Source organism: Pan troglodytes, chromosome 1 (genome assembly GCF_028858775.2).
Source record: "Pan troglodytes isolate AG18354 chromosome 1, NHGRI_mPanTro3-v2.0_pri, whole genome shotgun sequence".
Lineage (NCBI taxonomy): Eukaryota > Metazoa > Chordata > Mammalia > Primates > Hominidae > Pan > Pan troglodytes.
Window position 1 is genome coordinate 229,219,824 of NC_072398.2, and position 256,959 is coordinate 229,476,782.

Here is a 256,959-nt window from a genome sequence, read left to right on the forward strand (position 1 = left end):
TTTGTGAGATCTGCCATGTGTCTGTGTGGGTCACAGGTGGGGCTGGGTGACAGGAGCCCCGTGAGCCCCACCCTGCCCCTCCTTCTAGAGGGTCTTCACCCCAGACACAGCACCACAGAGCCCAGCGCCTGCCCCACTTTCTGCGCCATGATGTGGGGCGGAGGGAGGGAAACCGAGGATGGACAGGAGCCAGCTGGCCCGGGAGGTGCCGTCCTGCCTGGGTGGCCCAGCCAGGGACGATCTGGCAGAGCCAGCCGGACGCACCCTCCCCCAGGCTTCCTGCAAGGCCAGCCCTTCCCCTCCACCCTGCAAACAGGAGTGATAGAGAGTCCTCGGGGGTCTCTGAAGTGCCAGAACTCCCCCTTCCCCCTCTCTCTAATGTTGTGTCTGCAGGACGCAGACGTCGGCCAGCTGATGCCGGCAGCCCACTGGCCACTCCAAGCCCAGCTGGCAGAGCTGAAACCATGACGTCACCCAACAGAGAACTAAGTGCCCCGGGCCTCTCTCTGCCCCACCCAGCACCCACATGGCTCACATGCACACCCACAGGGGCCGTGTCCTGTAGACTCTGACCTGGGGGCTGACCATCCTCCCCTAGACCCCTCTGAATTTTGCCCACCAGGGTAGAGAAGGGTCTGCCTGCCTTACGTTGGGGTTTTATATTTCCCAGTGAAAGGAAATTACACCTGAGACGGTAGGAGGGAAAAGCTAGACTGCTCTTGAGTGAAATGCCACCTCTTCCAAGAAGTCCTCCTGGCTTAACAGCCCTTCAACCCTGGCCCCTCCTTCCTACTCCAAGATATTCTGGGACAGGACCTGTGTTTTTCCCTTTTATTTTCTTCAGGACCTCACCGCCGTCACTCCCAGCCCTCCCTAGTTCCTGGCACAGACTATGCTTCTGCCAGAGGGTGTGGGGCAAAGGCTGACCAGCAGGTGGGTTGTTCTCCATACAAAAGCACTGGTTGCATTTTTAATAATAGCATTGGGTGAAACGTGCCGCTGCCTCTGTCGCATGAGGAAGGCTTCGTTTAACGAGCATCCGGGTGCCCCCTTTCCACACACACCCCCGATCCTGCATCACCCCAGTTCAGAGCCACGGTTGCCCCCCAACCAAGCCACTCAGGGAGGCCAGGTAATGCTGGGATGGGCCCCCGCCTGCCCTGGCTGGCCGCTCCTGACTCTGAGACTTAAGCAAACCCATGCGCTGAAGCCACCTTGCTGTTCACATTTTGTGTTTTCACCAGGCCTCCTTCTGCCCCACGGCCACCCCTGCCCAAACTTCCGGCACCGCCTCCAGCTAGACTTTCCAGAGGCAGGCTGGACAGACAGCAGTGCCTCCCAACACCTCTGCGTCCTTGTCTGAGACCATAGGATGAGGAGAGAGAACCCATGCCCAGCAGCCACTACAGGATTAAACGGGGAGAGGCAGGTGCGGGGCCACTGCGGGCACCCCAGGGGAGCAATTCCTGTCACCGTCACCATCATCACCATTGTTGCCATCATTGCCATCGTCGTAGTTTTGCCCAGTAGCTGCCCGTGAGCCATCACAGTCTCACCTCTGTCCCCAGTGGCTGCCTGTCCCAGGCCTGGGCGGAGGCTGGGGGGACCTGAGGAGTGGCCGTCTCTGTCTTCCAGGCCCGGACAGCCTCAGAGGGCAAGTGGAAGGGGTCGACTCACCCAGGGGAGAACTCGGAAACCCCCTGGGATCCATCCAGGGACTCAGAGAGGAGGAGGGTCTGGTGGAGCCGCAGGGTCTTCAGGAGGGCTTCCTTGAGGGGGCAGAACTGGAAGAGAGGGCAGAGATTAAACCTATCCCAACAATCGCCCTAGGAGAGAGGAACCTTAAAGCATCGCCTCAGGACACCTCCAGGAGACAGAGAGAGAGAGACTCCAACCCCAGGACAGCAGCACAGCCCTCAGAGGAATCCAGGCCCAGGGAGTTGGGGAGGAGGAAGGGTCTCCTGAGCCGATATCCAGGACAGAGCCACAGCCTAGAAGCCACATTCCTTAGTTTCACTTCATCTTGTAAATAACGCTGCAGTTTAGGGCTCCACATTTTTTAGGCAAAAAGAAAGAAAGAGAAGAAAGAAAGAGAAGAAAAGAAAAGAAAGAAAAAGAAAGAAAGAAAGAGAGAGAAAAAAAAGAAGAAAGAGAAAGAAAGAAAGAAAGAAAGAAAGAAAGAAAGAAAGAAAGAAAGAAAGAAAGAAAGAAAGAGAGAAAAGAAAAGAAATCTGGCCAGGCGCAGTGGCTCACGCCTGTAATCCCAGCACTTTGGGAGGCCAAGGCGGGTGCATCACCTGAGGTCAGGAGTTCAAGACCAGCTTGACCAACGTGGTGAAACCCCATCTCTACTAAAAATACAAAAAATTAGCTGGGCGTGGTGGTGCATGCCTGTAATCCCAGCTACTCGGGAGGCTGAGGCAGGAGAATAACTTCAACTCAGAAGGCGAAGGTTGCAGTAAGCCAAGATTGCACCACTGCACTCCAGCCTGGGCGACAGAGCAAAACTACGTCAAAAAAAAAAAAATCCTCAGGTTGGCAGGCTGGGGAGAGCTTGCAGCTGTAATAAATGGAGCTTGTACTAATAGGGCATGGGCGGGTAACAGCTGCCTTTTCCTAGGCTCTGAGGAGCACTTGGAAAAGCAGAGGGTCAGCCCCAGTGCCTGGGGGCCAGGGGACACAGGAGCCCTCCTACAGCAAACACTCAGACAGGCCAGGTTTTGCACCCTCCGCACGCTGTCACCCCCGGCTGAAGGTGGACATTTGGCTCATGCTGCCCCTCCCGCACCCCTGCCAGAGGGATAAGCTGCAATTAGGAAAGTGGGAAGCAGTGGCTGGGCACCCCTCAACTCAGAGAGAGAGAGAGGCTGGGGACAGTCATGCCCTGGCCTAAGGGAAGCCATGCTGGGGGCCCAGGTCCTGGTCCCTGACTTGGAGCTAAGGGGCAGGGATGAGTCTCGGAGGTGTCTGGGCAGTGCCAGCTTCACCTGAGGCCTCACGGGGAGGACCCACCAGAAAATGCTCTGCTGTCACCCCATTTCTGCCTGGCTCCCCGGTCCTCATCCCCAGAAGGCCCCTGGGACATGCAGAGAAGAAAGGGGGGCTCCTACCCAGCTGCCTAGGCCAGTCCTCCCAGGCCCCTCCAAGCCACACAGAGAAGCCCTGGAGAGTGACCAAACCAAGGGACTCCCTCCAGAAAAGCATGTTCAGGACAGGAGGCTTCTGAGAGGTGCTGCAGAGGCCCAGCCCTGACCAGCCAAGCTGCCCGGCTGGTGCCCAAAGCCCTTGGGGACTTTGTCAGGGATGAGTCACAAAGTGGTAAATTGAGGGCTCTTTCTCATATCAGCTCACCCCCCAGGTCCCTTCACCACCCCTTAGAAGGAATGTTCTAGTAGCCCCTTCCAGCTTTGGAGTGTTTAGTTTAGTGAGAGGAAAATATGAACAGGCTGTGAGAGGTGGGAAGCCAAGACTGCAAAAGACGAAGTGTGCTCCAAAACTCTTCCCGGCCTGACCTCAGCCTGAGCTTTCCTCTGTGTGGGGAGGAAGTACAGCCAGAGGAGCTGGGCAATCCAAGGCTGCACCATGAGGTGGAAGGTTAGCTGGGCCATCCAAGCCTGCACCATGAGGTGGAAGGATAACTGGGCAGTCCAAGGCTGCACCATGAGGCAGAAGGATAGCTTGGCTATCCAAGGCTGCACCGCGAGGCAGAAGGATAGCTGGGCTGTCCAAGGCTGCACCATGAGGCAGAGGGATAGCTGGGTCATCCAAGCCTGCACCACGAGGTGGAAGAATAGTTGGGCTGGGGCTGGGCCAGTGCCCTGGGATGAAACTCAATCTGAATTTGCCCTTCCTGTCTCAGTTCACCTCCCCACTAGGCCATGGAGGGGATTCCAGCCCAGGGCCAGGTGCCTGCCTTTGAGCCCAGCCCTGACGCTGTTGGCTAGCTGGGTGACCCTGGCCCAGCCACCTAGCTTCGTGAAGCCTCAGTTTCCTTGTCTAGCTTCCACTTCACAAACTTCGTTCTCACCAAGTCCTTGCCCCAGGAATTTGGCTCAGGGCACATTAATCCATCACTAGGGGAGGCTGCTGGACTCGATTTTGTTAGAGCTCTCTGAGGCTTACCGCCTTGGGGCCCCTGTTGGGGTCTCCAGGCAGACCCTGGCAGTGGGGCCATTTGACCCCTCAAGACTCTGCAACCCATGATGTCTAGAACAGCCTCAGAAGGCCGGAATGCCTGGGCCCCCAGGGAGTCTAGGGAGGCCCTGTCTCCAGGCAGGCTGCTAAGACAGGCTCTGGCCAGCAGGACATCCACACCCTCAGGGTGGGCTGACCTACTGCCATTGGATGCCAGCTGGGTTCAGGGCTCTGGGCCTTCTGGGCAGGGCTGGGTCATGGAGGTGGTGATGATACCAGGTGGTGACAGGCCGGCTCCTCTCACTCACCCCAGCCTGACACACACCCCAGGGAGCCTGTCTACTTCCAGGCAAGGGGCTGTCCTCTCCTCCACATGCCCCACCTTGCCTGGTCAAGGGAGACCCCAGCTCCCCTCCCACCCTGTCTAACTCCCCCATCCATCTCCATCCTCCTGACTAGTGGCCCTGACCTCTCAGCACCCACAGCTCTCAGGGCAGAATGTGACATGTGAAATCATCCAGTGACCACGCAGGGCCAGGTGCCTTGACCAGGAATGATGGTGGGGCGGGGGGTCAAACTCAGCCATGGGGATCAGGGAAGGTTTCCTGGAGGAAGAGGCATTTAAGTGGAGGCAAAAGAGTGGGGAGGTAGGGAGGAGAACAGTCAGCATCTGGAAGACCCAAATACCCAGGGAGGGCTGGCCCCGGGGGCTGCACTGGGTGGAGATGCCAGGAGTTGAGCCAGGCCCTGCTGCCCCCCAGCAAGTGAGGGCAGAAGCCTGGCTTCCCCTTCTACGGGGGCCACAGCGAGGATGTCCCAGGAGGGAACAGAGCTGGAGCCTGGTGCACAGTGGATGCACAGAGGGTATTTGTTGAAATGAAGCAGCGAACGCTCCTCAACAGAGAGCCTGGGGCTTCGCACACTCTAAGGAAGGCTTAGGATCCCCGTCTGCCCAGCCCTGTTCCCAAGGCCCTTCATCCTCCTCTTCCCTCTGGGGTCTGCACACTGGCAGGGCAGGGGCCAGCTCTCCTCCCGGTGCCGGGCACACAGCAGGCACAAGGGAGGGACCCCAGCTGCCCCTCATGGGCCAGGGCTGGATACAAAACTTGGGAGCGAGGAGAAGACCCCACACCCGCCACAGCTCCTTGGAGCCCCCACCTGACAGAGGACCCTCGCCTGGTGCAAGGGCCTTGGGGCGGGGGTCGCAGGCTGCCTGCTCCTGCAGGGAGAGCTGGACAGTTCTGGACCGACACCGATGAGGGGAGGCGCGTGGCAGGTGAGGTCCCGGCTGGTAGCTCCCTCCTGGGGCCCCTGAGCAGTGAAGATAACACTGCATCCTTGGGGCCTGTGGGGAGCCCTGGGAACTTGGGACACTGCGGGGTCACCCCTGCTCCCAGGAAAGTGAGCCGATTTAGGCCAGAGGGAGGCCGGGGCTCCAGGGCACATGTGGACCCACATCCCCCCAGGTGTGAGCTCTTCAGCTCCTGCCCGTGCCAGGCCGGGCTCTGGGAGCCGGGGACCAGCCGTGGCCAAGCCCAGCCCTCGGGGAGCTGACCACCTTGGAGTGGGTCAGAGGGTGACTGTCCTGAGAAGAGGGCTTGGGGGTCTGGGCCCTTTCCCTTCCCCTCAGTGCTCCCACTCTGGCCTCATGGCCTCACCGGGCCTGTTGGAATAGCCCACACACACCCCACTCCATCCTGCTCTCTGGGGGCCTTGTCCCAGCTCTGTGACATCACCTCTTCCTTCACAGCCTTCAGTGGCTCCCTTGGGCTCAGGACAAGAGCCCCACTCCTCCACCTGCAGCCGGGCACCCCAGGGAGCAGCCCCTGCGGCCTGTTCTCTCCCTGCCCAGAGACCCCCACCCTCTGAGCTCACAGAGGCCCTCTGCCCACACACAGAGTCCCCCACCTCGACGACCCCCAAAAGCCCGTGTTTCTCAACTTCCTGCCTTCCTGCACCTCAAGCCCCTGCCTGGGTCACCCCCCTTCCTCAACCACTGGAGAGAAGCCGCAGCCCCTGACTCTAAAACCCCCCACCCCGCCTTCACACTGCCTCCACCCCTGGCTGACAAGAGGAAGGCCACCGAGGTGGGTGACAGAAGTGCCAGCCCCCATCTGACCCCAGGAGTCAGGTGGCTTCGTGGACAGCTCCAGGGACTATGACTGCCCGGCCCGTCTTGTGCACAAAGACTCAGAGGAAGAGGCCAGCAACAACGGACTCTCTGCCCGTGGGCACAGCCACGCCCTCCTGCCTCCTGTGGGGTGGACGCCCTCAACTTTCCGCCCCACAGGGCGATGCTGCTCCCCCGTGGGGGCCGGCACCTGCTCCTGGAGTGTCAGGGCAGCCTGGGTGGAGGTCCAGCTGGCAGGGCCGGCCCATGGAGGGACGCTGGGTGGGGCCTTTGCCGACGGCAGCCCTGCACGCCAGCCATGCTCGGCAAAATATTTGTAGCATTTGCTCTGTTTAAAAAACCCTGAGGTATTAGAGAGCACTAATCTTTAAAAAGGTTAATTTATTCATAGAGATTTTGACAGAGACGTATGGCCCAGCGAGGCCATGGCCCGTCCCGGGAGGGAGCGTGCAGGAGAAGAGCTGGCGCTGCAGACGGGCGACAGCATCCCCCCCGGGCCGGCCCACCCTCCCACTGACCCTTGGTGCCTGCCTGCCTGGCCCAGCCTGGCTCCACCTCCCCTCCCCTCACCGCCCCTGCCCCACATCAGGGAATGGCTCGCTCACGTTCTTGGAGGGGAAGAGGCAAAGGCCCCTGAACCCTTGGCCTCCGTACGATGCCCAGGCAGGCAGCAGCCATAGGTGGCCCTGGGGCTGCAGGCCGGGATGGTGGAGGCCACTGGCCCTCCTTCTTGGGATCTGAGAGGCACTGAGGCGCTCTCACCTCCAAATCAGCCCCCAGGGCTGGGGGCCACAAGCCCTAGCTTGGGGTGAGCACTGCCCCCTTGATGCACCCAGGGTGTGAGAAAGAGGAGGCTGCCTTCCCCCTGGCCAGGAGGCTGGGGCTTAGGGGAGGGAGGGGCTGGAGGGAGGCCAGGGGACCCCAGGGGCAGGCTGGGCCCCTTCCCCCTGCAGGTGACCAACCGCTGCAGAGCAGCCACCCCGTCAGGCCACGGATCCAGGGCAGAGGGGAGCAGCAACTCTAGAGTTTGTCTGTTGTTAACACTTCAGGGAAAAGAAAGCGTCCTGGAGGCACTTTGGATGGTGTAGAAATCTAATTTACAATTGCCCATAACCCCAGCATCCTGAACAGGATGATGATGGCATCACTGATGCGCTTCCTCCCTGCCGGGCTTGGAGGGCACTGGGAGAGCTGGGCTGGTCCATGTTCCCCTGGCTCTGTGAGCACCAGGCCCTCGTGGCCTCACCTCCCACAAGCCTCGGAGCTCTGGTCACTCCAGCCACCCATGCTCAGGATTAGCTCCACCCCAGAGCCTTTGTACAGGCTCCCCTCTGCCCAGGACTCCTGCCCAGACCTCCCGTGGAGGCTCAGCCTCAGCATTCCAACCTCAGCCCCAATTCACCTCCTCCAGGAAGCCCTTCCTAACTGCCCATGGAACACCCTTCATCTGGGCCCCTGTATTTCAGTTTTGCTTTCTCCAACCTCCTCTCAAAGGTATTTGTCCACTTGTCTTTTGTGAGTTTGTGGTTAGCCCGGCCGGGCAGCTCCCACGCAGCTGGGGCAGGGGCTTTCCTTGGTGGCCGCACCCTCGGACCAGGACTAGTGCCAGCACAGAGCCCATTCTCAGAGGTGTTTGTCAAACGCTGAGCCATCACCCAGTCCGCGCAGCAGCATGGCCTCTGGGTGGCCCCTGGAGTCCTGCTTGATGCCCGAGCCCTGGACACAGCAGGCTCAGCAAGCGTTTCCCTCAGGTGGGCACACAGCCATTCCTGCTTCTTCTCTGTCAGGATTAATAGCCAAAACCATCTCTGTGTGCGTGGTCTCTGCCTCTGTCGAGTTGTTCCTAGGACAGAAGGCACGGCCTTCTCTTGGCTGGCTTGTGGATTCTTTCGCTGGGCCAGGGTGTTCTCTGCCTCCAGCAGCCCCAGCCCTGTCCCTGGGGTAACTTGTCCAGCCTGCCTGGCCCATGCCCTGAGCCTGGGCAGCACGATCCTGGGAGCAGCCGGGCCTTCCTGATGCCGGCTGGGTGAGTGACTCCAGGTCCAGGTCTTTCCTTTCTGCAAAGTGGGTCAATGGCTCTGTCCGGGCCGAGCGTGAGGGAACATGAGTAGACGGCATGTGCCGCCCTGGGGTCAAAGTGGCCCTCCTTGCTTCCTTGCTGGGCTGGCGCCAGCAGCTCCTCCCCCTGCCCAGGTGAGGCCAGAATCCTCGTGCAGGTGCAAGGCCCCCTCCGGCCATTCACCCTGAGGCCTCACCCAGCCTGTGGGCACCTACTCCACACCCCAACTCCACACCCTGAGTCCCTAAGGCTCTGGGTGCCGCCCAGCTGTCATCAAGCCCAGCCTGCCCCCGGGCTCCCCCGTTCGGAAACGTCTTTGCCGTCCTTGAAAGGCAGGGCAGCAGCCGCGGGCTATGAGGGACAGATGCGCTGTCCTGGGCCACGGTAAACAGGCGGCGAGGGGTGGGGATTGGGTTACGCTGGTGAAATATCGTAAAATAAATAGAGGGACGGTTGGTGTACTTCAGGTAAATTAGCCTGATTCAAGCTGTCAGCTTGAGGGAGTCTAAATAAACACAGCTTGCCGCCTCTTCCCGGCGTAGGAAGGGGCGAGGACCCTGGCCGGGCAGGGCTGCTGAGCTAATCCATCAACCTTCAGGCAGGCAGCCTTGGCCAAGCGGATGGGGGGGTGCTCCAAGCCCCCCCATGGAGGGGCCCCCACTCGGCCAGAACCATCCCCTGGCATGTGGCTGGTGTCCCTGAGCCACTGTCTTCCCTCTGCACAGGGCCGCAAGTCCATCTCTCTGGGTGCCAGGCTGCAGGGTGGGAACGGGTGTGAGTGAGTGCTGGGTATTGGGGCCCCTGCAGGTCAGGGAGCGTGTCCAGCCAGCACGCAGGGCCCTTCCATGTCACCGCGTGGTGGGATAGGGTGCGGACGCTCGGAGGCTGCCCAGCTGGGGCGGGGGTCTCAGGAGGTGCTTCACCTTCCAGGACCCAAGTATCCTATGCAGTGAGATGCAGGTCCCTCAGAGCACGTGGGCCTGAAACCAGTTGATCCCAGAGCCTCTGGCACACCCTGGCTTGCAGGGAACCCTGGGTTCCACCAGAGGCTGCCCCGTGGCTGGCGCGGTGATCACTGTTTCAGAGCCAGCCCCATCCTGCACAGCACCAGACGGCCGGACTGAGGCCCCGGCAGGAAGGGACAGGATGAGGCCTCTGGATAGTCGCCCACCTCACCTCCCAGGCCCCTGTGCAGCCAGATTCCCAGGAGTTCGCCTTTCTGCAGTAGCTGCCTCTCTAGGCCAGCCTCGTCCAGGGTCTCAGACCCAGAGCTGCCAGGAGAACCCCAGCACCTAGGCCAATGCCCTGAGTGAGGTCTCAGAACCTCCATCTCTACAGCATCCTCTCCTCCCTCCTTTCAACTCTCTGTCTCTGTCTCTGGGTCTCTCTCATCCTTGCTCATCCTCAGAGCACAGTTGCACCTCCACCTCCCTTGCTTGGAAAGTGCAACCAGTGCAGGGCAGGCACAGCCGGCTTGAAGGCTTGGCTGGCACTGGCCCTGGGTCCTGGACCGTCACCTGTCCTTGAGGCCTCGGCTCTCTCACGGCTGGGGCTGGGCTGTGAGAAATCCTCCTGCGGAGGCTTCTGTGGACACAGCTGCCCACCAGCGCTGGTCAGAGGCGAGTCCACGGTCCCCGTTCTTCCTGGTCCTCCGTCAGGGACCCCTCAACCCTGCCAGCCCAGAGCCTCTCAGAGGGGAGCTGCAAGACCCCCACCTGTGTGACAGTGCGGACCCAGGAGCACCTTGCCCTCTGAACACAAGCTCCAGGGGGGGTCTGAGCCACATGATGCCCCCGCACCTTATCCTGGGAGCTGGATCTGGCTCTGCCTCCAGGAGCCCTAGCAGAGGTGCAGGCAGAGGAGGCTTTGTGGGGGTCTCTTGGCCCATGGAGCCCACCGGCCTGGCTTGGGTATGTTACTCCAGCAGGGCTTCCCAGGAGGTCCACGCTTCTCCCCCCGTGTCCTCCCCACAGTCTCATGGGGCTCTGAGTCTCAAGGGGAGCGGCCATCAGAGAGGGCGCACGGAGGGTCTGTCCTGCCAAGCACTGGCACCTCCCCAGGGAGCCCTAAGACAAGGCGTGACTGGGCGCACGTCAGCCCCGACGCCAGCTCCGCCCTCCAGGATGCCCCATCAGCGCCCCTGTTGGTGCCCCCACCCCAGCCGCCTGGGGAGCCCCGCACAACAGCAGCCGTCTCTGAAAAGTGGTTGGAGCGGTTCACAGGCCGTGTGGGTGCTGGGTCTTCCCCACGCCACACTCTCTGGCTTTTTTAAACAGTGCTGCTGGCCAGGGATACCAACTGCTCTGAGAGCTGGTGGCTCCCCCCAGGGTGAGGGGCAATGGAGGAGGCTGCCAGCCACGCTGTAGCCCCCGCTCCCCCCCACCACCCACTCGCTGCCGGAGGCGATGTCACCCGGGGCTAATGCCAATCCCAAAAAGACCATCAGTTCCTGAGGACAGGAGCTCGGAATTCCAGTCCCTCCTGGCCAGGCATTTCCTGGGGAGGGATTTTCAGATGCCCCTGATGGAAACGGCCTTGACCTGGTGCACTGGGAAGCCATGGACAGGGGCTCCCCCAGGGCTCCTCTGGCACTTGCCGGGAGCCCGCTGACTCTAATGATATTTGAAAGTGCAGAGTGGCCCCTTGGCCCTGCTCTGGCCAGCCCAGCTCACCTCACACGCACCCCCACCACCCCTCCTGAGGTCCCCTGAGCCGGCACATGGGGCCAGGGAAGGCCAGCAGGACTGGGGGGGGCCGGGCGAGGGGGGCAGCACGGGAGGTGCTTGGGGAGGGCGGGAGGAAGCGGTTTGATCTCCGGGATGGAAGTTTGTTGATATACATTTCCTTTCTTAGAGAAGCTGCCGTCCGTCTTAATTCGGGGAAGCAGAGGCTGGAGTCAGCCGCCCCCAGAGCCGGCCCTGCCCGGAGGGAGTTGGGGGTGGGGGGGTCAGGAAGAGACCCCAGGGGCTTCGCCCACCTGAGTAGAGCCCAACTAAGCTGTCGAGGGGCCGTCCCACTGGCGCCAGGACACCACGGGGTGGCCCCGGACCTGCAGCTCCTAATACTTGTGCCCTTCAAAGTCAGCGTTTTCTTCTCAGACCCCCACATGGACTGGGGCTTCTGGATGCGGCCGGCATGTGGTGCGGCCTTCTTCAATCCCACCCAGCCTGAGGGTACCCCGCATCCGCAGCTGGGCCTGGCTTCCCCAGGGACCCCTCCCCCAAGGCTAAGGGACTGAAGGAAGCAGGGTCCTCGCTCAGGAATGCCTCACGGCACCTCCTCATGGGATGTGGGATTTGGGGTGAATGTGGCCTGGCTGAGGCCTCGGCTCGCCCCCTTGGCCAGTGCCCCTACCGTGGCCAGCACCCACTGTGGCCACCACACCCCCATGGCCAGCACTCCCCATGATCAGCACCCACCATGGCCACCACCCCCCCGTGGCCAGCACTCCCCATGGCCAGGACCCCCCATGGCCAGGACCCCCCATGGCCAGCAGCCCTCTAGTGCCCAGCACCCTCCTATGGCCAGCACCCCCTATGGCCACCACCCCCCCCCCCGTGGCCACCACCCCTCCGTGGCTAGCACTCCCCATGGCCAGGACCCCCCATGGCCATCAGCCCCTATGACCAGCACCCCCCATGGCCACCATCACCCCGTGGCCAGCACTCCCCATGGCCAGGACCCCCCATGGCCAGCAGCCCTCTAGTGCCCAGCACCCTCCTATGGCCAGCACCCCCTATGGCCACCACACCCCCGTGGCCACCACCCCTCCGTGGCTAGCACTCCCCATGGCCAGGACCCCCCATGGCCATCAGCCCCTATGACCAGCACCCCCCATGGCCAGCAGCCCCTATGAGCAGCACCCCCCATGGCCAGCACCCCCCATGGCCAGCAGCCCCTATGACCAGCACCCCCCATGGCCAGCACCCCCCATGACCAGCAGCCCCAGATCAGATGCACTCTGTCCTCTCCTGGTTCTCCCTGGAGCAGGCGACTGAGGCCCCTCGGGGCGGGGTTTCTGGCCTCTCCGCTGCTTTCAAGCCTTCATTTCCCAGCAATACTGAGGGCCACGGAGAAGCTGGGAGGTTGGAGTTGCCCCAGGGACAGACCCCCCAGCTCGCCCAGGTGTGCGTTTCTGGGCTAGGCTCCCGATGACGGGGAGGTGCCCTCTCCGGGTTGGAAGCCAGCATCTCGGACTCCCCTTAAATCTCTCGGTGTCTGGGGGTGGGTGAGTGGTCACTGGGGGTCCCCGGAAGAGGTTGGCTGAGTGTTTCCAGCTGCCAGGGGTCAGCTTGCTGTTCCCCCAGGGAAGTGCTGAGGGCTTTACCTCCAGAGACTTCTGGGACCCAGCGGCCCCCCTTTATTCGTGACCCCCTCTTGTGACCCAAAAAGGCTCAGTGGGCCCGAGTCTGACATAAAACCACCCCCAAGAGCCTTGGTCTCCCCATCTGCTGGGAAGTACCTTGTGGGGCCGTGGATGGAGGCCGATCCCTATCACCCTATCCAGGAAGCACGGCAGGTGTGAGGAGGCGGGGGCCCCGTCCGGCAACAGCTCCCACCACGGGCAATTAGTTAACATCAGCGCCCTCGGAGCTGTCCAGCCAGATGGGGAATCGGGTATTTATGGCGGCTATCGCTAACAAATTGATCACGGCCTGAGTGCCCTTCTGCAAGTTTGCAGCTCAGAGCCTGACGGTTCGTTCAGCCCCCAGTGAGCAGAATCTCTGAAACCCTGATCAGCCTCCCTTGGAGGCTCACACTAAATTTAACAGATAACACAGGCTTCCGGTCCAGCTCACTCGGAGGCAGCGCTGCGACCCTCCCATGTGCCAGTGCTCGCCGGGCTCTGGGACCCGAGGGGTCACTCAGACGCCTCCAGGTGTGTGAATCCAGAGGGGGACTCTCGCTTCCACCTCATAAAGAAATCAGCGCCACCGCCCTTCACAGACTGGGCTGCGTTCAGTCGGGTCACTGCCAGCCTCGGAGGGCAGACGGAGTCCATATGCACTGGCGACCGTAGCCCGGGAGCAGGTCTGTCTGCAGGCTGGGTTATCCCACCCTCCGGCCCAGTGCCCAGATGCCAGCGGCATCCTGGCTCCACGCTCCAGGTCCGGGCACCTCCCGAGCAAGGAGCTCTTCCTGGGGGCCGCAGGCAGGAGGCTCAGTTCCCCTTCCTGGATCTGAGGTTTTAATTAGAAAAAAACTGTCCTCCAAGGAGCAAGGAAGGGTCTGGTTTGGCATGGGTGGGTTTTCATCTGGGGCCACCCTCTCTGCCACCCTCCCCAGCTCCAACAGGCTTTTCGCAGGGAGAGTGGTACGTGGCAGGTCTGAGGACAGGGCCCGCCTGCAAGGCAGAGATGCTGGTCTCTGGTTGACCAGGTGAGCTGCTCCCTTGCAGAGGCTGTGCCAAGGGCTCTGGAATGGCCCAGGGCCAGGTGAACAGGCTCTCCATGACCCCACCAAAGCAGGAGGCTTCTCTGACCCCAGAGGCTCCCTTCCGCCAGCTCCCTTGAGGGACGGGGCAGTTCCTAACTTGGCCTGGCTCTGGCGGTGCTGACTTTAGGAAAAAGCCAGATGTGTTTGGCCCAAGGAGGGCCCCCCAGAGACAGAACCCACAGCAAGTGACCGTTTCTGCCCTGAGAAGGAGCCTGCTGGGGCCTGGGCGTGGCTCCCAGAAGAGTGGGGCGTTCTCAATGCCCAAGGCACTGTCTGTGAGTGCAAGGCTGGGACCACGCAGGCCAGTCTTTTAGGAAACCCCTCCAAGGAGACTGTGCCTGGGACTGAAGGGCTTCCCTGGTGAGTGCTCCCCGCCCCCCACACCCTGTGTCCCTCCTGGCTTGCTCTCCTCAGAGAGTCCTGCCCCAGGTGTGGGTTCTCATTGCAGCTCCTGGGCCTCCCACCAGCCCCCCACGCCCTGCTGACCACTCCTCAATGCAACCACAGAGTCAGCCCCACCAAGGCAGGGAGGAGGCTTCTCTGACCCCACAGACTCCCTTCTGCCAGCTCCCTGGGGAGACGGGGCCCTGGCTCAGCCTCTGAATCCACCTGTTCCCAAGTGTCCCGGAGGGGTGGGACACAGCCCGGGCGACAAGCATGGCCGCCCCCAGGTCTTCAGGCCAGAGGGAAGCAGCACAGAGGCAAAGGGAAGCCAGGTTTGCTGACGGCCCAGGGATGGGGCAAGACCTTGGCTGTCGGCGGTGTCCCCAGCACGGGGAAAGCCCCGGTGACATGTTGCTGTGTTTGGTTTTGCTTAATTTTTAGAAGATCAGTGAGGAAGAAGCAAAACCCTCAGGATACACTCTTTGGCCACCGACAATGGGAGGGTGGTGGCCTCTCCCAGGATGTCACCGGGAGGAGGCTCGCCCACCACGGATGGTCGCACTCTGGGGTGTCCACACGGACGCTGAGCCAGGCGCCCGGCCTTGGTGGGGCTCACCAGGAACAAATGGTTGCCGATGGCAAGAGCCCTTCAGCCACCTCCTCCCGACTGTCCCGGCCTGACCGCCAGGAAGAGGAATTCCGGGAGAGCGCCAACCAGGCGGTTTTAGCAGAGGGTGTCCTGCCAGCCCCGCGGGGTCCCCTGAAGCTTGCAGACCTCTCTGTGTGTGGCATGGTCTCCCCTTTGGCCCCTGGCTAAGGCTGGGGCAGAGACCGGGGAGCAGTCAAGTGCCTTTTTGGAGGCCCAAAGACCCCCATCTCTAGTATGTGGGTGAGAGTCAAAGAGGCGTGGACACCACTTCTTAGGGGCCTTCCTGGGCCAGGTGGTGTGGACGGCAGAAATCAGCCTTGTGGAGGCCCCAGTAGCAGAGGTGGCAAAAGCCTTCACTCCATTCACACTGAGCTGGTTATCGTAACGCGGAGCATGAGAAAGTTTTGTCACCCTTCCTCAGGGCCCCGATACACGGGACCCAGTGCTCTGCCGACCCCTGACCCCTGACCCCTGGCAACCCCGTAGTGTCTCGGGGCAAGTGCAGCTGTCATTCCACCTTATGGATGAAGAGACAGAGGCTGAGACCTCCAGCGGCTGTCCAACGTCACCCAGGAGCAGGGGCTGAGCCAGGACCCTGCATGGGGCCCCCGAATCTGGCCCATCCTGTTCGCCAAGTCTAGGCCATTCCTGACTCCAGGGGGCACCAACCATGACTCCAGAGGTGGCTGGAGTCCACAGGCAGCTGCCCCACCACAGAGAACTTCCAGGTCACAGGCCTTTACAGTCAAGGTTTAAATGGGAAAAAACTGTCCTCCAAGCCTTGAGGCCAGAGCCCAGGGGTCAGAAATGGCTTCAATGACCCCAGGCAGGCAGCCTGTCTCAGGACTCCCTGAGCTGTCCCGTCTGTGACGTGGGTGGGAACAGCACCCACCTGAGGATGCAGCCACAGTGAGTGGGCCTGGCTAAGGTGGAGTCGGCCGGGGGTCACCCCTGGAGTGACTGGGGGTGGTGGTGGGGGCTAAGGTGCACTTCCACGGGGGAGCACCTGCACCTGTGGGTTCAACAAGAAACATCTGTGCCTTCTTCCTCCTACCCTCCTCCCTTCTTTCCTACCTCTGTCCTCCCTCCCTCCTTCCTTCCTCTTCCTCCCTTTCCTTCCTCTTCCTCCCTTTCCTTCCTCTTCCTCCCTCCTTCCTCCCTCCTTCCTTCCTCTTCCTGCCTCCATTTTCCCTCCTTCCTCCCTCTTTCCTTCCTCCTTCCTTTCTCCTTCCTCCCTCCTTCCTTCCTCTTCCTCCCTTTCCTTCCTCTTCCTCCCTCCTTCCTTCCTCTTCCTCCCTCTTTCCTCCCTCCTTCCTTCCTCCTTCCTTCCTTTCCTCCCTTTCTTTCCTCTTTTCTTCCTTCCTCTTTCCTTCTTCCTTTCTTCCCTCCTCCCTCCTTCCTTCCTCCTTCCTCCTTCCTTCCTCCCTGCTTCCTTCCTTCTTGCCTCCCTTCCTTTCCTCCTCTCCTTCCTTCCTTCCTTCCTCCTTTCCTCCCTCCTTCCCCTCCCTCCCTTCCTTCCTCCATTTACTTTATGGCGCATGAACAGGTGGGTATTTCTTCATCCCTGGAGCTATAACCCAACGCTGCGCCTTTTTGTGGATCACCTTCTTCCAGCCGTGGCCATCAGGAGCTCCTCCAGGTCAGCTCCTGCATTCCTTGGCCATCTATGCCCCATCGCTTTGTTTCTCAAACTCTTCCTCATTTCCTGGCACCACAAGGTGCCACAGGCTCATCTTGAATTTTCCCTGTCCCGTCCTAGAGCCCATCCCTTCTCCGCAGATCTCCGGCCCCTTCACTGGGGACGGTGTTAGAAACGGGATCTGGGTGCAGGGCGTGTGCATGGCCACTGGGGCGTCCCCGCTGGGCCTCTCAGCAGATACAGCGACGTAAAACATGGGTGCATATCAACCGGGGTGTGCATACGTATGTACACTACCCCGTGTACTGACAGGTCAGCATGCGCGTGTATACAAATATACCAATATCTGTATGCGTGGGCTGGTATAACATATATCTGTGCACAGGTTATATGTGTGTACATGTCTGTGCATACCTGTGCACACGTGTGTAGGTACATGTACCTACGCACACAGCCATGTGTATACCAACCCTTGCAGGCACACATATCCATAGTTGGCAGGGTGATTTTTAACAGGGGTATGGCAGAGACTTGTTCACGCCCTGAGAGAGTTGGGGACAAAAACACAGATGTGGGTGCTAAGGGGGTGCTAAGGGGGGCGAGACTCTTGGGGTCAGGGAGCCAGCGGGGACGTTGCAGGTGGGGGTTTAAACTGAACCCTCAGGGATGGATGGGTGAGAGAGGCCAGTGTGATGGGAGATTCTGCGGGGCAGGCCAGCCAGGACTGGGAGCAAACCCCTGTTGTGGAACTAGAGGGTGGGGGTCCGGGTGGTGGGGGGCCACACCAGGCACAGGCACAGCCTGTGTCCTCCTAGGCATTTCCTGATGGTTGATGTGGAAACTGGTGAATTCCAGAGAGCACCTGGAGCAGAGGGTGTGCAGTGTGCCCTGGTGGCATCTCCACCCGCGGGCACAGGGTGTGAGCAAAGGGAGCCTGGATGGGGGCAGGAGGACTGTCTTTGGGAGGAGGCCAGGGTCCTGGAGAAGCCACCAGCCTGGGTTTGTCGGATGTGTTTCTCATGTGTAGCCTGGGGTTGTGGGGTTTTGGAAAAAATCCTAAAAAAGGGGCTGTGGGGACTCTCTATACTAGCCCTTTATTGCTTCTCTGTTCATCCAAAATTCTTCCAAAATAAACATTTATGTTAAAAATCACTTTAATGCAGTCAGTGCTCAAAATCTAGATACTCACTGGGGTCCCACCGGCTCCCGAGGCACTCGCTTGCATCTCAGAGCACCCACGGTGTGCAGGGCACTGGGTGCTCTCGGGAACCACGGCCCAGACATGCATGAGGTCGGGACCTCGGGGACTGAGGCAGCCCCCGGTTCACAGAGGACACCAGGCTCCCGGCTACTTGCCCAGCGAGCAGCCCCAGTGGACACCGGGACAGTGAGGGCCTCCCGTCCTTACCACAACCAAGCCAGCCCCACGATGTCACCAGGACGGCATCCCCTGCCCCTGATACAAAGGGGGCCTTGGCTGTGGATGGGTTCCTGAGAAGCAGAGGCTCCACCCGAGCACAGGGTGAGGGTTGCAGTGACCACCAGGGTCCCAGCACTGAGCTCAGCCCTGGACCCCAGGCAAGGAGGCGTCCCTTGGTAGGAAGCACGGCGTGAAGAGAAATGATCAGCCCCATTTCCAGCGAACCCCACTAATGACTGTTCAGCACGTCCGTGACTTTACCAACAAAACTCGGCCTATGAATCCCCAACGAGCCTGGATCCTTGATTAATGCTAATGGTTTTTCTCACCAGCTGTGAAAATGCATTTTCCATAATTTAGCTGTCATTACAATGGGAAGGATTGATAAAACACACACACACACAACCTCGTGCTTGGAGGGCCTGGAGGGAAGCAGCGGAGGAGGCCGGGAGGCAGCTGGTTCCGCCTGTGAGACGCAGGCACAGGTGCTCAGCCACACCCGGGCACTGGCCTCTGGCTCCCAGACCAGGACACAGGGCTGCCCCCCGACCTCGTGCGTGGAGTCCACTGCAGCACACAGACCTCCCCGGGGCTCTGAGCTTGGGCCTGGGTGCAGGACAAGACAGTGGCCCATGAGCCGGGACCAGCCCTCCCGCCTGTCTCAGGTACAGGAGCAACAGCATCCACTGGGCAGCTCCAGGCTCCACCTCCACGTCACAGATGAGGAATTCGAGGCCCAAGGATCCGGCAGCTCCTGCAGCATCGGCCACAGCTGGGGAGCTGAGCAGGAGGTCAGGCTGGCGTGTCAGGCTCCACGCACCTCTCTGTGCCCCTGCCTCCCCTGGAGTGGGCTAGGGATCTCACTCCCTGACCTGCCACGGAAATGGAAAGAGAAGAAGGGAGGTTCTGAGACGGAGGGGCCCCCGACCCCTAGCCCGGTCTCGGTCGAAGGAAGAAAAGAAGGAGAGAAGGGGAGGCGGAGGGAGGGAGGGACTGGCCTCTGCGTGAGGCCTCTGACTGAGGACTGTGGCCCAGCCAGTCCCCATCCCCAGCCCTTAGCCCTGGTGTTTAAGCTACTTCTGACCTCCAAGGGGTGCCAGCCACCGGCCCGACCCAGAAATTCAGAAGCGACTGCCCGCTCATGGAAACATCCAACTTGCAGGCATTTGTCTTCACAGTTTTTGCTTAAGAAAACTATTCTCAAAGTTACAGAGGCCAGAGTCCAGGAAGGAAGGAAGGAGGGAGGGAAGACATAGGCTTGGCCCCAGGAGGGGGTGGGGGCACACCCAGACCTGTAATTTGAAAGCCCCTTTGAAGATCCCAGCAAAGCCTCCCGAGGTCACGGGCTGCGCAGGACCGGCCAAGGCTGCAGAAATCTCAGCACTGCAGTCGGTCCCACCATGGCCTGTGGCCGGGCCAGTGTCTGGCGGGGCTGCCCCCACCCTGCCCAGCTGTCCCCTGACCTGCAGGCACAGCCGGGGCAGGGCCCCCCTCCAAAGTGGTTTCAAGCACAAATGAGTATCTGAAAAGTGCACGGGGCGCGGGTGAGCAGGGGAAGACGAAGCAAAGCCAGCGTCGAATCAATTAGCGCGAGTTTTGCGAACGCGGGCACGCTCTGCCTTCCATTAGTGGGTCCTGCCGGCCCCTGCTCAGGCCCGGAGCCTGCGCCGCGGAAACGTTCTCCTTCTTGTTTTAATCTTTCGCCGAGCCGGCCTTTCGCCTCCAGCCCGTCTAATTGAAACTAATCTTCGCGGGCAAGGCCTGTCTCTCCTCCTAATCCTCCTCCGAGGAAGTTCACATGGTCCCAATTACAGCCACACCGGCCCTTTCATTCCCGCCCTCGCCTCCCTCTGCCAGCCTCGGTTTTTGAAAGTCTGCATTATTAACTCCATGCTTGCGAGTTCCTGCCTGTCACGGGGCCGCGAGATGCTATCGCGGGCTGCCCAGGGATAAGGTTACCACGAAGGCATTTTGTGGATTACGTTTCGCACGAGGCGACAGAGGGCAAGATAGCGCAGAACCCGTGCGCTCCCTGAGTGGAGGGGGAGGCGGAGGAGGGCTGGCCCGGGGCCGGGCTCCCCTGCTTGCAACCTGCAGGGCAGAGAGTTGAGGAGGATTCTGGAAGCTTCCTGGAGGGGCAGAGAAGAACAGTGGGGGAGCGGGGCAGCCCCACAGAGCGCAGCACCCGCTGCCGAGCCCGCCTGGCTCCCCCAGCCCCCCATGGGAGCCTGCGAAGAGGGAGACAGGGTCCCTGGAGCTGGGCTCAGTGTTACAACAAGCCGAACGGAAATCCTACATTTCCAGGCTGTCGAGAACGTCAAGTTTCCGTGCTCCGGGCTGGAATCCCGCTGCCGCCAATGTGGGCACGCTGGTGACCGAGGTTGATCAGACCTCAGATGGCATCCGGGGATGTCTCTGATTAAACTTTTTAAAAAGAGAAACTGCGATAATTATCACTGAATGAAAGCAGTTGCCTAAAGACAATTCCCCACCTCTGGGGTGACAGAAGAGAAACAACGCGGTGGGCCTCTGACAGGGCCCTCGGGGAGGGGGAGCCAGGGCACGCAGAGACAAGCCCCCCAGTCCCCCCGCACTGACCAGCTCCCCACCCCAGATGCCAGACTCCGAGCAGAGTTTCAAAGGTGGTGAAACTTGGCCACAGTAAGGACAGGAGGCCCTCACTGTCCCCGTGTCCACCGGGGCTGCTCACTAGGCATGTGGCTGGAAGCCTGGTGTCCTCTGTGAACCGGGAGCTGCCTCAGTCCCTGGGGTCCCGACCTCATGCATACCTGGGCCTTGGTTCCCGAGAGCACCCAGTGCCCTGCACACCGTGGGTGCTCCCAGAGGCAAGGGAGTGCCTGGGGAGCCGTCGGGACGCCCTGAGTGTTTAGACTGGTGTCTGCCATCTGCCCATCACCTTGCAGGGCCTGGAGCAAGGCTCCGCCATTTCTTGACCCTGACCTGTGGCTTGCAGACTGAGTTGGAGACTTAGAGCTAGAGGTGCATAAATCCCCATCCACCTCCATCCTACCTGTGCACGCTGGCCGGCACCCCCGCTTTTTTCAGAAGAGCCCACAGAGCAGAAAGAACTACTCACAAGAAACTCCACCCAACGGAGACTGCGTGGGGTGGGACCCCCCCCCCATGCTCCCCTAGATGCCCCTCACACCTCCGTCCACCAGAGCAGGGCACAGAGCTCTGGCTTCCAGGCCAAGCTGTGAAACCGTGGGCAGGGCTGCCCCTGTGACTAGGAGGACACCCAGGCTGAGGTGACGGCGCATTAGGACGCTGCCCCTCCTCCTCACTCCGCGTCCCCTGGTACCCGCTGTGCTGCCCAGCTGGGCCCTGGACCCTTAAGCTGGCTTCACCATTCTTTCCCCTCCTATAGCATCTCCTTCATGGAGGCCCATGGGGCTTACACCAACACAGCTCCAAGCCTGGGTTTATCTTCTGTATCGTGGAGCTGTAACTCCCACCTGGGCCAGGTGAGGACGAGATAAGGGAACATTCCGTGGCCCTGGCCAGCCTGGGCCTGGGGCAGGACGTGCACCATGCACCCCTCTGAAGGCTCTCCCCTCCCCGTCACCTGCCAGACCATCTACCATCTTCCAGCTTTCTAGTCTCTGCTGCATGCCTGCCTCCCCTGGGCAGTGTCTGGGGGCCCCTGGCAGGAGGTGGTGCTGGTCTCAGGTCCCAGGAGTCAGCCTCATGCATGTGAGTCTCAGCTCCGGACGGGAGTGAGCCTCTGACACAGGACCAGATGCCCTACACAGGCTATGTCTGCAGCATCCAGGCTCACGGCACGGAGCTGGACACAACAAACACTGGCCACCGCCTCAACTCAGACTCCTTCCTGGCCGGGCGGGGCAGGCAGGGGAGGCCAAGTGAAGATGAGCAGGAGGCCACAGAGATCGTGGTCAAAGGCAGAAAAGAAAAGAAAATCACAGCCGCTCTACAGTGTATACGTGTTGCACACAATAATGATACATGATTTTTATTTCCAGCTGAGAAGTTTAAAACATTTTTTTTTACTTGCTCTGTCACCCAGTCTGGAGTGCGGTGGTTTGATTTTGGCTCACTGCAGCCTTGAACTCCCAGGCTCAAGCGATCCTCCCACCACAGCTACCTGAGTAGCTGAGACAAGTGTGCACCACCACACTCAGCTAATTTTTGTAGAGATGGGGTCTCATTGCATTGCCCAGGCTGGTCTCAAACTCCTGGGCTCAAGCAATCCTTCTACCTCAGCCTCCCAAAGTGCTGGGATTACAGGCGTGAGCCTTCATGCCTGAACCTAAACAAAATTTTAAAGCAGAAGAAAAGGAACATGAACGTGAAACCTTCAGGATGGCTAAAGTGAAAACAATTGACAATGCCAAGTGCTGCAAGGTTGTGGAGCAACTGAAACTCGGTGTCCCACGGCACAGCCATTTCAGAAAATCATTTAGCAGTTCCCTTGAGGTTAAACCTACACTTATACCATAGGACCCAACCATTCCACTCCTGGGTATTTACCCAAGAAATGAAAGCGTGTGTCCACCCAACAACCTGTAGGTGAATGTTCAAAGCAATGGTATTCATTGTAGCCCACACTGGAAATCACGCAAAACTACACCAAAAGGCTAATAGATAAATGGCCTGTGGTTCACCATACAATAGATACACGCAATGGACACAATGTGGAGGTGTATACAGTGGATAAGATGTGTGGGTGTCCGCCATGCATACGACGTGGAAGTGTATACAGTGGATGAGATGTGTGGGTGTCCGCCTGGACACAATGTGGAGGTGTATACAGTGGATAAGATGTGTGGGTGTCCGCCTGGACACAATGTGGAGGTGTATACAGTGGATAAGATGTGTGGGTGTCAGCCATGGACACGATGTGGAGGTGTATACAGTGGATAAGATGTGTGGGTGTCGGCCATGGACACGATGTGGAGGTGTATACAGTGGATGAGATGTGTGGGTGTCCGCCTGGACACAATGTGGAGGTGTATACAGTGGATAAGATGTGTGGGTGTCCACCATGGACACGACGTGGAGGTGTATACAGTGGATAAGGTGTGTGGGTGTCCGCCATGGACACGATGTGGAGGTGTATACAGTGGATAAGATGTGCAGGTGCCTGCCATGGACACGATGTGGAGGTGTATACAGTGGATAAGATGTGTGGGTGTCGGCCATGGACACGATGTGGAGGTGTATACAGTGGATAAGGTGTGCAGGTGCCTGCCATGGACACGATGTGGAGGTGTATACAGTGGATAAGATGTGTGGGTGTCGGCCATGGACACGATGTGGAGGTGTATACAGTGGATAAGGTGTGTGGGTGTCCGCCATGGACACGATGTGGAGGTGTATACACTGGATTAGATGTGTGGGTGTCGGCCATGGACACGATGTGGAGGTGTATACAGTGGATAAGATGTGTGGGTGTCGGCCATGGATACGATGTGGAGGTGTATACAGTGGATAAGATGTGTGGGTGTCAGCCATGGACACGATGTGGAGGTGTATACAGTGGATAAGGTGTGTGGGTGTCCGCCATGGACACGATGTGGAGGTGTATACAGTGGATAAGATGTGTGGGTGTCAGCCATGGACACGATGTGGAGGTGTATACAGTGGATAAGATGTGTGGGTGTCGGCCATGGACACGATGTGGAGGTGTATACAGTGGATAAGATGTGTGGGTGTCGGCCATGGATACAATGTGGAGGTGTATACAGTGGATAAGGTGTGTGGGTGTCCGCCATGGACACGATGTGGAGGTGTATACAGTGGATTAGGTGTGTGGGTGTCGGCCATGGATACAATGTGGAGGTGTATACAGTGGATAAAGTGTGTGAGTGTCCGCCATGGACACGACGTGGAGGTGTATACAGTGGATAAGGTGTGTGAGTGTCCACCATGGACACGACGTGGAGGTGTATACAGTGGATAAGATGTGTGGGTGTCAGCCATGGATACGATGCGGAGGTGTATACAGTGGATAAGGTGTGTGGGTGTCCGCCATGGACACGATGCGGAGGTGTATACAGTGGATAAGGTGTGTGAGTGTCCACCATGGACACGACGTGGAGGTGTATACAGTGGATAAGATGTATGGGTGTCAGCCATGGACACGACGTGGAGGTGTATACAGTGGATAAGATGTGTGGGTGTCCGCCATGGACACGATGTGGAGGTGTATACAGTGGATAAGATGTGTGGGTGTCAGCCATGGACATGATGTGGAGGTGTGTACAGTGGATAAGATGTGTGGGTGTCAGCCATGGACACGATGTGGAGGTGTGTACAGTGGATAAGATGTGTGGGTGTCAGCCATGGACACGATGTGGAGGTGTATACAGTGGATAAGGTGTGTGAGTGTCCACCATGGACACGATGTGGAGGTGTATACAGTGGATAAGATGTGTGGGTGTCCGCCATGGACACGATGTGGAGGTGTATACAGTGGATAAGATGTGTGGGTGTCCGCCATGGACACGATGTGGAGGTGTATACAGTGGATAAGATGTGCGGGTGTCCGCCATGGACACGATGTGGAGGTGTATACAGTGGATAAGATGTGTGGGTGTCGGCCATGGATACGATGTGGAGGTGTATACAGTGGATAAGATGTGTGGGTGTCGGCCATGGACACGATGTGGAGGTGTATACAGTGGATAAGATGTGTGGGTGTCAGCCATGGACACGATGTGGAGGTGTATACAGTGGATAAGATGTGTGGGTGTCAGCCATGGATACAATGTGGAGGTGTATACAGTGGATAAGGTGTGTGGGTGTCCGCCATGTATACAATGTGGAGGTGTATACAGTGGACAAAACATATGGGTACCTGCAATGGACACCATGCGTAGCTCCACATACAGTGCACGGGACGTGTGGGTGCCTGCAATGGAAACAACCTATGGATACATGTCATGGATAGCCTGTCTGGGTCCTTGCAGTGGATGGATACATACAAAGACCATTTCCCCAGCAGTAAAAAAGCAGAACTAATTGATCCATGCAGCAAGATGAATACATCACAAAATAATTATGCTGAGAGAAAGAAGCCAGACCAAAAAGTGGGCATGCTTGTACTCCACTTTGGTAAAACTCTAGAAGAATCTAAACTAATCCACAGTGACCGGAATCCGATCTTGGGTTGCCTGGGGTGGAGGGTAAGGGGGATTGTGTGGCAAGTGTGGGAGAAAACTTTCTGCGGACATGGCAATGAGCTCTAACTTGATGGAGTGGCAGTTACATGGACGTACACATTTGTCAACATTTATCCAACTTTACCTGGGTGCCTTTTCTAATTGTGGTGAAATATATACATAGCGTAAAACTTAACCATCTTCACGATTTTTCAGTGTAGACGTCCGCAGCACTGGGTGCATTCAGCTTGGTGTGCAGCCGTCACCACCGTCTACCCCAGAACCCTTCTTCTCCCCAACCTGAACCTCTGCACCCATTAAACACTCACTCCCTGCTCCCCCTCCCCCAGCCCCAGGCACCCACCCTTCCACTTCCTGTCTCTTTGGATTTGACAGCTCTAGGGACCTCCTGTAAGTGGAATTCCACGGAATTTGTCCTTTCGTGACCGGCTGACTTCACTGAGCAGAATGTCCTCGAGGTGCATCCATGTCATAGCCTGCATCGGCATTTTATTCCCTTTTACACTGAATAACATTCCCATGTTTGGATACACAGCAGCCCCCATTCCTGGAGGATACGTGCCAAGACCCCCAGTGCGTGCTCGACACCATGGGCGGTACCACATTGTCTCTATACTCTTTTTTCTCATACACACCGATGATTAAGTTTAATTCACAGGTCAGGCACAGGAAGAGGTTAACACTAACAATAAAGACAACTATAACCATTTACTGTAATAGAAAGTCACGTGATTGTGGTCTCTCCTCCCTCCCCTGCCTCCCTCTTTCTCTCTCCTGAATATCCTGCCGCTCTGCGAGGTGCTCCCCCTCCTCCTTCCCGCGCTGATGTGCTGAGTTGCAGTGAGGCGCAGGACGCAGGCACCGGGACGCAGCTAGGCCACCATGGAGCTTATGCAGCCTGGAATCTGCGTAACTGCCCTCAACTGGGAGTCAACGGCTGGGCGTCACTCTCTCAGGGGTGCCTTGCTGAGGTCTCCCTACAGGCTCCGTGCTTTCCAGGGCCACGTGATGCCATCCCAGAACACGCTTCCGCTCCTGTCCTCCACGCACACGTGGAACGCTTTTCCGTCTTCTCTAAGCACTTGCCATGCTCTGCGGCCACAACTGCTGCTGTTTGAGATGCAACAACAAAACTAGCAGAAATTTCTGTCTCCTTCTTGAGAGTTTGAGAAAAGACTTGTTCTTACTGCAGATCTCAGCAAGCTCAGCGTACAATTTCTGTTCTATCCTTATTAAATCGAGAACGTTCACCTTTGCACTTCAAGGAAGCACTTCACGGCCTCTCTTTCCCATAACCAAGTTGTCGGCATCGAGACTCTTGTGCTTTGGGGCCTTTAAATCAAATAAGGGTGATTTGAAAGCAAGCACCGTGATACCATGGCCGTCGATCGGATCACCAAGGTGGCTACTAAGTGGCTCACGGGCAGCAGTGTAGACAGCACGGATTCACCTGCAGGGCGGGACAGAGGGATGGCGGGAGATTTCATCACACTGCACAGAATGGTGCATAATTTAAAGCTCGTGAGTTGTTTGTTTCTGAAAGTTTCCATTTGACATTTTTGGGCCTCAGTTGAGCGGGTGTGACTGAAACTGTGGCGCAAAGCCACAGATAAGGGGGTGACTGCACCAGACGCTATTGATCCATTTGTCTGCTGACGGTCATTCGGTTTGCCCTCACCTTTTGACGGACATTTGGTTTGCTCTCACCTTTCGGCTACTGGGGATTATGCTGCTATGTGTGCACTGGGGTGCGAGTGTCTGTGAAGTCTCTGCTTCAGTTCTTTGGGGATATTCCTGGGAGTGGAATGGCTGGGTCATGTGGAGATTCTGTTTAATTCTTTGGGAAATGCCGCGTTGTTTCCACAGCAGCCGCTCAATTCCACACTCCCACCCAGGGCACAGGGCTCAATTCCACACTCCCGCCCAGGGCACAGGGTTCCATTCCACACTCCCGCCCAGGGCACAGAGTTCCATTCCACACTCCCACCCAGGGCACAGGGCTCAATTCCACACTCCCGCCCAGGGCACAGTGTTCAATTCCACACTCCCACCCAGGGCACGGGGCTCAATTCCACACTCCCACCCAGGCACAGGTTTCCATTCCACACTCCCATCCAGGGCACGGGGCTCAATTCCACACTCCCACCCAGGGCACGGGGCTCAATTCCACACTCCCACCCAGGACACAAGGCTCAATTCCACACTCCTACGCAGGCACAGGGTTCTATTCCACACTCCCGCCCAGGACGCAGGGCTCAATTCCACACTCCCGCCCAGGGCGCAGGGTTCCATTCCACATTCCCACCCAGGACACAGGGCTCAATTCCACACTCCCACCCAGGCACAGGGTTCCATTCCACACTCCCGCCCAGGACACAGGGCTCAATTCCACACTCCCGCCCAGGACACAGGGTTCCATTCCACGCTCCCGCCCAGGGCACAGGGCTCAATTCCACGCTCCCGCCCAGGGCACAGGGCTCAATTCCACACTCCCGCCCAGGGCACAGGGTTCCATTCCACACTCCCGCCCAGGGCACGGGGTTCAATTCCACACTCCCGCCCAGGGCACGGGGTTCAATTCCACACTCCCGCCCAGGGCACGGGGTTCAATTCCACACTCCCGCCCAGGGCACGGGGTTCAATTCCACACTCCCACCCAGGGCACGGGGCTCAATTCCACACTCCCGCCCAGGGCACGGGGTTCCATTCCACACTCCCGCCCAGGGCACGGGGTTCCATTCCACACTCCCGCCCAGGGCACGGGGTTCCATTCCACACTCCCGCCCAGGGCACGGGGTTCCGTTCCACACTCCCGCCCAGGGCACGGGGTTCCGTTCCACACTCCCACCCAGGGCACGGGGCTCAGTTCCACACTCCCGCCCAGGGCACGGGGCTCAATTCCACACTCCCGCCCAGGCACAGGGTTCCATTCCACACTCCCGCCCAGGCACAGGGCTCAATTCCACACTCCCACCCAGGGCACGGGGCTCAATTCCACACTCCCGCCCAGGGCACAGAGCTCAATTCCACACTCCCACCCAGGGCACGGGGCTCAATTTCACACTCCCGCCCAGGGCCCAGGGCTCCAGTTTCTCCACATCCTCACCCACACTCATGTTTTCCTGGTTTGCTTTTTTTAAATAACAGTCATTCTACTAACATGCATCCCGATGGGTGCATTTGATGATAGGTAAAGCATGCCTCAAGAAAGTTATCTAAAATTTCTAATTAAACAAAGTGAAACCCTTGGCTTCTGTCCCTACCCAAAGTGAGGGGAACTAACCCTCTGGGTGCTGGCCTCCACACTGGCAGCTCACATAATCAGCTCTCAGCAGCCTATGCCTGTGACGGGGACCTTGTCCTCAGAGAAGCCAAGAACCCAGAGCTGCCCCTCCCGGGTCCTCTCCCCATCCCTGGTCACTGGCCCCAGGGAGACCCCCTCTCTGGGTACCTCCTGGGCAGTGTTCAAGCAAAGCCTCTGAATGGGCCTTTCTCAGGTGACTGCACAGGGTGAGGACAGCAAGTCACCCATCCCTACCTGGGTCCTCAGCCCTGCTGGAGCAGCTCAGCTCTGCAGAGAGGGGAGGCCTGGCTGTGTGGGTGGAGGCAGCTGCGTGGGTGGAGATGGTTGTGTGAGTGGAGGCGGCTGCGCGGGTGGAGGCGGCTGCGTGGGTGGAGATGGCTGCGTGGGTGGAGATGGTTGTGTGAGTGGAGGCGGCTGCACGGGTGGAGGCGGCTGCGTGGGTGGAGATGGTTGCGTGGGTGGAGGCAGCTGCGTAGGTGGAGATGGTTGCGTGGGTGGAGATGGCTGCGTGGGTGGAGGCGGCTGCGTGGGTGGAGATGGCTGCGTGGGTGGAGATGGCTGCGTGGGTGGAGATCCCCCTGCAGCCTGAGGCTCGAGGCAGAGGTGGCAGCAGGATGGCATCCTGGCCCCGTGGCAGCACCTGGCAGGCCTCGGCCTCATCCCCGTGTGGCAGACAAGGACTCACTGCTCCTGTCTCCTGATGAGAATGCCAAGCCTCACCCTGGGCTGCCCCAGGCAGAGGGGTTCGTTTTCCCACCCCTGGGACATTGCCCGGCCGCCTCAGAGGCTGCCCCAAGCCCTTTACTGGCTATAGGGGTGAAGAAACAGACCATGGAGCCCGCAGCCACAGAAGAAGACGGGAGATAAGGAAGTGAACAGGCAAAGCCGTGCCCTTGCACTTGTCTAGAAGGAAATGGGCCGAATGTGGCAGGAGAATCACCGGGAAGAGCTTCCTCAAAGGCGTGGGGGGACGAAAAGCAGCTCCGCGGTGGCAGCGTGAGGCCAACGCCCGAAGGACAGGAAGGCACTGGCCAGGCACAGGCCCTCCTTCCCTCTGCAGTGCTGGGGACAGGAGCGGACCCGTGCGGAACGTGCCCAGAGACAAGCAGACAAGATGAGGAGGGCCCTCCAGCCACACCCCGTGTGCTGAGCTTAAAGAGAACAGCACGGGGTGACCAGCTGACACACTCTACCCAGCACCGAGGGAGTTTCCAGGATCCAAGACCTTCCGTTGTAAAACCAGGACAGTCCTGAGCAGACTAGGATGAGTTGGTCACACTAGGGTTTCCCCAGTTTGAAAAGGGCCACTGGGTGCAAAGGAAGAAAAGTGAATTCTGCCAAGATGGCTCAAGCCCCCACCAGTCCCCCTGGGAGGGGGAGGCCAAGCAGGGCTGCTGGCCTTGGGGGAGGCGGGAGCAGGGCCCATATTACTGGTTTCTGTCCAAGACAGGTGCACCTGGCTGGGGGGATGAGCCGGGCCCCCACATGGTCTCTGTCTTGTCACTTTATTGCCATTAAATTGCACATTCCTTTTCATGCCATAGTCCTCAGAGACGGTGGGTGCATCTGGTGTCCTGCATGGTAGCTTTGGGTATTCAGACACAGAAAGGACCTAGAATTATGGAGAAACCACTCACGGACATTCACTGAGGCTCACCATGGGTTGAGATCCTGCACTGCAAAGCGCCTTGTAGAGATTTCTTTCCCACAACAGCCCAAAGGTGGGGATTATCGCCTTTCCCATTGCAGAGTTGAGAAAACTGAGATGGAAGTCAGCTAAGCCATCCGGTTAGTCCGAGGTGGAGCTGTAATTTGAACTGAGGCCCCCAGGACCCCGTGTCATTCCCACAGTGTGAACCATCGGGCTCGGGAGATAGGGGCCAAAGAACTCCTAAGCCCCCCTTTGGTTTTAGGAGGTTCTCAAGGGGTTTCTCCATGCTCTGTTGCAGAATCGACATGAACTTTTAAAATATGGCCTTGATTTGTTAACTTATTTATTCTTCTTCTTTTTTTTTTCTGAGACAGAGTCTTGCTCTTTTGCCCAGGCTGGAGTGCAGTGGCGTGGTCTCGGCTCACTGCAACCTCCGCCTTCCAGATTCAAGCAATTGTCCTGCCTCAGGCTCCTGAGTAGCTGGGATTCCAGGCACGCACCACCATGCCCGGCTAATTTTTGAATTTTTAGTAGAGACGGGGTTTCACCATGTTGGCCAGGCTGGTCTCGAACTCCTGACTTCAAGTGATCCACCCACTTGGGCCTCCCAAAGTGCTGAGATTACAGGCGTGAGCCACCACGCCCGACCTAACTTATTTCTTAAACAGTTAAATCAGTTGCACAGGGAAAAGATCAACTCTCAGTGGTTGGTCCATTTGCACTGCAGTTCAATTTTGTAAAGAAATAAGCAGGTTTCAATTCAGTATTTAAAAATTTTTAATTGTATTATACATGATGATGCCCTTTACCTTCCACTATATTAGAGTAGATTATAGCAGACCAATCCTCCTGCAAACACAACTGAAAACTCTAGGATCGACACACAAAACCACAGCACCAGCAAAGCAGCCGGGACACGAGACCAGCCGACATCCTGGAGAAAAGGGAAGTGCAGGGAAGAAAGTCTGAGAACGGATTCCGTGGTTGGCGTGACAAGGGCCTGTGGGCTGACAATCCAAGCTGACAGCAGCAGAGAGCATCCTGGTAGCACCACCCCCAAGGTCACAGTGCTGTGTTCAGAGCCTGCCAAGCAAGCGGTGCCCTGCTAAACACCACAGGCTTTCTGCCCCGATGACTCCAACTCCACCCAGGAGCAAGAGCAGCCTGTAGAGAGGCCAGGCCTCAGAGGAGCCAAACCCAGTGGAATCAGCTCAGTTCTTAGTTGGACGATGGAGATCCGGCCCCGTTGCAGCCACCTGCTGGGAACCAAAGAAAGTCTCCTCTGGGGAGATAAACAACCCAGAGCGCTACAGTGTTTTCTGAACAATGTGGAGAATTTTCTTTTTACATTATAGGTGCAGTGAGCTGAGTGCTGGCCCCAAAAAAGATACATCCACTTCATAACCCCTAGAACCTGTGAATGTGACCTTATTTGGAAAAAAGGGTCTTTGCAGGTGTGATCAAGTCAAGGATCTTGGGAGAAGGAGCTTATCCTGGGTTCTCTAAAGGCAGTCCCATGTACGCTCTGTAAGAAACAAAGAGACTGGGCTGAGAAGCACAGAGGCAGACAGGCACACAGAGAAGAGGGGAAGGAAATGTGGTACAGAAGCAGGGACGGAAGGGATGTAGTCACTTCATCCACGAAGGAATTCCTGAAGCCACAGCAGCTGGAAGATGCAAGGGAGGGTTCCCCCAGAGGCACTGGAGGGAGTGCAGCCCTGCCCATACCTTGACTGGGGGCTTCTGGTCTCCACAACTGAGACATTAAGATCCTGTGTTTTGTTTTGTTTTGTTTTGTTTTGTTTTGTTTTTTTGAGATGGAATCTCTCTCTGTCACCCAGGCTGGAGTGCAGTGATGCAATCTCAGCTCACTGCAAGCTCCACCTCCCGGGTTCACGCCATTCTCCTGCCTCAGCCTCTCCGAGTAGCTGAGACTACAGGCGCCCGCCACCATGCCTGGCTAATTTTTTCTAGTTTTAGTAGAGACGGGGTTTCACCGTGGTCTTGATCTCCTGACCTCATGATCCGCCCGCCTCGGCCTCCCAAAGTGCTGGGATTACAAGCATGAGCCGCCATGCCCGGCCAAGATCCTGGTGTTTTAAACCACTCTGTGATCATTTGTTATGGCAGCCATGGGAAACTAATACACCAGGTAAGCCAAGAGAGGAACAGCAAAGCAGACGATAGAAGCAGACCCACAGGTGATCACGCTGTTGGAGTTACAGAGACAGGCTTAACAAAAGTGCACTTAAGAAAGTAGAGAATTTCACCAGACAATTGACATCTGTGAAAAAATAATACATAGAAATTCTAGGACTGAAAAATACCTCCAAAGGAACAATAATATGACAAGGGACTTCACACAGAAATGACAGAAGCCAGAAGGTAATGGTATGTCATAAAGTGCTGGGGAAAAATATGCTAAAAACAATACCTGCCAACTTAGAATTCTAATGCAAGGGAGAATAACTTCAAAAATAAAGGCCAACAGTTCCTTTAAAGGTTAAATATAGCCCAACATATGACCCAGCCATTCCTCTCTTAGTTATGTACCCAAGAGAAAGAAAAACACATATCTACACCAAACTTTGTATTAAAAATGTTCATAGCAGCATCATACACAAAAGCCAAAAAGAGGATACAATTCAAGGGACCACCAACTGTTGAGTGATAAAGTCAGGTCTACCCATACAGTGGAATATTATTAAGCCATTAAAAAGCACAGATTCATGCTAGCACACAGATGACCCTCAACAGCATTATCCCCAGCGATAGAAGCCGGACACAAAAGAACACATATGACAGGATTCCATTGATATAAAATGTCCAAAAAATCAAATAGAGAGAGACATAGAGCAGATCCATGGCTGGCTAGGGCTGGGGGAGGAAATGAAGAGTGATTTTTTTTTTTTGAGACAGTTTTGCTTTTGTTGCCCAGGCTGGAGTGCAGTGGCATGATCTCAGCTCACTGCAACCTCTGCCTTCCGGTTTCAAGAAATTCTCCTGCCTCTGCCTCCAGAGTAGCTGGGATTACAGGCAGGCTTATTTATTTTTAGGGTGTGGAAACCTAAAATTAGATTGTGGAGACAGTCATACAACTCTGTAAATATACTAAAATTCATTGACTTGTACACATAAAACATGAATGTTATGGCATGTCAATTATATCTCAATAAAGCTGGTTTAAAAAAAGAGAAGGCAAAAAAAATTTTGCAGACAAATAAAAACTGAGAGAACTGAGGTAGCAGCAACACACACGCACACACAAATACACACACATAAATATTAAAGAGAATTCTCCTGCAGAACAAAATGATCCCAGGCTACAGAAAGGAAATTTAGGAGAAAATTAAGTGCACGGAAATAGTAACTGGGTAGGTAAATATCAATGACTCTCAACTAAACAACAATAATGATGTCTTATAGGGTTTTAAATATACATAGAATTCGTGTATACACAGCAGTCACACAACAGGTAGCAGCAGAAAATGGAGTTAAAATATTGCAAGCGGCCAGGCGCGGTGGCTCACGCCTGTAATCCCAGCACTTTGGGAGGCCAAGGAGGGCAGATCACGAGGTCAGGAGATGGAGACCATCCTGGCTAACACAGTGAAACCCCGTCTCTACTAAAAATACAAAAGATTAGCCAGGTGTGGTGGCAGGTGCCTGTAGTCCCAGCTACTCAGGAGGCTGAGGCAGGAGAATGGCATGAACCTGGGAGGCAGAGCTTGCAGTGAGCCGAGATCGCGCCACTGCACTCCAACTTGGGGCGACAGAGCAAGACTCCGTCTCAAAAATATATATATATATTGCAAGCATGCCTACTTTCTATTTGAAAAGATTTGGATTCCCTAACCTGAGAGTTTTCCTGTAATGCAACCCACTGGGCGTGCAGTTATCATCCAACCTTCTTCCCATCACCCTGTGGGAACCAGAGCTCAGGGAAACTTCCCAGAAATTCTGATAGTCTAGCTACTGCTATTTCTATGTGTAATAAATTGTCCATTTCTGACCCAGGGAAAAATTAATTACTTAATTAAAATAAAATATTCTAAAGTACTTGCCTTGTCTTGGAAGTGACAGGAGTATGCAATCATGGTAGAGTGTAATAAATCAAGGATGTGTTTTTAATCTTTTTTAGGGAAAAGACTAAAAGAAGAATAACATATAGGATATTTAACAAGTTAACAGGACAAGAGATAAAACAAGGGAAAACAGGAAAAAAGTGGATCAAAAAACAGACGAACCCGATAGAAAACCAGATAGTCGGATGGTAGATTTAAACCCCAAATATTTGTCATTATATTAAATGTGAAAGTACTAAATATTCCAATTAAAAGATAAAGATTGTCAGATTATATTTTTGAAAACCACTTACATGCTGCTTGTGACACACTTTAATTAGAAAGACATACAAAAATCAAAATAAAAGGATGGGAAAATCAGCGCCTTGTAAACAATAACCAAAAGGAAGCTGATGGTATGCTGACAGGCAGGGCGGACCTCCAGGCAAGAAGCCGTGCTTGAGATCACTGAGACAGTGCATACCGGTTAAAATGATACAGGTTAAATGATACAGGTTAAAACGGTCAATCCGTCAGGAAACATAGCATTAAAATTCATATGCACTCAATAATATAAGTTCAAAACATAAAGGGAAGGAATTGAGAAGGGAGAAATGATACAGGTTAAACGATACAGGTTAAAACGGTCAATCCATCAGGAAACATAAATTAAAACTCATATGCACTCAATAATATAAGTTCAAAACATAAAGGGAAGGAATTGAGAAGGGAGAAATGGACAGAATTATCATCATAATGAAAAAATTTTCACCTACCTCAGCCTGTAACTGATAGAACAGACAGCAGGTGAGTGAGGATATATTAACAGACAGTTTGAAAACATGATTTTAAATATGACCTGATGTATGGATTGTCTTAGTCCCTTTGGGCTGCAGTAACAAAGGGCCCTAGATTGGATGGCTTATACATAGCAGAAATCTGCTTCTCACCCTTCTGGAGACAAACTCTGAGATGAGGATGCTAGCATTGTTGGGTTCTGGTGAGAGCCCTCTTCGGGGTTGCAGACGGCTGACCTCCCTTGTATCCTCACGGGGTAGAAAGAGGTCAAGCCAGCTCTCTGGGGTTCCTTTTATAAGGCATTGATTTCATTCTCGGGGGCTCCACCGTCATGACTCATCAACTCCTAAGTCTCCACCTCCTAACCTTGTCATCTTAGGAGTTAGGATTTCAGCATCTGAATTCAAGGAGACATAAACACGCAGTTCATTGTACGGATACACAGCACTCTCCCCCAAAACTGCAGGAGACACACTCTTTTCAAGTACCTAAGGAATAGTAACCAAAATTTATCATATTTGGGGACAGAAATCAGGCTTTGACAAACGTCAAAGGCAGGGACAGGACTAGGGTGAGTCCAGTGAGTTCCCCTAGGCCCAAAATATAAAGGGATGCTCACTCCCAGATTCACGCAGGCAGAGGAGTGGGAGGGAACACAGGAGAACTCAATTAGAAAAGGATGAGAAGAAAGCAGGGAAAATTCACGATAATAAAACAAAGGATCCGAAAACAAGAGAAGGGAGCTTCCTTACTCCGATCAAAAGCACCTGCAAAAAGCCTGGAGAATATATTCTACCTAATGGTGAAATCATGGAAGGTTTCCCACAAGATTAGAGATGAGACAAAGATGGCAGCTCCCCTGTGTAGTTTAAGTCACACATGCTGAGGTCCTCACCAGTGTGATCACACCAAGAAAAGGAAATAAGAGGCATTTGATTGGAAAGGAAGAAATAAAACTTTTATTATAGGTGGACAACATGATTTTATACGTAAAATATCTTAAGGACGCTACAGATAAACCATCAGACTGATGAAGTAAACTCAGTGTGGTCACCGGATACAAGGTCAATATATAAAAATCAATGACATTTGTCTAGGCTGGTGTTGTGGTCACCCCACTGCAAGAAACAAGATAGACATCACTCCCCCACGTTCCTAAAATTTGGTTTGGATGTCAATACTGATGATGCCTTGCACACACGCACACACGCTCACACAGTCACAGACTCACACACACACTAGCTCACACACACTCACAGACACTGATACACTCATACACACACACTCACACTCACACACTCTCTCACACACACACACACACACACACACACTCTCACACATTCACACACCCCAAGAGGGTATGCAAGGCTTACTAGTCACGCAATGAGGCTTTCTGGGGAGAGCGGGGCTGATGCCCAAGTTTGTCTGAAAGTGGCTTGAGGCGGCTGGGAGAGGAGGTGGACTCAGCCTTCCCAGAGGTCCCAGAGGTCGGGGATGGGCTGGGGTGAAGGTTCCCACAGGCAGGCCGGGGGCCCCAGGCTTTGAACTTCCTGCCAGCACCGCCAGAGGGGGACCCAGGCCTTCTCATCGGCTCACAGGAAGGTGGGACAGAAGAGGGAGGGGAGGGTGAGGCTTCAAGACCTTCTGCAGGAAAACCGCAAAACTGGAGTCAGAACCTTTACTGTTGCCGCGGATTGTGCTAATTGTGTTTAGAAAAGAAAATAACCAGGAAGTAAAATGACACTGAGGCAGGAGAATAGGGTCTGGAGTCTAAGGCTGATTCGCCCTGACTTCCTAGAACTGAATCAAAAGGAAAACCTCACCTCTTCCCACCCAAGTAACAAAAGGATCAGAGGCGACTCCCTTAGCAACGCCCCCACCACCTCCACTGCGTTGCAGATGAGAAACGGAAAGTACCTCTGATTGGTCACCTCCAGCAACCAATCAGACTGGTCACGGCCTTACTCTTCATTTGCACAGCGGTGTAACTTTGTAACTTCATTTCAGCCTCTGATTGGTCCCAATCACTCAGACTGGTCGTGGGCCACTCCATTTACATAGATTGTAACCAAGTAACCAATGAGAAACCTCTAGAGGCTGTTTAAACCCCAGAACATTCTTAAGCAGTGCTCTTGAGCTATTGGCTCGAGCCCACTCTCACTCTGGGGAATGTACTTTTGTTTCCATAAGTCTGTGCTTTCCTTGCTTGATTCTCTTGTCACTTTGTTCGTGCATTTTGTCCAACTCTTTGTGCAAAAAGCCAAGAACCCGAACGACCTGTAGCAAGACCTTCAGCCAGTAACAGTATCATTTACAATGACACAAAAAATCAAATACCTGAGAATGCATCTAAAATGTGCAAAACTTCTCTCACAGAAAACTACAAACATCATTTTACAAAAGTAATGGAGGCCCCAAGTGGAGGAACCAGCTCATTCATGAATCAAAGGTGGACAGATGTCAATCATCTCCACATTAACACAGTGATTCCACGCAACGCTAGTTTTAATATGCCAGTGGGTTTTTATTGGTGAAAAGAAGCCACACTTTTAAAGTGTACAGGAAATGAAAAGGTTGGGACTGGGCTGGGCACGGTGGCTCATGCCTGTAATCCCAGCACTTTGGGAGGCCAAGGCGGGTGGATCACTTGAGGTCAGGAGTTTTAAACCAGCCTGGCCAATATGGTGAAACCCTGTCTCTACTAAAAATGCAAAAATTAGCCAGGTGTGGTGGTGGGCACCTGTAATCCCAGCTACTAGGGAGGCTGAGGCAGGAGAATCACTTGAACCCAGGCAGCGGAGGTTGCAGTGAGCCGAGATTGCACCACTGCATGCCAGCCTGGGCAACAGAGCGAGACTCCATTTTAATTAAATAAAAAAGAAGGAAAGAAAAGACCAGGACAACCAGACAGTCTACAGGAGAAGAGCAACACAGGAGGACCTACCCCACCAGAGGCCAGGGTCTAAGATGAAGCTACAATAATTAAGCCAGTGTAGTGTCAGTGCACAGACAGACCCACAATAAATGGCGACCTGGTGTAGAACGAAGCTGGGGGCAGGATGGTCTTTTCAAAAAATGGTGCTAAGTCACTTGGGTATCCGTCTGGAAGAAATAAGCCTCGGTCCCTATATCGCACCATTTCTAAATATCAGTTCCTGGGATGCTATAGATTCTAAACATCAAAGATAAAGCAGTAAAACATCTAGAAGATAACACAGGCGAAATGTTGTATGACTTTGGGATAGGCAAAGATTTCTTAAGTCCAGACCTTATGGCACTATTAAGAAAGTAAAAAGGCAAACTATAGACTGTGGCAAAATACTTGTAACAAGTGTATTTGGTAAAAAACTCACTTCCTAGATATATACCAGACTTTTACAAATCAGTAAGAACAAGAACAAAAGGCAACCCATAATCAAAAAACAGGTTAAAAAAAAAAAAAAACTCCGACAGGCATTTTGCAAAAGTTATCTTATAAGCATTTGATTAAAAAGTGCTAAATGTTGGCCGGATGCAGTGGTCCACGCCTGTAATTCCAGCAGCACTTTGGGAGGCTAAGGCAGGCAGATAACAAGGTCAGGAGTTCGAGACCAGCCTGGCCAATAAGGTGAACCCCATCTCTACTAAAAATACAAAAATTAACCGGGTGTGATAGCATGTACCTGTAGTCCCAGCTACTCAGGAGGCTGAGGCAGGAGAATCACTTGAACCCAGGAGGCAGAGGTTGCAGTGAGCCGACATCATGCCACTGCACTCCAGCCTGGGCAACAGAGCGAGACTCCATCTCAAAAAAAAAAAAAAAAAAAAAACTGCGAAGTGTCAATCCTCATCAGGGAAAGCACATTAAAACCACGAGCCACCCATACACACTTATGAGAGAGGCTACAATGACAGACTGACATAAGCAAAAGTTGGTGGGGAGACAGAGCAACTGGAACTCCAGCACCCCATGTGCAGGGAGAGAAAGTGGTGTGACTCTGGAACGCTGGGTATCCATACTTCCTACAGCTGAATCTACACATAACTTATGGCCCAGCAATTCTGCACCTAGCCAAGTACTCTGTGGGAATGTGCACACACGTTCACCAAAAGACATACCGCAGTGTTCACGGCAGCATGCTTAGCAATATTGCCGAGGTCGGCATGACCCACTGACAATAGGACAGGCAAATAGGCTGTAGCATCGTCACAACACGGGATGCTATGTGTCGAAGGTGACAAGTCACAGCTCTGCCTGTCACGGAGTCATTGCAGCAACGTAATGTTGAGGGAAAGAAGCCAGACACACAGGAGGGCACATGGCATGATTCTATTTATGTAAAATTCAGAAAGGGGCAAAACCAATCTATGGCCCTGGCAGTCAAGGTGGCAGTAGCTTTGGGAGGAGAACCAAGTGTGCCAGGAGTGGACATGGCTGCCCTGTTTCCTGGTCCGCAGGGTGATTTCTCAAGGGTATTCAGGCACAGTGGGGCAGTTTTCCGCACTCACTGATGCTTCCATTAAAACAGAGCTCCCCATCCCCCAGACCACAGTATGGGTCCATGGCCTGTTAGGAACCGGGCCGTGCAGCAGGAGGTGAGCAGCGTGTGAGTGAGCAAAGCTTCATCTGTGTTTCCAGCCACTGCCCATCACTCACATCACCACCAGGGCCCCACCTCCTGTCAGATCAGCCGTGGCATTGTGGCATTCGATTCTCATAGGAGCCAGGACCCTATTGTGAACCGTGCATGCGAGGGATGTAGGTTGTGCACTCCTCATGAGAATCTAAAGCCTGATGCTCCATCACTGTCTCCCCTTACCCACAGACGGGACCATCTAGTTGCAGGAAAACAAGCTCAGGGCTCCCACTGATTCTACATGACAGTGAGTTGTAGAATTATTTCATTAGATATTACAACGTAATCATCATAGAAATAAAGTCCAAATAAATGCAATGCCCTTGAATCATCCCCAAACCATCCCCCACCCTCCAGATCCATAGAAAAATTGTCTTCCGCAGAACCCGTCCTGGGTGCCAAAAAGGTTGAGAACCCTGAATTAAAAGGTTCACTAACAAGGGCGGAAGAGAATGCTGTTTTATTTCTGACGGGATCAGCTGCAGGTTATTCAATGTCCTCAACAAATCCCTCAAGTCAGGCACAGCCGTTATGGAAATCAGATTTTTTAACATGACCAAGGTCAGAAAAAAATACTCGTGCCTCATCCCCTCACATCACACAGATTGCACGGGGTACCCCATCTGGAGAAGGGCTGAATATTCCATCTTTTGGAGCAGCAGGCCCCAAAGATAAATACTCTTGACTACAGCAAGGCCTTGTGTCGCTTTTCCAGACATGGCTTCCCCTCTGCAGTGGGCTGGGAGGGGCTGTGCTGGCCTCTTGTCTCTGTGAATCAATCCCTGTGTTCGCTGCATTCTGGGCCCTCCTGCTCTGGGCCCTCCTGGGGGCGCAGTGGTCCTCCCCAAAAGAGGTCAAGCAAATGAAATGTCCTTGCTTCTATCACCAGTTTCGGGAGACAATGGGACAAATGGTTTTGAAGCACTCCCAAGTCACCCAGGGCCAGACACTAATTCACATCTGCCCCGTAGTGGATTCTAAGTACCGATTCGACCTCCCGGCCGAGGGAGGTGCCATCGATCCTCCAACTCACGCAGACTCGGTGCTGGGCGCCTCTGCACTGTCCTCGGCCGTTACCTTTGTGGTCTGTTCTAGGGCCTTCTCGGTAGCCACACAGTGTGAATGCCCATTCTGTGCAATTCTGAGTGGAATCACTTCTCTACCTTTCGCAGCAAAATTCTTCCACTTAAACCTAAAAAGCATTTTGCAGTTGTTCTAGGGGAAGAAAATGATTTTATCTGGAGGTTCCTGAGCTTTAAAAAAAAAAAAAAAAAAGAGAGATGCAAAAGCTTCAAGGGCCCCCTGCCTATATTCGACAAAGTTTCCTAGCAGATAATGCCCCGGGGGTCAGGGAGACAGATCTCAGCCCCCGCAGGCCTCACAGCCGCTGTGCAGCCCTTCAGAAGAAAACAATTATTATTTGCATAATGGGATTTCTGCAGAAATCATAATTAATCTTAAATTTCACATTAGTGAATATATCTGAACCAAATTGCTCCAGCACTTTTTCATCTGAAACCACCACGCTGCCTGAAGACCACTTGAAAGTGGCTGGAGCCCCCCAGGGGTCCGTGACTGCCCTTCAGGAGACCCTGTCTGAGGCAGATAGAGAGGGGGCAAGGCTGCAGGGTGCTAGGGGAGGGGTGCAGCTGGCAGTGGTGGGGAAGGGCACAGGAGGGGCAGCCTGGCCGAGGGGGTTTTAGGGACTATATGGATTTTATTAGCAGGGTATAGGGTAGCAGAACTGGGGGGCCGAGTGGCCGCTGTGTGGGAGGGGGAGCCGCCCAGCCAGGTGTGGGACCACCACTGAGCCACTCTTGTTTGGACAATGGCTTGGAAACTACCCCTGCTCGACGCTTGAAACCTTAAGGTGAGAGTTAAAGGGACTGGGGGCATTGAGACCATTCTCAGTGGGGGCCACTTGATGTTCTTCCAGATGACCTCCTGGGTTCAGGGGGCCTCCGGCTTGAGTGTCTAATGACTCCCAGGGACTGGCCCCCCGCTCCTCCATTGTACAGTCCCTGCCCCAGCCCCACCAACCAGGCAAGTGTCCCAGGACCTGGCCTGGAAACCTGGGTCCAAACCCACTATCGTGGCTGTCAGAACCCGGGATCCCCGGGGCCTTGTGCCCCAGCCACACAGCCTGGCTCAGCCAGAGAAGGCCAAGCTTCTAGAAGGCACCAGATGGTGGACTTCTAGATGGGGGCAGGCGGCACTGGCTGCCGGGGCGAGGTCGGCCCTGGTTCGGGGCGAGGGCAGTGCACAGAGCCCCCTTTCTCCTCTCTGCCCACCCCATGGAACAGTGGAGACATGTCCAAGTTCTCCAAGGAGGTCTGCCTGTACCTGCTCCGGATCCCTGCGTGGCCGCACCTCCCGGCAAAGCCTCTTTGTCCACGGCTTCCTGGCAGGGCCCCTACTGCAGACTCCTGTTCTGTAAACACCTCACAGCCTCCGACCCCCGACTCCCTCTGGCTCCCACCTCCCCCTCCCACTCTCTGTACCCACAAACTTCCCCCGGGCACCCACTGTGCTGGGCACGCTGGCGTCTGGGGGAAGCACGCACGGGCCCGGCCCCGGGCCTGCCCAGGAAAAGCTGAGGCAAGGATGGCAATAACCGTCCTCCTAGCTCGAAGCGATGGCTGGGAAGTGGCCCGGCCCCTCCATGCCTGGTGTCCTTATCTCTAAGGGGGAGGAAAGGTGTCCCCCTCAGAGGCTGTTTGGTGGAGCAGCGGAGATGCCACTGGGGTGAGGCATTTTTCCTGGTATTTTCCCTGGGGCCGGGGAGGCATTCTCAGGGGCAGCCCAGAGCAGTGCGGTCAGCCCCCCAGAGCCCCGGGCCACACAGGACAGCGCTCAGGCCACTTCCACAGCGAAATCAGCAACAAGAAACGCACAAAGCAAGAAACACGTACTAAATCGACCTCGAGAAAGAGGCTTGCTTGGCGCTGGGTACACATCCGGGTGACCTCAGGGCACCGGGAGTATGGATTTGGGGACCTCCCATAGCTTTCGTCACACAGGCAAATTGGTAAATGTGGAATCCGTGAATGAGGATCAACTGTACTAAAAACAAATCACTGAATTGTACGCTTTGAAAGGGTGATTGGTGACTTACACCTCGAATGCGACATACGACACGACGCAGCCCTGCCCCGAGAGCCGGGAAACAATCCAACACACCTGCAGTGGGAACGGAGACTCCTGGGGGCCCCACAGCACCGCTGCTCACCCCAGCACCTCCCAGATCCTGGGGCAGGAGCCACTGCTTCTCCATCAGACCCGCCCTCTGACCACTCCACAGCACAGTCCCCTTCGGGCAGCACACACAGGGAGGATGGGAAGAGCAGGACAGGCACACCGAGGCAGAGCCCGAGGCTGGTTCCAGGGAATAGGTAGCATGGACACGGGGCTAGGGGAGGCAGTGAGGGGCTGGGAGGCAGGAAGGCCTGGCAGAGGGAGCCCCCTGAGCACAGTCAGAGGGAGACATGGGGTGGAGTTGCATGGGGTGAGGAGACGCCCCGATGCCCGGGATGGCCCTAGTTTGCACCCACTGTCCCAGCCAACGAACAGCTTCCCCCACTCTCAAAAGCACCCCAGTCTCGGCAAACGATTCTCTGGCAATCCTGCAACAGGGCAGCATGCATGGCTACAGCACAGTGCCGGGGTGCACGGTGGAGGGGAATAGGGCTCTCCCTCTTTCCGGCGGGGGTCTTTAGCTTAAGGGGCTTCAGCCAAAACATGGACCCTGTTTCCTTCCCCGCTGGAGGCAGAGGGGCCATACATGGTCCCCCAGAGGCAGCAGCACCCTGCCTGCCATCTGAGAGACGCCTGTGTTGCTTGTCTGACATCCGCTGTGAAGAGTCAGGGGAGCCTTGGTGCTGCCTGGGGAGGATGGCACAGGAAGCCCCAGTGGGGCAGCTTCCCGCCTTCGACTCTGCCCCCACCCTCTGCACCGCAGCACTCCCAGCACCTGGCCAGGATGGGAAAACGTTGCAGACAGTCACCAGGGACCATCCTCTGCACGCGCTCCCTCCCGGCCTCGAGTGACTCTATTAGAGAGAGTATGTTTTATTAATATCAGATATTAAAGTTTAATACTGTGATTGCAGGGGAAAAATGGGACTTCACCTTCGAGGAGTATTAGCGGATTCCAAAGAGAGTCTGTGAGCGGGAGGCACATTTGTCACGGCTTTGCAGGATGGGCGCCCCCATCCATCACACCCTTGGTGAGCTCTCCACGCTGCTGGCGGTGGCCACGGGGTGAGTGTCGTGACCCCCTCTGGTGCTCCCACCGGGTCAGCTCCCACCCCAGGGGTCTGGGGCCACCAGGAGAGGAAGCGTAGGTGAGGCAGGGGCACCAAGACCCCAGAGAGGGGGCTCCAGACTCTGCATCCTGCACCTCTGGGTATGGCTGGGACAAAGGCCGACCCCCCTTCACTGGCCCCTGATTCTATGCAGGGAGCTCTGTGGGGCCCCCCGGGGCCTTGCCTGAGCCCCCAGCCTGGAGCGTACATCCCTGGCCCCCAGTTCTCCCTTGTGGGCCCCTCGGACCGTTCTCACGCCTGCATGCCTGCGATGGACAAGGGCCACCCTCTCCACTCAGAAGCCCGGGACCAGCAGGGTGGGGCGGGTGAGGAGCCACGGTGGAGGCTCCAGAAAGGGGGCGGGGCTCACTGCAGGTTCCTGTCTCACACTCCTTAGAACTCCTGAGCCTGGCAGTTGGGGTGGGAGCCCCAGGCCCAGGCTGGAGGCCCAGCAGCGGCTCAGACCCAGCCCCTAGGCTCCTCCCCCATTCACACCATGGACACTTCCAGCCACCCCGCCCACAAATGCACAGGCCACGTCCACCTCCGCTGGCTGCTCTCACTCCTCCCACTGGCTGCACTGGGCCTGGCTTCTCCTGAACTTTGGGCCTCCCCCCATACACCTTTCTTCTGCACCCCGTGCTGATCCATGCATGTTTATGGGGGCGATGAAATCAATGAACGCATTTGGGAAGGTGCCGTTGGTAACAAAAAGAACTGGTGATCAGGCCGTCAGGCCCTGGGGGGACTGCACCCACACCCATCAGCTCATGATGGAGTCCTAGTCCTTCAGTGTGGCTGTAACAGAATACCACAGGCTGCGTAATTTACAAAGAACTGAAATGTCTTTCTAACCATTCTGAGGCTGGGAAGTCCAAGACCGAGGTTTGGTGTCTGGTGAGGGCTGCATCCTTCAGAGGGGCACATGCTCACGCCAGGGTGGGCGAGCTCACCAAATGCTGTGGACTCCCAGTCGTGAGAGGAGGAGCCCTAATGGCCCAATCACCTCTTAAAGGCCCCTCTTAATGCCACCACATTGGCCATCGAGTTTCAACACCTGATGTTAGAGGGGACACAATCAAACCACAGCAGATGGCGAGAGCTGGGCTGGCTAAGAAAGGACTCAGTCGGCAGATGGGGAATTCCTGCCTCTCGCATCCACCCTCCCATCCCTCTGCACGTGGCAGACATCACTAATCAATCGCCACACTCACTGCTGCTCAGCCCAGACCCAGCTGGACCCTCTCCAGCACTGGCCAGGCAGCCATGCCAGTTGGTGAAAGTGAGTGTCCCAGAGGGAGTCCAGCCAGATGCCTGCCTTTTACATGGGACACAGAGGATGAGGCGGGGGGGAGGGCAAGCAGGAGTTCCTCAGTTTCCCCTCAGAAAGGAAACAAGACTGGCAGCTCTCACGTGGTGGTACTCAGGCACCCACCCCTGGGTCTCAGAGTCCAGTGCAGCACTGGGTACACAGCAGGTGCTCCCTACGTGCCTGTGGGTGGCCACGCCCAGCCCTGAGTGCGGAGCCTTCCTGAAGCTGATGCTTCCTGCGAGGCAGGTCCCACGGCCTCAGGAAGACCTCAAAGGCCACGCTCGCGCATTCCACTCTTCCCAGCCCCTCGGGTTCTAGGTCCAGGGAGAACACGGAAGAGTGGCTGCTGCTGAGGCCCCTCCAGTGCCTCCCCAGAGGTTTAGACCACCTCAGGGGACAGGAGCAGCTCCATCCTCAGGATTCTGGGGCCTGGTGGGTGCAGGCTGGAGAGGAAGAGCAAGCTGGGAGCAGCATCCTCAGGGGCCCAGCCCTTGAAGGCTCCACAGACGGGAAACATTATCTGCGGCCACCGGGCCCTTCCTGGGAAGAACTAAGTGTAAAGAGTAGCAGAGGCCATGAGGGGAACAGACCTTCTGGCAAAGCAGCCCCGTGAGGGGGGCGGGTGCGACTTCACCCAGAGGTGACCCCTCAGCATGGACAGGTAGAGACCACACAGGTGGCCTCCAGCCCACTGCTAGCCTGGGACCTGCTCCCAGCCCCTCCTTGCAGAGCTGAGGAGACCCTGAGAGGCCAGGACCCAAGGGCAGAAGCCCGGGCAGGGTGGCAGAGCTCAGGGGCTCAGAGGGCTGGGGAGGTGCACCTGGCACCAGGCTCTGAGGAATCTGGAGGGCACAGTGCCCAGGAGCTGCCACGCTGAGAAAGGCACCCATGGATGGCAGTGAGGCAGCGCCTGGCAGGAGAGACTTTGGTTGGTGCCGTGATGATGGCTGTGGTCTTGGCAGCTTGGTAGTGGGAGCACAGGTGGGACCTGGCCTCACGGCGCTGGCACCTTCCCCCTCGCCGGGGCTCCGGGGGATGAAGCAGCCGCAGGCGGCGGGGGCGGGGGCGGGGCAGGGAGCCTCGCTTCTCGGGGAGACTTTGTGCATTCTGAATTTCGTATTTTGTGTTCTTTAAAAATAATCATTCAATTACAAATCAATATCCTCACACTTGTCTGACCACATATATCTGCCACCCCAGAAATATCTGTTTGCCCCTAGAACTGAGTGAGAGGGGAGGGCATTTGTGTCACCGAGGTGCTGGGAGCTTCTCTCTATGTCAGAGGATTGTATCCAACGCACAAGGAAGTAACCAGAATTTCCCGGTTACCTGCTCCGTGGCTGGAGGTGGACATTTAAATATAAATAAATTAAGATAAGTAAACTTTAAAATTCCATTCCCGAGTCACACTAACTACGTCTCAAGTGCTCAGTAGACTCACGTGGCCCATGGACATAGGACGTCTCGGCACAGGCAGCTCCGAGGATGGCACCGGCACCCACAACCAACCCCTCCGTCTCCCCGGGCTCTGCAGAGCACACGGTGGGAGCTCAGCGAACACTCGAAGGACAGGATGGAGCCTCAGGCGGGGACTCAGTGCTTGGCCGTCTTCATAGCACTGACTCTGCCCCTGGCTTCCTGGAAGGAGGAGGCATTAACTGGAAGGAGGAGGGTGAGGGACTTTGGCACCCCCATGCCTGGGGCACCCCCAGAGCTCAGCTTGGCTCAGTGGAGTTTTGAGGGGGTGGGGCTGGTCAGGGAGGGCTTCCAGGAAGAAGTAGAGCCTCGGGCAGCGGGGAGGGCAGTTACTTGATGAGTGAGCAGGGAAGACCGTGGAGGGAGGCACCTGGCCAGACATAGCAGCGTGGACCTTGGAGGTGGGAGCCCTCCAGGGGGACCAGGAAGACGCTGGCCAGATTGCACAGAGGCCCAGGACATGGACTCACACGGCTGTCCTGACGGCCACATCCCAGGCCACCATCCTGTCCATGACTCTGATGAGAGGAAACTCTTTCTGGAGGGAGGTCCCGGGCACCAGAAAGGAGGAGGGGCCCCCAGGCAGCCTGGGCCTGGGCAGAGAGGAGCACCGCAGAGCCTGGTGGTCTTGAGGTCACTTCCTCCACCCTCAGAGACCCCGGGAGGGATCCCCACCACCAGAGCCTCCCCTTGTCTCCCCTGAGCCTGGTGCCCGTTATCTAAAGCTTAAAGGAGCAAATAATGCGCCTAAACAGAGTCCTCTCCTTGTGTTGTGTTTTTTATTTAATTTTCCAACGAACACACTCTTTTATCATCCAAAACCGTGAAAGTAAATTAAGAAGAAATGGGTTTCTTTCAATTAGGCTCCGCGTTGCTTTGAGTAACTGCCTATAATTCTATTTAATGAAAAAATAAAATCATTATTCCACTCTCCCCTGCCCTGTCACAGACCCACAGACGGGCTCCATTAGCGTGCACCGTAGATTTATTTAATTAGAAAAATATTTTGTTTTCTCTGATTCTTTGGGAACAGAAAAGGGAAGGGAAAAAAAAACCTCCAGGCACAAAATTAATCAAATCTGTTACCTGGTAGTTAATGGTTTCTACGCTCAGGCATCTCTCAATCCCCACGGTCATTCCCACCCTTGGATTTCGACCCAAACTCAATCGCACACCACCAACGGGCCACCACCGCACCTCCCTGGCCGTGTCAGGCAAACTCAGATGCCAAGACCCTCGCTGCCGGGTGGGGGGGACCCCCGCGGCAGGCAGATGGAGGAAGGGGGCCAAATTCTTCCTTTGCCACAAAGCATCAGTGCCCCGGGCTCTGCGTGATGGGCAGGAAGCTGGAGCCCGGGACACACACGTGCTGTTCGTTAAGCAGAGCCCAGGACCGTGCCCACCTCACTCCCAAACCCGGGACGGGACCCCCACACCGAGGCCTCAGCTGCTTCCCAGGGCTCGGGAGTGGCAGAGAGTGTGTCAGAGAGAGGCGAACTCGCTTTACAAAAGAGCCTCTCTCCCACCCTCCAGGGACAAAGCTAAGATTTGGGAGTCAGGCCCTGAGGACCCCTCGTGTGACCTCCAGTGGCCCTGCCGTGAGCTTAGGGTCCTCTGACGGTCCAGCAGGAGCGTGCCACCTGCGACACATCTGCCATGGGGATAGATGGACTCAGCGTGGACTCCAGGCCCATTCTGTGTACTTGGGGCCACCCTGTGCCCTTTTCTGTGAGCATTGAGCCTCCAGTCCCTGGTCTTCCCAGAAGTCAAAACACAGACTCCACTGGGAAGCCTGTTCACAGCCCTGAGGCCCCGTGACGTCCCACTGTTTTGGGGCATTGGGTGGCAACAGGATGGAGCCCAAGTCCAGGCCTAGGGGATGCCAGGGGAGCCTGGCTCAGACTGAAGAGAGAACGTCCTGGGGCATGGCTTCGTTCAGCTCCAGGGCAGCGGATCCCCACACCAGGCCACAGCAGGCACTCCAGGAACACTGGCTGAATAAATCACCCACTGTTGGGAGCAAGCCCCCCAAAATCTGGCCATAAACTGGCCCCAAGACTGGCCATAAACAAAATCTCTGCAGCACTGTGACATGTTCATAATGGCCCTAATGCCCAAGCTGGAAGGTTGTGGGTTGACGGGAATGAGGACAAGGAACATCTGGCCCGCCCAGGGCGGAAAACGGCTTAAAGGCATTCTTAAGCCATAAACAATAGCATGAGCGATTTATGCCTTAAGGGCATGTTCCTGCTGCAGTTTACTAGCCCAACCTATTCCTTCAATTCGGCCCATCCCTTCGCTTCCCATAAGGGATACTTTTAGTTAATTTTATATCTATAGAAACAATGCTATGCCTGGTTTGCTGTTAATAAATATGTGGGTAAATCTCTGTTCGGGGCTGTCAGCTCTGAAGGCTGTGAGACCCCTGATTTCCCACTTCACACCTCTGTATTTCTGTGTGTCTTTAATTCCTCTAGCGCCACTGGGTTAGGGTCTCCCCAACCGAGCTGGTCTCAGCAACCTACGAGCAGGGAGTCCTCGGGCCGGAGCCTGGAGCTCCCCTCACACCTCCCTCCTCCCTCCCGCTTCCTGTCACGCCTTCTTTCTCTTCTTCTTCCTCTCCCTTCCTGCCCCTTCCTTCCTTCTCTTCTTCCCTCTCTCTCCTCTCCTTCCATCTTTCCCTTCTCCCATCCTCCCTTCTTCCTCTTCCTTTCTTCTTTCTCTCTGGACCCTGCAGGACCCTGTCAGTGGAAAAAGCCCACAGTTACGAGCAGAAACTCACGTTCTCTGAGGACCTTTGAGGTGAGGAAAGAAGGAACCCCTAGAAGAGCCACAAGCAGGTTTCCCAGACTGTGTGTCATGGGACAGGACATCTGTGAGGTTGTCCTAACAAGAGCTCCCAGCCAGCTGAGCTTGGGGTGGGAACAGGGAACCCTGCAGATAGAGTTGCTGGAGAAACTAGGCTGTCCACTTGCTCTGGAATCCCAGATCAACACCAGGTCATTTCTTAGTACAAGTATGGCCCCAAATCGTGCATGGGATATACTTACACTCAGAAGGACTTGCTGATCTGACATTCAAATGTCACTGGGCATCCTGTATCTCTGTTTGCTCTATCTGGCCATCCCTGGGGTAGACTTTGGTCTCCAGGGAGGCCCCCAACGATGCCCCTTGCCCTCTAGAGGCTCTGAGAAGCACTCAGTGCGCCCCTTCCTCCCAGAGCCGATGGTTTCTACTGCAGTTGACACCTTCACCCTCCCACACGGAGGTGGGGCCTGCCACCATCCTACCCAGCCGGTGAGTGTGGGAGCTCCAGATCAGGGTGCTTTTCCTTCTTGGGGGATCTCAACTCGGCAAGATGGGAGCCCTGGGGCCGGCCTTCCAGTAGCCCCAACGTGTCCTCGCCCAGGCCTGGCCCTGGGCCTCTCCCACCCCGCACTGTGCATGGCCCAGCGGTTGGTGGGTGCAGGTCCCCAGCAGACGAATGTACCACAGAGGGAGGTCACGTGACTCGGCCGAGCTGCAACCAGACACCCAGACCTTGTTGTCCCAAAGCCAATCCCAGCCAGATGGGAGCTGGCACAAAGACAAGATGGCACGGCAGTGTCCACCTGGGCCAGGCTATGGCCTCTGAAACAGCCACTGTCTCCCTCTTGCTTTCTGGTTTTTCCAGCAGAATCTCACCGTTGGAAGTCAGCTCCTCAGCTTAGGTGGACATGGACCCCACCCTGGTCCACCCCACACACCTCCTGGACGAGGGAGATGGCCCAGGAGACAGGGATCTCCGGACTGACCTGGGAGCTGGGCTTCCCTCAAGCCCCTCAGGAGACCAGGTCCTGGAGACGGCAGGACCCCCACGTGAGGACAGGGTGCATGGGAACAAGAGAGCCCTGTCCCAGCTGCTCCCGGCAGGCGCGATCCAGAACACTCTCTATGGCCAGAGCTTGGCCAGCACCTGGTTGAGTTAATGCCACCCCCAGCGTCCTGACCACTGGCGCCTTCCTCAAACGCCCCTGAGGGGCTCGGAACCGGCACAGGGTGGAGTCCTCACTCCCCTCCACCAGGTCTTGTGTGAAATCCTGAAACTCAGCTCGGTGGCGCAGACCTGCCCGCCGTTCTCTGCCTACACTTAGCAGCCCCTGTTGGCACAGGTGTGAGAACATTCTCCATCTGGGGCCCAGGGCTGCGGGGGGTGACCTGACTGAGGAAAACTGGCCCCTAAGAAGCAGCGTTTTAGAAAACCTGACCACAGCCAAGCTGTCTCTGCTCTCGGCCTGGCAGTGTGGGAAACTGCAGGTTTTTCTTGCTGCACCTCAACAAACATCGCCCCATGCCCCGCCCGGCTTCTGCCCACCAGTGGGGGAGCCACAGAAGAGGGGGTTGCTCTGAAAGCTGAACCCCCGCCCCCCATTAGGGCTGAACTCTGGCCCTGCATTGAAAAGGTGACTTAGGTGAAATGACGTCATAAGGGTGGGCCCTAATCCAGGTGTTCTTACAGGAGGAGGTGAGGACAGACACATGGAGGGACGCCCCTGTGAGGACACGGAGAAGGCGGCATCTACAAGCCACAGAGAGGCCCCTGGAGGAGCGAGCCCTGCGGTGCCCTGACCCTGGACTCCCAGGCTTCAGGGCCGTGGGAACAGTGCTGTGTAAGCGTCCAGGCTGCGGTGCTTTGCTGTGGAAGTCCCTGCAAACCGACCCCACTCCACTGCTGCTTTCTGGCTTGAAACAAACAGAAATGTTTGCAAGCTCCCCCTCCAGATCAACAGTCAGGGGCTATTGTGCTGAGTGTGGAGGGCGTCCTGAGGCAGAGCCCCTGAGGGTGGCACCAGCTGCACGGAGGGGTCCTACCGCAGCCCAGCTGGGGATCTTCTCCAGCATTTACCTCGAGTTGGTGTGGACCGGAGCCTGCTGCCAGGCTGGGTTCCCTCGCGGCCATGTAAGTTGGCCCCTTTCTCCCTCCATCTAGGGAAGACACTACATTTTACCTTTTCTTACCAATGGTGACCCTAGTCCCAGCCTTCTCTAGGAGCCTGACTTTGACCTCACGTCCAGCAGCCCATTCTGCCCTGGAAAGCAAGCCCTCACCCCCACAGAGCTTGAGCCCCTGCCTGCAGAACAGGGGACCCAAGTTGAAGCAGGGGACCACACAGGTGACCCCCACAGTCAGAGACACCCATGGACCCCAGAGGCTCCCCATCCCCAGGGAAGGTGCCACCAGGCGTGCCCTCACCTGGCCCTGGCCCTGGGGAGCTGCAGACAGAGAGACCAAACTGCCTGGTGGGAGACAAAGCACCCTCCATCAGCCGGGCAAAGTCTCCCCCCATCAGCCCAGAGGGGCAAAGTCCCCGCCCCCATCAGCCCAGAGGCGCAAAGTCCCCCCTCCCCATCAGACCAGAGGGGCAGGCTGTGACCCTTTCCCAGGTCCTGGGGACAGAGTCCTCTCCCCACCTCTTTTCTGGACCCCCTGTACTGGCTGACCCCTTAGTGCCACCCCCCACCAAACACACACACACACACACACACACACACACACACTCACCGAGATGCTCTTTGGGCAGAATAAGCCCCAGGTGACCTCAGAACACCTGGACATGGGGCAGAGGGAGGAGAGGCGGCCAGGATCCGCCCCCCAGGCATCAGCTCCAGGGCGGCCCCAAACCAAGGTGGTGTCAATGGGATAGCTGTCCCCACCCAAATCTCGTGTGGAAATGAAATCCCCAGTGCTGGAGGTGGGGCCGGCGGGAGGTGCTTGGGTCCTAGGGGCAGAGCCCTCCGGGTTTGGTGCTGCCTTAGCGACAGATCTGGTTGTTTAAAGTGTGTGTGGCAGCTCCCCTTCTCTCTCTTGCTCCTGCTCCCGCCACATAAGACACCTACTTCCCCGTCGTCTTCCGCCATGATTGGAAGCCTTCTGAGGCCTCCCCAGACGCAGATGCCACCGTGCTTCCCACACAGCCTCCAGAACCGTGAGCTTTTCTTGTAAGTTACACAGACATGGGCATTTCTCTACAGCAGCGCGAGAACAGCCTAATGCACACGCCTCGCCCAGCAGCGGCTCCTGGGCATTTGCTTCACCTGGGGCTGGGATGCGCCACCTACATTGAACTTCCTCATTAGAACAGAAGACGAAAACCCCAAAATATCCAAAGAAGGAAGGCAGTCAGCCGCAATCCCAACACCCAGAGACGGCCGGGTGAGCTCTCAGAGCACGTGCTTCTGGGTTGCTCTGCCATGTTCTCAGGTGGACATGACAGGACTGTCCACCCCATCTGTGGTCAGCCGAATGACAGTCCCCACAGATGCCCACGTCCCAGTCCCCGGAACCTTACCTGGTGCATTCGTCAGGGCTCTCTGGGGAAGCAAAACCAGCAGGCTGTGTGTCGGGGGGAAAGGGGATCAGGAAGGCCAATGGAGCCCACCATCTGCCATCTGCAGCCTCGAGACCCCGCAGGAGCCCCTGGTTTCGTTAAAGCTGAAGGCAGAGTGAATTCCCTCTTATCTGGGGAGGGGCACCTCTTTAGTTCTCTGCAGGCCTTCCCCTGGTTTCGTGAGGCCACCCGCATGACAGAGGGCAGCCTTCTTTACCCTGTCTACCTGTTCAAATGTCAATCTCACCCAGAAACAGCCTCACAGACAGACACAGCCAGAGTCACACTGACCAAGTGTCTGGGAACCCCACGGCCCCGTCAAGTTAACCCATAAAAGTAACCATCACGCCTGACAAAGGGGACTGTGCAGAGGGGGTTAAATTGAGGTTCTTGAGATGAGGAAATTATCCAGGATTATCCAGGTGGGGCCAGTGTGATCACTGGGCTCTCCTAAGAGGGAGGCAGGAGGGTCAGAGTGGGAGGACATGCAGGTGTGGAAGCAGAGATCACAGAGAGGGACTGGAAGGAGCTGTGCTGCCAGCTTTGAGAACAGAGGAGGGACCACAAGCCAATGAGCATGGGCATCTCTAGAAGTGAAAAGGCAAGGAAGAGATTCTCGCCTCGAGCCCCCAGGAGGAACCCGCCCTGCCACACCTTCATTGTAGGACTCTGACTTCCAGAATTCTACAATAAGGAATGTGTGGTTCTAAGTCTTAAGTTTATTTCAATTTTTATAGCAGCCAAAGGAAAAAACACATCATTCATGTTGTTAGTAGAATAAAATTCCATTTGATGTCTGTGCAATAGTTTCTCGGCTGTTCCTCCAGTTTTGAAGACTTGGTTGTTTCCAGTTCCGGCATCGTAAATAACACTGTGATGGACATCTTTGTTCTCAGAGGCCATGGCATTTTCCATTGCTTTTAAGGTAGGTGCCCTGTGGGTTTCCAGAAGCCCAGCCCTAGCCCCACCCTGTCCACTGCAGCAGGGGGACTGGTGAGGAAGGGGGTTGGGGGCCAGTGCTCATTTGCGCCCCTTTCAGGGTGACCTTGTCAGCTTGAAGGACAGCTTGCCTCAGTCCTGGCCTAACGTGGGGATGGGGCTGCGCTCTCATTTCCCCTAGGCCTGAGACAAACTCTCTTTCAGGAGTGGTCCTCGTCCGGCACCAAGGTCCCCGAACCCCTGAGAACTGGCCACTTGCAAGGGCCCTCCCGTCTGGAGAGCACAACCTGCTCACGGCACAGCTGCCAGGCACCCCCCTCCTGTCCTGCAACCACCTCCCAGCCTCTGTCCACTCTAGACCCCAGACAGGAGAATGGGCTGCACCCACCATGTTGTGTGGGTCTCGTGAGCAGGAGGCCAGCCCCTCCCCCAGACATGTTTCAATGCTTGTCCAATGGAGCAGAGACCCCTGTGAGGACAGGTGGAGGGGAAGATCCAGTCAGAAGGAGCTGGTGGAAACTTCTGCAGGAGTAACAGCAGGACCCCTCTGCCCTCTGCGGCCCAACCATGGTTGGAAGCTGGATGGGGGCTGCACTTGGACTCCAGACCACAACCCCTGTGGCCGCAGGCCCTGCCGCCCAAGCACCTCCTGCCCACCTGCCCCGTTTCCTCACGCCCTGGAGAAGCCCTGGGTGGCCGTGCTTTCAAGCACCCCCCAAGCCCAAGCCCGGTATGTGGGCCGTGAGGATGCTCAGTGCAGGCCCAGCTCCAAGGGCACCGGCCAGGGCCCCCACTGCACCCTTCCCACTCCAGGTCCAGGTCTGAGGCCCCTCCCCTGCCCTGCGCAGTGGTCTTCCTACGGCCTGAGCCCCTCCCCAGCCTCCCCCGACTCGCACCTGGAGAGGGGGCTCCGGAGTGGACAGCCCAGCTGTGCATGGTGCGTGGCCGCCCTCTGCTGGTGTCCACGAGCAGTGACCGCGGGAGGAGGCCAAGCAGCCACCCGCCCCGCCCCAGTGCAGACTCTGGGCCCTCCAGGGCGCCTGCCAAGAGGGGCAGGGCCAGGACTCAGGAGCAGTCGCCGTGAACTCTGGAGGGATCCCCAGTCCCTCCCTCCACAGCCTCGGCCGAGGCATCGCTAGCCTCGTTGCATTGAGGAGAAAACGGAGGCACAGCCGAGAGACAGCCATCTGGAGGTGGAGCTGCTCGGCCCCCACGTGCCCACCTTGAGTGAAAGCACCTCTCTGCAGAGGGGACATCTCGCCCTGGACAGGGGGAGCCACATGAGCATCAGTGCCCTCCCCACCCCCTTGCCCAGATGGAGAAACTGAGGCCTGGAGCCCCAGGCCCCATGTCCTGGCCGGCCCCTATCGAGAGCTCATCCTTCCACAGGGCAGTGATCCGGGGGCTGCCTCAGGCAGGGACGCTCTGGAGGGAGGCCCAGAAGGGGGTGTCTGGTGCAGGGGAAGTAGAGGGCTGAGCAGGGCCTCAGCTGGTGGGGCTGGGACCGCCCTTAGACCCCATACCACCTCTTCCCCAAAGCAGCCCCCAGGTGGGCCGAGGATTTCAGTGGGTCTGTCTGCAAGGGAGGTGAGTGCGAGGACCGGCTGCAGCCATGCCCGGAACAGGCCGGCTGGCTTCAAGGGCCTCCCTTTTGCACGTTGCTGGGCCATCCCCTAGAAACTGGTTCCCCCCAGGCCCATCCAGCCGTGAACCCTTCCCTGGGTGCTGCATCTGAGCACACACGGCTGCAGGGCTCTGCAGAGTCAGGCGGAACTGCAGGCAAGGCCTGTCTCCACCAGTGTCCAGCAGCCACCCCCAAGCTCGCAGACTCTTTTTCCCAGCCCACCATTCCCCAGAAGCCACAGAGGCCTGGCACTGGCCCTGGGACCCTCCTTGGCCCCCTGAGACCTGGCTGTGCTGTTCTCTAGAGCTGAATGCCAAGCCGGGCTCGGAGGTTCTGACTTCTGTGTCCCACCCTGGTGCCGCCCCCAGCCATAGCCCCTTCAAGATGCCAGGGTTCAGCAGGCAGCCAGCAGAACTTGCCAGCCGATGTAGCTGAGCGGCTCCTGGCTCCAGAGACAGGGGCCTGTTGGTCTTGGTGGGAAAAACATCAGGGTCAACTATTTATCTGTCCTGACCGCAACAGCTGGGCCATTTCTGTCCCCTGAACCATCACTCCTGGAACATCCATGCAGCTGGACACTGAACAGAGCACGGGCAGGACTCAGACCCAAGGCTGTGCTCACCTCCACCCCTCGCCAGAGACCTGGCTGCTAAGAATGCGGGGCCACCACCCCACAGTCCTCCTGGCCCAGCACTTTGGCCCCCTGCCTCCAGATCCCCAGTGCCCTGGACCCCCCACCTGCTGGCTGTCTGGCCTCCAGCCCCTCAGTCTCTTATCCCCCAAGACCTTGACCCTGGACCCCCGGACCCCTGGCCCCCTGGTCCCCTGAACCCCTGGCCTCCAGCCCCTCAGCCCGTGGTACCCCAAGACCCTGACCCTGGACCCCCGGACCCCTGGCCCCCTGGTCCCCTGAACCCCTGGCCTCCAGCCCCTCAGCCCGTGGTACCCCAAGACCATGACCCTGGACCCCCGGACCCCTGGACCCCTGGTCCCCTGAACCCCTGGCCTCCAGCCCCTCAGCCCGTGGTACCCCAAGACCCTGATCCTAGACCCCCGGACCCCTGGCCTGGGACCCACATGCACAGTGGTAGGAGCATGGAGGGTGCTGGGCCAGGCCCACACTGCACACCTAGGACTCCTAGGGCAGCCTCCGCGAGTGACTCTTTGGGCCTCTCCGCTGACTTGGGGTCACTGCCATGGGGAGAAACCGAGGCCCCTGAGGTGAAGGCAGGTCCTGGAGCCAGTGCAGGTCAGGGATCATGAGGGCTGAGCAGTAATTGGGGCTGAGCAGCAATTCAGGCTGAGCAGCAATTCGGCCTGAGCAGTAATTCGGGCTGAGCGGTAATTCGGGCTGAGCGGTAATTCGGGCTGAGCGGTAATTCGGCCTGAGCGGTAATTCGGGCTGAGCGGTAATTCGGCCTGAGCGGTAATTCGGCCTGAGCGGTAATTCGGGCTGAGCGGTAATTCGGCCTGAGCGGTAATTCGGGCTGAGCGGTAATTCGGGCTGAGCGGTAATTCGGGCTGAGCAGTTGCAGATGGTTTTCTCGCTTCACTCACTCACTCTCGTCCTCCTGGGAGGGAGATCTTGATGCCTCCACTTTCAAACATGGAGAATCGGTCACGGGGCAGCAAAGGGACGGGGAAGTAGTGGAGTCAGTCGTGGATGCAGATGCGCTGACTCCAGAGCCCCATAGGCACAGGCTTGGGCGCTGCACCCAGGGAAGAGATGTGGTTGGGCGGGGCAGGAGAGCTGAGTCCTAAGGTCAGGACATGGCAAGGTCAGACTCAGGAGGAGGGAAAGAGCTGCTCCTTCTGGAACAGAAAGGAAGAGGCCGCATCTATCCTGGGGTTCACAGGGCATCCCCAGAAAAGACAGCTGTGAGGCAGAGCCAGACAAGGGTGCCCACCAGGTGTGCTGGTGTGTATGACGGCAGGTGTAGGGGTGTGCATGCAGGTGTGTGTGTGCAGACGTATGTGTGTGTGCATGTGTGTGCCAGGTGTGGCTGTTCATGTGTGTTCATATAGGTGTGTGTGTGTGCAGGTGTGTGGGGGTGTGCATGTGTGTGCATGCAGGTGTGTGCAGGTGTGTGTGTACATGTGCATGCAGTTGTGTGGCTGTTCATGTGTGTGCAGGTGTGTGTGCAGGTGGGTGTGCAGATGTGTGCATTCATGTGTGTGCACACAGGTGTGTGTGGTGTGTGGGTGTGCAGGCATGTGTGCAGTTGTGTGGGGGTGTGCATACAGGTGTGTGTGCAGATGTGTTGGGTGTTCGTGTGTGCGTGCAGGTGTTTATGAAGGTGTGTGTGCACTTGTGTGGGGTGTGCAAGTGTGTGCATACAAGTGTATGTAGCTTTCAGGTGTGTGCATACAGGGTGTGTAGATGTGTGTGGGTGTGCATGTGTCCCTGCAGGTGTGTGTGCGTGCCAGTGTGTGTGATGTGTGCACGTAGGTGTGTCTGTTCAGGTGTGTGTGTTCAGGTGTGTGTAGGGAGAGAGGCTGCAATGATTGGATCACTGAACATAGGCACTGGTCACATGACCCTGCACAAATTCTTGGACTTCTCTGTGCCTCTGTCTCCTCCATTTTAAAATGAGAATAGGGCAGATCGAGGTCTTGTAGGCGTGAAGCTTTCCAATTTGGGAGCCCACTTTAAGAGAAAGGATATAAAATTACGCACAGTGCCTGGAAGAGGCCCATGCAAATGAGGACCCTGAAATTAGCTTTCCAATAAATCTGTCCACATGGGGAAATATAGCCACCCTTGGAGGGTGCCTTGAGATCAGAGGCACGGCAGGACAGGACTGTGGGAGCACCTGCCTAGGAATGGCGCTATGCAGGTGTCAGGTTTCACTAATGGCCTGGGGTACAAACATGTGCACACACATGCACACTCACATGGATAGCATGCACCTGAGGCACGTATGCACATGTATAGGCACACATGCATATGTTCATAAGTACATGTGTGCATTGCACTTTTGCACACATTCACATGGCCATATACACGCATGTCTATGTATCTGCACTCACACCTGGGCACATGCACAGATGCACCTCTATGCACAGGCACACACGCACAGACTCATGAGCATGGCATATACACACATGTATGCATGCAGGCACACTCACATGCAGACACAGGCACACAGACATGCACATATGCACACATGCAGAGAGGGCTGTTGTGTTTCTGGTGCCTTAAGAAAGCTTGGGGCTTCCTGGAGGAGAACATGAAGGGAGTACTTGAATCCAGAGCCCAGGGAAGGCCTAAGACCCAGGGGGAGGAGAGGGCCAGCAGGGCAGTGTCTACTTGCCCCTGCAGCCACTGCAGGGCAGGCAGCAGGGAGAGCCTGGGGTGCACCCGGTTCCCATAGTGGTTGGTTGTGAGTGGTGCCCACCAAGACCTGAAGCAGTGGGGCCCCCAACTGACACTCCTGGCCCAGTGAGAGCAGGGGCAGGAGGAGTGTGGGCCTCAGCCCTGGGTCCCCAGCCAGCCCTGAGCCCTGGAGGGCCTGGAGGCTTCTACAACACTGTGGGGATGGGGAGCCGAGAAAAGATGGACAATGAACCTCTCACCAGCCAAGGGAGGACAAAGAGGTGCGTGTTTGAGCTGGAGGAAAAAAAAAACACTAAGATGATTCAGCACATACCAGTGTCGTGGAGTCAAGGTCAAGACCAGCCAGATGGCCAGGCCTCCGTGGGAAGGTCAAGACCAGCCAGACGACGGCCAGGCCTCCGTGGGAAGCTCAAGACCAGCCAGACGACGGCCAGGCCTCCGTGGGAAGCTCAAGACCAGCCAGACGACGGCCAGGCCTCCGTGGGAAGGTCAAGACCAGCCAGACGACGGCCAGGCCTCCGTGGGAAGGTCAAGACCAGCCAGACGACGGCCAGGCCTCCGTGGGAAGGTCAAGACCAGCCAGACGACGGCCAGGCCTCCGTGGGAAGCTCAAGACCAGCCAGACGACGGCCAGGCCTCCGTGGGAAGCTCAAGACCAGCCAGACGACGGCCAGGCCTCCGTGGGAAGGTCAAGACCAGCCAGACGACGGCCAGGCCTCCGTGGGAAGGTCAAGACCAGCCAGACGACGGCCAGGCCTCCGTGGGAAGCTCAAGACCAGCCAGACGACGGCCAGGCCTCCGTGGGAAGGTCAAGACCAGCCAGACGACGGCCAGGCCTCCGTGGGAAGGTCAAGACCAGCCAGACGGCCAGGCCTCGTGGGAAGGTCAAGACCAGCCAGATAGTCCAGCCAGACGGCGAGGCCTCCGTGGGCTCTGTGGGCCTTGTCCTGGTGCTATAGGGAAGCACGGGAAGGGCTTGGCAGGGGAGCAGCACCCTCAGAACAGGGGCTCCTGCTGACCAGCAGACTAAACAGAGGCTGCAGCCCACTTCCAAGGACTCCTGTGTCCCGGCGTCCCACGATACCACGCCACCTGTAAGAACCAAGGTCCTAGAGCGTTTACTGGTATACTGCCGTGATTTCAGAATTTTTAAGAAATCAAAATCCAATCCTTTATATCATGAGGCCAGGATCAATAATTCAATTGCTCAATTTATTCAAAAAGACAAACCCGTGCAGAGCCTAGAAGCCTAGCGGGTTCCCATCCACAGGAGCCATGACAAGCACCCACGGAGCAGCAGTGATTCCAGCTTCAGTCCAAAGGCCTTCTCCCAAAATAGTGAAATGTGTGCCTGATGGTAGAGGGATTGATACGTCATAAACGCTTCAGAACCTCCGTGCAGATGGAAGAAGCCTCAGGACGAAGACAACAGGAGACTCTCTCTAAACAGTGGTAGCTTGCTGTCAAGAGGAAAAGAGCAGCACCTTAAAGAAGATTTAATTTTCCTGTTTAGAAAAAAGAAAGTGCAGCTTGCTAGCAGCATTCATTTAATTTTACATCAATACGCTCTTTGAGGCTGAAACAAATCTGACTGATTTTCAACATGGAAATAAAATATAAAAACTGTTCTTGGAGTTATTTCTAAACAGAACGGACATCAAAATCGTCTGAATTATCAGAATCGTCTATTTCGGAAAAATTGGATTCATCAAACGAATCCTCGGCCAACAAGTGTTTGAGAACAATGTCACCATCACGCACAGGAATGGCATGGTTTTTTGCAGCGATCGAAAGTTACTATATTTTGTAAATGGAAATACCATGACTAAAAACAGAATAATAGAATGATGGCTTTTGTTTCCAAAGTCGATATTCCAGAGCGATGGGAAAATAATAATAAAAGTGAGATATTTCGTGGCAAAGCTATCTCAGTAAATGCTGCAGCCGTGGGCACTGCTGGTGAGTATTCTCAGGGCAAATGGGAAAACGGTTAAAAGAATCTCTCAAGAGTCCAAGGAGCAGCGGCACCATGCAGCGGCTGACTCTCCATCCTTCCCGTCGTGGCATCGTTGGCAAAGTAAGGTGGCTACTTTTCCCACAGGAGATGCAGACTGACCCCACCTGCTTTGAATCCGGGCTGACCACTGGGATACGTGAATGTGGCAGCAGACAAGTTCACAGTGGCCCTGGGGCTTCCTCAATCCATCTCTTCCCCACCCCCAAAAAAACCTGCTTCTGCCGTGGGGACAAGCTCAAGCTAGTTGTTGGAGGATGAGAGGCCACACAGAAGAGACTTGAGGTGCCTCAGCCCACAGCCAGCCCACCCCTCAACCATGGAAAGCGCTAGCCTGGACCTGCAGGATCACCCTACCCCATCCTCTGCTGACCAGAAACACAAGAACAGTGGTTGATATGGATTGTTCCAAGCCACTGACTGTTGGGGTGATTTGTTAAGCAGTGATCAACGACCCATATCTACCACCCAGGCTGGCGGGCAGGGGCATTATCATGGCTCACTGCAGCCTTGACCTCCTCTCGGGCTCAAGCAATCCTCCATATTAGCCTCCTGGTTAGCTGGGACTACAGGTGCAAGCCACCACTCCCAAATAATTTGACCTTGACCGCCTCTCGGGCTCAAGCAATTCTCCATATTAGCCTACTGATTAGCTGGGACTACAAGTGCTTGCCACCACTCCCAAATAATTTTTATATTTTTTGTAAAGACAAGGTTTCTCCATATTGCCCAGGCTGGTCTTGAACTCCTGAGCTCAAGCAATCTGCCCGCCTCGACCTCCCACAGTGCTGGGATTACAGGCGTGGGCCACCACATCCAGCCTCTCCAGCTTTTCTTTTATTACATGATGTTTGATTTTTTATAACATACTTTGCTTTAATTCATTTATCTGCTAAAAACCTTCTTTTAAAATAGTAAACGTTTGATGTCTATAGTTTTATAAACATATATTTTTGCTCAATGTTGTAATACATTTAATAACTTTTACATCTCAAACATAGCAAATGTTTAGTTTATTTGATTTTTTAAATGAGATTCAAATACTTTAAAAATAATATGCTTTTTCAATATCATGAGAATAAACAGCAGAAGAACAGAACCATGTTCGGCTCTACAGCCACCACTGCCAAAGCCTGGGCAACACTCAAGAATGCGAACAAATCCCAGGTCGGCACTGCCTGATCCAGACCCTGGGGTCCTCGTCCTCCTGCCCAGCATGGGGTGCTGGCTGTGCTGAGGCTGCGGCCAGGACTACAGGGACTGAGTTCTGTGATTAGGTGCGTTCCCAGAAGACCTCTGGGTACAGGCTGCAGCTCCAGACGGGAGGGCCAGGGAGAGGCTAGCCTCGCCCTTCAGGCCACGGAACCAGGAAGCAACCTGGCCCCAGGTGGAGACGCCTGCCTCCTTCCGCCGGGGTCCTCGCCCAGCCTGGCCCTCCTGCTCCCTGCCCCCAAGCCCCGGCTGCCACCCCAGTTAAAAACTGTTTAAAAAGTTAAAAACCCAGTTCTTCCTGAGCTCCTGAGTTGCAAACAGAAATCTTACTATTCTTTTTTTAGTTTTAAAATTACAATCATCATTTGCAGGCCAGGTGCAGTGGCTCACGCCTGTGATCCCAGCACTTTGGGAGGCCAAGGCAGGCGGATTGCTTGAGCCCAGGAGTTTGAGATCAGCCTGGGCAACATGGTGAAACCCCATCTCCACAAAAAAAAACAAGAATTAGCCAGGTGTGGTGGTGTGTGCCTGTGGTCCCAGCTACTTGGGAGGCTGAGGTGGGAGGATCACTTGAGCCCAGGAGGCAGATTGCAGGGAGCCGAGATCGCACCACTTGGCACGTCACCCTGGGCGAGAGTTAAAACCCTATCTCAAAAAATAAAAAATTAATTTAATTAAATTAAATCATTTTTAATGGGGGAATAGCTAAATTCCTTTAAACATTTTAGATCCTGGATGGAATCGAATACCTTAATTCTAAAAAGATTTCCAGAAAATCATACTGACCACAGGACATCCAGCCCAGCTTAACACAGACGACGACCACTCAAGGTGAGACGCAGCCCTTGGCCCCAGCTTCCCATGGGCAGGGAGCCAGCCGAGCCCCTCAGAGGCGTTCCCCAACGCGCTGCAGATGCGGCCCAGGAAGATGCAGGAAAAGAAGGACAGCCCAGTGTCTGGGGCCCCTCACAGGGCGAAGAACCGGCATTCCTGCCACAGCCCAGGCTGACGCTGCAGCCAGTCCCGGGGCGTTTTAGAGTCCCCAGGGACCGGTAACTGCTGTGGGTCCCGATTCCCCTTCTAGTTGGGCGCATTTACCGAGACGAGCCTGTCCCCGGCTCGGTGCTGTGTGGGGCCCAACACGGCCGGTCACTCATCTTAGTGCACAAGCCTCCAGGTTGACAGGAGCCACGTGAGCCACGATGGTCATCACCAGATGCTGGGTGCCGTGCTCGAAGCCAGGACCGGCTGAGGCTTTCGGGGGTTGCATGTTTTGCATGCATCAGTGAAGGAGACATTTGTGACCCACTACTGGGGCAGGTGGTTTCACTTTCCCACCATTATGTCCAGAATTCGTAGGTTCTTGGTCTCACTGACTTCAAGAATGAAGCCGTGGACCCTCGTGGTGAGTGTTACAATTCTTAAAGATGGTGTGTCGGGAGTTTATTCCTCGGATGTGTTCAGAGTTTCTTTCTTCTGGTGGGTTCGTGGTCTCGCTGGCTTCAGGAGTCAAGCTGCATAGCTTGGCGGTGAGTGTTGCAGCTCTTAAGTCGGCGGATCTGGAGTTGTTCGTTTCTCCCATCCGGAGTTGTTCATTCCTCCTGGTGGGCTTGTGCTCTCACTGGCCTCAGCAGTGAACCCGCAGACCTTCGTGGTGAGTGTTACAGCTCACAAAGGCAGTGCGGACCCAAACAAGGACTAGCAATAAGATTTATTGCAAACAGCAAAAGAACAAAGCTTCTATGGCGTGGAAGAGGACCCCAGCGGGTTGCCCCTGCTGGCTCGTGCAGCCTGCTTTTATTCCCTTATCTGACCCCACCCACATCCTGCTGATTGGTCCATTTTACAGAGAGCTGATTGGTCCATTTTGACAGGGTGCTGATTGGTGCATTTACAAACCTTAAGCTAGACACAGAGTGCTGATTGGTGCATTTACAATCTTCCAGCTAGATATAAAAGTTCTCCAAGTCCCCACAAGATTAGCTAGACACAGAGCACTGTTTGGTGCATTTACAAACATTTAGCTAGACAGAGTGCTGATTGGTGTATTTACAATCCTCTAGCTAGATGTAAAAGTTCTCCAACTCCCCACCCGACTCAGGAGCCCAGCTGGCTTCACCTAGTGGATCCCCTTCTGGGCCCAGGAGGGCAGCCCACCAGTCCTGCACCGCACCCACACCCCTCAGCCCTTGGGCGGTCGATGGGACTGGGCGCCGCGGAGCAGAGGGCGGCACCTGTCAGGGAGGCTCGGCCCCACGGGAGCCCACAGTGGGAGGGGGGCTCGGGCATGGCAGGCTGCAGGTCCCAAGCCCTGCCCCATGGGGAGGCGGCTGAGGCCTGGTGAGAATTCAAGCATGGCGGAGGTGGGCCGGCAGTGCTGGGGTACCTGGTGTACCCTCCGCAGCTGCTGTCCCGGGTGCTAAGCCCCTCACTGCCCGGGGCTGGCGGCGCCGGCCGGCCACTCCAAGTGTGGGGCCCACCGAGCCTGCACCCACCCAGAGCTCACACTGGCGCGTGAGCACCACGTGCAGCCCCGGTTCCTGCCTGTGCCTCTCCCTCCACACCTCCCTGCAAGAGGTAGCCGGCTCTGGCCTCGGCCAGCCCAGAGAGGGGCTCCCACAGTACAGCAGCAGGCTGAAGGGCTCGTCAAGCGTGGCCAGAGTGGCCGCCAAGGCCGAGGAGGCGCCAAGAGCGAGCGAGGGCTGCCAGCATGCTGTCACCTCTCACCATCCCCAGTTCTCCTGTCACCTCCCTGGAGGAGGGTGTGTTCCTGGTGCCACTGGCTTTGTGCCTGGCCATGTGACACATCTTGACTCATAGAACGTGGGCACAGGTGAGGTGCGGCCCTGTCAGATCCACGGAAAATGCACTTGCAGGGGTTGGCCAAACCCCTCTTGCTCCTTCCGCTTTCTGTTAGTTTCCTATCAAAGCTGCAACAAAAACAACAGAAATTTACTACCGTTCTGGAGGTCAGATGCCTCCAATGGGTCCCACTGGGCTAAAATCAAGGTGTGAGTAGGGCTGCCTTCCTCCTAGGGGCTCCACAGAAGAATCCGTTTCACACCTTCTCAGCTTCTAGAGGCTGTGGCATCCCTGACTCATGGCCCCTTCCTCCACCATCGCAGTTGGCAGCACAGCTGACCCTAGCCTCCACCCTCACTGTCACGCTGCTCTTTGGCTCCGACCCTCCTGCCACCCCTTGTGAATATTCAGGTGCCAGGGCCCTCTCCATCTCAACATCTCTACTCACCCTGCAAAGCCCCTTGAGCCACAGAAGGTCACATGTCCACAGCTTCCAGGGACAAGGGTGTGGACATTTTGGGGGAGCCATGATGCTGCCTCCCACATCTCCATACGAACATATCACAGCCCAGACAGATTCTCCTGCAGCCTGGGGCCTGGAATGCAAAGGCCACTGGGGCCAAATCAGCTGAACGGAGCTGAGCCAGCAGAGCCGCAGGCAGCAGCCACCCTGTGAGCAGCTGGGAACCACTGAGAAGTGGAGATGTTTGTCATAGCAGCAGCAGCTGGCAGATACTTGCTATCCACACACCCTGGGCACACATGGGCACCAAGGCTGGGGGCGACAGGTGGGTTTTCTTTTCTTTGTAGAGATGGAGGCTCCCTGTGTTGCCCAGGCTGGCCTCCTCAAGCTATCCTCCTGCCTCGGCCTCCCAAAGTGCTGAGATTACAGGTGTGAGCCACTGTGCCTGGCCATTATTTTTAAATATCTTTAAACTATTTTTAAATAATCAGAAAAGCCATTTTTGTTTTGTTTTTTTTTTCCAACTGAAACCTAAAGTATTTTTCTCACTTCACTTCCTAGAACTTTACACTGTGGGATTCTCTCCTGACAGCCAAGAAGGGGGTTTTCCCTTCTACCATGAAGAACTTCCCCGGAGGTCTCCCCACATCTAATAATTAGGAAGATAACGTGGTCATCAACAATAAAAGCTGCCCAGGCAGGCGCCTGCACAAGCCTCAGATCAGAAGGTCATTCAGGCACAGCAAATGGGCCGGCCCTCCCCATGGACGACAGCTTCTTCAGTGCCTCAGAGCCAGTCAAGCCCCCAGGCCCAGAAGGCAATCGCAGGAGACCGCAGCTCCTCCCTGTCCCCAAGGCGCTGCCGGCCGGGCTGCCTTCAGCAGCCACACAGCCAAACCTGTCTCCTCTCAGTGCCTATTTCAGCCTGAGCCTGAAACTGCCACCACACAGCCCCCTCTGTGGATGGCCCTCCACACACCTCACACCCCACTACACACCTCACACCCCACTATGGCTTCAGCCCCTGGGGATCCCCTGTGCCGCTCTCAGGGGGCTCCTCCTCTCTCTTCCCTGGCTCAGACACGGGCCTTAGAGCTGGAGCCGGCCATGTGCTAGCTGCTGGGGCTGGCCTGGAGGCCCCTGTGACAAGGACCTTAATCCCCCAGGAGGGCCAGTGACGCTCAGCCAGAGCCGCCCCCATGGCTGTTCCCCCACTGGCCTGTGACCCCTGGGGCCCACTGCCACCCTGCCTGCCTGGAACCAACAAACCAGGTCATTCTGCCCTGCAGGGCCCACTGGGCTGGGTGCTAGGGAAGGCAGGGAGAATGCAGCTCTTGGCCCGGAGGAATTCATGGCCCATTGGGCCATTCAAGGCCACATCCTCACAGGACAGAGGTCACTCTGCCTTGCAGTAGGAGAGGGTGAAATGTTCAACGGAGAGAAGAAGACTGAGGTGCTACAGATCCGGAGCTAGGGCCTGGGCAGTCCGGGAGGGCTGCCTGGAGGTGGCTGCCCAGAGGTGGCAGCCTGGTATCCTGACCTGGGCCCCAGGGAATCCCATGAGTGGGAGGAAAGAGGGAGCTGAGGTCCAGATGTCTGGACAGCATCCCTGAGTCCCCGTGATTTCCTCACAGGGAGAGGCTTGCTCTGCCTCCTCCCAGAGCGTGAGCCAGGCCCCCATGTCCAATCGAGCCCCACGGGGTTGCTGGGAGGAACAGGAAGGGCCCGTGCAGTGCTGAGTCCAGGGCCCAAGACCAAGGAAGTGGTCAGCAAATGTGCTCTGTGCTAAACGTACTGCTGTGCAGCCGCTGTCTCCCCCAGGGTCTCCCACCACAATGGCACCTCCAGGAATTGTGCAGACCCCATCCAGTCCCCAGCAGTCCCTGGTGTGAGGGAACAAGGGGCAGGTCCCCAGGCCCTGCACAGGGGCACAGGGAGAGGGTGACCCTGGTGCTGGGGAGGGTGGCCCTGGGTGGCTCTGACGTTCACACCCAGCAACGCCTGTAGCTCGTCCCAGGCTGAGAGGGCTTTGGGGGCCCCGGTCCCGCCGCTGTCCTCACCGCAAGAAGGCTGGCTGAGCTAGCAGGGGCACCAAGAATGATGGAGAGGAGTGCGGCATCCCCAGGAGGACTGTTCCCCAGTCGGGGCGATGGGGACGGCTAGCTGGCAGGAGGGAGTTCAGCTGAGCTCGGGGAACCGACAACCCTCAGTCGTGTGCACAGCAGGGGCTGGACACGTGGTCCTCGCCTGGAGGGTGCTGATGAAGTTACGGTAGCAGCGTTCAGTCCAGGAGCACGTGCACCCCGCCCCCAGCCAGTCTCAGGCCTGGGACTGCATGGGCACGGCTAGGGGAGGGCGGGGGCTGCAGGCTGCTGGACCGAGGGGCACATGGAGCAGGGGCCAGGGCTCAGGAGGGCTCAAGGGGTCCTGGGAGGGCCAAGTGTCTGAGCAGAGTCCAGGGAACCAGGAAGAAGGTTCTAGAAAAAGGAAACTGACCAGGCAGAGGTTGGTGCCAGGAAGGAGGCAGTACGTCCCGTAATGCCGCGCTGTGGCCTGCTGGGCCCACTGTGACCAAGGAGCAGTGGGAGGTGAGGGTGGTGGAACCCAGGCCACACGTTCAGCTGGGGCCACGGCCTCGCCAGGGAGTCCACGCGCTTCTCAGAGCGAGTTCTCCACATGCTGCTCTGGACTCCCAGGAGGCTCTCGCTCGGGCAGATCCAGGCCGGATCCAAGGAATCGGACTCGCTTGCCATGGGGCCGGGCATCTACATCACTCGAGGCCTCCCAGGGTGAGGCCCTAGGCCCAAGAGGGCGAGAACCACCCCACCCTACCTGCTGGCAGAGCCTTGGGCCAGGCCCACACATGACCGTGCTCAGCAGGCCCACACCTCCTTCCCATGTGGCACTTCCCAGGCCAAGGCCACAGGTCCCTTGAGGCGCAGGGCAGGTGGCTTTGCCCCATGTCTCCTCCCTTCTCTGGGTTTTGTCCTCACCCTTAATAAGGCCACCTCCCCCTGTGCCAGGAGTGGCCTGTGCCAGTTGCTGGTGCTTGCCCACCCCCAGAGCCATCGGGCATGTTTCTGCTTCCCCACAGGAGACCTGAGGGCAGGGATGGCAGCGGTCTCAGCCGGGGCTGCACTGCCACTCCCCGGGTTGCCCCAGGATGGGAAGGCATGAGCAGCCGGCCACAGGCACCTGAGTCCAGGCTGAGCGGGCCAGGGCCAGCCCGGGAGACCCGAGCAGGACATGGTCAGCGGCCGAGCTGGGGGCTGTTTGCTGCTGCTGGTTCTAGTGCAGGGAGGGCGGGCACAGCCCCGTGTCCCCCAACTCTGCTGCGAGGCATGTGTCCCACGCCCGGGGACGCTGCCAGGTCCTTTCCCAGGAGGACCAGCCCCCCTCAATAAGTGGGTGCAGGGAACTAAGGGAAGAGCTGCAGCTCCCATGATGACGCAGACACGGCCTCTGCCGCCAAGCTCGCCTTTCCTGTGTGGGTGGCGACACGCGGCGCCGGCTGCCACCTGCACAGAGCCATGGAGCCAGGCCCACGGCAGCCCCGCCCACCCCAACCACACCTGCGAGGCCGGCAGCCCCAGCTCCTCCACAGCCCCAGACCTTCCTCCGTGCGTCCCCACCGAGCTCTTCCTGTCTCCGTGGCCCAGTGAGGCCAGGGCACCATGAGGCTGCCTGGCAGGGTCCTCACCGCCCCCCTTCCCACCAGCACCAGGGCCCTGTGGCCCTCAGGCCAGTGAGTGACCCAGCTCCAAAATCCCACCCTAAGGGTCTGCTTTCCGAGACCACCTTGACCTGGGCTCCCCAGAAAGCACAGCCTAATGGGGGTGGGGGGGGCCTTGGGGCCATTATCCTAACAGGAAGAACAATCCCCCGAGCAGTGGTACTGATGGGAGAGGGAAGCCGTAGGAGGTGGCCCCGAGGAAGACAAGTCCCCAGGTGTCCCCCGCACCTGGCCCGGGGGACCCCATGCAGCAACCTGCGCCTGGGGCCTCTCTTGTGCAGCAGAAAAGGAGAGGCGCTCACACTCCCCACTCCTCCAGGCCCCCGGGTGTTGACTGCCCTGCAGGCTCTGGGCATGGCCCTGTGGCTGCGTCCTCAGGAACCCGGGCAGGAGGCAAGAGTCAGCCCTGCTGTGTTGGGTGGTGCCTGTCCAAAATCACTCAGAGCCCACATCAAACAGAGAGAAGGCCAGCGAGGCCCAGAGGGTCTGAAATGGAGCGTGGTGGGTGTCTGAAGTGGCAGGTAGCCGGCCAGGTATCTGGTTTGAGGATGCCAACATCGGACGGTGCGGGCGCAGGGCTGGCCTGTGTGTCTGCATGCTGTCCACGGCTGCTTTTGTGCTGCCACGGTTGAGTGGAATGTAAACTTTGCGATTGGAACCCTTTCTAAAAAACATTTTCAGCCCCCACTCTGGAGTGATTCATGGCCAGACGTGCCCCCCTCCACAGTGCTGGGAAGCCTGCTGCACGTCGAGCTGATCTAGGCACTGGGGAGCAGGGGATCAACGGGACGTGTCCTGCCCCCGCAAGCCGGCACTCTTGCCAGGGAGACAGACAGGAACACGCCGACACTAGGCAAGAGCCTGAGCAAAAATACCATGGGAAAGGAGGACGGGATGGAGGCTGAATGGCGCAGTCAGGGTGGACGCCAGCGTGCACAGGGCTCTTTGTGATGAAAAGGCCTTGGAGCAGGACCTGCCCGGCGTGTCCAGGGGCAGCAGCGAGGCTGCGGCGTCAGGGCCCGGGACTCACCAGCTGCTGGGACTGCAGGCCTGGGGCAGGCTCCCATCTCTCTGTGCCTGGGCTTCCTGCTTGCTGAAACAGGGCGATGGTTCTCACCCCCACAGGGCTGTTCTGCAGGTGGGGGCGGGTGGGGCACACATGTCTGGTTGGTTAAATGGTGTCTCTTGGAAGGAGCAAAGCCCCGGGTTGGCCGAGAGGCTCAGGGTGCAGGAGAGGGGCCAGGCACAAAAGCAGAGGACCTGGACTTTGGGATGGGAAAGTCCGGGTGGGCTGCTGAGCGCTGTTCTCAGCTCAGCCTCACTTGGGCCCTGCTTCAGCCTGCGGGGTCCAGCTGTGGCAAGAATCCGGCTAAGGCAGTTTGGAGCCAATCCCCGCCCTGGATATGGGATCACTCCACCTTGAGCAAGAATCGATGAAGTGGGCTTGCAAGAATCTCTCTGCCCTGGTGTCCCCGCTTTGTGATCTCCCATCCACCAAGCCCCTACCCTGCTCCTGGGCTGTGAACCCCCACTTATCCTGGCATCCGGGGTCGAATCCTGTCTCTCTCTCTTACGCAACAGTCTTGAATGAAGTCTTCCTTACCAAGGGTCAGGTTAATTTCCCTTTACCAGGGCCCCCACTTTCCTGGTCTCATCCAGCCCAAGCCGAGTGGAGAGGGAAGCGCAAGCCCCCGCCATTCAGGGGCAGCCTGAGGCCACCAGCCGTCACCTGCTAACAGCACCCAGAGACCACCGAGGCCACTGCACTGAGGCCACCCCACCCCCACCCCGCAGGAGGGGCGGCCTCGCCTGACTTCATTAATCTCACACTGGTTCACGTGTCAAAGTGCACGCGATCTCTTGTAAAAATGATCTGGCTGCTAATTAGGCTGTTTATAACTTGTTTCCCTGGTCGCTAATGATAATTAACATGCAAATTAGCTCAGGGAGGGGAGGCTCTAGGGCCCCCGGTTCATTACCACGTTAATTACTGTTTGCATACTTAAGTATCACAGATATAAATGGCGGCATTTAGTGTAACGGGCAAGACGATAATTATACCAATGGCATTTTGAAAAGTCATTTCGCTGTGTTATTTTTCTGCGTGATTAATGATTCTGGGTTGCCTGGTTAATAAACTTCGTTAGTTCAAACCGACACAGGCTGTGTACACAACCCGGCTCCCGGCTCCCGCACCACGTTCATCATTCTCTCCCCAGCGCCCGTTGGTTGGGAAGTTTCGGGGAAAGGAAAAGACAAAGGAGGACGTGGAGCGGCACCAGGCCGAGGAGCTTCTCCGAATTCTCGGTTTGACAGGAGCAGAACCCTGCCCTGCCCAGCTAAGTCCGGGGAGACCTGTGGCTCATGGCTGACCTCCTCCGGGGGAAGCTGGGCTCTCCCCTGCCCAGTGTAACTCAGAGGTCGGAGAAGACATCTCCGCACGCCCTCCCTCCCTCTTTCCTTCCTTCACACCTTCCTTTGCTTCTCTTCTACCTGCCAGGTCCTGTTGCGGGGGTGGCAGGCTTACCCTGCCCTGCTCACCTACACACCAAGGCGGAAACGCCACCAATGCAAACAAAAGCGCGTGTCAGTGTTGGGTGGCGAAGGGGCGGGGGCAGGGAGGAGCAGCAGTGGGGCTGCGTGAGATGGGGAAGTCGGCCAAGGTCTGTTGAAGGAAGAAGGATTGAGCCCAGACCTGCCGGCTGTGGGGGCAACAGCCGGCAGTGCAAAGGCCCTGGGGCAAGAACAGACTGTGGGGAACAGGGTGGGGTCCAGCCCAGGAAGGGGCCGGCGTGGCTGGGCTGAGTGGCCAGGCACTGGGAGATGAAGGTGCAGATCCCGAGGGTGGGAGCGGACGGGACCGCGGTGGGCAGCCTCGCAGCGGTGGGAGATAAGAAGCCATCACGCCCAGGATATGCCTCGGCGGGAAAGCTGGGGACCTGCAGATGGGCCAGGTGTGGGTGTGAGGACAGACGAGGTCTTGGAGGGGCCGCTGGCTTGTGGCCCCTTCCTTGCCCTGGCCCATCCCCTGGGGCTGGGTGGTCAGATTCCCTGCAGGCCAGGCAGGACGCGGCGGGGTTGAGTATCCCCTGCAGGCCTCAGAAACCGGCCACACGGGGCTCGGCAAAGCTCCTCCCCACCTGGAGTGCTAGCCCCCAAGAGCCTCCTCCCCCAGCGTCCCCCAAAGGCAATGAGACGTCCACGGCTGAACTGTGGGTCCAAGGGAACCGCGGAGCCTCCGTGGTGCCAGAACACGAATATGGCAAATCTGCTCCTCCCTAAACAGGCATCTGACCCTCAGCCTCACCCACAGTAGCCCCCAGAATGCAAAGGGGCCCTCCGAAACCACCCCTGCAACTGAGATCGCAACACAGCGGGAGCAGCTGGTGGGTGGGGGCCGGGAGGGGTGGGGGCTCCTCCCCCCACTGCATTATTGATCAAGGATGGAACAGGAGCCCGGGGAACAAGAGGAGCTCGGGGGCGGGGGTGGGCCCTGCCCTGCCTGCCGGCTGCCAGGCCTGCGAGAAGTTTAGCTCGGGGAGGGAGGGCGTGGAGTGGAGAGGCCTCCCGACCCCAGGCTCCACTAGGGAGGGCTGTGCGCTTCTCTGCCTGGCTGGCCACCTGCAGGTCCTGCCTGTGTGGCTCAGGGTCAAGAGGCGAAAATTTCATCTGGTGATGGCCAGGCCCCCCGGCCCCGCCCTGGTCCTGTGAAGCTGCCCAGGTCTCCTGGACGATACCCCAGGTAAACCCCGGGGCCCAAGGGGCTCCCCTGAGCTGAGGGGCTCCGAGTCTTGGGGGAGCGTCCTAAGCTTTGGCAGCCGGGGCTCTGAGGGGCTCACATACCCTGGGAGGGCACTCTGGGGCACATGGGATGGAGGCGCCCCTTGCGTGGGGTGGACACCGAGGCCAGAGAAGTGGCCAGAGCTGCACCTGTTCCCAGGTCAGGAGGGCGGGGAAGCACCCCTGAGAGAGCCCAGGGCTACCCTTTTTGGGGTTTGGGGCGCAGCCTCGAGCTGTTGCTAAGGCTTCCCCTCTCTAACTGGGGCTGGCTTAGCCCAAAGTAATCTGCTTCCCCAGGTGAGCACCTGCGGGGGGAAGAGGGGCAGGCAGGTGGGGAGGCTGTGGCCCTGGGGAAGCTGCACGGAGGCAACATCACTGCCAAAGGCAGTGCAGGCCTGGGCCCCAGGCCTAGGCTGTGGGGATCCCTCCCTTTGTGCTGTGATGGTAGGGGACAAGGACACGTGCCCGCCACCCCAAGGTCACCAAGGGCCCCAAATTGTTGCCACGCTGGCAGCCCCCAGTGGCAGGAGGGTGCAGACCTCCCTTCCAGCTGGGGAGGAACAGCCTCGGGGCTGCTGGTGCTGGTGGGGCCTTGGCGGAGCCTGCAGGCAGGTGCTTGGCAGCAGCAGTTCACGGCCAGACCCCGCCTCCCAGTTGCATGCCTGACCTTTGAGGGCACTCAGGTGTCTGGAGGGCAGGGGGTTCCACTGACTAGGGTGAATGAAGCGCACCTGTTTGTATAAAGACAACACGTGTGCTGGATTCCTCCTGCCCATCCCTCTCGAGGAGCCTCTGAAGAGGCCCTGGAAAAGGTTCCAAAAGATTCCCTTGCCCAATAGGCACACCCGTGTCCACTCTTGGGGAGCAGAGAAGGAGCTCCAAACAGGCTGGAGAGCCTGGTCCCGGGGCGGGCGCCTCGCTGCTCTGTGCCACCTGCAGAAAGGGCAGAGTGAGCCCCGCCTGCAGCCATGCCTGCCCCAGCAGCCCATGCATGGCCCTGTGAGCCATGAGCACATGAGGTCAGCCTCAAGGCCACCCCCGGCTCCCACCAAGTCAACTGTTTTCACTGCTGGCTTCAAGAACATTCTGGTGACAGGGCTCAGAGCTCTTCCCAGAGGGTGGCGTCTTTATCCCAGGCCTTCGGTGTGACTGGGACAGGTCCTGCCAGCTGCAGACTCTCCTGAGGGCATCTCTGGTGGGGACCATGTGCTCCTGCTCGGCCCCGGCGTGGGAACCAGGCCCTTTCATTTCTGCAAGTCTGAGTGCAGGGAGTGAGGGGGTCGTTGCTGGGTGCTGATGCGGAGTCCTGCCCCTCCCTCCACCCAGCCAGGTCCGACCACATAAACGGGGGCAGCCAAGCAGGCTCAGAGCAGGAGGAGCGGCTCCCAGGGCGTCGGAAGCAGCTCCTGGGCCCTTCGCAGGGGTCTGTAAGGACAAGTGGTGGTTGTGGGTCCAGTCAGGGCTGAATGCTTCCATCACCCTCAAACCTTGTTTCCCCCTGAAGCGTCAGATGAGCCAGCTCCCTACGCTGTCAGTGCGCTAATGGTCTTGAATGGCAAAGTGTGCAGAGGGCAAATGAGCAGTATCCCCCGCCCCCCGCTAGCCTCGAGTTGGAAATGTTGGAAATCCTTTTGACTCACAAACTAAAGCAGCACAAACCCGAACACGAGACCCTGAAACTACCAGGCACCGGCCTCGGCCTCCCTGTCCGGGTCAGCCGCCCACTTTTGTCTGTGGCAGAATCAGAGACGAGAGTGCGGATTGGGAGGTGGCGTGGAGGCGGCCCTGGGATTACCTGCATCCAGGTGTGCTGCTCTCAGGCAGGGGCTGTGATCATAGCTCGGGACCCTCCGAGACTTCCAGGCTCATCTGGCCAGTGCCTGTGGGCCCCAGGCAGGGCACTGTGCACAGGGCAGAGACGCAGGGGGCCCATCAGCGCTGCTGTGATGGCAACTGTCGCGCAGACCTGCCACCTCTGTGCCCCGGGCTCTTCTACAGCCCTGGTGACAGCCCCACTCCATTACAGCTCTCGCCTAATTAGGGCAATTAAAATGAAAGTAATCAACACCGAGTAATGGGAAATCTCTTAATAAACTGCCCCCACTGCATTACCCGCACAGGCCTTGGGCCCTGGTGAATGTCATGGAGCTGAAGAACTGGGCCAGGCAGCCCCAGCCCTGCTGACCCCCCCTGCCCTGCACCCTCAGACTGACCCTGACTGCTCTGCCCACGTTGCAGGGGCTCCACACCCTCCCCAAAGGGCCTGCGGGGCACGTCTCAGGAGACCCAGACATCGAGGGGATCAGGGATGCCGCCCCGCACTCCCAAGATCTCCTCCCCCAAAGGGCACCCCCAACCCTGCTTCCCTGAGCCCCACAGAGGAGCCAGCATTGGCCTGGTGTCCGGGCACCTTGGCATCCTGAATTGGGAGGGACCTCTCTCAGGGACGCACCACCCCCATTCCCCCCACTCATGCCTGCCCTCCAGGGCAGCTGCCAGTGCTGGGGTCTCAGCTTCAGGGACCTGAGCCTGCCTCCAGCCACCCCACTCAGTCTTTCTGCTCCTGCGGCATGGGCTGAGGGTGGCCACGGGCTGAAGGTGATGTTTCCTAAAATAGTCCCTATGCTGCCACCCCTTCCTCAGCGACAATCAGGGTCCCTGGGCAGTAGGCTAAGGTCATGGCTCCCAGAGCTGCCTCTGGGCCTCAACCCGGTGATGGGGGAGGGGTATGCCCTCGGCTAATGTTCCCTGCCCTCCCCAGGGCACAGCTGGCTCAGCTGGTGCAGGCAGGACAGGGCTGCCTAAGCCTCTCAGAGGGAGGACGGCCAAGGGAAACGGGCTGGCTGTGCACGGAAGGTCCAGTCCCAGCTGCCGGCACAGGGAACAGCCTGTAGGGAGGGGCCCCAGGACCGGGTGACAGGGCCCTGCCAGAAAAGGAGTGAGGCTGGGCGGTGAGGGGCCCGCATAGCAGCCCAGGCGGAGTTCTGGGGGACAAACCCAGAGCCTGAGTGCACTGGGTGGGCAGGCGGCCCCCACCTGCCTCCAGGAAGCGCCCTCCTCATCTATGCGGAGAGGAGGCTGGGGGCACCCTGGCAGAGCAGGCAGGGTGGAGGCTGGCCCCGGCTGTGGGGGGTTCTACCCCACCGGCCCCTTCTCCCCCAACACCCCCATGAACTCAGGGTTCTCTGCTCTGAGGCAGCCCATTGGAGCCTGGCTAGGGCAGTGTGGGTGGGACCTCGGCCTGGTAGCCTCTGGCCACAGCGGGGCGCTGCAGGACAGCCAGGAGACCCAAGGGTGTTGACGCTCTCCCGGGAAACCGCAGGCTGTGCCTTCCCCAACCCACACGGGGCGGTCATAGGAGCCCCACCCAGGCCTGGGCCCTCCAGCCAGCCACATCCTTCTGTCCCCTACCACCCCCGAGGGAATCTGGGTCCCCAGGGCACAGCCGGCTCAGCCTCCAAGCTGCAGGCGAGTGTGAGTGTGTCTGTGTGTGTCTGAGAGCGGATGCTGGGGGCTGCCTGTTTGATGAGGGAAGAAAGGGCTGTGTGGAGCTAGTTCGTCAGGTCAAGTAGCTTGGGGACCGGGAAGAGGGGAGTACCAGGGGCTGTCCCTGGAACCTCAACCTCAAAACTGAACCCCCCCACCCATGGGCTGGGGTGGCTCCCCCGACCCAAGGGCCTGGCAGGTGCTCTCAGCGCCCCCCTCGAATGGCCCAGGTGTGAGAGGGTGGGCAGGGGTGTGGTCCTGCGTCCCACTGAGAGGACTGCCTGGACTGACGGGGGGTGTGCCTTCCTGAGGGGCTCAGGGTTGGGAGGGGCAGAGGGTGGGTCCGAGGGTCCTATTGCTGGGCCCTGACACCTCGGGCCACCGTAACCCTCCCGACATGGGCACTCAGGGGTCAGATGTTCTTAGAGGGAACTGAGCTGGGTGAGGCCACTGTCCCATTCTGCAAGGCAGGAAACTGAGGCCCCAGAGGTGAACAGTGGGCTGGAAGTTGGCCTGGGACACCTGGTAGGCCCCACCCCACCAGCCCAGGATCCCCCCAGTTTTCACCCAGTGGGGTCTGCACTGACCGTGGGGTCAATGGGAAGGGGTGGAGGTGGCTTGAGGCTGGGCACGGGTGGCCACAGGGCAGGAGAACTGGCCGCCTTCTGTGCACTCACCATGCTCCCCCACCCCCAGGTACTCAGGACCAGACATGGGCCGGTCGGGGTCCCAGACATGATGTCAGCCCAGGAGCTCGTGGCCTGCCTCTGCCGGGAGGGGGAGCAGCATCTGGCGCTGGGGGAGCTGCCCCTAGCCACCGCCTTCTACCTGGCTGCATTCAGCTGCCACGCCCCCTCAGCCCTGCAGAGTGTGCGCACGGCCCTGGCCCAGGCTCGGGGGGCGGCGGTGGTGGCCACCCTGGAGTCCTGGTGCCGCGGGGACAGCCAGATCCCCACCATCCACTGGGACGGCATGGCAGTGGTCTCCCTGACAGGGTCGCTGGCCTCTGCCTTCCTCGGCGCCCTCTGCCCGGACCACCCCGCCGCCATCCTGCACCTGCTGGCAGGTCTGCTGGCCCGCGGGCGTCACGAGGAAGTGGTGCAACGCTGCAGCGCCCTGCTGGACTCTCACACACAGCAAGTCCTGGAGCTGCGGCTGACCCGCGCCCTGGCCTGGGTCCTGTCCGGGGTGCAGGCAGCAGATGGTGTGGCCGCCTATCTCCAGGCCTTCGCCTCCAGCGCCGACCGGACGGTAGCTTTCATTCGCACCCACCAGCGGCCCTACCTCCCCACGCTGCTCAGTGCCCTCCAGGACTACCTCTCGGGGCACCCGGAGGCTGGGCACAGTGCCGGCCAGCAGGAGACCGGTGGCCAGCGACTCCTGGTGGCTCTGGACCCCAGGGGCACCCGGAGTGACACCCTGTCACCTGAAGCTCTGCTCCACAGCGGCAGGTATGAGGACTGCCTGGCAGCATGCAGCCGGGCCCTCGAGGCCCATCCCACCGGCAGCGGACCCCAAGGTAGGAGGACGGCATGGCCCCTGCAGAGCCAGGGTGAAAGCTGCCCCCGCCACTCCCTCCCCACATGGTTATGTCCTGCCGTGATGGGGCGAGGCTGTGCTGGGGCTGGGGTGCCTCAGTGACAAGAAAGTCAGGCCCTGCCCCTTTGGAGCACCCAAAGAGACAAACAAAATGCATGCTTTAAGAAATGGGATGGGCAAGGTACTGCTCCAGCCAGTGATCAGGGAAAGCTTCTCAGGAGAGGAATCATTTAGGCTGAGAGTGAGGGTTCCAGGCAGCAGAAGCAAATGTGCCAAGTCCTGAGGGGAGCAAGAGCTTGGGCTCCCCCTGCCACTGAGGGGGCCAGGGTGACTGTCGGAGGGAAGGGGAAAAGGAATGGGAGGCTGAAGACGGCAGCTGTGGGGCTAGATCCTGCTGGCCTCCCAAGGCCCTTGGATGTTACCAGTCCGTGAGGCTGAGCTGTGGAGTGAGGTGCTCTGAGCTGCATTTTTTTTTTTTGAGACGGAGTTTCGTTCTTGTTGCCCAGGCTGTAGTGCAATGGAGCGATCTCGGCTCACCGCAACCTCCACCCACTGGGTTCAAGAGATTCTCTTGCTTCAGCCTCCCGAGTAGCTGGGATTACAGGCACCCACCACCATGCCTGGCTAATTTTTGTATTTTTAGTAGAGATGGAGTTTCACCATGTTGGCCAGGCTGGTCTCAAATTCCTAACCTCAGGTGATCCACCTGCCTCAGCCTCCCAAAGTGCTGGGATTACAGGAGTGAACCACCGCGCCCGGCGTCTGATCTGCATTTTTAAACTTTCCTCTGGCTGCCGTGTGCAGAATGTGCCAGAGGAGCCAGAGTAAGGACAGGACCTGCTGGGAGGCTGGGAGGCTGGGAGGCCGGGAGGCTGGGAGGCCGGGAGCCCGGGAGGCTTGGAGGCCAGGAGGCTTGGAGGCTGAGAGGCTGGGAGGCCGGGAGGCTGGGAGGCTGAGAGGTTGGGAGGCTGGGAGGCTGAGAGGCTGGGAGGCTTGGAGGCTGGGAGGCTGAGAGGCTGAGAGGTTGGGAGGCTGGGAGGCTGAGAGGCTGGGAGGCTGGGAGGCTTGGAAGCTGAGAGGCTGGGAGGCTGGGAGGCTTGGAGGCTGAGAGGCTGGGAGGCTGGGAGGCTGAGAGGCTGGGAGGCTGTGAGGCTGGGAGGCTGTGAGGCTTGGAGGCTGAGAGGCTGGGAGGCTGGGAGGCTTGGAGGCTGAGAGGCTGAGAGGTTGGGAGGCTTGGAGGCTGAGAGGCTGAGAGGTTGGGAGGCTGGAAGGCTGAGAGGCTGGGAGGCTGGGAGGCTTGGAGGCTGAGAGGCTGGGAGGCTTGGAGGCTGAGAGGCTGGGAGGCTGGGGGGCTGGGGAGCTGAGGGGCTGAGAGGCTGAGAGGCTGGGAGGCTGGGGGGCTGGGGAGCTGAGGGGCTGAGAGGCTGGGAGGCTGGGAGGCTGGGAGGCTGGGGGGCTGGGGAGCTGAGGAGCTAAGAGGCTGAGAGACTGGGAGGCTGGGAGGCTGAGAGACTGGGAGGCTTGGATGCTGGGCAGCTGAGAGACTGGGAGGCTGGGACAATGGTTCAGGAGAGAGATGATGGAATTCAGATCAGGGAGAAAGGGTTGCAGAGAAACCACGTGTCTGAGAGTTAGAAGTGACAAGATTGTGGGTAGATTTAATGGTGGAGAGACAGGCACAGAGAAGGAGGGTCAGGAACGTTTTCTGAGTTCATAATGAGCAACTGAACTGTGGAGGGAAGCGTGGATGGGAAAAGGGGTGTCAGAGGTTTAGACACCCCCAGTTTGAGACACTGCTCCTGCCCGGTCCCTTCACTGCCTCTTCCTTCTGGAGAAGCACCCAGGGCCACAGCCCAGCCTACTGCCAGCACTCTGCCACCCTCAGATCCCCGAGTGCCTGAGACGAGGCTGCGTCTCCACCCCAAAGGCTGCTGTGTGGATTCGGTGAACATGCACAGCAAACCCTTAGAATAATGTCACCTACTGAGTGCTTTACACACCGTCCTTTGAGCCCATCAAGCCTCATGTCATTAGGCAGCCAGACAGGTGAGCTCTGAGGTGAGAGGAGCTCAGTTTGAAAGGGAGATTTAGAGTCAGTGCAAATAAGAGGTTGAAGGTCAAGGTTCCCAATAGAGGCAGGAAGTGGGGCCACGAGGCGTCCTGGAGCAGACAGGACCTCCCTGGCGTGAGTGTCCTGCAAGGCACTGCAGCTCCCTGCCCTTTCCTCGTGCCCCACCCCCCCCCCAGCCCCCATCCCAGGCCAGCAGACATCTGGAGGTGAGGATGGCAGTATTAGCTGCCATTTACTGAACAGCTAGTGGGTGGGCCCCATTTGATGGGTTTGATGTACATAATCATGGAATCTGCAGAGCAGCCACCATCCCCATGAGACACGGGGCTGCCAAGGGCATACGGAGTGCAGGCAGCTAGGACTTGGCCCCTGGGGTGCTCCTAACCACCCTCCATACTGTGCTTCTGGGGAGGAGCAGCACAGGAGGACAGGAAGAAGGAAGAAAATTCAGAGCCCGTGGGGTGACGGATCAGGGCCAGAAGAGGAGGGTGTTTGCAAGATAAAGACAGGTAGGCAGCCCTGAGAGTGGCCACAATGTCCGTAAGGAGAGGACAAGGAGTGTGTGTTGGGCGTGTGGTGCCGAGGTTCTTGGTGACCCCAACGAGAGGGTGGGGCAGGAACCAGTTAGAGAGAGCTGCAAAGTGAGCAGGAAAATTTGTTTCTGGAAATATGCTCAAATATGTTGAGCATTACCAGAAAATGATCAACAAAGTCACACCGAATCGTGAGCTTCTGAGGAAGGAGGGGACCCCGGGTGCCCAGAGCACAGGCACCCAGGGGCTGGTGAGTGAGGACCACGCCCACAGCAAGGGGGCTCCAGGAGGGAGGGGGCCTTCCACTTTAATGATCACGCAGGGGCAGGGCATGAATTAAGGGTGTGGGTGGGGGTCACACTAAAGCTCTCTGCAGAAATCCAGAACCCCCCAAGTGTTGCAGCCTTGGGGAATGTGAGGGAAGACCCAGCTCCTCCAGGAAGGCCACCGGAAGCCCGTCTGTGTCTGCCGTGGCTCTGGTGTGTACAGGGAACACCTGCCCTAAGAATCGTGCATCCATTAGACCCAAGTCACTTCGGTCAAGGGACTCCCCACATCGCCAGCACCAGCACAAGCATGGCTTACGATGAGAAGAGAAGAAATGACTTTTCCTATAACAGACTTTTTACAGATGTAGTTTCCTGCAACAAATGACCTTCCATCTGGAGGTTACTTTCCAAAGTCCTTGGAAACATTGCACAAACCAGTCGCTCCATTTGTGCTGCTGTGACAGAATGCCACGGGCTGGGTGATCCATAATGAGTAGAAATGAATAAGCTCCAGTTCTGGACGCTGGAAGCCCAAAACCAAGGCCCCAACAGGCTTGGGGATTCGGATTCCAAGATGGCGCCTTGAATGCTGCATCCTCACTTGGCACAAGACAGAAGAGCAAAGAGGCGAAAGGGGCTGAACTTGCATTAATCCCACCCAGAAGAGCAGAGCCCTCCTGGCCTAATCATCTTCAAAGATCTGACCTGTCAATACCATTACAATGGCAGTTAAGTTTCAGCATGAGTTTTGGAGGGGACAAACATTCAAACTGTAGCAAAACCCTTCTATAATCTGGGAACTTTCTTTGCCCTCTTTAGTAAGTAGACATGCAGCAACACACGACGTATGAGGACAAGATACAGAATAAATACCACTTTCCCTCAAGGTAGCTGCTAAGTAAGCATCCAGGTACCATGGCTCCCTATGTGTTTGTCTTCCCAAAGGACTGGGATGACCACTTCCAATTTGTTTAAGGTTCTTCATTAAGAGCGCTAGGAAAGGTGACAAAGCATAGCTGTGATTCCTGCATTCCTCCCAGCAAGACGCAGGGTCTGTTCTCCATACAGAATCTGGCATGGCCTTGTGCCTTGCTGGGACCAGTAGAATATGATAGAAGTGATGGCTTGTGCTTCAGGAGCCCAAGCCTCAGAGGCCCCACGGCTTCCACCTTCACCTTGGAATTCTCCCAGGGCCATGTAAGGAAGCTGGAATCATGACCAGTGAGAGAACACACAGACAGAGGCTCAGCTGACAGCCATCACCAAGGCCCCGGACACATGAGTGAGGCCACCTTAGATTCTCTTGTCTGGTAAAGCCACTGGATGGCTGCAGCCACCTGAGTGACCCCTGGTAAGACCAACAGAAGAACTGTCCAGCTTAGCCCAGCCCAAACTGAGGAATAATTATGGGCAAATATAAATGGTTGGATTTTCCTTTTTGAGACAGGGTCTCGCTCTGTCTCCCAGGCTGGAGTGCAGTGGTGTGATCATGGCTCACTGCACTCAATCTCCCAGGCTCAAGTGGTCCTCCTGCCTCAGCCTCCCAAGTAGCTGGGACTATAGGTACATACCATCACAACTGGCTAATTTTTTTTTTTTTGTAGAGACGGTGTCTCGCTATGTTGCCCAGGCTTGATTGTTGTTTTAAGCCACTAAGTTTTCAGTGGATGGTTATGCAGCAATAGTTAGCTGAAATAACTGCTGACCAGGTCAAAACATCAGTTTTGATGCATTTTAGCCAACATTTGGTCAAATATTATAATACAGAACTTAAAATTTTATGTTTCCAGAATTATATAATTCACTACATTAATAATTAATGGAATAAAGAACATATTATCATTGCAGTAGATTCAGAAAAACTGTTTTATAATATTTAACATTCCCAGAATTTTAACAATCAAGAAACAGAAGAAAACTTACTTAATTGAAAAAGATAATATCTATCCCAAACCCACCATAAATATCATACTCGATGGTGACAATTCAGAAGCCTTCCATTTAAAATCAATTACGAGGAGGCTGTGCACTCTCCCAGTTACTCATCATTGTGCTAGAGATCCCAGCCAATGCAATAAGGTAAGAAAACAAGACAGAACATGTAAGACCAGAAACGAAGTCACAAAGTTATCATTATTCCAGGCAATATGATTAGCTATGTATATAGAAATTCCAAAAGAAGCAACAAAAAGTATTAGACATTGTAGCAAAATTTAACAAAATATGCAAAACATTATTTATACTTATAAATGCCAGCAACAAATAGATGCCCTGTGTCCCATTTACCACAGGGACAGAAAATGATTAAGTTCTAAGAGTCACATGACTTTATGGAAAAAGTATAAAACTTTATTAAAAGATAATAAAGAATACCTATAGCCATGCCTCAGTGGCTCATGCCTGTAATCCCAGCACTTTTGGAGGCTGAAACAGGAGGAACCCTTGAGCTCAGAAGTCTGACACCAGCCTGGGCAGCATAGTGGGAACTGGTCTCTACAAAAAATTTTTAAAATACAAAAAAACTTATCCGGGCACGTGGTGCATACCTGTGATCCCAGCTACTTAGCAGACTGACATGGGAGGATCTCTTAAGCTTGGGAGATGAAGGCTGCAGTGAGCTGTAATCACACCACTGCATGCCAGCCTGGGCAACAGCGAGCTGTAATCACACCACTGCATGCCAGCCTGGGCAACAGCAAACATTGTATCAGAAAAGAAAGAATATCTATATAAATGGACAGATATTCACTGTCCACAGAAGAAGAAGGAGGGCGAGGAGGGGAAGGGAGAGGTAGGGGAGTGGGGAGGTGGGACGGGGGAGAAGAGGAGAAGGAGAAGCAGAAGATGGAGAAGGAAGAGGTGGCAGTAGAAGGATTTGCTCTACCAGTTAATACGAAGCTATACTAATCAATATGGAAGTTTATTGACTTCAGAGATAGAAAGACCAATAAAATGAATTAGAGAGCTCAGAAGTGGACCCACGTCGATCTAAAACTTAACAGGTGACAGATGAGTGTTGCAAATCTATAGGGAAAGAAAAGGAGCATTATTCAATGGAGGGTACTGATTTCCTACCTCTCACCTTGCAAAAAAGTGAATCCCAGGTGGAAATTGCTGCATTTTACAGTTTCTAAAAGAAAATATCTGAGAATGTCATTAAGATTTCTATGTACAGGTGGGCTTCTTAAGATACAAAACAGGGAATCAATAAAGAAAAATTTAATACATCTGATTAAACTAAAATTTAAAACCTCTATTTTGCCCATAACTATAGAAAATAAAGACGATCCACAAAAGGAGAAAAATGCTTGCAAAATATACAATGAGCAAATAAATTAGTATGCGTAGTATTTGAAGAACTCCTACATATCAATAAGAAAAAAAAATTCAATACAAGACTTGGCAAAAGCATTCCCCAAAAGAGGAAACACAGATGGCTAATAAAACATGTGAACAATATTCAGCATCATAGTAATGAGACAAATGCAAAATTAAAACAATGAGAAACCATTTTCCACCCACCAGATTGGGGAAAAAAATTAATAAGTAAACCTCACTAGTCATCAGGAAAATAGAAATTAAAACAATAATGTGATAGCATTTACATTCCTCTCAGCCAGTCAAAAATTGTCTATCTAACAATAGAAGATCTGGCTTCGAGTTGGCTTCAAGTCACTGTGGAATAGCTTGCCTACATGTCCCACAGATAACGATTATAAAAGCTGGACAAAATATAAAAAGTGACTATTTGAAGGCATGGATTAGTAACCACATGCAGGCAGAAACTAGTAGCTGACCCTTGAACAATGGTGTTGTGTGAGGTGAGATGTGCACCCCGCAGCTCTTCACCTGAGGGGGCTCCTCAATCTATGAGTCATTGTTCAGCAGATGCTGAAGTTCTCCTGGCTTGAGGTAGCACAGGACAGTTCAGGGCTGAGAAAAATGGATGGAAAGTTAGATGAAGAATCTTGAAAAGGAGGGAGCCACAGAGGGGGTGCAGCACCAAATCTGTGTATTAAATCTACTTAAATCTCCAGCCTACAGAACTGCACGTACAGAGGTAAAGACTAGCTGGGCTGAAAGAACAGGTACTGGAAGCTGCAAAAGCTACATGGAGACTTCAGCTCTGTCCACCAAAAAGCAATAGAATTTGGAGTTTAAACCCAGCCAATTTCACTGCTACTAAAACAAAACTCAGCTCTCTTCAGAGGAATGTAACTGAACCCAGAGTCTCCACAAAGTGCCCATCATGCCTGGTGTGTGGGAAGAAACTACTATTCACGCAAAGAGACAGGAAAATAAAATATGAGCTACAGTAAGGAGAAAAAGAAATCCCTAAAAACTGACTTCAGGAAAATGTGGACCTAACGATTGAACTGATGTGGAATCTTCATAGATAAATGGAAATTATATAAAGGAACCAGGCTAGGCATGGTTCCTTATAAAAAGGAGTACCAGTACTTTGGGAGGCTGAGGCGGGAGGATCACCTGGGCCCAGAAGTTCAAGACCACCCTGGGTGACAAAGTGAGACTCCAACTTTAAAAAACATCCAAAAGTGAGCTGGGTATGGTGGTGCATGCCTGTAGTCCCAACTACACAGGAGGCTGAGCCCAGGAGGTCAAGGTTACAGTGAGCCGTATTTACACCACTGCACTCCAGCCTGGGTGATGGAGCAAGACCCTGTCTTTAAAAAAAAAAAAAAAAAAAAAAGCATATGGCAAGTCTAGAGTTGAGCAGTGCAATAATTGAAATGAAAATATTAGAGACAGTAGAAGGGTCGGTGAACTTGAAGACAGAATAGAAATTACTCGATATGAAGAACAGAAGAAAAATGAACAGAGGCCGGGTGACCTGCGGACAATATCAAAGTCTCATGTGTGTAACTGGAATCTCGGAAAGAGAGGAGAGACCACCCTTTCACGTGGGAACATAAATAACAGCGCCCCATCACCCTCAGGTCCCAAGGGTTCTCCCCTGGCTGCAGCTCCCTCGGATCCATGAACTACTGCAAAAATCAGGGGTAATGTTGTGTTCAGGGGTCAGTAGCTGACAGGAAAGCCTCAAAGTGTCTTTTACTTTGGCCACCAGAACTAGACAGAGTGACCTTGTGGCTGCTTGCATGGCTAGTCTCAGGGCACGAGACACCTTCTGTGCTGGACTCGGCGCTTACCGCAACGGCAGCAGGGCAGTGACCGCAGCGGCTTTGCTTCTGCGCCCTGCGTGGTATTTTGCCCTCTCCAGAGTCCTGTTTGAATGCAGCAGATTGTTGCTGTTGTTGCTATTGAATGGGGTTATAAGGAAAAGCTGTTTGAAAATTCTGAAGGAGTCAGTGCAAAAAGCACTGAAGCAGAGGTTCAGAGGTCTGGGATGGACCCTGAGAACGTCCCTCCCCTGCAGCACCTTCGTAACCTGTGAAAATAAGGGCCATGACCTGAAGCCCGCCCAGCACGGAGTATCCCCGCCTCTCCCAGTGGCCTGTGCACCCTGCCTGGGGCCCTTTTTGGGATGGGGCAGCTACACTTCCCTTACCAGTCAGAAAGCCCCATTCACGTTTGCTCAGACACACTGGGGCGGGGGGCAGGTGTGCGGGCAGGGTGCTGGGGGAGTGGGGGTGGGGATGCTGCCCCTGACCTCACTGACTCACACGATGCACCAGGCCCCTTCCAGGCACTGGATGTAGGTAGATCCGTTTAATCCTCACACCCTGCGAGCGTGGATCATTATAACCCATTATAGTGCAGACCAGGGAAGAGACGCAGGAGACTCCGTAAATGCCCAGGTCCACCCTCAGTAAGCGGCAGGGCATGCACCTCCAGTCCTAGACCTGAGAAAAGAGCTCTGCTTCAGAGAGGGAAGGGCTGGGTCCCCACTTGGCCCAAAGAAGGCAAGAAACAAAGGCGCCCAGGAATAAATGGCCACTGCAAAGGTCATAGAGTTGGAGCCTCAGCTCTGCCCTGGGAGTGGAGGGGCACTGATTCCCAGAGGAGGAAACTCAATCCTAAAACCCATTATTTAAATGTCAGGCAAGGGAAAGGCGTTGTAACTGAATTTGGTTTGCACTGAGCGGTGGGAGTGACTCTGAACCCACCCTGAGAGCACAGTGTCGCTGGCAGGCAGGGCGGCTGCCCCCTCGCCGCTTGCCCAGCACGGTTCTCAACCTGCCCCGTCGCTCATGGGCGTCGGGCCTCCTGCCAGCTGGTGTCCTGGCGGTGCCATACCCAGGGCCACCTGGAGACTGGAGGGAGATGCCTCGGGCAGGAGGACTCACAGTCTCCTGAGTCCAAGCCCTGGACCTGGTGGGGACTTGCAGGTGGCACGCCCGGGGAGTCGGCCCCCCAGGCAGGACCCACGCCTCTGTTTCTCTCCGCAGGTGAGCGCCGAGCCGCCCTGCTGGTCACCCGCGCGGCCTCGGCCTTCTTCCTGGACGGCCGGGCCCAGGACGTGTTTTGGAACCTGCAGGAGGCCTTCCGCGAGAGCCCCTCTGGGGCGCGGAGGCAGTTCCAGGCCGTGTTCTCTGTCCAGGACCAGGAGCGCGTCCGGGCTCAGGCGCAGGAGGCCGCGGACGTGGGCTTCGCCCGCTTCCAGGAAGCCGTGCGGAACCACCCTGAGCTCCGCGAGGATGCGGGCCGCGAGCTGCTGGCCCCGGTAACCCGCGCGCTCCGCGTCCTGCTTCGCCTGGCGCCTGCCGGGGCGCGACCCGCGCTGGGAGCCCGCCTCGCCGAGTGCCTGCTGCTGGCGGGGGACGCGGCGGGCGCCCGGGCCATGTGCGAGCGCCTGCTGAGGCCCGCACGCCCTGAGGACCCTGCCGGGGACCGTGCAGGGGACCGCGCGCCTCTCCTGGCTCTGCGCGGCTTCTGCGCGCTGCACGCCGGGGACTCGCGGCGCGCCCTGGAGGACTTCCAGACGGTAGTGGAGCAGGGGGCGCCGCACCCGGGGGGCTGTGTGCGCGCGCTGTGCGGCCGGGGACTGCTGCGGGTGCTGGCGGGCAGCGCGTTCCTGGGCACGCTGGACTATGTCACCGCCTGCAGGCTGCGGCCCGAGGAGGCGCTGCTGGCCGCCAAGGCCTACGTGCCCTGGAACCAGCGGGGGCTGCTGCTGGTGGTGCTGCGGGAGGAGGCCCGTGGGATGCTGCAGCGATCTCCACGCGCCGGGCCGTCCAGAGCGCAGGGCCGGAGGGAGGCCGCAGAGACGGGCTGCCCCACCACGCAGGATGGGTGAGGACCCGCCCGGGCACGCTGGGGCCGCTGCTTCCTGCGGGTCTCCTTCGAGGTAGCGACGGATGTGTTTCCTCCTATTTTACAAAGGAATGAACGGAGGCAGTGGCGGGTGACCTCCCAAAGCACCCGAGGCAGGTCTAGCTCCGCTGCTTCCATCGACCGGGCCGCAGTCCGGAAATGGAAAGCCGCAGCTCACATTTCCTTCCAGGCCTTTCGTTTGGTGCATGTAAAATAGCTCACCAAACCGAGTCTGCGCTGGACATGCGGTTCATATGCTAATTTTCTTACTCAATAGGTCATGACGATTCCCTTTGTGGCTAAATGTGTTTCCGGCAGCACCGCCCCGACCTGCGCCCCGGCCACTACTCCTTCCAGCAGTCCTGGGGTTGGTTTGTTTTGTTTTGTTTTGTTTTTTGTTCTTTGAGATGGAGTCTTACTCTGCCGCCCAGGCTGGAGTGCAATGGCGCAATCTTGGCTTGCTGCAACCTCCGCCTCCTGGGTTCAGGCCATTCTTCTGCCTCAGCGTCCCAAGTAGCTGGGATCACCACGCCCAGCTAATCTTTATATTTTTAGTGGGATGGGGTTTCACCATGTTGGCCAGGCTGGTCTCGAACTCCTGACCTCAAGTGATCCTCCCACCTGGGCCTCCCAAAGTGCTGGGATTCCAGGTGAGCCACCACGCCTGGCCTTTGTTCTTAGCTGTAATCCCTCGTGGGTAATGTCCTGTCTCCAGGATGTTCTCTCCATGAGACGGAGACAGGCATGCAGTTCCCGGGTCAGGAAGCGCCCCCACTTGTAGGATCCTTGACTTCAGGAGCTGCCCTCCTCCCACCACAATCTGGCCACCGCCCATCCCCCACTCACCCTTGATGCTCATTTTGCAAATTATTTGCCAGCCCAAAGCCCAGTGGGTGAATCCCTAGCTGCTTTGACTTCCCTCGTGTAATTGCTGGGAGGTGGCAGGAAGGGGTTTCAGCAAAGTTAAAAGCACTGAGTCTGGGGGGTGGGGGCGGTTCTTGGAGGGCATCATTGATGTCAGCGTCCACCCCAAGGCACACACACAACACACACACAAACACATACACACACACAACACACCAGACACACACCATACACACCACACATACAACACAAACACATACACACACACAACACACCAGACACACACCATACACACCACACATACAACACACACACCACACACAACACACATGTACATCACACACGCACAACACACAACATGTACATAACACACACAACACACAACATGTACATAACACACACACAACACACAACATGTACATAACACACACACAACACACAGAGTTCCTCTGCCTTCTGGGTGTTTAATTTGCGTGGCTTTGATTTGCTGCTGGTAAGAAACTTTCATTATGTGATGGCATTTATATTTGTTCTCTGGAAATTGTCAAATTTGAGGCTCTGGCCCCATTTCCCAGTGAGCACTCAGTAACATTCCCACATGGACACAGGAACATGCCACATGCAGCCATGTGTTTTCTTGTTCTGCCTATAGGCACACCCCTGAGCCCAGCAAGGCCAAATTGTTCGTCTGTGTTTTTGCAGAAAAGGAAACTGAGGCAGGGTCCACACAGGGTCAGCCCTGCCTCTGCCTGTCTATACCGCCTCAATCCCACCTCCCACAGGGTGGGGGAAGGGCAAGGGAGAGCGTGAGGGCCGCGTGCTAGGAAGGGCACCTTTGGCTTCTGGGGATGGTGTGGCGTGAGGGTCCCTCCGGAGGGAGCTGCCCAGCCCAGGTGCATGGAGACGGGATTTCTCCACTGCCCAATCACCTGGGCAGGTGGAGGGGTTGTCAAAAGGGGCGTGCCCCCCTGAGCTGATCTCCACACAGGGTCACCTGCGGCGTGCACCAGCTGGCCACACTGCTGATGGAGCTGGATTCAGAGGACGAGGCCTCTCGCCTCCTGGCGGCTGATGCCCTGTACCGCCTGGGCCGCCTGGAGGAGACCCACAAGGCCCTGCTGGTGGCCCTATCCCGGAGGCCCCAGGCGGCCCCCGTGCTGGCGCGACTGGCCCTGCTGCAGCTGAGGAGGGGCTTCTTCTATGACGCCAACCAGGTGAGGAGGCCTGGGGGGTGACAGAGGGCAGGTGGAAATGGGCCCAGCTGGGAAGAGGGCACAGGCCTCCCGTGGCCCTGGCGCTGGACCCCAAAGTCTGGGCTTTGGACCAGGCGACTGCATTCAGCCCCAGCTCTGCACCTGCTGCAGGCCCTCACCTACCTGACCCTCAGTCTCCTTATCTGGGTCCTGGTCCCATGGGTTGTCATGGAAATCGGCTGGGGCAGGTCCCCAGGGCCGGCAGTTTCCCTGCATGCGTAGCTGCTTTGTCGTACTTGCTTCCACTGTGGTTACGAAGCATAAGGGCCAGGAACCGACTGCAGGCCGAGCTTCTCTCCAAGTCTCTCACATAAACCAGGCTTGGATGCAACCCTGCCTTGGGGTGGGTAGCAGAGGGGACCTTCCCTCCTGCCTCCAAGACCCCCTGCTCCCAGGAAAGGCAGACCCTTACCTGCCTCAGGTGCTATCCCGGGTTCCTGTTTGAACTGGGGTCTAAAGGTTACGCTCTGGTGGGATTCAGGCCTTGGGGCCTGGGGTGAGGGTCTTGTCGCGTCTTCCTCCCCCTGGGGCCCGGTTTGGGTCCTGATCTCCTTGCCCTGCCCAGGTTTGGATGCCCTGAACCTGCATCCTCTTGCTCAGCTTGGGGAACCCGTGTGCCCACCAGCAGCCAGCAGGGGGCAGCATTGGGCCTCCTTCGGATGGAGTCGCGGAGAGGGGACGTTGTAGGGTGGAGGTCTCCCCTCGCCCAGAGACCTGGTCCTACTTGGCCGTGCTGGGCTTTTGCTCCACGTCGTCTGAAGGACTCCCTGGCGCCTGTTGACCCTTCATGACCTAAAAGCCCCTTCCTCTGCTTCTCATTTGGACCTTGCTCCAGTGGGCCCATTGGGGCGGAGTCTCCACCTCCATGGGATGGAGAAGTCCTAGGCTCGGGGACCCTGAGAGTCCCAGCCCACCAATGCCATCAGCAGACAGATGCGGCTCAGACTGCAGCCCAGAGCGGGCTCACGACTCCCCTCCCTGCCTACTCCTCTGCACCAAGCTGGGGACACACAGTCCCTGGCCGCTGTGGGACCCCCACCTATGGGGAGACAAAACGCCCCCAAAGGCTCAAATGGCCACATCGCAACACACGGCCAACCTCCTAGTGCTCAGACAGGCAGAAGCTCCCAGGCTCATGGACACACAGCCAGGGGCTGGTGGAGGCAGCGAGGCAGTAGGGGAGGATCGGGGTGATGGCACAGGGCGCACCCTGGCACAGAGAGGGTGGGGTGAGGAATCGCCAGGGGCATTGGAACTGGGTGAGCCGTGGGGCAGCAAGGGTGGGACTGGGAGCGTTGGCACCAGGTGGACCCTGGGGCAGTGAGGGTGGGGTGGGGGATGGCCAGGGGCGTCAGTACAGGGTGGGCTCCAGGGCATCGGTCCCAAGGGCATGGGCAGTGACTGTGGCACCCTTGCAGTTGGTGAAGAAGCTGGTCCAGTCTGGTGACACCGCCTGCCTCCAGCCCACCCTGGACGTCTTCTGCCACGAGGACCGGCAGCTGCTTCAAGGCCACTGCCACGCCAGGGCCCTGGCCATCCTGCGGGCACGGCCAGGCGGGGCCGACGGCAGGGTTCACACCAAGGAGGCCATCGCCTACCTGTCTCTGGCCATCTTTGCCGCAGGTAGGAGCTGCCCACCTGCCCCCAGGGCCCAGTCTTGTGCCAGGCACAGGGGACATGGGGAGTCTCTGCCATGCTGGTTGGTAGGGACACGCGTGCTCCCCAGGTGCAGGGGCCTCAGGAACACCCACGGGTTGGACAGGGCAAGGGCCACTCGCTGAGGGCATTTCACCTTCAAGGTGGGTGCACCAAGGCCTGAGACCAGGCTCTGAGACCTGGGGCCTGAGCTGGGACCTGAGCTGTGCCCTGCCTGGTGCCTGAGCTGCCGTCCCAGCACCCCCAGTCCTGAGGGGAGAAGGGCCCCTTTCCTAGCTAATGACAAGGAGGCGAGGTCCCTGCTCCCCTCAGCCCTTCCTAGAAATAGTGACAGGCTCCTCCTATGCACGCCTGGCCTCCCCACCCTGGGACACCCAGCACGGGGGTGCTGCCTGCTTCCTGGAGTCAGTGCTGTTTCTGGGGTTGGGGGGCCAGGTGTCTGGAGGGAAGGCGATGTTTCCCAGGACTCACAGGGATCTCCTGGGGTACAGGGAGTGTGAGAGCCTGGACCTAGATCAGGCTGCCACGTGGAACCCGGCCATGCACTCAGTGAGCACCCCTCACCCTCCTCTCCCAAAGGGGGATGGCAGCGTTGCCCATGTCGGGTGGAAGTGGGGATTCAGAGGGCTCATTTTGGGACAGTACCTGGCACAGAGAGCATGCCCTGCACACGTCGGCAGGAAGGCATGCAGCCCAGAGCAGCCCAGAGCGGCCCAGAGTGGCCCAGAGCAGCCTGGCATGTTGTCCCATGTCCGTCACCGAACAACACCCAGAAGGGGCACAATAATGACAGCCTCTTTGGCGAGGGGTTGTGGGCAAAAGATTACCTAGGTGCCGAGGCAAGAGACTGAAGGCACAAACTGTTTCAGTATAATGAAGAAAATAGAATAAGAATAGTCATGATACAAATTAGATATAGAGATAATGAACAATTATCAATCATTATTAATCATTAGCTTTTAATATTACTCTTTGTTGCATTACTAACATAATCTAGTAATAACCGGCGGGTGTAGCATCAGGTGCTGAAGAGACATTGTGAGAAGGGAATAGAAGGCAAGAGGTGAGCCCTCTGTCACACCCGCATAAGGGCTGCTTGAGGGCCCCTTGGTCAAGTGGTAACGCCAGTGTCTGGGAAGGCACCCGTTACTGAGCAGACCGGGAAAGGGAGTCTCCTTTCCTTGGAGGAGTCAGGGAACACTCTGCTCCACCAGCTTCTTATGGAAGGCTGGATATCATCCAGGCCTGCCCACAGTCATCCGGAGGCCTGAACCCCTCCCTGTGCTGCTTCAATGGTCACACTCCTTGTCCACTTTCATGTTCCTCCCATACTCCTGGTTCCTCTTTGAAGTTTGTAGTAGATAGCGGTAGAAGGAATAGTGAAAGTCTTAAAGGCTTTGATCTTATAAGTTCATAGAAGAAAACGCTGATGTATGCCACCTTCTATCTCTGCTTCAGCTGCCCAAGAGGGAAGGGCCCACTGTCCTGTGATCACGTGACTTGCTTCACCTTGTCAATCACTTAGAAGATTCACCCTCCTTACCCTGCCCCCCTCGTCTTGTATGCAGTAAATATCAGTGCGCTCAGCCGTTCGGGGCCACTACCAGTCTCCGCGTCTTGATGGTAGTGCTACCCTGATCCCCCTGCCCTCGCCTGGCCTCAGAGGCAGCTGCAGTGCCCCCTCCTCACGGCAGCCCCCCAGCTGTCCCCAGTCCTGGCTGGGCTCCTCCTGCCCTGCAGCCAATGCCCCCAAGTCCACCCTGTCTCTGTCTGTCTTGGTGCCCAGTGGCCTGTGAGCTCCCCAAGGTAGGCCCTGAAGCTCATGCACCCTCTGCCCTCCCCGGGCTGGGCAGGACGGATGCTGGGGAAGGGACCCAGCATAGGCTCATCCTGACCCCATGCCATCTTCCTGCAGGAAGCCAGGCAAGTGAGTCCCTCCTTGCCCGAGCCCGCTGCTATGGGTTCCTGGGCCAGAAGAAGACGGCCATGTTCGACTTCAACACAGTGCTGCGGGCTGAGCCAGGGAACGTGCAGGCACTGTGTGGACGGGCGTTGGTGCACCTGGCCCTAGACCAGCTGCAGGTGCCGCCCCACTCCTGACCTGGGCCTGGGCAAGCAGGGGTGGGGGACCCAGGGAGCTGCCTTCCTCCACCCCAAGGAGAGAGGGAGCCGGGTAGGCCATCCTGAGCAGTGAGATGCCCATCAAAACCCATGTTCCCATCCCCACCTGTACAGCGGCTCATGGGAGCCGGGTCCCCACAAACCCGGTTTCTGGGAGTCCTGCCCTTTCATCCTCCCAGCCTCAGTCTGCGTGGATAGATGTGCGAGCCTTCAGAGGTACTAGGGGTCCTCCCCAGCTTAGATAATCTCAGTGCATGCAGGGGTCCCTCTGGGGCTGTTGGCCAGGAGGTGTTCCCTCAGCTGCATTGGTGAGGCTGCCTGGCCCCCGGTGTTGAGAGGGGTTTAGAGGACATGCACAGAGGGAGTAAGTGCTGGCCTCGGCCAGCCATGTCTGCCACAGACAGGTGCGGGGATGCAGCCCCCGGACCCTGATCTGAGCTTCATTTACCTGCTCTTTAAGTTTGGTATCTATGCATTTAAGACTTTCTTCTGCAGGAACTGCTCCAATTTAAAATAAAAGTTGGGAGAGGGGCAATGGCAAGAAGACAGATCCCAATCAGCTGGGGGAGGCCTGTGTGCTGGAAGATGGTTTCTGTTCTGTTTGTTTATGAGCATTCCTTGCTTGCAACTGTACTGCATTCTATGTGGTCTGACTCTGAGGGACTCACACTGGACCTGTGTGCTCAGCCCAGGCCTGCTGCCCTGAGCACTGTCCCTGGAGCCCAGAAGAGTTGGGTCCAGCTAAGCAACCTCAGCCGAATCACTTCACCTCCCCAGACCTCAGTTTCCTCCTCTGTAAAAGGAGGAGGGGGCTAAACAACCAATGGATCACAGAAGAAATCACACTTCGAGAAGTTAGACAATGCTTAGAGACAAGTGAAAATGAAAACAACACACCCCGAATTATGAGACACAGGGAAAGCAATCCTGAGGGGGAAATGTATAGCTGTAAATGCTTCCATTAAAAAACAAGAAAGATCTCAAATCAACAATCTAACTTTACAACTTAAGAAACTAGAAAAAGAACACATGAACAGAAAGAGAAAGAGAGAGAGAAAGATAGATTACAGCAGAGATCAATAAAACATAGGATAGAGAAGAAATAGAGAAAATCAATGAAAACAAAAGTTTGTCCTTGAAAAGACAAAATTTGACAAACCTTTTGCCAGGTGGACTAAGAAAGAGAAAATTCAAATCATGACAATCAGAAATGAAAATCAGGTTATTACCAATTCTACAGAAATAAAAATAATTATAAGATAGTAATAGGAACAATTGTAAACCAACAAATCAGTTAATCTAGGTGAAATGGACAAATCCCTAGAGACACAATACCTACCAAGACTAAATCATGAAGAAATAGAAGATCTGAATAGACCTATAACTAGTAAAAAGATTGAGTCAGTAATCAAAAATCTCCCAACAAAGAAAAGGCCAGGACCTGATGGCTTCACTGGTGAATTCTACCAAATATTTAAAGAACTAACACCAATCCTCAAACTTTTCCAAAAAATCAAAGAGGAAGGAACACTTCCTCAGACTCATTCTATGAGGCCAGCATTACCCTGATACCATAGCCAAAGACACTACAAGAAAACTACAGACCATTATCCCGTATGAATATTGAGGCAAAAATCCTCAACAAAATACTAACAAAGCAAATTCAGCAATTTGTTAAAATGATGACACACGTGACCAGGTGAGATTTATTGCTAGAATGCAAGGATGGTTCAACATACAAATGTCAATTTATGTAATGTACCACATTAACAGAATGAAAGGGAAAAAATGATCATTTCAACTGATGCAGAAAAGCATTTGACAAAATTCAACACCCTTTTATGATAAGAATACTCAACAAACTAGGAATAGAAGGAAACTGTCTCAATATAAAATCCATATATGAAAAACCCACAGCAAACATCATACTCGATGAAAAAGAAAAGTTTTTCCTCTAAGATCAGGAACAAGGCAAGGATGATTGCTTTTGCACTTCTACTCAACATTGCACTGGAAGTTATAGCCAGAATAACTAGGCAAGAAAAAAATTACCAAGCATCCAAATTTGAAAGGAAGAAGTAAAATTATCTCTGTTCACAGATCTTATATGTAGAAATCCCTAAAGATTCCACACACAAAAAAAATTGTTAGAATAAATGAATTCAGCAAAGTAGCAGGATACGAAGGCAACACAAAAATCAGTTGCATTTTTATACATTAATAATGAACAATCTAAAAAGGGAATTAAGAAAATACAGTCACCCCTTGGTATACACATGGGATTGGTTCCAGGACAACCCTCAGATACTGAAATCCCCACATACTGAAGTCCTACAGTCAGCCCTGTGGAACCCCCAACCCCTAGATATGAAAAGTTGGCCCTCCGTGTAAGCGGGTCGCACATCCCAAGAACTGATCTGCATTTGGCTGTGGATTCGGAACCCACCAATATGAAAGGCTGACTGTATTTATTGAAAAAAATTCACATATAAGGGGACCCACATAATTTTAACCTGTGTTCAAGAGTCAACTGTAATTCCATCTACAATAGAATTAAAAAGAATAAAATACTTAGGAATTAACCAAAGAGGTGAAAGATTTGTACAATGAAAACTATAAAACATTGCTGAAATAAATTAAATAAGACATAAACAAATGGAAACACATTCCATGTTCATGTATTAGAAGACTTCATGTTGGTAAGACGTCAGTATTACCCAAAGTGATCTACAGATTCAATGCAATCTCTGTCAAAATCTCAATAATGTTTTTTACAGAAGTAGAAAAGCTAAATTCTGAAATTCCTGTGGAATCTCAGGGGACCCCAAACAGCCAAAACAACCCTGAAAAAGAACCAGCAAGCTGGAGGACTCACACTTCCTGATTTCAAAACTTACTACAAAGCTACAGTGATCAAAATAGTGTGGTATGGCACAAAAACAGACACAGAGACCAATGAAACAGAATAGAGAGTCCAGAAATGAACCCTCCCATAGACGGTCAAATGATTTGACCAAGACCATTCAATGGGGAAGGGACAGTCTTTTCAACAAATGTTGCAGGGAAAACTATGCAAAAGAATGAAGTTGGACTCTTTCCTAACACTACATACAAAAATTAATTCAAAATGGATCAAAGACCTAAAACTATAAAATTCTTAGAAGTAAGCACAGGGGAGAAGCTTCACAACACTGGATTTGACAATGACTTCTGGGCTACAACACCAAAGGCACAGGCAGCAAAAGAAAAAATAAAGTTGGATTTCATGAAAATTAAATTTTTTGTGCACCAAAGGACACTATTATAATAGAGTAAAAAGGCAACTGACAGGATGGAAGAAAACCACAATATTTGCAAGTCATATATCTGATAAGGAATTATTACCCAGAATACACAGAGAAGTCCTAAAACTCAACAACAACAAAGCCAAAAACCCAATTCAATTTTTGGAGCTGAAGTCTCGCTCTGTCACCCAGGCCGGAGTGCAGTGGCGGGATATCAGCTCACTGCAACTTCCGCCTCCGGGGTTCAAGCGATTCTCCTGCCTCAGCCTCCCGAGTAGCTGGGATTACAGGCGGGCGACCCCACGCCTGGCTAATTTTTTGTATTTTTAGTAGAGACGAGGTTTCACTGTGTCATTCAAAAAAAATGAGCAAAGGACTTAAACAGACATTTCTCAAAAAAAGATATACAAATGGACAATAAGCACATGAAAAGATGCTGGACATCACCAATCATCAGGGAAGCACAAATCAAAACAACGAGATACGCCTCACGCCTGTCAGGATGGCTGCTATGAAGTTTTTAAAAAGAAAATAACAAGCACTGGTGAGGATGTGAAGAAACTGGAACCTTCTGCACTGTTGGTGGGAAGGTAAAATGGTGCAGCAGCTAAGGAAAACAGGATGGCCATTTCCCAAAAAGCTAAAAATAGAACTACCAGCTGGGTGTTGTGGCTCACGCCTGTAATCCCAGCACTTTGAGAGGCCAAGGAGGGTGGATCACGAGGTCAGGAGATCAAGACCATCCTGGCTAACACGGTGAAATCTGGTCTCTACTAAAAATACAAAAAGTTAGCCAGGCGTGGTGGCCCGCACCTATAATCCCAGCTACTCGGGAGGCTGAGGCAGGAGAATCGCTTGAACCCGGGAGGTGGGAGTTGCAGTCAGCTGAGATCCGCCACTGCACTCCAGCCTGGGCGACAGAGCGAGACTCCAGCTCCAAAAAAAAGAAAAAAAAAATAGAACTACCATATGATCAAGCAATTCCACATCTGGGTCTACATCCAAAAGAAATGGAAGTAGAGTCTTTTAGAGACATTTGTACACCATATTCATAGATAGCATCATTGTTCACAAGAGCTTGGAGGTGGAAGGCACCCAGGTGTCCACCGATGGATGGGTGGATAAGCCAAACATGATCCATCCATACAATGGGGAATTATTCAACATTAAAAAGGAAGGGATTCCTGGTACACACTACAACATGGATGAACCTCGAGGACATTGTGCTCAGCGAAATAAGCAGCCACCACAAAAGGACAAACACTGTGTGATTTCCCTTATATGAAGTCCCTAGAGTCATCGAATCACAGAGACAGAAAGCAGAATGGTGGGTGCCTGGGGTTGGGGGGAGAGAGTGCCTGGGGAACGGAGAGTGAGTATTTAACGGGGACAGAGTTTCAGTTTGGGAAGATGAGCTAGTTCTGGAAAGGGATGGTGGTGACGGCCACACAACATGATGAATGTATTTAATGCCACCACACCGTACACATAAAGATAATTAAGATGGTAAATTTTACGCTATGTATATTTAACCACAATAAAAACAAATTGGAAAAAGAGGAGGGTGGGTGCTGCCCCTCCTGGGGATCAGAGGAGGCACCCTGGGGATATGCCCAGGTGCTGCCTGGCCCCTCCCCTGCCTGTCTCCCCCCACAGAGCTCCCATCAACCTCGGGTGAATGCAGGAGGGGCAGGAGAGGAGATGTGGCTGAACAGTGGTTCCTCCAGCCCATAAACAGCTAAGACAAAAGGGACATCCCCTGTGATCTGCTGGCCACCCTCTTGGGTACTAGCCTGAGCTGTCTACTCAACAGGATGCATGGCAGGGATGGGAGGGGTCCACTCCCAGGCCCATGACAAGAGGCTGTCACAAGGGAGACCTGCCCTGAGGCAGCCACAGCCCCGGGGCCCTGCACTTTCTCTGTGGGGGCTGCCAGAGATGAGGGCACTTCCCAGCCAAGAGCAGTGTTGAAATTGGCTGTCTGCCCTGATGCTTCGCTGGGTAAAAGCACAGCACAGAGGCAATGTGCCTGCCAGGGCTTCTGATTTTCTTAAGGGCTGGAGTTCTAGGAAGCAAGGAAAAGCAATCCTGGAGGCCAGGAGGACGACAGCCTCCAGAGGCCATGCTTGCTGCTGCAGGGCAGGCTGCCGGACCAGGGCACCAAGTTTCCCCCAAGCCCACTGGCAGGCCTGACTTCTGTGCCAGCCTGGGCCCCAGGGAGGGAGACATGCATTTGGGGCTGGGAGCCAGCTCTCTGCCTGACCTTTCCTGCACTGGACAGACATTCCTGCACTGGACAGACATCTGTGGCTGCCAGGGACACGCCCATTTAACAGCTGGATGTGGCCACAAGGGATCCTTGGAAACTGCCTACAGGTGCCGGAACCTCCTCCAAGGGGTACCACAGGATCCTGTCCCCTCCTCCCGCTCTGTCCAGGGCCGCAGGACCAGAGGCAGGGAAAGTCAGCCAGGACGTTGGAGGGCTAGCACGTGGGAGTGACGGTAGGAGCAGCAGGCCCTCGCCCCGTCATGCCTGTGAATTTGTGCATCCAGGATGTGGGCTGATGCTGCGCCCACCCCCCCCCCCCATGCCCTCTGCCTCTTCAACCTGAGAGGAGGCGTGGCACAGCCTCAAGGCTGTGAGCTCTGACTCAGCACTGGGGCTCAGCAGCAGGCCCCTCCACCTGGCCAACAACCCTGTCCTGTCTCTCAGCCTTGGTTTCACCACAGGTAACATGCAGGGGTGCTTCTTCCAGGCGGTCAGATGCTCACCTGGTGGAAAAGGACAGCACATATTCCAGGAATTCAGACACTAACCAGGGGGCAGGACTTGTCCATGCTGTCAGATGCTCCCCTGGAGGTGTGGGGTGCTGTTCCAGGCTGTCAGATGCTCCCCTGGAGGTGTGGGGTGCTGCTCCAGGCTGTCAGATGCTCACCTGGGGGTGTGGGGTGCCGTTCCAGGATGTCAGATGCTCACCTGGGGGTGCGGGGTGCAGTTCCAGACTGTCAGATGCTCCCCTGAGGGTGTGGGGTGCTATTCCAGGCTGTCAGATGCTCACCTGGGGGTGTGGGGTGCTGTTCCAGGCTGTCACATGCTCACCTGGGGGTGTGGGGTGCTGTTGCAGCCTGTCCGATGCTCACCTAGAGGTTCGGGGTGCTGTTCCAGGCTGTCAGATGCTCACGTGGGGGTGTGGGGTGCTGTTCCAGGCTGTCAGATGCTCCCCTGGAGGTGTGGGGTGCTGTTGAGGATGACAGATGCTCACCTGGGGGTGTGGGGTCCTGTTCCATGTGGTCAGATGCTCGCCTGGGGGTGTGGGTGCTGCTCCAGGCTGTCAGATGCTCACCTGGGGGTGTGGGGTGCTATTTCAGGCTGTCAGATGCTCACCTGGGGGTGTGGGGTGCTGTTCCATGATGTCACATGCTCACCTGGGGTTGTGGGGTGCAGTTTCAGGCTGTCGGATGCTCACCTGGGGGTGTGGGGGGCTGTTCCAGGGTGTCAGATGCTCACCTGGGGGTGTGGGGTGCTGTTCCATGATGTCACATGCTCACCTGGGGTTGTGGGGTGCTGTTTCAGGCTGTCAGATGCTCACCTGGGGGTGTGGGGGGCTGTTCCAGACTGTCAGATGCTCCCCTGGGGTTGTGGGGTGCTGCTCCAGGCTGTCAGATGCTCGCCTGGGGTTGTGGGTGCTGCTCCAGGCTGACGGATGCTCACGTGGGGGTGCAGGGTTCTGTTCCAGGCTGTCAGATGCTCACCTGGTGGTGTGGCATGCTGTTCCAGGATGTCAGATTCTCACCTGGAGTTGTGGGGTGCTGTTCCAGGCTGTCAGATGCTCACCTGGGGATGTGGGGTGCTGTTCCACGATATCAGATGCTCACCTGGGGGTGTGGGGTGCTGTTCCAGACTGTCAGATGCTCCCGTGAGGGTGTGGGGTGCTGCTCCAGGCTGTCAGATGCTCACCTGGGGGTGTGGCGTGCCGTTCCAGGCGGTCAGATGCTCACCTGGGGGTGTGGGGTGCTGTTCCAGGCTCTCAGATGCTCACCTGGGGGTGCAGGGTGCTGTTCCAGGATGTCAGATGCTCACCTGGGGTGTGGGTGCTGTTCCAGGCTCTCGAATGCTCACCTGGAGTGAGGATGACATTCCATGCGGTCAGATGCTCGCCTGGGGTTCTGGGTGCTGCTGCAGGCTGTCAGATGCTCCCCTGAGGGTATGGGTGCTGCTCCAGGCTGTCAGATGCTCACCTGGGGGTGTGGGGTGCTGCTCCAGGATGTCAGATGCTCACCCTGGGGTGTGGGTGCTGCTGCAGTCTGTCGGATGCTCGCCTGGGGGGTGTGGGTGCTACTCCAGGCTGTTGGATGCTCACCTGGGGGTGTGAGTGGTGTACCAGGCAGTCGGATGCTCACCTGGGGTGCGGGTGCTGTTCTAGGCTATCAGATGCTCACCTGGGGGTGTAGGTGCTGTTCCAGGCTGTCAGATGCTCATCTGGGGGTGCAGGGTGCTGTTCCAGGCTCTCAGATGCTCACCTGGGGGTGTGGGTGCTGTTCCAGGCTGTCAGATGCTCACCTGGGTGTGTGGGTGCTGTTCCAGGCTGTCAGATGGTCGCCTGGGGGTGTGGGTGCTTCTCCAGGCTGTCAGATGCTCACCTGGGCATGTGGAATGCTGCTCCAGGCTGTCGGATGCTCACCTGGGGGTGTGGGTGCTGCTCCAGGCTGTCAGTTGCTCACCTGGGGGTGTGGGTGCTGCTCCAGGCTGTCAGTTGCTCGCCTGGGGGTGTGGGTGCTGCTACAGGCTGTCAGATGCTCGCCTGGGGGTGTGGATGCTGCTCTAGACTGTCAGATGCTCACCTGGGGGTGTGGGTGCTGCTCCAGGCTGTCAGGTGCTCACCTGGGGCTGGAGAATTCTGCTCCAGACTGTCGGATGCTCGCCTGGGGGTGTGGGTGCTCCTCCCGCCTGTCGGATGCTCGCCTGCGGGTGTGGGTGCTGCTCCAGACTGTCGGATGCTCGCCTGGGTGTGTGGGTGCTGCTCCAGGCTGTCGGATGCTCCCCTGGGGGTGTGGGCGCTGCTCCAGGCTGTCGGATGCTCCCCTGGGGGTGTGGGCGCTGCTCCAGGCTGTCGAATGCTCGCCTACGGGTGTGGGCGCTGCTCCAGGCGGTCGGATGCTCACCTGGGGATGTGGGCACTTTTCCAGGCTGTCGGATGCTCGCCTGGGGCTGTGGGCGCTGCTCCATGCAGTCAGATGCTCGCCTGGGGGTGTGGGCGCTGCTACATGTGGTCAGATGCTCGCCTGGGGGTGTGGGCGCTGCTACATGCGGTCAGATGTTCGCCTGGGGGTGTGGGCGCTGCTCCAGGCTCTCAGATACTCGCCTGGGGGTGTGGGCGCTGCTCCAGGCTCTCAGATGCTCACCTGGGGGTTTGTGCGCTGCTACAGGCTGTCAGATGCTCGCCTGGGGTTGTGGGCGCTGCTCCAGGTTGTCAGATGCTTGCCTGGGGGTGTGGTTGCTGCTCAAGGCTGTCAGATGCTCGCCTGGGGTTGTGGGCGCTGCTCCAGGTTGTCAGATGCTTGCCTGGGGGTGTGGTTGCTGCTCAAGGCTGTCAGATGCTCGCCTGGGGCTGTGGGTGCTGCTCCAGGCTGTGGGATGCTCGCCTGGGTGTGTTGGTGCTGCTCCATGCGGTCAGATGCTCGCCTGGGGTGTGAGTGCTGCTCCGTGCGGTCAGATGCTCGCCTGGGGGTGTGGGTGCTGCTCCAGGCAGTGAGATGCTCACCTGGGGGTGTGGGCGCTGCTCCAGGCTGTCAGCTGCTCGCCTGGGGGTCTGGGCGCTGCTCCAGGCTGTCAGATGCTCGCCTGTGGGTGTTGGCGCTGCTCCAGGCTGTCAGATCCCGGCCTGGGGGTGTGGGTGCTGCTCCAGGCTGTCGGATGCTCACCTAGGGATGTGGGTGCTGCTCCAGGCTGTCGAATGCTCGCCTGGGGGTGTGGGTGCTGCTCCAGGCTGTCCGATGCTCGCCTGGTTGTGTGGGTGCTGCTCCAGACTGTCAGATGCTCCCCTGGGGGTGTGGGTGCTGCTTCAGACTGTCGGATTCTCACCTGAGGGTGTGGGTGCTGTTCCAGACTGTGATATGCTCGCCTCGGGTTGCGCGTGCTGCTCCAGGTGGTCGGATGCTCACCTGGGGGTGTGGGTGCTATTCCAGCCTGTCAGATGCTCACCTGGGGGGTTTGGGTTCTGTTCCAGGCTGTCAGATGCTCGCCTGGGGGTGTGGGTGCTGTTCCAGGCTCTCAGATGCTCACCTAGCGGTGTGGGTGCTGCTCCAGGCTATCGGATGCTCGCCTGGGGGTGTGGGTGCTGCTCCAGGCTGTCCGATGCTCGCCTGGTTGTGTGGGTGCTGCTCCAGACTGTCAGATGCTCCCCTGGGGGTGTGGGTGCTGCTTCAGGCTGTCGGATTCTCACCTGAGGGTGTGGGTGCTGTTCCAGACTGTGATATGCTCGCCTCGGGTTGCGCGTGCTGCTCCAGCTGGTCGGATGCTCACCTGGGGGTGTGGGTGCTATTCCAGCCTGTCAGATGCTCACCTGGGGGGTTTGGGTTCTGTTCCAGGCTGTCAGATGCTCGCCTGGGGGTGTGGGTGCTGTTCCAGGCTCTCAGATGCTCACCTAGCGGTGTGGGTGCTGCTCCAGGCTATCGGATGCTCACCTGGGGGTGTGGGTGCTGTTCCAGGCTGTCAGATGCTCACCTGGGTGTGTGGGTGCTGTTCCAGGCTGTCAGATGCTCGCCTGGGGGTGTGGGTGCTGTTCCATACTGTCAGATGCTCACCTGGGTGTTCAGTTTGCTGTTCCAGGCTGTCAGATGCTCACCGGTGGGTGTGGTTGCTGTTCCGGGCGGTCAGATGCTCACCTGGGGGTGTGGGTGCTGTTCCCGGCTGTCAGACGGTCACCTGGCGGTGTGGGTGCTGTTTCAGGCTGTCAGATGCTCACCTGGGGGTGTGGGTGCTGCTCCAGGCTGTCAGATGCTCGCCTGGGGGTGTGGGTGCTGCTCCAGCCTGTCAGATGCTCACCTGGGGGTGTGGGCGCTGCTCCAGGCTGTCAGATGCTCGCCTGGGGGTTTGGGCGCTGCTCCAGGCTGTCAGATGCTCGCCTGTGGGTGTTGGCGCTGCTCCAGGCTGTCAGATCCTGGCCTGGGGGTGTGGGTGCTGCTCCAGGCTGTCGGATGCTCGCCTAGGGATGTCGGTGCTGCTCCAGGCTGTCAAATGCTCGCCTGGGGTGTGGAATGCTGCTCCATGCGGTCGGATGCTCGCCTTGGGGTCTGGGTGCTGCTCCAGGCGGTCACATGCTCACCTGAGGGTGTGGGTGCTGCTCCAGGCTGTCAGCTGCTCACCTCGGGGTGTGGGTGCTGCTCCAGGCTGTCAGATGCTCGCCTGAGGGTGTGGGCAGTTCTCAAGGCTGTCAGATGCTCACCTAAGGGAGTAGGTGCTGCTCCAGGCTGTCAGATGCTCGCCTGGGGGTGTGGGTGCTGTTCCAGTTTGTCAGATGCTTACCTGGGTATGCAGGGTGATGCTCCCGGCTGTCAGATGCGCGCCTGGGGTTGTGGGTGCTGCTCCAGGCTGTCGGATGCTCGCCTGTGGGTGTGGGTGCTGCTCCGCGCTGTCGGATGCTCGCCTGGGCGTGTGGGTGCTGCTCCAGCCTGTCGGATGCTCGCCTGTGGGTGTGGGTGCTGCTCCAGGCTGTCGGATGCTCCCGTGGCGGTGTGGGTGCTGCTCCAGGCTGTCAGATGCTCACCTGGGGTTGGAGAATTCTGCTCCAGACTGTCAGATGCTCACCTGGGGTTGTGGGTGCTGCTCCAGGCTGTCAGATACTCGCCTGGGGGTGTGGGCGCTGCTCCACGCTCTCAGATGCTCACCTGGGGGTTTGGGCGCTGCTCCATGCGGTCAGATGCTCGCCTGGGGGTGTGGGCGCTGCTCCATGCGGTCAGATGCTCGCCTGGGGGTGTGGGTGCTGCTCCATGTGGTCAGATGATCGCCTGGGGGTGTGGGCGCTGCTCCAGGCCGTCAGATGCTCGCCTGGGGGTGTGGGTGCTGCTCCAGGCCGTCAGATGCTCGCCTAGGGGTGTGGGTGCTGCTCCAGGCCTCAGATGCTCACCTGGGGGTGTGGGTGCTGCTCCAGGCTGTCGGATGCTGGCCTGGGGGTGTGGGTGCTGCTCTAGACTGTCAGATGCTCACCTGGGCGTGTGGAATGCTGCTCCAGGCTGTCGGATGCTCACCTGTGGGTGTGGGTGCTGCTCCAGGCTGTTGGATGTTCGCCTGGGGGTGTGGGTGCTACTCCAGGCTGTCAGATGCTCGCCTGGGGGTGTGGATGCTGCTCTAGACTGCCAGATGCTCACCTGGGGGTGTGGGTGCTGCTCCAGGCTGTCAGGTGCTCACCTGGGGTTGGAGAATTCTGCTCCAGGCTGTCAGATGCTCGACTGGGGGTGTGGGTGCTCCTCCCGACTGTCGGATGCTCGCCTGTGGGTGTGGGTGCTGCTCCAGGCTGTCGGATGCTCCCCTGGGGATGTGGGCGCTGCTCCAGGCTGTCGAATGCTCGCCTGGGGGTGTGGGCGCTGCTCCAGGCGTTGAGATGCTCACCTGGGGGTGTGGGCGCTGCTCCAGGCTGTCCGATGCTCGCCTGGTTGTGTGGGTGCTGCTCCAGACTGTCAGATGCTCCCCTGGGGGTGTGGGTGCTGCTTCAGGCTGTCGGATTCTCACCTGAGGGTGTGGGTGCTGTTCCAGACTGTGATATGCTCGCCTCGGGTTGCGCGTGCTGCTCCAGCTGGTCGGATGCTCACCTGGGGGTGTGGGTGCTATTCCAGCCTGTCAGATGCTCACCTGGGGGGTTTGGGTTCTGTTCCAGGCTGTCAGATGCTCGCCTGGGGGTGTGGGTGCTGTTCCAGGCTCTCAGATGCTCACCTAGCGGTGTGGGTGCTGCTCCAGGCTATCGGATGCTCACCTGGGGGTGTGGGTGCTGTTCCAGGCTGTCAGATGCTCACCTGGGTGTGTGGGTGCTGTTCCAGGCTGTCAGATGCTCGCCTGGGGGTGTGGGTGCTGTTCCATACTGTCAGATGCTCACCTGGGTGTTCAGTTTGCTGTTCCAGGCTGTCAGATGCTCACCGGTGGGTGTGGTTGCTGTTCCGGGCGGTCAGATGCTCACCTGGGGGTGTGGGTGCTGTTCCCGGCTGTCAGACGGTCACCTGGGGGTGTGGGTGCTGTTTCAGGCTGTCAGATGCTCACCTGGGGGTGTGGGTGCTGCTCCAGGCTGTCAGATGCTCGCCTGGGGGTGTGGGTGCTGCTCCAGCCTGTCAGATGCTCACCTGGGGGTGTGGGCGCTGCTCCAGGCTGTCAGATGCTCGCCTGGGGGTTTAGGCGCTGCTCCAGGCTGTCAGATGCTCGCCTGTGGGTGTTGGCGCTGCTCCAGGCTGTCAGATCCTGGCCTGGGGGTGTGGGTGCTGCTCCAGGCTGTCGGATGCTCGCCTAGGGATGTGGGTGCTGCTCCAGGCTGTCAAATGCTCGCCTGGGGTGTGGAATGCTGCTCCATGCGGTCGGATGCTCGCCTGGGGGTCTGGGTGCTGCTCCAGGCGGTCACATGCTCACCTGAGGGTGTGGGTGCTGCTCCAGGCTGTCAGCTGCTCACCTCGGGGTGTGGGTGCTGCTCCATGCGGTCAGATGCTCCCCTGGGGGTGTGGGCGCTGCTCCAGGCAGTGAGATGCTCACCTGGGGGTGTGGGTGCTGCTCCAGGCTGTCAGCTGCTCGCCTTGGGGTCTGGGCGCTGCTCCAGGCTGTCAGATGCTCGCCTGTGGGTGTTGGCGCTGCTCCAGGCTGTCAGATCCCGGCCTGGGGGTGTGGGTGCTGCTCCAGGCTGTCGGATGCTCGCCTAGGGATGTGGGTGCTGCTCCAGGCTGTCGAATGCTCGCCTGGGGGTGTGGGTGCTGCTCCAGGCTGTCCGATGCTCGCCTGGTTGTGTGGGTGCTGCTCCAGACTGTCAGATGCTCCCCTGGGGGTGTGGGTGCTGCTTCAGGCTGTCGGATTCTCACCTGAGGGTGTGGGTGCTGTTCCAGACTGTGATATGCTCGCCTCGGGTTGCGCGTGCTGCTCCAGGTGGTCGGATGCTCACCTGGGGGTGTGGGTGCTATTCCAGCCTGTCAGATGCTCACCTGGGGGGTTTGGGTTCTGTTCCAGGCTGTCAGATGCTCGCCTGGGGGTGTGGGTGCTGTTCCAGGCTCTCAGATGCTCACCTAGCGGTGTGGGTGCTGCTCCAGGCTATCGGATGCTCACCTGGGGGTGTGGGTGCTGTTCCAGGCTGTCAGATGCTCACCTGGGTGTGTGGGTGCTGTTCCAGGCTGTCAGATGCTCGCCTGGGGGTGTGGGTGCTGTTCCATACTGCCAGATGCTCACCTGGGTGTTCAGTTTGCTGTTCCAGGCTGTCAGATGCTCACCTGTGGGTGTGGTTGCTGTTCCGGGCGGTCAGATGCTCACCTGGGGGTGTGGGTGCTGTTCCCGGCTGTCAGACGGTCACCTGGGGGTGTGGGTGCTGTTTCAGGCTGTCAGATGCTCACCTGGGGGTGTGGGTGCTGCTCCAGGCTGTCAGATGCTCGCCTGGGGGTGTGGGTGCTGCTCCAGCCTGTCAGATGCTCACCTGGGGGTGTGGGCGCTGCTCCAGGCTGTCAGATGCTCGCCTGGGGGTTTAGGCGCTGCTCCAGGCTGTCAGATGCTCGCCTGTGGGTGTTGGCGCTGCTCCAGGCTGTCAGATCCTGGCCTGGGGGTGTGGGTGCTGCTCCAGGCTGTCGGATGCTCGCCTAGGGATGTGGGTGCTGCTCCAGGCTGTCAAATGCTCGCCTGGGGTGTGGAATGCTGCTCCATGCGGTCGGATGCTCGCCTGGGGGTCTGGGTGCTGCTCCAGGCGGTCACATGCTCACCTGAGGGTGTGGGTGCTGCTCCAGGCTGTCAGCTGCTCACCTCGGGGTGTGGGTGCTGCTCCAGGCTGTCAGATGCTCACCTGGGTGGGCAGAGTGCTGTTTCCAGGCTGTCAGATGCTCACCTGGGGGTGTGGGTGCTGTTCCAGGCTGTCAGATCCTCACCTGGGGGTGTGGGGTGCCGTTCCAGGATGTCAGATGCTCACTTGGGGGTATGGGGTGCTGTTCCAGGCTGTCAGATGCTCACCTGGAAGTGTGGGGTACTGTTCCAGGATGTCAGATGCTCCCCTGGGGGTGTGGGGTGCTGTTCCAGGCTGTCAGATGCTCACCTGGGGGTGTGGTTGCTGTTCCGGGCAGTCAGATGCTCACCTGGGGGTGGGGGGTACTGTTCCATGCAGTCAGATGCTCGCCTGGGGGAGTGGGTGCTGCTCCAGGCTGTCAGAGGCTCACCTGGACATGTGGGGTGCTATTCCAGGCTGTCAGATGCTCGCCTGGGGGTGTGGGTGCTGCTCCAGGTGGTCATATGCTCACCTGGGGGTGTGGGCACTGCTCCAGGCTGTCAGATGCTCGCCTGGGGATGTGGGTGCTGCTCCAGGCTGTCAGATGCTCGCCTGGGGGTGTGGCTGCTGCTCCAGGCTGTCAGATGCTCGCCTGGGGGTGTGGGTGCTGCTCCAGGCTGTCGGATGCTCGCCTGGGGGTGTGGGTGATGCTCCCAGCTGTCGGATGCTCGCCTGGGGTTGTGGGTGCTGCTCCAGGCTGTCGGATGCTCGCCTGTGGGTGTGGGTGCTGCTCCAGGCTGTCGGATGCTCGCCTGGGTGTGTGGGTGCTGCTCCAGGCTGTCAGATGCTCACCTGGGGGTGTGGGCACTGCTCCAGGCTGTCAGATGCTCGCCTGGGGGTGTGGGCACTGCTCCAGGCTGTCAGATGCTCATCTGGGGGTGTGGGCGCTGCTCCAGGCTGTCAGATGCTCGCCTGGGGGTGTGGGCACTGCTTCAGGCTGTCAGATGCTCACCTGGGGGTGTGGGCGCTGCTCCAGGCTGTCAGATGCTCGCCTGGGGGTTTGGGCGCTGCTTCACGCCGTCAGATGCTCGCCTGTGGGTGTTGGCGCTGCTCCAGGCTGTCAGATCCTGGCCTGGGGGTGTGGGTGCTGCTCCAGGCTGTCGGATGCTCGCCTAGGCATGTGGGTGCTGCTCCAGGCTGTCAAACGCTCGCCTAGGGTGTGGGTGCTGCTCCAGGCTGTCGGATGCTTGCCTGGGTGTGTGGGTGCTGCTCCAGGCTGTCCAATGCTCACCAGGGGGTGTCGGTGCTGCTCCATGCTGTCAGATGCTCGCCTAGGGATGTGGGTGCTGCTCCAGGCTGTCGGATGCGCCCCTGGGTGTGTGGGCGCTGCTCCAGGCGGTCGGATGCTCGCCTAGGGATATGGGCGCTTTTCCAGGCTGTCGGATGCTCGCCTGGGGGTGTGGGCGCTGCTCCATGCGGTCAGATGCTCGCCTGGGGGTGTGGGCGCTGCTCCATGCGGTCAGATGCTCGCCTGGGGGTGTGGGCGCTACTCCATGCAGTCATATGCTCGCCTGCGGGTGTGGGTGCTGCTCCATGCGGTCAGATGCTCGCCTGGGGGTGTGGGCGCTGCTCCAGGCTGACAGATACTCGCCTGGGGGTGTGGACGCTGCGCCAGGCTCTCAGATGCTCACCTGGGGGTTTGGGCGCTGCTACAGGCTGTCAAATGCACACCTGGGGTTGTGGGCGCTGCTCCAGGCTGTCAGATGCTCGCCTGGGGGTGTGGTTGCTGCTCCAGGCTGTCAGATGCTCACCTGGGGCTGTGGGTGCTGCTCCAGGCTGTGGGATGCTCGCCTGGGGGTGTTGGTGCTGCTCCATAAGGTCATATGCTCGCCTGGGGTGTGAGTGCTGCTCCGTGCGGTCAGATGCTCGCCTGTGGGTGTGGGTGCTGCTCCATGCGGTCAGATGCTCGCCTGGGGGTGTGGGCGCTGCTCCATGCGGTCAGATGCTCGCCTGGGGGTGTGGGCGCTACTCCATGCGGTCATATGCTCGCCTGCGGGTGTGGGCGCTGCTCCATGCGGTCAGATGCTCGCCTGGGGGTGTGGGCGCTGCTCCAGGCTGACAGATACTCGCCTGGGGGTGTGGACGCTGCGCCAGGCTCTCAGATGCTCACCTGGGGGTTTGGGCGCTGCTACAGGCTGTCAAATGCACACCTGGGGTTGTGGGCGCTGCTCCAGGCTGTCAGATGCTCGCCTGGGGGTGTGGTTGCTGCTCCAGGCTGTCAGATGCTCGCCTGTGTGTGTGGGTGCTGCTCCATGCGGTCAGATGCTCCCCTGGGGGTGTGGGCGCTCCTCCAGGCTGTCGGATGCTCACCTGGGGGTGTGGGTGCTGTTCCAGCCTGTCAGATGCTCACCTGGGGGTGTGGGTTCTGTTCCAGGCTGTCAGATGCTCACCTGGGGGTGTGGGGTGCTGCTCCAGGCTGTCAGATGCTCGCCTGGGGGTGTGGGTGCTGTTCCAGGCTGTCAGATGCTCCCCTAGTGGTGTGGGTGCTGCTCCAGGCTGTCGGATGCTCACCTGGGGGTGTGGGTGCTGTTCCAGGCTGTCAGATGCTCACCTGGGGGTGTGGGTGCTGTTCCGGGTGGTCAGATGCTCACCTGGGTGTTCAGTTTGCTGTTCCAGGCTGTCAGATGGTCACCTGGGGGTGTGGGTGCTGTTTCAGGCTGTCAGATGCTCACCTGGGTGTGTGGGTGCTGTTCCAGGCTGTCAGACGCTCACCAGGGGTTGCAGTGTGCTGTTCCAGGCTGTCAGATGGTCACCTGGGGGTGTGGGTGCTGTTTCAGGCTGTCGGATGCTCACCTGGGGGTGTGGGTGCTGCTCCAGGCTGTCGGATGCTCGCCTGGGGGTATGGGTGCTGTTTCAGGCTGTCAGATGGTCACCTGGGGGTGTGGGTGCTGTTGCAGGCTGTCAGATGGTCACCTGGGGGTGTGGGTGCTGTTTCAGGCTGTCAGATGCTCACCTGGCGGTGTAGGTGCTGCTCCAGGCTGTCGGATGCTCGCCTAGGGATGTGGGCGCTGCTCCAGGCTGTCAAATGCTCGCCTGGGGTGTGGGTGCTGCTCCAGTCTGTCGGGTGCTCGCCTGGGTGTGTGGGTGCTGCTCCAGGCTGTCGAATGCTTGCCAGGGGGTGTGGGTGCTGCTCCAGGCTGTGGGATGCTCGCCTGGGGGTGTTGGTGCTGCTCCATGGGGTCAGATGCTCGCCTCGGGTGTGAGTGCTGCTCCATGCGGTCAGAGGCTCGCCTGTGGGTGTGCGTGCTGCTCCATGCGGTCAGATGCTCCCCTGGGGGTGTGGGCGCTGCTCCAGGTGGTGAGATGCTCGCCTGGGGGTGTTGGTGCTGCTCCATGGGGTCAGATGCTCGCCTCGGGTGTGAGTGCTGCTCCATGCGGTCAGATGCTCGCCTGGGGGTGTGGGTGCTGCTCCATACGGTCAGAGGCTCGCCTGTGGGTGTGCGTGCTGCTCCATGCGGTCAGATGCTCCCCTGGGGGTGTGGGCGCTGCTCCAGGCGGTGAGATGCTCACCTGGGGGTGTGGGCGCTGCTCCAGGCTGTCAGATGCTCGCCTGGGGGTTTGGGTGCTGCTCCAGGCTGTCAGATGCTTGCCTGGGGGTGTGGCTGCTGCTCCAGGCTGTGGGATGCTCACCTGGGGTTGTGGGTGCTGTTCCAGGCCGTCAGATGCTCACCTGGGGGTTTGGGTGCTGTTTCAGGCCGTCAGATGCTCACCTGGGGGTGTGGTTGCTGTTCCAGGCTGTCGGATGCTCACCTGGAGGTGTGGGTGCTGTTCCAGTCTGTCAGATGCTAACCTGGGGGTGCAGGGTGCTGCTCCAGGCTGTCAGATGCTCACCTGGGGGTGTTGGTCCTGCTCCACGCTGTCAGATTGTCGCCTGGGGCTGTGGGTGCTGCTCCAGGCTGTCGAAGGCTCACCTGGGGGTGTGGGTGCTGTTCCAGGCTGTCGGATGCTCGCCTGGGGGTGCAGGGTGCTATTCCAGGCTGTTGGATGCTCACCTGTGTGTGTGAGTGGTGTACCAGGCAGTCGGATGCTCGCCTGGGGGTGTGGGTGCTACTCCAGGCTGTTGGATGCTCACCTCGGGGTGTGAGTGGTGTACCAGGCAGTCGGATGCTCACCTGGGGTGTGGGTGCTGTTCCAGGCTGTCAGACGCTCACCTGTGGGTGTGGGTGCTGCTCCAGGCTGTCAGATGCTCACCTGTGGGTGTGGGTGCTGCTCCAGGCCATCAGATGCTCACCTGTGGGTGTGGGTGCTCCTCCAGGCCGTCAGATGCTCGCCTGGGGGTGTGGGTGCTGCTCCAGGCCGTCAGATGCTCGCCTGGGGGTGTGGGTGCTGCTCCAGGCTGTCAGATGCTCACCTGTGGGTGTGGGTGCTGCTCCAGGCCGTCAGATGCTCACCTGTGTGTGTGGGTGCTCCTCCAGGCCGTCAGATGCTCGCCTGGGGGTGTGGGTGCTGCTCCAGGCCGTCAGATGCTCGCCTGGGGGTGTGGGTGCTGCTCCAGGCTGTCAGATGCTCGCCTGGGGGTGTGGATGCTGCTCTAGACTGTCAGATGCTCACCTGGGGGTGTGGGTGCTGCTCCAGGTTGTCAGATGCTCACCTGGGGTTGGAGAATTCTGCTCCAGACTGTCAGATGCTCACCTGGGGTTGTGGGTGCTGCTCCAGGCTGTCAGATGGTCGCCTGGTGGTGTGGGTGCTGCTCCAGGCTGTCAGATGCTCGCCTGGGCGTGTGGGTTCTGCTCCAGACCGTCAGATGCTCACCTGGGGGTGTGGATGATGCTCCAGACCGTCAGATGCTCACTTAGAGGTGGAAGATGCTGCTTCAGGCTGTCAGATGCTCCCCTGAGTGCAGGGTGCCAACTTAGGTTCTCAGCTGCTCACCCAAAGGCGTGAGTTGTTGTTTGAGTCCATCAGAGTCTCACCTAAGTGGTGGTACCATTCCAGGCTGTCCGATGATCACCTGGTGGTGGAGGGTGTTTTTCCGGCTGTAAGATGCTCATCTGGGGGTGGAGGGTGCTGTTCTAGGCTGTCAGATAATCACCTGAAGGTTGGAGAGGGGTGGTGCTGTAGGGTTTCAGATGCTCACCTGGGGGTGCCTTCCCAGGCTGTCAGATGCCCTCCTGGGGTGCAGGGTGATGTTCCAAGCTGTCAGATACTCACCGGGAGGTGTGGGGTGCTGTTCCAGGCTCTCAGACACTCAGCTGAAAATTGAAGTGCTGATCCAGGCTGTCAGATTCTCACCTAAGTGTGGTGGTGCCATTCTAGGCTGTCAGATGCTCACCTGGGTGTGTGGGGTGCCGTCCTTGGCTGTCAGATGCTTACCTGCGTGTGTGGGGTTCTGTTTCGGATTGTCACAAGTTCACCTGGGGCTAGAGAATGCTGCTCCAGTCTGTCCCATACTCATCTATGGGTGTGGGTGCCATTCAATGCTGTCAGATGCTCACCTGCCAGTGTGGAGTTCTATTCCAGGTTGTCAGATCCTCGCCTGGGATTGGAGAATGCTGTTTCAGGCTGTCACACATTCACCTCGGGGTGTGAGTGCCGTTCCAGGCAGTCAGATGCTCACCTTGGCCTGTGAGGTGCAGTTTTAGGCTGTGAAGTGCTCACCTGGTGGTGGAGGGTACTGTCCCAGGCTGCAAAGTTGCTCACCTGGGGGTTTGGGGTGCCATTCCAGGCTTTCTGATGCTTACCTGGGGGTGTGGGATACCGTTCTAGGCTGTCAGATGCCCCCCTGAAGGTGTGGAGTGCTGTTTCAGGCTATCAGATGCTTATTGGGGATTTGGGGTGCCATTTGGATGGTGTGATGCTCACCTGGGGGGCTGGGGTGTCATTTAGGGCTGTCTGATGCTCGCTTGATGGTGTGGGGTGCTGTTGCAGTCTGTCAGCTGCTCACCTGTGGTGTGGGTCTGGTTTCAGGCTGTCAGAGGCTCACCTGGGGGTGTCAAGTGCTGTTCCCTGCTGTCAGATGCTCACCTTGCATGGGGGAGAGCTGATCCAGAGTTTCAGATGCTCACCTGGGGGTGAGAGTGACATTCTACGTTGTCAGAGTCTCATCTGTGGGTGTGAGGTGCTGTTCCCGACTGTCAGATGCTCACCTGGGGGTGTGGGGTGCTGTTCCAGGCTCTCAGATACTCACTTGAAGGTCGAAGTGCTGATCCAGGCTGTCAGATTCTCACCTCAGGGTAGTAGTGCCATTCTTGGCTATCAGATGATCCCCTGGGGGTGGAGGGTGCTGTTTTCGGCTATCACATGCTCACCTGGGGTAGTGGGGTCCTGTTCCAGATTGTCACAAGCTCACCTGGGGTTGGAGAATGCTATTCCAGGCTGTCACACACTCACCTGTGGGTGTGAGGTGCTGTTCCAGGCTGTCAGATGCTCACCTGGGGATGTAGAGTGCCATTCCAGGCTGTCAGATGCTCACCTGGGGATGTAGAGTGCCATTCCAGGCTGTCAGATGCTCACCTGAGGGTGTGGGGTGCCATTCCAGGCTGTCAGAAGTTCACCTGGGGATGTAGAGTGCCATTCCAGGCTGTCAGATGCTCACCTGAGGGTGTAGAGTGCCATTCCAGGCTGTCAGAAGCTCACCTGAGGGTGTAGAGTGCCATTCCAGGCTGTCAGAAGCTCACCTGGGGATGCAGAGTGCCATTCCAGGCTGTCAGATGCTCACCTGGGGATGTAGAGTGCCATTCCACGCTGTCAGATGCTCACCTGAGGGTGTAGAGTGCCATTCCAGGCTGTCAGATGCTCACCTGGGGATGCAGAGTGCCATTCCAGGCTGTCAGAAGCTCACCTGAGGGTGTAGAGTGCCATTCCAGGCTGTCAGAAGCTCACCTGGGGATGTAGAGTGCCATTCCAGGCTGTCAGATGCTCACCTGGGGATGTAGAGTGCCATTCCACGCTGTCAGATGCTCACCTGAGGGTGTAGAGTGCCATTCCAGGCTGTCAGATGCTCACCTGGGGATGCAGAGTGCCATTCCAGGCTGTCAGAAGCTCACTTGGGGATGCAGAGTGCCATTCCAGGCTGTCAGATGCTCACCTGAGGGTGTGAGGTGCCATTTAAAACTGTCAGATGATCAGCCAGGTGCGATGACTTGTGCTTGTAATCCCAGCACTTTGGGAGGCCGAGGTGGGTGGATCACCAGGAGTTCAAGACCAGCCTGGTCAACATGGTGAAACCCCGTCTCTACTAAAAATACAAAAATCAGCCTGTAGTCGCAGCTACTCAGGAGGCTGAGGCAGGAGAATCGATTAAACCTGGGGGTGGTGGTTGCAGTGAGCCAAGATCGCACCACTGGCCTGTAGCCTGGGCGACAGAGAGAGACCCCATCTCAACATAAAACAAAACTATCAGATGCTCACCTGAACATGAAGGGTGCTGTTCCAGGCTGTCAAATGCTCACCTTGGAGTGGTGAGTGCTGCTGGAGGGTTTCAGATGCTCACCTGGGTGTGGGCACTGCTGTTCCAGGCTGTCAGATGCTCACCTGAAGGTTTGAGCGTTGATCCAGGCATTCAGATTCTCACCTAACTGGGGGGTGCCGTTCTAGGCTGTCAGATGCTTATGTGGGTTGTCATTCCTGGCTGTCAAATGATCACCTAAGGGTGGAGGGTGCTGTTTTAGGCTGTCAGATGCTCACCTGGGGTTGTGGGGTCCTGTTCCAGATTGTCACAAGCTCACCTGGGGTTGGAGAATGCTGTTCTAGGCTGTCACACACTCATCTGCGGGTATGGATACCGTTCCAGGCTGTAAGACACTCACCTGGGGGTGTGGGGTGCTGTTTCAGGCTGGAAGATGCTCACCTGGGGGTGGAAGGTGCCGTTCCAGGCTGTAAGATTTTCACCTGTTGGTCGGGGGTGGTGCTATAGGGTTTCAGATGCTCAACTGGGTGTGGGGGTGCATTCCCAGGCTGTCAGCTACTCACCTGGGGGTGTGGGGTGCTGTTCCAGGCTGTAAGATGCTCCCCTAGGTGTGTGGGGTGCCATCCTTGGCTGTCAGATGCTCACCTGGGTGTGTAGGGTTCTGTTTTGGATTGTCGCAAGTTCACCTGGGGCTGGAGAATGCTGCTCCAGTCTGTCCCACACTCACCTGTGAGTGTGGGTGCCATTCCAGGCTGTCAGATGTTCACCTGTGCTCACCTGGGAGTGTGCGGTGCTGTTTCAGGCTGTCAGATGCTCACCTGTGGGTGTGGGGTTCTATTCCAGGTTGTCAGATCCTCACCTGGGGTTGGAGAATGCTGTTTCAGGCTGTCACACATTCACCTGTGGGTATGGATGCCGTTCCAGGCTGTACGATGCTCCCCTGAAGGTGTGGGGTTCTGTTCCAGGCTGTAAGATGCTCCCCTGGGGTGTGGGGTGCTGTTCCAGGCTGTAAGATGCTCCCCTGGGGTGTGGGGTGCTGTTCCAGGCTGTCAGATGCTCACCTGGGGATGTGGGTGCCATTCCAGGCTCCTGACAGCTGTATAAACTGGATATAATGCATGAGCAAATGTTTCCAGGCACCAAACAACAGGCAGCAAAGAGCTGTGACCTGAGAGACAGGAGGCCGCAGAGAGGCTTTTCTGAACATCTTGGGTGTTCAGTTGAGACCCCAGAAAGGCCACACCCTAAAATTAAGATTGTACTTCAGGACTAAGTTCAAAAACGAATCCTCCCCTAGCAAAGTACAAGATAAAGCCTGGCAGGGCCAAAATGATCCACCAGTAATCTACCTGCCCACCAGAGTGAAATCAGCCCCCTTGCAGGACAGCACCACAGCCCTGTCTACCACATGCCAGACACAGAGCCCAGCGCAAAACCAAGAACTGCTAGGCACGCAGAGAACCAGGGAAATGGGACCCGTAATAAGAGAAGAAGTACTTCATAGAAACAGACCCTGAGATGGCTTAGAGGTTTGGAATTTACACACAGGGGCTTTTAAAAGCAGTGACATAAACATGTAAAAGAAATGTTTGCTAGAATGAGTGAGCTGATGGAGAATCCTAGCAGAGGAATGCGAAAAAAAAAAACAGTAATAATCAAGTGGAGATCCTAGATCTGAAACGCAGCATATCTGGAAATAAAACTTACAGGCAGGCACAACAGCAGATTGGAAACTGCCAAAGCAGGATTAGTGAACTCAAGTATAGACCAAAGAAAATTATCCAATCTAAGGAAATTATCCAATCTAAGGAACAGCAGGGAAAACAAAAAACAAAACTCTGTTTCAAACGATGAGAGCTGAGCTGAGCATCATGGCTCACACCTGTAATTCCGGTACTTTGGGAGGGCGAAGTGGCAGCATCACTTGAGCCCAGGAGTTTGAGACCAGCCTGGGCGACAGAGTGAGACTCCCTCTCAAAATAAAAAAAAGAAAGAAAAAAAATTTTTTCTAGAAGAGATGGAGTCTCACTCTGTCACCTAGGCTGGAGTGCAGTGCCACAATCTCAGCTCACCGCAACCTCCACCTCCTGGGATCAACCAATTCTCCTGCCTCAGCCTCCTGAGTAGCTGGGACTACAGGCACCCACCACTATGCCTGGCTAAGTTTTGTATTTTTATTGTATTTTTAGTAGAGACGGGGTTTCACCATGTTGGCCAGGATGGTCTCGATCTCCTGACCTCTGGATCTGCCCACCTCGGCCTCCCAACATGCTGGGATTACAGGCGTGAGCCACTGCACCTGGCCTCTAAAAAACTTTTAAAAATTAAAAAAATAAATGAAGAAAACTTCAGTGACCAGTGGGACAATTTCAGGCCATCTAGCATACATGTGATTGGACTCCCAGAGAATACAGAGAATGAATGGGACAAATATACACAGGTATTTGAAGAAATAACAGCAGAAAAATTCCCAAGAAGCTCAACAAATCCCAAGAGGAAAAATAGAAAGAGAACCACCCCTAAGAAGGCACATCTTGGTCAAGTTCCTGAAAAAAAAAGATAAAGAGAACATCTTAAAGCAACCAGAGGGGTGAACAAATGACATACAACAACACGAATGACAGCAGATTTGTCCCAGAAACAATGGAACCCAGAAGACAATGGGACAGCACCTTTAAGGCACTAAAAGAAAAAAGTGCCAAGCCAGAATTATCCATCTTGTTAAAATGTCCTTCAGAAACGAGGGTGACATTAAAGACCCGTTAGACAAATGGAAGCTGAGAGATTCGTCATCAGTGAATGACACCACAGCAGATCCTGAGGGAAGGTGGTGAAATTGAAGAGACCTGATGCCTGATAGAAATTCTCTGCTGGAAGAAATGAAAAGCATCTGCAAATACAAAATGATGTATTTATTTCTTCTTTTAATTTCTTTGAACAAAGCTATCTAAATTAAAAACAGGCCAGGTGTGGTAGCTCACACCTGTAATCCCAGTACTTTGGGAGGCCAAGGTGGGAGGATGGCTTGAGACCAGAAGTTCCATACCAGCCTGGGCAATATATCAAGACCCCATTTGTACAAAAAGATTTTAAAATGAGCTGGGTGTGGTGGCATGTGCCTGTGGTCCCAGCTACTCAGGAGGCAGAAGTGGGAGGATCACTTAAGCCCAGGAGTTCAAGGTTGCAGTGAACCAAGATCATGCCACTGCACTCCAGCCTGGGCAACAGACAGAGACCCTGTCTCAAAATATATATATAATTAATTCACTTGAAATAATGCACTATGTGAGGAAATGTATTGCTTGGTGTATGACAACGATAACACAAAGTATGGGAATAATGGAATTTACTGCTGTGGGGATCTCACATTTTAGGTAAAGTGGCCCCATATTAACTGTACATAGACTGTGGTAGGGTGCTCACCTGGGAGCTGGGGGCTTGTTCATAGCTGTAAGGCTACGTATTGTAATCCGCAAGGCAATTGCTAGAAAGATAATATAAAGAGGCATAGTTAGGGCCAGGCGCGGTATTGTGCACCAGATGGGCTGGGCACCCTCCTTCCACTGCTTCTGGGAGTTATGGGAGGGCAGTAACTGGGCTTTCTACCCTTCCGGCGTCCCCAAGGCCACAGGCACTGGGAGCAGCACCCGGATACCCAAGGAGCTCCAGCGTCCCCCACTGTGAGGTGACAGATGCCCCTGTGGGGAGGGACAGGCGTGGAGGGAGCCAGCTACAAGCTGGGAGAGTGAGGGACCCAGGGAGGGCTCACAGACCGCAGGCAGCCTCAGGAGATGGAAATTAGCAGCGTTTGGCCTCAGAAAAGGGGTTCTGAGCCTGACAACTTTCAGGGTCAAGGTCAGTGAGCTGAGTCCCCTCAAATGCTAACCAGAATCAGGAGGGATGGTAGGAGGCTGCAGCCACAGAGAAGCGGGAAGGGGCAGGGAGCTGGGTGTTCAGACCCTCTAGGACCCCAGGGAGAAGATCAGTGAATGAGAAAGACAGAGCCAGTCCTCCTACTCTGACCCTCTGCCCAGTCTCTCTACCTAGGACAACTCTGCACCCGCCCGCCTTCCCTCCTTGCAGGAAGCCGTGGACGACACCGTCTCTGCTCTGAAGCTCGGCCCCGGGACCGTGGTCCCTGAGCTCCGCTCTCTGAAGCCGGAAGCCCAGGCCCTCATCACACAGGGCCTCTACTCCCACTGCCGGGCCCTTCTGAGCCAGCTGCCAGACACTGGGGCCCCTCTCGAGGACAAGGACACCCAGGGCCTCCTTGCTGTGGGGGAGGCGCTGATCAAAATCGACTCAGGGCAACCGCACTGGCACCTCCTCCTGGCAGACATTCTCATGGCACGGGGTATGCAGCGGCCCCAAGGTGGGAAACACGGGGTCTGGGCTTCTGTCCCCGCTCCTCTGACCTCTGTATCCTGTTCTGTAAAAATGGAAGAAAGAGACCCGGACCACAACAGCTTCCAAGGTCCCTTCCACCCCAAATCCCATGACCTCTGGCCCTGCTCCCTGTGTGAGGCCTGGCGTTCAAAAGGCTCTCCTCTGCTTTACCCGGGTGGCTCTTTGCTTGCAATGGAGGAGAAACCGAGGGGTGATCTTGGTCTTTGAAAGGTCTTGGACCCTCGGCCCCCTCATTCATCCATGCACCTCCAGTCGTTGTTTCTCGGGCACCCACGGGATGGCAGGCCCTGTTCCAGGAGGAACTGTCAGAAGCCCCATGGGCCGACATGCAGGCCCTTCCCACGGATTTCCACATCCCCCTGGTGATGTGGAAACCACTTCACCACTAATTCCAAAGGGGAGCTCTCTCTGCAGTCTGCATTTGCCCACCAAGGGCTTCAGGAGCCCCAGGGCTGCTCCCCGCATGCCACTCTGCTCCAGCAGGCCCAGAGTTTGCCTCTAGTTGCCCGGGAGAGAAAGCAGCCCCTTGTAGTGCCCACGGTGTGGTAGCTCAGCATCATGGAGTGGGGTCAGAGGTGAGTCCCTGTGACCTGCCTGGAATCACGGTGCACCTCTGCTCCCGGCTCCTTCTTCCTGGGCTGAGCCATCATCAGCTCCCCGCAAGCCAGCACAGGGCAGGGAAGGAGCGGCCAGCGAGTCTCAGCTCTCTTGCACCTCTGCCCAACCCCACACACTGACTGTCCCTCCTGAATCCCTGACAGGCAGCTACGAGGAAGCTGGCACCCACCTGGAAAAAGCCCTGCACCCTGCCTCAACGTCAGAGGCAGCCCGGGCCCGGCTGGGCCTGCTCCGGCTCAAGAAGGGAGACGTGCCAGGGGCTGCAAGGGACCTGCAGAGCCTGGCCGAGGTGGATGCCCCAGATCTCAGCTGCCTGCTGCATCTCCTGGAGGCCTCGGAGCGGCAGAGCCTTGCCCAGGTGCCCAAAGAACCCCACAGATCTCCCACCCCAACCTTCCCCAGCACACAGGCATGAGACCCCCGGGCCCACCACTGGGGCAGCCTTTCTTCACTCTCTGCAGTTGGGTTGATTTCAGTTAGGTTTGGGGTGGGGTGGGAGGCACCCACTTCTGGCCCAGGAAGACGGTGTCTGGCCACCTTAGCCCTACAACCCTACCGACCTCTCAGCCTTTTTGTATGGGAAGTATAAGCCACAGGTGACTTGGGTGCAAGAGAGGGAAGAGGACCTTGCCCTCAGGGCCAGACTGAGCCAGCCAGGGGCACCTTGCCCGGCAGGAAGCCCACCCCAAACCCATGGCAGGCCGGGAGAAGGCACGTGGGGACAAGGCAGGCTGGGAGGCCAAGAGCACAGCAGGCTTTGGGGTCCCAGAGGCAGAACTACACCCCAGTGGGGCCTGGGCAGGATTTCACCTCCTTAATGCTTCCTGACACCAGCGGGTTCTAGCACTCCGGGGCCACTTAGGAAAACAGAAACCACACTAGGAAGAACAGAGAGCTCATGGCGGAGTCGGGGCTACACCAGTGTAAGGGGCAGTTCGGTGCTGCAGAGGGGGCGCCGCCGCCCCCCCGAGCTGAAGAGCAACGCTGAGATTGGGTTATCGGGACCTAGAGGAGGCAGCCGGGCTTGGAGGTGGGGGGGTCTCAGAGCTCCCAGAGGGACTGGGCGTTTCCGAGCCAGGAGGAGGAGGCTGTGCTGAGGTCTTCGAGGTGGGAGCAGGGCCTGGCAGGGGGCGGGAAGCCTGGCTGGGGCCATGGTCCCGGAGCCCAGAGGAGGCGGCTAGATGGGGTCTCCTGAACGGGGTTCACCGAGCCCGGAGGCGGGGCTGGGCGCGGGTCTCCGAGGCTGCAGAATACGGCTGGGCTGCGGCGCGAGGAGGCTGCTCCCGGCCCAGGCAAGAATCTGCAGGACGCGAAATGGTTGCCTGGAGACGGGGACCCACCCGGAAATGAGCCAACAGTGGTTTCGCCCCGCTTCCTGCGCCCCGCCCCTCGGCAGGCGGCCCCCTCCGGGTGGCACTGCGCCTGCGCGGCCCGAGCCGCGGGCTCAGGGGAGTCTGGGGTCGGATTGAGCGCCCTTCCCCACTGGGGCGGCCCGGGGGCTCCCGGGGTCCGACAGCTGCTCGGGGCCTCGCCCTCCTGCTGCCATGGACCCGGCCCAAATGTGCGGGTCCTGCGCGGGCCGAGGCTTCACTACCACCCCGGGCCGTGAGCTACGCGTCGGGGTCAGGTGCCTCCGCCCGGAGAGGGGCGGTCCCGCGGGCCGCACCGCAGGCGAGGGACGGGGTTTCGAGCCCCTGCCCTGCTCAGCGCCGCTCACAGCTGGCATAAGAGGCCACACTGTGCCCTGCGGGAGCCCAGCAGCAGAGCCGGGGCCGTGGGACCCCCTCGCTCCCTGCACGGACCCCGGGCGTGGGCCTGGGCTTCGCCCCGTGCGGCCAAGCCTGGCGGGGTCCTGGGTGCGCTGCGCCCCCCGGGGAGGTAGCGTCGAGGACCGCCGGGCTGCTGGAAGAGAGGCAGCGCCAGCGAGAAAGGCGGGGCCTGCACCGTGGCGTGTTCCTCAGGCAGCGGGGAACCCCTGCAGGTTCTTGAGCGGAGGAGGAGCCCAGCGAGGCGAGCGGATTTCTGGTCGTGGTTGACTCTGTGAAAAAACTGGGTCAGAGATGAGGCGATTGGGTCTGGGTGGGCTCAGGAAAGTGCCTGGGAGGAGTGGGGGGGCAGGCAGGCCTGGCCAGCAGCAGCCCACAGCACAGGCTGTGCCCTCCGTCCAGCAGCCCCAGGGAGAGGGGCTAGGGTGCACGTGCTCAGAGAGCAGGCAAGGGCCATGTCTGTCACCGTCCTGAGGCCTGGAGCAGCCTTCAGAAGGTGGGCAGAGTGGAAGGGCTGGGCAGCAGCCCCCTCAGAGGGCCCGATGGAGAGGTGACTTGGCCCAGAGGGACAGAGGGAGGAGGCCGCTGTGGTCACCCAGGCAAGGGAACCTGGGCCCAGCCGGTGGGGCGGTAGGGCTGCCAGGAGGGGACCATGAGGAGGTAAATCCAGGTCCCTGATCCGAGGCCCAGGGAGAAAAGCAGTGGGCAAGGATGCCAGGCCTTGGGCCAAGGGTCGGAACCGCACTTTGGCAGGTTCCAGGGCAGTGGGAATTGCAGGGAGGGGTCCTCTACCCTGGGTCCCCCTTCCTGCCCTTGCCCATGGTCAGCCAGCCCCAGGGAGCCAGCAGAAGCTGGCTGTGTAGAGGACCTCTGCAGGGCAGGGGCGGCCGGGCTTTTGGGGCTGACCCCACTCTCCCTGCCTCTCTCTGTGTCCTCTGTGCAGGCCGCGGCCCAGGAAGCTGGCACCCTCCTGGACACAGGGCAACCCAGGCAGGCGCTGGGCTACTGTTCGCTGTCTGTCCTGGCCGGTGGCAGCAGTGCCTGTCACCTGCGTCTGCGGGCCACCTGCCTGGCGGAGCTGCAGGAGTTTGGCCGGGCCCTCAGGGACCTGGACCATGTGCTCCAGGAGGCACTGGGGGATGGTGACCTCCCAAGGCGGGCAGAGGACTTCTGCCGTCAGGGTCGCCTGCTGCTGAGCCTGGGGGATGAGGCGGCGGCCGCAGGGGCCTTTGCCCAGGCCCTGAAGCTGGCGCCCACCTTGGCCCAGAACAGCCTGTGCAAGCAGCCAGGCCGGGCCCCCACTGCACGCATGTTCCTCCTTCGCGGGCAGTGCTGCCTGGAGGAGCAGCGTCATGCAGAGGCCTGGACGGCCGTAGAGAGCGGCCTCCTGGTGGACCCCGACCACCGTGGCCTGAAGAGACTGAAGGCCAGAATCCGGAGGGAGGCATCCTCAGGCTGCTGGCTACAGTGACTGGGCCTGACCCTCTCCCAGCCCTAATCACGGGGCCACCCTAGCATCTGCACCTGATGTCCAGGCCCAGGGGTGTACCCAGCTCCCCAAATCGGGGAGGTACCTGCCCTGCCCTCCCCACACCCCCTTCCCAGCCCTCCCCCCACACCCCTTCCCAACCCTCCCCACAGCCCCCCCTTCCCAGCCCTCCCCACAGCCCCCCTTCCCACCCTCCCCACACACCCCTTCCCAGCCCTCCCCACATCCCCCTTCCCAACCCTCCCCACATCCCCCTTCCCAGCCCTCCCCACATCCCCCTTCCCAGCCCTCCCCACATCCCCCTTCCCAGCCCTCCCCACATCCCCCTTCCCAGCCCTCCCCATACCTCCCTTCCCAGCCCTCCCCATACCTCCCTTCCCAGCCCTCCCCATACCTCCCTTCCCAGCCCTCCCCATACCTCCCTTCCCAGCCCTCCCCACACCCTCTTCCCAGCCCTCCCCATACCTCCCTTCCCAGCCCTCCCCACACCCCCTTCCCAGCCCTCCCCACACCCCCCTTCCCTGCCCTCCCCACACCCCCCTTCCCTGCCCTCCCCACACCCCGCTTCCCTGCCCCAGCATGAGTCAGTGTTGGACAGCCAGCCTCACACCTCTTTGCCTTGGGAAGGACAGGGGACAGCTTCCTACTTGCATGAAGGGACCATCCTAGAAGCTTCACAGTCCCTTCTACCACCAGCAACCTGGTCCCTGCAGTTGGGGCCCTCTTGGCCCACACCTGGGGCTCAGACCTTGAAGAAGCAGCCCCAGGTCTCGTCCCTGGCCTGGGATCCTACAGGTTGGACAGGTTTGAGGCCAGACTCCTGGGGCCCTTGGAGAGATGCTACCAGCCCCAGAAGCCCCTCCCTGGGTGTGAAGCTGCGTTTTGCTTGGACCCTGAGCCTTGGGCCAGCCTCCAGTAGAGCCTGAGCCCTCTCCAGAGACAGAGCTCCCAAATGGGCTCAGCCAGCCCATACCCCAAGCTGACCTTTCAGGGTGCTTTCATGGGGGCCCTTCATCGAGAATCCAGTGTGCTGGGGGTAAACTTCCTCCCTCTTCCACAGGCCCCTCCCTTCCAAGCAGAGGGACCACCGAGGGGCCCTGATGAGCACAGTCCCCAGGCTCCCACCAGACCTGTCTCCCGAAGCTGCTGGGAGGTATCAGTGCTTCCACAGAGTGAGAGAACAGCTTGTCCCTATACATGCGTTAAATGTCCCCAGGCCTTGCAGCTGCCAGTGAGCTCGGGGACTTCTGGGTGGGGCAGAGGCAGCCAGCCTTTGCCCATCACTGTGAGTGTCACAGACTGAGGCCTCAGCCCGGGGCTTTCTCTCATGGCCATGGGCGAGAGACATGCTGGGTGAGCTGACTCGGTGCAAAACGTGCCCCCAAGCCCTGCCTGACTTCACCCTGGGGAGACAGGGCCACGACCCACCCCCCCCCCCCCCCCGGCTTCTCTCTCCTCCTGGGCACTTGCATTTGTCCCATTTCTGTCCCCTTCTCTGCCGCTTCCTTCCATGGTCTTGAACCCACAGACAGACCCCCTGCCTCTCCACCCACTTCGCTTCTGGGATCATCTGACGAACCCCAGTCCAGGGGGTCAGGCAGGGAGGGGCCCTATTCCTCGCCCTGCATGGAAGTGGGGCCCCCAGGCGGCAGGTGCAGGGCTGGGTAGCCCCCCTCCTCCTCAGGCCTCACCCACTCCTCAACCCCCATGCACCTTCATCAGCTGGCACCGCCTATGTGTGTCTGGCCACAGGGGTCTGGGTAAAGGGTCAGTGCCTCCCACCTTGAGTACCTCGGGGATGGGCAGCCCACAGTGGGAGAGGGCCCTGACAGGGACCTTCAGCCCCGCTCCTTGCCTTCCCCGCTCGGAATCTTCACGCAGTACCCCTCTTCCGGGGTTCCCCAGCGCAGGCACCAATTCGATCCATCTTCCGCCTGCCAGCTCCCCATCCACCCTTCCCTCCCTGTCTTCACCCGTGTGCTCAAGGACTCAACAAACACCTGTCAGCAGCCCAAGAGCTAAGTTCAGGGACACGCAAGTTCCTCGAGTCAGGTGGGCCAGTCGGCACCGAGGCAGAGGAGGCAAGGGCTGGTCCAGAGAGCCTGGTCACAGCAGAAGGGCCTGCTCCAGTGTCGGGGCCAGGTGGAGGCAGTGGGGAGGCATCCCCTAGGGGTGCCCTCCCCCACCACGTTCCCTGCTCCTACCGTCCTCCTCGCCTGGGATGTCCTGCCCCATCCATCCGTGCAAGGCTGAGTGTAGATGCCAGCCCCGCTGAGGCTCCTCCTGGACCTCAGGATCGCTGTGTTTCTCCCCCACCAGGGGGCTGCCCCCTCCACCACCAGCTCACCCAGCAGGTATCTCTCATCAGCCTTTGGCCTGGCTCCTTGCTGGGCTCTGAATGTCTGCATTCCCCCAAACTTTATGTGTTGCGATCCTAACCCCCAAGGTTATGGTATCAGAAGTGGGGTTTTTTGGGAGATGACCAGGGGTGGAACCTCATGAGTGGGATTAGTGTCCTTATAAAAGAGACCCCAGAGTTCTCCCAAGCCCCTCCACCATGTGGAGACCCAGTGAGAAGCTGTCTGTGAACCAGGAAGGGACCCTCACTAGAGAGTGAGCTGGCACCTTCATCTTGGGCTTCCAGCCTCTAGAACTGTGAGAAATAAGTGTTGATGAACCACCTGTCTCTGCTATTCTGTTGGGGCAGTCCAGATAGACAAAGACATGCCCGTTCCCGCGGCCCACCACCTCTGCCCTGAGCACAGTGGGTGAGTCTCGGTTCCCCTTATCCCATCCCTGCTGGGGTCCAGCCCTGGCTTTTCCTGAGGTAGTTCCTCCAGGACCAAGCAGACACCCACAGCCAGCAGCCCTTAAGGCATGGACACACTCGTCCCTGAGGCCTGGGTGTCCTGCCTGGAGGGGCATGTCCACAGCTGCTCTGGGTCCTGACGCTCCAGGAGCTCACGCTGTCTGCAGATCCACCACTTCCCTGGGCAGCCCCCGGCCTGCGTCTTCCTCAGTGCTCAGCTGGAGGTGGAGAGAAATCAGGCTGGGACAGAGGGTGGCGCTTGCTTTGCACGATTCCTGCCTCGATGTTACACCAGGGACATTCCAGCATCTCCCCTTCATTAACTGTAGACCGCCAGCAAATCCAGATTTCATTCAACCAAGTAAACTGGTAGAGTCATTTCCAGCAGCTAATGTGAGCTAGCGCATTAAATTCAGAATCTCTAGTAAGTGCACCTGCATCAATAAAGCCAAGCCGGTCCAGCTGCACTAATACCCTACCCTCCATTCCCACACGGTTCCCAGGTCTCCGTGTGTGAATTTGTAACATCTTACGAGCATTTTGGTGTGAAAGTGGTTCCTTCCTGAGTCAGGCTTTGTACTTGACCCTTCCCCTCCCTGGGAGCACACTGAGGTTCTAGAGGCAACAGGGTGGCTATGGTGGTTAAATAAAATGAGCATCATTTCTAGGCACCTGGCCAGGTAAGCTTATCACAGCGTTTTCAAGCAGAACAAAAAAAATAAATAAAGGCTACTCTCAGATCTTGGAGGACAAGCTGCTTCCCCTGGAAGGAGAGGCTCAGAGAACCAGGGAGATCACAATTCTCAGCTTCATCTGAGCCCAACCAGACATCCCCATGCCAAGCTTCAGCATCCAGTTCCTTCCCACTCAGTGCCCACGTTTCAGTAGTGAGGCTGTGAATGTGAGCCACACAGCAGTCACACAACTCAGAGTTAAACTGTGCATCCGAGTTTTAGCAGCATCCGAGTTTTAGCAGCAGCAGCCCCGAGGCTCTCAGGAACAAGGGACTCTTCCATGGCCATGGCAGTCCTGATTCTCTGTCTATGACTTAAACTGAGTTTAGAGACCTGAACGTGTGGTTCCTTCCTGTTAGTGCTGCTGGACACTCAGGGGACCCCCCACAGCCCTCGTGGTTGTGGTCATCCTTGTGGCCGTGACAGCCTCACACAGCAGCACGTGGGTTCCCGAGGCCCTCAATTCTGCTGGTGCCTCACAGCCAGCATGGGGGATGGCTTGGTTAACTGTGAAGCCCCCCCAACAACACTGTGGGCCAACAGCCTCCCCTTCCCACTGGCCAGGAGATCAGGCCTGCAGCCCAGCCCAAGCAACAACCACACTAACCTAACCTCCAGACCCCACCTTTTGATAGTGACAGGAGGCAGACAAATCCTAGGCAGACAGGGACAGGTTCCCAGTGAAACCCCACCTCCGAGCCAAAGACAGTTTAAAGCGTGAAAGCCAAGCTACAAATTAAATCCTCAGCCTGGATTGAGAACCCATCTTCCCATTTGGCTGCTTTCCTCTGATTGATCCCCACCCTTCACCCATTTTACATGTACCTATCTTTTCCTAATTCATTTTCTACACTGGCATGCCCACCTTTGAGTGGTACCTTTGTTTAAGCCTTTTTTGCATAATCACAAGCCAATCAGCATGCACTCCCCCATTCTGAGACCATAAATGCCCCGGACCCAGCCACACTAGGAGAGAAACCACCTGACTTCAGGTCGGGAACCACCCGTGCATCCCCTCTCTGCTGAGAGCTGTTCCGTCTCTCAATAAAATTCTTTTCTGCCCTTCTCACACTTCGATTGGCAGCATCTCCTCATTCTTCTTGGACACGGGACAAGAACTTGGGAACTGCCATACACGGGTACAAGCTATAACACAAGCAGGCTGGAACATGCCCAGCCCAGCCACAGGCCGAGCTGGTGAACAGCCAGGTGTGGCCCAGGCAGGCTGAGTGGGTGGGCCACCTCCTGCGGCAGGTAGCATGGCCAAGAGAGGCCTGGGGAGGGGGGTGTCACCAGCCAGAGGTACCTGGCTGGCAAAGTGACCAAAGAGGTACCTGACTGTGTCACTTTGAGGGCCTGTCTCTGGGGACCCCCTCCTAGTATGAATTTATGTATCAGTTGGGGTCTACTTGGGAGATGGAAACCACAACAGTGATTCTAATAGCATGAATTTAATGTGCGGAATTTTTCATTAGTTCTGGGTAAAAACAGCTCTAGGGAATCATGGAGGTTGCAACCACAAAATTCAGAGACGTGACCTGGCCGGCGACACTGGTGATAATGGTCACCTGCCATGCAGCCTCTCAGCTCAGGTGGCCACACTCCTCTGCCCCTGCCCGCTTCCTCTCCCAGGTGAATCTTGACCACACCTGTGCCTGGCACTGTGCACACATTCTCTGTTGTTCAACTCTGCGATCAATCTGAAAAAAAAAAAAAAAAAAAAAAAAAAAAAAAACCCTTTTTAGGAGAGTAAAAGGAAAATAAATCTTGGGGCCGCAAAATCACTAAGCCAAAGGGAAAAGTCAAGCTGGGAACTGCTTAGGGCAAGCCTGCCTCCCATTCCATTCAAAGTCATTCCCCTGCTGGCTGAGATAGATGCATATCTGATTGCCTTCTTTGGAAAGGCTCATCAGAAACTCAAAAGAATGTAACTCTATCTTACATGTGTTGATTGATGTCTCATATCTCCCTAAAATGTATAAAACCAAGCTGTCCTCTGACCACCTTGGGCACATGTCAGGACCTCCTGAGGCTGTGTCACAGGTGTGCATCCTTAATTTTGGCAAAATAAACTTCCCAAATTGACTGAGACCTGTCTCAGATTTTTGGAATTCACAAGTGAGGAGGCAGAGGCTCCAGCTACTGGGGATGGGCTGGTGGCTCAATGACACAGATTTTGGGGCAGCGGGACCACTGGGCCCCTTCCCTCCTGCCCTGGATACCCAGGGCCTGACTTCAGGAGGCAGCTGACAAGCAAGGTGGGGACCCCAGAGGCCCGGCTGTCGTCCCAGCAGCCGGAAAGAGGCTCACCCAGAAATGCTGGTGAGCCTCTTCTGACCTGTGCATCATCTCTAAGTGGGGCACCTCATTCCTGCCCAGAGCGTAGCTGGGCAGACCTGAGGGAGAGGCCCTGCTCCCAATGGGCAGAGGAAATGCCTGTTGGGCACGTCTGGGGTGCACCAAAGCACAGGACCTGCCACCAGTAGCCTGGCCTGAGAGTGTGGGGCAGTCACAGGCAGGCGTCTCCAGGGCCTGAGGGCAGCCCCCAAGGCAGGGTGGACACGGCAACCTGGGTGAGGGCAGCCCCACAGCAGTGTGGACAAAGGCTAGTGCCCTCAAGGCCCACCCTGGCCCCAGGGCTGCTGCAGGAAGCACTTCCCTGACCCCCGTCCCACCTGCCTCCTTGGACCCCCGAGCTGGGGCTGCTCCTTGGATCTCCACATCCCACAGCAACCCAGAGAGTAGGACGGGCAGGGAACACCCATTTTCCCCCAATCTCCCTGGGAGATGGGATTAATGTCCACCTCCGAGGTGCTGGGCTCTGGCTATGCAGGTGTCTGGGGGGACAACCCATGCAGGTATTTGCGGGGGATGGTCTGTGCGGGTGTCTGGGGGGACGGTCTGTGTGGGTGTCTGGGGGAATGGTCTGTGTAGGTATCTGGGGGGACAGTTTATTCTGTGTAGGTTGTCTGGGGGGACGGTCTGTGCGGGTGTCTGGGAGGATGGTCTGTGTGGGTGTTTGGGGGGACAGTCTGTGTGGGGGTTTGGGGGCATGGTCTGTGTGGGTGTTGGGGGGATGGTCTGTGTGGGTGTTTGGGGGGACAGTCTGTGTGGGTGTTTGGGGGCATGGTCTATGTGGGTGTTGGGGGGATGGTCTGTGTGGGTGTTTAGGGGGACAGTCTGTGTGGGGGTTTGGGGGCATGGTCTGTGTGGGTGTTGGGGGGATGGTCTGTGTCGGTATCTGGGGGGACACTTTATTCTGTGTAGGTTGTCTGGGGGGATGGTCTGTGTGGGTGTCTGGGGGGACGGTCTGTGCGGGTGTCTGAGGGGACAGTCTGTGCGGGTGTCTGGGGGGACGGTCTGTGCGGGTGTCTGGGGGGACGGTCTGTGCGGGTGTCTGGGGGGACGGTCTGTGCGGGTGTCTGGGGGGACGGTCTGTGCGGGTGTCTGGGGAGAGAGTCATCTGTGTAGGTGTTTCGGGGAATGGTCTGTGCAGGTGTCTGGGGAGATAGTCATCTGTGCAGGTGTTTGGGGCGGCTGGGTTGCACTGCCCTGGGCACCTGCAAATCTGTGAGTGTCCAGTGACCGGGGTAGGTCTCGGGGTCTGCAGCCTCCTTGGCCTTTAGCCTCCTTTCCCAGTTTCTCTTGTCTGGCAGGTGCCAGGCTAGGACCCAAGCCTCCTGCTGTCACCTAGAAGCAGGGAGAACCTGGGAATAAGGGGTCCCAAGTTTGGCAGCCCAGGTCACCAGGTGGCCTTGGGCCAGGCTGGGGGCTGCTGGGCTGGACAGGCCTGGGGTTCGGGAAGGAGGAGCATGCACAGGGCCAGCCTTGGGGAGTCGGTTCAGAGTCCAGGGAGCCCCTGCTGAGAGTAGGCCAGACCCCTGCATCTGTTTCTCCCTCTGTGGATTTGTACCTTAGAGACAAGAACACTGTGACATCCAGAAAGGGCCTGCTGGCACCAGGGCTGTTGGGGAGGTGGGCTCGGAAAGGCTCTGGCCTCTCCCCATAGCAGGAGCCTCCAGCCAGGCTGGACCCTGGCCCACTCCCAGCTCCCCAGAAAGGGCCGTCCCAGCTTCCTGCTTGGCTGGCCTTGACATTGTTTCCATTTGGGCCAGCAACCCAGGCAGCCTGAGGCCAGACTGCAGCTCCTGGGCTGGTTGCTGGGCGTGATGGCAGGGGGCTGCTAGGACAGCCAGCGGGCCCCAGGGAGAGACTTCCCGGGCTCAGGGTGGTGTCTGGGATCTGATCCCAGCCTGGCTGCAGCTCGAAGCCTTTCTCCTCCCAGGGCCTGGCCAACCTAAAGGGCCATAGACAAAGCTTCCAACAGCACTCAGCGTGGGAGATCTGGCCGGGGCGGCCGTGAGGAGTAGTTTGCCGTGGGACCCCTAGCTCTGTGGCCCAGCCCCGCCCAGATGCCCTGACACATGCCCAAGGCCTGGGCAGGAGGACTCGTTCTGGGGATTCTGAAACAGAAGCTAGAAACCTCATCAAGCCTGGAGAATCAGACAGAGACTGCTCTGCCCAGAACCCCCGTCCGCAAGCAGGGCTGGGTGCAGGGCTCACACTCTGATCACTGCGAACCCTTCAGAAGCCACAAAGCCTTTCTGCCAGCTCCCCGGCCAGGGCTGCCCACCCTCTGTAGCTTGAGGTCTGAACCTCGTAAGTTTTCTGTGGGCGGAGGGAAGCAGCCAAACCCAGGCTAGTATCTCTGGGTGGGACCCTCCTGGCAGCCAGCGCCCACCCCCTTCAGGACCACCCCTTCCCCTTGCACCTTGGCAAGATCCCCAGAACCCACCATCCTCCTTGGAGATTGAAGAGAAAGAACACCCAGGGTGGGGCCTTTGTAACCTCCCACCGGGTGGTTAGGGGCAGAGCAGAGGGTGTGGAGTAGGACAAGGGCCTGACCTTCCTCCCAGCAGCCCCTGGGGCCCCTTTGGACTGAAAGGTCAGGAGACAGAAGCAAGGAAGGAGGGCGGCTTGGGAGGCGGGGCCAGAGGCCCTGAGAAGGGCACCCATGAGGCAGGGCAGCCCGGGTGCCAAGAAGCTGCCCTCAGCCCCTCCCCCCATGCCACACCCCCAGTGGAACCTCCTGACTGTGAGCAGGAGTCACCGCCTCCAGGGAGCCCATGCCTGCATCACAAAGGAGGCCCGGAAGCCTGCAGGCAGCCTCAACTCAGCCCCAAGCCACTGCTCTCCCATCCCAGTCCCTGGAAATCCACCCACTTGGCCCAGCTCACCCCAACTCCAACCCACTGGGACCCAGTCTCCAGGGGCCTGACTGTGGGCGGCAGCCTCTCCTGAGTGAGCAAAGGTGAGTTGTGCTGAAGGAAGGTACCCGGCCTGCTTTCCTGGGCCTTGAAACCCTCTCCAGGCCCTCTCCTGGGCCTTGAAACCCTCTCCAGGCGCTCAGCCCCTTTCTCAGGAGGCTGGGAGGGGCGTCCTGTGTGCAGTCTCGCCTGTGCCAGGGCAGGCAGCCCCCTCTGGCATAGGGTTTATCTTACCCAAAGGACCCGCTGTCCCCCATCTGTAGTAACCTGGAGAGGCCACGAGTGTCCCCAGGGAGCCGCAGTGCCTTCGCCTCAGCAGACACTCCACACCTGCCCTGGGTACTCGGCTCAATTTGAAGGTGCTTATTTTGTGTGTGCCGTGGGGCACATGGAGCCGTCTGTGGATACCTGCAGGACAGAATGAATTCAGGACGCAGGAGCAGATTCATTAATTCTGACCAAAGTAAGAAGTTCGTGGAAGCTGAGCTCAGACTTGTCCAAATGATTGATCCATTCATTCATCATTCATTCATTCATTCACCCAACAGATAATGACCGAGGTCTCTGGGGTGGGGGTGCCAGTCTAGGTGAAGCGGCCCCCACAGAGGGTGCCCCTGCCCGTGGAGCTGACGTTCCCAGGGGGCTGCAGAAGTAGCGAGGAGATGTGGAGGTGGAGCTGGGAGTCCCTGGAGAGACACAGAGCAGGGGAGGGGCTGGGGCTCCCCGAGTTGAACCCGAGGCCGAGCCAAGGAAGGCCCCACTGGGAAGGGGAGCTTGGCAGGAATCTGGGAGGCCTGCCTGGGTGGGTGGGGAGGGTGGGGGGAGAAACCTGGGGGGCCTGCCTGAGGGTAGGGGGAGGGCACAGTGAGAGGGGAGGAGGGCCAAAGAGGGTCCTGACATCAGGGCAAGGCCCGGCTCTTCCTCCAAGGGTTTGGCTACCAGGGGCCAGGGAGTGACGGCCTCTGACTCTAGTTACAGGCCCCTGGGCCCCTGTGGTGGGGATCAGTGGGTGAGACAGACCCCTCAGGGGGAGGTGATTGGTGGGGCCTGGAACAGGCAGCGAGTGGCAGGAATGAGAAAGGGTCCGACTGAGATGGGCTTGGAGGCTGAGGACTGGCGCGGGGTGTGGACGCAGGCAAGGGAGGCAGATGGCTCCAAAGTCCAGCTTCAGCCAGTGGCGGGACAGGGGTGTCTAGGGGCACAGCAGAGGCCGTCAAAGGAAGCATCTGAGGGTGTGTGGATGCATGAACGCTGCGGTTCACAGAGCCAGGGACTGAGAGAGGTGGCTGAGGGGACAGGAAGCGAGGAGCGAGGGACCTGGAGGAGAGGAGTGAGGTCCAGGTCCCCGTCCCCGCTCCTCACACAGCCAGAGGTCAGGGATCCCTGGAGGAGTCGCTGAAATGAGCTGGCCCAGCCACCTTTGCAGGGTGTTGCCCAGACAGGCTAAGGGACATCTAGGATCTCCCAGGGAGTCAGGGACAGAACTCAGGCAATGTCCACAGCAGGGGGGCGGTGGGGTACAGGGGGGCGGAAGCACATTTAGCCCAGGTGCTGGCAGTCTCAGCAGCCAGTCCCTGACCCGCCCACAGGCAGGACTGGGCCTGGCTTCCTTTCGCTGCTCCCACATTATCCGCCCTGCCTGGTACAGGGCTAAGCTGGGGCTCAGCACAGCAGGTGTGTGATTGCGTGTGACGACTGAAAGTGCTGGAAGGCCAAAGCACCCAGCCGCTTCCCTAGGGCCGGGCAACTTCCCAGCAGGGCTCCGAGTGCCAGCGAGGGATGTGCACATCCATGCATGTGCTCACATATGTGCACACTCACACAGACATGCACAGCCACACACCAGAGCACACGCACACACGTGCACACCCACACAATCATGCACATGCACATGAGAGCACACACACATGTGCACACACAGTCACACATGTGCACACACAAGCGTACACGCACACACGTGCATATCCACGTACACAATCATGCACATGCACACACAAGAGCACACGCACACAATGCACAGTCACACACATGCACACATGAGAGTACACGCACACAGGTGCATATCCATGCACATAATCATGCACACGCACACACGAGAGGACACACACGTGCACACTCAGTCACACACGTACACACGTGCATATCCACGCAATCATGCACATGCACACATGAGAGCACACATGCACAATCACAGTCACACACGTGCACACACGAGCATACACACACGTGCATATCCGCACACATAATCATGCACACACACGTGAGCACATGCACACACGTGCACACTCAGTCACACACATGCACACACGAGAGGACACACATGTGCACACTCACAGTCACACACATGCACACACGAGCATAGACAGTGCATATCCACGCACACAATCATGCACACGCACACACAAGAGCACACGCACACACGTGCACACAGTCACACACATGCACACACCAGAGCGTGCACACACATTCACACTCATGCACAGTCATGCACATGCACACACCAGAACATGTGCACACGTGTGTGTACACAATCATACATCAGAACATAGGCACACATGCACACACAGTCATACACATGCACCTGCCCAACTACATGCACACACTCATTTGCACACATGTGTACACTCAGGTTCACACTCCCACACATACATACACGCACACTGGAGCACGCAGACTTGGGAGCCTCCTGAGTCCAGTGTCCTGTGCCCCAACCCTTCCTGCCCAGCTCCCTGTCCTGCCTACAGCAGCAGCCTGTGCCCAGCCGTGTGTGTCTTCAAGTGCTGCCCACTGCCCTGCTGGCTCCAGAAGGTGTCCCCTCCATAGCAACAGGGTCAGGGGACGACCAGAGCTGCACACCAGCCAGGTAGCTGCCAGGGTTGAGACTCAAGCCTGCCTGGCCCTGCAGATCCCTTCCTGGCCCACGTAGTCACTGCCTGTGTGGGTACCTACTGTTCTGGTGTCGCCCATCACTGGCTTCTGGGCTTCAACAGGAAAGGTGGGCTGGGAGCCCAGAAGCCCAAGTGGCCTCCCCGACAGCGTCCCTGACCTAGCGCTCAGGCCCACAGCTCCAAGACACCCAGCATGAGCAGCCCAGGGGGGCTCCACTACAGGGGTCCCTTGACAGCACAGGAGCTGAGCCTCCTGGGTCCAGCTTGCCACCCCAAGCTGGGAGCATCCCAGTCCTAGAACCTCCATGCACTCAGAGATTCTGGCCCAGGGGTAGTGTGGAAAGTCCCGGGACCCAGTCACCCAGGGCTGTGGGCTTGGAGAGGGAGACGGGAACAGAGTGTTCCAAAGGCACCCAGCGCCCGCTCCCAGCCAGCATCCGGCCCTTCCAGCCTCGGGCCGGGCTCGGGGAGCTCCATGCCCCTCTCCCCTCTCCCCTGCCCTGGGCCTGCAGGTTCCTCCGCGGTGCTCTCCCGTCCAGAGCCCTGCTGATGGGGAAGTCCGAAGGCCCCGTGGGGATGGTGGAGAGCGCCGGCCGTGCAGGGCAGAAGCGCCCGGGGTTCCTGGAGGGGGGGCTGCTGCTGCTGCTGCTGCTGGTGACCGCTGCCCTGGTGGCCTTGGGTGTCCTCTACGCCGACCGCAGAGGTGAGTGCGGGTGCCCCGCCCCCGCCTGTCCCCGCGCCCGCTCTCCGCGCTCGCCCCGCTGCACCTGCTGCAGGGTCCGCCTGCCCCCAGCCCGAGCCCGCCCGTCAGATGGGGCAGGTGGGTCTGCACTGGGCACCCAGGGGCTCCCGGGGCCGAGCTGCGGACTCAGAGGCGGCGGGAGGGGCACTGACCTGCAGGGAGCCCGCGGTCCCTTCCAGAAAGCTCTGCCCCGGCCCCGACTCCCGCGCGCTGCTTCTGCAGCTCTGCACCCGCCCGCCTCCGCCTCCGCCTCCGCCTCCGCCGGACTCCCGGAGGGTGGGGGGCGCAGACCCGTCGCCCGCCCCTCCGCCCACCCCCTCCCTGCCTGGCCGCGCAGCCCCGGCTGGGGACCACCGGCGTCCGTGTCCCTCCCGCCGCCCGGGCTCACCTGGCTGCCTCACTCCCCCGCTGCCATCCTGCGGAGAGACCTGAGGGTCCTGCTGCCCCCGCCCCGCTCAAGGCCGGGTCAGGTCACGGGACCACGGCGGGAAGGGGCCAGGCTGGGGTCCCACGGAGACAAAGCCGTGGCCAGGGCTGCTCGCTGGAACCTCGGGCTGTCCCAGGAACACTCCCCCCGCCCCCACTCCGGCCCCTCCCTTGCTCTCCCCTCTCGGTTCAGGGGCTCCCAGGCACCCGTAGACCTGGTCACTTTCCAGCCGCCCCTGCCAGCCCCTCCGCAGGCACAGCCCTGGTCCCTCTGAGACCGGGCAGCGCGCACACATCGGGGAGCAATGCTCACCCCCGGGGCAGGTGTGTAGGGCGCTCCCACCGTGGCAGGCACCGGACTCAGAGCTCATGGCGGACCTCGCACCCCAGGTCCAACAATGGGGCGCCTCAGCCTGTGTTACTAGAATGCCCCCTCATGTCTGGAGCCCTGCGCACTGCCTGGGACCATCCCTCCAACCCCTGCGGGAGGCTGTGTCTGTGAAGCAGAAGTGGGTGCTGCCTGTGGATGTGCAGGGCGTCCCGGCCCGGGGCTGCATGGCTGGCCACTGTACAGTGTGGCTGCTGCCCAGACCGCAGCCCCTGGCCCTCTAGGGTCTCCCCTGGGACAGAGGGGTCCTGCGACCTCCATGGGCAGTGGGCAGTGGGGGAGGGAAAGGCTCACTCACCCTGAGGAACCCAGAGCCCGAGGGAAGCTCTGTTCAGAGCCTGCTGGGCTCAAAACACCTGCTTTCCAGGCTTTCATAAAACAAGGCTGACCCCACACACACCCCCAGCTGTGGGGTAGGAGGAGGCCTCTCTCTTCTTCTGGGTCGTGCCAAGGGGCCTGAGCCCACCCATCCCAGAGAGACCCTCTCTGCCCAGCCAGGTGCCTCGGGAGTGCCCCACGGTGCCATGGATCTCAGCAAAGCCTGCCTCCACCCACTCCAGTGTGGAAACGGGCCCTGGACCCCCTCCCTCCAGGGCGGCAGAGCCCTCTGTTCCCTGTCAAGACCCCCCACCAGGAATGACCCCACAGCTGACCTTGGCCTCAGTCCAGGATTGTTTGTGGAAGGTTTTCTAAGCAGTTATTATCATTTATTTCTGTGTATTTTCTCATTTCCATTATGACTTTTTCATTGACTTATAAGTCATTTAGAAATTTTTTTAATTTCCAGACATGAGTTTTTAGTTACTTTTTTAAAATTATTGATTTCTAACTTAACTGTGTTGTCAGAAACCATGGTTTATGCCATTATTTATGTGGTTCTTTCTTTGATATTTGCTGGGCTTGCTTTGGGGCTAACATTTGATCGATTTTATAAATAAGCCCTGTGTGCTGCGGAATAGGCTCAATCACCAAATGCTGAGTGATGGTGTCTATCTACATCCACTAGATCAATCAAGTCTTCTACATATTGGCTCTTTTTCCATTCTCTTGATCTCAAAAGAATGAAAGATTTGGAAAGATCAAGAAAATGATTTCTTAAAATCATGTACTGAAGTGTGTATGCTAAAATCTTGCACTAAAGAATCACCCATTCTTGTAGTTACATCAAATCTTACCTAATTTACCTATTTAAGGCGATATTACTATGTGAACGCAAATTTAGGTATGAATTATAAAGTTAGTTTCATAAATTTAATATTGTAGTAAGATACACATATGAAGTTAATATATCTTTCACTTCGTGAAACTGTGTAGTCACCGTTTCTGACTTAACAAGGCTTTTTGCCTTAAATCCTGTTGAGCCTGACATGAGTACTAGCTACTCAGCATTTGCTGTGTCTATTCTTTCCATTCTTTTTCTTTGAAACTTTTCATCTCCTTAGCTTTAGATGTGTCTCTTTCAATCGTGTATGGCTGGATTGGGGGGTTGTCTATCTTTTAATTGGAGGATTTTGTTGGTTTATAATTACCAGGACAACTAAAATGTATGTGTTTCCTATTGTGTTGTTTTGTGTGTCTCATGCTTTTTTTCTCTTTTCTTGTCTTGTTTTGGATCAACCTATCATTATTTCCTCTATTTTCCCTCAACTAACTTGGAAGTTTTGTATTTCTATCTTTTCGACAGTTATCTTAGATTTTTTTGTTTTAATTATTTTTAAAGTTATAAACTTTCTTTTATAAAATCAAATGTTTTTACAAAAATGACAGTGAGAAATACAGTCTCATGTCCATCCTAGAATTCTACTCCTCCAAAACAACTGTATTCATTTTCTAGTACAGGGGTTGGCAAACTGTGGCCCATAGGCCAAATCTGGCCCCTTGCTTCTTTTTGTATATAAAGTTTTATTGGAACACAGCCAGACCCATTCATTTATGTATCATCTATGGCTACTTTCCTGCTAGGACAGCAAAGTTGAACAGGTGAGATGAAGCATGTATGTGGCCCACAAAGCCTCAAATATTTACATCTGGCTTTTTACAGAAGTCCAACCCCAAGACTGGAGTGCCCCTCGTGTATAAACCTGGTCTGTGAACCCTTCTCTCTTTATCGTACAGTTTAGATCATGAGGAGGCATTATCAGATTGTGGCTAGCACCCAGGCTCACAGTTTTTGACCACTCAGAAAGCTCAATCCACATACCTCTTCCCCAAATTTCTTTGTCACCAATTTTCCAATCATACTTCTTCCAAGTACCTGACCATCCAGCCAAACCATTGGCTACAGCCCATGAATCAGTACATAATCGCATCGCACATCTGGCCTCTTCTCCTTCCGAGCAAAGTGCACAACAAGGTACGCTGCTTGAAGTTCTGCCCACTGGGAAGATTTCCCGTCATTGCTGTCCTTCATGGATGTCCTGGAAAGGGGCTATAGTGCTGCAGCTGTCCACTTGTGGGTGGTGCCTTCATATCATGCAGAACCATCTGTGAATCAGGCCCTAGTCTTCTCTTCCTCTGTCAACTGGTCATAGGGAACTCCCCATGAGGCTATCGGTGCAGGCTGGAGGAGAGAAGGCAGAGTGGGAGGAAGACCATGGGCATTTGAGCCACTTCCTCATGTGACTTACTTGTGCCTTCAGGACTTGCTTGAGCCCAATCTTGTATATACCAGTTCCATTTGATGATGGAATGCCGCTGTGCATGAACCACTTTATGGCTAGATGGGTCAGAAAGCACCCAGTTCATGATAGGAAGTTCAGGTCGCATGGTGACATGGTGATCCGTAGTCAAACGTTCACTTTCCACCAAAGCCCAGTAACAGGCCAAGAGCTGTCTCAAAAGGAGAGCAGTTAACTGCAGAAGATAGCAGGGCCCTGCTCCAAAATCCTAGAGGGCTCCGCTGTGATTCACCCACAGGGGCCTGCCAAAGGCTCCAAACAGCATCCCTATCTATCTGCCACTGACACTCCAGGCACCGTTGGATCTGCTGGGTCATACAGCCCAAGTGGCAGAGCAGCTTGCCCAGCAGCCTGGACCTGTTGCAGAGCCTGCTCCTGTTCTGGACCCCACTCGACACTGGCAGCCTTTTGGGTCACTTGATAAATGGGCTGAAGTAACACACCCAAATGAGGAATGTGCTGCCTCCAGAATCCAAATAGGCCCATTAGGCCCGAGACACCTTATCTCAGATGAAACTTTGGACTCGGAATTTTGAGTTAATGCCAGAATGAGTTCAGACTTTGGGGGACTGTTGGGAAGGCATGATTGGTTTCAAAATGTGAGAAGGACATGAGATTTGGGAGGGGCTGGGGGCAAAATGATATAGTTTGGCTCTGCGTCCCCACCCAATCTCATGTCAAATTGTAATCCTCATGTGTCAGGGGAGAGGCCTGGTGGGATGTGATTGGATCATGGGAGTGGATTTCCCTCTTGAAGTTCTCGTGATAGTGAGTGAGTTCTCACGAGATCTGGTTGTTTGAAAGTGTGCATCTCCTCCCCCTTCGCGCTCTCTCTCTCCCCTGCTCCACCATGGTGAGACGTGCTTGCGTCCCTTTTGCCTTCTGCCATGATTGTAAGCTTCCTCAGGTGTCCTAGCCACGCTTCCTGTACAGCCTGAGGAACTGGGAGTCAATGAAACCTCTTTTCTTCATAAATTACCCAGTTTCAGGTAGTTCTTTCTAGCAGTGTGATAATGGACGATACAAGTAGAGACTGAGATCAATAGCATTTGCACTGGGCCTGGAACACACTGTTAAGAACGTAAGAGCTATTGCTGTCATTAGTAATATTCTGTATTATTGGCAACATCATCACAATACACTGCTGTGGGAGGGTCTGAGATACTTCTTTGCAGACTCCAATATTTGTCAAAACATAAAATCAGGAGCCTCATGAATAGTGTTTAAATTTTTACATAATAATACATTGCACCATTTGGTATATGAGTCTTTTTGAAATGGTATATGCAGGACGGTTTCCTAATATACAGACTTAGGTACTACCTCCTCTTCCGTCAGTGCGTGAGTGTGAGGGATTGAATTCCTCTGGTTAGGAGTTAGCTGGCTGGGGGTTCTACTGCTGTTGTTACCCACAGTGCACCTCAGACTCACGTTTCTCCAGCAATGAGCTCCTGTTCCCTGAGCTTAGAGAAGTAAGCCCGGGGACCAGACGGTTCTCTCCTCTTGCCTGCTCCAGCCTTGGCCTTCAGCAGTCTGGATGCCTATGACACAGAGGGCATCCTCCCCATGCCCTGGTCCTTCTGTGAGTGGTGAGTTGCTGTTGCTGGTCAGTACTAGGCTCGGGCTGGAGGTGGGGGCTCTCTGGTGTCGTGGCCCAGTCTCAGGCTTAGGCAGGCCTAGTATACCTGGGGCTGGGGATGCACCTCTTGGCATCCCTACCCCATCCCCATGTCAACCAAGCTTCGCCCTGTGCCTGAGTTGCCCACCCCTCCTCTAGAGGCAGGAGACCACTGCTTGATGTCAGTCTAGGATGCTGGGCCCACAAGGATCTCCTGCCCTTCCATGGGCTGAGGATTTTTACTCCTGACCCTCCTACAGAACAGGGGATTTGCCTGGTTCCTGGGCGTGAAAGGGGTTCCACCTGCCTCAGTGGTTTAAAGCTTTTGCTGCCTGCCAGACGAGTATAGTTTCATGTCTCAGCCAAAGCAGGTCCCTGCCTCCATCCCTGGGCCACCAAGGGAGGCTCTCTCCAGCCTTCTGAGACCTGCCCCAGCCTTTCTCATCGGCATCTGGGAAAGGCCGTGGACAGAACATGGAGTGAGTGAAAACCTCTTCGTGATGGGGGCTCCCGGCTACTCCAAACTCATGTAGCAGCCCACACTGGGCCTGTAAGAATGTGTGAAAAATTTTAGCTGATTTCTTCTGACCCACTTGGAACATCTCTTACTCTCAGGTCTTGACCAAAGTGAAATAATTTACATATCCGGCCTTTCCTTGGAGGGCCTTGTCACTCGGAAATTGTTTACCTGATTGTCTTTGACCTCAGGTCTTGGATGGGCTCCAAAAAGTTGTGCTTTTTGTAGATTCTTTGGCTTTTTCTTGTACGGAAGGAAATGATATTCAGTTGCAACTTTTGATGTCCTCGGCAAAAAGCAGAACTTCTCTACCTTAAATTTTCATGCTTATTTAACTTAAATATTAAAGTAATCAATATCTCTATTATTTCTTCCAAACAATACAAGCATTTAGAACAGTTTAACTCTTCGCACCACTACCCACCCTGTTCACATGTTATTGCCGTTAAGAACTTGGTTTTTTTTTTTTTAGACGGAGTCACTCTGTTGCCAGGCTGGAGTGCAGTGGTGCGATCTCGGCTCACTGCAACTTCTGCCTCCTGGGTTCAAGCGAGTCTCCTGCCTCAGCCTCCTGAGTAGCTGGGACTACAGGTGCGTGCCATCACGCCCAGCTAATTTTTTGTATTTTTAGTAGAGATGGGGTTTCACCATGTTGGCCAGGATGGTCTTGATCTCTTGACCTTGGCCTCCCAAAGTGCTGGGATTACAGGTGTGAGCCACCGTGCCTGGCCTTTTTTTTTTTTGAGACAGAGTTTCACTCTTTCACCCAGGCTGGAGCGAAGTGACACTATTTTGGCTCACTGCAACCTTCGCCCCCAGATTCAAGCGATTCTCCTGCCTCAGCCTCCCAAGTAGCTGGGATTACTGGTGACCACCACCACGCCCAAATAATTTTTGTATTTTTAGTAGAGATGGGATTTTGCCATGTTGGCCAGGCTGGTCTCAAACTCCTGACCTCAGGTGATCCACCCGCCTTGGCTTCCCAAAGTGCTGAGATTGCAGACGTGAGCCACCGCGCCCGGCCAAGAATTTGGTTTCTATCTTACTTTTTATCTACCACAGATCAGCAACATTACTATTTAATATGGTCAATGTTAACTCAGATCTTCCCCTATCTTCATGAATTCCATTATTCATCTTTCTTCTTACATCTTGGGCAGTTCTTATTAAATAATTTTTCTTCTTTCTGAAATACATACTTCAGAGTCTCCTACTCAAAGTGTGGCCCACAGACCAGTGGTGTCAGCCATTGCCTGGGAGCCTGTTAGAAATTCAGAAACTCAAGGTCCAACCAAGGCTGCAGGACCAGTGTTGGTATTTCAGCAAGACCCCCAGGTGATTCATCTGCACATTCACGTTAGGGAAGCACTGGTTTAAAACAGTGTTGACCAAACTTGCTTGATAATTGGAATCACCTGGGGAAATTGTTACAAATCCAGACGTTGGGCCCTCCCTCAGTTTGCCTGGGCTACAGTCACAAAATGCTCAGGTGGCTTAAAAACAGAAACATATTTTCTCCTAGTTCTGGAGGCTGTGAAGTCCAAGATCTAGATGCCAACTGAATCAGACCCTCTTGTCAATGACAAGAGTCAAACTCTGTAAAACATTTGCAGAGATTTATTCGGAGCCAAATACGAGTGACCAATGGCCCGTGACACAGCCCCAGGAGGTCCTGAGGATGTGTGCCCTAGGTGGTTAGGCTGCAGTCTGGATTTACACATTTTCGGGAAACATAAGACATCAATCAATACATGTAAGATATGGCTGGGCACAGTGGCTCACACCTGTAATCCCAGCACTTCGGGAGGCCAAGGCAGGCGGATCACCTGAAGTCAGGAGCTCGAGATCAGCCTGACCAACGTGAGAAATCCCATCTCTACTTAAAATACAAAATTAGCCAGGCGTGATGGCGGATGCCTGTAATCCCAGCTACTCGGGAGGCTGAGGCAGGAGAATCACTTGAACCTGAGAGGCAGAGGTTGCAGTGAGCCGAGATTGTGCCATTGCATGATGATGGATGAAACTCCATCTCCAAAACAAAAAAAATGTGCGTTGGTTCAGTCCAGAAAGGTGGGACAACTCCAAGTAGGGGCTTCCACATCACAGGTAGATTCAAAGGTTTTCTGATAGCAGTTGGCTGGAAGAGTTTATCTAAAGACTTGGAACCAATAGAAGGGAATGTCTGGGTTAAAATAAGGGGTTGTGGAGACCAAGGTCCTTATTATATAGGTGAGGCCTCCAGGTAGCAGGCTTTGGAGAAAATAGATTTTAGTTCTTATTAGACTTAGTCTGTTCTTTCAGTCTTAAGGTCTCTGGTTTTGTTTGTTTGTTTTTGAGATAGGGTCTCACTCTGTCACTCAGGCTGGAGGGCAGTGGTGCAATCACAGCTCACTGCAGCCTCAACCTCCTGGGCTCAAGTGATCCTCCCACCTCAGCCTCCCAAGTAGCTGGGACCACAGGCACATGCCACCACACCTGGCTAGGTTTTTCTATTTTTTGTAAAGATGGGTGTCTCTGTGTTGCCCAGGCTGGTCTCAAACTCCTGGGCTCGAGCAGTCCTCCCGCCTCAGCCTCCCAAAGTGCTGGGATTATAGGTGTGAGCCATCACACCTGGCATGTCTCTGTTTTAAGGTGAATGCTGGTCAGCTGTGCCTGAATTCCAATGGGAAGAGGGTATAATGGGGCATGTCCAACCCCCACTTCCCATCATGGCCTGAACTCATTTTTCAGGTTAACTTTGGAATGCCCTTGGCTGAAGGGAGGGTCCATCAGTCACCTGGAAAATTTAGTTTATTTTTGGTTCATGCTTTCTTCCCACAAGGCCCATGCTTTTTTTTTTTTTTTTTTTTTCATTATTTTATTGTTTAAAAATGTTTTCCCACTTCAATAAGCTGGTCTACCAAATGGCCACCTTCTTGCTGTGTCCTCATGTGGTGGAAAGAGACAGTGAGCTCTGTCATTTCTTCCCCCTCTTATGAGGGCACCAGCCTTACCGGGTTATGCCCCCCACCAGCCCTGCCCATTGAGCTGATTTTAAACCTCCTCACAGGCCCTATCTCCAAATAGTCACATTAGGGGTTAGGGCTTCAAACCACGAAGTCAGTCCATAACAAGCCCCAAACAGTGAAACCCGGGAATCTTGTAGGGTAAGACCTCTGAATCCCACACGCATTTGAGACCTTGCTTGTGATCAGACAAGTTTGGGGAGCCCTGCTTGAAAATAATCTATCAGCATTAAACTCTTATCTCTTGTCTATGTGAAAATTACTTTATTTAGCGCTCGTCCTTCAGTGATCATTTAATTGGTTAAATGAGTCTGAGCTGTTATTTTCTCTCAATATCTTGAAGGTTTAGCTCTCATGTCTTCTGACTCCCCTTGCTGCTGTTCAGACGTGGCTTCAGAGAAAAGTGCAGTCAGCCTAACTGCCGCTCCTCTATTGGGTGAACAATCTTTTCTCCTTGAGCTATGTTCTCTTTGTCTTGGGTATTCTGAATTGTTGTCATGAGTTGTTTAGCTGTGAAATTATTTGTATTTATTCTGCTGTGGATTTGTTGTGATTCCTGAAGCTGAGCACTGATAACATATATTAATGTTGGAAAATTGTACCCGTTATCTTCCTGGATGGTGTACCTCCCACAATATCCCTTTTCTCTCCTTTTCCATTTTCCACTGCGTATCTGCTCCGTTTTTCCCACTGTCCTCCATGTCTTTCAGCTTTTCTTTCATATTTTCCATCTTGTTGACTTTCTCCTGCATTCTGGGTCAGTTCTTTAGAACTACACTTCATTTCACTAAATCTTCTGTTCTGTTATGTCTGTTGCTTAACTCAGCCTTTTGGGTTTGTAGTTGTTTTTGTTTTTTAAATCTCAACAACTACGTAGTTTTATTTCTAGAATTTACAATGGATCCTTTTTCAAATTGATTTTTTATTGTTCCTTGTTCTTGCTTTTGATTTTTTTTTTTTTTTTTTTTTTTTTTTTTTTTTTTTGATAGAGTCTCACTCTGTCGCCCAGGCTGGAATGCAGTGGCGCGATCTCGGATCCATGCAACCTCTGCCTCCTGGATTCAAGTGATTCTCATGCCTCAGCCTCCTGAGAAGCTGGGATTACAGGTGTCCACCACCATGCCTGGCTAATTTTTGTAATTTTAGTAGAGACGGGGTTTCACCATGTTGGCCAGGCTGGTCTCAAACTCCTGACCTCAAGTGATCTGCCCACCTTGGCCTCCCAAAGTGCTAGGATTACAGGCATGAGCCACCACACCTGGCCTAGTTTTGATTCTTTTTGAAGCATTTCAAACATACTTATGTTATTTTATTTTAGCAATTGGGGTCTTAAAACCCAGCCCAACACTCACTGGCATAAAACAATGATTTATTGTGAGGCACCTCCACTGTTTGCCTGGGGTCATCTGACCTAGGGTGGGCTCAGCTGGGGTGCTCTGTCCACGTAACTTTCATCCTCCTACCAGAGCCCGGCAAGCATTCCTGCACAGATCCCTCTCCTGGCAGTGAAAGAAATCCAAAAGGACAGGTGAAAACATGAAAGCCCTCTTAGGGCCCAGGCTCAGAACTGGAACCCTGTCATTCCCACCTCATTCTGTTGGCCAAAGCAAGTCACTCGGGCCACCCACAGTCAAGAGATATAAGAAAAAAAAAAATTTGTCCCTTTTGTGGGAGCAACTATGGAGTCCCATGGCCAAGGCACGGATGCAGAGAAGACTCAGATCCAGGGCCAGTGGTGCCAGCTTCCATACGTTCTGGATCAGATCATTCCTAATTGGCAATCTTTGGGGTTCTGGTTTTGCTGTTTGTTGTCTCTCATTAATGTAAGATTTTCTTTTTAAAAAATGTAAATACATATTCAAATTGGCTTTATCTATGGGGATCCTGTGTTATTGGGCTGAGAAATGTTCCCTCTGGAGAATATGTATTTGTTTTCATCAGGCACCTTAGGACACTACCAGCCTGGAGTTTCTTTAAATTGGCTTCTCGGCGAGAGGTTTCCTTGGCCACACATTTCTGTAAACTCGGCAATGGCATGACAAGCCGTCTGTGATTACACATCCTCCAGGGAGGGCGTTTCTTTCTCCACTCTGTGAAGTTCTTTGTGCCTTTGTTTCTTCTGAAAGAGGGATGGAGAAGAGAGGGAAAAGAAAAAAATGTAAATTATTTACATCAAGATTGTTTTAGTCCATTTGTGTTGCTCTAAAGGAATACCTGAGACTGAGTAACTTACAGAGAAAAGAGGTGGATTTGGCTCATGATTCTGCAGGCTGCACAGGAAGCATGGCTCCCCATCTACTTCAGGCTGTTCCATTCATGGTGGAAGGTAAAGGGGAGCCTGTGCATGCAGGTCATACGGCAAGAGAAAGAGAGAGAGAGAGAGAGAAGAGGTGCCAGGCTCTTTTCAAGCCACTCAGGGGCACCAAGCCATTCATGAAGAATCAGGTCCACAATCCAAACACCTCCCACCAGGCCCCACCCCCAACATTGGGTATCACATTTCAACATGAGAACTTGGTAGGGAAAAATAAACCACATCCAAACCGTGGCAGAGAGGTCTTATTCAAATCAAGGCATTTGGAAAACTTTAGGAAAACAAAACCTTCAGAGGAAATGTCAAAAATAGTTTTTAAAATGTAGAAAGCCTATGTCAAAATGATTGGCATATTACAGAAGTTATTCAAGCAAATATAAAAGAACAAAGAGAAGATCTTGTGTCAACTGAGTATTCAGGAAAGCTGCCCTTTTTGGAATTATGAAAAAGAAAAATCTCCTTTTGGAGAGATCGTTGACTGTGTTTCCTGTGATCATATTTTAGCATTAGGGTAAGATTTTGTTTCTTTTCAGCCATTGTGTCAAAAGGGTCTCACTGTTTTTGCTTTTTCTCTTAGAAGAACAGAGCTGTCGAATGCCAGTATGGGGTCTGGAGGTCCATGCCCTGCCACTCCCCCAAGGAAAGTGACCTTGGGTGTGTGATCTTGCCTCCCCAACAGTTTTCCCAAGAAAAGTAGAGATGAGGAACCTCACAAGCTTCTTTTTTTTTTTTTTTTTTTTTGAGATAGAATCTCGCTCTGTCACCCAGGCTGGAGTGCAGTGGTGCAATCTCAGCTCACTGCAACCTCCACCCACGGTGTTCAAGTAATTCTCCCACCTCAGCCTCTTGAGTAGATGGGATTACAGGCATGCACCACCACGCCTGACTAATTTTTGAATTTTTAGTAGAGACGGGGTTTTGCCATGTTGGCCAGGCTGGTCTTGAAGTGATCCTGGCCTCAAGTGATCCAGCTTCCTTGTGATGATTAAATGAGGCACTGTAAGTTAAGGGATGACACGGAAAAAACATGCCTAGCTCATCTAATTCCGTTTTGAAAGTGCTGCTCAGGAGCTCACTACATCCTCAGGCAGCCCTTGATCTGCAGCATCTGGTGAATTTCCTTGGGGGTTTCCCCCATCAACAAGGCTACGGGAAATCCTATGTTGGGAATGCCGTGGGAGCTGTAGAGGCAGGATGCAGGCATGAAGGTGGCATGAACTCGCCTCTTCAGTTGTCCTAATTTGTTCTGGATACATCTGACTAGATGGGAAACAAATGAATCAGAGGCACTGTTTGGGTCCAGGTCTCCCGTCACACTTTGCTCCCTCTTTACCCTTTCTCAGGCTCATCATTCCTGCCCACCAATCTGGTCTTCCCACTGGTTTCGTGTCCCTTCTGAGTGAAGACCTTTTAGCATTTGTTGTGGGGCACATCCGGTAGAGACACATGTTCTCAGCTTTGGTCTAAAATGTCTTTATTTCACTTTCACTTTTGAAATATGTTTTTGCTGGGTATAGAATTATAAGCTGATAATGTATTATTGTTTTTTTCAAGGACTTAAAGAGCTCATTCCATCATCTTCTGGCCTTCATTCTTTCTGGTGAGAGGTCACCGTCATTCTTACTGTTGTTCCCCTCAATATAATGTGTCTTTTTTGTCTGCTTTTTTTTTTTTTTTTTTTTTTTTTTTGAGCTAGGGTCTCACTCTGTTGCCCAGGCTGGAGTGCAGTGGCATAATCACAGCTTACTGGAACATCCCCCCTCCCAGACTCAAGCGATCTTCCCACCTCAGCCTCCCAAATAGCTGGAACCACAGGTGTCCACCATCATGCCCAGCTAATTTTTGTTTTGTAATTTTTTTATAGAGGTAAGGTTTCTCCATGTTGCCCAGGCTGGTCTCAACTCCCGGACTCAAGCAATCCACCTACCTCAGCCTCCCAAAGTGCTGGGATTCAGGCATGAGCCACCATGCCCAGCCCCACTGACTGCTTTTAAGTATGTCTTGAAATTCTTAATCATGAATTTCTCTTTATCTTTAGTCCTCCACAGTTTGACTATGATGCTGCTGGATGGTTTTCTTTGTATTTGCCCAGCTTGGGATACACTGCCCTTCTTGGGGTAGATTTATATCTTTTACCAACTTTAAATATTTATTGGTCAGTATCTCTTCAAAGATTGCTCTCTGAGTCTCTAGTTACATATATGTTAAGCCATTTAACATTGTCCTACAGGTCTGAGATCTTCTGTTCAGGTTTCCTTCCGTAATATTTCAAAAATTTAGAACAATTTTAGATTTACAGAAGCATTGCAAAATAGTACAGAAATCCCTATATACCCCACCCCCAGTCTCCCCTATTATGAACATCTTGCATTAGCCTGATACATTTGCCACAAGTAGTGAACCAATAGTGATAATATTACTATTAACTAAAGTTCACACTCAATTCACATTTCCCCATTTTCCCTCATGTCCTCTTACCGTCCCAGGGTCATATCCAGAATACCACGTCTTCTCAGGCTCCTCTTGGCTGTGACAGTTTCTCAGACTTTCATTGTTTTCTTGTTTGTGTTTTTGTTTTTTATGATCTTGACAGTCTTGAGGATTACTGATCAGGTGGAATGACCCTCAGTTGGAATTAGCCTAATGGTTTTCTCATGATTAGACTGGGGTAACATGTGTTGAAGAGGAAGGCCGCAAGTCACAGGTGCACACTTTCAATGACTGGACTTATCACTGTTGATGTTAACCTTAATTGCCTGGCTGGAGGTAGTGTCTGGTTTCTGCACTGCAAGTTATTTTTTTCCCTTCTTTTTCATAGTGCAGTCTTTGAAAGGAAGCCACTGTGTGCAGCTCACACCTGAGGAGTGGGGAGTTATGCTCCACATCCTTAGAGGCAGAGTATCTACCTAAAGTATTTGGCATTCTTCTGTATGAGCGATTCATCTATTCTCCCTCATTTATTTATTTACTCAATGATTTGTAGATATTTATTTTACACTTTGCATTATAATCCACTGCTATATTGCATTGCTCAAATTGTTCTAACTCTGGCCATTGGGAGTTGTCAGTTGCTTCTATGACCCTCTGATGTATCCCCATTATTGTGAATTTGGGGTGAGTTTTTTGGGGGAAAGCACTTTTTTACTTTTTGACATTTCAACATGCTCCAAGCTCATCTCGTATGTTTCCTACCCCAGTTGTATAATCAACCATTTTTCTAAGGAGCCCTGGCTTCTTTTATCGGATAATGGTATCAAAAACCAACAGCTTCTAGGATAATGTGGTGTCTGAAAAACAAACAGAAACCAAGAGCTGGGTCCTATTCTTTGCTTATTGCTACGCCTCGGTTGGTGTTGCTTCTAGTCTAGCTCACCTGGCAGAGCAAAGGAATATGTACGTATATATGAACCCATCTAGATACTCATATCTATAAATATTTATATATGCAACCATCTGCATCTATATTAAGCTAAAAATGAGTTCACACTGTTGTCTCCAACTCTACTTCACCACCACATGGACCATTCTGACTTCCTCCTTTCCTTGTCTGTAACTTCTCACTGCAGCAGCAATAAGCCCAGCCACCTGCTATCCACTTACTTTTTCAATTCCAATGTACATGTGCAGTGGTTTCAGAATTCAGCTGGGATCCCATGAAGGACAACTTTATCAACTAGAGTACAGCGCTTATGTACAGCTTCCTTTGCTTTAGTCTCATAGACTCTACTTATTTCTAAAGTTACTTAGGTCAACACTTTATTCCCCTATCCATTTCTGTGAGATTGTTTTATACATTTGTCTTGAGTCTCATTCTGTGTTTCATCCTGGGATTCCCCTGACAGTCTAAATAATTTTTTAACTTTGCATACAATAAGGTTTACTCTTTGTGCTATAACATTCTGTGGGTTTTGACAAATGGGTTCACCATTCACCACCACAGTATCGTACAGAATAGTTGCCCTGCCAAATGCATTCACTATTTGTCATTTTTTGTCCCCAAAACTCCCTTGTTCTTCACCTATTCAACCTCTTCAACATCCATTTTCCCAAACTCCTGGCAACTACTATTTAACATCTCTCGTCTCTAAAGTTTTGTTTTTCCAGAATGTCACATAATTGGAATCAGACAGTATGTAGCTCATAGTTTTTTGGTTTTTTGTTTTTGTTTTTGTTTTTTTTTGAGACAGGGTCTCACTCTGTCTCCCAGGCTGGAGTGCAGTGGTGCAATTTCAGCTCACTGCAGCCTCAACCTCCCGGGCTCAAGCAGTCCTCCCACCTCAGCCTCCCAAGTAGCTGGAACTACAGACGTATGCCGCCATGCTTGAATGGCCTTGCCAGGTGCATGTGCCCCTCCTCATGCTTTGACTCCAAAGGCAATGCAGCCACAGGCCTCTCCTCTCCTGGGGAGGCCTCATTCCTCCCTGGAATTTGACTCATGCTGGTTTCTCTATGTCCTCAGCTCTCGTGGGTTTCTAAAAGTGCCCATGCTGTAGCTTCTCCAGCTTGCTCTCCTGGCTAGGGTGGGGGCCACAGTCAATTTCAACTTTCTGCATCCTAATCAGAAGCAGAAAGCCCTTGACCTCCTTGTCACCACTTTGGTCAGAGGTGATGTCCCTCGAATCCACTCTTTTGCTGAGGTGAGGCCCTCTGGAGTCCACAGTCCAGTCTCTGGTCCATAGGCTCTGGGTTACTGCAATTGGCAAACACCACAGGGCAGCCATGCCTTCCGCTCGCGCTCACCACCTCCTTTCCGTTGCTGGCCTGGGGGATTCCTTTGCTCTGAAGCTCAGCCTTGCCCTTCAGCACTTTACCTCGGTATATGCAGCATGCGGCACTTTCTCCCTGTTTCCACCGGGCAGGGGGCTCCTTGAGGGCTGGGCCCTGTTAGGCTCACATCTGAACTCCAGCATCTGGCCTGGCTCACAGTCATCATCCAGTGTTGGACTAATGGCTTTTTGAATGGCCAGGCCCCCAAGGAGCTGATATTTTTGTGGCTTCTAGCACCCTCTCTGCAGTCTCTGCCCAGGGCTAGGCCAGGTTCCAGGCCTGCCAACAGCCCTGACCTGAACGAGCCCTGTTCCCTCCTTCCATTCAGTCCTCTGTGTGCCTCACTGCTGGGGAAATTCGGCCACAAGCCAGGTCTGAGGGTAGCCAGGCCTGGCTTGTCACCTCTCTGGACCTGGGGTCCCCTCTTCTCTCCATCCCACCCTCCTCTCCCACACATCTCTCCAGGCAGTTGACAGCCATCCCAGGAGCCCCCGATGCTGACCAGGCAGGCCCCTCCCAGCAGGCAGTAGAGAGATGGAGGGAGGGTGGCTTGGCACCTTCAGCAGACAGTGAGGGTGGAGGGGCTAGGGACAAGGGTCATTAGTGGGAAGCCACCCTCTCTGAAAAGGCCCTGTCCCTCTAAAGAGCCTGCCCTGTGGGACTCCAGGAGTGTGCCACCTTGTGTGGGCCTTGTCAGGGTCAGGAAGATCCTGAGGTAGAGGAGGCTGTCAGGAAGAGAAAGGTCTCACCTCAGGACCCCTCTAGGCCCTGGCACATCGGGGACCTTGGGGTGGGTGGAGGGAGAATTAAAGGGTGGGGCTGGCAAGGCAGGGCAAACCGCCCCCTATTCAAGCCCAGCAGGAGACAGATTGAAGCCGGCCCCTGCAATGAACTCTGTGGATCTCCTGTCTCGCTGCCCTGGGGACCAGCCCTCACTACAGGGGTAGGGCTGCAGCACCCAGCACTGTGGGAAGATGGCGTGCTGACCCAGGGAGGCCCCCAGCACCCCAGGGAGCTGCAGGCAGGAGGCCGCAGCTGAGCGCTGTGTTTCTCCCCAGGGAAGCAGCTGCCACGCCTTGCTAGCCGGCTGTGCTTCTTACAGGAGGAGAGGACCTTTGTAAAACGAAAACCCCGAGGTAGCCTTTGCCTTCCCTTCCAAAACAGCCCCAGGCAGGTGGGCGCCGGCTTCCCAAGGTGGGGGGACTCCGTGGAGGGGCAGGGGCTGGGTTCTGCCCAACCCTCATGTGCCGGAGGAGGGCCATGGGGAGAGGACAGTGGCAGGGACCCCAGCTGGGTGCACCTGCTGGACGCAGGAGGCTTACTGGCACTGTGGACACTCCACACCTGCTCCTGCGTGGCCTCGGCACATTCAATTCCACCAGCTGGCACAGGGGTGGGGCAGGCCAGGGCAGGGCATGCAGAGAGGGGCAGCAAGGCAGGCTGCCTGGAGGAGCTGGCCCTGGCAGCAGGTGAGAGTGAGCTGGGCAGAAGGCAGGAGGGCAGAATGGCCGGCTTCAGCCCTTGGGGCCTGGGGCAGCTGTGGGGGTACATGGAGGCAGAGGGTGTAAAGGGGCTCCCAGGTCCCTGCAGGGGTCAAGAACAAAGAACAAAGCTCACTATCACTGAAGGCCTCAGGCCTGGGCCACCTGGGGAGGACTTGGGCTGTCAGGCTGGACCACCCATGGGGATGGAAGATGGGGTGGAGGGCCACACCCCACCCCCACCAGCCTATGCTTTGGTTACCCTGGCCTTGCCCTACTGGCTTCAGCCCATGCTCCACCCACCCTGACTTGCCCCGCCCACCCCAGTCTATGCCCATCCCCATGCCACACCCACCAGACCTTGCCCCGCCCACACCCACTCCAGTCCTGCCCCACCCTCTCCGTGGCTCCAGGTGCTCAGGCTGCTCCTTGCCCGCAGGGATCCCAGAGGCCCAAGAGGTGAGCGAGGTCTGCACCACCCCTGGCTGCGTGATGGCAGGTAAGCCCCGCCCCCTTGCCGTCCACAGCCTGCCCAAGGGCTGGGGGCTCCCGGCTGACACTGACGCAGGCCCCGCCCAAGGCCCAGGGAAGCAACTCCAAGACACGGCGGGCGGTGGAGCCGGGTGGGCCGGACTCGGACTCGCTGTGGAGCGGGCGGAGCTGGTGTTTCTGGCATCTGGCACCCGCTGGGTCCCCAGTCCCCAGCCTCCAGCAGCCAGGCCCTGCAGCAACAGCATCCCGTCCCAAGAACCCCAGCGGCTTTTGTCCACATTTGTAGAAAGAAAGGTTCAATGAATAGCCACTTTCTTACTTCAAATTTTCTCCCAGGCATTTGTCTTAAAATTGGGGGTCAGGTACCGCTATTTGCAGATGACAAAAACTGTTAACATGCTGTGAAAGCGCCAATAGTGGAGAAGCTCTGGACTGTGGCTTTTCTGCCCGTGCTGGGGGCTGGGGGGCCTGTGGACACGCCTTCCGTGAGGTCCCCAGCCCCAGAGGTGGAGTGGCCAAGACCATGTCGGACAGAATTTGAGGGACGGTTCCTGGTCGGGGGGTGCAGCCCAGCTACCCCAGTTGAAAGCGTTCAGTGGGAAGCCTGGGTCTCCCCTGTCCTGTGCACATTCGGGGTTCCTGGGGCAAAGCCAACCCCTCTAGCAGAATACAAACCCCCATGGTGGTAAGAGTCGTCCCTCCCTCTGGGGACCAAGCACACTGATGAGTGAGGGGGCAGGGGGCAGAGTCAGAACAGAAAGGCCCTGGCGGACAGCCAGGAGCTGGGCCCGGCTTACAGGGCAGGGTCACCAGCTGAGCACCTCCTGTGAGCTGGCACCATCTCAGCCATCGCCTCAGCCTGCAAGTCAGACCGCTGGTGTTCCTGGATTCACAGACAAGGAAATGAGTCTCGGAGGGTTTGGGGTTCAAGATCATGTGGTTAATAAGTGAAAACCCAGCCAACTCATGCCTGAATTCCCAGCAACTCTGGAGGCCGAGGTGGACCACTTGAGCCCAGGAGTTCCAGACCAGCCTGGGCAACACAGCGAGACCCTGTTCTAAAATAAATTTTTTAAAAAGGCATTCGGGAGAGGTGACACACATCTGTGATCCCAGCTACTCAGGAGGCTGAAGTGGGAGGATTGCTTAAGCCCAGGAGTTCAAGTAAGCTGTGATCACACCACTGCACTCCAGCCTGGGCAACAGAGTGAGACCCTGTCTCTAAAAATAAATGAGTGAAAACCCTAGCACTGAATCCAGGTCGGGGGATTCCCTCTCTGCAGCTCAGAGAGGGTGGTTAACCCTCCCTGGGCACACAGCTGCGACTGGATGGACAGCAGCCCCTTCCCGAGGGACCAGGCTGTGTCTTGGACCGGGAGACAGGCTTCTGGGCTGTCCACAACTCTCTCTGTCTCCCCTCTCCCTGCTCCACGCCATGGGGACGAGCAGCCGCCAGGATCCTCCAGAACATGGACCCGACCACGGAACCGTGTGACGACTTCTACCAGTTTGCATGCGGAGGCTGGCTGCGGCGCCACGTGATCCCCGAGACCAACTCAAGATACAGCATCTTTGACGCCCTCCGCGACGAGCTAGAGATCATCCTCAAAGGTGGCAGAGCACGGCCGGGGGCGCAGTGGGGTGACGCCGAACAGGACAGCACCGGGCCAGGAGTTGGTCCTGGCTGTGTCTCGCCCCTGTTTGTGCTTCCTCCTTGGTCCGGTGGGCGCAGAGGAGAGGGAATAAAGACCCAGCAGCTGGGGGGCCGCCTCTCGCCGAGCACTGCAGGGGGTGTAGAGACCTGTGACCTGGCCCCTGCAGCCTCGTCAGGCCTCTGTCCAACCTTTTCCTGTGCCCACAGCGGTGCTGGAGAATTCGACTGCCAAGGCCCGGCCGGCTGTGGAGAAGGCCAGGACGCTGTACCGCTCCTGCATGAACCAGAGTGAGTGGGGGCTGTCAGGAAGGGGCCGAGGCAGGGGACGGGGGCGGGCTGCCCCTGCCAGGGCCTAGCGCAGCCCCAGGACCCCATGGCTGCCCCTAGGGTAGGAGTGGGTGCCTTTAGGACTCATGCCAGAGGGTCTATGTGCTGTGTCCCGCTACCAGCCACAGGGTCCAGGCTCGCAGTAATGCCAGCTGCCCTGCGGCCTCACTCACACCCCAACCCCAGCACAGGCCACACGTTCCAGGCTGCAGGAAGACTGTGTGTGTGTGTGTGTGTGTGTGTGTATTATATGTATATGAGTATGTGTATATACATGCATGCATATTATACATTTATGTGCATATGTGTGTTGTGTGTATATGTATGTATATTGTGTATGTATATGTGTATATGCGTATGTGTATATATGTATATGTGTGCATGCATGTATCTATATGTTACATGTGGTTTGTGCATGTGTACATGTGGGTACATGTGTATGCATGTATGTGTATTGTTATGTATATGTGTATATGTATATGCATGCAGTGTGTACATATGTGTGTGCATTGTGTGCACGTGTGTTACGTGCATGTCACATGTGTATTGTGTATAGTGTATATGTGTATTATGTGCACATGCATGTATGTGTATATGTGTGTATTCTATGGGTGTGTCGTGTGTGCATATATGTATGTTGTGTTTGCATGTATGTGTGTTATGTGTATATGTGTGTACTGTATATATGTGTGCTGTGTGTACTTGTGTACATATGTGTGTATGTGTATGTGTGTATATGTGTGTATGTGTATGTGTGTATATGTGTTATGTGTGTATACATGTTGTGTGTGTGCTGTATGTGTGTCATATGTGCGTGTGTGTGCATGTGGATGTATGTGGATGTGTGTGTGTGGTGTGGGGGGCAGATTATCCGTGTTTCAGTTCCCATTAAAGGAATTCACGTGCTTGGAGCACCCCCGGCCCAGCACCGTTTAACTCCTCCACTTGGGGGTCTGCAGGCCCAACCTGTGGTTGTGGCTGCTGTAGAGACAGCTCCCCCGCTGAGCACCAGGGTTCAGAGCTGGCTGTTTTGCCCAGGGGGTCTCGTGGAGCCTCCGCCTGACTGTGGAACTCGCTGGGACCCTGGCTTTAGGGGGCGTCTCCGTGAGACCCCTGCTTGGGTGCACTGGGCTTATCTCCTCCCCGTGGAAACAGAAGGCCGGGCCCCCATTCTGGGCAATACCCCCAGCTGGAGACGACTTCCTGTGTCCTCGCCTTTACTTAATTTTTGGCCTGAGAGGCTGAATATACAAAGGGCAGGGGCCAGACCATGTGGAAAACTGGAACGCAACTCAGGACCGGCAGCCCAGCCCGGAACCCAGCCCTTTATCCCCAGTGGGCAGCCCAGGAGGTCAGACGGCGCTCCCCACGGCATCCGGCCCCAAACAGCCGGGACCTGCCTCATCACCGGCAGCCTCCCCTGGAATGTCTGTCCCTGCCTCCAGCGTAGGACCCTAGCCAAGCCCAGAGGAGGCCGGTCTCTAGTGAGCCCGCCACAGCCTCCCCAGGCCAGCAGCCCCCACTCGGCCCACTCGGGCCTCCCCTCTTCCACTAGGAAGCCCTGCTGCTCCCTGCAGGCCTTTGACCTGACGGGGCACCTGCCATGCTGTGCCAGCACTGAAGCCTTCACTTTGCCCTGTGGGTGGTCTTCACTTATTCCCACAGTGACTCTCTCCGCATCCCCACCTTTACCTAATCTTCGACTGCAGGAGCCCTGCTTGTCGGGGCCCCACCGTGCTGAGCCGAGACACAGGACACACACAGGCCCCAGGGCTCCCCTGCCTACCCCGCGCCCCCTCCCAGCCCACCCACCACTGCCTGAGTCCTCGCCGAGGCTTGGCCTGCGCCCAGAGCCTCCTCTCCTCTCCCAGGCTCCTCGCCTGCTGGCCGGCTCCCAGGCCCCAGGGGCTGCCTCCCATCATCCTCTTTGTCCCCCGGGGCTCATGTGCTTTTCTCAGCCCCCAGGTCTCCTTTCACGCCCGTGTCCAGTCTCAGCCTCCGCCTCCTGCGCTGCAGAGCTGCCAAGATGCTGACCTGTGACGGGAGGGTGCAGGTGTAAAGGCCCAGAGGCTGGGAGGCCGCCTCTCGCGGAGCACTGCAGGGGCTGTGGGGACCTGTGACGCCGGCCAACGGCGCCCCCACAGTTCTGTGTCGTGGCACGTGAGCCACAGGGAGGCTGGGAGAGTGACCACTGTGTCCCTTCTCAGGTGTGATAGAGAAGCGAGGCTCTCAGCCCCTGCTGGACATCTTGGAGGTGGTGGGAGGCTGGCCGGTGGCGACGGACAGGTGGAACGAGACCGTAGGTAAGGCCGGGCCTGGCAGCAGCCTCACAGACAGACAAAGGAGGACCAGGGCCAGGGCTCCTTCGGTCCCAGGCCTTCCAGGAGGGGACCCCACCCCCACCCCCAGCTGCCTGCTCTCAGGAGCCCCAAGAGGCCCAACCCAGCCGGGGCAACCTCAGGGTCCTGGGAGGTGGTTTAGGTTCCATGCTGGGGAGTTGGTGCCCCGTGGCCAGTCCCATCCAGCCCTGCAGAGGGGTGCCCCTCCTCAGCCCCTAGGAGCGCTCCACGCTCAGGCCCCAGCCAGGCTCCGGCCAGGCCCTGGCCCCAGGGCTCCCCACTCTGAGCATGTGCTCCATTCCCCCGGGGGCAGGAGTGGCACCTCACGTGGCTGGCAGCCCTGACAACCCCATGCTGCGCCGAACCCCCTCCGGTCACCTGGGGGCCCGCCTGTGGCTCCTGGGCTGTTAGGGAAAGTGTCTCCCAGATCCCCCAGCCCCTAAGGCGCACAGGTGAGCTCCCCACCCTATGGCCCCCTAGTTCCTGGCTCCGGAGGCCAGATTCACCGACAAGGGGCCGGGCTGGGGCCCCAGGGCCCGCCAGTCTCCAGTGCGGGGCGCTGCCTCCCCAGGACTCGAGTGGGAGCTGGAGCGGCAGCTGGCGCTGATGAACTCACAGTTCAACAGGCGCGTCCTCATCGACCTCTTCATCTGGAATGACGACCAGAACTCCAGCCGGCACATCATCTACGTACGAGCCGCGCCGGTGGGCAGGGGTAGGCAGGGTCCCCAAGCCTGGCTGGGGGCTCTCGCAGCACAGCAGAAGGATGGGCCAGGCCGACGGGGAGCTCCGGGGTCTCCTGGGACCTGGGCTCCTGGCTCCTGTCCACGTCCGTGGGCCCGGGAATGAGCTGCTGCTGCTGGAGTTTCTGTTGGGCCTCCTGGCCGAGCTGGTGGCCACAGTAGAACCCGGCTCTGGTCAGAGGGGCGGGGGCTCCTGAACAGCGGGGCTGGAACCGGGGCAGGAGGCCTGACCTCAGGAAGCCACTGCTGGCCACGGGCTGGAGGCCAAAGAGAAACACACGAAACAAATACACGCCCCACTCTGGGGGAGCGGCAGGTGCTGTGAGGCCCGGGGCAGCCTGAACCCCTCCCCACCCCACCCCCGCCACCCTCTCCAGTCCAGCCCAGCGCCCCCACCATCACTCAGGGCAGGGTCTGGGCTTCCGGGTCCGGCACAAGCTCCACCACCAGCTCCTGGGCAGAGCACGTGTGCACGGGGCACAGTCCTGGGGGAAGGCGGCTGCAGCCTGCCTCAGCCAGGCTGTGGGGACCCCGGGCCCCTTGCCCAGGGTCACACCTTCTGTGTTTCCAGATAGACCAGCCCACCTTGGGCATGCCCTCCCGAGATTACTACTTCAACGGCGGCCGCAACCGGAAGGTGGGTGGGTCCTCACCGCAATACCAGATGACCCCCCCATCACCCCCTACCGCGTGGTCTGGCCTTCCCGTTGCCCACCTGACCTTCCCTCCCCGAAGCTGGTGTTAGTGAGCACCTGTGGAGGTTGAGCCTGGCACTGAGGGTGGTGGGTGCTGACGCAACCTATTGCTTGCCACCATCCTGGGGGACGTTCCCTCAACACCTGGGCCAGGCCTGGGGACAAGCTCAGCTCAGCAGCAGCCCCGTGGGGCAGAACTGTCATCCCCCTCCCGTCAGTACAGACCCAGGCTCTGCAGCACCGGATTCCCAGGAGGGCCCCTGGAGATCTGAGCGCAGGCAGCCGGGCCCCGAGCCTGCTCCATCTCAAGGGGCTGTCAAGAGAGGGGAGGGATGAGGACCCCCACTGTGGACAAGGGGACCTTGAGGCTGGCAGGCCCAGGGCTAGCCCAGGGTGCAGGGAAGGGTGGGGAAGGACAGGGAGCAGGTGAGGAGGGCAAGGCATCCAGCACCAGGGCAGAGATGAACAGGCATGAGGCATGAATGCCCCAGAGGGCCAGACACAATCCAGGGGGCCTCCTGGTGGAGGTGGGCTATGAACTAGACTTTGAAGGATGACCAAGCCCAGAGGAAGGGCCGTGTGGCCAAAGGTGGAGCAGTGGGGCTGAGAGAACCACGCCAGAGCAGGAGGGACTGGAGTGTCTCAAAAGCGCCATATCTGGCCATGTGTTCAGACCAGGCAGCTATGGGCTGAGCCTGGCCAGAGCATTGGCCTGCACTGGGGAAGCCCTGCCCAGCGCGAGGAAGGCAGCTCCCTGAGGAGCAAACTTCCTCAGGATCCAACTCCGGACACTCAGGCCGGGGAGCACCTGGGTAGGGAGGCCCAAATTAGCCCTGGCACCCACCACCCTGTCACCCACCACCCTGGCACCCACAGCCCCAGCAGGCCCAAGTTAGCCCTGGCACCCCAAGCCCAGCACCCCAACCCCAGCACCGACAGCCCCGGCACCCACCTGTGCAAACCCTTATAGGCAGCCACACAGTTTAAGCCCTGAGCAGCCCTGCAGACTAGGTACCCCGTCCAGTGGCTCGGGCACAGGTCACGCGTCTGAGACGCTCCCACTCGGCACTCTGTGTGCCCGAGAGCCTGCTGGTCAAGGTGGGTGGACACGCATTAGGGGCTTCCCCATGTCCTACGCCCACCCCACCCCCACAGAGAACTCCCTGGGGGCCATGGTGGCCGAGGCCACCCAGCTCTGCCCGGCGTCCTTTGGCCCAGGTGCGGGAAGCCTACCTGCAGTTCATGGTGTCAGTGGCCACGATGCTGCGGGAGGATGCAAACCTGCCCAGGGACAGCTGCCTGGTGCAGGAGGACATGGCGCAGGTGCTGGAGCTGGAGACACAGCTGGCCAAGGTAAGGGGGCCAGGGTGGGTGGGGAGCGGGCAGGGAGTGGGCTGGGAGCCCCAGGCGGTGTGGCTGGCCAAGGTGAGGGGGTGCTAGGTGGGCCGGTAGCAGGCAGGGAGTGGGCCAGGAGCCCCAGGGGGCATCCTGGCCACCCGCCCATGTGACCGCTATCCCCGGCACAGGCCACGGTTCCCCAGGAGGAGAGACATGACGTCATCGCCTTGTACCACCGGATGGGACTGGAGGAGCTGCAAAGCCAGTTTGGCCTGAAGGTGAGGCCACACCGCACAGGAGGCCAGCACTGGCCGGGTGGAGACTCATGGGGGACGTGGAAGCGGCCCTCTGAGAGGGCACGTTGCCTGGCATTTAAGCTCAGAAACATTCCCCATCCCCGAGCAGGGAGACCCTGTACCTGATCACCCAAACTTGCTGCAGAGCAGCACCAGCACGATTACTAATGTCACCGGGACAGCAGTGCCAACTGTGCCATCCTGGAACAGAGTCACCCATCTGTGCGGTGCTGTGATGGTCCCAGTCTTCTGAGCAGGAAACCGAGGCCTCAGGGGGCTGCTGATGTGTGGGGGGTACAGGGTCCCACCCAGGGCTCTCAGACCCCAAGTCCCGCTCAGAACCTTAGCAGGGTGCTTCCTCCCACTCCTGCCTGCCCTGAGGGTAGCAGTTCCCCCTGGCCACACCCTCAGGCGCTCCCCTCCCCAGTGCCCAGGCCAGGCACCGCCCTGTGCTTTGAGGTGGGGGCTGGAGAGGAACAGCCCAGCCTGGGAAGGGGCAAGTCCCCCACTCCCTCAGCCAACTCTCACCCTGCTGGAGCAGCCGGCCTTCTCCAGGGCCTCCTCCCCCAGGAGGCGCAGGCATGCAGCTTCGGCAAAGGGTGCCCAAGTCAGTGGGGGGAGGGCAAGGGCAGAAGGGGGTCCAAAGCCCCTGCCCCCTCAACCAGAGTATGTCCCTGAGCGTCTGGAGCCACAGCTCTTGCCAAGGGCAAGACAGAGAGGCTCTGGGGAGAGCCTCGCCCCAGGGCACCTAGTGCCTTGGAAGGCTGGTGGTCCCTAGATCGGTTCTGGTCCCCAGGGCTGGCCTGTGGGGACACACCTTCCCCAACACCCCGCCACCCGGAACACGTGCAGTGGGGCCAGGCTCTGCTCTGGCACTGGGCTTTATCCCCTTCCCAAACAAAGGCCTATCTCGATCGAGGTTCCGGTGCGGGAGAGGGACAGGAAAGCGGAGTGACCTCTAAAAAGTGTCAGAAAGCCAGAAAGGGGGCAGGATGAGCTCAGCCAGGACAGCAGACAAGAGGTAAAGCCTTGCAGAGAACCCAGGGCCATGGCCGTCCGGGGCCAGTGTGGCTCACACAGCAGTTCCCCAAGAGTCTGGGGCAGGGACTCCCAGCTAATGAGCGCTGGGGCTAGAGAGAGATGGAGTAGGAAGTAAAGCGGGGGACGCCATGTCCGACCTCGGGGGCCACTTGAAAGTCTCAGACTCTGCCCGAGAGGAGTGGGGGTATGACAGGACGTGACCTGGTTCACAAGTAAGAGTGAGTGAAGGGGACCGGGCAGGTGGCAGAGAAGCCAATCAGAGGCTGCCACGCAGCCCAGGCAAGAGATGGCAGCTCTGCCAAGGGGGGTGCCCGTGGTGGAGGTGGCTTTGGGGTTGATTTTGGAAGTGGAGCCAACAGGGTTTGCAAAAGGACTAAATATGGAAGTGAGAGAGCTCAGATGGCCTGAGGTTGCCGTGGAGACATCACAGCGGCAGGTTCAGGGGAGCGTCCAGGAGCCCAGGGTTTGGGGACATTTGGTTTACAATGCATTTATGATGTTCAGAATCGCCCCAAAGTGAACACGTCCACACAACCACCCCTCAGATCAAGACTTACGTGACCACCGACATCCCAGAAGCCCCCACATGCCCCTGCCTAGCCCCTGTGCCCGCCTCCTTCCCTGGAGAAGAGACCCTGACTTCTCCCTGGAGGGAGGCCGGTCCCTAACGTGGCCTCTAGATTGCTGAGTGGCCTCTGACTCTAAGAACATGCGACAACTCGGGTCCCACTGTGCTGTCTCTGGGCCTTTTCTGAGTGATGTTGTCATGCCCATGCCTGTGTGTGCCTGTGGCAGGCAAGTGGGTGGGAGTGGAATTGCTGGGTGGAAGCACACGCATCTGTTCAACAGTAACAGGCACTGTCTTTCCCCAGAATTATCCAGGGATGTGCGCTCCCCAACAGCGGCTGGTGCCACACCCTCGCCCGTGCTGGGTGGTGTCCGTTCTCACCTTAGCCATTTCTGCACCTGTGTAGTGGGGTTTCATCTGGGTTCAATGTGACTTTCCCCAAGGGCGGATGAGGTTAAACGCCATCTCCTGTCAATTGGCCAATGCCATTCCCTTTTGTGGAACGTCTGTTTGAGTCTTGCCCATTTGTTCTATCGGGCGATCTTTCTCTGATTGATTCTTGGAGTTATCTATTTTAGATGTGACTCCTTGGTCAGCTTATGTGTACAAATGTTCTCCCCACTGGGCAGCTTGCTTTTTTACTCTCATAAGGGTTTCTTTGTTTCAATGGAGGCTATTAAATGGTCCAATTTATTGGCTTAGCAAATGTGTGCAGATCTCCGTGGTTAGTATTCTTTGTGTTCTGCTAAAGAACTCTTTGCCTACCCTCAGGTTTGCTTAGGTCTACAATCTACTTTGAGTTGATTTTTTTAATGGACAGTGAGATATAGGAATTGTTTCTTTCTTATGGATTTCCAGTCATTCAGCACCATTTATTAAAAAGAGCCCCCCGTGAGCCCCTGGTCTTGGTGCCTTCTGCGTTATAAATCAGGTGTTCCTGTGTGTCTATGCGTGGGCCCATATGTATATTTCTGGACTCTCTTCTGCCCCACTGGTCTCTTTATCTATCCAAGTGATAACCCCTACCACCATCACTCCTTCAGCTTTATAAAGTCTTGATAGTCAATAGAGTATATATTTCAACTTTGTTCTTCAAGAGTGTCTTGATAATTCTCAGTCCTTTGCATTTTCACATAAAACTTAAAATCTGCCTTCCATTTGCATACACGCACACACACACAAAAAAAACTCTGCTAGAAATTTGATAGGGATCACTTTGAATCTCTCTATCAATTTGGGGAAGACTTTGCAATGCTGAGTCTTCCAATCCATGAACATGGTATATGCTTCCATTTATGCTTCAATTTTTCTTAATAACTTTTAAAGCTTTCAGTGTCAAGTTCTTATACATATTTTATTAGATAAATTACAGGTGTTTGGTTTTCTACTATAAATAGAATCATTTTGAAATTATCTTATTTGTTGCTGATATATGGAAATACTGACTTTGTAAATATGCAGTCTTACTCAATGCACTTATTAGTTCTGGTTATTTATTTGTAGAATAAACAAAATCATATCATTTGTAAAAAAACAACAGGGGGGTTGGGTTTTGTTTGTTTGTTTGTTTGTTTGAGACAGGGTCTCACTCTGTCATGCAGACTGGAGTGGAGTGGCACAGTCATGGCTCACTGCAGCCTTGACCTCTTGGGCTCAAGCCTCCTGAGTAGCTGCGACCACAGGAATACACCATGACCAAGCCTTGCCTGATTTTTTTTTTTTCCCAGAAACAGGATTTCTCTATGTTGGCCAGGCTGGTCTTGAACTCCTGTGCTCAAGCAGTCCTCCCGCCCTGGCCTCCCAAAGTGCTGGGATTACAGGCATGAGCCACCGCACCTGGTCCAGTTTTATTTATTCTCTTTCAGTTCTTACTGGCTTTATTTCATGTTTGCTTTTACTGAACTGGCCAGGATTTTGAGCATAATGCTGATGTCATAATAGTAGACATTAAAAGAAAAGCACGTATATTCTTACCACTAAATTTTATGTTTGGCCAGGCATGGTGGCTCATGTCTGTAATCCCAGCACTTTGGGAGGCCGAGGCAGGTGGATCACCTGAGGTCAGGAGCTTGAGACCAGCCTGGCCAACATGGTGAAACCCTGTCTCTACTAAAAATACAAAAACTAGCTAGGTGTGTTAGCACATGCCTGTAATCTCAGCTACTAGGGAGGCTGAGGCAGAAGAATTGCTTGAACCCAGGGGTCAGAGGTTGCAGTGACCCAAGATTGCGCTGCTGCACTTGAACCTGGGCAACAAAGCGAGACTCTGTCTCAAAAATAAATTTTAAAAAAAGTTATGTTTGCTATGGAGTTGTTTCTGTTGCTGCTGCTGCTTCATACATTTCCTTTATCAGGTTATAGAATTTTCCTTCTATTTTTCTTTTTATCTTTTTTTTTTTTTTTTTTTTTTTTTTGAGACAAAGTCTTGCTCTGTTGCCCAGGCTGGAGCGCAGTGGAGTGATCTCAGCTCACCATAACCTCTGCCTCCCAGGTTCAAGCGATTCTCATGCCTCAGCCTCCCAAGTAGCTGGGACTACAGGCATGCGCCACCACACCCAGCTAATTTTTGCATTTTTAGTAGACACAGAGTTTCACCATGTTGGCCAGCATGGCCTTGAACTCCTGGCCTCAGGTGATCTGCCCGCCTCGACCTCCCAAAGTGTTGGGATTACAGGCGTGAGCCACTGTGGCTGACCCCTTCTATTTTTATTTGCCAAGAGTTTTTATTATGAATAGATGGCAGATTTTATCAAATGCTTTTTCTGCATCTGTTGAAATAATCATGTGACTTTCCTCCTTTATTCAGTTATTGTAGTGAATTAAAATTATTTTATTTTCAAATGTTACACCAAACTTGTATTCCTTGAATAAATCTAATTCAGCTGTGATGTATTAGCATTTTATACAAGTATGGCTAGGTTCTATTTGCTAATATTTTGCTTAGAACTTTTGTATCTATGACATAAACGAGACTGGCTTATTATTTACTCTGCTTATAATATCCTTATTTTGGTATTAAGGTTATTCTTGGCCTCATAAATCAAGTTGAAAAGCATTTTCTCATCTCTGGAAAGTTTTAATAAGATTAGCAGTTTTCCTTAAATGTCAGATAGAATCCACTGGTGAAGCCAAATGGGTCTGGAAATTTCTTTGTTGGAAAGTTTCAAATTAAATATTCCATTTATTTAACCTAGAAGACTATTCATATTTTCTATTTCTTTTTTTGTCATTTTTGCTAAGTTGTGTTTTTCTAGGAACTTGCCTGTTATACTTAGGCTTTCGCATATATCTGCATGATCGCTTGGGTTTTTACAGCTCTAGGCTCTGTAATAATGTCACCCACCTTTTCCTGATTCTGATTACCTGCACCTTCTCTCTTATTCCTTGAACATTCTTCAACAGGTGCTGGGTTTCTTAGATTCCCAGGAACTGTTTCTCCCTCTCTCTCTCTCCCTCTTTCTCCCCACTTCCTCTATCTGCAGGGATTTAACTGGACTCTGTTCATACAAACTGTGCTATCCTCTGTCAAAATCAAGCTGCTGCCAGATGAGGAAGTGGTGGTCTATGGCATCCCCTATCTGCAGAACCTTGAAAACATCATCGACACCTACTCAGCCAGGTGAGGCCCAGGGAGGGTCTCCAAAGGCCTCAGCATCTTTGCCCCTGCTCTCCCATCCTCCCCAACACAGCTTCTGCTCCCAGGAGGGGACCCTATGAAGCATCTGCCCTGAGGGGTGTGGGACATGAGGGGTTAAGCTTTAGTGGCCAGTGGAGTCTTACATTAAAAATGTGTCACATCCCAAGCACCCAGGGCAGATGGGCTGGATCTTGGAGGTGGTTGTCCTGGAGGTTTTCTCCAGCACCCATAACTCTCTGGGGTGGAACGTGCTGGCCAAGGGCCCTAAGCCATATCTCCTCCCTTGCAAAGACCTCTCACCTGTTCTCCCCTCACCCTCTACCTTCTGCCCCCAGGACCATACAGAACTACCTGGTCTGGCGCCTGGTGCTGGACCGCATTGGTAGCCTAAGCCAGAGATTCAAGGACACACGAGTCAACTACCGCAAGGTGAGCCCCTTCCCTGCCCAGAGCCTGGCCGGGCACTCATTCATTCAGGCCACGATGCTGAGCATAAGCTGTAGGCAAGCACCGAGGTCCACACCAGGGTCACAGCCATGGACGAGGCAGGGCGAGGCGCCTACCCCGGTGGGGAGTGGACCATGACAGTCAACAAGGCAGAACGTAGCTCTGCCAAAACCGCAGAGTATGATGTGGCGGGGAGGCAGGGAGGGACGAGGACAGGGAGCGCTGCTCCGGGGAGGTGACATTTGAGACCTTAAAGGCCTGAAGAGGCGGCGGGGTGATTTCCCGGGAGCAGAAACAGCCAGTGCCAGTGCAGAGGCCAGAGGCAGGAGCAGGCAGGGGCCGGACCCGTGGTCAGCAGCGGACAGGAAGGAGAAGATGGCAGGGAGGGAGGCGAGGTAACCGCGGGCCACAGCAGCCGGTTTGGATTGTACTCCCCATCTGAAAGCCGCAGGGGTGCTAAGAGCAGAGACGCGGTCTGATTTCCTGCTCCTGTAGTCACTGTGGCTGCTCCAGGGCTGGGGTGAGGGTGGAGACAAGGAACCGCAGGGAGGCTGCTCCAGGGCTGGGGTGAGGGTGAAGAAAGGAACCGCAGGGAGGCCCTAGGGGGATTCTGGCTGTTCTGGGGAGAGTGACTTGAGTAGGGGGCGGGGTCAGCATGGAGGCCGATGGGGTCACCCAGGTGAGGTGACAGGCTTGGCCATGGTGCTGGCAGACAGACAGACGCAGGGGAGCTGTTGACCACAGCAGCTGAGGGATTGGGTATAGGGGCTAAGGGCAGAGGGGAGTCGGGACTCTCTAGACCTTTGTTAGAGTAATGGGAGGGACAGAGGCCCCCACTGCAATGGGGAGACTGAGGCAGAGGCAAGCTGGGGGCAAGTCAAGCCTCCTGTTGCCATGGGGGTGTAGGTCAGAGACATCTGTGCGTCAAGCATCAGGGGGGCACTGAGTCTAAGAGCTTTGGGGAGGAAGAAAGGGCTGCCTCCCTTTCCTAGAGAGCAGGAAGTCCTGCAGCCCAGAAGGTGTGGCAGGACGCTGGGCAGAGTGCTCCCTGGGCTTGCCTGAGTCTGGGGCCCAGAGTCTCCTGCCCCTGTGTCCCTGGGGACAGATGAGCAGGTGTTCTCACAGTTGCTTCAACAATGGGGAGACCAGGGCCCTGGAAGCTGGTGGCTGAGAGGGACGTGGTCCCAGGCCTTGCTCTGGGGTCAGCGCCAGCCTTGTGCCTTGAGACTGGGGCTGGAGTCCTGGAGAGCAGAGTCCAGCCAGACAACCAGGACAGGGGCCGGGGAGGAACCCCCCCAACTCCTCAGGGTAAAGGCCCAGCTCTCAGTCTGCGGAAGTTCCCCAATCCCAATACCATGCCCATCCTTCCCCCCGCCACAGCAGCACCCAGAGGTGAGGCTGAGATCATCCCGTGCCCCCGCTAGCCCCGGGGCACCCTGAGGCTGAGGATAGGTGGGTCTGCTCACCCCGTAAGCCCAGGGCCCCACGCCAGGCCTGGGAAGGCTGACGTGGGGGCCCGTGGGATGATCGGGTGGCCCCGCCAGGCGCTGTTTGGCACAATGGTGGAGGAGGTGCGCTGGCGTGAATGTGTGGGCTACGTCAACAGCAACATGGAGAACGCCGTGGGCTCCCTCTACGTCAGGGAGGCGTTCCCTGGAGACAGCAAGAGCATGGTGGGTGCCCCTCATCCATGGCCCACGCGGGGCCAGCCTTCCGCAGGGACACCGAGCCTCCCTGCCCTGAGACTCCCACCCCGCCCAGGCTCAGGGGCACCTGCCCCAGCTCACCAGACAGAGGGAAGCTAAGGGAAGCCGTGCCCACCCCATGCCCCTGACCCCAGCCGGCCACTGGGCCCCAGCCTGAGCCCTGCAGGTCCAGCTGGGAAAGGCACAGGTGGTGCAAGTTGCCCCTGGCCCACGAGGACCCACAGCCCAGCAGGGAGGACCCTGAAGGTGGGTTGTCGCCTCATCCCCCCACCGGCCCCACACCTCACCCGAGAGGCCCACAGCTGGGCGGCCCTGGGCCTTGCCCCGGCGGGGCTCAGACCAGACCTGCCCAAAGCCCTCGAGGCTGGTCATTCGCCCTCCAGATGAGTCTGGGACACGAGGGCCATGCCCGCTTCCCAGGTCAGAGAACTCATTGACAAGGTGCGGACAGTGTTTGTGGAGACGCTGGACGAGCTGGGCTGGATGGACGAGGAGTCCAAGAAGAAGGCGCAGGAGAAGGTACGTGGCTCGCAGAGGTCGGGGCAGCCCCGACTGGATCTGGGTACGGGCAGCACCGCCCCGACAAAGCCGCCTGACGGTCCCCACGGGGAGAAGGCAGCCCCAGGAGGTGCAGACAGGACCCCACGGGGAGAAAGCAGCCCCGGGAGGCGCAGACAGGACCCCACGGGGAGAAGGCAGCCCCGGGAGGCGCAGACAGGACCACTCGCCCACTGTGGAGCTGAGGAAAAGCAGGCAGGGGCAGGAACCAGGCCTGGGACATCCCCAGCGCCCCCCATGAGCCAGCGGGGGTAGCAGTGGCCTCGGGAGCGAGGGTCAGACCCACCAGAAGCTCCTCTGGACCCAAGTGACAGACAGCAGCCGAGTGACCCCTCCAGGGCCCCTGCCCCCACCTGGACCCCTGGCGGGCTGTTGGGCTGTAGGTCAGGTGGGCGGAGCCTTCCATATTCTGTCCCCATTAAACCTCCCCAGAGCCTGCAAGGTGGGGGCCAGATCCCGGAACCCCCCAGCCCCTCACCACAGGACAGGGAGAGCACAGCCAGGATGCCCCAGGCTGACCCCTCCCACAGTGCGGCACTCACTGACCGGCCCCCGGGCTGACCCCATCCGCAGTGGGGCACCCACTGACCAGTCCCTCCTCCCCACTCAGGCCATGAGCATCCGGGAGCAGATCGGGCACCCTGACTACATCCTGGAGGAGACGAACAGGCGCCTGGATGAGGAGTACTCCAATGTGCGCCCCCAAACCCAGCCCTAAACTGCCCCCCACACCGTGGACATGGGCCCTGATTGCCTGGGGGCTCCTCTGTGCCAAGCTCTGTGCCCTCCTCCCAGGCGCTAACACAGCTGTCCTCACCGTGCCCTAGGGTGGTGGCTCCAGCACTACCCTCAGTGTACAGATGGGGAAACTGAGGCCTGGAGGGACGAGGGACTTGCTCAGAGTCATGTAAATGCCCACAGCCAGGGCTGCCCCGTTCACCTGCACCCACAGCCGACTGTCCACGTGCAGACGCCTGGCAAGGCTTGAGGTCCTTCCCCAACCACCCAGGACCTCTCCCCTTGCTCCTCTGAGGGCCCGGCCCCAGCATCTGGCAGTGACTGCCCCTCTCCCGTAGCTGAACTTCTCGGAGGACCTGTACTTTGAGAACAGTCTGCAGAACCTCAAGGTGGGCGCCCAGCGGAGCCTCAGGAAGCTTCGGGAAAAGGTGGACCCAAATCTGTGAGTGGCATCGCTGGTGCGGCATGGGCGGGGGGGGCCAGGGAGTGGCCAGCAAGGCGTGCAGGGCTGCCTGCCAGGCGGGGGACTGGATGCATGGCTGGGGTCCAGTGCCAGCTGAGGGGTGCAGTCACTGGGCCTATCTTGGACAGAGTCCCCCATCACCCTCTGCTTTCTGGGGCCCAAGTCGCCTCCTCCTCAGGGACCCCAGGAAGGAACCAGATCTTGGGATAGGCCTGGGCCCTTGCTCTGGTGTGGCCAGGGTAGGCCCTGGTCCATCAAGGCAGAGAGAGCCCAGAGGGAGGGTCCCCGGAGAGGCGGCTCCCAGAGACCGGCTTGTCTATCACAGCTGGATCATCGGGGCGGCGGTGGTCAATGCGTTCTACTCCCCAAACCGAAACCAGATTGGTAAGTTCCTCCCCCTCCCTGCCTGCCCAGGCCCTTTGGTGCCAGAGTTGAAGGGGTGGCTTGCAGTCCCCTGCCCATCCCTTCCTCCTGGGGGCACCCCAGCCTGTTCTCGGAACATTCTCCTATGTCACCCCTTGCTGCCCCCGTGGGGAACACTCGCTCCCGTGCCCATGAGCGGCTTGGGGAGGGACTTGGCAGGCAGCCCAGAGCCTTTCCTGCAGGCAGAACAGGATGGTGGGAGGAGGCCGGACTGAGGTCCTGGGTCTGCCAGGCAGCCCAAAGCCTTTCCTGCAGGCAGAACAGGATGGTGGGAGGAGGCCAGACTGAGGTCCTGGGTCTGCCAGGCACGAGCCTGCCCAGCCTCTGAACCTCCGTGTCTTCATCTGTAAATTGAGGGAATCCTGACCTCTGCCTCCCGGTCTGTGGGATCAAGTGTCAGAACCCCTGGCAGCGCCATCCCTGAGCCTGGCACACAGGAGATGTGTCCACTCACAGCTTATTCTTTGTCCCGCCCTTGGGGACAGTATTCCCTGCCGGGATCCTCCAGCCCCCCTTCTTCAGCAAGGAGCAGCCACAGGCCTTGAACTTTGGAGGCATTGGGATGGTGATCGGGCACGAGATCACGCACGGCTTTGACGACAATGGTAAGCGGCCGCCCCTCCAATCACACACGCCCTCCCCTCTCCGCGGAGAAGCAGCCAGGAAGGGGCCTGGGGGCGCTCCATTCAACCCCTTCACGGTTTCAGTGGGGACACCGAGGCCAGGTCCTCAGGGAGCTGTGGGGGCAGAGCAGGCTTTGAATGCCAGGCTGGGGCCCTGTCTGGGGGCACTGACTCCCAGCATGGAGGAGGGGACCCAGGGACTCCAGCCCATGACCCTGACTCCACCTGGCACTGGGCACTTCCCTCCCACGGCCTGTGACATGGGGACGACAACACTGCCCAACACAGCAGTGAAGCCCAGATCCCAGCCTGGGAGACTCTCCAGATGGCCGGCATCCTCCACCAGGGGGGGTGTGCCACCCCCACCATGGCCATGCTGACCTCCGCCCCTTGGTGGGGACCGCCCTGCCTGGGACAGGGGCCCCAGCTGGTTTTCCCCTGTGGCTCGGCCATTGGGACCTTCCGTGGGCAGCCCTTGTCCCCAGGGACCAGGTACTCCTCTCACCTGGGACTTAGAGTTTGGGCATCCCAGGAGGAGCCCTTAAACCATGATGCCTCCAAGACCACAGGACCCAGGTGCTAGGCCCTAGCCTCAGGGGGTGGCATGGGAGACCACTGAAGCCCTCCTTCTCTGGGGGCTGTGTAGCCCCAGACAGCTGCTGCCCCTTGGAGCCCGCGATGCTCTTCCAGGCTCAGCCTACTCAGACTGTGGGCTCTCCGTACTGGGGCTGGCTGCAGGAGGGGCAGGAGCGGCCAGGCACAGTGGCTGCCGTGGGGCCGGGCACAGTGCAGCCAGGGGCATGTGGGCAGCCCTCCTCTGCCCCTGCCCAGGCCGGAACTTCGACAAGAATGGCAACATGATGGATTGGTGGAGTAACTTCTCCACCCAGCACTTCCGGGAGCAGTCGGAGTGCATGATCTACCAGTACGGCAACTACTCCTGGGACCTGGCGGATGAACAGAACGTGAGCACTGCCACCAGCACCGAGGCTGCGGGGGGACCGGAGCCCCAGCCCTGGCCCTGAGGGAGAGGGAAGTCAGGGCCGGGGCTGCCCCAATCCTGTCTCCTGTGCACAGGTGAACGGATTCAACACCCTTGGGGAAAACATTGCTGACAACGGAGGGGTGCGGCAAGCCTATAAGGTGGGGCCTGGCAGGGGAGGGGGCATCAGCGCGGCAGGGGAGGGGGCGTCAGCGCGGCAGGGGAGGGGGTGCCAGTGCATCAGGGGAGGGGGTGCCATTGCATCAGGGGAGGGGGCGCCAGCACGGCAGGAGAGGGGGCATCAGCGCGGCAGGGGAGGGGGCATCAGCGCGGCAGGGGAGGGGGCACCAGCACGGCAGGGGAGGGGGCGTCAGCATGGCAGGGGAGGGGGCGCCAGTGCATCAGGGGAGGGGGCATCAGCGCAGCAGGGGAGGGGGTGCCAGCACGGCAGGGGAGGGGGCATCAGCATGGCAGGGGAGGGGGGGCATCAGCGCTGCAGGGGAGGGGGGCACCAGTGCATCAGGGGAGGGGGCATCAGGGGCTCATTCAGGACAGGTGCCATGCGGTGGGCTGTCTGGCCAGGGATCCCCCCCGAGAGCCCAGCTCAGGAGTCCCTGAGTGACTGAGGTGTGAGCGCTCATCCGTGGGGTGTGCGAAGGGCCCTTGCAGCAGCAGGACCCCCACAGGGGTAGGTCCTGGAGCCAGACCTCTGCTCTGCCCTGAGATCTGAGGGTTCTGGAGTCCAGGCTGGCAGGCCTGAGCTCAGCTCCTGTCCGGTGCCTGCAGGCCTACCTCAAGTGGATGGCAGAGGGTGGCAAGGACCAGCAGCTGCCCGGCCTGGATCTCACCCATGAGCAGCTCTTCTTCATCAACTATGCCCAGGTGGCAGCCGCAGTCCTGGTCCCACCATCCCCATGCTTCCCCACTCATCTCTGGAGGGCCCACTCTGGAGCACCTCCAGGGACCAGAGCCCAGCATGGAAGGCCCCTTGGGGGAAAAGCAGGAGGGGCAGGGGGCGGGAGCTGGACAGGATTTCAATGCTGATGGGAGGAGGGGAGCACCTGCTGACTCCCCTCACCCCACCCTAGAAGGGGCAGCCTGGGGATAGTGGAGACCCTCCCCCACCCCTCCTGGCCACCCCACCACACCACCTGTAGCCACGCCCCCAACATGCCCACAGGTGTGGTGCGGGTCCTACCGGCCCGAGTTCGCCGTCCAATCCATCAAGACAGATGTCCACAGTCCCCTGAAGTACAGGCAAGTCTCCCATGCTCACAACCCCCTTGCCACTCACAACCCCCTTGCCACCCACAACCCCCTCACCCCAACCCCAGTGGCCTGTAAAAGAAGAAAGCACAAAAAGTGGCTCAACAGAGACAGGTTTATTTTGGGAATAAACCTGAGAGGGGCTTCTGGCCGATTTCGGTCAGGGACATTCTCTTACAGACTAAGGGCATTTAAGGGTTTAGGAAGGGGGAGCCTACTGCAGGCTGCAAATGTTTCTGTGTGAAGGAGAGTTTTATTGCAGAGTTGGAATATCTCTGGCTGGAGGGGAGGTTATTCTCAGGATTGGCATGTTTCTGGTCAGATGGGGGTTTATCTCATGGTTGAAATGTTTCTGCTCATACTGACATGAGCCATTAGGCTGATGTTTTGGGCTGGTTTTTAATCACGGAGAACTTAAAATGGCCATGTTTGTCCAAGATGGCAATGCACCTGCTGTCACACCCACCCACCCACAGGGTACTGGGGTCGCTGCAGAACCTGGCCGCCTTCGCAGACACGTTCCACTGTGCCCGGGGCACCCCCATGCACCCCAAGGAGCGATGCCGCGTGTGGTAGCCAAGGCCCTGCCGCGCTGTGCGGCCCACGCCCACCCGCTGCTCGGAGGCATCTGTGCGAAGGTGCAGCTAGCGGCGACCCAGTGTACGTCCCGCCCCGGCCAACCATGCCAAGCCTGCCTGCCAGGCCTCTGCGCCTGGCCTAGGGTGCAGCCACCTGCCTGACACCCAGGGATGAGCAGTGTCCAGTGCAGTACCTGGACCGGAGCCCCCTCCACAGACACCCGCGGGGCTCAGTGCCCCCGTCACAGCTCTATAGAGACAATCAACTGTGTCCTGCCCACCCTCCAAGGTGCATTGTCTTTCAGTATCTACAGCTTCAGACTTGAGCTAAGTAAATGCTTCAAAGAAATCAGAGGCCTTGCTTGTCTGGGAGGGACCAGGGTGGGCAAACAGGTAGCAGTGGCCTTGGGCAAAACAGCTGCCCGGGGGTGGGAGAGAGTGACAGCTGGGAGCTGATGGGGAGGGAGCCAGTTCCAGTCAAGTCTCCTAGGGTCCAATGCTAGGGCCAGCAGTGACCAGGATGCCCCCAAGTGCCCGCCCCCAGGGACCACACGTTCAGATGCGGGGAGCCCCACTGGGGCACCGGGGGACCCAGAGAGCTGCAGCTGGGAACCTGAAATTTTAGCTTTGTGTAACTGAAAGCCAGAGGAGGGGCTGAACGCAAAGGGACGCAGTGGGTCACCTGCTATGCATTTTTAAATGGCCACTGCAAGGGTGGCATTGGGGGCAGGAAGGGAGCCGGGAGACCCACAGGAACCCACAGTGGTCCCCAGGTCTGGACTAGGGAGTGCAGAGAGGGCTGCAGTTGTCATCGGCCTGCATGGGAGGGGAGGGCCTGAGCAAGTAGTCTGACCTGGGAGGTAAGGGGCTCTGCTCTGGGCCTGTTAGGGTCCCCAGGGAAAGGTGGCCAAGAAGCTGGACACACCTAATTAGACTAAGACCCTCCCGGGCCGGCCGCCCCAAAGGCCATACCCAGCAGGTGCAAACAATGATTCTGACATCAGTAAAGGGCCTTGGGGCAGGCTGGCCCATCACCTGAGAGTCTCCAGGGTCCACCCACCCCACCAGGTGGAATCAAGCCCATCTCTGCCCTGAAAACCCAACTCTCCTGAGTGGCCCCCACCAGACACGGGCACTGACCCCGACCCTGCTGGAGCTGACCCCACGCTCCTCTCCTGACGTGGGCTGGGGTCTGTCGCCTTTGAAGGGAGTGACAGGGCAGTGAGGTTACCATCCCCAGTGCCCCACAGGCCAAAGGCCCAAGGTCTCCAGAGAAAGTCGCAGAGCAGGAAGATGACACCTGGGACTCACAGCTACCCTGCCCGCCCTGAGGGCCCAACAGTGAGCAAGGCGGGGGCTGTGGAGGATGCAGGGCTCGGAGCCTGCGAAGCAGTGCGTGGTCAGGAACTGCAGTTTTAATGGCTTGTTGCTGCCGGCGGATCAGGAGAGGTTCGGCATCCCGACCCAGCACCTCTGGAACAGTTCTTCCAAGTGGACTTCCAGCACACCTAGGGCAGCAGACGCCACCCAGATCCTCAGAGGCCAGGGCCTTCGCCTCCCTCACACCTCTCTGGCACACTGTGGGGACAGCAGGGTCCCATGGGGCCGCTGGACACTGGATCAGACAAATGCCTGAGAGGGCCCCCTTGGACAATCCCCAGCCCTCCCGAGGCTGAGAGGACACGCCTGTCTGCCCGCCGCCCCATGTGTCGCCCCCACCTCTGAGGACAGCCCCAAGGTGCCTGTCCATCCAGCCATGCTGCCCTTCAGCCCCTCTCAGCCTGCCCCACTCTGCAAGTGGGGTCACAGTGGCATCCACATCCCAGGGCACAATTGGCATGATGCCCACGGCGCTGTGGCTCAGCTCCCAGCCAAGCCGAGTGCTCCTCCCAGGGGACCTGGGGGCAGGGCGTGGGTTGGCAGGAAGTGCCCCCAAGGCCCAGCTCACCTGAGGCGGGTCGCTGGCACAGACCTCCGCAGAGATGCCCAGGACCTGCAGGATGTGCTCCTTGGGGACGTAGTCGCCTGGAGACTTCTGGACGAAATGCAGCAGCACTTTATCACCACCTGTAGCAGCGGGCAGGCAGTCACGGCACCCCGGAGGCCGCCTGCACCTCACAGCCACGTACCAGGAGGAGGGAGGGTAGGGCAGCCCTGGCCAGCCATATCCCCCACCCGGCTACCCAGATGAGTGAGCTGTTCTGCCACAGCCCCACTCAGCCCAGCAGACACGCAGAACCAGGCCACATCGCGGCGGAGGGGCTGTGATGAGATTGACAAGCCAGAGAGAGGGCCTGGGCTGGGCCACCAAGTTCAGCAAGGCCCTCCTTGAGGTAGTGGCCGAGGCCCCTCCCTCGACCCACCTTTGCTGGCCACCAGCAGCCCTCCGCTCTGCAGCAGGTCCCCAGACAAGTTCCCCTGGATGCCAACAGCCTTGGCCTGTCAGGAGTGGGCACAGCCTGAGTCAATCCTAGAGGAAAGGCTCCTGGGAGCTCCCACCACCCCCCGGCCTGTACACCCTTGACCCACACAAACCTTGGCAGCCACATCACGCACGGGCTTCCCCAGAGCTGCTGGGAGGATGCTCAGGCTGTTGTACCTGCGAAGACACCAGGTCGCTTGGCCAGACTCCGGAGAAGCCTGGGTCCAGAGCCTGCTCCAGTGTCCATGAGACCAGTTCCTAGGTCAGGCCCCACCCCACCCACCCGCCTCACCAGGGCTCAGAGATGGCACAGGCGACCAGATCAGTAGCCAGCCCAGCCCACCGGCAGGTTGGACACCGAGCCCAGCGGCTGCTAGCCGAGGGCCCACAGAGGGTGCAGGGAGCATGCATGGGGCCCCAGGCTGGGTGTGCCCAGGGATCTGGCTCAGCTGGCAACTGCCAAGCAAAGGAAGCAGCCTGTGGCACAGACACCAGAAAGCTAGGATGGCCCCTGATGGGGCACGAGGCTCCACCCCACGAGGTGGTCTGGACACCGAGAGTAAGCCCCGGAAGAGGTGGCTCATTACAGTCACCCAGCACCCAAGAGAAGGCCTGGCAGAAGGGCTGGTCAACAGTGCCACCAGAGCCGCCTTGCCCAGGAAGGCCCGAGTGGACAGCACCACAGCGGGCAGCAGGGAGAGGAGGTGGCAGGGAGTGGTGGGCACCCCTGGGTCCCCCACCCCACGCTACCCAAGGGTGCCCGCCCCCACTCACCGCTTGAAGCCTAGCTCCTTGTAAAGCTGCTTGCTCTCATCCAGGTAGAGCTCTGGAAAGCGGAAGCCACATGTGTGTGCCCCAGGAGCAGAACCAGCCCCCAACCCACTCACCACCAAGAATCGCCCTCCTCCTTCCGACCCTCTGTTCCTCTGCCCACCCTCCGTGCTCAGCCCACCCCCGCAGGGCCGGGAGGGGTAAAACGGGGCTGAGTGTCCCCCCTCCCCTCAGAAGAGGGGCTGAGTCCCAGAGGCAACAGGTGGAGCCGGCGGGGCAGAGCTCGTCCAGACTCTGCTGCTGGGCCCAGGTCTGTGCAGGGCACCACCCAGCCACCAGCTGCGGGGCGGGGAGGCAGGGAGAGATGAGGGACGCTGACCCGTGGGCATATCAAGGCCGCTCCAGCAGACAGAAGGGCCGGGGTTGGGCAAGAAAGGGCCCCGAACGCCCTGAGCTTAGGGAAGGGTATCTGCGCCGCCGCGGCGGGGAACAGGACGCACCTCCCTTGAAGTAGTCGCCGTCCAGGAACTCCTGCAGACCCAGGGCCTCGGGCCCTACGCCCACCAGGCGCACGCCGTGCTGGTCCAGGAGTCCAGCAAGGCTGCTGAGGTCCTGGGCGATCCAGCGGCACACCACGCACCCGAAGCGCCGCAGCCCGGCCACCACGCACGCGCGCTCCCGCCACAGGCTCCGCAGCTCCACGGCCTGCCGGGCGGCTGGGTCATGGGCGCGCCCCGTTGCCCCCAGCCCCGCCCCAGCCCCGCGGCCCCCACCACCCCATCGCTGCCAGGACGCCCGGGCAAGGAGCCAGGGACGCGCCCACCGCCCTGCGTCCACCCGGCCTCACCTCCCCGGTCACCGCATGCTTCAGGATGCACGCGCCCACGCGGGCAAGGTCCACCGTGCTCATGGCGGCCGCTGCCAGCCCTGGTTCCCGGCTCCCTGACTCCCGGTTCCCCGCTCCCGGCTCCTCGCTCCTGGATCCCCGCTCCCGGCTCATAGATCCAGCCCCAAGCCCCGCCCCGAGATGCCCCGGTCCCGCCTCTCTCGCTGCCGCCGAGGCCCCGCCCCTTCGGGCTCGTCTCCGCCCCGGGCCCGCCCCCAAGATGGCCGCAGCGCGCCCCGGCCACGCCTCTGGCCACGCCCCCGACCGCGCCCCGAGCCCTGCTCCGCCCCCTCGGATTCGCCCCTAGTCCCGCCTTGTTTCCCCTCCTACTCCAGGCTAAGCCTCGAGATCGCGGCGCCAAATCCCGGGTCCGCGTGCTTGGGTCCCTCCCGCCTCCTCAATCCGGGCCTTGCGGGACAGTTGCTGTCCCGCGTCCCGGTCCCGCCCCTAGCCCCGCCTTTCCGTTGGGCCGCCGACTTGGACCACGTCGGCCATTGGCGCAGCAGGCGGAGCTGGGCGGTGCGGCCCTCGGTGCGCGGTGCGCCTGTGCGGAATGCGGCGGGAGGCGGGCAGCCGGCTCGGGGTGGTCCCGGGGGGCGCCGGGGAGCGGCTGGGTACGGTGGGCCCAGGGGTGGTCCAGGGAGCGGCGGGGGTCTCCCTGCGGCCTCGCGCGAGACTGGGCTGGACTCAGGGTTGAGGGGAGAGGGTGAGCGCAGGGGTCGCGGGCATAGGGGACCGCGGGCCGGGGTCTCCCGCGGGGCGGGGATCCCAGCAGTGGGATGGGGGGGGGTGGTGCGAGGGCTTAGCCTTTCCACGTGGCCTGGTTTTCGCTTGAAAATCCCCGCAAATGCGGCAGCATCTCAATTATACATGGACGCGATGTCTTTAATCATAAAATACTGTTCATATCGTGCCGGTTGCATATCAGCTTTTAACTCGCCAAACCTTGGGGCGAAATAGACCCCGGGGAGATAAGCACAGCTCCCAGAAGTGCACTGCGGGTCAGGTGCCTGGCAGATGCGTCCTGTTCCTCCCCGACTGCAGCCCTGTGATAGCTTTTGTCACCGAGTTGGGGTGAGGGCTGGGTCACAGCTTTACCCGGCCTGGGCTCCCACCTGGGCGGGCCCAGCCTGGCAGAGTCTGTGCTGCTGGCACGGGTCCTCACTCCCCAGGCCCCAGGACAGCTCCAGGGGCCTGGGCGGGCTGGAGAAGGAAGGGGGAGCCCCCACACTGTATTCCAAATAAAGGGAGGCCCGGGGGGGTGCTGCTGCTTCGCCTGTGCCCTCGCCCTGGGGTGGTGAAGGTCCAGACTGGGAAACGGAAGTCGTTACTATGTCAGAAAGGGCAAAAAGCAAAACGAGGAAGGGGAAGCACGAGGAGGGAGAAGCTGTGGCAGCTCCAGAGCCCAGGAGTGCAGCCCCCAGAGACCAGGACTACCCCTCTACCGTCTCGGGCTGTGCAGGAGGGGCCTTCTACCCTCTGGAGTTGTGCAGGAGGGGGCCCCTCTACCATCTGGGGCTGGGCAGGAAGGGCCCCCCCCCCCCCCACCGTCTCAGGCTGTGCAGGAGGGGGCCCCTCTACTGTCTCGGGCTGTGCAGGAGGGGGCCCCTCTATCTTCTGGGGCTGTGCTGGAGGGGGCCCCTCCACTGTCTCAGGCTGTGCAGGAGAGGGCCCCTCTGCCGTCTGGGGCTGTGCAAGCAGTGAGCAAGCTGCCGCCTCCTTGGGAGCTGGGATCCCAGACGGGATTCAGCCATTTTCAGAGACGTTCCCAGAAACGAGAATGCGAGATCAATTCCTCGCCTGGCATCTCCCACCAGCGCCATCGCTGCAGGAGCCTCACTGGAAGCCAACGGGCAGAGGAGAGTGGGAAAGGAGCTTGCAGCCTCCCAGCTCCAGTGATGCAGAGCAGAAGGTGGCTGGGAGGCTGAGAAGCCGTAAGAAAATAGCAGGGCCAGCCCATGTGGCCGCTTAGATACATGCTATGTGTGTGTTTGCATATATGTAGGGGCTGAAAAACTCCACCTCCATCCTTTTGAGGTCCTGGCTGGGCCCAAGAGTTAAATCAAGATAAGACAGATCATCATGCCAGTGTATTTGATCCACGTTGGATGTGGCTTGGGAGCCCTCCTAAGGAAATGAAGACCCAGTGAAGCAGACTCAGTCACTCGTGTGCTGAGTTGGACAGAGAACAGTGAGGTTTGAGGAAGCAGCTAGATGATGTGGGGGGCTGAAAAGGTGAGAGGCATTTTATCAAGGACTGTACAGCATTTGCTGGGTCTCAGCTTCTCATCCTTGAGGATCAGAGCTTCCTAGTGTAGGGAGAGCATCTTTCACCTGGGAATTTCATCTTCTGCTTTTAAGAAACACAAGAGAGATCAGAATGATCTTTTTGCACCTGTTATTGTTTTAACTGCCTTTAATTCCTAATAGTGACTGTGCCAGAGCAGCCTATTTTGGGGTGGCACCGTCTTAACTCTGCATACTGTACATATCTGGCACACATCATTTAAAGTAAATAGACAGGCTTGCTTACTTTTTACTCAGGTGCAACATAATTCAGAAAAGTGCAGACGTGCTCAGTAGACAGCTCCTTCTACACGCCTGTCGACTTTTTTCATCAATGACATATTGGTCGGCTCTTGCTAGGCTGTGTTGCCAAAACAACTCGCAAGCCTGGGTCGATCACAGCAACCAAGTTTCCCCTCCCACTCAGGTTTCTTGTCGGCCACGGGGTGGCTCAGCTTCTGATGCCTCCTTCGTTCTGGGGTCCAGGCTGAGCAAGCTGTGGCTCTCTGGAACATGCCGTTCTCCTGACCAAGGGAGGACATGGAGGAGAGAGGGAGAAACCATGCCACACTCTCCCAGCGGCCATACACAGCTGGGATGTGTCACTTGCACTCCCATGTCACTGGCCAGAGCAAGTCACGTGGCCAAGGAGGGGCAGGGAAGAGCACTTCCTCCTCCAGGTGGTGCCAGCTCTGGGACTGGGTTTTAGCTTTCCTTACAAAGGAAGAGCTGGCCCGTTACCGCAGCAGGGATGATGACAGAAGACGTGAAACTCCGGGGTCAGAGACAAAGGACTTTTTCATTCATGGCGTGGCAGGCAGGTGCTCACCTGTGTGTTTGGTCTTATCCCCTTGCCCCCAAATTCCACGGGTGCCATGTGGGTAGGCCTGGGTGGGCACTGCACAGTCAGTGGGTTTGCGTGGCCACTGAGGAGCCCTGCACTGGGGGAGTCAGCTGTTTCTGCAGCAAGCAGTGAGCAAGCTGCTCTTTGTCCCTAGAGGACTCTCAGGGCAAACCACCCTGAGAAATGGGGGAGGGTACTCAGGGCCTGCGTTCCTGGCACACCCTGTGAGAGGTGGGGGGCACGAGACACTCGTGGAGGACTGCCCTCTTAACAGGAGAAGCTGCCAGTACCAGAGGCCAAAGAGACTTACCCAGAGATTTCACCGGCATCCCTGGGCTGCCTGGTGCCACATATATGAAAACAGTCATTTCATGTAAGCTTGTCCACTCAGTAGCATGAACGTGGGAGGGTGTCTTAGTCATAGATGGGGTGGCTTCTAAAGAACAGAAATTGATTTCTCACATTTCTGGAGGCTGGAGGTCCAAGATCAAAGCGCCGGCATATTCAGGGTCTGGCGAGGACCCCTTCCTGGTTCCTAGATCACTTCATGCTGTGTCCTCACAGGGTGGAAGGCACGAGGGGGCTCTGGGGGGCCTCCTTTTTAAAGGCACTAACTTTGGCCGGGCGCGTTGGCTCACGTCTGTAATCCCAGCACTTTGGGAGGCCGAGATGGGCGGATCACCTGTAGTCAGGAGTTCGAGACCAGCCTGGCTAACATGGTGAAACCTTATCTCTACTAAAGATACAAAAATTAGCTGGACGTGGTGGAGCATGCCTGTAATCCCAGCTACTCGGGAGGCTGAGGCAGGAGAATCACTTGAACTTGGGAGGCAGAGGTTGCAATGAGCCAAGATCATGCCACTGCCTTCCAGCCTAGGCGACAGAGTGAGACTTCGTCTCAAAATAAAATAAAATACATAAATAAAAGCACTAACCCATTCCCGAGGGCTCCACCCTCACTACCCACCTAAGCACATGCCGAAGCCCCACCTCATAATGTCATCACATTAGGGATTCGGTTTCAGCGTATGAACTGGGGGAGGGGACACAAATGGGGGAAACTGGCTCCACTGTGTGAAAATTGTCAATACTAAGGCAGAGTCACTTATGTCAGGACCCAAGCAAAACGGAGCTGGGAGGTCTCAACGGAAGGTCCCTCATGCTCGGGTGCCTATGATGAGAACTGTTACAGGGACTCCGACAGCACACAACATTCCAGATTAGCTGCTCCTATGAAGACATCTCCCCCACAACAATCATGTTACCCTTGAGTAATCACCAACCCTGCAATAAGCTCCTGTACCCAGGGAGGTTTATTCCAAAACAATCTGTGTAGACTTCCTCTTCTCACCCCTAAAAGAAAGATACACCTATGGTCCCCCTCAGCATGCATATCCCAGATTGCAATCCCCTGCCATCCCCCAGTAAACTTTATTTGGGAGAGCCAGTCTCTCTGTTGTTTATTTTATATTGACAAGTTGCAGCATCGTGGCCAGCAGCAGAAGTCCTACTAGAAGTCCTACTAGGCTTCTTGAGTCTGTGGGTTGGTATCTTTCATCAGTTTGGGAATTCTTTTATTTGTTTGTTTGTTTGTTTGTTTGTTTTGAGATGCAGTTTTGCTCTTGTTGCCCAGGCTGGAGTGCAATGGCTCGATCTCAGCTCGCTGCAACCTCTGCCTCTTGGGTTCAAGCGATTCTCCTGCCTCAGCCTCTGGAGTAGCTGAGATTACGGGTGCCCACCACCATGCCCAGCTAACTTTTGTATTTTAGTAGAGACAAGGTTTCACCATGTTGGTCAGGCTGGTCTTGAACTCCTGACTTCAGGTGATCCACCCGCCGTGGCCTCCCAAAGTGCTGAGATTACAGGCGTGAGCCACCGCGCCCGGCTGGGAATTCTTTTTTTTTAACACTATCTTATGATGTCTCATTCTTTCCTTCCTTCCTTCCTCTTATTCTGGGAAGCCCCATACGCATATATTAGATCTTTTAACTAATGCGTCTTGTTGAGTCAGAGTCACATAAGTCTCCTGTTCTCTGTTGTGCTTTTCTTTCCCACGGGTATTTCAGTGGCTGTTTGCACCGTTTCTGTTGCCCTGTCTCTGTCTCCCCTCCATGGTCCACCTGCCACGGGGTCCAGTCTGCCATCACCCGTCTCATGACACTGACCTGCAGCCCTGGGATGTCCATTTGGTTCTCTCGTATAGGTTCCAATCAGCTGTGGAATTCTCCATCCAGAGATCCCGTTAGACGGCATTTCCTGTTTTTAGTAACACATGAATGAGTTATTTTAAAATACCTGTCTACTGACACTCACATCTGAGGTTCTGCTTCTGTTGCCTCTCTTTTCTTTTCTTTTCTTTTCTTTTTTTTTTTTTTTTTTTTTTTTTTGAGACGGATTCTTGCTCTGTCGCCTAGGCTGGAGTGCAGTGGCACAGTATCAGCTCACTGCAACCTCCACCTCCCAGGTTCAAGCGATTCTCCTGCCTCAGCCTCCCAAGTAGGACTACAAGCGCGCACCACCACACCTGGCTAATTTTTGTATTTTTAGTAGAGACGGGGCTTCACCATGTTGGCCAGGCTGGTGTTGAACTCCTGACCTCAGGTGATCCACCCACCACAGCCTCCTAAAGTGCTGGAATTATAGGCATGAGCCACCACACCTGGCCAGCCTCTGTTTTCTTTTGATAATGGCACACACCTTCCTGCCTCTTCTCGTGTTTACATCTCTGTTCTAGCCCTGGGCCCTGCAAACCTTAGGGGAGGTGTGCCCAGTACACAAACCCACGTGTGCGCACAAAGATAGGTCATTGTCAGGGCGTGGGGAGATCGCAGGACCTGCATCAGACCAGGGCTTGTTCAGATGCTGGCTCTGGCACCGCCCAGCTGGGTCACTGTGGGTAAGTCACCACCTTGTCTAAGCCTCAGTTTCTTCATCTGTAAAATAGACCCTGGTAACCACCTTTGCCAACCACACACTCAGTTATCAGCCACTCTGGCCGGCTCACCTTGCTTCTGAGCAGCAGGAATCGCAGCCCCACTGTGGCTGAGAGGATGCTGGAGCACTCCAGCTCCATCCCAAATGGCCCCTGGCCCCTGCCATCCTGCCCATCCCCCTCCAGCAAAGCCCAGGATGTCCCTATGAGAAGCCTCACAGACTCAACCAGGTGGGCAGGCTGCAGAGGACCCCTGGGAAAGAGCAGCTGTGTTTCCCCAAGTCCCACCCTATATACACCAAAGATGGGATTTGGTCAACTTTCTTTCTTTTATTATTATTATTATTATTATTGAGGCAGGATCTGGCTCTGTCACCCGGGCTGAAGAGCAGTGGTGCAATCTCAGCTAACTGCAACCTCTGCCACCCAGGCTCAAGTGATCCTCTCACCTCAGCCTCCCAAGTAGCTGGGACTACAGGTTCCGCCTGGCTAATTTTTGTATTTTTAGTAGAGATGAGTTTTCATCATGTTGGCCAAGCTGGTCTTGAAGTCCTGACTTCAAGCAATCCACCTGCCTCGACCTCCCAAAGTGCTGGGATTATAAGCTGAGCCACCGTGCCCAGCCTCAAAACTATTTTGTAATTGTGATAAGATATACATGACATAAAATTCACCACGCGGAGCATTTTAAGATCAGTTCAGTGGCATTAGGTACATCCACATTGTTGCAGCCATCACCACCATCCATCTCCAGAATTTGTTCTGCAGATCCTAAACTGGAACCCTCACCTAAACTGTCCTAAACTGGAACCCTCACCTAAACTGTCCTAAACTGGAACCCTCACCTATGAAACACTAACTGCCTCCCCCAGCCCCTGGCACCCACTGCTCTACTTCCTCTCTATAAATTTGACAATTGTAGGCTCCTCATAGAAGTGGCATCATAATGGCCTTTGTCTTCTATAAATGGCTTATGGCACGTGGCGTAAATCCCTCAACATCCATCCATAGCGCAGCCTGTGTTCGATCTCCTTTCCAAGGCTGAGCACCTTCCACTGGACCTCTCGGCCACATTTTCCTTATTCTTGTACCTGTTGATGGACTTTTGCGTGGCGTCCACATTCGAGCTCTTGTGGACACTGCGGCTGTGAACCTGGGTGTGCAAATATGTGCTCAAGTCCCTGTTTTCAATCCTTTGGGATCTATACCCAGAAGCGGAGTGGCTGGATCACATGGTCATTGTAGTTTTAATTTTTAGAGGAACTGCCCTAATGGTTTCCACAACATCTGCACCATGTCCCATTCCCGCCAGCAGTGCACGGGAATTCTAATTTCTCCCCTTCCTCAGCAACAATTATTCCTCTCCAGGCCGGGCACGGTGGCTCATGCCTGTAATCCCAGCACTTTGGGAGGCCAAGGTGTGTGGATCACCTGAGGTCAGGAGTTCAAGACCAGCCTGGCCAACATGGTGAAACCCCGTCTCTACTAAAAATACAAAATTAGCGGGGCATGGTGGCAGGTGCCTGTAGTCCCAGCTACTCGGGAGGCTGAGGCAAGAGAATGCCTTGAACCCGGGAGGCAGAGGTTGCAATGAGCCAAGATCTCGCCACTGCACTCCAGCCTGGGCGACAGAGCAGGACTCTGTCTCAAAAAAAAAAAAAAAATCTTCCTCTCTGTATTGGGGGCTTTAAAAGAAGCCGTCCATTCCGCTGGGCCTGAGGTGGTCTCCCCGTTGTTCTGATTTGCGTTTCCCATTTCCCAAATGCTTGGTGGCACCGAGCCTTGTTCCAGGGGCATGGTGGCCATGTGTGTGTCTTCTCTATTCTAGTCCTTTTCCATTTTTTCACCCAGTGGTTTGTTTTTGATGTTGTTGGGGTGTGAGGGTTCTTTACAAATTCTAGACGGAATGCCTTATCTGATACATTTCCTCCCAGTCCATGTGTTGCCTTTCATTCTATTCATTCTTGTTTATAAAGCCCCATGTATCTATTTTACACGTTTCTGCCTGTCCTTTTCCTGTCATACCCAAGAAATCAAGAAATCACTGCCAAGTCTAACATCAAGAGGCTTGTGTTTTCCTTTGAGGGTTTTAGAGTGTATTGTTTGTTTGTTTGTTTGTTTGTTTTGAGACGGAGTCTGGCTCTGTCGCCCAGGCTGGAGTGCAGTGTTAGCCAGGATGGTCTCTATCTCCTGACCTCGTGATCCGCCCGCCTCGGCCTCCCAAAGTGCTGGGATTACAGGCGAGGGTTTTAGAGTTTTAAGTCATAATTTAAAACAAGCCCCAGCTCCAGCAGAGTGGAGCTGCTGCCAGGGGTCACAGCCCAGCGTCTCAAACGCAGTGGTGCACAGACTAGGGAAGGCCCAGGCCTGGGTGGGTCTTTCCGCAGGATCCTGGAATGTTGCTTAGGGGAGGCTGAGACCAGACTGGCAGTCACCTGTCTGGGAAAGCACCAGGCCCTGCGGAAGTCCCCATGGTGACAGTCACGTCCTGGCCATGTGGGCGGGTGTGGGGGAGGGACCGCAGGGAGGCGGAAGTCCTTGTTTTTTCCTGCAGTCAGCACGGGCAGGAGCTGAGCAGCCCGAAGCCCTGAGTCGCTGCCACTGCTCCTTCTGTGCCTGGTGCAGCCCCAGCTCATGGGGTCTGGGCCGCCTCTGATCCCATGCCCCCCACTTCACACTCGGGGTTCTGGCTTCCCCGCTGTGAGCCTGTCTCTCCTCCGTGGGACAGGCCAGCCTGGGCAGCCATCCCAGTGCTCACTGCCCAGCATATAGTGGGTGCCTCATAAATGTGGGCTGAACAGAGCCTGCCCCTGGGGGCCCCCCTCACTGCCAGGCATACAGAAGGTGCCTCATAAATGTGGGCTGAACAGAGCCTGCCCCGGGCCCCCTGACTTCCAGACATAAAGTAGGTGCTTCATAAATGCAGGCCAAACAGAACCTACCCTGGGGGCCTCCACTTCCCTTTGATGGGGGCAGAGACCCTCTGCCGGGCAGCGGCCACCAGTGCCTGGGACAGGTGCCCCCTTCTCCCACCCTGGCCTATCTCGGGGCATCTGAGGGAGGACGGGGCTCGAGGGTCTGGCTTCCCCACCTGTGAGCTTGTCTCTCCTCCGTGGGAGGAGCCGCACCGTCGTTTTCACTTTCCATGATGACCGTTGAGTGAGAGAAGATGATGGCAGCTCCTGCGTTTAAAAAGGAACCATCCGCGTAACTGCCGCAGGCAGGGCCCGTGCTCGGGCAGTGAGTCCTCGGCCCTGAGAAGGCCCAGACCCCACAGGCCTGGCCCTGGCTGAGAGGGAGTTGGAGTCCCCCGCCTGGGGCAGCCCCTCTGCACTTGGGGTGGTGGAGCAGGAGCTTGGCTGCAGGCGGGGCTTTCCTCCCAGCTCTGGGAGCCACCTTGCTGCAAACGCTGTGACTTCCGAGAGCCTCCGTCTCTGTTTGACACTGTTAATCCTTTAGGTGACTTTTTTTTTTTTTAGATGGAGTTTTGCTCATCGCCCAGTCTGGAGTGCAGTGGCGCGGTCTCAGCTCACTGCAACCTCTGCCTCCCAGGTTCAAGTGATTCTCCTGCCTCAGTCTCCCAAGTAGCTGGGATTACAGGTGCCCAACACCACACCCAGTTAATTTTTGTATTTTTCATAGAGATGGGGTTTCACCATGTTACTCAGGATGGTCTCAAACTCCTGATCTCAGATGATCCGCACACCTCCGCCTTCCAAAGTGCTGGGATTACAGGCGTGAGCCACCATGCCTGGCCTAGGTGACTTTTCATGGTGAGGTAACACACAGGCATGGTGAGCAGCGTGGCAGAGGACCTGTGTGCAGGGCCCTGTCTCCCCCCGGGGACCCCTTCATCTGGGAAATCTCCGCTGCGGGACAGGAATGCTGTGTGTCACTGAAATGCTGCAGGAGACTGGGCAGTCTGTCTCCACAGTCAGAGAAAGAGCAGCAGGACGCAGCGTCTCTCCAGGGCACCCGGGCCTCCTCTGAGCCTCTTTACACTCTTTGGCTGCGTGCTTTCTTCCCTGTGGCAAAAGGTACATGACGTTTTATTGACCATTTCAGCCATTGGCAAGTGTGCAAATCAGTGGCTTTAGTCCATTCACAATGCAGCTGGACCCCACCCTTTCCTGATTCCCGCAGGCCAGGGCTGAGGGCGGGGAGGGGCCTGTGCAGCAGCCTGAGACCGGCTGTCCAATGGCAGAGCTTCCTTCTGGGAAAGCCATGGGTCCCCTGCGGCCCCATGCTGGAACCCCAGCAATGGTGGTTCACGTGTCTCTCCATCTCACTTCCCGTGCAAAAGCAACACAGGCGGGTACAAACCCAAACAGTGCAGACATGGAGGAGACAGAAAGTGAAAATGGTTTCTGAGCCCCTCCAGCCACCCTCTGGGCACACCAGCCTGGCGTTCTTCAGACACAAGCACTCCCTGCAGCCAGCGTAGTTGGTGCTCACTGGAGGGCTGGCCAGGCCTGGGAGCTGATCCTCTCAGCAAAGTTCAGCCCCAGGGATGAGCTCAGCCGGAGAAGGAGACCTCTTTGCCTCTGGGGCTGCTGCCCTGGTGGAGCCACGCCGGGAACCCGAATTGCAGCTGAGACAGTTCTGGACCCAATTGTGTCTCCCCTGATTTTCTGTGTGGAGACTTAAGCCCCAGTGATGCTGCATTTGGAGGTGGACTTGTAGGGAGGGAGAGACACCAAGCGCCCTCTCTCTGCCCTGGCCAAGGGGAAGGCCGGGTGAGGACATAATGAGAAGGTCCCTTCTGCAAGCCAGGAAGAGACGCTGCCTGGAACCAACCCTGCCTGCGCTGGCTCCGGGACCTCTCGCCGCCAGGACTGTGGGAAAATGCTGCCCATGGCTTCAGCCACTCAGTCTGTGGGACTTTGTCCTGGCCAGTGGAACAGATTAACACAGCCAAAAAAAGCGTACACATGTGGGCAAACATACATACACAGAGAAGCAAACAGTGCTGGGGGGAGGGGACACCAGACCTTGAGGAAGTGAACCCAGGGCAGGGCTGGGCCGGGAGTGGCTGGGGTGGGGAGACCTGGGTTTGCCGGAGCCCGCGGTGGAGCAGGTGGAATGCGACCTCCTCAGAGCCTGTGACTATCAGGGAAGGAGCGGCCCGAGGAGGCCCGAGCAGGCTGCCAGGGGCAGGGCCCCTATGGGTGTCAACATCTTCTGAGAGTTGGGCACAGCCTGGACTTTTCCCAGGGTGGGGCCGGACCTCCCAGGGGCTTCGGGGCTGGGCCAAGACTCCTGGATTCATCAGGCTGCAGCCACACTGGGACTGTGGGCCACGGGTCTGTTTGGTGCAGACGGACCCAAGGGATGGACAGACATAGGACAGCCTGGTACCAATTCCCACTTAGAAACATCACCTGCTTCAGGGTCCGTATGACGTCCAATAAAGCACACCCGCTGTGAGCCTGTGAGCCTTGAGTCTGGCAAGTGCCTGCCCTCACATAACCACCATCACTTTTGTGATGAAGACATTTCCAACAAAGTTCCCTTGTTGAGCTTCTATGGACTGAATGACATTTCCCCCAATTCACAGGTCTAAGCCCTACACCCCAGTGTGACTATGTTTGGAAATGGGGCCCTCAAAGAACTGATTAAGGTGGAGAGACATAATGATGGCCAGCACTACACAGGAGGAATGGTGTCCTTATAGGAAGAGGAGGCGCCAGTGTCCTGGGGGCAGAGGGGCCACCCTGTGAGGACATAGGGAGCAGGTACCATCTGCAGGCCCAGGAGGGAACCAACCCCACCTGCCCCTGCATCTTGGACTTCCAGCCCCCAGAACCATGACAACATTGTGTTTCCATTTCTTGAGCCCCCAAGTCTGTGGCCCTTTGCTTTGTTTTGACACCCCAGCAACATGAGCCCCTTCCCAACCCCTCCCCAGCCCTGGCCACATCATCCTCGACCTCTCTCTCCCTGCAGGTTAGATCTGCCTGTCCCAGAATTTCACCTGAATCACAAAGCGTGGCGCCTCGGGGCCTGGCTCCCTTCACGTGGCCTGATGTCTGCATATTCATCCGCCATGCAGTGTGTGTCCACGGTTCATTTTGTGTTGCCACGTAGCATCTCATTGTGTGGCCCTAGCCCAGTGTGTTAATCCGTTCACCTGCTGGTGGGTGTTGCAGTGGTTTCCAGCTCTTGGTTATCACAGAGAAAGTGACTGTGAACTTCCGCACGCACGTTTTGCTGAGGACAACTCCTTTCATTTCACTTGGTTACTAGGAGTGGAGTTGCCGGGTCCTAGCGAAGGTGTGTGTTTCTCTCTAAAAGAATTTGCCAAACCGATGTCCAAAGCTGTACCATTTCAGGCTCCTGCCAGCAGCACGTGGGAGCTCTAATTACCCCATGTCCTTCCCACACTTGGTATGGTCAGAACTTTTCCTCTCCATCACCGTGACGGGTGTGGAGTGGAATCTCACAGTGGTTTAATGTCGTTTCCCGAATGACTGTGCATGCTGACCACCCTTTCATGGCTTTGGTGAAGTTCAAATCTTGCCCATTAAAAAACAATAGTGCTGTTTGTCCTCGTATTGACTTGTAAGAATTTTCTCAGAGTGTTGGAATTGTCACCCAATGCGTGGTTTGCCTTTTCATTTCCTGGAAAGCATACTTCCAAGAGCAGGAGTTGCTAATGTCAGTAAGTCCCAATTTCAAACATTTTCTCTCGTAGCTCTTGTGTTCTGCGTCCTGTCTAAGAAATCTTTGCCCACGTCCAGGTCACAGATATTTTCTCCAATGTTTTTCCCAGGAAGTCTTATAGTTTGAGCTTTACATTCAAGCCTATCGTTCATTTCAAGCTAATTTTTTGTGTCATGTAGGTAAAGATTAAGGCCATTGTCCCCTGTCATTTATCCAGTATTCCAGAAATTGTTTGCCAAAAAGACTACCTTCTTCATATTGCATTACCTTGACACCTCTGTCAGAAATGCTTGCATCATCTGTGAATGGGTCTCTCTCTGGCTGCTCCTGTTTCATTGACCTATTGGCATGCCTCATGCCCGCCCCACTCTCTCTCAATGGCTGAAGCTCTACAGTAAGTCTTTAAGTCAGGAAATGAAAATACTCCAACTTCGCTCTTCCTTTTCACTATTATTTTGGCTGGTAAATGTCTTGTCTGTTTTCATATACATGTTTAGAATCAGTTTCTCGATTTCGACGACCAAGCCTGCTGGAATGTTGACTGGGATTGCATTGGTCCATCTGGGGGAGAATGGGTATTTTCCTCATACTCGGTCTTCTGATGTATCCACATGCCATGCCTTTCCAGTTATTAGAACTTCTTTCACTTCTCTCGACAACGTTTTCACTGGCCTTGCGGGTATTTTGTTAAATTTCCCCTAAGCATTTCCTGTTTTTTGATGCAAATATGTTCTTGTTTCCCTTATACTTCAAATTCCAATGTTTAGTTTTTAAAATATTGGCCTTGCATCTTGTGACCTTGATAATAAAGTGACTAGTTCTCATAGCCATTTTGTCGATCTCTTAGGACTTTTATACACATGAGCACATTCTCTGCAAAGAGGCAATGTCTTTTTCCCCCTTTGTGTCCAATCTCTATGCCTTCCATTTCTTTTTCTTGTCTTATTGCACTGGCTAGGACCTCCAGTACCATGTTGAGTGCAGGTGGTAGGATGGGAGTCCTTGCCTGGCTCCTGACCTTTAGAAAGACACGTCCTGTCTCACCTGCAGACTTGAGGCATGGGGCGACTCTGCATGCCATCTCCTGGGCTCAGCTTCTGCACCACTCCCTGGTCTCTGCAGCTCTGTCTTGTAATTTCCAGCTGCAATCCTTTTGCTTTTACCCAGCCCATTTCTCTTTTGTGTGTGTGTGTCTTTTTTTCCCCTTTTTCTGCAGAAGAGGGTCTCTCTATATTGCCCAGGCAGGTCTTGAACTCCTGGGCTCAAGCTGTCCTCACACCTCTGCCTCCCTAAGTGCTGGGATTACAGGCATGAGCCACCGCACCGGGCTTAACCAGCCCATTTCTTAAAATGTAAAGTGGGTTTCTTGTAGTCAGCCTTTAGTTGGCTGTTGGTTTTGTATCTGATATGGCCATTTCTGTATTTAATTGGACTATTTAGACCATTTATATTCAAAGTCATTACCTATACAGCTGGATGTGGGCACACCATCTTTCTATTATTTGCTGTTTCATATTTCTGATTTCCCGTTGTCCTACCTTCTGTTTGATTATTTCTGTAGTATTTCATTTCATCCCCATGGTTGCCTTCTTAGCGATACATCTTTGTTTTCCTTATTTAGTGGTTATTGAAGGGTTTGTGACATCCATCTGCACTTATCACAGCCTATATTCAGGTTGTGTGACCACTAAACATGCCTGCACCTTCCCACGCAGCGGGAAATGCAGAGGAATCTCACCGGCACACACTTGCCTTTCCCCTTCATAACTTATACTACTGTCATAGGTTTTAATTGTATATGCTTTAAATGTCCCAATGCATCACTAACATATTTGCGTTAAGCATTTTATTATTTTTGAAGATATTTTAAAATGAGAAAAAATTTCCTCCCACATTTGCCATTTCTTTCATCCATAATTCCTTTGAGCAGATTTCAATTTCCACATGAGGCCAGGCAAGGTGGCTCACGCCTGTAATCCCAGCACTCTGGAAGGCCAAGGTGGGCGGATCACCTGAGGTCAGGAATTCGAGACCAGCCTGGCCAACATGGTGAAACCCCATCTCTACTAAAAATACAAAAATTAGCCAGGCATGGTGGTGCACACCTGTAATCACAGCTACATGGGAGGCTGACGCAGGAGAATCCCTTGAACCCAGGAGGCAGACGTTGCAGTGAGCCAAGATGGCACCACTGCACTCCAGCCTGGAGAAAGAGTGAGACTCCATCTCAAAAAAAAAAAAAAAAGAAACAATTTCCCTATGAAAAAACTTCCTTTATGCTTGAAGAAAGTCCTTGGATGTTTCTTGTCATGCAAATCTGTCTGCTGCTGAGAAATTCTCTCAGCTGTCAGTATGTCCTCAGTCTTTGATTTGCTTTCATATATATATTTGAGATAGGGTCTCACTCTGTCACCCAGGCTGGAGTGCAGTGGTGGGAACTTGGCTCACTGCAACCCCTGCATCCCGGGTTCAAGCGATTCTCATGCCTCAGCCTCCAGAGTAGCTGGGACTATAGGCGTGTGCCACCATGCCTGGATAATTTTTGTATTTTTAGCTGAGATGGGATTTCACCATGTTGGCCAGGCTGATCTCAAACTCCTGACTTCAAGTTATCCGCCCGCCTCAGTCCCCTAGACTGGGCCCGGCCTCCAGTTCATTTATTTTTGTAACTTAATAGACAAGGTCTTGCTCTGTTGCCAGAGCTGGCCTTGAATCCTGGGGCTCAAGTGATCCTCCTGCCTCGGCCTCCGAGTTGCTGGGTCCACAGGCGGAGGCCACCGAGCGTGGTCTATTTTTGACAGACAGATTCACTGGGTTTGGAGTTCAAAGGTGAAATGTTCTTTCAGCATCGTAAAAATGTTTTGCTCACCTTCTGACGTGAACTGTTCCTGGGGACAAGTCCGCACGGCCCTTATCTTTGCGTCTTTGTACCCAAAGGTGGCCTCACCTGACCCCGGCGTCCAGGTCCCCTCTGTGTCCCTGGTTCCCGGGCATTGATTAGGATTTGCTGTGCAGTGCATGCCTCTCTATTTACCCCTCTTGGGGTCTGTTGAGCTTTCTGCATTTGTGGGATCACAGTTTTCTTGTAGTTTAGAAAACTTTCACTGCTTTTTCTTCAAATGATTTTCTGTTCCTGCCTCTTTCTGTTTCTCTGAGACTCTAACTGCACTTCTGTTAGGCAGCTCGATATTTTCCAGGAGATCTTTGAGAATACGTTCATTTATTCATTTTCTGTGTGTTTTTCATTTGGGGTAGATTCTGATAGTATATCTTCAAGTTCACTGGTGTTTCCTTTTGAGCTGTCTAATCTGTTGTTAATCCTCCTGTTTTTGTTTTTGTTTTGAGGCAGGGCCTCCTCTGTCGGCCAGGCTGGAGTGCAGTGGTGTGATCATGGCTCTCTGCAGCCGTGACCTCCGGGGCTCACGGGCTCAACTGATCCTCCCTCCTCAGCCTCCCAAGTAAGTGGGACTCCAGGTGTGCGCCACCAGGCCTGGCTAATTTTTGTCTTTTTTGGAGAGATGAGGTTTTGCCTGTGCACAGGCTGGTCTGGAACTCCTGGGCAGATCCTCTTGCCTCAGTCTCCCAAAGTGCTGGGATTACAGGTGTGAGCCACCACACCTGGCCTAATCCTACTGTTATTGGCTGAACGGGATCCCTCCAGAATTCACGCTAAGAATGGGATGGGATGAAGAGATTGGACTGTAAAGAGGTGACTGGCTGAATGAGGCCATATGGGTGGGCCCTGATCCAGAATGACTGGAGTCCTCCTCAGAGGAGGAAGTTTGGACAGAGACACGTCAGCGAAGTACACGCACAGAGAAGCGACTGCGTGAGGACACACGGAAAGATGCCATCTGCAGACCACAGCCGAGCTCCCAGGGAGCGAAACCTGCTGCCACCCTCACGCCAGCTTCCAGCCTCCAGGCCTGAGACAGCATTTCCGTCGGGGAAGCCAGCTAGACCGCGGCGTCCTGTGACAGCCGCCCAGGGGGACTGGTGTGCCTACAAGGACGTTATTCATTTCAGACCTGGCTCTTTGTTTTGTCCTCCGTTTCTCACACCAGGCTTACATTTTCCTTTAGAGGACGTTGTGATTGTCATTTCAGGGTCCACGCCTGACAATTCCACCGTGGCTGCCCTTCTGGGCCTGTTGCTACTGACTCACGTTCCCATGGTTACTCTTCCCTGCATCTGGACGTAGCAGCAATTTCTCGTTGGATGTGGACATTGTGCTGCGACGGCTTTGATCACCTGGCATTTTTGTTGGGTTGTTTTTGGCCTTCCTTTAAAGGACGCTGCGCTGTGTTCTGCGTGGAGTTCAGCTCCTTGCTCTTCACTTTGGTCTTCGTGTGGCTGGTTCTGAAGCCTCTCAGAGCAGGTCCAGCCCAGCCTTTCCTGCAGGAAGGGCCCCTCCCAGGACGGGCCCTGCTGGGTGGCTGCCGACAGCCCAGGATCCTCCAGGACTCTCCCCCTGGCGGTCGGAACTCCTGTCTCCTACCTGTGAGTCCCAGGGGCCGGGGGTCCACAGCCCCCTAGGGTCCCACCCATGCTGAAGAGTCCACCTTCCACATGCATGGCGCCTGACTCCGGAGGCCTCAGAGACCCTCAGGCAGCCTTCTGGAGCTTTCTGTCTGTGCAGTTCCCGCCCTTCTGGAGCTCTGCCTGCCAGGTCCCTCTGCGGATGCCTCCCTGAGCCCTGACCTCCTTCTCCTCAGCCCCCCAGGACTGCTGGACCTGCCTGGATGCCCGCCCCTGCTCGGCCATCCTCAATGGGCCTCCACCCCAGGGCTGGGGTGACCCTGGCTGAAAACAGTTCATCCTGAGTTTCAGTCTCGAGCTTTCGTGGCAGGAGGGAAACTGCTGGCTGTGTTACTCCACGGCGGCTGGAACGGACGGGACCGGCACTTCGGTTGGTTCTAGAATTCTCCTTTGCTGTGAAAGCTGCCGGGCACATTCCACACCAGCCACCCTCCACCTCGCATGTGCGTTTATTGATGAAACGCCACAATGGGACCTCCTGGATCGAAACACTGAGTATTGTCCTGGAACCTGCCTCTCAGAAGGCCGTGCCCTCCCGCCTGGGATCCTGCTGCTCCTCCGCCGGCCGCCCCGCACACGCTCCGCTGCCTCTCTGGGCCGGCTCAGCCGTTTCACGTTCCTGCGTGTGCACTGAGACGTCCACCCTGGCACGCTTCTTCCCCTCGGCACGTGGTCCCCACGCTGTGCCTGCCCAGCTCGGAGCCCAGAGGCCCCCGCAGCTCCCCACAACTTCATGGTGCAGTGACCTGAGGCCTCCCCTGGCTCAGTCCCTTTCCCCGGGTCAGGGGTCCATGTATTGAACCAGGACGGGAGGTGCCTTCCCCCTGAGCTCTGTCCCTGCTGAACCTGGAAGGCAGCGCCCGGTGGTGGCTCAGACCCCCAGAGCCTCTTCTGAGGTCCGACACTCCTCTGCTCCCCCCAGGGAGACCCCCTGGCCTGGCCCCCAGCTCTCGGTGACTCGGTTTCCTCACCTGGAAGGTGGGGATGTTGAAGGTGCCTGGGCTGTGGCTGTGCACTAAGCTAGGGTGGCTGTGAGCTTCGAGAGCTCGAATGTCTGGAAGGAAGGGCGCGAGCTGGATGCGTGTGAGTGTCCTGATCATGGACACAGAGCGTGGGGCCCCCTGGAGGGCTGGAACCCAGGTGGGGGATGCCCGGGTGGTGGGACAGAGTGGGGCTGGAGGAGAGGGTCTGAGGAATGTTCCGGCCACAGAGACCCCAAGCCCATGGGAGGTCAGGAGTTGGTCACAAGGAAGGTGAGGTGGGGAACAGAGCTGGGGCCCAGGGTCCTGATTTGGGGTGAGAGGTGACGCCATCCCCGAGGCAGAAAGACGGCCAGGGGAGGGGAGGAGGTGGGGAAAGCAGACGGACGGGGAGGCGGGGGGAGCCCAGGGCCAGGAGTGTCCGGGGCAGGCACTTGAGCCAGAGGCACCCTGAGGTTTCCCAGCAGGCAACTGATACCCTGGCCTGCAGCGGGGAGGAACCGAGGCTGGGCTGGAGGCCTGGGGACGCCTGGGGCTGCCCCAATTCCCAGCAGACGCCTCACCCTCTGGGAAGCCCCAGCTGCCCCAGATCCCTCCCACAATGCTCTGACCACCCCCAACCCCCAAGTCCTCTCCCTTCTGTCCCCAAGCCCGAGGCCTTGGAGCTGCCCCCGCCCTGGGCCATGAGAGCTGGACACAGAGCCCTCCAAGTTCCACGGGCCTCCTGCACCGCCGCCTGCTCCGCCCTCCTGCCCTCCCCCGCGGCCTCCCCTGTGAGGGCTGCCCACCTAGGTGACCCCGGAGCCGCCTCCTCACGCCTCCGTCTGCTCTGCACACGGTCCACTAGCCTGACAGCTGCCCAAAGCCTCCAGAGCACAGAACGGGCCTGGTGTCTGCGCCTCCGTCTCAGGGTGGGCCACGGCCGGTTCTGTGTCCCGTCCCCTCCCCACTCACCAGCGGTGGACCCCAGCTTCCCTCTGCAGCAGCACTCAACTCATGCACTTTCTCAGAGACGTGCAGCCCACCTCGCTCCCGCAGGTTCCTCTTCATCCCTCAGAGCCCCCCATGGCCTGGGCAGTCCATCCTGAGTGTCCGCACCACACGACTGTAGACGTTTGGCTTCTGGACTCAAATCCTTCACCAGATCGTGACCAGGAGGGCAATGACCAGGCCTCGGCCTCAGCCCCCTGCCTGGCCTGCACTGGCACAGAGCAGGGGAGGTGCAGGCCGACCTTGAAGGCGCAGGAGTGGAGGGGGAGCCCTTAACTGGGCCCCGGACCCTGCCCTCCATCCCTTAGGGTGTGGCTCCAGCCCTCAGGTACCCACAGCCACTGTCCCATCCTCTGTGCCCAGGGGCTCCCATCAACAGAAAAGGGAAGCATCTTTGGGGGTTTCTGGACAGTCCCCTGGAGACGGCCCTGCCAGGAGGTTGGGGTGTGGGGCTGACCCTGTGGGGATCCATGGAGACCCAGGTCGGGGCTGTGTGGAGGGCCTCACGGAGGGCAGTGGGGTGACGCGGTGCTGGACTCTGGGGGGCCTGGGGCTCCTCAGCTGTTGCAGAGTGATGGGGGGAGGCCCAGCCTGGGGGTGAGGGTCTGTGTTTTGTGCCCGTGACACCGACCAGTCTCAGCCTCAGTTTCCCCATCTGCCCCGGGGGGAGGTGTGCACAGAATGCCCTCTAAATCCCCTGCCTGAAGCCGGGTGTGGTGGCTCACGCCTGTAATCCCAGCACCTTGGGAGGCTGAGGTGGGTGGATCACGAGATCAGGAGTTCTAACCCAGCCTGGCCAAGATGGTGAAACCCCGTCTATACTAAAAATACAAAAATTAGCCAGGCGCAGTTATAGGCGCCTGTAATCCCAGCTACTCAGGCAGCTGAGGCAGGAGAATCGCTTGAACCCGGGAGGCGGAGGTTGCAGTGAGCCGAGATGGTGCCACTGCACTCTAGTCTGGGTGACAGAGCGAGACTCCGTCTCAAAATAAATAAATAAATAAATAAATCCGCGGCCTGGCCCCTGGCCCTGAGTTCGTGGGGAGGGCATCGCCCAGTGGGATCCTGGGGTCTCTGGGCTCAGGCCCTGGCTGTGACAGGAGTGGGGAGGGGCCCTGTGTCCCTGGGCCCAGGTCATGGGGGTGTAGGGAGGAGAGGCCCTGGGCCACCAGGGACCATTGTGTCTGGGGAGTCCCCTTGACAGGAGGCGTGGGGCTGGGGGGTGCTCACCTGCCTCTCTCTCCCTGCTGGTTCTGGTGGGCCCTGGGATGGGGGCGGTGATATCCTGTGGGCAACCGGGTCGGTGGGGACGGCTGGGGGCTGGAGAGGGCCCCGTCTCCCACCTCCTTGGGCTGCCTCATTCCCTCCCTGATGACCCTGGTGTGCTGCACAAGGCCTGGCGGTGCTGGTGCCGGGACAGCCCACACTGAATGGATTGAATGGATGAAGGAGTGAGTGCTATACTCAGCCGGGGGCGCTAGGCGCTGCGTCGGGAGCCCGGGACATTTCCTCCTGCTGCCTGGGAGGTAACACCCTGGACTGCTGGAGTCTGCATTCCAGGAGAGCGGGCAGACCACAGAAAAGGGAGAAAAGGGGCGGAGGGTCAAGGCGGGCGGACACAGGGAGCAGGGAGCGGGGACAGGGCTTACTCAGCAATCACAGAAGACCTCACAGAGGAGGTGAGGTGTTTAGGTGGTTGGTGAAGGCGGAAGCCCCAGGAATGGGTTAGTGCCCTTAAAAAAGAGACCGAGAAGGCTCCCTCACCCCGACCACTGTGTCAAGACACAATGAGGAGCCATCTAGGAACCAGAAAGAGACCCTCACCAGACCCCGAATCTACCGGCACCTTGATCTTGGACCTCCAGCCTCCAGAAATGTGAGAAATAAATTCCTGTTCTTTTATTTTTTGAGATGGAGTCTCGCTCACTTGCCCAGGCTGGAATGCGGTGGTGGGATCTCAGCTCACTGCAACCTCTGCCTCCTGGGTTCTAGCGATTCTCCTGCCTCAGCCTCCCGAGTAGCTGGGATTACAGGCACCCGCCACCATGCCCAGCTAGTTTTTGTATTTTTAGTAGAGGCCGGGTTTCACCATGTTGGCCAGGCTGGTCTCAAACTTCTGACTTCAAATGATCTGCCCGCTTCGGCCTCCCAAAGTGTGGGGATTACAGGCGTGAGCCACCTCGCCCTGCCAAATTTCTGTTCTTTTTAAGCCACCCAGTCTATGGTAGTTTTTATTTTTATAGCAACTTGAATAGAACAAGATACCCTCCCACATTCAACAGCTACTGAGTGGACAAGCTTAAATTAAACAACTGTTTTCAAAGATGTGGCACCGGGCGGCCCAGGACAGCGGTGCCGCTGAAATACTCTCAGGGCCCTGCGCTGCTGGCTGCCTCCCACTTCTCTCCCCTCTCCCTCTGCCGTCCTGTCTTCTTTGCCCAGACTCTCCTTATTTCTCTCCTCTTCCTTCCTTCCCCCTACCTCCCCATAGCCGGGCTTGGAAAAGTCAGACAGACCTCTGAGGTCTCATCCCGGAGCTGCCACTAACCCAGCCTCCCCCCGGGACCTGCCCTCACCTCCCAGAGCCCTGGGAGCCAGGGACACTCCCTGGGGCTGAGTGAGCACCAGGGGCTGCACCTGCCACTCCCATGTCCTCGGCCCCACTCCCGCGGATGCAGCAGGTGGCTGGTGACGGAGGCCAGACCTGGGAGCAGCAGCTCCCGCTGGGTGTGATTTCTCTCAGGGAGCCTCATCGTCAACATCATTGTTTTCTCCACACTTGGCCTAATCTCATGCATGAAAAGAAGAAAATCAAGGGGTGAGCACACAGCAGTCCCATGAGGGCTCGTGTCCCCAGCTGTCGCCTCTTGGAGCTCTGTCCCCCCAAACCTGGGAGGTGGCCCCAGAGCTTTTCCAGGATCCATGGCTCCTCCCAGGAGGAGGAGCTACAGGTTGGGGCAGGTGGGCTTCCCGCTGTGCCTGGAGCCCAGATGTCAGGTGGCCTCCCTGGGGGAAGGGAAGTTGGGGCCCCTGACCAGGGAGCCCTCTGCCACCCCTGCCCGCTCACTCCATGGCCCCATGCTCCCGCCTGCCCCCGGGACTGTGGGCAGAAGGGCAGGCTGTGCTTGGCTCCCATCTAGCACTGGGGGGCAGCCAGGTCTATGGGGTCAGCCTCTGAAAAGGTACCCTGGCAATGACCCTGGACGGTGGTCAGGAGCCGGTCCATGCACAGGGAGGCCCGTGGTCCCTGGAGACCACGCCTCCGGTTGGGGAGAGGGTGACACAGGGTGGGGCAGCCAGAAGTGCTGCTTTCTAGGGGCCCAGGGCTCCACCTGGCCTGCATGGGCCTCTCCACACCCCAGGACGCTAAGCCAAAGCTTCCACAGGACAAGGGGTGGCAGGAGAGGAGTTGGGGTGGGTGGCTCAGCCTGGGGGCTCTGCTGGAGGCAGGTGACAAGGAAAGGAGAGGGGGGAGGGCGGGGTGGAGCGGGCATGCTCGGAGGGGCTATGTGGCCTCCATCCTCATGGCATGGCTGCAGGGTCATTCCCCTCACCGCTTCTACCTTCAGATGTGGGGAAAGGGGCCTCATCCCGACCATTAAATGAATGTGTGGCTCAGAGGCCTGGTGAAGCCCCTGCCAGCGGGACCTGGGCCTGGCAGGTTCCCGGAGCAGGTGGAGAGGGCTGGGCACCCGGAGCAGGTGGAGAGGGCTGGGCACCCGGAGCAGGTGGAGAGGGCTGGGCACAGCAGGCGTCACTGATACTGGGGTTTCTCGGTGGACACAGCTGGGAAGTGTAGGTCAGATGTAGATCTGGGGTTTTTACTGGGCAAATCTGACACCATTTGAGCATCAGAATCCACAGCAATAGCCTCGGACGGAGCCACAGAGATCAGAAGAGCCCACTGAGAGCTCAGCTGTTGGGATATGAAGGGGCGGCCAGGGCTCCTCTCTGGGTGGAGTGAACCCCCAGGCATGATGGGAGGAGGGCAGGGGTCCCCCGAACAGCCCAGCAGCCATCCTGGAACTCCTTGTTCAGCAAGAAACACCGGGAGGTGACAGTTTGAGGAGAAACAAGATATTTACATCCTCCCACAGCATCTCCCCAAATACACTGTTTCATGACAAATAGAAAACAGGAGCCGAATTCAAATCCAATTCAGAAAATCACTTCAGATGTGGTATCCACTTAACACCACACTGCGGCCAACCCAGTCCAGCCTTGGCCGTGAGGCAGTGCCCGGGGCCTGTCCTGCCGAGGCCACAAGAGTCAGATGCGCAGACAGCTGGGGTCTGAAGGGCCCTCTGGGCTGGCCCAGGAGGGCTGGGTGTGTGGTCTGTGAGCGAGGGGCAACTGGCGCTCCTCCTCAGGACTCTGGGGAGCTCAGGCCACAGCAGAACAGAGGCCCCAGGCCCTCACTGGCCCATGGGAATGGCACGTGGCGTCCCCAGCTCTACCCCAGCAGGGGCCCCACCTCTCCCTCCACTGGAGGACACGGAAGCCAGCCCAGGGCGGAGCCCCCAAGCCTCCGGGCTCCGCTGGTTCCGCCAGGTGGACAGCCTCTTTCAGCAGCCGTCGCTCCAGGTATCTCTGGCATCGGGGTGCAGAGTCTGTGGGTCAGTGGTTTGGGCTCCTCCCCGTGAATGCGGGTATTGTCTCCTCCACGGCCACCGTGGTGACGTCCGGAGGGGCCTGCAGGGCCTCGATGACTGTGGCCTCACCTTCTGCCTCCTGTCTTTTCCGCTGCGGGCACACGAATCGTGGAGACCCTGCCTGCTCAGGCCCCCCTGGGACTCCAGGTTCTCGGGTTCATTTTACTGCTTTCAGTTTGAGGGAGTGGGTTCTTTCCTGAGCTACCGTGGCTGTACTTGAAAGACTCAGGACCCTCAGAGAACTGGGAGCCCCCACCATGTACACCAGAAACACCAGCCCCAGCGGGGAGGGGGGAGGGGGGAAGGTGGAGGGGGGAGGGAGAGGGGGAAGAGGATCAATACCTGGACGGAGACGATCACCTTGACTACATCACCTGCAATACACAGACACACAGGTCAGGGAGGGGCAGTGTCTGATCAGGGGACACAGGCTCATGGCAATGGTCTCACAGCGGTGGCGGAGGCACAACTCCTGCTTCTCCCTGGGAGACCGTCCCCAAGGGACTGACCCTCTCTGAGAGCAGAGGAGGCCAACTGTGTTGGGACTGCTAGCCCAGCCTGTCCCCAGGAGGCCCAGCATGGGTGATAGGACTGGGGGCGCCTGGCCCACCTCCCCAGCTGAGGCCCCCAAGTGCATAACTAACCCTAATTCAGCCGTCATCTATGGGAGGGGAACAAGCGCTTCACAGTGGAGAGGCCCTGCCCACCATACCCGCAGGTGCCCAGTTGGGTGAGACTAAGCTGCTGCCCGGCCTACCCTAGAGCCTGAGGCCCCGAGACCTCCCCGCATTGGAGGCCCCGGGTGAGGATCAGGTGGCTTTGCTGCCGCCTGGCTGGAGGATGGGGCTGACTTTCCCTTCGGACCTCAATGCTTAGAAGCTGCGTCCCCGGGGGCTGCGCACAGGGCTTCCAGGGCCACAGCCGGGTCCACACAGCGGGGTCAGTGCCCAGGAGGCCAGGCACAGGAGGCCAGGCACTGCACAGGTGCCCAGACCAGGGCGGATAGGTGGATGAATCAATGAATGAATGAATGGCCTTACTCTCCTCAATGAGGACAAAGCCTTGTCCCCAGCAGGGCGGCTGTTGACCCTCAGCCCAGAGCTTCTCCCAGCTGAGCAGAGCCTGTCCTGCTCCCCACATCCCACAGGGGGCAGGCAGGAGCACAGGGTCATAGAGTGTGTGGGCAGGGGTGGCTGAGGGCTCCACGGTCAGGGGTCCCACCTTCCCTTCCCCCAGGGAGGCCAGCTGACACCTGGGCTCTGGCCACAGCAGAAAGCCCACCTGCCCCAGCCTGCAGTGGCTGCCCTGGGAGGAGCCGCGGATCCTGGAAAAGCTCTGGGGCCACCTCCCAGGCTTGGGGTGACAGAGCTCCAAGAGGCGACGGCTGGGGACATGAGCCCTGATGGGGCCACCATGTGCTCACCCCTTGGCTTTCTTCTTTTCACACATATGATTAGGCCAAGTGTGGAGCAAACAATGACGATGACGAGGCTCCCTGAGAGAAACCACCATACCCAGTGGGAGCTGCTGGTCCCAGGTCCGGCCTTCGTCACCAGCCAGCTGCACCTGCGGGAGTGGGGCCGAGGACGTGGGAGAGGCAGGTGCAGCGCCCGGTGTTCACTCAGCCCCAGGGAGCCTCCCTGGCTCCCAGGGCCCCAGGCAGTGAAGACAGGTCCCAGGGAGGCTGGGCTGGTGGCAGCTCCAGGATGAGACCTCAGAGGTCTGTCTGACTTTTCCAAGCTCGGCTATGGAGAGGTGGAGAGAAGGAAGGAGGAGAAGAGAAACAAGGAGAGACTGGGCAAAGGAGACAGGACGGCAGAGGGAGAGGGGAGAGAAGCGGGAGGCAGCCAGCAGTGCAGAGACCCCAGAGCACGGGAGACCAGTGGCAGACAAGGACAGAAGGTGAAGGGAGAGCCAGTGTCAGGACAGAAATGGTTAGAGCTGGATACGGACAGGAGTGAGCTGGGACCAGAGGACGAGGAGGGCAGAGCAGGATGGAAGGCCCCACCGCCCCCTCCCTGGGGCAGCCACCCCTGCCCCATCCCAGGCTCCGCTGGGGGACCCCAGCTCCTCCCAAGAAGCTCTGAAGTCTCAGGTCAGTTAGGGGCCCAGGGTCAGCATTTGAAGGTGTCCTCCCGTAGGCGGACAAAGAGCAGAGTGCTCACTTTCCCCAACCCCTGAAGCCCAGGGGCCCTCCCATGGCCCTGACATTCAGGGACACCCACAGCCCCAGGGGACAGGGGCTCTGGAGGCAGCCTCCCTCTGGGCCTGCTTCTGGGAAGGCCCATCCTGAGCCTCCAGGAAGCTCAGATCTGATGAGGCTTTGTCTGGACCCATGGAAGGGGTTATCTGGGGCGCACAGGCTTCAGCCCTGCAGCTCTCCTGGATGCAGGCATGTGACCAGGGTGCCGCTCAGGGTGGGACCTTCAAGCCTTTCTGCTGGAGAAGACGGTCATCTCCCAGGGAAGCAACGTGGAGCCCCCTCCCCAGGGCACAGAGCTGGGCCTCCCCCGGGTTCACTTACTTGGTCTGGTGCTGACATTCCTCCAGGGTCCCATTGGGAGAGAAGGTCCCCGGGGGGCAGTTCTGACACAGGGTGTCCTGACTCTCGGTGCCTGAGAAGAGAGGGACGGACAGAGGGGGCTGAGGGCACCAGACCAGGAGGGGGCTGGCGGCTAGGGACTGCTTGTCTGTGAGCTTCTAGACCTGGGTGCTCTGCGGGTGATGGGAAGACCAGCAGGGAGGGGCAGGCTCCCTGTCCAGAGTCTTGGAGGTGGGGCCTGGGGTGGTGGCTCTGGCTGTCCCGGCCTTGAGTAGCTGGGATCTCATGAGTCCGGGAGTCCCTCTGTGTCCACATCCTGCAGTGCTGTGGGGGCTGTCCGGCCAGGTGCAGGCCAGGGCTGGACACTTACTCCTCCTAGACTTAGCTTGAACAGTGGCATTAACCATGGTCACTCCCATAAACCCAGGCTCCAGACCAGGGGCCCGAGAGTGAGGCCTGGGGACTGGGAAGTCCCAGAACCCCGAGGTGGAGCAACCTGGGGTGGCCCTTCCCTGCCCCCTCCCCTGCCTCCATCACCTGTTCCCCACTGGGCTGCTTCCAGGACAGGGCTGAAGTGGGTGGGCCTGGGGCTGGCCAAGGTTCTGTCTCACCAGGGCCCCTGGGCAGGCCATGCCGTCGAGGAAACCTGGGGCTCCAGACAGCGGGGCACTGGGGACCAGGGTGGAAATGGGAGGGGTGTCTGCCACCCACCGCTTACCTCCCTTCTGCACACTCTGGCCCGGGCTGGAGGTGGCGTAAGCGCGGCACGCGGCGCAGTGGTCCCCGTCCTGGACAATGCAGAAGTGGCCTGGGCTGCAGCCACACACGGCGTTCTCTGTCCTGGAGCAGTTCCGGCTCGCGCGCAGGCCCATGGCTGGAGTCCAAGAGGAGGGGCTGAGAGGGGTACGTGGAGGCCGGGACACCATCCACAGGCCAGGACAGCATCCACAGGCCAAGGACTGCTGCCAGGGCGCCCTGCCAGGCTGAACCCCTGGCTCAGCCAAACGAGGTGCCCGGAGGTACCCAGCATGGAGGACCTGAGGCCGGGAGGGACACCAAGGGACGGCAGAGCTGCGTGTGGGACGAGGGCTTGCAGGAAGGTCCTGGGAGGGCTTCGTTGATGGGAGAAACCAGCCTTCTGCCCAGATGGGCAGGACGCCGAGCTTGCACTGTCAGTTCCAGGGCAGGGTCCCTCAGGCAGGTCCTCACCCCACGTGCCCACCCAGATACCCACCCCTCAAATGGGCTTCCCATCTGTGCAAACCAGGCCATTCCAATGGCAGAGGCAGGTAGGGTGAGAGCCCCACTTCTTCAGGTACTGGTGGAGGGGGGGTACAAGCTGGGCCTGGGCCCCTCCTGAGGGCAGCCTCACCTGCCACCTGTGCCCCCACATCCTTAGCCCAATCAGGTGCTTTCACAAGAGGGGAGGGGCATGGAACTGGGCATGCAGGTTGAGGTGTGAGCCCCAAATCCCAGCCTACATGCATGAACCCCCAAAGCACTCCAGCTTCCTCTTCTGTTCATGGCTAGCCCACCTGCCCTGTGCCTCCCTGTAGGCTCAGGCCCTGCCCCCAGGTGTGCCGTCAGCCCTGCCCTGCAGGTGCAGTCCTGCCTGGCCCCAGGGAGCACTGGCCATGCTGAGCCTGGCATGAGGCTCCAAGGGGACAGAGCCATTGGCCGCATGGACAGGCTCTGTGCTCAGTGACTCAAAGGCACACCTCTGGGTCTGGTTCCCCTTTCTGTCTGCCTGGACTCAGTTGGGCACCAGCCTCCAGGTGACCTCTTCCCCTGAGGTCACGGGGGGAACCAATATCTGGAGGAGAAAGGGACAAGAAGCCCTGTGGGGAAGCAGCAGGCCCGAGTGCCGGCCGGAGAGTCCCAGCACCATCCCATTCCACTTTGCAGCTAGGGACGTGGGCACAGGAGAGGTCTGGGCACCCACCCAGGGCACCAGAGGAGCCAAGGACAAGGGCTAAGGGTCAGTCGCCAAGCTCAGGACGGCCCACCTGGCGGCCCACGTGACAAAGTGAGAGGTGAGACAGAGGTGGACGGGGGCCAGAGGCTGACCTCAAGGGGTCCCCTGCAGGGTGCATCCATGGAGATGGGGTTGGGACCTGGCCTGGGGCAGCCGGGGCCTTCCTGGGGCACTGCGGCCATGGAGAGAGGGTGCAGCGTGCGGGGGCATCCAGGCTGCCCAAGCGGAGGCTGGGCCGGCTGTGCTGGCCTCTTACCTGGGTCACACATTTGGCACTGCAGACACTTGCTCAGGCCATTGAGGTGGGCAATGTAGGTCCCCGGAGGGCAGGGTTCACACACTGTGCCCGTCAGCTCCCCGCAGGCCTCCTTCACACGATAACCTGCCGCCCAGAGAGTGGGAACTTCGCAAGTCTGCGGGAGGCCCCTTCGGGAGCCCACCCATCACTCCACCTGCGCCCAGAGCCCAAGCAGGGAGACACCAGCTAAGGGGACTCAAATGGCCCATGAGCCCCACGGGACACAGCAGCCCCATCAGCCATGAGCAGAGCTGCTCTGCGGAAAATCGGAAAGTTCTGGAAGCACATGGGGCCTCCTGGGACACCTGGCCCGGCTCTGGTATGTGCCCCCTGAGCCCATGTCTCTGGCCACGGTGGGCCAGCCACGTCTCTCAGACCCACCCCCTGTGCAGTGTGACTGTGAGGGTCCCCCAGGGTGAAGAGTCCAAGCTGCTGGCCTGGGGGTCCTGCCCTCACTGTCTGCACACCTAGCCCCAGGGCTTCATCACACCCATGGCTGTGGGGGCAGAGAACACAGGGGTGTCTGGGGCAGAAGGGGGCAAGAGTGTCTGCCCTCGGCCCACAGAGCTGGCCCGCCAAAGGGCTGCACCTACCTGGACTGCACTTGGGGCAGCACTCGGAGCCCACTGGGTACTCGTCCTCCTTGCAGGACGGCAGAGCTGGGGCGTAGCAGGGGGCTCCCAGGAAGGTGAGATACAGCACCTAAGGGGGTCAGGACAGGCGTTGGGAGATGCCCTGGCTGCCCCGTGGGCTCTGCCAGGCTTGGCCCCACAGCCTGAGTCTCCCTCTGTGCAATGGGGAGGAGCGGCAGTCCCTGGTAGAGAGGACAGAAGCGGGCCCCAGGCCAGGCTCATGGAACAACCTTGCCAACCGCTGGAGCCTGGGATCGGGTGGGGACCGCCCCTCCTCCAGCCCTGATGACCCTGCCTGGCAGCGTGGAGCCCTGGGAACTGGAACTCTGCCCTCGCCAGGGACCCCACACCCCACACCTGGGAGCATTGAGCCCACTGGGCAGACAACCTGCCGGCCCCCCTGCTGGCCTAGGTTGGACCTGCTGACCCCTGAAGAGCCAGCAGGGGCAGCCAGTGATGGGCCCCAGGGGCTCACAAGCCAGACAGTGGGTGACAGGCTGATCAGGGCCACATCGGGGAGGGTGGCTCTGCCGTGGCCTCGTTCCTGGGCTGGCTGATGGGCAGTCGGGGGCCCCTGATGGGGAAAGTGGCTGGACAGGCAGGAGTGCCACATGAGCATGGAGAGTGTCCCCACCCCACCCACCTGGGTCCAGCCCCCTGCTGCACACTGATCTTATCACCTGTCACCAAGGTCAGGGCTGCCGGGGAGTTGGGTCACCTGCTCCAGGGCCCCGCCCAGAGACGCCCAGAGACACCCAGCCCCCAGAAGTGCCCACATCCGGCCAAATGGGGGCTCACCAGCTGCCCGTGGACAGAGTGGTGAGTGGGGGACACACACAGGAGGAGGTCTGCTGGGTAGGGCTGTGGCTCTGCTGCTCACCCCACTGTGGTGAGCCCAGTGCTGGGGGTCTGGGTTGACCCGAGAGCCCCGGGCAGCAGGGGACGGGCTGGACGCAGGAGCCAGCCACGGCCAGGACAGGGGCATGGGGAAGAGATCTGTGGGAGGCCCTGGGGTCAGAACTGGGATCTGCGAGCAGACGGGGAGGAGGCTCGGGGGCTCACCAGCCTCAAGACGTCGGTTTTGCGGGTGGATCTCCAGGGAGGAGGCCCCCAGTCTCCAGGAGGCTCCATGCCTCAGGCTCAGACCGGCAGCTCGGGAACCCAGCTAGCAGGATGAACTCCAGCAGAGGAACTCAGCGCCATTGCTGCGGCTGTGGCCCAGAAGAGAAAGAGAAAGAGAAAGAGAATCCGCCTCGGTGTGACAAGCTGTGCCTCAGAACCCGAGCAGCAGGAGAGTGGGCAGCAGGGGGTGTCTGGCAGCAGAGAGGGGCTCAGGCCTGCTGGGTGGAGCGGCGCTGGGGGACACAGGTGGGCCCTGCGGGAGGCAGGAGCTGTCCAGGCAAAGCCGAGGGGAAGGGCCGGTGTGAAGGAGGCGCCCGATGGGAGGGGCGAGTTCTCCCCCTGCACCGTTCCAGTCCACTCCGGGTTTTCTGTAGAAGGGGGAGCCCCCCAAAGTCCATCTGTGTTTCCCCACCTCACTCACACACTCAGGGACCCTCGGCTGCTCCCCGTGGCGCTGACTGACATTTTTGCCGAATAAAGGGGCCCTGTGGGTTTCCTGTTCCCATCTCAGCTTCTGCTGAACAGGGTAAACTTCCCTTCCGAATAAAACCACCAGAATGCGGTCTGGCCAATTTCAGTCACAGGCCCACCAGGCCTGTGTCCCTGTGTGAGGGGGTGGGAAAAGCCCAGAGCGCCCCTACCCGTCCCCTGGGAGGGGTGGAAGGGCAGCTCTTGCTCCCCCTGCAGAGATGCTGCGCGGACTGGGAAGGCTGCCAGCCTTGCCCGGTCTCCCTGTGGACCCTGCCCTGACCCCACCCCAGCTTCCTGGCTCCCTGCACCCCACTGGGCTTCCCTGCCCCACAGAGCCTGGTGGTAGAGAGACCTCCGGATGGAGACAGCCCACAGCCCCGGAGCCCCAAGGCAGGCACCAGTGAGTCCCTCGTGACGGCCTCGCTCCCCGCATCACATGGAACCTCGTGACCCACGTGACGCCAGTGCCCCCGTGGCCCCTTCCTGCTGCTGGACGTGATGCAGTCAATGGAAGCCCAGGTCTGTCACGCACCGCCTGTGCTTGCCCAGAGCAGGTCCCGGTCACCCCCTCTGGCACCGCCTGCTCCACACCAGGAACCCCCACCTCCAGCAAGCCCATCTGCCGGACGCCTGGCCCAGGACCGCCCCCTGCCCCTCGACTGCCCCCTGCCCCTCCTGGTCCTGACTTCAGCCAGGTGACCCCCTCCAGGGTCCAGCCCTGGCCCCTGAGGGACTCAGTGGCATCTGGTGGAAAGGACCTTGGGGATCGCGCCCACCCTCACCTGCAGGAGAGTTGGCAGGGTGGCCAGCCACAGGAAGCTGTGGCAAGAGCCCGGGGACCTGCACCCCGACTAGAAAGTGTGCAGCCCTGCAGGCCGGCCCTGGAGAGGGAGCAGGCAGGGGTGAAGTTAGGCCGGCTGTGGTGTGCAGCACCGTCCTGTGGGGCCAAGCGTCCCGAGCTCCAGAGGCAGGTGCGCTCCTGGCCAGCATCCAGGGTGGACGAGCCCAGACCCCAATACTCTGAGGCAGGGTGGGGGACCAGGTGGCACCCAGTGGAGGAAAAGCCCCCAAGAGACACGCAGGAGCATGGACTCCCACCCCACAGCTGGAGCCTGGGAGAGGAGCCCCATCTGCTGTTTCCCTGATGCACTCACATCCTGGCCCTCAGTGCCCCCTGCCAGGAATGTCCCCCACATGCAGAGCCACATGGGTCTTGCAAGGAAGAGGAAGGGGGCCCCTTGCATCCTCCACTCCTGGGGGCCCCAGGAGTGCATGGGGGCTCCAGGGTGCAGGGACAGCACGTTCCCTCACCAACTCCCCAAGAACGCCCAACCTCCAAGAGCAAACACAGCGCCTACACCTGCCGGTACAGGCCTCCAACCCCACTCTCTCAGATACGTCCTCCAGAGTCATCTCATCCACCCCACCCTGGGGAGGAGGGAAACTGAGGCATGGCAAGAGACAAGACTAACTCAGGCATCAGTGAGACTCAGCCCCTCCTGCCCCTTTCTGCATGCCCCTCCTACCCCGACTTCAGCTCCCACACCAAGGCCCCAAGCCTGACATAGGGCCCCAGGTGCCAGGCCTCAAGGGGGGCTGAAGGGAGCCCGTCTGCCCCACCGAGAGCACAGACAGTGCCAGCTCTTTGCTGAAATGTCACCTCTTCCTTGAGGCCTTCTCTGATTGCTGAGTAAGCCCTGTCCCCGCTCCCTGCTCCCCGTATCCGCCCGCCGCCGCCCTCCGTCCCTTTTCTCCCTTCTCTGTGGCCTGCCGGCTCTCACAGAATGCAGACTCCAGGGGTCCAGGATGTTACCTCCCGGGCAGCAGGAGGAAATGTCCTGGGGTCCCCACCCAGCGCTCAGCGCCCCCCGCTAAGTACAGCACTCACTCCTTCATCCATTCAGCGTGGGCTCTCCCGGCACCAGCACCGCCAGGCCCTGTGCAGGACACCAGGGTCATCAGGAAGGAAATGAGGCAGCCCAAGGAGGCAGGAGACGAGGCCCTACCCAGCACCCAGCCATCTGCATTGACACGGCTGCCCACAGGATATCACTGCCCCCATCCCGGGGCCCACCATTACCAGCAGGGAGAGGGAGGCAGGTGAGCCCCCCGAGCCCCACGCCTCCTGTCGCGGGGACTCCCCAGACCCAATGCTGTGCCAGTGCAGGCCAGGCAGGGGGCTGAGGCCAAGGCCTGGTCATTGCCATCCTGGTCACGATCTGGTGAAGGATTTGAGTCCAGAAGCCAAACGTCTACAGTCGTGTGGTGCGGACACTCAGGATGGACTGCCCAGGCCATGGGGGGCTCTGAGGGATGAAGAGGAACCTGCGGGAGCGAGGTGGGCTGCACGTCTCTGAGAAAGTGCATGAGTTGAGTGCTGCTGCAGAGGGAAGCTGGGGTCCACCGCTGGTGAGCGGGGAGGGGACGGGACACAGAACCGGCCGTGGCCCACCCCGAGAGGGAGGCGCAGACACCAGGCCCGTTCTGTGCTCTGGAGGCTTTGGGCAGCTGTCAGGCTAGTGGACCATGTGCAGAGCAGACAGAGGCGTGAGGAGGCGGCTCTGGGGTCACCTAGGTGGGCAGCCCTCACAGGGGAGGCCGCGGGGGAGGGCAGGAGGGCGGAGCAGGCGGCGGTGCAGGAGGCCCGTGGAACTTGGAGGGCTCTGTGTCCAGCTCTCATGGCCCCGGGCGGGGGCAGCTCCAAGGCCTCGGGCTTGGGGACAGAAAGGAGAGGACTTGGGGGTTGGGGGTGGTCAGAGCATTGTGGGAGGGATCTGGGGCAGCTGGGGCTTCCCAGAGGGTGAGGCGTCTGCTGGGAATCGGGGCAGCCCCAGGCGTCCCCAGGCCTCCAGTCCAGCCCCGGTTCCTCCACGCTGCAGGCCAGGGTATCAGTTGCCTGCTGGGAAACCTCAGGGTGCCTCTGGCTCAAGTGCCTGCCCCTGACACTCCTGGCCCTGGGCTCCCCCCGCCTCCCCGTCCCTCTGCTTTCCCCACCTCCCCGTCCGTCTGCTTTCCCCACCTCCTCCCCTCCCCTGGCCGTCTTTCTGCCTCGGGGATGGCGTCACCTCTCACCCCAAATCAGGACCCTGGGCCCCAGCTCTGTTCCCCACCTCACCTTCCTTGTGACCAACTCCTGACCTCCCATGGGCTTGGGGTGTCTGTGGCCGGAACATTCCTCAGACCCTCTCCTCCAGCCCCACTCTGTCCCACCACCCGGGCATCCCCCACTTGGGTTCCAGCCCTCCAAGGGGCCCCACGCTCTGTGTCCATGATCAGGACACTCACACGCACCCAGCTCGCGCCCTTCCTTCCAGACATTCGAGCTCTCGAAGCTCACAGCCACCCTAGCTTAGTGCACAGCCACAGCCCAGGCAACTTCAACATCCCCACCTTCCAGGTGAGGAAACCGAGGCACCGAGAGCTGGGGGCCAGGCCAGGGGGTCTCCCTGGGGGGAGCAGAGGAGTGTCGGACCTCAGAAGAGGCTCTGGGGGTCTGAGCCACCACCGGGCGCTGCCTTCCAGGTTCAGCAGGGACAGAGCTCAGGGGGAAGGCACCTCCCGTCCTGGTTCAATACATGGACCCCTGACCCGGGGAAAGGGACTGAGCCAGGGGAGGCCTCAGGTCACTGCACCATGAAGTTGTGGGGAGCTGCGGGGGCCTCTGGGCTCTGAGCTGGGCAGGCACAGCGTGGGGACCACGTGCCGAGGGGAAGAAGCGTGCCAGGGTGGACGTCTCAGTGCACACGCAGGAACGTGAAACGGCTGAGCCGGCCCAGAGAGGCAGCGGAGCGTGTGCGGGGCGGCCGGCGGAGGAGCAGCAGGATCCCAGGCGGGAGGGCACGGCCTTCTGAGAGGCAGGTTCCAGGACAATACTCAGTGTTTCGATCCAGGAGGTCCCATTGTGGCGTTTCATCAATAAACGCACATGCGAGGTGGAGGGTGGCTGGTGTGGAATGTGCCCGGCAGCTTTCACAGCAAAGGAGAATTCTAGAACCAACCGAAGTGCCCCTCTGAAGGGAGCTGGTCCCGTCCGTTCCAGCCGCCGTGGAGTAACACAGCCAGCAGTTGCCCTCCTGCCACGAAAGCTCGAGGCTGAAACTCAGGATGAACTGTTTTCAGCCAGGGTCACCCCAGCCCTGGGGTGGAGGCCCATTGAGGATGGCCGAGCAGGGGCGGGCGTCCAGGCAGGTCCAGCAGTCCTGGGGGGCTGAGGAGAAGGAGGTCAGGCCTCAGGGAGGCATCCGCAGAGGGACCTGGCAGGCAGAGCTCCAGAAGGGCGGGAACTGCACAGACAGAAAGCTCCAGAAGGCTGCCTGAGGGTCTCTGAGGCCTCCGGAGTCAGGCGCCATGCATGTGGAAGGTGGACTCTTCAGCATGGGTGGGACCCTAGGGGGCTGTGGACCCCCGGTCCCTGGGACTCATAGGTGGGAGACAGGAGTTCCGACCGCCAGGGGGAGAGTCCTGGAGGATCCTGGGCTGTCGGCAGCCACCCAGCAGGGCCCGTCCTGGGAGTGGGGCTGGACTCTTCCTGCAGGAAAGGCTGGGCTGGACCTGCTCTGAGAGGCTTCAGAACCAGCCACATGAAGACCAAAGTGAAGAGCAAGGAGCTGAACTCCACGCAGAACACAGCGCAGCGTCCTTTAAAGGAAGGCCAAAAACAACCCAACAAAAATGCCAGGTGATCAAAGCCGTCACAGCACAATGTCCACATCCAACGAGAAATTGCTGCTATGTCCAGACGCAGGGAAAGGTGGCCGTGGGAACGTGAGTCAGCAGCAACAGGCCCAGAAGGGCAGCCATGGTGGACTTGTCAGACGTGGACCCTGAAATGACAATCACAGCGTGATTTCAGGCAGGAGCCTGAAATGGTACAGCTTTGGACATCGGTTTGGCAAATTCTTTTAGAGAGAAACACACACCTTCCCTAGGACCCCGCAACTCCACTCCTAGTAACCAAGTGAAATGGAAGGAGTTGTCCTCAGCAAAACGTGTGTGCGGAAGTTCACAGTCACTTTCTCTGTGATAACCAAGAGCTGGAAACCACTGCAACACCCACCAGCAGGTGAACGGATTAACACACTGGGCTAGGGCCACACAATGAGATGCTACGTGGCAACACAAAATGAACCGTGGACACACACTGCATGGCGGATGAATATGCAGACATCAGGCCACGTGAAGGGAGCCAGGCCCCGAGGCGCCACGCTTTGTGATTCAGGTGAAATTCCGGGACAGGCAGATCTAACCTGCAGGGAGAGAGAGGTCAAGGATGATGGGGCCAGGGCTGGGGAGGGGTTGGGAAGGGGCTCATGTTGCTGGGGTGTCAAAACAAAGCAAAGGGCCACAGACTTGGGGGCTCAAGAAATGGAAATGCAATGTTGTCATGGTTCTGGGGGCTGGAAGTCCAAGATGCAGGGGCAGGTGGGGTTGGTTCCCTCCTGGGCCTGCAGATGGTACCTGCTCCCTATGTCCTCACAGGGTGGTCCCTCTGCGCCCAAGACCCAGCTGCCTCCTCCTCTTCCTGGCTGCAGGGAGTGCTTGTGTCTGAAGAACGCCAGGCTGGTGTCCCCAGAGGGTGGCTAGAGGGGCTCAGAAACCATTTTCACTTTCTGTCTCCTCCATGTCTGCACTGTTCGGGTTTGTACCCGCCTGTGTTGCTTTTGCACGGGAAGAGAGATGGAGAGACACGTGAACCACCATTGCTGGGGTTCCAGCATGGGGCCGCAGGGGACCCATGGCTTTCCCAGAAGGAAGCTCTGCCACTGGACAGCCGGTCTCAGGCTGCTGCACAGGCCTCTCCCCGCCCTCAGCCCTGGCCTGCGGGAATCAGGAAAGGGTGGGGTCCAGCTGCATTGCGAATGGACTAAAGCCACTGATTTGCACACTTGCCAATGGCTGAAATGGTCAATAAAACGTCATGTACCTTTTGCCACAGAGAAGAAAGCACGCAGCCAAAGAGCGTAAAGAGGCTCAGAGGAGGCCCGGGTGCCCTGGAGAGACGCTGCGTCCTGCTGCTCTTTCCCTGACTGTGGAGACAGACTGCCCAGTCTCCTGCAGCATTTCAGTGACACACAGCATTCCTGTCCCGCAGCGGAGATTTCCCAGATGAAGGATTCCCCGGCGGGAGACGGCCCTGCACACAGGTCCTCTGCCACGCTGCTCACCATGCCTGTGTGTTATCTCCCCATGAAAAGTCACCTAGGCCGAGCATGGTGGCTCACGCCTGTAATCCCAGCACTTTGGGAGGTGGAGGCGTGCGGATCATCTGAGATCAGGAGTTTGAGACCATCCTGAGTAACATGGTGAAACCCCGTCTCTAGGAAGAATACAAAAATTAACTGGGCATGGTGTCAGGTGCCTTGTAATCCCAGCTACTCGGGAGGCTGAGGCGGGAGAATCGCTTGAACCTGGGTGGCAGAGGTTGCAGTCACAGCGTTTGCAGCAAGGTGGCTCCCAGAGCTGGGAGGAAAGCCCCGCCTGCAGCCAAGCTCCTGCTCCACCACCCCAGGTGCAGAGGGGCTGCCCCAGGCGGGGGACTCCAACTCCCTCTCAGCCAGGGCCAGGCCTGTGGGGTCCGGGCCTTCTCAGGGCCGAGGCCTCACTGCCCGAGCACGGGCCCTGCCTGTGGCAGTTACGCGGATGGTTCCTTTTTAAACGCAGGAGCTGCCATCATCTTCTCTCACTCAACGGTCATCATGGAAAGTGAAAACGACGGTGCGGCTCCTCCCACAGAGGAGAGACAAGCTCACAGGTGGGGAAGCCAGACCCTCGAGGGTGAAGTGGGGGGCACAGCCCCGTCCTCCCTCAGATGCCCTGATATAGGCCAGGGTGGGAGAAGGGGGCACCTGTCCCAGGCACTGGGTGGCCGCTGCCCGGCAGAGGGTCTCTGCCCCCATCAAAGGGAAGTGGAGGCCCCCAGGGTAGGTTCTGTTTGGCCTGCATTTATGAAGCACCTACTTTATGTCTGGAAGTCAGGGGGCCCGGGGCAGGCTCTGTTCAGCCCACATTTATGAGGCACCTGCTGTATGCCTGGCAGTGAGGGGGGGCCCCCAGGGGCAGGCTCTGTTCAGCCCACATTTATGAGGCACCTGCTGTATGCCTGGCAGTGAGGGGGGGCCCCCAGGGGCAGGCTCTGTTCAGCCCACATTTATGAGGCACCCACTATATGCTGGGCAGTGGGTACAGGGATGGCTGCCCAGGCTGGCCTGTCCCATGGAGGAGAGACAGGCTCACAGCAGGGAAGCCAGAACCCCGAGTGTGAAGTGGGGAGCATGGGATCAGAGGCGGCCCAGACCACATGAGTTGGGGCCACACCGGGCACAGAAGGAGCAGTGGCAGCGACTCATGGCTTCAGGCTGCTCAGGTTCTGCCCGGGCCGACTGCAGGAAAAAACAAGGACTTCCACCTCCCTGCGGTCCCTCCCCTACACCCGCCCACGTGGCCAGGACGTGACTGTCACCATGGGGACTTCCACAGGGCCTAGTGCTTTCCTTTTTGTTTTTTGTTTTTTGTTTTGAGTCTGGCTCTGTCACCCAGGCCGGAGTGCAACGGCGCGATCTCGGCTCACTGCAAGCTCCGCCTCCCGGGTTCACGCCATTCTCCTGCCTCAGCCTCCGGAGTAGCTGGGACTACAGGCGCCCGTCGCCATGCAAGGCTGATTTTTTGTATTTTTAGTAGAGATGGGGTTTCACCGTGTTAGCCAGGATGGTCTCGATCTCCTGACCTCGTGATCTTCCCGCCTCGGCCTCCCACACTGCTGGGATGACAGGCGTGATCCACCGCACCCGGCCAGGGCCTGGTGCTTTCCCAGACAGGTGACTGCCCGTCTGGTCTCAGCCTCCCCTAAGCAACATCCCAGGATCCTGCAGAAAGACCCACCCAGGCCTGGGCCTTCCCTGCTCCGTGCAGGGCTGTGGGCGCGACCCCTGGCAGCAGGCCAGGACGTGGGGGGGCCGCCCTGCCAGAGCTGGGACACGGCCAAGGGACCCTCCACCTCTGAATTTGCCCTGGGAGCTGAGACTTCTGATGGGAGACCTCAGACCTCTGTCTCTTCCTCTGAGCCACAGGGGCTGCAGGTCCAAGCCTTTTGCCTGGACAGGCCGCTAGCCACCAGGGGGCAGCAAAATCCAGGCCCTGCCTCCCCTGCCGCAGGTGCCGCTTCCCAGAACCTGGGCTCCCTGTGCCATCACCTGCGTGCCTAACCCTGGGTGTGCATTTGGGGCCACACTCCCTGCAGCCCTTTAAGAACCCACCCCCTCCTCCCTCCCCTCCCCCTGGGAAAACACAAGGGCTGCCCTCCATGGTCTGGTTGTCAGTGAGGGACACTGGGCTGGGCCCAGACACTAGAATAAATTATTCGGGTAATACATGGTTCGATGAGGGGCCAGGTGAGCCCGTGGGGGTTGGGCAGCCATGGTCGGGGTGGATCACGGTCCAAGGCCGGCCCCCACTGCTGCAGGGCCTCAGCCCACTCTCACTTCCTGTGTCTCTGTCATGGTCCCAGAGTGCAGGAGCCCCGTTTGCTCATCTCTAAAATGGAGTCATGTCGCTCTGCCTCCCAAGCTATTGGGAGGTGACTGGCGGACACTCCCACAGGTGGCTGGTACACAGCAGGGCTCACAGGGGCACTGGACAAACCGGGGCTCCCCCAGATTGCTGTGGGCAGGGAGGAGCTGTCCCCGGCTCAGAGCAGCCCTGACGGGCTTTCCAGCAGGGGCCAGGGTAGAGGCCAGCGGGGCAGGGCCCCAGCCCAGGGAGCCCCGAGCTCCCTGCCCACGTCTTGAGCAGAAGCCTCCAATCTCAGGGGCTGCAGTCGGCCAAGCTGTGGGCCAGAAACTCAGGCAGAAACTGCAGGGCTAGTGCCTTTATTAAAGCTCCATGGAGGGGCAGCTCCAAGGCCTGCACGCCACAGTTGGCCGCCATTGCCCAACTGACACAGCACATCCCCCGCGCAGTGCCTCCACAGCCCCACACCCCGGGGCAATTAGCGCAGGGCCATGCCCTTCCACTGCGCAGCGTTCACCCACCCCACCACCACTTCAGCATAAACCGTGGAGTCCTTTCCCACGCTGGACGGAGCCGGGGTCCAGCTGCGGGGCCCGGCTGGGGAGGCGCTACCCAGGCCCTCCCCACACACCTGCCCCTCCCCGCCGGGCGCATCCCCACCTCCCGCTGCCTCAAACCGCCTTCCTAACAACACACCCTTTCCCCAGAGCCCCTCCTCCAATATGTAGACTGGCCGCTCCGTCCATGGGAGGGGCTGCTCAGCCCCCGCCCCGCCCTGGCGCTAGGCACCAAGCAGGAGGAGAACGGAAATCCCCTCTGGTTCGCTGGGAGATGGGGAACCTGGCAAAGTGGCCACCAGGGCGTCCACCGGGTCCCCTGTGGGCGGGGTTGCTGGGCGCTGCTCCTGGGCAGAGGCCGAGGTCTCCCCGGCCCGTTGCTCTTCATTCACCGTGGCCTGAGACTCCCCAGTACTCGGTGGAGGGAGAAGGCCGGAAGGCTTCCCGGAGGCGGCGCGCCAGGCCTTCCCTGAGGTCCATCCGCGGCGCTCTCGGCGGCCCGGGCTCCGGGAGTGAGGTGGCTGGTGAGGCCCGCGGAGTGGGAGGCCGGTAGGACGCGCGTCCTGCCCAGCGCAGGCGACAGACACCCCTGCCGCCACCCCCGCCAGGCTCGCCGGGGACGTTTCCTGTTCTGTCCCCAGCTGGGAGCTGGGCTGGCACCGCACGAACTTCTCGGACAGCAGGGAGAGCAGAAAGGTGGCAAGGAGCGCCCACCCGCCCCTGCCTGGCCCCGCAGGAGGGCCCTGCGCTGCCGCCGCACCGCCACGCTCTTCACTCTGGAGCACAGGCCTCAACGAGCGCGCGGGGCGGAGGGCGGCCGGGAGGCGGCGGCGGCGCAGGTGGTGGAGGCGTCTTTATGGGCGCCAGGCAGTGGTGCACGCTTTCCCACGCCCGGCAGCCAATTGGAGGCCAGGGCCAGAAAACGCACGGCCCCGCCCCCTAGCTCCGGGCCGGGCCACCCCCACCCCCACCCCCCTCACCCCCCACACCCCCCACTCCCCGATCCCCCCGCCCCCGGCCTCCAGCAGGGCGATGTGGGTAGGCGTGGCTGGGGGGACACGTGGGACCTGACCGGGAGGAGGAGCCTGCCCCTAAGTCCCTCCCTCAAACCTGCTCCCTCCCTGTCCCCAGCTTTCCGACCACCTGACCTGTCCTCCATCTGACAGTCTTCCAGCCTGGCCAGGAGCAGCCCCAGGCCAGGCACCTGCCCGGGCCTGGCCTCCTCAGGGGTGAGGACAGGGGCCGCAGAGGCAGCTCCAGCTGTGGAAGCAACAGGGAGACAGGCCAGGGAAGGGGCTGAGCCGCAGCCACTGCACAGGGGGGCCAGGGCCACTGCTCCAGGAAGCCCCCACCCTCCTCCTGCACTTCCTGATAATCCAGGCCAGCGGCCACCTCCCCCAGGAAGCCCCCGACCCCTCCCTACCCTGGGCTGGCTCTCATATTAAAAGGTCATCCTTGGAGGTGCTCTGGGCAGTTAATTCCAGGCAGCAGCCCCACACCCCAGCTTCTCCAAACCTGGTATTTGTTAACCAGCCGCCCTTGGGGGTCCTTCCATCAGCCTTGGGAGGCAGCAGTGCTGTCCCACACCTCAGACAAGGAGACTGAGGTCCAGGGAGGAGGCCTTACCCAGCTCACTGCCCCACCAGGTCCCTCTCCTGCCCCCTACACTGACAGGGTGGGCTGCTGGGTGGGCAAGAGGATGGTTGCAAAGGGTGTGAGAGCCGTGCAGGCCAGACTTGGAAGCAAGGAAGGTGCCAGCCCTGGGGACTCATGGCCAGCGTGTGGGGGCGAGCAATGGGTAGTGTGACGGTGGAGGCACGGCGCCAGGCATGGCAGTGGGTGCCTGCAGGGTCCTCCTGAGCCATCCTTTACCCAGGCACCCATGATAAATGACAAGCCCAGGAAGGGTGCCAGTCTCGGGCCAAAAGAGAGGGGGTGGCAGCTGGCCTGGGTGGCTGCGCAAGGCTACTCCTATGCCCTGGAGACCTCCTGCCCCCATGGCCAGAAGGGAGGTGCCTCCCTGTCACGAAAGTCCTGCTGGGGGTGGCCAGGTAGGCTGTGGCTGCCGCTCTGACAGCCCCGCCTGCCTGAGGCCATGAATGGCCGGGAGCCTTTTGTGGGTGAGCAGCTGGCTGCCGGCCCTTTCTGTGGGGCTGTGGGAAAGTCCTCGGGCCAGCCTCTCACAGCCTCTCAAAGCCCGGATTATCTCTGGGTCTGCAGGACACCCTCTCAAGGACGCCCCCAGCATGCTTGGGGGCAGGGACGCCTCTGCAGAGGCCCTGTCTGCTGAGCTGTGGCCCCAGAAGTCGCTTGGCCAGGAAGGGTCTCCTGAGTGGAAAGACCCCTCGGACACCCCACTCCATGCCCCCTACCGCATCCAACTGCCCAGACTCAGAAATGCCCGCCACGCCAGGCAGGCTGTCCTGGAGCCCCGGCTCACTGTTGTCCTGGCCTCTAGCCCTCTGGGGAAGGGTGTGCTCAGCAGAAGAGCTTGCTGGGGGTTGCTAGTAACCCCCCCTCGACCCCAGGCCACGTGGCTGCGCCCACAGCTGGGCAGACCCAAGCCAGGTCCAGGGCTGAGATCACACTTGGAGGTGCTCAGGGCTGAGGGCATCGAGGCAAGTGCTCACTTACTCAGCACCTACTGCATACAGGCCAGGCAGAAGCTGCTCAGAGTCCTGAGAGTGGGGCAGGACCACAGCTGCCCCACCCACACCAAGCAGGGGTGGGCCCAGCTCTAAGCATAGCTGCCTGCGGCCAGCTGGCCTTTCCCTGACCCCCAGCCAGTTTCCAGGAAGCCTGGAACACGGGCAGGGGTCGCCCACCCAGGAAACCAAATGAAGGCGAGAAGAAGCAGAGCCGGGCAGTGCCTGGGGCAGGGGTCTGCTTGCCGAGGCCACTGCACATGCCTGGCACTCATCCACTCTCCGTCCTCAGCACAGGCCTTGGGTGGGACCGTTATCAGCTCCATTGCACAGATGAGGAAGCTGAGCCCCAGAGGGCCCACCTACTGAGGGGCACTCCCCAGATTTGAACCCTGTGCCCACAGCCCTCCCCACTGGGCCGTGTGCACACAGCCTGCATCAGGGGTAGGGCAGGGAGGCAGGCACCTGCCTTGGTCCCCTCCTGGCACCTAGTGCCATGCCAGGGCCAGAGTGTGCAGGGGACAGCCAGGAGGCTGTGGGAACTGGAAGGCACTGGACAGGCCAGATGTGTGTGGTTTCCAGCGCGGTTGCTCAGGGAGCCTCGGCTGCTTCCCAGGCCTCAAAGGCAGCCTGGAGGGGGCCCTGCCGCCCGCTGGGACGACTGCTCCCCAGATGGCCTCTGAGGCCGGAGCTCAGCACACAAAGCCCAGGCAGCCCGTGGCGAATGAGTTTGTTGCCGCGCACGCGCCTTTTGTGCAGGATGAATGTCCGCAGAGGGGGGTGGATGTGGGAACCCACCCGGAGCGGGCTCCAGCCCAAATGCCCCTCCAGGCAGGGGAGGTAGGCCGTGCCTGGGGCAGCACACAGCCTCGGTGCCAGCCCCGAGCCCTGACACAGGCAAGCAGTGCCGGGCTCCCCCTCCCCCACCTCACGCAGGAGCCACAGGCGAGGGAGGGCTGAGGGTGGCTCCAGGGCGGGGGAGCTGCCTGATGGGGCTGGAGCCCAGTGGGCTGAGGGCTACTGAGCAGGAGGCTGAACACATTCCCAGGGGCTCCAGGGGCTGAGTCGGGGTACTGGGGGGAAGCAGGACCTTCTGGAACCTGCCCTGGGCACCTTCAAGTCCAGAGGGTGGCTGCCCTCCAGAAGCCAGAGTCTCCCCTGGTTGAAGCCAGGATGCATCTCAGTCCTGGGGGTGGGGACAAGAGGCTGAAGGTCTCTGCCAGACCTAGGGGGCAACTAGAGGAGGAAGCGCAGACTCCCAGAGCCCCCTCCCGTTCCTCCTCCCTCACCGCGGGACCAGCAGAACTCTCGGCCCCATACCTGGCAGCTCACTTAATGAAAAAGGGTGGTTCCTGCCCTGCTGGGCTGGCAGCCTGACCTCTCCTCTGCCTAAGCTCGCCAGGCCTCTTTCTCCCTTCCCTCCATCTGTGACAGGGGTGCCATATCCACTGTGCTGCAGCAGGTCCCAGGAGACCCCCATCCATGGCTGTGGGGGTGCCCCAGGCATGGGTCCTCCCTGCTGGTCACTGCCGAGGGTCCCCACGCTGGGCTGGAAGCCCCTACCTGAGACAGCTGGCCCATCGTAATGGGGATGGTGGTGGGGATGGGAGCCCCACTCGGTACCACACCCCAAATAGAGTGCTGATAAAGGCCAGCATCCCCTGTGAGAGTTGGGGCGGCACATCAAGGGAAGGGCTGGGATCCAAGGCTCAGAGAGAAGTGATCACTGGGGCCTGGGGCTTGAGCCCCACATCTGTGATCTCCCTGGTCCCCCCACACGTGGATGACAGAGGCTCATAGACGGAGGGTCCCCCACACCCTGGCCAGATAGTGCTCGCAGAGCTAGGGCACCAGATGGGGGTTGCTGGCACAGGGCCAGTGCAACAAGGCCAGGGCCACAGGAAGGGCCAAACACCTGCAAGCCAGTGGGACAAGAGAATGGACTTCCAGACCCAGAGTCCCAGAGCTGCCGGCCCCCACCCAGGGCTTCCCAGGTAACTGACAACAAGCAGCACCCCCCCCCCTCCCAGCAGTATGGCCCAGACCCCAGCCCCTCACAGGGCCTAATCTGCTTCAGGAGCAAGCGAGCTGCCATCCCGCAAAGCCCTCAGCACTGCCCCAGGCTGCTGCTCCCCCTGGACTCTGCCCCCTGTGGAAGACATGTTGACCCCACCCTGTGTCTGTTTATGGAGCCCCAAAGATCAGCTAGGCCACCCCCTCAATAATCAGTTGGGGAAAAAGGCCAAAAGTCAGCCCAGGACCCCAGCGAGTCATGTGGAGCTGCCAGTCTAGCCGGGAGGGGAGCTGGGACGCTTTTCAGTGCAAAGAAGGTCTTTCCCAGCAGTGGAAGAGCAGACCCCTGCGCGTGCTCTGCGGCAGGGACCTGAGGAAGTGCCTGTGGCCAGCGTGAGGGCTACGTGAGCAAAGCAGGAGCCTGACCCGGGTGGGTGAGGCTGCCCACCTGCCCTAGCCCAGGGTTCTCTCTGGCCTCGGCCTCCACCTAGCAGCTGGGCCCTGGGTTTCCATGGGCCTCAGTTTGCCACCCTGTCCAATGGGCACGATGACGAAGCCTCAGGACGGTGTGGCCACACCCAAGTGCACACTCACTCAGTCCCCTCCTGAGGCTCCCACATCAGCCCCAGAAGTGAGAGGAATGGGGCACCCCCCGGGGGCGGTGGGGACAGCGATCGATCGTGGGAGGCTCTGCCTGGGGCAGGTAGTCCTTCACTGCGGGTGGGGCCAGTGCTTATGAAGAGGGCCCAGCAGTAACCACTGCAGGCCACGTGGCCAGGCTTCTGTCCTCCCACGCCACTGGCGTCACGCCAGGAGGTGGCCTTCCTGGATAGCATCGGGTGTGGTGCCCGGCTGTGTCTCCGTACAATGTTATTTATGGACGCTGAAACTTGAATTTCATCTTTTTCACAAGTAGTGAAACATCCTTCTTCTCTATTTATTTGTTTCAGCTGGTGCTGAGACCGGCCGACCTGTAATCCCAGCTACTCAGGAGGCCAAGGCAGGAGGATCGCTTGAGCCCTGGAGTTCAAGACCAGCCTGGGCAACATAGAGAGACCCTGTCTCAAAAAAAAAAAAAAAAAAAAAAAGTAAAAAACACTCTCGGGTGGGGGTGGGGGGTGGTACAAAATCAGTGAGAGGCCCGGACGCTCACCCCTTTTCTAAAAGTTTTACAAATATTAACGCTTCTGATCCTCCCGAAACCTAGTGAGGGGGCCCTATCACTGTCCCCATTTAACAGATGAGGAAACTGAGGCACGGGTAGGGTTAAGTGCCCTGCCCGAGGTCCCACAGCTGGGGACCCTGGGATTCCTCCCTGCTCCCGCCTCCCCAGCCTCTAAGAACCAGGGATTGTGGGGCTGGGGACGAGCCTCCTGAGCATTCCCTTAGTCCCTAACTTGAGAGCCCTCCCGGCCCAGGCGAGCTGGGACGCAGCCCTCCCCACCCCTCCCCAGCTCTCCGATGCGCGGGTTTCCAAGCCCCTCCCTCCGCCCGGCTGTGGGTTCGCGCTCGCCGGCGGTTCCCACACTGCGCGGGCGGGCGGCGAGGGAAGCGTGCCTGGGCCCCCCCGCGGCATTAGTGCCGGGGTCTGACTCTGAATGAATGAGGGCGGCGGCGGGGGGCGCGGGGGGGCAACTCCCAAAAGACCATCTGGCTCCGCGTTATAATAGAGCAATAAAGGGCTTGTCTGCCTTTCAGAGGTTGGGAACGAGCTGCTCTCTGACACCGCGGGGTTTTTAACCAGCTTGGGACGGCGACCCGGCCCTGCCCCGGGGCACACGGGGGGTGGGGGGACACCGGCGGGGCGGGGCGTGCGGCCACGTGGGCCCGGACGGCCCCTAATCCCCGCGCCCGTGAGACTGCGGGCTGCGGGCTTTCCCACCACCCACCCCTGCGCGCCGGGGGAGCCAACCCCGCAGGTGCCCCCATGGTCCCCATAGCAGCCTGGTTTTACACTAGGGAAACTGAGGCCCGGAAAGCTGGGCAGGGGGAGCCTGAGGTTGTGCCCATGCCCTCTGGGGTGTGGACTCCAGTCCCTTGGAGAAGGTGGGGCCTGGAATGGTACACAAAGCTGGGGCCTCAAGCCTGGCCTGGGGCTTGGGAAGGCTGCAGTCTGTGGGGGGGTGCCCTCATGGGCTACAGGAGCCCCCTCGGCTTCAGGAACACCCACCCCATCTCCACAGATGCCCAGGTGCCCTAGGAGCAGCTGGCGTGCCCTGCGCAGGGGTGTGGGCTACTGTCTCAGCAGGGGCCCCAGTGGCCTCTCGGGTGTCAGCCCCACCCCAGCAGCCCTGGAGAACCCAGGCCCAAGCCAGGGCACCAAAGGGCGTCAGCTCGGTGGGCCTGGTGCACCCCCAATTCTCCAGCAAGGGCCTTTCCCCCTGAGGTTCTTGGGTCAGGGCTGCGGCGGGGAGCCCAGCCACAGGTCCTGGTGGAGGGATGGAGCCTTACCTTAGACAGATGAGAAATGGTACCTCCACCGCCCAGCTCAGCCCACCTATAGTGCTCTCACGCAAGGCCTTAGGCCTGCCTTCCCTGTTCAGACCCCACGGGTCCCCGTGTGGCCAGGTTGGTTGCGATCGGGAGATGGGTAGAGGGCCCTGCCCCCTGACTTGGTGCCCCTGGCCAGGTGCAGTGTGCGGTGCAGGGACTGGGACACCTGTTTGGGCCCACAAGCCGTATTCCAGGTGAGGATCAGACAGCAGGTGGCCAGCCCCAGCACAGAGTCTCCTGGGCTGGGGCTAACTGGGTATGGAGGGGGTGGGCGCTACTCTGCAGTGCCCCAGCTCTTTCCCCGCCATCCTCAGGGTTTGTCTCACTTCCAGCCACCTGGAGCCAGGCCTCCCAAGACCAAGATGAGCTTGGCAGGGAAAGCCCATTTTACAGACCCGTAAGCTGCGGCTCAGAGAGGAGTGGGGTGTGTCCAACAGTCTCTGAGTGAAAAAGACAAGGGCAGAGCCGAGCCTTGGCCTGGACCTTCTCCTTTCACCAAGCCGCTCAGTGCCTGCCCCAGGGCCTCTCGGAAGGAAACACGCTCCTGGGGGACCCCTGCAGGTTCAAGCCTGCACCGCACACTGCACCTGGCCAGGGGCACCAAGTCAGGGGGCAGGGCCCTCTACCCATCTCCCGATCGCAACCAACCTGGCCACACGGGGACCCGTGGGGTCTGAACAGGGAAGGCAGGCCTAAGGCCTTGCGTGAGAGCACTATAGGTGGGCTGAGCTGGGCGGTGGAGGTACCATTTCTCATCTGACTAAGGTAAGGCTCCATCCCTCCACCGGATGGACTCTGCACCCCAGCTCTGCACCTCAGCGCAACACTGAAATGCCGCAGGAGATGGGCAGTCTGTCTCCACAGTCACGGGAAGAGCAGGTGTCTGTGTTCCCAGCCTGGGGAGTTGCTGCAGAGTAGGAGCTGAGAGGCTGACCCCAGTGAGGGCCCCAGAAGCACACCTGGGCAGGCCAGTCCCCTCACCTTGTGAAGCCTCAGTTTCCTCATCTGTACAATGGACTTGATCATCATAATCCAAAATCACAGAGTTGCCGTGCAGATGCGAAGCCCTTCTGGGCTGTGCACACAGGGGATGCTCATTTGGAGGTCAGGCTGTAGAGGCTGCGAGCCCTGTCCCACCGCAGCCCGGCTTCTCAGCTGGGTATCTCACTGGCTGTGACACCCCTGGGTGCTGCCAAAAGGTGTTACTCAAGGCAGACTCTCTAACCCACTTGGGATGCTCAGGCCCCCAGGTAGAATTCAGGCCCAAGGGGTGATTGGGGAGGGGGGTCTGATGTCCTGACCTCAGCAAATGGGAGTACTTCAAGCCCAGGGGAGGCTCCACATACTGGGGGGCTCAGCACACAGAGGATGATCTGCACACAGGAAGGGCTCTGCACATAAGAGGTATCCACACACAGGCATGCTCTCTACACAGTGGGGGCTCTGCACACAGGAGGGGCTCTGCACACAGGAGCGGCTTTGCACACAGGAGGGGTTCTGCACACAAAGGGGACTGCACACAGGAGGGGCTCTGCACACAGGAGGGGCTCTGCACACGGAGGGGACTCTGCACACAGGAGGGACTCTGCACACAGGAGGGGTTCTGCACACAAAGGGGACTGCACACAGGAGGGGCTCTAGGGACTCTGCACACAGGAGGGGCTCTGCACACGGAGGGGACTCTGCACACAGGAGGGACTCTGCACACAGGAGGGACTCTGCACACTGAGGGGACTCTGCACACAGGAGGGACTCTGCACACAGGAGGGACTCTGCACACAGGAGGGGACTCTGCACACTGAGGGGACTCTGCACACTGAGGGGACTCTGCACACAGGAGGGGCTCTGCACACTGAGGGGACTCTGCACACAGGAGGGACTCTGCACACAGGAGGGGCGCTGCACACGGAGGGGACTCTGCACACAGGAGCAGCTCTGCACACAGGAGGGGCTCTGCACACAGAGGGGACTCTGCACACAGGAGGGGCTCTAGGGACTCTGCACACAGGAGGGGCTCTGCACACAGGAGGGACTCTGCACACTGAGGGGACTCTGCACACAGGAGGGACTCTGCACACTGAGGGGACTCTGCACACAGGAGGGACTCTGCACACTGAGGGGACTCTGCACACAGGAGGGGCTCTAGGGACTCTGCACACAGGAGGGACTCTGCACACAGGAGGGGCTCTAGGGACTCTGCACACAGGAGGGACTCTGCACACTGAGGGGACTCTGCACACAGAGGGGACTCTGCACACAGGAGGGGCTCTAGGGACTCTGCACACAGGAGGGGCTCTAGGGACTCTGCACACAGGAGGGACTCTGCACACTGAGGGGACTCTGCACACAGAGGGGACTCTGCACACAGGAGGGGCTCTGCACACAGGAGGGACTCTGCACACTGAGGGGACTCTGCACACAGAGGGGACTCTGCACACAGGAGGGACTCTGCATACTGAGGGGACTCTGCACACAGGAGGGACTCTGCACACAGGAGGGACTCTGCACGCTGAGGGGACTCTGCACACAGGAGGGGACTCTGCACACAGAGGGGACTCTGCACACAGGAGGGACTCTGCACACTGAGGGGACTCTGCACACAGGAGGGACTCTGCACACTGAGGGGACTCTGCACACAGGAGGGGCTCTAGGGACTCTGCACACAGGAGGGACTCTGCACACAGGAGGGGCTCTAGGGACTCTGCACACAGGAGGGACTCTGCACACTGAGGGGACTCTGCACACAGAGGGGACTCTGCACACAGGAGGGGCTCTAGGGACTCTGCACACAGGAGGGACTCTGCACACAGGAGGGACTCTGCACACAGGAGGGACTCTGCACACTGAGGGGACTCTGCACACAGGAGGGACTCTGCACACAGGAGGGGACTGCACACTGAGGGGACTCTGCACACAAGAGGGGACTCTGCACACAGGAGGGACTCTGCACACAGGAGGGGACTCTGCACACAGGAGGGGACTCTGCACACTGAGGGGACTCTGCACACAGGAGGGGACTCTGCACACAGGAGGGGACTCTGCACACTGAGGGGACTCTGCACACAGGAGGGACTCTGTACACAGGAGGGGACTGCACACTGAGGGGACTCCTCTGCACACTGAGGGGACTCTGCACACAGGAGGGACTCTGCACACAGGAGGGGCTCTGTACACAGGAGGGCTCAGGAACTGCTATTTACTTTAGCACAGTGTGAACAGGGAGGCCTATCCAGCCTCCACCTTGGACGATGAGAGAGTTCTCAGCCCACCCTCTGACCGAGGTCACTCCATGTCAGGCGTGCAGAGACAGGCCCAGCAGCTCCCAAGGATGTCAGACCCCCCTTCCCCAATCACCCCTTGGGCCTGAATTCTACCCTGGGGCTTGAGCATCCCAAGCAGGTTACAGAGTCTGCCTCATAACACCTGTTGGCATCACGTGGGAGTGTCACAGCCGGTGGAGACCCAACTGAGAAGCCGGGCTGTGGTGGGACAGGGCTAGCAGTGTCTGCAGCCTGACCTCCACCCCAGGAGAAGGCTCTGGCCCCTGCCCACCTTTCCTCGGGCCTCGGCTTCCCGACTGGACTCTGCATGCCCTGACCCCCTCTTCTGGGTCTGAGCAGCACACAGCGGCACCTCCTGTGGGAAGCCAGCGTCAAGGGGAGGAGCAGCTGGTCCTAAGCACTGAGGGCCACACCCTGAGCTCTGTCCCTTCTTGGCTCTCCTGCCAACTGACTGGCAGCATGCCCCTTGCCAAGGCCTGCCCCCAGGCATGGTGGGGGGGGGCATGACCGTGAGACCTTGGCAAGTTATTTTGCCCCTCAGCACCTCTGTCCCTCACCTGCAGATAGGGACGCACTTACCTGCCTCGGAGGGCCGCCAGGGGCCTGGTTGAGCACCGTTCCTACTGGGCAGGGCAGGGCAGAGGCACTCCTGTCAGGGTTTTTCCCCACAGTCACCCCAGGGCCCAGGGCTCACGTGGCACAGAGCAGTGCTCGGCCAATGCGGGCACTCTGGGAGTTAGGGCAGCGGGGCAGGGTGGGGACGGGTGGCCCAGCTGAGGACATCTGAGCAGGCGTGAGCATTCCTGGGCACATGCACGCAGATGCATGCATAGACACACATGGGCACACATGCACACACGCACACACTGGTGCACACACGCACACACTGGTACACACAGACACATGGGCACACACACGTACACAAGCGCACACACTGGTACACAGACACATGAGTGCACACACACACTGGGACACAGGCACACACACACTCGTACAGACACATGGGCATGCACACACACACAGGGACACAGACACAGGCACACACACGTACTCAAGTGCACACACATAAGTACATGCATACAGGCGCACACACACACACGCACAGGTGCACTCACACAGGTGTATACACAGGAGCCTCCTGGGCTGAGCACGGTGGCTCATGCCTGTAATCCCAGCACTTTGGGAGGCTGAGGCGGGTGGATCACCTGAGGTCAGGAGTTCAAGACCAGCCTGGCCAACACGATGAAACCCTGTCTCTACTAAAAGTACAAAAATTAGCCAGGCATGGTGGCGTGTGCCTCTAATCCCAGCTACTCAGGAGGCTGAGGCAGGAGAATTGCTTGAACCCAGGAGGTGGAGCTTGCAGTGAGCCCATATCATGCCTTTGCACGCCAGCCTGGGCAACAAGAGCGAGACTCCGTCTCAAAAACAAACAAAAAAAAAAAACCACAGGAGCATCCTTCCAGACTTGGAGGTGTCAGTCCTGCTCACCTGGTCTCTCTTGCCCCAAGCTGGTGTCCCTGTAGTGCCCTCTGCCTGGAAGGTGCTTCCCAAAACTCCTCAAGCAGAACTCGCCAACACCCTCCTCAGTCACCGTTCCCTCTGGAAGCCCCTCTTGGTCACCCACCTTCCCCTTTGTCCCCACCTCAGGGATTCTTTCTCGCCCTTCGGAAGATGCAATGACTTCCTCCCATAGGAACCTATGCATGTGGATGCACGTATGTATGTATGTGAGCGTGTGTGTGTTGTCTGTGTGTGTGCGTGTGTCTGTGTGTGGGGAAGCCCTTTCAAAAACTGCACAAGTAATAAATGCTCATTCAAGAAAACACAGACATGAAAAATTAACCAAATCTATGCCCCCAAAACTGTGTTGGCTCTGCTGGGGGGTGTGCGGCTGCCCGACTCTGCCTCCGGTGTCAGACAGGCTCCAGCTCAGCTGTTGCACCTGGCTTCACCGCAGGTCCATGCCGGGCCCAGTCTACACCCTCAAGGCATCTCCCACAGGTAAGAGTGTCCCCTACCCCCAGTGCAGGAGCCTCAGTCCCAGCTCAGCATGTGTGCTCAAGCATCTGCTGACCAACGAAAGAGAAGCTGCCCACTGAGGGGGGCTGGCTGTGGGGAGGAGCTGGGACCAGCCCCATTTCTGGACCCAGGTCTTTGGTCCAGTTCTTCATTTAGGAGGGGAGGGGTGCAAGGAACTGAGGCCACAGGGAGGCCACCACCGGCCTAGCAGAGGGGCCAGGGCGTGGAAAGGGCCGAGGATTTCCTCTTGGCCTCATGGTGGTGCGCCACCCCCACAGAGCACCCCTAAAGATGAGAGCCAAGAGGAGCCATGCAGCCGGCGGTTCCCACACTCCGCGCTCCTGGCGGCCTTCCCTGGTGACAAAGGGCATCGCGCGTGCCTCGCTGGCCGCCTTCATGCTACAGCCTCCCTTTGTCCGCACGTCCGTGCAGGCCACCCACCATCTGGAGCTCCAGCTCCCAGCACTGATCGCATCGATGCGCTGCTCTGCCCTCGCCAGAGGGTGGAGGGCTGCAGGGAGCGGGGGAGGCCACACCGTCCCTCACCAATGCCCCCTCCCCACCAGAGGGCTCCCCGCACGTGAGCGCCCCAGGCTCCCTCCCCCAGCTCTGCACACCCCTCCCTTCCCACCACCCCACCTCCCTCAGCTCCTCAGGAAGAAGACGGGGCGCACCACCACACGTCCCCGTCTCACGTCAGACCCTCACCAGCTGTGTGGTGTGAGCACCTCTCTGTGCTGCAGACTCAGTGTAAACAGAAAATAAACAGTGCCTACCTCCTGGCTTCGTAGTCAAGTCTAAACTGGCAAGTACACATGAAGTGCATAATAAATACTCGAGTGTTGACTCCTCCTGTTAGCTGACCCAGAGTACATGTGACCTTGGGCACGTCACTTAACCTCTGTGACCCTCTTGCCCCCAGCCCCCCAGCTGGAGAGTGAGCACAGGCCCACGCACTTTGCAGGGAGGGCTGTTGTAGGAAGTCGGATTTCCATGTTCCATACCTGCCTGGTGCTTCACAGATGCTCAGCGCCTGAGGACTCTTCCTCCCTCCCCCACTGCAGCTCCTGCCTGGAGCCCCAAGGAGAGATCTCAACCCTCTCCCAGCCACTCCACCTCCCGTGAACAGGTGTCCTCCCTGGCCGAGGGTGGAGACTCGGAGCCACACCTGGTCCGGCTGCATCTGTTCACAGCTGGGGAGACAAGCTGGGTGGGCTGGCTGCTGATGCGGGGGGTGGCCTGGCTCCAGGGCAGAGCCCTATGCATGGATGGGCCCAGGGCAATGGCAGGCAGTGCTGGCCACTGTGCAGGCAGGGGTCCTGGATGTGGGGGAAGCCGCTGTCTCTGAAATCTGGAACGGGGCCATCTCCCTGAACTGACTTCCCAGGCAGCAGGGCGTTTTGCAGACTTCGAGTAGAGTTTCCACCCAGAGGCCCCCAAGCAAGGGCTTCAGGGGCTGGAAGAGGAAGAAGCTGGGAGCTATGGTTTCCCCTGACCCTCCTTCCCCAGGTCAGCCTGGCTCCTGGCCCCCGCCAGCCTGCCTGTTCCCCACACCCCAAGCTGGAAACCCCTGGGGACAGGAACACCAGGTCGGGGGTGCCCGGCACCACACCTACTTCCTCAGCTGGAGGCAGGGCCTGGGAGGGATTGGGGGGGCTGCCACTGCCTGGGCGGGGAGGGGGCAGCAGGAGGGAGTTCGTGGTTCTTCTCCAAAAAAGCTCCTCCTTTTTGTCTTCTCCAGTTGCGGCAAAATATATATAACATAAAACAACCATCTTAGCCATTTCTCAGCACAGAGTTCCATGCCATGAAGAGCATTCGTGATGCGCCACCGTCACCACCGTCCACCTCCAGAAAATGTCCATCTCCCAAGCCGAACCTCTGTCCCCAGGAACGCTTACTGCCTAGTCCCTCCCAGCCCCTGGCACCCACCATTCCACTTTCTGTCTGTGAATCTGACGACTCTAGGGGCCTCCTACAATGGCACCACCTGGGATGGGCCCTTTTGTGACTGCTTTATGTCACTGAGCACAGTGTCCTCAAGGTGCAGGCCTGCTGTGGCCTGCGTCACAACCTCCTTCTCTCCTGAGGCTGAAGAACGGTCCACTATGTGGAAGGACCACATTTGTTTGTTCACAGACAGTGGGGCGGCGGCCGCGTCTTGGGTTTGGGAACCGCACTGCTCTGAAGACAGGGCCCAAATAACTCCCCCAGGTCCTGCTTTCCATTCTCTTGTGCATGGACCTAGAAGTGGAGCTGCTGGGTCCTATGGTTGCTCTGTGCCTCATTTTTGGGGGAACTGCCAAGCTGTTTTCTAGTGTCTGCGCCGTTTGACCTTCCCAGTACCACGTCCTGCTTTGGAGCTGGGAGCAAATGCCCCTGGAGCTTCCCATCGCCCCCCACCCCCACGGGCCCCTCCCCTCCGAGGAGCTCTTCGCTTTGCTGTCGGCCCTGGAGGGAGTGGTGCTGGGCGTGTGGATTATTTAGAAATGGGTCATGGTTCTAGACGCGTGCATTCTAGCTTGATCATGCCCAACTTGTAGGTTTTGCCTGAAGGCCCCCTGCCTCAACAGTTGCTGAGCTGTGGAGGAGAATAGAGAGTCCATGTTTCATGGGGACAGAGGTTCAGCTTGGAGAGAAGGACATTTTCTGGAGATGGACAGTGGTGATGGTGGCACAGCATCGTGAATTGAGACAGCAAAGTGCCCTGCCTCAATGTCTGTGTATGTGGAGGCAGGAGGAGTATTGCCAACTCTAGATGTGCCAACCCCACCCCAACTATCAAGCCCCTTAGACTTACTGAGCCCTCCAGGGTTGGGGGCTCAGGGAGGTGCAGGCAGGACAAACTCCCTCCCTCCTCAAAGCCCGGCTGGGGCAAGAACACCCCCATCCCACGCTGAGCTGCTGGGGGCAGCCAAGGTGGAGGATCCCAGCCCCCCAACACTTCACAGTGCTTCTGTGGAGCAGAGCCTGCCAGCCTGGAGCAGCCTCCAGCCCTCCCTCCTCCAGCCCCCTCCGCAGCCCACCGTGGATGGTGTGAGCCGGGAGCCTAGTGAGTTTCCCACACTTTGGCCCCATTCACAGTGTTAAACGGCCCACAAAGGCCAGGCGTGTGCCTCGGAGGCCGCCAGAGCTGCCATCTGGCCCGAACTCAGGGAGGGAACCAGCCTTTCATCCGGCCAGGATTCAACACCATTCATTTCATATTTCCCACAACTGAAAATTGGATCAAAGCTGCTCCAGTCCAGGGGGAGGGAGGAAGAGGCGGGAGGCAGCAGCCCCCACACAGCCCACCCACCACCCTCACCTCCGGCAGGCCGCCATCCTGGCCCACTGCGGGTGGGCGGGCCGTGGGGGTGGGGAGGTTGGACCACATCTCCCGGCGGCACGTGTCTCCTGTGGGCTGAGGAGCTGGCTCAGGGGAAGGGACCAGGACAGGACACAAGCCCCAGCCACCTGCCGCTCCAAAGCCTGCGGGAGCAGGGCCTGGCCTCAGTGCCACCCCCATATCTGGGCACAGGCCCTGTCCCCGCTGCCAGCAGCTGGGTGGTCAGGGCACACGTGGCTCAGGTTCCGTTTCCTGCTGGCGGAGGTGGTGGCCAGGGCCTGCCTGGGCTGGGGCCACCTGCCTGTGCTCCCGCACCCCTAGCCCCTGGCTAAGCACCTCCTTGATGTGGCCGCTGGACCAGCAGCGTATAGGTCACGGGCACACGGGTGACTACCTCGTCCTGCCCTCCCCACCCCCAGTCCCACCCCAGGGAGCCCATAGGCAAGGGACATGCCACAATGTGACTGCCGCCAGCATGAACCCCACTTCAGCTGCGAAATAGCTCCACTGAACACAAGCAGATCCCCTGTGTAGCCGGGAGTCCACAGCCCATAGCCAGTGCCAGCCGCCATCAATGCCCAGAGCTGTGGGAGCCATGGCGTGAGCGCGTGGCCTGGACACCCCCACACAGGTTGCCCTCCTGCATCCAACAAGGGCCAGAGTGTTGTGGTGGGACCCCACCTGCTCAGAGATGAGCCCCCAGCAGTCCCAGCCCCCAGTGTCACCGCCTCCCTCTGACAGCCTGGAGCATGAGTCCCCTTCAAGGGAGGTGTTGTGGGAGTCCTGCGGGGGTACGAGGGTGAATAGGGGCTCCCTTCCTGCCACCTCCAAAGTCACCTGTTTCCGCCTGGGAGCCTCCCAGCCTAACCCTTCACAATGGCGTCCAGCTGGCCTGTGGGAGGGCCACCCTGCATTGGCTTGAAGTCCTGTCTTCCCCTGCTGTCCCAGCACTGTCCTGGCTGCCCCCTGGACCGTCCATCCTTGTGCTGAGGACCTCCTGGAGCTAGGCCCACCAAGCGGGTCACTCAGAGCCGGGGGTCACTGCCGAGAGCCTCCGGGGAAGGCTCCTCATTGGACCCTGCCAGCTGGCCAGGGAACCCCACTCCTGGATTCAAACTCTGCCTAACCAGCCCTGATGCCAGCCCCAGCTCTGGGGGCTAAGGCCCTTCTGCTAGGACCCGGCAGGGTCCCAACCTGTCTCTAGGAGCCAGCCCAGGCCCCGAATCCTCTCCTAGTCTCTGCTGCAGAGCATTTGAGGAACTGTGACCGCAGGCTAGGGGGTGGGGGTCTCCCAAGGGACCCTCCCCTAAGGACCCAGGGTGGGATTCATTGCCCCAAAGTGGCTGCGGGCACTCAGCTCAGTTGGCCAGGTACCGGGGTTATTAGCTCATCCCGTGGACCGGTGGTTGGGGGCAGGGGGCTAGGGCTGGCATGGCCTCTGATCCTCAAGCCTGCCACCTGGCACCCACTCCCTACCCACTGGCAAAATGCCGGAGGAAAGCAAACCCTACAAGTGCCCTGGCTGCCAGAGAGACTAGGTGGAGCTGTGGCATGCATAAACAGTGGCCACAGCAAGCGTGCCAAGAGCCGAGGCCTCCCGAGCTGCGTGGACACTGTAGTCAGATCCCTGGCCAGATAGGGGTGGGGAGAGGCCCCTGAGGGACACCTGCCAGCTCGTGGAGCAGCCCCAGTGCTGCTGTGGGTTACAGTGCTCCTGGGAGGACAGGGTGCAGGAAGCGGGGAGAGCTGCCGGGTGCCGGGCTCCACGTGGAGCACGGGCCCCAGCTTCCTGGAGCTGCCTGGAGCCCAGCCAGGAAGGCACAAGGCCCGTTTTCTAGGTCTGGAGAAGTCAGGAGTCCCAGGTGACAGTCAGGGGGCTTGTAATATAGACACGTAGGACTGATCCTAAGAGCGTGGCCCCCTCTGTCCCCCTCCCCTGGAGGGGCAGCAGGTCCCAGTCAGGGAAGGTGCCCATCCCCCAGGAAGCCGTGGCACTTGTTCATTCTACAGCTTTTCCCTTATCTGTGCCTACGGCCTCTGCCAGCCAGCAGTGGGGAGCCGCTGGGGAGAGGCAGGGGAGGGGAGCGGAGGGGAGGGCGGGGGAGGGGGCCCTCCTTCCTGCCCCCCTCCCCACTTGGTGGCCTGGGTAAAGGCAGCATATTGAGGCGCGGGGCTCCCGGCATCAGGCCCCGGGATGCTAATGAGGGCGAGCGCGTTCCCACAGCCCGGACATTGTGCCGCGCGGCCCACCTGCTCCTTGGGGAGCGCCCATTGTGCCCGCGCCAATTCACAGGCAATTTAGCGTGCGCTAATGGGCCGGCGCCTTTGTGCGGCCCGCGCGGCCATTGGCCGCGGAGTGTGGGAACGGCCGCGGCGCCCGGACTCCAGGCGCCAGGCCGCCGCCCGCGCCTATATAGGGCGTCGGCGCGCGGGGCCGGTGTCCGCGCCAGCCCGGGACGCGCTTGGCCCTGCCCGCGCCCGCTCGCCTCGTCTCGCCCGGCCTCCCCGCGTCGCCTCCTCGCCTGTTCCGCGCCAGGCATGGCCCCCAGCACTGTGGCCGTGGAGCTGCTCAGCCCCAAAGAGAAAAACCGAGTAAGTACCAGGCTCGCCCGGCGCGCTGTCCCCGAGGCCTCCGGTCCTCGGGGGTCCCTGCGCCGTGCCGGGCCAGCCTGACACCCCCTCCTCCCGCAGCTGCGGAAGCCGGTGGTGGAGAAGATGCGCCGCGACCGCATCAACAGCAGCATCGAGCAGCTGAAGCTGCTGCTGGAGCAGGAGTTCGCGCGGCACCAGCCCAACTCCAAGCTGGAGAAGGCCGACATCCTGGAGATGGCTGTCAGCTACCTGAAGCACAGCAAAGGTGAGCGCGCCCGGGCCCCCCGCGCCCCGAGTTCCCACCGCGCCCCGGCTCCCCCGCGCCCCGCCGCCCGCTCACCGCCGCCGCGTCTCCCCGCAGCCTTCGTCGCCGCCGCCGGCCCCAAGAGCCTGCACCAGGACTACAGCGAAGGCTACTCGTGGTGCCTGCAGGAGGCCGTGCAGTTCCTGACGCTCCACGCCGCCAGCGACACGCAGATGAAGCTGCTGTACCACTTCCAGCGGCCCCCGGCCGCGCCCGCCGCGCCCGCCAAGGAGCCCAAGGCGCCGGGCGCCGCGCCCCCGCCCGCGCTCTCCGCCAAGGCCACCGCCGCCGCCGCCGCGCACCAGCCCGCCTGCGGCCTCTGGCGGCCCTGGTGACCCGGCGGGACCTGCGGGCGCGCGGCCCGACGACCAGAGGGCGAGCCTGCTCCTCTCGCCTGTAGGGAAGCGCCTTCCCGCCGTCGTCCGCCCCGGGCTTGGACGCGCCCTTCTCCGGAAGGCTCTGGCCCCAAGCTGGCCGGCCCGCAGGAGCCCCATTCTCAGAGAATGTGTGTGCAGAGTCCCTGCCGTTTTAGGACAATCAGGGCCCATCTTCTGCCAAGTGTCTGACCCCATGGGGTTGTTCTGTGTTTGCATTTAAGCAAGTGACTTCTGGGAAGTCCCCGGCCGCCCGGGGTTCTATGATATTTGTAGTGCCGGGGCTCGCACACTGCTACCCCCAGCCTGTAGAGGACTTTCTTCAGGGCCCGTAGCTGCTGGGCGTACCCCTGGCAGGCGGGTTGTGCCGCGGGCACATTTGCCTTTTGTGAAGGCCGAACTCGAGCTGTATCCTCATAGGAAACAGTGATCACCCCGGACGGGCGTCCAGGACCCTGAGGGCCATGGCCAAAAGGCTCCTGAGTGTGCCTGGTGGTCTGGCTGGGGCTCATGGTGGGCTGTCTGGGGAGGGTGGGTGCCTCCACTATGATCCTTAAAGGATTCCTCTGTGTGGGTGGATGCGTGTGGGCACGACTTTGTACTCAGAAATTGAACTCTCAGTCACGTGGAAGCCACGGGACTGCTCTGAAGCCGCTATAATAAAATCTGATTGTTCAGCCCCCAACACAGTCTGTCGTCTGCTGTGCCTCACACCTGTCCTTGGCAGCCACGGAGCGGGTCTGCAGGGGTGAAGGGGAATGGGCAGGGCCATGGTAGCAGTTAAGCAGGGAGGGACCCCTGCCAGTGGCCCCCTGGACCCCGGAAGAAGGGTGGGTCCTTGCTCCGGAAGAACAGGGAGAGGGAGGGATGGAGAGAAAGCAGGTGAGGGGCAGGGGCAGGGGGAGGTGGGCTGGAGGGGTGGACATGGTCGGAGCCCTGGGTCTCCCCCCACCCAGGGCTTTCACTAGCTTCCGGAAGGTAGGGGTGGGGCAAGGTGACAGCACAGAACCTTAGGCTGTGTCCACTGAGAGGCGACCCAGGGCCACAGCCCGCAGTAGATCTGTTGCTACAGCCAAAGGGGCTTGGCCATGGGCCAAACAGGAGAAAACATCTGCCCCGAGTTGCTGCTGCACACTCCCACGGCCTGCAGCGCCAGTCCTGGCATGGGCTCCGGGGACACCTGCCCGCTGGCCACCGTGCCAAGGCAGGATCTGGCAGTCCTGGCAGGAGCCTGCGCGGGGCCATCCCTTGCCTCAGAAAGGGCATTTATTTTTAGGCAGGCCACAGGGTGTTGGCTGAGTCTGCAAGCACTGAGGCCTATGGCTCCCAGGGACCAGCTCCCAAGGGGCAAAATCCATCCAGCAAGGATTGGGCCGGAGTGGGCCGCATTCCCACCCCTGCTGAATGGCAGCCCCGCGTGTGGGCCTGCCCTGCCTGCTCCTTCCTGCTCAGCCCCTCTCACTCCGCTCAGCCTTCAGCCCCTTTCTGGCTACTCCACAGGCAGTCTAGACAGGGTCCCCCCACCAGACCAACCCAGTGCCTGCCAGTGGTCCCTACCGAGCCCCGGGGTATGGTGGGCAGAGGACAGGGAAGGCCCCCATTCGCCTGCATGTTTCCCGCATGTTCAGTGGGCACACAGGTGGGCGCCCCTCATGGAGGGCACCTCCTGCCAGGCTGGCCCATGGCACACCATGCTGCCAGGGATCTGAGCTGCCAGAGGTCTAAGCCGCCTGGGGTGTGCTCCACTCTTCCACCCAGGCCTCCCTGGGGCAGGCTCCCCCTCCAGAGCCACACACCCACCCCCTTGGAAGACACAGGCAAGGATGCCTCCTCCCTGAAGGCTTGCCCTGCGCACACAGATGCATTATCCCTGGAGTTTGTGCCGCCCCATAGGCCTGTGCTCCCAGGAGCCCTGCCAGGCAGCTGGTGGCATTCTCCACGTGCAGACAGAGGCTGAGGGCCAGAGACATGCAGTAATGACCCCGGGTTACCCGGGAGGGGCTGATCTGTCTGCCTCCAACACTGGGCTTTTTCCCAAGGCGCCCAGAGCCTCTGGAGAAGACGCATCTCTTCATGCCAGCAGGGCTTCCCAGCCACTCACCCTGGAACCCTGGCCTGCCCCACCTATACCCCTGTCCTGGCTCCAGCTGCTTCCAAGGCTTGTTCCTGCAGCCTCCCAGGCACCTGTCTTGCCCGCAGGCAGCCTGCCTGGCTTCCCCCGACCACAGCACTTTCCACGGATCGCCATTACAGCACACATCTTCCCTACCCGCAGGTGCATGCCAGGCTGGGGCTCCTCCCAGGTGGGGCAGGGTTCCCCACTCCTCTGGTTTGCACGGGACTTTTAACATTGAAAGTCCCACGCCCCTGGGAAGCCAGGATTGAGTCACCCTAGCAAAGACCGCATCACATTCGCCCTGGCGTGTAGGGCCAAGCTTACAGCAGGCACTCGCTGAAGGGCAGGGCTCTCTGACAGTCTGCAGACCCACGTGCCCCCTTAGAAGCAGGTGGGCGGCCTCTGCGGCCTCCCTCAGCAGGGCTCAGAGCACTTGAGTTAAGCCTGTGGACAGCGCGGTAAAAGAACATCAGTCCAGATGTTCTGTGCTGATGCGCGATCTCTGGAGGATAACCGCCCGCCCGCCCGCAGCCTCGGGCCTCTCGGACCCCTGCCCAGCACTGGCCCTAGCTCGCCCTGTAGCGGCCGAGACCTCAGAGGCCGGGGGGGGGGGGGGGGGGGGGAGGGGCGGGGCCGGCGCCTCATTAACATAATCTATGCGAGGGGGCGTTTGGCAGTCAAATATATGCGCATATATCTCCATGGCTGATGAGCTGGCCGGGCACTTTCAAAATGGCGGAGTGTGGAGCGAGCGGCAGCGGGAGCAGCGGGGACAGTCTGGACAAGAGCATCACGCTGCCCCCCGACGAGATCTTCCGCAACCTGGAGAACGCCAAGCGCTTCGCCATCGACATAGGTAGCCGCAGGCCGGGCGCCGGGCGCGGGCTGCGGGGGCGGGCGGGGCGCCGGCGGTGGGCCGGCGAGCGGGGGCGGTGAGAAGGACGAAGGGCGAGGGCGCGGGCCTCGCGCACAGCCTCACGGGCCTTGTAGTCCGCGGGCCCGCGCACAGCCTCACGGGCCTTGTAGTCCGCAGGGGCGCTGATGCGCGGGCTCGGGGCGACGGCCGGACTACAGCTACCGGCAGGCGCCGCAGGGACCAAAGCGGGGCCTGCCGGGCCTGGTAGTTCGCGCGGCCGTCATGGGTGGCTGGGGGCCGGGGTCCAGCGTTACCCGCCGCGAGGTGGGAGGGTCGGCGGAATTTTATGTCTTCGGCCACATCGGCATCTGGGCGCCCCGGCTCCGCCGCTTGGCTGGTGGCTGGCCTGAGATTTGGGGTCCTTAGTTCCGGTCGAGACGAGGACGAGTTCGGCGGGAAGCCCTTGGCAGAGTGGCCCCGAAAAGGCCGCGCGTTCCCGCGGCGTGGCCAGCTGTCCCGCGGGCCGTGTCCCGCGGGCCGGACAGTCCGTTCACAGGCCCCGCTCTCTGGAGAGTGGACGCCGGGCGTGAGTTCAGGCGGCCGTGGACGTGGGACCTGGGAACTCGTGCCTCTGGTTTAAAAGCCACCCGTGCCTTCCGTGGCCTTTAAGGCGGCCTGCACTTCTGCCCTGGCCTCTCCAGGGTCCGCTGCAGACCCTCCTGCCTGATGGCTGTGCTCTCAGTAATGACGGCGGGCCAGGCTCTGTTCTAGACCTTTTTCCCACGCTCCTGACTCCCGGACACCTCCCAGCCACCTCTAGAGGAGGAACGCGAATTACTCCCTTTTCGCAGATGAGGATACCAAGCCCCAGAAAGGTGAACTAATTTGCCCAGGGTCATCGGGTTAGAAAGTGGCAGAACCAGGATTTGAACCAGCCACTCCCTGCTCTCCTACTCTGCCCATGTTTCAGGCATGAGGGCTTTCTGGGGGCAGCTTCACCTGGAGAAACCCCCCTTGAATAGCCGCTGCGGCTTCGCATACCTCTCCCTCTTAGCACTCATCTCGGCTGTAGGCTGAGTCTGCTTGTGTGTGAATCCCACAAGAGCAGCGGTGTGTCTTGTAGCCCCAGCCCCCCAAAAGGATGCCCAACCTGTCTTTGCCGCCCAGTAAATACTGGGATGAATGGGCCTGCCGCTGACTGCTTCCCACCTCCCTGGAAAAGCTGGGACTCAGAGAGACCCAGGCCATTCCCTCTGAGCTGTGTGCTCCTGGTGCATCTGACATGTTTGCTGCTGTGGTGTCCTCGGGGTTGTTGGTGTCATCATCTCTCTGAGATGTCCAGCCAGGGAAGGGTGTCCTCTAGGGAAGTGGGGGGCGATGAGAATGGAAGTAGCTATAGGTCCTGGCTCCCACCTTTCAGTGAGCTTATGAGAGGCAATGCTTCTTAGGGGTTGTGGCCTGGTGCCAGGTATGAGAACGTGTGAGTAGCATCTTTAGGGACCGCTGATAGGACTTGGGACTAACTGGTTATTGGGCTGCAGGTGCTGAGCTTGCAGCCCTAGCCTAGGGGATTGTCTACCGCAGGCCTCACCAGAGGCTCCCCAGCCATGCTTCCCAGCCTTCTGAGACCTTCAGGCCCGGTAGAGCGTGTGCTCTGCAAGGTTCTGCTGCCCTTACACTGGGGGATTCTGTTACTGGAAACAAGTCGGGACTAAATGTTTCTGAAATGCAATTGCAGTTGACCTGCATAAGTCACTTGGGGAGTGGCCAGGAGAACAGGGCTCACCGTGGATGTTCTGTGTGGCCCCGAGAGGCCAGTGAAGCCGCAGAGCTGGGGCTGTCCAGGAAGGGCTGTCGCAGCCCTGGAGGGCCCTGGAGTACCAGCCTGTTCTCCAGGCTGAGCCCAGGGGGTTTCTTGGTAGAAGGATACTCTAAGAGGTCTGTTTAGTGCTGGTATTTATTTCCCCTCTTCAAAGTTTCTCCCTGCATCTGGGTCCTGTGTCTCTGGTTCTTAAGAGGACCTGTTGACTGATACTGAGAGACCTTTTGTTTGTTACTCCTGACCGAGCTGCTGGGAGGCCACGCTCAGGGTGGGGTGTCTTCAACCCAGGAACCCTCAAAGCCAAAGTGCTTGTCAACAGTATTGTTTCAAAGCAGGCTTCTGCCATTTCCTCTTCCCTTGCCTGTGTCTCTGGATCTAGGAAAGCTCACCTGCCCTGTGTTCTGGCAAGCTGTTTTCCTCTCGATGGGACGCTCATGTCTGCTGAGCAGATTCACCTCTTTGAAAGCAGCAGGGACGTTGTATTTCTCAAAACATACTGCAGCTTCGATCTGATTTTAGGTTTCTGCGGGCCGTGGGGAGGGTTCCTCAGAGGCACGTGAGACAGGAAGGGGCCACGGGGCGGTGGTGTCTGCTGGGCTGTCCTGCCCTCCATTGGTGCCCAAAGAGGAAACACAGGACCAGAGAGAATGGCAGAGGGGATGGGGCCTGTGGGACAGGGAGAACTAGAAGGCCATGGCTCAGGTGTGAAGAACACAGGTGACCAAACCTCTGGGAAGCCCCCTTCCCCCACCAGCCGTTGGCCTCAGGGCCGAGCGCAGGCAGCCTGGAGAGCCGCCAGGGGGCACTCCTGTCACTGCCTTGCCAGGCGCGGTTTGCTGTGATTCCGAGGGGTCCCTGAGCTCAGCCTGGAAGAGTCCCCGCCCGCAGGCGGTTCCCTCTGCTCTAACAGATCTCCCTGCTGTGCGTGCCCCTCGCGCCTCAGGTCCCGTTTTGTCCCCCCTGGGTGTGGGGAGTAGGAAGACGGAACACTGGCCTTGCTGGGCTTCTCCGTGCAGGGGTCTCGGGGAGGGAGGATGCGTATCTTGCAGAAACCAACCCACCCCCACCTCTGTCCCAACCCCAGTACATCCTGTTTGGGCGTGTATTTAACACAAAGAACCCAGGTCCTGAAACTGGATTTCTGTGCCCTGAGAGTTTGTTTATAGTGACTTTTGATGAGTCCCTTAAAATAGATCTTCAGCCTCTTGCATCATCTGTCGTTTAAGAAAACGATTTATTTACTGAGGTGAGTCGGCAGCATGGTGCATGTTAGTGAGACTCTCCGGGCCCGGCCAGCACTGGGGGCAGGGGAGGGGATAAGGAGGCTTAAAGCCACAGGCTAGGGGATCAGATTGAGCCTGTGACGCGTCCACCAGACTACGCCGGCCGTCGGGGAGCCTGCCCTCACCACCAGGCAGGAGGTGCCCTGGGATGGCTGTTGTGGGGCCTGGACACGGTGGGTTTTGCTACATGAACAGCATTGGCTGTTTGCTTGGTGTTTCCAAATCTTTTTGCTGACCTGAGTGTTTGTTCTCAGACATCCTTATAGTATTTTGTCAAAAAACAATAATTTGAAAATAACTTTAGCCTCATTACTCTCATGATGTGGGATTTTTGCCTCTTTTCGTCAGGCCCTGTAAGAAATGCACTGTGTTAAGTCACTATAGCACCATACGGTGCCCTCCGTTGAGTCACTATAGCACCATACGGTGCCCTCCGTTAAGTCACTATAGCACCATACGGTGCCCTCCGTTAAGTCACTATAGCACACACAGTGCCCTCCGTTAAGTCACTGTAGCTCACACAGTGCCCTCCGTTAAGTCACTATAGCTCACACAGTGCCCTCCGTTAAGTCACTATAGCACCATCCAGTGCCCTCCGTTAAGTCACTATAGCACCACACGGTGCCCTCCGTTAAGTCACTATAGCACCACACGGTGCCCTCCGTTAAGTCACTATAGCACCACACGGTGCCCTCCGTTAAGTCACTATAGCACCACACGGTGCCCTCCGTTAAGTCACTATAGCACCACACGGTGCCCTCCGTTAAGTCACTATAGCACCACACGGTGCCCTCCGTTAAGTCACTATAGCACCACACGGTGCCCTCCGTTAAGTCACTATAGCACCACACGGTGCCCTCCGTTAAGTCACTGTAGCACCGTGCAATGCACTCAAAGTCATATTTTGTTTCTTTTTCTATTTGTCATTCATGGAGTTTCAAATCTATGAATACAACTCTAGCCTCAACAATGTCTGTTTTTTTTTTTTAACTTAGAAGAATTTGTCCTTGAAAAGGCCTTCTTCAAGAATCTTTTCACTTTTCCCTGAAATCTGGTTCAGGTGCATAGAGCCCCTTCCATTTCCTGATATTTATTCAACCTTTGATCACAGGCGGCATCCTGGAAGCCACAGGGCTTCTCGAGAGCATCAGAGAGACTTTGGCCTGTGGGGAAACGGACTTTGGTTGGCCTCTGACTTCTGGCTACTTTTGGGGCTGGGGCTGCATTTTCTGCCTGGAGCCTCTCAAGAGTAGCCAGCGGCACCGTTTGCCTCTCCAGGGTAGGGGAGCTGCTCAGGCCCCGTTACCGCCCTGGGCTGTGAGGAGAGCCTCCTTTGTAAGCAGGGACGGTCGAGGCTGTACTTCTTAAAACGAAAACAGCCTGGATTTGTCATCTTATCGCTTTGGGTCATTAGCAAGATCACTTGAAACTGAATTTTCTTAAAGCAGTGAGGATAACCAAGGTTACCCAAAGCAAGACAGCTCTCCCTTTCCTCTGCAGGACTTGGTGCCAAGGGGAAGCGGGACCTCTTGAGCTCAGTTTGGCCAGGGAGCTGAGGAGGAGCAGAATTTGAGAAAGAAAAGTGTAGATTTGATTGTTTGTTTTCCCGTCCTCTCTTTTGTGCCCACGGGGTTTTTAAGTTCCAGTAGCCCCAAACCCCTCATCTACAGAGCCTTTAGTCTCCAGGACACCCAGAGAGTGTGGGGCATGGACCCCCAGGCCCGCTGTGTCCTGGTCCTGAATCCTGCCCGGTTTGTGTCTCCTTTGCAGGCGGGTCGTTAACCAAGCTGGCCTACTATTCAACGGTACAGCACAAAGTCGCCAAGGTGCGGTCTTTCGACCACTCCGGAAAGGTGAGCCTGCACTGTGGCCACCCGGGGCAGGGCAGCCGCTTCTCTGTCGTCTTGGACCTGGCACTTGTCTCGCAGTCATCCCTCTGCTGCTGCAGACCTCGACTTCAGTGTCCTGGGAGTTTCTAGCAGGGACAGCCTCCCCTGCCTTCCGCCGTGTCCCTTCAAGACCCTTTGTAGGAACCTGCACCCGCCTGTGCTCCCCCCGGGGAGGCTTCCGCTCCTGCTGGGTGGCCCTGAGGTCGCCACGGTCCTGGGTTCCTCCCTCTTGCCCAGGATTCTGCCTTAGAGCCCCGCCTGGTTGAAGGCTGGCGCGAACAGCCAGCTCCGCTAGGGCAGGGTGTGCACAGCCCAGCCCGGAGCGGTGACCCACACACATGCGGCCTCCCCTACTCTGTTTTCCAGGACACAGAACGTGAACATGAGCCGCCCTATGAGATTTCAGTTCAAGAAGAGATCACTGCTCGACTGCACTTCATTAAGTTTGAGAATACCTACATCGAAGCCTGCCTGGACTTCATCAAAGACCATCTCGTCAACACAGAGACCAAGGTCATCCAGGCGACCGGGGGCGGGGCCTACAAGTTCAAGGACCTCATCGAAGAGAAGCTGCGGCTGAAGTGAGTGGGGATCTCAAGGGTGAGAAAGGAACATGTGTCTGCCCCCGAGTCCCTGGGTGTCCCAGAGCCGCGTACCTGGCGCTCTTGTGTCAGATCATGCATGGGGCATGGCTGCCCCTTCGGACCAGGCAGGCTTGCATGGTTGCACCTGTCTGTGGCCCAGACTCTTTAAGGGGTTGGCGCTTCCTTTTCAGAGTCGACAAGGAGGACGTGATGACGTGCCTGATTAAGGGGTGCAACTTCGTGCTCAAGAACATCCCCCATGAGGCCTTCGTGTACCAGAAGGATTCCGACCCTGAGTTCCGGTTCCAGACCAACCACCCCCACATTTTCCCCTATCTTCTTGTCAATATCGGCTCTGGAGTCTCCATCGTGAAGGTAAGACCCGGCTTCATGAATGAATGAGTGGATGGTTTAGCCATAGTTTGTTAAGCCCTCGCTGTGTGCAGGAGCCAGGGCTGGGCACATGGATGGGGCCCAGTGGGCGGGAGGATGGGGGGCGAGGCTGTGAGCTCAGAGCCACTGTGGGAGGGGCATCAGCGCCCCCAGGCTTGGCCGTGAGAGTCCTCCCACTGGCGGTTCCGGGGTGGGGGCGGGGCTCACCCCAGCGCAGCACATGGGGCGGGGGGCGGGGGAGCCTGTGTGGCTGAGGGCCCACTGAGGGCGCACCTGCCCTGGCTCTGTTGCAGGTGGAGACGGAGGACAGGTTCGAGTGGGTCGGCGGCAGCTCCATTGGAGGCGGCACCTTCTGGGGGCTCGGCGCTCTGCTCACCAAAACGAAGGTATGCGGCAGCTGCCAGAGACCCTCCAGGGTCTGCGGAGATGTCCGCCTCCTTCCCCCGAAGGCCTGCGGCTGGGCGGTGCAAAAGCTGCTTCCAGGCCTCCCTCCTGACTGGCGTCAGTGGGTCTCTGGCCTCTGCGGCTTCACTCTTTGCGCCCTGAGGGATGGGTGTCTCAGCACCCAGAGCTTCTATCCTGGCTGGGTGGCCCGAGGGTCCCACTTGCCGCCTCCTGCCTTTGGTCGCACGCGATGACGGCCCATTTACCCCCTGCCCGCGCGTGCCTCCTGCCATGGGCTTGGTTTCTGGGGTCGTGGGGATTCCAGCAGCTCCTGGCGCCTCACCCGCCCCCTCGCCGTGTCCCGCAGAAGTTTGACGAGCTCCTGCACCTGGCCTCGAGGGGCCAGCACAGCAATGTGGACATGCTGGTGCGGGACGTCTACGGCGGCGCCCACCAGACGCTCGGGCTGAGCGGGAACCTCATCGCCAGCAGCTTCGGGAAGTCGGCCACCGCCGACCAAGGTGCCCACCCCGGCCTCTGCCGCCAGAGAGCAGGATGGTGGGGACACTTGGGGTCTCGCGGACAGGAGCTTCCCCCACCATTGCTTTCCCACAACCGCTCCCTGGAGAGTCGGGGTCTTGGGTGTCAGCCCTGTAACCTCTTCCTGCCGAGTCGCTGCAGCTCAGGCCCACTGCTCAGAACGTCGGCAGATAAACGCCACGGTCTTGGTTGTGGAAAAAAAAACAGTTTCCTGAGTTAGGAAAAGCGGTTTGGGTTTTTTCCTCCTTGAAAACAAAGCCTAATCTGTCCAGGAATGATTCACACATCACACGCAGCCTCCCGCACTTGGGCTCCAGTTCCCCCACTCAGCTCTCTCTCCCCCTCTCCTCCCACTCAGCTCTCTCTCCCCCTTTCCTCCCACTCAGCTCTCTCTCCCCCTCCCCTCCCACTCAGCTCTCTCCCCCTCCCCTCCCGCGCTTGGGCTCCAGTTCCCCCACTCAGCTGTCTCTCCCCCTCCCCTCCCACTCAGCTCTCTCTCCCCCTCCCCTCCTGCTCGCTCTCACGTCGTGCACTTGCTGTACTTGGAGATGAGTGTGCCTTTTCCTTCCCTTCCTCAGAGTTCTCCAAAGAAGACATGGCGAAGAGCCTGCTGCACATGATCAGCAACGACATTGGGCAGCTGGCCTGCCTCCACGCGCGGCTGCACAGCCTGGACCGCGTGTACTTTGGAGGCTTCTTTATCCGGGGCCACCCCGTGACCATGCGCACCATCACCTATAGCATCAACTTCTTCTCCAAGGTAATGGATGCGCCGCCCTCCCCAGCCTCTAACGTGGACCCCCAGGATCTTCACAATCAGTCGTGCTGGTTAGACACCACAGCACCCCCAGGGAGGCCTGGAGGGTGGGGGCCAAGAAGCCCAGCACCCCTCCCTTCTGACTGATTCTGGGCAGCCTACATTTTGTGGCACCGTGGCCACCTGAGTCTGAGTACATCACCAGTGATGAGCATTCTAGAGAGCTCCAGGCAGGCCTGCTGATCTGCGCTGGGGTCAGGGTGCCTCTGCCCCTGTAGAGGCACGCCACCCACATGCCTGACACAGAGACTTGTGGGCCAGGGACTCGCTGCATGGGAGAAGCTATCCCACCCTTAGCTTTCTTCAAACAGCAGCCCGCCCTCTGGCGCCAGGCGCGATTCCACTGGCAAGTCTGCCGTGGGTGCCGTGGCGCCTCTTCGAGGGTTTGGGCCGCGCGGTGCGAGGCCCGCGCATGTTGAGCTGGTTTGCGGAGGCACCGGGTGTTGTGTGGGGCCAACAGCAGCACGTGTGCTTTGGCCACGGCAGGGGGAAGTGCAGGCGCTGTTTCTGAGGCACGAAGGCTACCTGGGAGCCATCGGAGCGTTCCTGAAAGGAGCGGAGCAGGACAGTGAGTCGCGGTGCTGGCGCCCCTGAGCAGCATGGGGCCTCAGCTGTAGCCTGGGCCTGTGCTCCAGGCCAGGGCGGCCCAGGGTGGAGGTGGGGTGGGGAGCGTGAGTCCTCAGAAAGTGACAGCAGCAGGCATGTCTAACATTTTAACAAGTTAGTTAATAAGCGATTTTATACCCTTTCCTCCTCCTCTCTCCTGCTTTTGAATCAAGGGCAAGGTTAACACAAGTGACCTGGCTTCTTGCTTTCCAGATCCTAACCAGTACAGCTGGGGAGAGAACTATGCAGGCAGCTCCGGGCTGATGAGTGCATCACCCGAGCTCGGCCCGGCGCAGCGGGCGCGGAGTGGCACCGTGAGTAGTGGGCTCTGGCCGCCCCGGGCCCCAGGGGAGCAGCCTGTGCCGCACTCACCTCCCCTGTCCCTGAGCGAAGCCTCTCGTGGCTGTCCCGGCTGAAAGGCGCCTCTGCCCATGGCGAATCCTCCCATGGACCTGGGGTATAACTAGGGGCAAGAGAAGGACACTGTGGCTTGCTTTCCCATCTCCCTCATTGGGTGCTTTCGTATTTTGGAAACATTCAGCAGGAATTGCGGAGTCTGTGTGATCCGGCCTTCTTGTTTGCAGAGAGATTGCTAAAGTTCAGGGGTGACGGGGGCCTCTCCCCACGCCAGAAGGCCCATCCACTTTGGAGTTGAAACCCGAAACCTCAGGAGCCACCCAGGGCCCTGCCTAGGACTGCGTGCTCTGCCGCACACTCTGCCGCACACTGTGGCTGATGGTCTGTCGGTTACAGTCTGCTCTCCTCGGGGTGTCCCGGCTCATTCCTTGGATCCCCAGTGGGTTTGCCCTGGCCTGAGCTGGGTGGCACTGGCGGGCTAGGAGACGCACCCCATGTCTGCCGAGTCGGAGCTGCTCCGGAAGGGTCCCCTGCCAGGACCTGCGTCAGCCACACGGGATGCCCCCAGCACAGCCCCACGTGGCAGGAACCGCCCCGTGTCACAGGCTGTCAGGGTCCTCGGCCGTGCCCCCCCGCGGGGCTCATTCCTTCTGTAGCTGTGAGCAGTTAACCTGAGGTCACGCACAAAGCTAGTCGGACCCCTCAGGACAGGCCGCTGGCATTGTTGGCGGGAAGCTGCTTGTCATTTGTAGACATGGGGTTCAGTGTCAGTATTTTCAAGACCGCGACTTGTTGAGTTCTGGCTTCTCAGGAGGGCGCCTCCCTTTTGTGTGGGTCCTGCAGTTCACACCAGGCCACGGCCCCACACAGACACACCACACTGGCCGCAGCCCTGGTCTGCCTTTCCCACCGCCCGCACTAGGCAGGGGAGTGGGGGCGAGGCTCTGGGGGCCTGGCAGAGCCCCAGGCTCTCAGCTTTTGCCCTGGTGTTGGGCAGAGGGGCTTGGTGTCTTCCAGCCTCAGTTTCTGATTTGCCAAGTGTGCATAATTTGCCAAATGTCCTGGACTGTAACCTGGAGTGACTGCGTGGACGGCCACAGTGCTTCGGGGGCCCCGTTCAGGAGGCGCTTGTTACCTATTTGGTACCCCACCAGTGGCACAGCCCTGCCAGGCAGGAGGGGCCCCCACCTTACTGAGGATCAAACTGACATGCAGAGAGATGGAGTCATTTATTTCAGTTTATATTGTCCAAAAAAGTCAAAGCGAAGATTTGAACCCGTTTGTCAGGATAGAAGGAGCCTGCGACCTGGCAAGGCAGCACCAGGCGATCCCGGCTGTGGTCCGTGGTAGTTAAGGTGGGGCTCCTGCCGCCTTCTGCACTGGCTGTGGGAAGTCACTGGCTTTTTCCACGTGGAGCTTCTGCCCTGCGTGGGCTTCCCACCTGGAAGGCGTCCCCTTTGCTCTGGAGGTCCCTGCCCACCCAGAGGCTGCTTCTCCAGCCCCAGGGGTTGCCAGCAGGGGTGCCCCAGTGGAGAAGGGCAGAGGGCCAGCATGTGACCCGTGGGGTAGCCGCCGGAGGGTGGGAAGAGGCGGCCAGCTACACAGTTCCCCTCATAGCCCCTCTGGTCCCAGAGCAGCGGCTGCTGCGGTGAGCGTGCAGAGAGCCGAGTACTGATGTGTGCGTCGGCTCAGTTCAGTTCACTTCCTCCCGGCATAAGGTAGAAAAAGCCAGCAGGGCCCGTGAGCGCGCCTGTGCTGGGTGCAGGTGGCCCCGGGGTGCCCTGGGTGCATAATGGCCTGGCCCTGCCATAGCCCTTCACGGACAGAGCGTGCTGGGAGGCCCGGCAGCCATGGAGGAAGAAGGGTGCATGTGGGGCGTGGGGGCTCCCTGCCCGGCACGGGGTGGAACACTACCTGGCGCTTAGTGAGGACAGAACCCCAAACCTCTGTGTGCAGACACGGCCACCTGGAGGACCAGAGGTGGGAACAGCGTGACTGCAGGGGTGACGGGAGGAGGTGAAACTGTAGGGGTGACAGGGAGAGGTGACTGCAGGGAGGTGGTGATGGGGGAGGGAGTTACTATAGGGATGGTGGAGGAAGGGTGATGGGAGGGTGACTGCAGCGGTGATTGGGGAGGTGTGGCTGCAGCGGGGAGGTGCTGGGGGCAGGAGGCGTGTGGTGGGAGCAGACACAACCCCAGTGTCAAACCAGGGGGTAAGTCAAGGTATCCGGCTCAGGCCGCCGGGCAGCTGAGGGGGCCCGGTGGGGGTCTCGTCTGTGGCCCAGAGACGTGGCGGAAGAAGGCAGTACATCTCCCTTCTTAGAGAGAGAGTGGAAGCTTCTGAGTGTGGCTTAGGTCGTTCTGAACCATGGTGACATTTCCACCCTGCCACTGCCTGTCTTCCAGTTTGACTTGCTGGAAATGGACCGGCTGGAGAGGCCACTGGTTAACCTGCCGCTCCTCCTGGACCCACCCTCCTACGTGCCCGACACGGTGGACCTCACCGATGACGCTCTGGCCCGAAAATACTGGCTCACCTGCTTTGAGGAGGCCCTGGACGGGGTGAGGGCTCCGGGTGCCGTCTAGACGATTCCAAGGCCGCGGCCGGGTTAACCTTCCAAGGCTCCGGGGGCAAAGCCAAGGTGGCGAAGGGGGACAGGCCAGTGTTTTCCAGAAACCCCTCGATCTGCGTCTGAGTGAGGGGCGATTTCGGTTTCTCAGGCAAAAATACCGCTCCTGGCCACCTGGTGGGTCAGTGAGGACGCGGCATCTTCGAGGCACGTTGCTTGTAAGGGCAGCTGATAGTTCTGCTAGCTAGCACATTCCTTCAGAGAGCAATTTAGGAGACGTCTCTGCTCTTTTGAGGTGTGACTGAGGTGCGGGAGGCATTGTGGGACCCTGACTCTGGGGGTGGGGTGAGGCTCAGCCCCAGCAAGCTCCCGGCGAGGCCACCTTGGGGCTCCTGCGTCCCACCTTCTCCAAGGCTGGGCTGGTCCCGTGGAGCAAATGCCAGGCCCTGGGCCATGCCGCCCCTCAGGAGCTCAGCTTGGGGCCAGGGAGCCCCGGTAGCAACACACACTCTTCATGAAGCCCTCGGAGAGGCCTGGTCGTGCCAGGGTTTGTCCTGAGGGAGGAGTCCCAGCCCTGCCCAGGACCCGGAGTGAGCTCTGAGTGCCCAGAGCCCCTCGTCCCCGGCACAGGATGGGGGCTCGAGTCTGAGGACATGGGTCTCGGCCTCGGGTTTCCTGGGGGGTGAGGGACCAAGGTCACTCCTGCTCCTGCCTCCCGGGGCAACTGGGAGGGGCGAATGGCAAAGGGAAGCCTCGGGTGACCGTGAACTGTCACCGTCAGCCTTTCTTGTTCCAGTAGAAGCTGCCCTGACCACAGCCCAGGCAGCCCCCACCCTGCCCGAGTCCCCCACAGCAGGCCCTGACCCTGCCCCAGGAAGCCCCCCATAGCTAGCCCCCACCCTGCCCCAAACAGCCCCCGACAGCCGGCTCCCACCCTGCACCAGGCCTCCTACAGCCGCCCCAACCCTGCCCTGGGCAGCCCCCAACGGCCAGCCCCCACCCTGCCCCAGACAGTCCCCCACGGCCGACCCCCACCCTTCCCCGAGCCCCCTGCTGTCACATGTGGGGATTCGCAAGCAGCAGGGCCAGCGCTTGACTAACCCCCTCCTTCTGTCGCTGGCAGGTAGTGAAGCGCGCAGTGGTGAGCCAGCCAGACTCTGTGGATGCAGCCGAGAGGGCGGAGAAGTTCCGGCAGAAGTACTGGAACAAGCTTCAGACCCTGAGGCAGCAGCCCTTGTAAGTGCCCAGCACCCCGGTGTGTGGCTGCCTCTTCCATCCAGAGGGCCCCTGCACCTCTGAGAAAGTGCCGTGATGTTGGCATTTGGACCCCAGCTCGCTGGGGGTGGGTGTGGGCCCTGGTGGCACAGCCCCCTTGGACCCCGCCTCAAGCGGCGTTTGCACTGCCGGGCTCCCGAGGACGTCCGTGGCACAGCCGAGGATGGCAGACGGGCGGGTGTTCGGCCTGCCCTGCTCAGCGCCCTCTGCCGTGTCTGTCCCCAGCGCCTATGGGACCCTGACCGTGCGCAGCCTGCTGGACACCAGGGAGCACTGTCTGAACGAGTTCAACTTCCCAGATCCCTACTCCAAAGTAAGTGCAGTGGCCCTGGCCTTCCGCTCGCTCCTGTCCCCGTCCTGCTGGCACCGCGTGTCCTGTCTCTGTCCCGCTGGCTCGGGGCATCCTGTCCTGTCTGAGGCCATGCAGGTTTGGTAGCGGCCCCAACTCCAGCCCTGGCACCACAATAGCCAGGGCCTGTGTTGGCAGCATCTGCTGAGGAGCTGTGTTACCCCCACAGATGCCGGGGCCACTTAGGGGTGGGGACTGCTGTGACTAGAGAAGAAGGGTGTGAACCCCAGTTTGGATGTGTTCCTGAGAGACACAGGCTGCCTGCCTGCAGGAGCCAAGGGCCTCCCAGCTTCTGTGAGGGTGGGCGATTGTGGTTGGGGACTGCTTTCCCCTCATGGGGAGGGGCTGGAACCCTGGACCACCCTGGCTCCCTCCTAGGAGGCTGGACAGTGACCAGAGGCCTCCTATCCCGGCAACGTGCAGGGCCGTGCAAGGTGGGCCTTTCCGGGCGTCCGTTTTGCTTCCCCAAGTCTGGCGGCCAGAGCCCTCCTTGGCCCTTTCTGCCAGGAGGCAGCGGGCAGCAGCGGAGGCATGGACTCCTCCCACCTCTTCTGGGAAGGGCCAGCGCCTATGCCTCCCTCCCCTCACACGCCGAGCCTTGTGACAGCGGAAGTCTGGGTGTCGAGGGTTTTGAGGCCAGGGCTGTGGGTACCTGTGGGGGCCGTGTCCTCCACTCTTGTCCTGCCCTTCACCCACTGCTCAGTCACATGGGGGCTGAAGCTGTCCTGGGCCTCGTCCTCAGAGCCCCGTGCAGCTGTGCGCTGGCCGCTGTCCCGGACCGATAGGCTTGTGCCTGGTGGGGTCCCAGTTGGGCCTGAGTCTTCGATCCTGAAGGGCGTGGTATGGAACGGGCTGGGCCTGGCAGGTGTCCGGGGTGGGCTGAGGCCACGTCTTCACTCAGGCCTGGCATCTGGCACTCTCCACAGGTGAAGCAGCGGGAGAATGGCGTGGCGCTGAGGTGCTTCCCCGGGGTCGTGCGCTCCCTGGACGCGCTGGGCTGGGAGGAACGGCAGCTGGCGCTGGTGAAAGGCCTCCTGGCGGGGAATGTCTTCGACTGGGGGGCCAAAGCCGTGTCTGAGTAGGTGTCTGCGGGCTCGGAGCAGGCTCTGCAGCCTGTGGGTCCCTGTCCTGCCCCAGGCTTGCGTGCAAGGAGGTGGAGTGGGTCCCTCGGGGGTCACGTGGCGCTTGGTGGCTTGATGGCTCAGGGCTTTGGGGCCCAGGGAGTGCACATGGCAGCAGCGCCAGGGGCTGGGCAGGGCGCAGCGCCCTTGTCTGTCCCCTCAGGCTCTGAGGAGGCCCGTTCCTTAAGCATGGGTGCCGCAGAGGCCTAGGGGTGTGGATTTGAAAATCGGGGCTGGCATTTTCTATTGTCCATGAATCCAAATTCATGTTTCCTATGTGTGGTAGGAATTAAACATTTCTGATGTGATGATCAAAGGGTGCTTTGCAAAGCAGTCCCCTAGACTGGCCTGTAGGACACGCAGGTGTCTAGCACCTGGCGCCGTCTCCTGGGGCTCTGAATCTTGAAAATGAACCCCCCCACCATCATTTACCTTCACTCCCAAAGAAGCTGCTTCCAGTCTCTGGGCCTCCCCAGGCGGCCGCACCACCTCTCGTGGTCCCTGCTTTTTTTCATGTGGGGCTGGAGGGAAATGCCTGGGTTCTCGGCCCTCCCTGGGTCCCACTCGTGTCTCGAGACATAGATGAGAACGCCGCCTCCAACCATGGCTGCCCCTCTGGGACACAGGCCCCTCCCGCAGCCTGTCAGGAGCATTGGAGGAGGGTCCTGACCCATGGGATTGGCCTTGTGGCTGGGGGCTCCCCACACCGCCTGCGTGGGTGCCAAGCACAGGGACCGTACTGCGGCTGCCAGTCACCGAGAGGCTTCCCTGGCCCCGTGGCTCCGAGTCCACCTTGAGAAACAGCCTGTGCTCTCTCAGACCTTTGCTTGGTGGCCCCCTGAGCCTTCTGCTGATCGCAGCATGTTAAGAACGCTGTATCTGTTCTGCCTGGGAGTGATTTGGGGTCTTCACGTTGAGCAGCTGCCCCTGTCCCACCTGGGAGGGATTTGGGGTCTTCACATTGAGCACTGTGGCTGAAGGTTTTTGTTCTGTTGTCTTAATTTTCTTTTCTCCTCCTCCATGCAGTGTCCTTGAATCCGACCCCTACTTTGGGTTTGAAGAAGCAAAGAGGAAGTTACAAGGTACGGATGGCCAAGTAACCTGGGGCCTTGCCTTGTGCTGGGGCCATGCCTGGACATTCTCTGCAACAGCGAATGCAGTTGCGGTCGGGGTCCAGGCACCTCCCCTGCTCAAGGCTCTGTCAGCTGGGCTTCGGGGGCGGGGAGAACTTGCTCCCTGGAGAGACAAACACCTGAGGACGCGTCTCCCTGACCCCTGACCTGGAGCACCGGGCTAATCGTGTGTCCCTCTCTCTGTCTTAGAAAGACCCTGGCTCGTGGATTCCTACAGCGAGTGGCTTCAGAGATTAAAGGTATGTGGAGGGGCCTCCCACCTCTGCTGCTGGGGACACAGCGGGGCCCGGGGGGGTGGTCACTGGAGGGAGGTGGGCATGGGCTGCCTCGGGTGGCCCTCCCCTCCTGTTAGAGTCTCACCGTCCTGCGAGCCAAGGGTCTCAGCATCCCCTGCCCCACACTTGCCCTCCTGTCGTGACTGCTTCTTAGGTCACCTGCTCTAGGCACAAAGCCTTGCCAGAAGAGACAGGCACTGGCCCCTGCAGGCCAATCCGTCCCTGGTGCCTCTGGGGTCCTGAAGCCCCAGTCTCAGCCCTTGCAGGCTGGCCCGTCCCGGTGCCTCTGGGGTCCTGAAGTCCCGGTCTCAGCCCCTGCAGCCCAGCCCAGTCCCGGCACCTCTGGGGCCCTGAAGCCCCTGGTCTCGGCCCCTGCAGGACAGCCCATCCCTGGCATCTCTGGGGCCCTGAAGCCCCCAGTCTCGGCTCCTGCAGGGCAGCGTGACGGGCAGCAGGGGTGCGGACTGACTCGCTTGGATGCGCCTGTTCCCAACTGAACGTCCTGGTTTTGTCTTACAGGGGCCCCCTCATAAATGTGCCTTAATTTTCGCAGATAACAGTGGAATAGACATCATTTTGGGAGTCTTCCCCTTTGTCAGGGAGCTACTCCTTAGAGGGACAGAGGTGAGTGTTGAGGTGGTGGGTGGGGCCCTTCCCCTGGGCTTCTCTGCTCTCGGTGGGGTTGGCTCCGCTGTGGGCCTCTGGCGGTGGTCGGGGCTCCTCCGGACGCAGCAGGTAGGTGCAGGCAGCAGCACGGGGGAGGCGGCCCAGAGCCCTCATCTGCTGGGGTGGAGGCTCCCAGCCCCCCCTGGGCTCAGGCTGAGGGTCCATGTGCTGAAGCCCAGGGCTGACGCCAGGCTCCTGGAAGGGTGCTCACAGCAAGGAGGCTTTGGGGCTGTGACTTCATGCCGATCGGAGACAGGCAGGTCCCGAGGGCAGGCTCTAAACTCAGCTCTGCCCCTCGGCTCAGCTCCCTCCCAGGGGCCACAGAGTGGCAAGGTCAGGCGAGGTCCCTGCTCCTCAGCAGCAGGTGGCTGGCCAGGCCCGCTGGGCACAGCAGCCTCACCCAGCCCAGCCACTCGAAGGCCAGGGTGCACGCAGGCTCCATGCTGGGCCAGCACAGGTTCCTAAAGAGCCTGGGCCCTCCTCCTGCAGGTCATCCTGGCGTGCAACTCAGG

General features: G+C 58.0%; 6 protein-coding genes, 5 long non-coding RNA genes and 1 pseudogene across 49 annotated transcripts in view; 5 read left to right on the plus strand and 7 right to left on the minus strand.

Annotated features, from left to right (window-relative positions):
• Positions 1-77,036: 77,036 nt before the first annotated feature.
• On the plus strand, positions 77,037-123,959 carry TTC34 (tetratricopeptide repeat domain 34). Of its 2 annotated transcripts, XM_016952743.4 has the most exons (8): positions 77,037-77,820; positions 87,085-87,928; positions 89,802-90,027; positions 91,485-91,689; positions 93,638-93,804; positions 119,547-119,817; positions 120,632-120,846; positions 123,198-123,959. In XM_016952743.4, the coding sequence occupies exons 1-8, from the start codon at positions 77,037-77,039 to the stop codon at positions 123,723-123,725; spliced, it is 3,240 nt and encodes a 1,079-aa protein (XP_016808232.2). In that variant the 3' UTR covers positions 123,726-123,959. The 2 variants fall into 2 exon arrangements, 1 of the variants encoding a protein (XP_016808232.2); XR_001717374.2 differs by lacking the exons at positions 77,037-77,820; positions 87,085-87,928; positions 89,802-90,027; ... (2 more) ...; positions 119,547-119,817; positions 120,632-120,846 and adding an exon at positions 121,905-122,541 and having other exon boundaries at positions 123,198-123,285.
• On the minus strand, positions 98,635-104,066 carry LOC129143252 (uncharacterized). Of its 5 annotated transcripts, none has more exons than XR_010155204.1 (4): positions 101,367-104,066; positions 101,209-101,247; positions 99,736-101,126; positions 98,635-99,660 (listed from the first exon to the last, which is right to left on the minus strand). It is a non-coding gene; the product is annotated as an uncharacterized LOC129143252 (long non-coding RNA). The 5 variants fall into 5 exon arrangements; XR_008546523.2 differs by having other exon boundaries at positions 98,635-99,192; positions 99,391-99,660; positions 99,736-101,247; XR_008546521.2 differs by having other exon boundaries at positions 99,736-101,247.
• Positions 104,151-119,549, minus strand: LOC134809444 (uncharacterized). The gene is made up of 3 exons (XR_010155206.1): positions 113,267-119,549; positions 113,029-113,147; positions 104,151-112,948 (listed from the first exon to the last, which is right to left on the minus strand). It is a non-coding gene; the product is annotated as an uncharacterized LOC134809444 (long non-coding RNA).
• A 4,762-nt stretch (positions 123,960-128,721) lies between the features above and the next one.
• LOC107974530 (uncharacterized) lies at positions 128,722-132,324 on the minus strand. The gene is made up of 3 exons (XR_001717373.3): positions 132,082-132,324; positions 131,200-131,583; positions 128,722-128,986 (listed from the first exon to the last, which is right to left on the minus strand). It is a non-coding gene; the product is annotated as an uncharacterized LOC107974530 (long non-coding RNA).
• A 42-nt stretch (positions 132,325-132,366) lies between these two features.
• Positions 132,367-174,640, plus strand: MMEL1 (membrane metalloendopeptidase like 1). 17 transcript variants are annotated; one of them, XM_063805823.1, is made up of 26 exons: positions 132,367-132,597; positions 132,817-133,016; positions 135,279-135,416; positions 135,954-136,144; positions 152,955-153,032; positions 153,817-153,876; positions 155,319-155,480; positions 155,731-155,811; positions 158,058-158,153; positions 158,761-158,879; positions 159,504-159,569; positions 160,846-160,980; positions 161,154-161,243; positions 166,353-166,489; positions 166,843-166,936; positions 168,499-168,627; positions 169,081-169,179; positions 169,829-169,912; positions 170,295-170,398; positions 170,745-170,803; positions 171,328-171,447; positions 172,297-172,430; positions 172,543-172,608; positions 173,234-173,329; positions 173,628-173,704; positions 174,190-174,640. In XM_063805823.1, exons 4-26 carry the CDS (start codon positions 135,991-135,993, stop codon positions 174,287-174,289), a joined length of 2,340 nt encoding a protein of 779 aa, XP_063661893.1. In that variant the 5' UTR covers positions 132,367-132,597; positions 132,817-133,016; positions 135,279-135,416; positions 135,954-135,990; the 3' UTR covers positions 174,290-174,640. The 17 variants fall into 17 exon arrangements, 15 of the variants coding, with proteins under 15 accessions (XP_063661893.1, XP_016808172.1, XP_016808183.1 ...); XM_063805836.1 differs by having other exon boundaries at positions 132,417-132,597; positions 135,298-135,416; XM_063805866.1 differs by having other exon boundaries at positions 132,430-132,597; positions 158,816-158,904.
• Positions 173,811-178,553, minus strand: PRXL2B (peroxiredoxin like 2B). 8 transcript variants are annotated; one of them, XM_001151207.5, is made up of 7 exons: positions 178,332-178,553; positions 177,985-178,189; positions 177,488-177,539; positions 176,827-176,890; positions 176,655-176,730; positions 176,240-176,358; positions 173,811-175,869 (listed from the first exon to the last, which is right to left on the minus strand). In XM_001151207.5, the coding sequence occupies exons 1-7, from the start codon at positions 178,482-178,484 to the stop codon at positions 175,852-175,854; spliced, it is 687 nt and encodes a 228-aa protein (XP_001151207.2). In that variant the 5' UTR covers positions 178,485-178,553; the 3' UTR covers positions 173,811-175,851. The 8 variants fall into 8 exon arrangements, with proteins under 8 accessions (XP_001151207.2, XP_009445123.1, XP_009445112.1 ...); XM_009446848.5 differs by having other exon boundaries at positions 173,811-175,799; positions 178,332-178,545; XM_009446837.4 differs by having other exon boundaries at positions 176,240-176,326; positions 178,332-178,537.
• Positions 178,554-180,875: 2,322 nt separating this feature from the next.
• On the minus strand, positions 180,876-187,766 carry LOC134809450 (uncharacterized). The gene is made up of 4 exons (XR_010155253.1): positions 187,524-187,766; positions 183,666-183,756; positions 181,811-181,936; positions 180,876-181,180 (listed from the first exon to the last, which is right to left on the minus strand). It is a non-coding gene; the product is annotated as an uncharacterized LOC134809450 (long non-coding RNA).
• A 13,899-nt stretch (positions 187,767-201,665) lies between these two features.
• On the minus strand, positions 201,666-209,742 carry TNFRSF14 (TNF receptor superfamily member 14). 5 transcript variants are annotated; one of them, XM_009446795.5, is made up of 9 exons: positions 209,649-209,742; positions 208,766-208,914; positions 207,665-207,773; positions 207,030-207,155; positions 205,517-205,672; positions 204,781-204,871; positions 203,680-203,822; positions 202,599-202,630; positions 201,666-202,347 (listed from the first exon to the last, which is right to left on the minus strand). In XM_009446795.5, exons 2-9 carry the CDS (start codon positions 208,832-208,834, stop codon positions 202,222-202,224), a joined length of 852 nt encoding a protein of 283 aa, XP_009445070.1. In that variant the 5' UTR covers positions 208,835-208,914; positions 209,649-209,742; the 3' UTR covers positions 201,666-202,221. The 5 variants fall into 5 exon arrangements, with proteins under 5 accessions (XP_009445070.1, XP_009445055.1, XP_009445064.1 ...); XM_009446780.4 differs by having other exon boundaries at positions 209,247-209,682; XM_009446789.4 differs by lacking the exon at positions 209,649-209,742 and adding an exon at positions 209,238-209,640.
• LOC101058767 (uncharacterized) lies at positions 208,347-209,388 on the plus strand (annotated as a pseudogene).
• A 4,242-nt stretch (positions 209,743-213,984) lies between the features above and the next one.
• LOC134809451 (uncharacterized) lies at positions 213,985-216,000 on the minus strand. The gene is made up of 4 exons (XR_010155257.1): positions 215,220-216,000; positions 214,754-214,953; positions 214,216-214,542; positions 213,985-214,119 (listed from the first exon to the last, which is right to left on the minus strand). It is a non-coding gene; the product is annotated as an uncharacterized LOC134809451 (long non-coding RNA).
• Positions 216,001-236,579: 20,579 nt separating this feature from the next.
• On the plus strand, positions 236,580-238,237 carry HES5 (hes family bHLH transcription factor 5). Of its 2 annotated transcripts, XM_524847.6 has the most exons (3): positions 236,580-236,732; positions 236,832-236,997; positions 237,094-238,234. In XM_524847.6, exons 1-3 carry the CDS (start codon positions 236,679-236,681, stop codon positions 237,369-237,371), a joined length of 498 nt encoding a protein of 165 aa, XP_524847.2. In that variant the 5' UTR covers positions 236,580-236,678; the 3' UTR covers positions 237,372-238,234. The 2 variants fall into 2 exon arrangements, with proteins under 2 accessions (XP_524847.2, XP_009445046.1); XM_009446771.4 differs by having other exon boundaries at positions 236,594-236,732; positions 236,832-238,237.
• Positions 238,238-239,909: 1,672 nt separating this feature from the next.
• PANK4 (pantothenate kinase 4 (inactive)) overlaps positions 239,910-256,959 on the plus strand; it is an 18,646-nt gene continuing 1,596 nt past the window's right edge. For 2 of the 6 annotated variants that reach the window (XR_010155264.1, XM_009446763.4), the window contains exons 1-17: positions 240,226-240,382; positions 245,258-245,340; positions 245,743-245,957; positions 246,152-246,335; positions 246,647-246,739; positions 247,105-247,258; positions 247,856-248,037; positions 248,581-248,662; positions 248,914-249,014; positions 251,465-251,620; positions 252,752-252,864; positions 253,129-253,216; positions 254,179-254,330; positions 255,400-255,455; positions 255,696-255,745; positions 256,301-256,405; positions 256,937-256,959. The exon at positions 256,937-256,959 is cut by the window's right edge and continues 78 nt beyond it. Coding sequence is in view for 4 of the 6 variants with exons in the window: in XM_009446763.4 (XP_009445038.2) it covers positions 240,235-240,382; positions 245,258-245,340; positions 245,743-245,957; positions 246,152-246,335; positions 246,647-246,739; positions 247,105-247,258; positions 247,856-248,037; positions 248,581-248,662; positions 248,914-249,014; positions 251,465-251,620; positions 252,752-252,864; positions 253,129-253,216; positions 254,179-254,330; positions 255,400-255,455; positions 255,696-255,745; positions 256,301-256,405; positions 256,937-256,959 (1,985 nt within the window). In the remaining 2 variants the exon portion in view is untranslated. Of the gene's footprint in view, positions 240,383-240,563; positions 241,258-245,257; positions 245,341-245,742; positions 245,958-246,151; positions 246,336-246,646; positions 246,740-247,104; positions 247,259-247,855; positions 248,038-248,580; positions 248,663-248,913; positions 249,015-251,464; positions 251,621-252,751; positions 252,865-253,128; positions 253,217-254,178; positions 254,331-255,399; positions 255,456-255,695; positions 255,746-256,300; positions 256,406-256,936 lie in introns of those variants that run through there. The other 4 variants (XM_524846.7, XM_054662003.2, XR_010155265.1 and 1 more) reach the window with 4 other exon arrangements.

Coding starts and splice junctions, on each gene's coding strand:
- TTC34 (XM_016952743.4), top strand. CDS start 77,037: ATGATGTCAGCCCAGGAGCTCGTGGCCTGCCTCTGCCGGGAGGGGGAG. Junction 77,821..87,084: donor CACCGGCAGCGGACCCCAAG/GTAGGAGGACGG, acceptor TTCTCTCCGCAG/GTGAGCGCCGAGCCGCCCTG. Junction 120,847..123,197: donor AGCGGCAGAGCCTTGCCCAG/GTGCCCAAAGAA, acceptor TCCTCTGTGCAG/GCCGCGGCCCAGGAAGCTGG.
- MMEL1 (XM_016952683.3), top strand. CDS start 132,413: ATGCCTGCATCACAAAGGAGGCCCGGAAGCCTGCAGGCAGCCTCAACT. Junction 158,880..159,503: donor CCAGCCGGCACATCATCTAC/GTACGAGCCGCG, acceptor CTGTGTTTCCAG/ATAGACCAGCCCACCTTGGG. Junction 173,330..173,627: donor TCTTCATCAACTATGCCCAG/GTGGCAGCCGCA, acceptor ACATGCCCACAG/GTGTGGTGCGGGTCCTACCG.
- PRXL2B (XM_009446837.4), bottom strand. CDS start 178,484: ATGAGCCGGGAGCGGGGATCCAGGAGCGAGGAGCCGGGAGCGGGGAAC. Junction 177,540..177,984: donor CGGCGACTACTTCAAGGGAG/GTGCGTCCTGTT, acceptor TCCGCTTTCCAG/AGCTCTACCTGGATGAGAGC. Junction 176,327..176,654: donor GCTGCTGGTGGCCAGCAAAG/GTGGGTCGAGGG, acceptor CATTTCGTCCAG/AAGTCTCCAGGCGACTACGT.
- TNFRSF14 (XM_009446795.5), bottom strand. CDS start 208,834: ATGGAGCCTCCTGGAGACTGGGGGCCTCCTCCCTGGAGATCCACCCGC. Junction 205,673..207,029: donor GTGCCAAATGTGTGACCCAG/GTAAGAGGCCAG, acceptor CTTGGACTCCAG/CCATGGGCCTGCGCGCGAGC. Junction 202,631..203,679: donor GAAAAGAAGAAAGCCAAGGG/GTGAGCACATGG, acceptor TGTGTATTGCAG/GTGATGTAGTCAAGGTGATC.
- HES5 (XM_009446771.4), top strand. CDS start 236,679: ATGGCCCCCAGCACTGTGGCCGTGGAGCTGCTCAGCCCCAAAGAGAAA. Junction 236,733..236,831: donor GCCCCAAAGAGAAAAACCGA/GTAAGTACCAGG, acceptor CTCCTCCCGCAG/CTGCGGAAGCCGGTGGTGGA.